General features: G+C 40.8%; 5 protein-coding genes across 30 annotated transcripts; 3 read left to right on the top strand and 2 right to left on the bottom strand.

The window, feature by feature from the left end:
- Positions 1-33,881: 33,881 nt before the first annotated feature.
- klf3 (Kruppel like factor 3 (basic)) lies at positions 33,882-59,349 on the top strand. 2 transcript variants are annotated; one of them, XM_088919674.1, is made up of 7 exons: positions 33,882-34,061; positions 45,432-45,495; positions 48,266-48,343; positions 49,413-49,902; positions 50,229-50,370; positions 54,875-55,038; positions 55,971-59,349. In XM_088919674.1, exons 2-7 carry the CDS (start codon positions 45,451-45,453, stop codon positions 56,150-56,152), a joined length of 1,101 nt encoding a protein of 366 aa, XP_088775800.1. In that variant the 5' UTR covers positions 33,882-34,061; positions 45,432-45,450; the 3' UTR covers positions 56,153-59,349. The 2 variants fall into 2 exon arrangements, with proteins under 2 accessions (XP_088775800.1, XP_088775882.1); XM_088919756.1 differs by lacking the exon at positions 48,266-48,343.
- A 2,711-nt stretch (positions 59,350-62,060) lies between these two features.
- On the top strand, positions 62,061-64,558 carry tlr1 (toll-like receptor 1). The gene has a single exon (XM_088929231.1). The coding sequence runs from the start codon at positions 62,147-62,149 to the stop codon at positions 64,556-64,558; it is 2,412 nt and encodes an 803-aa protein (XP_088785357.1). The 5' UTR covers positions 62,061-62,146.
- A 7,402-nt stretch (positions 64,559-71,960) lies between these two features.
- tmem33 (transmembrane protein 33) lies at positions 71,961-81,739 on the bottom strand. Of its 2 annotated transcripts, none has more exons than XM_088919468.1 (8): positions 81,569-81,739; positions 79,767-79,856; positions 77,510-77,604; positions 75,859-76,046; positions 75,604-75,671; positions 74,767-74,900; positions 74,319-74,402; positions 71,961-73,423 (listed from the first exon to the last, which is right to left on the bottom strand). In XM_088919468.1, the coding sequence occupies exons 2-8, from the start codon at positions 79,812-79,814 to the stop codon at positions 73,294-73,296; spliced, it is 747 nt and encodes a 248-aa protein (XP_088775594.1). In that variant the 5' UTR covers positions 79,815-79,856; positions 81,569-81,739; the 3' UTR covers positions 71,961-73,293. The 2 variants fall into 2 exon arrangements, with proteins under 2 accessions (XP_088775594.1, XP_088775678.1); XM_088919552.1 differs by lacking the exon at positions 81,569-81,739 and adding an exon at positions 81,279-81,412.
- A 47,843-nt stretch (positions 81,740-129,582) lies between these two features.
- On the top strand, positions 129,583-132,428 carry phox2ba (paired like homeobox 2Ba). Its single transcript, XM_088909746.1, has 3 exons — positions 129,583-129,823; positions 130,663-130,850; positions 131,997-132,428. Exons 1-3 carry the CDS (start codon positions 129,583-129,585, stop codon positions 132,426-132,428), a joined length of 861 nt encoding a protein of 286 aa, XP_088765872.1.
- A 3,745-nt stretch (positions 132,429-136,173) lies between these two features.
- limch1a (LIM and calponin homology domains 1a) lies at positions 136,174-284,648 on the bottom strand. Of its 24 annotated transcripts, none has more exons than XM_088909509.1 (35): positions 284,310-284,648; positions 226,063-226,133; positions 221,857-221,926; positions 205,466-205,572; positions 198,946-198,976; positions 195,887-195,997; positions 192,071-192,266; positions 183,157-183,409; positions 180,186-180,407; positions 178,593-178,910; positions 177,744-178,004; positions 176,144-176,377; positions 174,247-174,570; positions 173,090-173,359; positions 170,290-170,616; positions 168,087-168,122; positions 164,858-164,984; positions 163,504-163,661; positions 162,751-163,168; positions 159,739-160,116; positions 158,769-158,871; positions 158,134-158,285; positions 156,285-156,399; positions 155,071-155,145; positions 152,626-152,648; positions 151,414-151,527; positions 148,823-148,915; positions 146,747-146,947; positions 145,962-146,074; positions 144,848-144,963; positions 144,139-144,253; positions 143,482-143,565; positions 141,195-141,303; positions 139,546-139,648; positions 136,174-138,717 (listed from the first exon to the last, which is right to left on the bottom strand). In XM_088909509.1, the coding sequence occupies exons 1-35, from the start codon at positions 284,397-284,399 to the stop codon at positions 138,692-138,694; spliced, it is 5,544 nt and encodes a 1,847-aa protein (XP_088765635.1). In that variant the 5' UTR covers positions 284,400-284,648; the 3' UTR covers positions 136,174-138,691. The 24 variants fall into 24 exon arrangements, with proteins under 24 accessions (XP_088765635.1, XP_088765688.1, XP_088765642.1 ...); XM_088909562.1 differs by having other exon boundaries at positions 136,174-138,714; XM_088909516.1 differs by having other exon boundaries at positions 145,962-146,071.
- Between the last annotated feature and the right edge of the window lie 3,710 nt (positions 284,649-288,358).

Genomic DNA, 288,358 nt, shown 5'->3' with positions numbered 1-288,358 from the left:
AAGTCATGAGAGCCATGTGAAAGTGTTCCTAGAATGACGTTAGCCCTGACAAAGATGTTTTTTGTGAAGGAAAGACCATAAATTCAATGATGTAGCTGTACAAACAAAAATAGCTTAGACAGAAAAGGGAAAATAACTAAAATAAAGGACTAATTGTTTGACATACTAAGATTAATCTCCTCCTAAACAGGCCAACCCAATTTGTGGTTTCAATTCGGCATTGAGTGTCACAATATTAAAATAATCAGTAGAGACATCTTTGAGAAAATTGTATGAAAGGGAGAGCTGTATCTTGAGACTCATTATTTAAAGGAGTCAGCATATTTGTGTGATAGAAGCACTCAAGATTAATAAATCTCCAAGGAACAACGGTATGCTATCAATTATACTTAAGGAAACGAGATGTTATTCAGAGGCCATCGGACACAACTCTTTCAACACTCACTACAGTAAGGACTGGAGAATGACTGATGCATTGCCCACTTATAGACTGATAACTCTAACTTCTATTACATGCCATGTTATTGGATAAAAATAAACTAAACTAGAGCATCGCCTAAATGGAAATAAAATCTTACAGGATAGTCAACATGGATATTGTTTTAGCTTAGCTAACCTTTATGACTTGTCAGAGTTCTTTGAAGAGCAACAACAGTAGTGGATACACACAGAGCATAAAAAGAGCTGTTTCATCAAGTTCTTCAAAAAAGATTAATTCTCAAATTACAGGTGATACACATGCAGGAATACTTGTGTTTGGGTTAAGACCTGGATAATGGAAATCAGAAAGTATAGATAAGAGGTGAAAGCTTGTCAATAATTGTGCCCTTGGCGGGGCTGTTATTGGGGTGACGTAGTTAGTGGAGTACCACAGGAGACTATACTAGGACCATTGCTCTTCCTATTTTCTATCTGTGTTTCTGGTATATTTACTAAATTTGTCATAAATATCTAAATATAAAATATGTATAAAATAAATACTATTACTATAGCAAAAGGGTGGATTTGCAAACATTGTACAAAGATCTAATTAAATAAAAAAAGTTTTAAATAGAATTCAAGACTAAGCAAACACTCGACAGATGACATCTTAAGCAGGCAAGTGAAGGATTTTTATGTGCACACAAACATATTTACTAATATAAGATGGAAAACACTTTGAGTTTGAAGATGCTACTTATGAAAAATACTTAAGTGTTTATGTAGCCACATCATTTACAGCTTTTAGAAAATATGAGTAAACAATACAAAAGATAAATTGTTAGGATATACAGTATAGTTAAAAGCAAAGAATTTACATTAAGGGATGTTAAGACTACATTATATATTGGATATTGGATACAATTTAATAATAAAGGTGACATACAGAAGTTTCTATTAACTTTCTAAAGTTTTGTGAAACCACCAGATAATTAAAATGGAGGAATAAATTACAGCATTTATTTTCAATGTATATACAGGGTATGAACATTGTGTATTTAAAATTAAGTGTAATTATTGGTTACATTATTGATGTATTGAGTATTGCTTTTGCATATTAATTAAGAACTTCTGCATCTCCTGATGTGTATCTACTGTTCTGCTGCTTAATCAACTTTAAATTACAATTCATCAAAGGTATGACAGACAAACATATGTCTGATGAATTCATGCATATTTAAGATGATACAACACATTTAGAGAAAGAAACATGGGTGACTACCAGGAACATCAAGACATTCCCTGAAATAACCTCTGTATGTAGTATAGACTTCTCCCATCCCACACCCTTTTCTGTCATCGCAAGATAAAAGAGCTTCTCAATTAAGGAGAAGAGTTTTAATAAATTACAGTTTTGATTTCTGACACTGGGAGCATACCTGTGGTGAGGTTTAATGAGAACTTGTCAAGCTCATAAGAGAGCTTATACCAAAACAAAAGAGCAGGCTGAGTAAAATGGGAGCAGTGTTTTGCTGGAATAGATAAATCACTTTTTTCATCAGCAGTCTGAAAGTGCCTTGCAGCTAGATCAATCGTGGGTTCATTGCACTGGTGATGTTTTTAGGTTTAAACACTGCTAATACAATTAAGAGGCTCAAGAGGATCTCTGAGCTAGTATTGCTTACAATTTAGTGCCACATCGTGATGCTATTGTTGTGGGGTTATTTTCTTCCCAAATAAAGCAGACCCAAAATCATCAAGCATTGTCTCTGTTGCAACACTCATTTTTCTGGACAGAGAGTCCAATAAAACAGAGGTTATAAAAATTGAATGTGTCAGTCATGCAATGCAAATACTCCCACAGAGCATCCAGGTACAGTATCTCTAAGCTCAAGCCGTTATTGTCCAGAGCCCTTATGTTAAAAAATAACTGTTAAGTTGAGCAGCCAGTATTCACAATTAACTCCACACACACACAGCTGACCTTGTGCATTATACAGAACCTGAAGCAGATGCTCAGACAGAAGGTAAATGTTTTTGCTATGGTTGTGAAAGTCATGTAGGGAACAGTAAAGAAATGCACTGTGTTTGGGGGGGGGCACTCAATACAATAGCAATAGTACCGAGTGTGCACACAGAGCCCAGGTGTGAACTGCTATCACAGGCAAGCCTCAGAGCACCCAGTCTGCAAAACTCCACAACTGGTGCCACCATGCGTAGAAAGAAAAAAACTTATCTTGAGCACTGGGAGGTTGAACATCATCACTGGAGTTTTTCTCAGCACTCTACAGACTGGCATCAAAGATTGATCTGTACATGCACAGCTTTGTCTTTTGTGATGTTTCTTTTGTACAGGACAAAGATGATTATATATACTGAATCATGATTAATATTATTGTACAATATAATGTATGTTACAGTATGACTATGAAAACCATCCCTGAATTTTTGAGAAAATATGCTTTCATAATCTTCTTGTAACAAACATAATGCAATTTATTTTTTATGACCGAGTGTGAAGACGTCTGTGTGTAACACCTCCATTTATTATGATGATGCCTTATAGATTAAACCTTTCACCAATAAACGATGGAAAACATGACATCTTTATGAAGTGCCACCCCTTAATATGGTTTCTTCTGTTCGTTTTCTCTCCAGTCAGCAGTGTATTGTGCCATGCAAAGCAACATACTCCCCAGCACCTAGTAAAAATATATTAAGGAAAAATGTTCAAGGATACTTTTGTTTCCAGGTACAACTGGATAAATGTAGTGTTAGGGAATAATGATGCTGCAAGGATGATCTACTGTTTATGTACTTCCTCCTGTTTTGTCATCACAATTTATCAGAGATGTACCCAGTGATTGGCATTGAAGATATCTATAGTCCATAACATACAGTATAAAGATGTAGAAATATTTGCAAGCAAGATTGTGTTTTTGGGTATATTTACTGTATTGTTCCAAGACTCTCATCCACCTTCTCTTCTAATGAGCCCATAGAATATTCTTCAACAACTTGTCTAGGTACAGTACTTTGTCCCAGAGACCTTTGCATAAAGCAGCACCTCTTATTCTCAGTGCTGAAAATCTAAGCTCTGATTTTCCTCCTACAACCATCAGGTGTTTGTTACTCTACTGATCACAAAGTACTGTAGCTGTACCCTAGATTTTTAGATCAGAAAGATGGTTAGTTAGTTTTCAGTGTGATCATGTGGCATTGTTTTAAACTTTCACGAGCCAAAGTTGTTCCCCAGTTAAATGCTTTACTACAATTCTGTTAATTCTAAAATAAGATGCTGGAAATTCCAGTAAAGACATAACACAGCAAACCCCACACAGACTCATGCAGAAGACAAAGCTTAAAAGGCTAAGGGCATAGCAAACAACATTAGTCTACAAGGAAACAGGTTCACATCCTTATAAAAGAGCTGTTTATTCCAGTACTCGGTGTTAGTGAGCCAGAGCCTATCCTGGCAGACAAGGGGCATAAAGCAGGATACATTCTGGACACCCACACAAATGGTACAATTCAGATATGCCACCTAACCTACCCACATACAGTACCTAACCTACCCTAACCACATAGTTATTTTAAACTGGGGTTTAGTTTAAAATCTGTTGAGTGGTAATTGCTATTGAAAGGGAAATGGGCAGCTGGAATTTTAAAACTGCAAACTAAGACCCCTTCATAAAGAGGACAGTGGTTTGTCCCATTAATAACAATTCAGATCAAATATGATGGACTGGTTCCCACCCAGGGTATACCCTGCCAAGACTCTGGCTCTCCTGTGACCCTGAATTAGATAAAGCAGTTAGGAAATGGAAGGATGGACAATACAGATCTTTTTTTATAAAGCACACACACAAATAGTGGAAAATAAATGAGTAGCAAATGTTCTGAAATATTTGTTTTAATGAGTAAACTTAAATATTTCATCATTGTATTATTTATTAAAATATTTGATCAAAACCTGTAAGGTTCTGCCCATGTTTGCTGTTCCTGCGGTAAACCAGTCCCCAAGTACAATGTATACTTTCTTGAAAGAAAATGTTAATTATGGTGATTTATTGAACGTGCCGAATGACATTTTTAATAGTCTGGAGCATAAATTAACCCCTATTGTAGAACAGTTGTGTTATGACTTGCATATCAAAAGTCATCTTCAAAGTTTTTCAATCTTGAGAGCAGACAGTTCTTGCTCTGTCAGTTGCATTGAGACATCACCATCTTTTGACCTAAAAGACTTTGTCCCCTGCTGCACTGCTTTAAAATCAAATACCAGAACATGTTTTAAATTGTATGTTTGTGCTAGAGAGCAATTGCAAACAAGTATATTTGATGTATTATTGAAATATGTATATTTGTGTCCTCTGGTTTATGTTTAACTGGTGATTCTCAAGAAGTCCACCAGGTTGACTTGCTCAGTGCCTTTCTGGATCTTGAATTCTTGAACCAGGTTCCCATGCAGTCTTCTCTGTTCCAGCCTTGAAAGATTGAGGTCTTCTAGCCTGTCAGAGTAGGAGATTCCTTTGAGCTCCAGTATGTACTGTTGGCTCTTCTCTGGAATAGTTCCAAAGCAGTAATGTATATTTGTATCAGGGTGACCAGAATTGTATAACATATTCTAAATGAGGTCTTAGTTCTTACATGTCTCTCTTAAATTAGATTATTTTTAACACAATATTCCTTAATTTAAATTCTACACTTTCAACTGTCAATACAAATCACCTATTGTGTGCATTTTTGGTAGATGTTTTCCCATCTGATATCTTGAGTTAGTTTCAGCTACAGTACCTGCCACTACCTTAAACACTTTGCACCTGTCTGTATAAAATGGCGTCTGTGTTTGTCCAGTCTCTGGACTGTTCTTTTTTGGTTTCATTTTCACAATCAATTAGTTTACTAACCGTAACCAGAGTCTAGATCATTGACATAAATTATGTTCCTAATTTATGATGGACTGGTGTCCCCTCCAGGGTGTACCCTGCCTTGCTCCTGTTGCTTGCTGGGATAGGCTCTGGCTCCCCTGTAACCCTGAATCGGAAGAAGCAGTTAGAAAATGGATGGATGGTTGTTCCTTACACGCATCCCTGTGGTACTCCACTACGTAACCTTTGCCTGTACGATACCTGAAGGGCCAATGACCCTTGACCCCATGTTGGAATTGTTTATGTTGAAGCCCGATAGCTCGATCATGCACGCTGAGTTAAAAAAGGAATCTGGACTGGGAAAGATCAGCTAACACAAACAATAATACAAGGATTTGGTGGAATCCTTACCAGAATATCAGTAATGCAAATTAACCTGTGGGATTTCTGTAACAGAAGGTGTAAAGCTCTTTTGTAACTCTTGCACTTTGAAATGCCTCTCCGCCTTTTTTTACTACTTTTTGCCACAGCTGGGAATCTCCAGATACCTTTAATTTTTTTTGGATCACATTAGATATAGACCATCCATTTATCCTGAGATGAATGTCATGAGACAGCCATGCAGTTTTGAGCAAGTAGAGAAGCTAGAGGCATCTGGATGGGAGCACTGCTACACAAAGAATTGCCATCTTATTATTCTGTTGTCCGCTTTAAGATCAAGCATGGTAGTAGTGTACAGTAATGAGCCCAAACTGCTCTTGAATTGAATCATAAATCAATTCATTCAATATTTCAGTGGCCCATATAACCGTTTTCTGTGACGGGGTTAAAATCGAACCTTATTGCTGGATGATGAAAAGACATAAAAGGGAGAAAACAGTCTTTCGTGGTTTTTTTAACATTTTAATAACCATTTTGTAAATATTTTGGAATAAGGATGATGTAGCATATCTGTTTTCAGTTCTGCAAATGTGTAAATTTTTCAAATAAAGAACAGACTTAAACAAAAAAAAGCATTTCTGTCAGGTCTTGTCTGATCCTGTTTGTGTGTCCTTCGTCAGATGTCATGGTATGTAGGTTAGAGGGATGGGCGGGATGCAATTTGTCTGTGCATCTGTGCGCCTACAGAGATTAGAGAACAGCAGTCTTTCCATGAGTCCTATGTTACACAACCATAGCCTTAGCATGGTTTAGTGGATAATTGTCCCTCTTAATTTTTCTTCATCTTGTTATTCTAGACTTGCAATCCCTGCAGACCTTTTGATATCCTGCATGTATGCTTTGGGGGGCCAAGTACCACGCACAACCACTCTCGGTGCCTCTAAAATCTGCATGCCGTTCTTCTTTTCTTCCCACACATGCTACCATCTGGCCAGATAAGAAGCATGGCTTTGGTTAAACACAATATTCTTCCTACTGTATGAGCAACTCAGAAACTGAACTATAAAACTGTCTTTAACACTTCCAGCATTCCTGTGGTCCGGGACGTTTTGACAGCTTGATTTTTTTTCACAATCCATGTCATTTCGTGGAACCTGAAGCATAGAGTGCCTTTAGCTGGGAGATATCTTGGATGTCTGTTGCAATAGGTTGCTAACAACACCTCCTTAACATAAATCATAGTGGTGGTTCTCAGAATTTTCTGCCCCCTCCCAGTTAGTCTAGTTGGGAAAAAGGGTAATAAAAGTAAAGTGTGACAGCGTCTACAAAGACTAGATTGGATACTCGTAACATATAGGAAACTACAGAGACTAGCTCTGTTTCTTCTGCTTATAGTATATATTGAGCTTGCTCAGGCATCTAAAGCACATTGTTCTACATGGCCTCAGTACTTAAAGATGCAAGTAAACTCTAGTGGAAGCTTAACAGAAATCAAAGCTTGGAATGTCATGTCGTGTTTGATGATAAAGAACAGTGCACCCAAGGAATTTAACATACATTTGAAAGCATAAAGGTGTTTTTCCCCCAACATCAATAAAGATCTTACAGTACTTTCTAAATAAGTACCATGCTATGCAGAATGTTATGAATTGAGTGTTAGATTATATTCCACTTGGAACCTTGCATGATCTCCATGATCTCTGTGAGCCTTTCTATTTAATATTCTTGTGGATGAACTGACATGGCAAAAGCTTGTATAATTGTACATGCAAATTCTTAAATGGCACAAGTAGAAACTGGCAGGGTGGATAGAATAGGAGAGAAATAATTTCCATACCGATGAGTAATTGATGTCTTAATTACAAGTTGTTCTTCTTTTTATCTTCTTTTTCAATAGCTATAAAACTATAAAGCTAAAGGACTGGCTATTCAATTATATAACCTTGCTTTGCAATGAACAACACCTTCTTATCTGTAGTATGACCGATGTAAAGTTTAATACATGTTTTTAGTATTATTGCTTTGTAAAGATCTTTCTGCTCTACTGAGAGGCATCAAAAAAGCAAGAAATGCTACTGGTTCCAATACTATCTTGTGCAATATTAATACCTCTGAGTATATGTTGAAATGCACTTGAAAAAAACCTGTTATGAAATGTTTTGTGAACAAGACACTCTCTAAATCTCTGCAAACCAGCTGTCGAATGCCAAGTGTATCTTTCATTCTCTCCTACACCTATGATGTAAAAAGAGATAAATTTGTTTTGTGAAGCAGTGGTTAAGGTATTGAAAAGAACCAATAAAAATCAATGTTACTTGACAAAGGGAAAGCATGAGTTCCTTATAGATGTTTTGGTTGTTAATTAATGTAATTGTTTTCATTTCTGTGGCCTGAACCATATATTTAGAACAGACAGGGTGTGGTTTTCATCGCACAACAACGTGTAATTAATGGCTCCATATCTGAGTTTGATCTGCGTCAACAGACGTGCAACTTATTAACATTATCATAGAGTATAACATCTTAATAACAAGTTATGTTGAAGTCAGGCTCTGGTATGTTAGGCGCTTACATCAGGTTGCTTTATTGATATACAGTACCGATAATTCAGACTTTCGGCCTAACCCTAATTCATTCTAAGATGTAATTCAGATCAGTTGTTTAACTGGCGTTACTCACCTGGCTGAGGGAAACACATCCTGAATATAAGGATGAGGCTGACAGTCCCCCCTCCTGATTTCATGAGGAATGAGCCAGGGAGCTGCTGCAAGGGTGAAGGGGAGGGGTACAAGAGAGGTGAGTAAGTGGGGGCTCTGGAGACAAGAGACAAGATATTTAAATGCAAATGGGAGAGGTTAGCTCTTGACCCCCTCCCAAGCTTTCGTTTAAAAATCGGTTTATGGATTTTGTCTTTAAACTGTAGCGCAGTTCTTCGAGGGACTCAACATACATTTAGATGTACTTGCAAAGATGTGTCTATGAATCTTGCCATCCATCTCCTGCTGTACTGTCCATCCCCTCTGCCTCTACCCCATTTTCATTTTCATTTTAATTTAGTTTTCAAATAACTCTTTTCATCTTGTCTGTCTTTCAAATTCCTTGAAAATGATGATATCATTTTGTATACCTATCAGGTATTGATTAAAAAATAGCACAATAGTGTTCTAGCACACATTTTGTATTCCAATGTATTGTGCATCCCAAATTATATCATTTATCATAAACACACCAACATCAAGCAAGCCCAAAGCCTTGAGACTGCAGTTTTAACCTCAATCCTACCACGATCCTTGAGCTTGAGCCTTGACCTACAGAAAAACTATTTTGCAGAAATATTCATCCATGTATTATATAAACATTTTCAGGTATATTTAAATATACTGAAATACATTTATCCATCAAAAACCGTTAAGTGAAAATTCTGAAGCCAAAAACAAATTTCAGATTATTTTACATATAAAACTTTCCAGTTCATTCCCAGAAAATCACAGAGTATTAATAATTGTTAGATGAACAGAACACTAAATTGTCAAAATAAGAGCACTATTGCTTGTTTGTGATATCCTATTTAACTCAATACAGTAGTTGGCATGATGAATAGACAAGATAAATAAGATGTGTAACAATTCTAAGAATGCAGACACACTGAGGAACTATGTTGTAGGAGGATGTAGTGGGAGATCATGCAATGAGGGTGGGTCTTCTCTTTGGCTACAAAGGATACATCTATTTTGTAGCAACAATTTCTCCAGTGAAAGAGTGAAAGCAAACAAAAAATGCATGCCTCGTTATTGGGAAAATTCATGAAGCAGGTGTTCTTAAATGAGGGATTGTTTTTTTATTTATCACTGGGACACTTGGATTACCTCTTTGTCATAGGAGAAAAAATATATGCACTAAAGGCAACAAAGAGTGAAGAAGAAGAGGAAAACATAATAGCTTGGAAATAGTTTTAAAGCATTGAGTTTCAGTTGTCCTGAAAAGATGGATAATGCATCTAACTTGTATTAGTATGAGTAAGGCCACTTTTAAGCAGTCTGCTGTCTGGACTGTGTCTTCCTGAGCAGTTCAGATGCTGGCGAGAAGGAAGTCAAGAGTGAAGCTGAAGTCGTGCTGCAGAAAAACATGTACTATCTAAACTCAATGCAAGCGATAATTTGCACTTTCACATTCAGTTTGGTTTCACCTGAAAAGCGTTAGAGATCTGCTGACACAGGTCCAATTTTTTGTTTGGTGTGGAGTTCAGAGGGCAGAAAAGAATTGTTTAGGAATGTGGGTGATTTCAAGGTGTGATCTACACACCCAACCTGAACTATTTTTCAGACATAATTTAAAAGATTCCCATTTCGTGCCATCTTCCATATCAGCCAAGTGCTCCTGGTTTGTCCTTTTTAAAGGCTCCTGAAGTATTGGCATCTCCTTCAATCATGCTTCTTAAACTTAATTTAAACCATTCTTTATGCGACTTTACTGTGACAGTTCAGTTTGCAGTTCTTTGCTTTACTGTTTCAAATTATGAGCTCCTTTGCCTTGTTTTAATATTGTATTCTCATTGTTTCTGCATACTTTCACTGTTTTACCCACTAAGATGCAACTATGTTGTGTATCTTTTCAAAATTTTTGCTTTGACCCCCAAATCCAATCTTTTTCGGCTACAGTTCCTACCAGACATTGCATTTGAAATATCCACAAAGAATGTCCTACCAGTTCCAAATCATGGATCACACTCTAAATCAATGGGTTACAAAGAAAGCACATATCTGAAACCTGGTAACCTGAAAGTCCCTTAAGCTCAAATCTGCCTTGAGCTGCAGCCTAATAACAACACTATCTGTAGTAGACTACAACAGTGAGATGAACTGATTTACCAGTGCTGGGTGTCCATAGTTGACACAATCCCAAACCGGTACCATACAGTTGAGAGCAATATAACTGTGGATACCCTTCATCATGAATATAACAATACAGAGCACTATTAATGAGGATATCATTTTGAGATCAAAACCTGTTCAACGTAAGCCGCACACCTTTGGAGACCAAAAAAAAATGAGGCTTTGAAATGAATTTCTTTGAGTGTTTGTTAAATCAGAATTTATACAAAGGGAGGGTCGAATCACACAAGTATCAAAATCCGTGGTGAAAAGCTAAGCACGTCGGAGAAGGCGGCTTGTGCTCTCATGACATGACGGCCAAGCTGTTGATTTCTCTGGAATTACAGAAATAGAAAGGACAGTGAGGGTCGTTGGGTAAAGAGACGTGCCATGTTCTTTTCCTGCTGCCTGGAAAAATGCCAAGTGTTGATGTTATCTTTTCTTAGTTTGCACGACAACCATAGATTTAAAAATAAAAACCAACATGAGACTGGATTTCTTGTTTTCGGAATTTCATCCAAATATGATCGGAATATCATCACCCGGGGAACTGCCTGTCACATTCCACGTGCCAGCTGTCTCTGACCACTGAGCTGGCAGGGATAGTGCCCAGGTATCCTTCAACCAACAAAGTTTCGAGCAACGCGATGAGCGATGAGCTTAAAGCAGAAACTCGATGTGGTTAAGTTTGAACTCACCTTATTTCCACCGATGTCAGTTCTGCCACCACAATTTTTTTCATCTCCTGTACTGAAATCTTCCAAACCCTCCTAACACCCCACATTAACCAAACCTATTGCTTGAATCTTTACATCTACATAGAGTAATTATGCCATAATTAAGCAAATAAACCCCCTATAATTCAATATTAATATAATCACCTATAATTCATAGTAATTCAATATGAATAATTGAATATTAATATGTCAGTAGAGAAAGCAGGAGTCCTCATTACTGAGGAAATCCCACATTCTAACTAGTAATTTGTCACATCAATCTTGTTTAAGGTGCCTTTAGTGACTCCGACTATGAGCAGCTGAATCCCCCACAGTGAAGGCCTGGCCTGGCCTCAGTTGATTACTAGTTGTTCAAATTCTAAATTCTCACCTTTGTGATACAAGATGATTAAGGGATTTATCTAGTGAGAGGTTATCTTAGACGAAGAAGAGGGTTAACTGGGGGAGATAAATCTTGGCTAGGGCGATTACGAATACCTTTTTTCCATTTGCTTGCTGACCCATTCTAAAACAAAATGAGTTGTGCTGCTCTCTCTTTGCAGATAGTTTCAAAAGTCGATGTGACTCAGTATCAAAGCAAAAGTGAGCATTTCCAATTGTGTAAAATGGAAAACATTCAACCAGCAGGGACACCCCTCTGATTATATGTACACTTTCAAAACCATAAAAACTCAAATGGTGACAGTATGTACCTTTAAGGCAAAATAAATTCATAAAAAATAACCCTGTTCACTTGTATGCTGAAATATCTAAGACTGGACTTTCAGAGAACAATTCTTAACCCCTGTACAGATAGCAAAACTTCCAAAAAGATATATTTTAAAAGAGCAAGCATCTTACAAGTGTGTAACATATTTTTAATTTTAAATCTGAACAGTTTAATGAATATTACTTTTATTTATTTTGTGTTTTCATCCACTGAGTCTTATAGATAGGGCTAAACTTTTAAGTGCTGCCTTCACTGATATGTTGTTATTTCCTATTTCACTCCTTCAGGATTTGTGACAGAAATTATAGAATTATTAGTATTAGTGAATTAATAAGACTTGTTCGAAGAGTTTATGATCTGTAAATTACAATGGTTTTCAAAAAAGAGGAATAGTGATGGAATCTAGCCTTTTCTAATGCAGTTTTATATGCTGCACTGAGCATTCAACAGGTTGGCATTTCTACAAAGATTAGGACAGAGGGAATGTGAATCCATTTTGCTGCTTTGTGTATTTTACAGTTTTTTTTTTAATTGAGCCTTGTCTGCTTACAAGTGGTAACAGTGAGGTTCCTGAGCAGTTGGCAGAGTGAGAGCCTGACTAAGATTTTCATGTTTGGGCAAGCCAGCATTAGCACCTAAGTTTTATTTTATCGGTCAATTAATTAATCTTCCCTGTCCTTTATTCCTCCTTATTTTTTTAGACATTCATCACTGCTTGTGTTTTCTCTCTGCTTGTGCTGTAGAATCAGTCAATTGATCTTTATTTACTACAGCCACAGAGTATAGAATACAGAGTCTGTATTCTATATATATTCTATAGTATATACTGTAGTATAGTATAGTATATTCTGTATGGCCAGCAGCCATGTCACCCTACAACTTACAATTGGCAACCCACTGAAGCTCAGCAGGTGTGAGCCTGGTCAGTACCTGGATGGGAGACCTCCTGGGACAAACTAAGGTTGCTGCTGGAAGAGCTGTTAGTGAGGCCAGCAGGGGATGCTCACCCTGCGGTCCATGTGGGTCCTAATGCCCCAGTATAGTGATGGGGACACTATACTGTAAACAAGCACCTTCTTTCGGATGAGACGTAAAACCGAGGTCCTTACTCTCTGTGGTCATTAAAAATCCCAGGGTGTTTCTCGAAAAGAGTGGGGGTGTAACCCCAGCGTCCTGGCCAAATTTCCCATGCCTCCTAATAATCTCCCTCTATGAATTGGCTACATTACTTTGTTCTCCTCCCCCCCCTCCGACGGCAGGCGGAGCAACCGAGTATTCTCGGTCGCATTTAATGGCAACGTCAGCTCAAAGATTTGGTTCAAACCACCAAATGGAGACTGGCGTGCCGACAAGTGGACCCTGCTGATGCGGGATTAACGCTAGGATGAGAGAGTATATTCTGTATAGAATACAGCAGCTGATAATATTGTACAGCAACAGTAGGCCATGTGGACACGGAGTATAGGAAAACAAAAATCTCCCAGTGGAAGAAACTAATTCTCTGAGAGTCCCAGACCAAATGAATACTTTCCCTCAAGGCAATAAATCAGTTTTACATGTAATATTATGATCATGGGCAAGCTCTGCAACCTCAGGTTGCTGCTGTTCTGGGTCTAGTTCTATAGCTAGTTATCTAGGAGGAGTTTTACAGGTCACCATGGCATGGTGACATGGCTGCTTATGTTGGAAGCCAAGACTGGGATCCAAGTAATGGTATTAAAACATAACGCGCGTCACTAAACACTGACATTTGTGGACAGTGCATTTCAGAGCAGGTGTAGCGGAGATAGTCTGGGCACACTGACATCATCATCATCATTATCATCATCATCGCCCTCCCTGTGCATAGCAGGGACCTCAGCCGACTGGGCTGGGGGAGGTCTCCTTTATCTCACTGGGCTGGTTCACTGTTGCGTTACGCCACAGACCCGTGTTCGTGCCCAGGTGTTGTAGGACAAACCAGCGGGGTGGAGCGGCGAGGACTCTACAATGAAAGCCAAGGAGCATTCCATACAAGAATTGTCAGGAGGGATAGATCTGGAGAGGGTTGAAAGATGCCAGGAGCACAGTCAGGTCCATCATTTGAAAAAGGAAAGAATATGGAACCACCACGACTCTTCCTAGAGCTGTCCATTCTCCCAGTCTGAGCCTCTGCGCAAGAAGGAGCTTGGTGAGAGTAGTGATCAAGAGCCCAACAGCCACCCTGACAAACCTACAAAGTTCAAGGGCTCAAACTGGAGAACCTGACCAAGGACAACAAGGACTAGATAGAAGCTAATAACATGCTTGGAGTTTATAAGACCCTGAGAACGAGTGGCAAAATATTCTCTGGTCTGATGAGACAAGCATTAAACTGAATTGTCACAAATGCAAGGTGTTATGTTTGGCGTAAACTGAGCAAAGTTCCTCATTGCTGTAACACCATCGTAATGCATTGTAATACAGGCAAAGCCTCGAGGAGAACCTGATTCAGTCTGCGGAAGACCTTGAGTGAAACTTGAGTGAAGATTCACATTCCAACAGGACAACGACCCCAAGCGTACGGCCTAAGGGACACTGGCACCGCTTCAGAACTGTTAGTTGAATGTCCTCGCGTGGCCCAGCCAAATCCCAGTCTTGAATCCCTTTCTAGAGAAGGGCTTGAGACTGCGGTTCGCCAACACACCCCAGCCGCAGCACATCTGCTAGGATGAATGGGGAATAATCCACATGTGCGAAGGTGATACGGGCATTCCTAAGAAAACAGTTATAATTGCTGCAAAGGTGTTTCTACAAGGTTTTGACTCTGAGGGTTGAATACTGCAGTAAACAAGGTATTTCCGTTTTTCATTTTTCATCAACGATTGTGTCAGTTGTTTGAACCAAGGAGAAAAATAGTTCCAATGCATAAAAGCTCTGGTCTTAACAAACAATATTTTTGGATCTTTCAAAAGGGGGAAATCCTTCATGTATAGGCACTGTAATATTATACACAATTCAATCTGGCATATGGTGTATTTGTGTTGTATTTTTGCTCCACCTAGCAACTCTGTTAGTGCAGTCAACATTCCAGAAGTGCAATGCGAGGAGTAATGACCCACATGCTGTATCCGTGCAATTCTGAGAGTGAACAAAGAAGCAAGCTTCAAAATCCTGGAGGGGGCCATTAATACTCTAAATTAACAGACAACACCTTTCTCAATTACAATTTTTAGTTTATATTATTTTGTGGATGAATGCAGTCACTTTGAATAATCTCTGTAAGTTCAGCTTTTGTCTCTTCATAAAAAGGCTTCCTAATCATTTAGTAGTAGCAGTCACACACTTTGGTACATGTGTTTGCCTCATGCAACAACGCACTCTGTGATAACACCGAATTTATCTTACGGCTTAAATACCTTGAACCTGAAAAGACAAACACATTAATTACACCACAGCAAAACTGTACTGGAAATTAATTTTATGTGTTTCTTGCAAAAATTCAGAACCACAGATATGGATCTTGTTTACTAAGCACTTAGCCGTCCCATATTACAGTTACCTCCTCCTGTCTTCGCAAGACAGTGGTAGGATAGCTCCGAAAGAGCTGTTAATTGTGGTTTGTGCGACACATTTATTTGGATGAAGAGCCATAGAAGAAATCTGGAACATTGTATTGGTCTGGCGAAACATCGCGGATATGCAATGCACACACCTGGTCATTGGTCAGAGGTCAGGATTTTTCCGCTGCAGGAACTGATGAGGGGGAAGAAGAGAAGGCCAGAGACATATCAGACAGGAAGTTTGTGGAAGAGTGTGTGTGTTGGGGGGGGGATGGCAGAACTGCAGCCACTAACGGGGTTGCTAAGCATTAGCCAGCATTTTTGTACTGTAAATAAAACAAAAGCCAAGCAAAAAACAAACACCAAAACGTGGCGCCTTTTCTGTTAGCATTTGTCTGACCTTTACAGCTATGCCTTAACAAAAGAATTCCTATGAGGCTCTCACACTCTCCATCTCTCCCTTTGTCTCATCAGGCTCCTGGGCTGGAATATTCAACCCCATGTGGAAATAACAGCAAGTATTCCGGAGAAGGGAATCTCAGGATGTGTCAACCTGCCTGATCTTTGAAGTAAGACAAGCTCCTTTATGATTTCCTCTTGTTGGACAAGAGCAAGGCTCAAACTTCCTCAGTAACCAGAAATGGCAGGACCTGGCACTGACAGGAATTAGTTTGGGTTTGCTCTGGATGCAACTGACAATGTTCCTATTTCATAGTCAACAGCCTTTCACTCAAACACAGATTTACCTGCTGTGCTCCTTCTCTGTTGGACGAAAGTCAGTTCACTACTTGAGGGATGAAGCCGAGCTGGTTGACTAAGACCTGGAATAAATGAAAGCACAGACTCATACAGCAAATGCAGGACTAGGTGATAACGTCTTGTTTATTACATGTTTCTATAACGCTACCCAATAGGGGAGAATAGATCTGAGTGAATCAGAAGATCTGAATAAATTCAAGCCTATGCAAGGTAAGGGTTATTATGTTACCAAACAAATAATGTTGTTATTGACCCTGTACCTAAAAATGTTTGCTGACCATCTTCATTCTTTCTGCCATATGTTTAGCCTGTGTCCAACAGTGACCGTATGAAAAATGAGTGATTCATTTTTCGCTAACTTCAATTCCCTTTACATACATTGTAGTTTCATAAAACAGATCTTAACCTCTGCTATTCTAAACATTTTTTTTTGTACATTGCTGATCCCCATGTCTAACAAACCAAACCCAGACAAGCCCAGACATATAAGATGGATTCCAGCCTCCTCACTCAAAGACCTGAACTTTGCTGATGACGTTGTGTTACTATCTTCAAACAAAAGATCAAGTGCTGAAGACAAAAGCATTTCAGATATAGTCTTATGCCTAACAGGTGGATCTTCAAATGAATACAAAGGAGACCCAGGTCAGGAAAATGAATACACCGCCTACAAGTCAGTTGGAAATGGACATGGTTGGTGTACATCAATTGGGATAAGTGGACAACAGCTTGTATCTATGAACCCTAATCAGAAAAGTCAGTACCTCATGGAGGGAGAAATCCTAGACAGCATGATATAATTCTGCAAGCTTGGAAGTGTCTGTAAATCCAGTTAATGCAACTTGAACACTACACATACATGCACACACATACATCCGTGTGTTGTCTCTGAGGGAGAGGAACACATCCTTTATATGAGGTTGTAGGCGCTACTGTGTTAGCATTGTCCTTCAGAATCCATCATTTCTCAGCACACAGAGGGACATGAAAAGAAAGGGTGGAACAAGGGTCGCATTATTTAGAGAGGTTTGAAAGCTTTAAGTCTCAGGTCTGGGCAACTTATTATTCTGTGCACTTGCATCAGGGGGTCTTTCTGTTTTTGTGCACCGATTACAGAACACCTGGCTAGCACAGGTGGGAAGAGAGGCTGACAATCTGTTCTTTCTCTGCGGTGCAACGGATGACTGGCGAAAGACAGTGATTCTCCTCTGCAGGGCCAGCACGTTATACAAAACAGCATTTTAGTAGCTTTCAATTTGCATGCAGCAGTGATGCAACTTCCCTCGAGAGCCAATTAGCTCCCCCCTTTGGCTGTTTTCACAGAGGGAGGATATAAGCAAACAAACTCAGAATGTAGGCAAGCCCACAGGCATGTTATCCTCTGTGAGGGTGTGGCAGGTGTTGCCTTGAGCCAGTCAAGGGTTCTTTCAATGCCTTACCCTCTCCAGAAGTGACTCTGTGGTTTCACTCCGGGAGGAAAACGATACTGAGTCCCTGCCCACTTTCTACTGTCCATCTTATGCATTTTTCCCCAAACTAAACCTATCCAGATGTTTGTTGGAAGAGATAAAAGGGTAGTTTTCCTTTACATGCTGTATAAATAAATTGTAATCTCTTTTGCCGCCTTATAGATTTGACAGTTATTGGAAAGGCACACATCTGTTTTGGGCTGTGTCCTCAGGATTAGGGTGACCTTGACTGCAGATTGTAAAACATTTAGCATTTTGCTGTGTGTGTGTCTGGGCGTTAACTGGGTTTGATCATCTCAAACCTAAAGCAGGCCATTAAATGTTCTTGACACAGTGGATTTCAATATTCCGCAATGGCAGCGGTAACTGCGTTAAAAGTGGAGACGTACTGAGAGACAGTGGGAAAACATAGCATGTTGAGACAATGCAAGATTCTACTGTAATTACATGCTACAATTTGTGAAAGAAATCTAGCCGGTTACTGGCATCTGTTCTCTGGAACTCAACAAAATCACTTTATTCTTTACAGGAAACACCTAATAAAATATAGACCTGACTTGGTTGATTTTCATGTTGACACAGATGAGGACATGCATCTTCCATTGCGTGAGAATTACCAGGACATTTTAGTCTGCCAAGAAGCTCGAGTTTAACAAAACATAACATTCCAGCAAAACAATGATACAAACCATATATCCAAAGTGATGAAGAAATGGTTAACTCCACGCAAAATAAATGTTATAGCTTCATCTAGTCAAAAACATTTATTAATCTGGAGATCTTCACCTCCAGACCTCTCTCCAATTGAGGATTTGTGGTTCGAATCCTAGAAGGCAGTTCACAAGCTCTTGTTTGCTCCGATTTTATTGAAGGTACAAAGAAAAGTGGAACACACTCGCGGTATATACAATGAGAGCAATGTTTAATAATCTCTTTATTACACTGAATAAATGAGTGGAATATTTATTATATTAGTTTATTTTCTTAAATGATGAATACCTTTCAGGGTTATGGTGTTTTTTACAATAAAGATGAAGTCACTATGAATATGAACATTAATTAGATTTGCAGAAATACCGAAAGAGACGTCTCTAATTACACTTTATACATATTAAGTTAAAGTCAGCAGCCACAGACAGCTGTTCGCCCTCATCTGGCCTTATAAGCATAGCATAGAAAACTGCTTGTCAATGGTTCTGCCTTCTATTGTTGACAAATGGTCTGAGATAATTAATAATTCTATCTATTCTTCCATACATCTACTCATAACTTCATCAATCCATCTTATATATAAGTATGTATAATCTTAACACTGTAATTCATTACAAATGGTCCTGGGCAACATGTGAGAGACTACACCAGACACACAGAGAACATGCTATGTTTAAACAGACAAATGTTTAAAAAGGAACAAAACAACCTTTCTCAGAATTTACTGCATGGATGCTGGGGGACTTCATATTGACATGCATTTTCCAGTCTTGCCACATCACGGCTGCCTCACAGAACCCCACCCCAGTCATTCTCAGCAGAATTAAGTACTGTGATACACATGACATTGCAACACACTCAAGAGATACAGTACATGGGTGAATTCATGGATCTCCTGGCCTTCCGATGCTGCTTTGGAACCTTGTGATACTCTCTAAAGCGTGACACATACAATTCGTCATTCTGTGGTCTCTGTGTGTGGGAAACTATGAAGGCATCCATGATCTTAATTAATTACCAGAATCGTTTCGAGTTGCTGATGAAAGAGTTGCAGTGCTAAAAACACTTTTCAGTAATGCCCTCAAGGCAAGACATACAGTAAGCGGGAGACCCTCTTTATTTCTCTGAAAACATTTCAGATGTTTGGCTTATTACTGAGAAACCTGAATGCACGTCAGTCCAATAACTCCATTTCAACAGCAAAAATAAACTTTTCATTATACATAATCCAAAAATGGGCATCTTTATTTATTATTATTTAATATGCTTTGCAGATTAAAAAAGAAGGCATAAAGTTGAATTTGTGCGACCTGGCATCTGTTGTGCCTTATCTCAATTGATTCTTTGACTAGTTGCTAGAGAGACTTTGTACAGGTACTGTACTTTGCCTGGCTTTTTGGAAAACACTACAAAGGAAGTATTTTCATTTTTAATCATCAACATACACCATTGGCATAACTTTTTTTTTGTTTTCTAAGCCTCTTTAAAGCAGCAGCATTTGAAGAGCTGGATGAAGCCATTGAACTAGTCCAGTTAAGCCAATAACAAGCTGATTCGGGTTATTATGAACCCTGTTGGATGGAAAATCAATAGATGTACTGTCCACCTGGAGAATATCTAGTATTCTTTAGCAATTCCTGATGTCCAGCACTAAAAAGGAGCTAAAAAGGAGGCATCACTACCAAGACATTTCAAGTACAATGCTTTCTGTCACCCCTCTGCTTTGCATTAGTTACCATTACCATTGGTTACTTTCATTTAAAAGTAACCAATGGAACTGCTTTCAGTATTGTAGCTATAAAAGTTTATTGGGTTTTCTTCTGGCAATAAAATAGCAAAATGCCATACAGTATATCAGGTATAGCATTTATTTCTAGCTTATTAGGTATGACACAGGTAAAAACACTGAAAGTTATTATGGTAAAACATGGTACAAACTATGAGAGCAAATGAGCAAAGTGAAACCATGGTAAAATTGTGCATACTTTATGTACCCCAGTTCTAGAGATAAATAATTGTGTAAGCGCAAAGACCTTCTTAGATCAATCTGTCACATGTCATAGTCTGTCAAGAAATCAAAAAGCGAGGAATGTCAGGAAGCTTTTTTTTTAACCTTTTCTTTGTTTTTTTTTCCCGGTATATAAAAAATGAACAAATCGATAAATCAGTAAATCAATCGTCCCCCCTCATAATATCAAACTAATAGATACAGTATTTACAAACTGAATTTGAAGCATTCTGCAAACTCATAATCGACATCTCTCCACACACAACCAAACCAGAAAAACTACAACCACTACAGAAATGAGAACCTAATAAAATAAAATATATACAGCATTCCAATAATCGTATTTGTATTTTCCTCTTCCTTAATTCCTCCTCCCCTTTCCTCTTAGGTTTTTCTGCTAATTTCTTCTTTCTTTTTTTTAGGAAGCTGACATTAGAGCACCGTGTTGATCGGACATCTGCCGACTTTCATTGGGAACTAAACCGTAGTTGTTCCCACGCCGGAAGACATTTCCGAAAAAAAAAACCTATATCCAGGTATAAAAAAATAAATTCCTTGAAATCACAACTCATAGGTAAACAGGTCATTTTTCCCCAAATAGTAGCATGAAGCCGCTCTACTGCATTTATAAAGATGAGAAAAAGAAAGTAAAGATCCTTATAATCGTATTAGGTTTACAGGGAATGGGATAATAAGCGTTTAGCTGTGTGCACTGGGCAGCACTGTTAGGAGGGCAGTTTCATAATTGTGTACAAACTGCATAGACCCCTTCAACAAGGGAGAGAGTGCCTTGTCTTGGGCTTTATCTGTCCACTCAGTTTCACAAGTCACTCAATAGGTCACCCATTTGGAGGGCACAAACCGAAAGGTCAAACAGTTTAGGTTGCAATAAACACACCATTGTACACTGCTTTGTCTTAACTTGACGCAGAACTACTTGAGACGTTTTTATTTTACCCTTAAAGTGTTTATAAAGAGATAATGGACCTTTCTGAGAGTTTTTACTGCTTGCATTAACTCAGTTCAAAAGACATTGGGCAATCAAACATTTTTGTTTCGAGATTGAATGTTATGTTCTCTGCCTGAACAAATATTAACTCAGTCGTTTTTAGTTTTCATGTTTCTGTTTTAAAGGACAGTGTGTGTTTGGGTTGGGAATGACAAAGAACTCTAAACGTTCATTTCAAATATCACCCTAGTATTGTGTTTTTGTTTTGTGAAATGGCATTTGAAATAACAATACGGCCAAGTAAATGATTTGAAATAGATTCCTGGTAATTCAGACATACGACCTAACATTTTACAGAGTAGATAAAAGCTTTTATGGGTATGTCAAGATAGAAACTAAAACAAATGAATTTAGAAAGGGTTTTATTGGCTATTTTACAACTTCTATTTATTTTGACTCACAGAAAATAAGAAAAAAATAAAATACATATGACAATGAAACCTTTACTGTTTTGTGACAAGAGAAACTGCTTTTTCATATTATTATTTTTATAACCCATAAATCCTTTGAGACTATAACATTGTGGCAGAAAAGGACTTGATAACAACATAACCCCTGAGCTACAGCTGCAACATATTAATAAGAGCAACTCTTAATGCTGAATATTATCAACCCTCTATGTGTAATTTTAGCAAGGCCAGAGCTGATTTGAACTCATATTGTTTTCAATGTATTCTTAAAAACATTCAAAATGTAGAAGCAACAAAATGTACAGAAATCAATACACCTGGCTACTTCCTAAAAGTTTTAATGGTCTCTGTTGTCTTTAAAATGAAAAGGATAATTAAACAGGTAAATAGTTTAATTTCTATTTGTTCAATGTCCTGTTTTGGCAGGATGTACTAAACATACTGATATCCTTCAAGAGGTGAATTAAAATAAAATAATAAAAATAATTCTGAGGACTTCCACTAGCTTCACTGAGAATCTCTCAAACTTTGCCAGTCTCCAGAATGCTCCATCATCTGTGCAATCTTCTGCTTATGCGCTACCATTCACGATCTTTTCCCAAGCCTCCCTGTTTCACTAAACTCTCTCGAGCTCACCTATCCTCCTCTTACTTTCCAGACTCAAGAACGATGATTCTCGAAGCCCGTTGTTTGCCTTGACCTTGATGGGTGTCAGCATTTCCTACTGTGTTGCAGTCCTAGGCTTGGGACCTCTATGGACACCTTGTCTAATTCCTGGCATTCCTTGAGCGTCTCCTGACCTGGCGTTGGTTGTGATGGTCCTTAAACTTCAGCGATGATTAAATGGTTGTAATTCTTGTGCAGGGCTAGAATCGAATCTTGGGACTTTTTCCAGTGACGTTATTACCCCTGTGGGCGTTTGGCCAGATCCTGGATCTGATTGCTGTGCTGTCATAGGCATTATTACTGGGCCTCGATTCCTGTGCTCCTTCAGTTATTTTGGACTCTCATGTGATGTTGCATCCATGACAACATCAGGTCCTGACGACGGTTGCATCCTTGAACAGATGGAGGACTGTATGGAATGGACAGTTGGCTCAAGTCACGTCCCCACCATGTACATTACATGTTTTTTCTGGCATCAGCAGTTTCTCAAGGGATGGTACCATTGTGGTCTGCACATTTCTGTTTACCTGCACATTTTCACTTTATTTCTACAAGTTACTTTGGAAACCTTTCTGATTATCTGTCCTCCATTTAACCGTACCATTAGGCTACATTTTGTGATGATCTGGGTGTTATCCCTACTGGTGATGTCTGCATTCCATCCTTTAAAGAAAACCCTGGAGTGTCTTCACAACCCTGATTCCTGGAAAAGTAATACAGTCATGACCCATTCTGAGTATCTCTCAGACAGCTAATTGTAGATTAAAGCCCCTGACCAAAGCTTCTAGACATAGAAGAATGAAGTTTGATCGTTGACCGAAGAGGTTGATTAAAGTTCTTCAACAGGGTGGTTAAGGAGATGGTTTTTTAACTGTTGCTCCACAACATGTTCAAGAAATATGACTGTAACTACTTAAGCTGTCAGGAGCATGGTTACTCTATTTTGGCACCTACAAATGATGTAAGAGAGCAGCAATTTTAGACTCTGTGGACACAGTCCAGGAGCTCATGGATGACGTTTGTGACCACAGGACAGAGGACCAGAAAATAAAACAGTATAGGAAGGTCAGGGTATATTCTAAAAGCTAAATTGTGAGTTTACTTTTATGAACCAGTTCAGTAAGGCTAAAGGGAGTAAACTGGGCAATGTCAGCCAAAGGAATACCAAGTAACCTTATCCATAGGGTGGAGCAACATAGGAGTGCCTGGGCTGAAGGTGAAGTTAAGCTGATTTTATCAAACATGGTGGTAAACGAACTCTGGAGAACAAAAGCTTTGGGGCCATTCTGGCTATTCTCAATAAAACTAAAGAGAGTACGTGGATCTGGCAATGGGAACTGTACACTCCAGCAGTTGCTTCCTAACTTGCAGGCGCACAGTTAGACCGAAGTCTTTCCACTCACAACTCAAACCCGCTGGCAAGCAGCTGATCTGTGTACCCAAGGGAACAGTGAGTGTAGGAGACAGATCGTGACTTTTCAGGGGGTCACAGTCTTAGAGGTGGTAGACGGGGCTGTTATGATAGGGTCTTGTCATGTCACCACTAAAGGGACACATAATAATTAGGGTGCTGTTGCAACAATACACCAAGCATGGCCAATTGCACTCAGATTACGAGAGGTAACTAATTATGTAGGGCTGGATAAAGCGTGAAGGATTTGTAAGTCAAATTGAATGGCCATGGGGTCAGAGACACTTAGGTCACAAATCAAAAAGTTCAGCAGCAGTGTCCCCTAGTGAGACCTAAATGTAGAATGTAGAAGATGAGGCTAAAAATGCTAAGAATTCAGACACTAAGGAGAGTGTTCAGAAACAAAATAAATATTAAAAGCTCTCATAAATAGAATTATGTGGGAATACAAGCAAAATACCCCAGGCTAAGAATGTATTAAAGACTGGTGACTCATAACTAATAAGTATGAATAAAAACCCTGGTAAGATCAGCTATCAGGCCACCACCATAACCAGAGGAGTAAGATTTTCTGGAAACAAGAGTAGCAATCTGGTTTAACAGGAGATAGCTGTTTTGTTTTTGTTTTCAGAAAATTAAAGTTATAGTTGGTAATATTTTACTTATATAACCATATTTGGTTATTTTATTCTGACTTTGTTATTAAAGGGGCACTGCAGCGCTATTTTCATATTTCAGGGTTAGAAAGGATCAACATTGATCAGTGCATGTCATACCGCAATGAAAGTAAAAAACTACAGAGTAACTTGTAAAATCTCCAATTCACGTCACAAAACCGGCTAAATTTCCAGGTATCCGCAGCGCCATGTTCAGCGATTCAGAGCGAGGCAAAACTTCTGGTGATACGTGCGGCCCCATGACATTGAGAAGAATCAGGCTTGTGAATACATCTCTTTAAATCCAATAGAAGTATTAGTTTTGATTTCAAGACGGTTTTGCCGACAAATACTACGTTTTAACTCTACGTGCTGATCATGTTGGAACATTTCTTAGGTGAAATGTCTGCTGCACAACCTGTGGTTATTCGCTCGTACATCACATTACATTAGTTCTTACAGTGACTAGAGAGCAGGAAGGGCTGCATCACGTCGCAATTCGTGGGAACTCGAATGCCCGTTTACGACAACATGGAGACTTACAGTCCTTTCACAAAGTTCACGATTTTGTGCTTAATTCAAAATTAGTATTTATTTCTATAGCGTCGATGAATTCATTTTGTTACTGAGATTTAATAACCGGTCTGAAAAATTGGGAGTGCAGTTCCCCTTTAAGTACAATATGTGAGACCTGTTTAATCAATTAACCATCTGATTAGTGCTATTTAGAGTAATACAGTGTTTGCATTGTTGGAGGTCAAAACCTAGAGATTTACGAAAGAAAAACTGGGAACAGATGTTGTACCCAGCATGTCATAACAAGTTCTTATTTTCACTGAGCATATCCAAAACTGCAGATGTAACGGCCAGTTTCAACAACATTCCCTATGGTCTGGAGTGTAATCAAGCTCTCCTGATGCATCACACTTGTTAACTGTGCCACAACAAGGGAAAAGGCTGGTCAAATACTGTAAGTCATTATGAAAGTTTGGCACAGTTTGTTGGGTTTTTCAGTTTTCCTAAGCTTACACCATGCATTGACTTTTGGTGTACTGTGGTTCTTTTCTACCATTAAGGTGGTGGGTTTTACCATATATCTTCGGGATTCCTGCCTTTGTAACTTTGCTTATGTTTAAGCTATGTGTCTGTTGGGAGTATCCTGTGCAGTGTTCAGCAGTCTTGTGGTGGCAGTTGTGTGGCCTTGACTTTCTTCCGAACAGACTGAACTGAGTTGAAGTGTTGAAATGCTTCCTGTTTGCCAACGGTTATGTACTCTTGAGCAGGCTGGCAGTGCTCATGTATGCTTGTAACCTACAGTACAAGTAAACTACAGTGCACAGGACAGAACTGAAATCGGCATGTTTGTGTCCTAGATCGTTTTCAAAATGAGCTCTATTGCATAATGAAATAGCACTTATTTGGAGGGTATTGAAACAAATTTGCAGGGAAATAAGTATGAATTTTAAGTGATACATACTGTAATTGAGGCATAGCACAGCACTAGAACACGCAGCACATTTGCATGATAAAACTAGGGCTGCCAACTTCAGTTCCTGGCAGAGCCCCAGGGGTCTTCAGACTGATGTTCCACCCTAAACCCTGGCTGAATTGGTTGGATTATCCAATTAACTGGAGGAACTGATCACTGCTGCCTGAATCAAGTGTGTCTTTTAAACCTGGGAGACCCTGTACTACACATACATCATATATCAATCACATATCGTATATCATATACTGTATCATATATCGTATATCATATATCATACGCCCACTGTAAAAAGAAATGTTAAATATGTCTGTGCCACTAATTACAGTATATTCAATGAAGCTGATTCAGAGGTTTGAGCTTAAACACAAATGTGTCACAACTCCATTGAATTATTCTACCCTATCAGTCAATGAGAGTTTCCAAAGGGCATGAGTTAAATACTGTAATAAACAGTCATGAGTAGAATTAAAGCCAAGAATGTACTTTTTGTGTCATTAAAAGGCTACATTGAATATACAATACATAGTTTTAAATACAGTATGGCTCTGGCTGTATTTTTCCGTCTGATTCTTCTACTCCAACAGTAAAAAATGTTCTGTATTGTTAAGAGCAAAAATGATATCAGCCATAAGAACAGGTGCTTCAGGTTGTTGTGACATCATTTATTTTATATGCAAATAAATTCCATGGAAGTATCAAAAAAACATTTTCGGTTAGTACCTGACAGTCAAGTTATCTAATCCAAGAAGGTGTGTGATGCCACGATGTCAGGTATAAACAACAGACAGCTTTCATAAATAGAGTTATGTGATACAAAGCCAGAAGCTGGAATCCAGTCAGGGTTACTGTCTGTCTGTCTGATTAGACAGGTAAACAATCTGAGAGAGGAGGCTTCTTCTCTTTTTTAAGAAGGACTTCGTGTCAATCCTTTAAAAAGCACGTTCCTGAGAAATTTCCAATAAAATATAGAAAACACGAAGGCTGATCATAAAAAAGTAAGACAAAATGTTGGCAAATCAGTTGCAACAAGACAAAAATATTTCAACATACTGTATTATACAGTACACAAACAAGGCATCAATGTTGGGTACAAGCCAAAAATGTTGAAAATGTCTTTAGCCACATAAAAACATACAGACACCGAATACTGGAGATTTTCCATGATTTTGCTGCACAGACAGAAAAGGCTCTGTCTCCCACAGTTCTCAGTGATACACAACAAAGCAGTACGAGCTGAGCAAAAAGCCTAGATCGTGAGGACAAAAAGAGCTTGAACGTTTCTTTGCCAAATTTATTTTGCAGAAGAGAAAGAGATTATTTTTGTTATACTTCATCTCCTAGCCCAGGATCCCACTATATAAAAAATGACTTCTGAAAGCAGAGAAAGAAAATGAATTTAACAGTTTTAGGAAACCGACGTCTAATTCATCTTATTTGACAATGATTAATTTGATCACCGTTTCTTCGCCAGCGCCACAATCCTTAACATGCTTAATATCTCTACTGTTAAATAGTTATTCCTTCTTTATAACTACAAGAACCCTGTGGGGGAGAGACATGAGATTCATTTTGGTCAGAAAAAGAAGAAAAATAATACTCTTGGCGTCTTCATGCTTGGAACCATATTTCTCACTGCGCAAAAATTCACAATAGACTGATTGTGCCAAGAGCTGTATTGTTCAGCAGCTTCAGGGTGGAATTTGAGATTAATATGGGACCTGGTAGCCAACATTTAATTAAAAAACCCATGAAGCCCACACAGGAAAATGTCCAAAATTCCTTAGGCCACATGATGCGGGGAATGTGTGAGCTCCAAAGCGCGCCCCTAAAGACAAACACAGCTCAGCACAGGTGTGGAGTTCAGCAGAGGCTGGCTTGTGTGGCAGAATGGTCCATACCAATACCACTGCAAAAAAAACCAAACATCTGCAAAGCATCAGTCATTCTTCAGCAGGGAAGGCAAATGTTCCACAAACTATTGTAGAGGAAACACAGACTGTGTTTTTTTTGTTTATTATTTTGCCACACAAACGACTCCAAGTTTCCTTGTCTTGTTCTTACCATTCCTTCAGAAAATGGTGAAGCGGGGAGAGAGAGGACTGCAGTCTCTCCTTCACTCTCCGTCTTCATCTGGACAGAGTGAGTGAGGGAGAAACCTGAGCCCTCACTGTTTTTGCAAGACATGTTTGGAAAAGGACTGATTTATGTTACTGTAAACTGTTCAGAATTCTGCCTCAGAATATGAGCAAAGGTCATGAGCAAAACAGGATATGTGAAGAAAGGAGCAACTTGAGATGTAATTATTTTTTTGGGTTAAGGATTAGTATTGGATTAAAGATTAGTCATGTTAACATAGGTGATCATTGAAAGCTGCTTCTTGACATATCTTAACCTATTGACTTTGATAATGTGGATAGAAATTTGATACGGTGTATTTAGATTTTCAGAAGGCTTTCTGATAAAGTTCCTCATAAAAGATTAATTCTCAAATTGCAGGAGGAAGGGGTTTAGGGAAATGCATGTGTTGATTTGAGAAATGGTTATTAAAAAGAAAACTGAAAGAACTGATAAGGGGTTAATACTTAAACTAGGGTGATTTAATTAGCTGCGTACCACAGATATCTGTACTATGACCACAGCTCTTTGTACTTTGTACCAATGATCTAGATTCTGGTATAGTTAATAAACCTGTCAGGTTTGCAAATTATACCAAATTAGGAGGACTAGCAAAGTCTGGGGACATAGCAAATGAAGCCCAAAAAGATTTAGATTTCATTCAAGACAGGGCAAACACCTGAAAGATGATATTCAATGTAGACAAGTTCAGAGTTTTGCATGTAGGCAGTAAAAAAAACGATATGGTGTGAATGCTAAAAAAAGGGTCTGTTTATATTGACACATCCTTTATATCTTCTTGACAAGCAGCGTTTCCTTTTCTTATCTCATGGTGATGAAAATTGCAAAACGATATTTTAAATGAGGACCTACTTTCAATCGACTTCAATATTGATTCCATGTTTTTATCTATCCTGGTTTGCACTTGTAATTTCTTCCCAACATTGTTTAGAAAGATGTAAATGATATGTCAACATACTGTACAGAAAACACATGAGCCTTTTTCATAACTAGCCTTTTCAAGCTCAGTTTTTCCCATTTTGTATTTATAGGTTATGTTTTCACTGCCTGATTTTAATACCCTGCACTTGTCCACATTAAATGTCATCTGTCATGTATTTTCCTAGTCTTGAATTACATTTCTAGATCTTTTTGCATTTTATTTGCAGCTTGTACAGTGTTTGTGTGTGTCCATTACTATTCTTGCTTGTTCAAGGAATAATGATATTCATGTTATTTATTTCTGTCTTAGTAAATATCTGAGTGAAATATTGATTTCATATCCAGCCTTGCATTGCACAGAAGCTTCCCATTACTGCCCAATGATCCATTTTACATTTTCATCCTTTACTGTTGTTCTAATACTGCCGGAATCTTATATTATGTTTTTTTATGTATTTTCTTAGATTTCCAACATACTTTTACCTGTACAATTACACATATTCCTTTATTCCATTCTTTAACTGTATCGTGTCTTTTTTAATAATTCTAGAAAGTAGTTTCTTTCTCCTTATATTTGTATTACTGATTTATTAATCCACTTAACCCACTTCTTTCTATTATTTTATTTTCTTACTCCTATTCAGGATAAGTCTGTTTTGTACTTTGGGCACAATTACCTTCACTTCCTTCCATTCTCGACTGATTCCATATCCACCTCGTCCCATTCTATTACTCAAAAACTCCACTTTGTACCTTTATAGCCTGCTTTCTTCATCATGTAGCACTCTGGTCTGCGGTCGATATGAGTCTGGGTTCAAATCCACAGGCTATTCTGCAGTTGGTGAGGGTCTGGGTTCAAATCCACAGACTCCACAGCCTGTGCTAGCAGCCATTTCACCCTGCAATTCAAAACTGGCAACCCAATAAAAGCTAAGCAGATAAGAGCCTAGTACCTCGATGGGAGACCTCCTGGTAAAGCTAGGTTGCTGCTGGCAGAGGTGTTAGTGGGGCCAGTGGGGGGCGCTCACCCTGTGGTCTATGTGGGTACTATACAGGGACACCATACTGTAAAAAGGTGCCATCTTTCGGATCAGACATAAAACCGAGGTCTTGACTCTCTGCGGTCATTAAAAATCCCATGGCACTTCCCGAAAAGAGTAGGGGTGTTACCCCAGTGTCTTGGCTAGCTTTCCCATTGTCCTTTACCACTCATGGCCTCCTAATAATCCCCATCTATGAATTGGCTTCATTACTCTTCATCCCCACTGATAGCTGATGTGCGGTGAGCGTACTGGCACACTGTGGCTGTTGTCGCATCCAATTATCATCATTATTAAAAAGACATACACATACAAGTACAGAAAAATAAAATAAATACAACATGAAATCCTACAAGATACATCATACAATACTACAGTGATTCAAGACATTTTGGCAATAATAATTTAGCAATTAATGGATTGTAAATGCAACTGAAGTACTCATTTGACAGCGTTGTTGTACAACACTTTGGCTGTAGGAATAAAAGAGCTTCCATGTCTGTCGGTGTTTATATTGTGTTGCAAAAGATGCCTGCTCCACCTTCTGCTATATCTATATCATCTGCTATAAAGGGGGTGACTTACTTCTCCATCATCTGCTTTGTCTTAAATTCACCTCTTTCTTCACCATTCTGCCCTGGTTGTTTTAAAAGATTAGACCGTTACATCCCCTCTTCTAGGTACTCTGACGAACTGAGCAAAAAACAGCCATTACCCATGTCTTACATTTCGGTTTCTGCTGCTGACATTCCTATTCCCTGAAGCTGGAGCTGGCACAACTTGGGGTAGGGCTACATCTAACACATCAGCTATGTTCCAGGGATAGTCTTTATCCCCACAAATCCTTAATTGTCAAAGTGATCCTTAGCACTGTAGAGCAGTGAATACAGAATTGAACGGTATAACATGTACAGCAATGTCTTGAAACTTCATAATTTTTACAGTGCTGTTATTCCGTGTTAATGTTAGGTCTGTGTGAATTAGGACCAAATAAATCAACGTTTCACCTGGAATCAACAGAAAAATGAAAATATCTGACCTCTTCTGTTTAAAATTAAACTCTTTGTCTTTTCTTTTTTCACTCTTACTTGTCAATGTCCTCGTCATAGGTGAACTAAAACAATAAAAATACCTCATCACTTAAGAAAGTTTACTTAGTAGCTAAGATGTTATCTGCAGCTGACTGACAGCACTAAACCTAGGGTTTATATAAAAAAGAGGATAAAATTCTTGGCGTCACTCCACCAGGAATCAACGCCTTACCCGTCAGTTCATTGTAAACTGTCAGAAACGTCTAGCTAAACGGCTTGGCTCACTGCTAACTCAAATAGGATTTGTGCAAATAAGAGAGGGGCATTAGGTGCTGTTTTTCTTTTTTTTGTTGTTGTCAATATGATCACTTTATTCTTACTAATTAAAACAACAGGAACAGTAACGGAAGTCACATTTCCAGGAAGGAACAGAAGCAGACATCGTCAAGAAGGCCTTTCCTGAAATTACATCCCAAATTGAATTCGTGATAAACTCGTGTTTTTTAGGGTTTTATCCATCTCCTTTACTTCAGGGACAAAAAAAAATGGTCTTCAGAGCTATGAAATCTTTCAGTTACATTTACTGCTGATTTTTGGAAAATTGCTGCCAATGAGATGTTTAACATGCTATAGGAAATGGATAAACATGATATTTTTCAGCATGAGCTGGAGTTTACTTGACATTATGAAAAGTGAAAGCAATTTTCTCACTGAAGAGTAAACTTGAATCCATCATCTCCTTGATGAATCTGCTTTGGTCCGTTTCTATTATCTTCAAAGGTAAAGCTTATTTCTGTTACTCTGTTATTTTTTTCACAAAGTAAATTGAAAGAATCTTGCACCAGAAAATGCTGTTCTATGAAACTTACATTGTGTTTCCTTTAGCTGTAGGTTTTCAATAACAATAACACTTGCAACTACACTACTGTATGTCTCCTTGTTGCGATCATTTGCCAATTTCCTTAATTACAATGATAATCTGTAAGAAAGCTGTAAATTGTCTGAGTCATTTTCCTTCTGCTCTTGGCAGTGCAATTCACATCATTGCACCAGGTTACAGTCACATGCTTCTGAAGGCTTGTATCAGCAAAGGTGTGACTATTGAGATCCCATTTATATTATTGTTCCTACTTCTCCGACTAAAGAAAAAAAAGAATAGAGAAATTGAAAACATGCATGGTACATTACATCCCACAAAACAGTATTAACTGAAGGAACCACTACCTTATTTTCAGATTTACCATAAATTGTGGTCAGTTCTATACGTTCTACTTAAGGATGGATAGAAATTTGCAGCTTTTTATTTTGATATCTTACATGGTCAGCTGGGATTACTCGTCAAAAGACCTCATTCCCCGAGCACTATTTTCCTTCTTAGAAAACACATTGAATATCAGTCTAAAATAGTATACAGATAAAAAGACCTTAGATATTTTTGTTTTCCATCATCTTCAGCAAGCTTTTATAAAACGTTTTCACTTGATATATCGGACTATAATATTCAGCATATAGTATGTATGACATGATCAGCTACATTTAGAACCCGTACACTAAGTAATCCGTTCTTCACAGCCCCTTAAGAAAGTCTGAGTATTTGGAAGAGTGATGTTATCATAACTACGAAAACTCAAACTGAAGGAGATGTGGACATGCCTTGATTAGTCTGCAAAGACTAAGATAAACTCAGTATCTAAAACTAAAAGGGATGTGATCTCTTCTTTTTCAAGAGAAGAATACCTCCCCCGTTTTTCGGAGTTGTAACTGAACCAAATGATGTTTGGTGCCTGCACACATCATGTTTTCCTAGGTTAACTATAGTTATGTATAATTTATTATAGGACGCTATGTCAAACATTGTTGTTCGGTTCCGCCAAACTGCATCAAAGATCCAAGGCGTTTGTATTAAAATTAATTATAATTATAACTATAATTTATTATTATAATTTCCTCTAGTTTTTAATCTTTCATAGGTTCTTAGAAGTGAATCGTATCTTACTAAACGTAATGTAAATATATTCACAATCTTCTTCAGCCACAGCCTATGTTACGTTCTTAGCTATGCATGTGAAATATTATTGTTAACCTCCACCTACATCATTCTACAGGATGATGAGACTGAGTAAAAAAACAAGTCTGGAGTTTCTTGGTGTACTGTAGTCAGACGAGCACAGAATCACATTCATTTACAGTACTTTTTCTGTTGTTTTCTTTAAACAAAACGGGCCCCATAACACCTCCAACTGTTCCTCATTTCATTTGCGTAGGGCTGTCCTTACGCGGTGCCCACGACACTGTCATTTCATAGACAATACGTTGATGCATTTTGTCGGTCCAACAATCACGCCTGTGCCGCTCTTGAGAGTTCCACTTGGGCTTTCGTAGGTGTGCATGCTAATCACGTGTTGTTTTCTCTTTATTTATGATTATTTTTTTTGTTATTTCCACGACTGGCAGTACACCCATTATTTTTCGGAGCCTTACGGAAGGGAGGACGGCAGTCCCTTTAAACAGTGTAACGCCCAGCGCCTTAACAAACACACGTCAACTCTGCCGGCCGCCGCTGGTGACAACACTCCCTGCCTCATCACAGTCTCCTGCCTCACCGTCTCCACCCTCAGACACCCCGCCCAAGACAACCCCAAACAGTCATGTGACTGAAAACTCTCGGATCTGGAGTTGTAAGAGACTGAAAGCTTGAACTCTTTTGAAAGTTTTTCCCCCCCCTTTTCCGTATTCTTGTTTTTTCAATGCTGGTGAGAACGGTGGTTTTCCTTGCTGGAATTCATAACCTAAATTGTTGACACTGGATTATATACGTTCTGCTTCGTCTGTGAAGTAAGTCTTGCTGAGCTTGTGATAGTATATTATTCGCAGTGTTCTGTTATTGATACCATTAAATGTGACTTTTTATTTTACTCCTACCAGTGTTACTACTCCAGCTACTGATATTTATAGTGTAATGGTTCTGTTATTTTGGTGGAATTGACAATTTCATGCGAGGTGTGTATGGTTACAGCTCTGGGAGAAATACAGCCCTAATAGATGGCAATTCTGTATTCTCTGAACAGAAAACGAATCCGAGGGGTAGCTGAGAGACAGCTGTGACAGATTTAGTTCATACCAGATGCGGCACTCGCAGGTGTCGTGTTCTGGTGAACCGATGTAAACTGAAGTTGGGATGGATTTAGTATGTCTCGGAGTTCTCTTTATTTCTTGTGATCTGTTATCCATTTTTGACCTGCACCATTAATGTGTGTAGAAGAAAAGCGTTTCAGCTTTGTTGAGGGGGCACCTGTTAATGCGCTCTATTTGTCGCCAAGGCGCTGGTATCGTAGGTACCAGGGAATGATCTCTGTAGGGGAGAAGGGACCCCCGATTAATGTTATGTTCTGAACAGTAATCGCATTTTGCTTTATGGGCAAGTGTTTTTAAAATGAGGTGGATATGGTGTATTATAGAGGGTCTAACCCTGGGCTTTGACAGCCCCAACCCGGTTACTTTTATACCTCACCCCGAATCACCTGTATTAGTTAGGGATCCTGCGTACTTTACCGATCGATTAAACAGTGCTCTGTTCAAGATAAGCAAGATAACTCTGGTCCTCCAGGGTTGAAGTATATTCATCTTTGAGGTTTCAGATGTTCTGAGAATATCTTAATATCACAAAACTCCCGTTTAATTGATTGCTGTGTTTTTTTAGACATTACGATGTAATGTTTCATTCGGAGCCAGGGATAAGAACCCCTGTGTTACCGTGAAGCTCTTGTTTGTTTGCTCTGTACTATCGGAAAAGACAGGAGGCACTGAAACAAAGTTTAAAAGACCCGGTTGAAATAGAAAAATAGAAATTAAAATGGACTAATGACAATGATTAGTGAGAGTGATAATGTACTGCATTTATGTACTAATACAGCACTCGGATTCCAGTCATTCCTCTGCTAGTAAGAGACTTCTGAGAGCGGCTGAAATCAACGAACAAAGGCATTAACACGTGTTAACACTCTTGTTCCGACGTGAAACATTATGATCAGTCTGGGCAATAGGTACAGAAATAAAAGAAAGGTATTAGAACATGACTGCAACTAGTTTGTTGTGTGTACATACTCCATTGTCTCATTTGTCTGATGATAAATTTGAATTATAAGTAAGTAAATGCATGTATACGGCTGCACTGGTGCAATACAAAATACTGGTGCTCGTTACTGATCTTTGTCGCACAGCGCTGAAGTGTGGTATGGTACTGAATAAACCGGCGCAGTGGTTTCTGTAGGGACATTACCGACACTGAGACCTGCAGTTATTTGAAAAACACTGGTTTGTCAAATAAAGTTGGTGGAGGTCACGGAATTGGGATTGTTCTTTGACTATCCATCGGGATTGAAGTCTTGTTTGGGGGGGGGGGGGAGTTAGTGGTGTTAATGGGTTTCTGATTGTGGTTTATACTGAAAAGATTGTTTTTTAATCGTGAATGCCATTTCTATTGTTGATCAGACCAGATGTAAGTTGCTTTAAAGGATCGATGCAGAAAAAAAAATACGTTGTGAAGCTTTAAGTTAATTGTTGTATCAAAAATCTCGGTGGTGATTTTAACTGTGATGTCCCACCCCCTTCTCGTGTTGCTCCGTGGTCTGTGTCTTTGTGTACCTGGGTTCCAGCGAAAAGCTGATTCATGCTACAGTTTTCAATTATCTCTGTGGCGAACAGGGCAGACCTGTGCCTTGCAAGTGCGGTGTTTCTCCTCACACCCACAAAGCTAACACCTCCACCCACTCTTGTTGTGCTGTGCGGCAGCTGGCGCGGTGAACCAGGCCATTCAGCTCGCAGCCTCCGCGTCACCGCCGCTCCAGCGGGCCTCTTTTTTCCTGTGCTTATTCTCAAGGCTGGGCTTTGCGTCAGACCTTCCAAATGGCACAAGCCGGCTCCTTTCCTGTTTGGAGTCCCGCACGGGAAGAAAGACCTGGAGGCTACCCAAAAAACAGCAGACCCTCCACCCCCCCCAACCTCTCCCTTCCGCTATTATCTGCAGGAGGAGGTCACACACACACTCACACATGTGTTTGTGTTTCTGTACGTGTGAGGACCTCCCATTCGCTCTCGTTCTATTTTTATTCGCTATCCCGTACACCGCTGAAGAGAAGCTCGGCTCGGGACACTTTTTGTTTTGTTTTTTTTTTTTAAAAAAAACGCAGTTTCGGTCTTCACGGTACTTGTTTCCCAGGGGTTACTTATCCATGTGAGGACATTTGATCAGGTTTGGTCCGCACGAAAAAAAAAATACAGTAACACCTGTGCGCATGCACCTACGCACGCAGCCTGCGTTTGTTGCTCAAGGTACGTTTCAGGCCACTGCGGGGGTAAATATTAACTTTTACCCTGCGTTTTTCAGCTCACACTGTTGCTGTTAACTACGTTCTTGTATTTGGGAGAGTTCTTTGTGGTGACTTGCTCATGCAGGAAAGCCTCGCTTTGCTCTAGCTGCTGCCCTTTCCAGCTTTTAAAAAAAAAATAATTTCTGTCTCGTTTCCGAAGGGGGAAAAAAAGGCAGATTCATCGTGAGGGGTAGAGAGAAATTTAAAACGATCCTTTTAAAAATTCAGATCGACTATGTGACTAATTTCACTGATGATGCACAGTCCTCCTGTAGTCTGTGAGCTTCAATGCCAGGTGGGTGACATTGAGAAATTGCAGGACTGGGGCCGAGTTTAGAGAAGGGGTAATGGAGGACCTCCCCAGTAATGGAGGACCAGTGTGTGCCCAGGTTTTCAGTCCAGCATAATATCCCGAATCAGCTTCTTATTGGCTTTTACTAACTTCTCTCAGGCCCTGATTTCTAGTATGCAAGCACCACAGTGGGGAATTGAACGTGTCATCTCCAATGCTGTAGTTCAATGGTGCGTACAATTCAGTGCCACACTTTTCCTTTTTGAGCTGGGAATCGGCCGCTCTCTTGTGCGGCGGCGGTCGCTGCAAAATGCGTTTTGCGCTGTGTGCTGTCCACCGGAGTGAAACTTCCCTCCCTCCTTTCCCAGGGAAGGTATTTGAGGCCATGTACTGTAGCTCCTGCCAGCGCCCGTACCTGTAAACAGTTAAAGTCTTGGATCATTTTCTTTTTTCAGTCTCCCCCCCCGCCAAGTCTGTTCTCATCACAGGCGGCAGGCAGGGCTCGGGGCTGAGACAGGAAACGAGGCAGCAGGCCTGCGTTGATAACGCAGGGTATTGTCTGAGGGAGCCCGCCTGCTGTTTACGGGTCCCTAAGGCTTCGGTGAGAGGAAGGGAGGCCAGACAGGATGCCACACACACAAGTACCTCTCTCCACGCAGCATGGAAACACCCGTCAGTTCTGCTGCGTTACGCCGCGCTGGGGGAGACTTTATAAGCAGGACAACAGAAGAACAGAGTAGTTTACCGAGGCCATACTGCTGAATTGAGCGCACGTTAGAGTTGTACCACGGTTATTAATTGGGATATGTTTTGTCTGCAGTTAAGAAAGCAATAAAAACCTAACCTTGAAGGCCTGTCGTGTTTGCACCTTTCCAACCTGGCTATTAATAATTCAGCTCATTAATAATAGTGTTTTATGGCCCCTTCATGTGCTGGTGCTTTCAGAGGGAGAGAGAAGAAAGTAATAATGTGTTTACCTCGAGTTAAAGCAACTCTGTGATTGCTGGGAATTTTTTTGGTAATTCTACTTTTTTTTTTGGCTGGAACTACATAAACTTTCCCTCTAACAAAGTGTCCCTTCTTCTGCACTGATAGTAACGTATGACTGCCAACAGTCTGGTCTAAAGCCTCTAAAATTTAGTCAAGACACAAAGTGTTCTGTTCCAAGTGTAAAGACATCATAGATATGCAGCAATATCAGTTCCTTGTTGTTCAACAGCTTGGATTGTTTAGTGTGTCTTATTCTTAGTTAATACACATGCCCGTTTCTTGATGGCTCATCATTTTGCCTCTGCTACCATATGTTAGCATCCTTCCATGCTTGACTGAGTAAGAGAGTGCGTGCCCGTGTAGGTGGTGTTGAAATAGAAACTCGGGGCTAATGGCTTGCCTCATCTTTAATTAATGCAGACACATTAGTATGTTTGGCACATGCAATGGCTGTTGTCTGTGACTAATCCAAACAGCCAGGGTGTTTTAAAAAAGGTTCTAAACATGTATGTAGGCTATACAATTAAAATCAACGTTATGATGAGGTGTTTTTTTCTGCTAGGTTGTCCTCCTGCCTGGCCTCTTGTCAGCAGTGTGTAGTAGTGGCTAGAGAAAACTGAAATTGTGACTGAAAGGCTATTGTTCAAATCCCGAGTTAGAAACTTCTGATGTACATCAAAACAAAGTATGACATTTAGGTTTCTCCAATAAAACATGCTGTGTAATCTACACTGTCTAAAATGGGTCCTCTCTGGGTTAACACTGCAAATGAGAATTTGTTTTTCGTCCTTTGTTTTGTATTCTTCAAAAAAGCTTGTTTGTAGAATATAAAGATTGGATTCAAAACTTTTCTTCAACCTTTTTATTGTTACATTGATGGTTTTAATATATTTGTTGGACTAGGCTCTAGTGAACATCTGTACCTCTTTTTAGTGTTTGAGAGATTCTTTCGTTATGATGATTTTGTATCAGAATTGGGCGTCTGTTTTCTGTTTAACCAGAGAGATTGGTTAAGTGGACTTTGTGCATTTAAAATAGAACGTTATCTGCTGTAGGCAAAAAAGTCTCCTGCAGCAACAGTGAAGAGTTTTGGGAAGATGAATGGAAATCGTTTATGCCAGTCCTAGCTGAACATATACTTTTTCATGCTTGTTTTTTTATCTTAAAATTTAGGATAGCATAACACCTCTTAAAGCTCATATCGATCTGTTTTTGCTTTTGAATTTAACCCAAGCACCTTCTAACTGATCCAGGGCTTTCTTCATATCTTCCTTGAGTATCAAGTCATTCTGACATATTTTTAATTAAGTCTCTTGACAAATGACCTGAAATGCTCATTGGTGATCCTGATGTGATGTGCTGCTTTACTGTCTATGTTGATGGAGTGGTTTATCTGCTTTTGTTAGCTTTACTCACTAAACAAGACGTTGTGACTCATTGGTTAAAATGAAATGTCACTTGGGGACTATGTTGAAATTAAAACACATGGAGTAATCCTGGTTTGTTGTTTAGACTGTTCGTCGTAAAGGTGTTGTTTCCAGACATGCTCTGTAGCCTATGTCTGCACTGGCAACCTGCTAAATAAACATCATCCAGGTGGGGCTGCACACTGGTGGTGGTGGAGGGGAGTCCCCATTACCTGTAAAGCGCTTTGAGTGGAGTGTCCAGAAACACTTACACCTGTAAGCAATTATTATTATTGTTATAAGTGCAGATTCCTTGGGTCTCCCGAGTAGCTCAACCAGTAAAGGTGCGTACCGCGGGTTCGAGCCTGGGTCATGCCATTAGCCGACTGTGACCAGAATTCCCCAGGCGGCAACGCACAGTAGACTGAGCGACGCCGAGGGCAGGCCTTTCGGGTTTCGAAACCCCCTGCCGCGCGTCAGTTTATCCTCCTGCAGGGGGCGCCGAACCTCGGGTACGGGGGCTGTTGAGCCAGGGAGGAAGGGAGGGGAGATGGCAAGTTTAAAAAAAAAAAACAACAGCCTGGGCCCTACGTGCCATAGCAACAGCCAGGTCTGTCACTGTAGCAAATGCTTTGGTTTTACTGACACTTTGGTTTAACTGACAACCAACGTGTCGACGTTATTGTAGATTTGCCAGCTGTCTGTGGAGCATTTATCCCCTATTTTCTCTTTTAGATTGAAAGATGCAGTAATGTTGAGAGTCCTGGGTGTTTTTATATTTATTGTATTAGCCAAAAGGTTTGGTTGATTACAAATTGAAGGTCTCCTTGGAAGTGGATGGTTTAAGTCTGGTGGGGTTTTTTTTTAACAGTGCCTCAGCCTGATATGCTAGTGATCTGAAGCCCTGGGTACTTTTAATATAACCGCAGTAGACGGAGGCTTTCCAAAACTGCAGGGAACTAAAACTGGATGGGTAACACTGGGGAATTCAGTAACCAGCTGAGCGTTGTGTAAAAGTTCCTAGAAAGAAGTGGGGGACTGTTACAAACCACCAGCTCTCGGCACACAGTCCAGACCCTGGCAGACATTTTCAGTTGAGGGAGGCTGAAAAAAAGTCAGGGTTTTTTTTTTTTCTCCCCCTTCGTCTCCGAGCACAGCAACCTGTTATATGGCTTAAAGACAAAACCCAGGAGGCCAGAGCTCCGAGCCTGCGGAGCGTGACCGCAAACTGAAACTTGCCCTGTTCGGCAAAACGGGAAAGAGGAGCCGGAAAGCTGAGAGGGCATCGTTTGAGGGTGTGCGACGAGGGCTGTATGGGTGACCGTGTTTGCTAAGTGGGTTGAGATATCGTAAGAATTTAAATTTGCTGTGGTCTTCCCAGTTCTGTGCCTGCGGTACGCCCATTGTAACCAAAGATGTAATCTGGTAATTAAAGGTGACGCACTTCAGTTTGTACGGCCTGTTTGGGAAAATAATGAGAGTGTACAGTTAGTACACATAAGCAACAGCGGTGTCATTTAAACCTCCTTAGGAATTTGTTTTAAAAACAACTACAGCTTACACAAGTTTGGGATGCATCCAGAGACCCAAGGTTTGGAAGCAGTTCCCCAATTCTTGGTTTAATTTTAGTACACAAAGTCATCATTCTTTATCTATGTTATAATTTGAGATCCAAGGAAACCAATAACAGTGGTAAGACCTCTTGACTTTTTTCAAAAAACAGTTTTCTAAGTGAAAAAATAACATTTTTCCCCCCACAGCCTGTTATTTAGTTCAGTTTGGAGTATGTTTGCATGTTATTTGTACTCTTTACAACAAGGTTCTGGTTAGTTCAAACATGGAGGCAGACTAATGAATTATGGTTTACGGCATGCTTACATTTTGTTGTAAAAAAAAATATAGGGGCCTACTTTGATCAGCTGTAACTCTGCTCTTCAGACACAAACTCCTTTTAAGGGGAAGCGTACAAAACTCACATTCACTTCCTTGTGATGATGTGGATCAATTCATGGATTTGAATTTTTTTTTGCATTCTTATGTTGAAATACAGAATTTGTGTAATTGTTTTAGCTGGGTAAACCCAGGCATGTCTGACATTTCATATCAAGTGTGATATACAGATTCTTTTTGCTTTATTGTTGAGACCCTGTGGAGAATTTCTTTTAAAATGAAGGTTAGGATTCTCTACCAATATCTGCCTGTTCTCTGAAATAATGGATGACGTGTCAAACTTGATGGGCCTTTGGTAGTTTTTCTTTCTTTGTGAGTAATGAATACTACGGGCACGTGCAGGGCATTCCATCACAAATCAGCAGTAAAGCCTATTCGATGGGTGGGAGTGAATCTCAGATGCCTCAGCTATTATGGAGGGGAATATGGTGTCAGTTAAAGTGAGTGGACCTGATGGGACTTTGGACATGTGCCACTGCACAGAGAACTTGAAAAATATTTGCTGGCAGTGAAGGGGGTAATTCTGTACCTCTACTGTTAAAGCTAGTGTTTTTTTTTTCCTCTTGAGTCCCAATAAATTTCTCAGGTAGTACTATTAGTGTTGAACCGACCAGTGACTTGCTTCTCTTAGCAGAGAATTCCCAATTCAGATGAGCTGTTCTGCACAATTATGCTCCAAATTAGACACCATACACAAGTAGCCGTTTAGCTAGAGGCATCTTTAATGCCGGTGTCGACCAGTGCTTGCCAGTCATGCAAGAAATACGCGGAACCTGATTTCCAAAACAAGCAAAAATGTTCAAAAACAAGCCCAAACTGTCTGGAAGGGATTGAGTAAGAGCGGTGAGGCAGCTGGGATTTCCCCCTGCTGCGGTATGCTGGGGGCGATCCCGCCTTGTCCCCTAACCGTGGCAAAGCCAAGATCAGAAACAGAACGCAGCCTGTGACCTTCAGTTAAAGCGACTCGGAAATCTAGAAAGTCCAAATACGGTTCTAAAACGTGCGGATTTAAAATTTAATAATCTGGATATAACGCCAGGTTTGTTGTTCCGTTGTTGGTGGATTTCAGGAACTGGCTGGGAGTTTCTTACAGCGTTTTCTTTCGGGGTGCAGCCCTTTTCAAGTGATTAATATATAAAAACACACCTCCGCGTTGTGTATCCCAAGGTATTACTGTGTGGCGCTTTCAATAAGGTTAGACTTGGAAATGCTCCGACCTTTCTTTACTGTAGTTGTGTTAATTAGAGGATAATTCGGGGCTGCCATTCTGAACAGAGAGCCAAAATAACCCTGTCAGGCAACGTTTACCGTCACACTTGCTTGACACGGAGATGTTTAGAACCGTGCGATTCCTGTTTCTGAAGGACAATAGGCCCATGCAGTGTGTTCTAATAACTTCACTTCTTTCGGTTGTGGTATTGTATGTAACCTCTGTACCAGGAACATGCCACATTGTTTCGTTATCACACCCACAGGGAGAGGCTGTGACAGCTCTTGTTCCACACGTTTCCCTGAAGCCACACCCTGCCCAGCTTTTCTTAACAAATTCTCTCTTTTTTTTCCTGGCCCTTTTTTTGGGGGGGGGTTTTGTTTTTTGTTACATTTTTTACACCTGGCCTCAAGAGTATTTTTTTTCTTCCCTCTCTCTGGGCTGTACTAGGTGCGCATGATTTTCCCAGACTCGGCTGCCGTTTAGTTGACAAGTGTAATAATAAAACAAAAATGAGGCTAGGCACTTGTTTTCTGTCTCGTTACGGATGTGCCAAAAACGCACAAACTGCGCTGTTGGCACATATATGTAGCTTGGAAAAGAAAAATGCGGGACCTGCCCCTGTTGTGCTTAAAACAGGTGAAGTGCACTGGGAGTGCTGCTATGGTGAATTTTGATGAGTGCTGCCATGCTTGCTTTGTGCTCTTCCATTGGTGTTTCAATTTTAACCCCCCTCCCCCAAGAATTAATGGACAGGCCAGAGTCTTGGCAAGCAGGGCGTTTTGTTGTGGGGCACGTGGAGAGCACCAGGGCTCAGTGTTAATTATTAGTTATAAAGGGACACTCACCCTCTTCCGAGCAGGATGGACTTTGGCCACTCTGCTCACACATCAGTGAGAGGGAAAGTGAAGAGTGAGGTGACAGGACAGTCCAATAAGCAAGCAAATGTCCTTCCTCCAGCAATGTATCCAGGGGCTTGAGCTTTCATGTGTTCTTAAGGGAGGTTTCGTTCATTTCTCGTTAAAAGGTTGAACGCTGCATGTAGCCGTATTGATCTTACATTGTTAATGTTCGGTTCTGTATATACAGTAGAAAAATCTTTTTATCTATTGGTCAGTTAATGTAGTAGGGTGTATCAGGAAAATTCAGACTGGCACAACTGGTGCGGCTTTTTTTCATCTCTTAATGGGAAAGTGCATTTTTCATCTTTGTAAAGGGTCATCTGATGGAGTTGTCGGATTTCCGGTTCCATGCACGAAACGAGGAGGCTGCACGTACCGTAGGCACAGCTGGAGAAAGAGATCGGCCCTTTGGGTCAGCGTTATGAGTACTGAGGTGTGTGAAGGCCCTTGTCTTCATCAAAAGTTTGGTGCTTAATTCCCCTGCATGGGGAAGATAAGCCGATCGATGTCAGCTGACCACAGCAGCGCAGATGTGTGTCTTTTTGTGGTCTGTTGGAAATAGAATCCGTTTCAGTGCACAGCTCTTAAGAAACTCGGGTGCTGTCAATTAGGAGGGTGGATCATAAAGCATCTGTTTAAGTAAAAAAAAGGGCTGGGTGCAAGTCAGAAAATTGCAGGAAACTGTGTGTGTACCTGCAGGCTAAAGCTTATTGAGGATTGTCATTTGTCTCAGTGGAGAGATTCTTTTTCTCCACACCTGTGTTTTAAAGGGCGCTGTACACGGAGACACCTGCTTTTTTATTCCACTTTTTAATAAACTAGTTATTTGCAGTTAAAGGACACCATTCAAAACTTGGTATACACAAAAAGCTTAATAATTACAGTGCATTATCATGGGAATCCTTGCATGGTAACCATCAGTAATTAATAAAGCCTAGAAGCACTGTACTGACACTTTTTGAGACAGTGGCGTTAAACTTTTTCCCCATGGGTTGTCATTTGATTTCCATTTGCATTAGCAAAGACAGTGATCGGCTGTCCTTGAGATAACCTCTGGCCTCTTTCTTTTGTTCTTATGTACACTCTCTTCTGCCTCGTGCTACATGTGCTCAGGCTGAGACCTGAGGAACAAACTGGACTGATTACAAGAAAGTCATTGATTACCGCAGGGCCAAGGTCATGTCTGAAATGCCTGAACACATGTAGCATCTGTGCTAATCATCCTTTGATCTAAAGGCTGCCCCGGGCAGTAGGTGAACAGGCTTTTTTCTCAAGATCTCGAAGTCTGTGTTCCTCTCTGACACCCCGTACTGAACGTAGGATCTCTGCCTTCGGCCTGTACAGTGCACGTTTGACATTTGCCTTACAAAAAAAGTGTACAACCCATTCGTTTCTTGTATATACACAGCATTTTGGGTGTTGCGGACTGTATGCCAAAACAGATAGACAAAAACTAAAAGATTTGTAGTCAGTTGCAAATTTATCCAGTGACATTTATTCTTCGTCATTGTTTTTTTGGGCTTCCTACCACATATGGTATTTTCCCACATTAACAGGCTATGGTCTCACAATCCCTTCTTTATTCCTGTCTAAAGAGGGGATAAATTCTGTAAAATGTCTGTAACTATATATATATAATATTAATGACCTATTTTAGCACATTTTGAAGGCAAATTGCTATAATCCATTTCTGTCATGGCCTAATTAATTACATTTTTTAGCATATGAAGTCATAGGCCTAAATGTAAAAAATATAGTTCCTTAAAGATATTATTTTCTTCTTTTTTGGAAAAAAATCAAAATATGAAGTTAGTCACGCTGATTTTTTCTTTCTTTGAATGTATTTTCCTTGGACAAAGAAAGAGTTTAGAATTCCAGGGCTGACTCTTTGTCCTTCCTTCGTTGGCTCGTGTTGAAGGCTTCTCTGCAACAGTGTGTTTCACACAGTTCAGTCACAGATCTGAAGGAGAACCAGCAGCCTCTCTGCGTCAGTTATGCCCTTTGTGAGATATTCTGTCTGTAATTTTCGAACACTGTTATGTTAGATTTAACTGTTCTGTAACGTTCTCTTTCCTTTTCCCCCCAGAAGGCATCAGCCAGTGAATATGCTCATGTATGATTATCCAGTCAAGCCAGAGCCCATGGAACCGGTGAGCACAGCTACTTTCTTATCAGTCATACCGTACAGTGATTAAGCCTTTTCACAACAGCCAGTCTGGTCGCAGTCTGTGGTTTATTTATTTTAGATTTCCAGCAAGGGGGGTGTGTGCAGTCAAAGCAGGAGTTAATATTTCATTATCTTTTTGCACGACGAGCCCGACGCCAGACTCCCGACCTTTTCCCGCACTGGACAGGCATTTCTGGAAGCTTCTTTTCTGACAGGAAGTCAACCAAGCGGCACGGCCTGGTACGTGTGGGTGGAAATACAGTTGGCATCACCCCCTCGCAGCCCACTGGTGAAAAACAGTGTGCGCCGCAGCTTGTGCAACACCAATAAACTTACCAAATAAACCCTACCGAATATCCTGATCTAAAGAAAAGACCTGCCCCTCCTGGCTGTTATCAGTCTGGAGTTCATATGCAAACAAAGTGTTCAGTACAAGACCCTTATCTATCTTCACCCCCACCACCTTAGGAATGAGTGGTTCAGTGCTCTATCAAGCACAAGAGGCCAGGCCGCCTACTTTCGGTTGTGTTGCTGTCAAACCAATTGCTATTTACCTGTGCATATAAGGGTATTATTAAGTATTCCATCCATGTGCCAAGCCCTTACTTATATAAACATCCCTTAGTATATTGTGGTTTATAATAATAGAGGGATGCTGTGCTGACTACAGCACCGCAATCCCTGGTGTTCTTAATGTCAGTTTTGAATGGATTTTTCTCTTCATCCCCTTCCTTGTGTCAGGCCTGCTCACAGCTGCAAACATCACCTGCAGGGAAACAGTGGGGGGGATGAGGGTGGATGAGGGTGGCTGAGGGTGGCTGAGGGTGGCTGAGGGTTCCCCCCCCCCCCCTTAGTCACTGCTCGTTGTCATCTTCTCCAGACGAAGTCCCACACCCTTGTAGAGCCAGAGGACGAGGCCCCAGGGCGAGGGCTGCCCAGGGGATGGGGTGAGCAGAGCGCTCTCCTCCTCCCCCCGGTGGTCACCCACGAGATTGCAGCTCTCATCACTAACCCAGAAACAGGCCAGGGGCTGCCGGTATCACAGATGCCGGCTCCCTGAGGTCTGCTGGGTCTGCTGCCCAATAAGTGTAACAAGCCTAACTACCGCCTACAGACGTCTAGCCTTCCAGTGGAGAACGATTATATTCATCTCTTTCGTTTTGCAAAATACATAAGGTGTTTCTCAAAGCTGCTTTTTTCCCCAATATGTGCGTTTCTCTTTAAACTCTTGTGTTTTGCTCGAGTAACTTGTTTACAAAAGAGAGGTTCACAGTTTTTTGTTCTGTGTCGGGCATACTACAACACACCTAATGCTCACAAATGAGCTCATTTGGTGTTGACTTTGCAAAATTCAAGTGTTATTTACTAATTCAGTTAGATGTGTAACGTTTATTCACCTGTGTTAAGCAGAAATAAACCATGGACTGGCCATCAGCCATGTCTTCCTGAAAAGTTTCTTCTGTTCATTAAATAGCTGAAGTGACTTTGTTACTCCACAAGGAGTGTTTAAGTATAGGCTCAACATGCATATGCTCCAGTGACCCTGCTGATTTCAAAACCGCAGCTTTCTCTCTTTGTGAAGACAAAGAAGCGCTGTCTGGTCATGCAGACAGCTATCAGTAGATTTGTGCGGTTGGGAGTCATCAAATTTCTGCCAAATCTGATTCCAGGAATTAGGGTCGGTTATTAGAAAACACCATTTAAATGACAAATGAATAAGAAAATACAGTCCAGCGTAATTGATGCATGATATGATATCGGGCGGCTGTAGTCAAGCTCCTGTGAGACAATTTTCCAGTGCAGGGAAGTGAGAGATTATATATAATATTATATGTAATATAAGTACAAGGCCTCTCTTCCTGCAGTAGGTACTATGGCTTTGGGTTTGATGGGTTAAATGGGCCTCCATGTATGATTGTAACTTACAAATAATTTGAATCTTTGTCTTTAGAAGACCTGGAATGATCCGTGTACAAAATAAGAGTGCTACTGTCCCTTATGAGATGTTATAAGTGCCTCTGTGACGGTGGTTTAAAATCGATGGGATTAACAAGATTAACAAGATCCAATGTCTAACCTCAACGCAAATCAGCTTCGCCCTTGCTTCTTTTCTCTGGCCGATGCTGGAAAAATTGTCATCTCCACAGTCACTAGTGGGGTGTGTGCGTGTTGGCCAGTGTGGGTAGTGTGAATCAGGTTTCCATCAATGTTTTACCTAAAACAAAGTCAAAGGAGCACACTTCCACTAACCTCAAACGCCTTCAGGGGTTCGAAACCCTGAAACCGTGTGGTCCAAAGCTGACCTACGTGTCTCCCCATTTAGAAGTGTTGCTGTGAAAGAGGCCCCTACCTCCTCCCGTGTTCTTGTATAAACTGAAGTTACATCTACTCTCTCATGCTTCCTCTTGAATATAACAACACTGATAAACGCATGAGAACATAAAGAAGGACAAAAACGAGAATAGGCAATTGGGCCCCCATTGTTTGGTACTTAGTAGAAAATTGATCTGGGGATCTCACCCAGCTGTTTCTTGAAAGTAGCCAGGGTATCTGCTTCCTGCAGCTGTTTGGGTTTTGGGTGATATTTCTTTCGATCCTTCTGATTCGCAGCGATCACAAGCTTGCATAGGGCCAACTACTTCCAAGTAAAATTGCAGCCTTTATATGAGTGCGATAAACTGAAAGCCCTTTGAATAATAAAACATGCTATTCTGCCTCTGTTGATAACTTTTTGTGTCTTTTACTCGTTGCAGTTTTTGAATGGGCAGAGATGTGCCCTGTGTGGGAAAACAATATGCCACAGTATTTGCATACAAGTGGCAAAATGCACAGTAAGTTATACCCAGAGCAGAAGGCTGGCATATTGGTTGGCACCCACTGTGATAACTATTTGATAAGATTTGATAACTATTTTGAGTTGCTGCATTAAGTATTGATGAAAACAAGTTTGGGGTTAGTGATACCCTGACCAAATAAACACTGCTGCACTGAACTGATTGCTGAAAGCTGTGCTGAATTCAGAAGCAGACCTGCTCTGCTCTTTCCTCAGCTACCCAGCAGGTTCTTGAAGTGTGCGGTTTGTCATCAGCTTAATAAAGGTTTATAAATGTGCCTATACAGTATCATAAATAGCTGTATTGTTTCTGCAAGCTGAATGACAGCAAATAGGATTATTTTTTAAGTAAAGGCATTTCCCAAGATCGTCAAAAGATTACTCTGTTATTTGGAAACATAGAACTGTAGAGCTAAATAACAATTCACTGTGTAGATTCAAAACACTGTGTAGCCCCGAAGCACTGTGGTCACCTCCCTGGTATTATTGTTTTGCTGTTGTACTGGTTTTTAATCCTTATTCCAATTGCCTCACTTAAGAAACACCCGTTTTTGTTGTTTTTTTTGTTTTCCTCTGTTATTTATTTCGAAATGTCAGTAACGAAAGATTTCTTGTTTTGTAATACCTCTGCGCCACTAACATCTGACACGCAGGCTGGAAAACCGTGCTTCGACATCCTGTGTCACACTCAAGATTTCAGATACCTCCAGCGCACATTCACTGGGCGTTGCGGTTAGGCTGGTGTCGGCTCCAATGATTATGATTCGCTTTAGCGCCCGACTTTCGGCTCGTGACTTCTGAGCTTTCGTATTAAACCCCCCCTACGAGGTTTCTCCTCCGATGGCACACTTTTGAACTCAATGTGCCTGCGCAGTAAGCAGTTTGAAAACAAGACAAGTCGAGTTTTCCGATTCAGATATCCCTTTTATATTCAGAAATGTGTCTGTTATAATATCTTGAGCGTACTGGCATCTCAGCATACTGGCAGGTTAACCACAGGCTGTGGGCATCTGGGAAGTTTTGTTTTGGCAAAACCTGAAGTTTCCGTTTCCCGTCCTCGTCCGCAGGCATTGTTTTCGAACTACCCGGCCTTGGTGAAGTCTCCAGCCGAGGGCTACGGTGTGATATTTCCCCCTCCCAGCAGACTGTACCAGCCCCTGGATGGGCAGCCCTGCGGAGCCCAGTCGGAGCCGGTGGACCTGTCCGTCAGCAAGCGCGGCTCTCCGCTGTCCTCCAGGAGCTCCCCTTCCTCGCCGTACAGCCTGACCGTGCTGTCCAGCGGCAGCGGCTCGAGCCACCGAGCGAGCGTCTCCCCCTCCGGCTCGCCCCGCCGGCGGCCCTCGCCCGTCGTCTCGTCCTCCCCCCTGCCCATGCCCTTCCCCACCGTCATCACGCCCATCCTGTCGGGCTCCGGCCTGGCCGGCCAGGGCGTGATCCCAGTGCTCTCGCCCGTCATGGTCCAGCCCCTGTCCGTTCTGTACTCGCCTCACCTCTCGCAGTCCATCATGGTGTCGCCCATGATGGACGAGAAAATGCAGAGCCTCGCTGCTAAACAAGGTGAGGGTTTAGTTTTCTGGTCGTTTGTTTTTTCCAGTGTGGGCGACACAACAGAAGTCTGGAGAGCCCTGGTCTTTCAGGTGTGCATGACCTCGGTCAGTAGTTAAAGGAGCTGTTTCAGTTCATTTCTTACTGTCTATCCAGCAGGAAAAAAAAATTCTGGGTGGTTTATGAAGAGATCACAGGACCGGAAGAGAAATAAAGATTGTCATCATTTCTCCCCCCCACAGGCGTTGAGCAAAATGTATTTTAATTCACATTGTCCAAACACCTGTCTGTTAGGCTCGTGGTACAGTCTGTTGACTGAACCCATTTTGTTTGTTTAGCCTCTTCCCTGAACGTGGGGGAAATGTGTCACGAACTCCATGACCTGATGAAACCCGTCAAAGTGGAACCAAGGACAGAATACATTCAAGAGCCCTACAGTGAAGACGTCTCGTCTTCGGTCATGAGCGTGATGTCAAAAGAGTGAGTATTGTTTTTTAAAGGAAGCGGTAGCATCGATAGGTGTGAAGCGAGTGTCGTGAGGTTAAGCGTTTTTAGAAAGCGAGTGATTACCCTGCCCTTTTCTACTCGCAGATCTGTGCAGCGGTGTCAGAAAAAACAACAAAATAAATGTAGAAATGGTGTGGACTCTACTGGGAATGTGGGAGTGCTTGAATCGAACTAGTCAAGGCAAACCTGCTTTCTCCAGTGTAAGAAGCACTTTGTCCTCACCAGGGCTTCTTTACCAGCTACTTTTCAATTTAGAGGTTTTGACGCAAAATGAAGGGTGTCACATTGTAATACCAGAGAACAAAGGGTGCTCATTTTCCTTTTCCTTTGCCTTTTCGTAGCAAGTGAAACGCGATGCCTTTTTTTGGTGCGTCTGTCCCCAACAGTGCCTTGGTGTCTTAGTCTGCTTAAGATGAGGGAGAGGGTATTACATAGCACACCTCTGAGTTCTGTGGAAAAACATTTCCTTCTTGGAGAGAGATTGTCTTTATTATTCCCAAGATGTAATTTGTTTTAGGTTCCTTTCTAAGGAATAATAAAAATGCCAAGACTCAGGTGACCATGATATCAGGTGACTAAATTTTAAACAGTGCGTTGTTTACTTGGAAGACTTTGAATTTAAACATTAAACTACAGATTGCCAAGAGCATGAGACTGAAAACTCTATTGCTGATTTCTTTACATTTCTGTACTGGGAAGGATCATACAGGGTGCCTTGCCTGTTATACATTGCTTATTGTATTTTAATTGCCAGCATTGAAAAACCACACCTTATCTACACATGAAACAGCTGACTTTTACCTTTTAGCCATTCTTTCTGACAACTGGATCACCAGTTCAGATTTCAGTTTGGTTTTCATGGCCTAAATCAAGTAAGATGCTGGTGGCAGGGGCAGTTCTGTCACAGTATTTACCCTTTGCCTTCATTGGGGACAGTAAACCTGACCAGTTGTTCATTCCGACTGGGGACAGTAAACCTGACCAGTTGTTCATTCTGACTGGGGACACTAAACCTGACCAGTAGTTCATTCTGACTGGGGACACTAAACCTGAGGGTCTACTTCCAGTAGCTCCTTATATTTCAACAGAGAAAATAAATGTCAACATTAACGTCATCACAAAGCAGGAACAAGATGTTGATTGGCTAAGTAGCTGGATGATTAAAAATGTGTTTCTAGGCTCTGTTGAGAAGAACGTCTTCAGGTTTGGAAAGCTTAATATAAGACTGTCTCCCTCTGCGCTAGCTTCACAGAACGGTCTGATTTCATCAGTGTGGTTAAAGATCTCAGGAAATTGGGAAATAGATTTCAGATGTCTGCCCCCAAGAAAGACTAGTCATATATATTCTCATTAATGAATGAGTTGTGGACATGTAAGAAACTTGTACCTGTAAACTGAATGTGGAAAACAGAGGGAAACATAATCAAGCATTGCAAAAAAAAATAAAATAAGTATGAGCTTGGAAGAAGTCAAAAGCTTTAATAATAAATGCATCTTTGGTTTCATAGTTTTACATCAGCGTCATAAAAGTCACTTTTAATAATGCCTTTTAGTTGGCCTGACGGTGAGCCGGAGTCATAGGGAAACTTGATTTAGTCATGAGACCATAGGGAAGGTTACACAAAAGAGGGGGACATCAGGCTCATTCAGCCCATTTGGTAGTTAGTAGATAATTGATCTAAAGATCTCGTCCATTTGATTCTTAAAAAGGAAGTGGAGGGTATCTGCTTTAACAAACATGTGTGGCTTGTTCCATTCTCCCACAACCCTTATTATTGCTCTAGAAATATCAGGCAAAGAGGTACCTGCTCTCAGTATCGGAGGCACGTAGGCATCTGTATCTCTTGCTCGTGTCCTCTGAGTGGTGTTGCCCTGTTGATTCAGAAGAATTCTGCTGGGTGGACTGTGGCGGTCAAGTCACAAGCCCAGGGGTTCGCAGAGGCCTGAGCTCCTTGCCTTGCATTGCAGAATCAAGACAGGGCTGCAAGCCTTGTTTGTAAAGGTGCTGCAGCAGCCTTCCATATCCTGCGGGTGTGGCAGAAATCTACTTTTAGTTTCTGATGTCACAAGAGTGAGGCCGCACCCTGCTGCTGCAGGAAGCCTCTAATTACACTGCTGCCAGGCGTGGCTGGAGCAATACATCTCTGACATGTTGTTTACCGAGATGAGGAGATGACATTGACAGAAAATCCACTTTAAAGAGCAGAACAAATTAGCTGCTTGTGGTGGCAGAATTTGAAAGGGCTATCAGAGTACGCATACCGATGAGCTCTCGCGGGGATCGAGGTACACTTGCGGTTTGTTCCTCTGACTGACTTTTTCAAATGAAGTTCTAGCATTAAACAGCTTAATAGCCAGCTGTAATATGCAGCAGTAATGATGGTATAGTAAAAGACTCTTGTACAGTTCTGCATTTATTGGGGTAGTAAATCATCGCTACAGCTACAGTTTGGACAAAAAAAAACACTAGGATATGGAACTGCAGTCATAAATGTATCATAAGACTGCTCCCCTATAAGAGTATTACAGAAATAAAGACCTGCTCAACACCAACTTGTTCAGTAGTTATAGAAACTGGTTTGTTTGTATTCCATGTAATCATAGAACTCATAGAAACTAATTTAGTTTCAAAGAGAGTGAAGCCAGCACTTTCACATTTCCCTTCAAACAGTAAGGTTACTCGTTTTCCTTTTCAATTATTTTTCTCAAATGTGGGAAAAAAAGGAGGAGGACAGACACCTTGGTTCACGGTCAGCCGGTGTGCTTGTTTGGCTGCTTTTTTCCAGCGAAATCACCTTCAACAACATGGTCGGGCAGCTTGTTCCAGACACCTACCTACCACCCTGTGTGTAAAGAAACCACCTCTAGTTCTCAGCCTTAGTTACATTCTCATTTGCCATTTCTCCCTCATGTTCTGCTATCGGGTGTCAAGTGACTATTGGGTTGGCTTTGTCAATACCTTTCAGAATTTTGAATTATTGTACAAATCTCCTTGTAATCTCTTATGTTGAAGACTTACCAGTGTATGGGATTCCTGTTAAACCTGGAATGAGTCGGGTTGTTCTTCCATAAACTCCTTCTAGGACAACAGTGCCATTTTTGTGTTCTTGCAACCGGATCTAACTAGTGCATTGTATTGCCGTAACATTACTTTATTTAAAATTCTACACTTTTCATTATATTTCCCAATATTTTCATTTTTTTATCGCTTTCTCCTTGTCTAAAAGGGGTCAATGGAGAGTCCACAAACTCTTAAGCCCCTTTCACAAAACGCTTCTCAATTTTGGGGTTCCCAACCTGATATTTATAGAGCAATTTTTAAAAAAAATATACGAGTGTAACTTCCTACTTACCTACATTGAATTTCATTTGCCAACTGTGCAGTCTTGAATAGTGTCTTTGTGGGATCTTTAGTGAATAAATGTTCTGGTTGTAGACCACTCTATACAGTACTTTTTGTCCAAGTTCTTCAAGGAATAGCTCAGTGTATTAAATGGAAGTCTTTCAGTGCCCTCTGCTGGTTAATACGTAGAACCGCATCCAGTGTTTCTCATTCTGGCCGTCGCTGGTTTCTGAAAGGTTTTATGCACACATACAGTATGCCTTCGGCTGACAATGACAGTGCATATTGCAAAGAGGTTATGAAGAGTTGGCCTTTGTTTACTGTTAGTCAGGATTTTGGTAAAGTTGAATGTAACATGATATATAAACCATGAAGTCTCTCATTTCTATTTTTCCGATGGTTACACACTACTGTATATGAAACTTCAAAATTGCCTTTTACAAGGGGTGTTTTTTCATACATCCCCATGTTACAACACAACAATGATGTTCACATTTTGACTGGTGTACGAGGAGTCAATTTGATGCTTTTTTAAATTTCCATCAGAATAAGCCTTACTCTCTTGCTGTAACCGTGTTTGTCTCTGATACAGCTCTTCATTTTAATATATATATTTTTTTTTTACTGTATTTGTATTAGAAAACTCCAAATCATTCCCCAGCTTGCAAACGAGAGCTCCAATTGAACTGCTGGTGTCTCGGAGCCAGCTTTCAAAATCATCTTTATAGATAAAAAAAAAATCTTCTAGATGAATAAAACAAGTTGTTACACTTAACAAACTGGAAATTACGTTTGAGCCAAATTTAAGATGGAGGACAGTAGTGCTTACTATGTAAATTAAGACTTTTAAGAGGTTGCAAAAGCATACATTTGGAATGGGAAATGGTTTGACTGTTTTAACTCAGATATTTTGTTCTTGGTTTTGCTACACTAAAAAGCTAGATAAAGTCAAAAGATGGGAGTCCGCACTCCCTGCGTGGACGTAGTCTGGATACATTTCTGTGACTCAGCTATAGTCGGTGAACTGGATTAAAAAATTCTTTTAAAAAAATGAAATGGCTCTGTGGGGATTGGGGATGCTGGTTTTCGAAAGGCTTGGGAGGCTTCTATCCCTGTGCTGTTCGTGTGTTTCAGGAGCAACAACCCCTCTGTGATCATGCACTCGGGGAAACACCCCCTGCCAGTGGAGTCTCCGGACACTCTGAAGAAGCGGCGCATCCACCGGTGTGACTACGATGGCTGTAACAAGGTGTACACCAAGAGCTCCCACCTGAAGGCCCACCGGCGCACGCACACTGGTGAGAGCCAGCGGCGGAGGGGCGGACTTCGGGAACGCGCACAGAAATGGCCTTCTGGAGGGGAAATAAGGAGAAACGCACAGTTTCTTCTCACAGTAAAACTGTCAGCTTCTAAGGGCTTCTGGGAAAGCTGGAGCTGTCCCGTACAGACTCCCAGGACCTTCGTAACACTGCGACTCACTGGGTCCTGCTACGAGACCCGTACCTCATCTTCTCCGTCTTTTAAATAACGTTCAGCTACCACTAGAACAGTATTCACCCAGCTGCTCCGCTGTGAGGGAATTTCGGCAAAGCCGCAGCCGAGAACTGTGCGTGAAACGTGCCGTGTTCCAGGGCAGCAGGGAGGCGTATGACTGCTGCAGCTGTTGCTAGGCAACAGAAACAACAAGTTCAGGCCTGTAGGAGCTTTTGAGACAGTTCAGTGACCGAATGAAGCGAAATAAGGCCCAGAGTGTCAAATGCCCTCACCACAAACCACTTTCTGTTCAGAAAACGTCTGGGAGAATAAAGCCATGCGCTTTACTTAACATGTATGAAGTCTTAAGTGAGATGAGATCATTGTTGCATAGATCATTCTTTCAATTCTAAAAGGATATATTAAAGGGGGAGATGAAAACCAGTTCCTTAATCCAAACTTATGTAACTGAATATCTTAATTGAGGTCCATTTACTCTTAATATTCGGGAAGGTTGTAGTGGCACATTTACTATAATTCCTCTGAAAATGATACAGAGACTGAAAGCAGACTTTGGGAACAGGTCTGGGCTTATTTTTGCCTCCTGAAAAATTGTGCTGGAAAGGTGTTATCACAAAAGGCTAGGTTTCCAAGGTTTTTCTCAAATTATTCAGCAAATGCTCATCCACGTTGCAATCTATCTAATGCCTTACGGCTCTGCTGATAAACTCACGTACTCTGTGTTTTCTTTCTGCAGGGGAGAAACCATACAAGTGCATGTGGGAGGGCTGCACGTGGAAGTTTGCCCGTTCGGACGAGCTGACCAGGCACTTTCGGAAGCACACTGGCGTCAAACCTTTCCAGTGCCCAGACTGCGAGCGCAGCTTCTCGCGCTCTGACCACCTGGCACTCCACAAGAAGCGCCACTTACTCGTCTGAGACTCGTACAGGCCACACACACACACCCCCCCGCCTCCCTCCAAATGGTTCAGCTGGCTTGAACCATCCTCATTGTGCTTACAAGGCCTTTTCAGAGCTGGTCAGTCCAGCTAACACTCACAGTCTGCAGGCCACACAGAAAATGGCTTAGTATTTATAAAACCTCGGGTCAGACCTACATAATGTGAATTTTCTTTTTATAATAATTTTATATATATATATTGTGGGGCTGAATTATTTTCATTATTGTGCAGCAGTATATTCAGGGTTAATATTTGTAGTCATTTTGCCTGAAACCTCTGAGGACTCGAAAAAGTGCCTTTTGATCTCCAACATGTGGAATAAAGGTGATTTATGACTTTGATAAGTTACAGAAAATACAGCTGGAGTCCAGCATGGCAGAAATGATTTCAAATGTGGGTGAATTTTCCAAGTGCCGAGCGCATTCATACCAGTTGAAGGTTTCTGTGGAAATCGAAAGATAGGAACTATGGTTCAGATGTTTTGAGCCACACTGTTCATGCGAGCTATCGTCCCAGTACTTGTCAGGGCCATGTACATACAAATACATATGTACTTATACATGTCAAAGTAAGCGCCCAGCCTTTTACGTCATGTTCTCTGAGTTCAGATCACCAGTGAAGCTTGTTCCTTACATTTCTCACCTTTATTTTGTTCGTTTTGAAGGCTTTCCTGTCGGACGCTATAGATGTTGAGGGAAGTGAGGGGAAACGCTGGGGTTTGGTGGTAAACTGGGGATGCTGTCCACAAAAAGAGGTCATTCCCCTTTTAATAAAAATACCCAGGAAGGACAATATTTCTCGCACGCCATCTTCCACCCCACGTAACAAAGAGCATGTCCTTTCCCTCACATCTCTGCTCGTTGTTTCACAGTTCGAGTGCTTACTGTAGGCCTGGTTGATATTGCCCTGGATCTTTCCTTATCAGGAAATAAACTAGCGTGCTAGGACACATACCCTGAACGGGCTGCTATATCATTTATACGCCAGCTTCATGCTTGTTTGCTCTGTATCTTTATTCCAACGCCCATACGTTCTCTGGGTTCGATATGGACGGACATAGTTAACAGCACCTCCGTAGAAATGCCCCCCCAAAAAAAAGGAGTTCCTGTACAACAGGTTCCAACTCCCGCGCGCTGCCAATAAAAGACAATGTGAAGATTAAACAAAATAGGGCATGTAGAACAAAATTATTGAAAATAATAGGGGGGGGGGATGTGGAGCCCCATCACTTTTGAGTGCCACAGATGCTGTATTTTATAGTCCACTTGCATCCATCTGCTGTGCTTTCTCTCTCAGGCAGTCTTAAAGATCACTAGCCATGCTTCTGAGTGTCACTTTGTATTGCAAGCACTGCGGAACTGTACACAGGCCTCACGCCCTTCACCAGTGTCGCCTCATTAAGTTTTACAGTGGTGTGCCAAGACCAAAACACAGTCGGTGGGTAGGAGAGAGGTGTAATCATGTACGTGGAGCTATGGTAAACCAGAGCGCTTAGTGTGGGAGGTTTTGGCTTAATCATGAGAAGAGCTCTGGGGAAGCTCCAAACATGCTGTGTGACGACTTTTACCATAACAAAGCCACAGAAGGGAACAGCTCAATTCAGATTGCAAGAATCGCAGCTCAGCTTTCTTCACATGTTGTCTGCGCTAAGTGTCATACCCTTTTTTTAAACAAAAACAACTATGATCCTTAGTAGTTTGTGCCATAGCCATTATGTACCAATTTACCTCTCTGTTGTGTCAGTGTCTTACTAGTTTAAAACAAAAGAGCTTTGTCTTGTGGCAGTAAATATTTTGTGACTCTTCAATTTAAAAACAGCACATCAATATTCCCGATTATAAATTATTTTTCTGTAATGGATTTTTTTTTTATTTAGACACAGCTCAAGCAATTGAGATCCCTCAATTTTCCCCTGTTATTGGCAAATATATAAAAATATAAACTAAATATAAAATTTAGTTTTTATAAATACAAAATAATGTACACAAACCAGAGAATCGCATGCTGCCCTGTACTTTTAAGTATTTTGAACATTTTTTTGGGGGGCTCTGCGGTTTTGAGAGATGTTTCTTTTCTTTAGAGAGTGGGGAAAAGGGATTTCCTAATCAATCATATTTCTAGATGAATACCTAAGTGTTGTAAATAGGGATCATGGACAAGTCATTAACTACACAACCATGTTTTGTGTCTGTCAGAATGTGAACTGTTTTCTGGGCATTATTTTGTTTAAAAGAATTCAATCTGGTTTTGGGAAGCTGTAAAATGTATATTTTAAGTTTGCTTGCTTTATCATGTGGTGAAACTGAGATGCTAAGCCAGTAGACAGCTATGTAAATTTCTTAGATTTCTATAAACCTTTAGTAGATGAAATAAGAATTTATTTAAAGAGAGAAGCATGTCTTAAAATGGAAAGTTATTTTGCTTTGCACTTTATCCGATTCAAAAGCTGAATTGCGAAAAGCACCTCTTGTATTACATTTTGCTTCAATCATATTTGACTTCTCTGGGGGATATAGCACTACAAAATATGTAATAATTCTGTCTTCTGAACATTTTTTTCTCTAGGACTGGTACTAAGATCATGCTAATTCAATTCTATTTTGTAAAGGTAATTGCAAATTAATTTCACAAAATTCCATGGATTTGCGTGAAATCCAGATAGTAGTTTGGGACTATACAAACTACAAACAGATCTGTTTTAGACAGAATTTCAGACTGAACAAGTGCTAGGTGGTTTTCTGGCAACATCTTTCAATATAACTGATTAATTTTAGCAATGTGGCCCAAAGTGTACATCTTACTTAGTATCTCAGCTTTCACCTTTATTAACGTTTTCTAAACATGTATAAAACTGTGCAGATTTTTATACTATAAATTGTAATATATTTTATTAAATAATAAGACTGAATGGGCAATTAAGGTTTAAGCATGATTTTAGTTAAATTCAGCACAAAGAATACTATGCATTTTACTTAACTATTATAGAAAAAATGTGAGTTTATACTGAACTGTATCTTTCTCCAAGACATATAGGTTGGTAGTCCAATGGGATTTTTGTAATGACATTTTGTCATGTCAAACTGTGAACACAAATGTATACTGTACAGTTGTATTCTATAATAGTCTCACATATTGTTTTAATGTATATCATATAATAAACTCCTGTGGATATTATCTTTGCAGCGGTGTAGTGTGTTTCTCATGCACTTTGCAATTATTAAACATAGTTCCATAACCAAACTACAGTAACTTTGGCTACAGTGAAGCCTGATGAAATGTTCTTGAATGTAGTGTGTGGAGGTATACATTGCAGAATACCTACTCTTTACTGAATACAAAAAGCATAGGATTACTTCAGGACAGGCAGAAGACTCTTTGAAGTGCAGGCTGAGGAGTGTACAGCCCAGAACTGTGGCTCAGATCAGAGCGATGTCATTACCGACCTGTTACTGGAATTGCTCAAGGCTGAGTGGGTTCGAGTGGACACTGGTTGGACACCATCAGCCTCACACTCTCCATCTGTGAGCTGCAGTCTGGCCAAGCATTGCTCTTTCAATTCCTGATTGCTCTGCCGAGTTTATTAACAGCTAGGCAATGTGAAGAAGGTGGGTGCCGAAAGTGTTGACTCCAATCTCCCCTGGGACTTCAGTCCAGAGCACTAACTTCTGTGAGGCCTCCAAAGAATTGTTAACCATGTTTCACATAATTTTCAGCTGCTTTTTTTTGGGGAGTTGTAAATTTCTCCAAAACGGTACAGTACATCACAAGAGCCCATCTTCCGCCATTGGTGGTGCTCTCCGAGATTCCAGACAAATAAATCCCTAAACTTTTGAGAGCAGTATTTGACTCCATCAGTTATAGGACTTCGTACAAGTGGTAGAAGTAATAGCATTTTAGAACAGGATCCATTTGAAATTATTTTCAAAAGGCTTTGTACCTAACCGGTACATAATTACTACATAAAAAAGAAATAAGTATACATAGCTGTCTATAGTTTGAATTATAATGTAGGTTCTACAGTGAACACAGGGATGTACTTTTGTTTATGCTATTATGAGCTCCAATTTTGTAAGGGAAAGTCAGAATTTAGTCCACTCCTCGGACATTTCAGATAATTTGCATTTTTCCATAGCATTCTAGCTAAATCGGCCTTGTTATATAGGAAGTTTTTGTATTCTTCCTTTGAAGTACTCTTTACACAGCTTTGAAAAAGCTGAAGACAGTCACATAATGTGATTGCAGACTTCCTTTGCAGAGCTTCCTGTTGCCAGTCAAGAGAGGAAGAACAGTAGATAATACTAGTTAGAAATCGCAGCGATGAGGCAAGCTACAGCCAAGGAGAGGAAACTGATTTCCTTAGTGTTTGATTAAACCATTTCAGTCCTGAGATCACATTAAGGTCAGTATGCTTCAGCTTTCTGAAAATGTTGAGGAAGGATAAGATGTGGTTTAAAATGCTTTGAAGAACTGGATTCTATATTATTATTATTATCATCTGTCTTCATTAAGGATATTATTTAGTGGTTCAGTATAATGATGGCTCTTGAATAAAATACACTTACTGAAAAGGACAAAAACCCTTTGGTCACATATATTCAACCACATATATACTGTATATTGCTCATATATATATATGTTTATGTAATTAAGAACATAGAAATGTTTAGTCGGGTGCAATTTAGAGAAGTCAAGCGCAAGAAATTTCCTGAAGACAGTGTACGTCAGCTTCTGATTTCTACCAAAAACCAAAGAAGAATCATATTGAAACTGGTCTGAACAGGTGCTGAAAAAAGAAGCAATACTTGTTTTCGTACGTCTTCCTCATGGCTCATTTCACAGAATATTCAACATTGACTGACACATTCCAAAACCTGCCGATGAAAAACAACCCTTTCTTCTGGAGGAGAGTAGCTTTTACAGAATGGATGAACAGCACACATCCTGCATCTCCTCATTCAACAGATTTGTACAGTATATGGGCCCTCTAGAGCCTCTGAGGGCACAGACCAAGATTACAGACATTGTTGATCTCCTGTCTGCCCCATCTGGCATGTCTCTATCCCAGGACTGCACAATGTACAGCCTGTAATTCAAATACTAAGCACGTTGTGTTCGGCGGTTTCCAGATCCTGCACTGATTCTTGAGTTCCTACACGAAATTATTTGAACTGGGTGTCATTGTTGAACAGTTTGATTCGATGCAAAATCAGTGTGATTAGGATATGAGTCGGTGTGTGTGTGTGTGCACAGAGGCATGCAAGTTTATGTTCTGTTGAAGTGTACACTGCATTAGTGTGAGGTTAATGTTATGTGGTTTATGAGTGTATTGTAGTGGCTCAGAGACTCTGTTACAGTTCCCTGTGTTCATTTAATCTGGTATGGCCATGACCTAAACTGTACTTGTATTCTTTTTTATTTTGAAAGCAGAGTTTTAACACAGTACCAATAATGGATGTTAGTTTTACACCATTTATGACAAAGAACAAACCTAGAAATACCACACAAAACAGAGGGCAAAAGGGTACATATATTGCACTTATAATCACAATCATTGACTACACCTGCATAATTTAAGATAATTATTTTTAGTATTGCACTAATTGTTTTGCAATGCAACGTATAACTGCATTTAGAAGACTAAAATTTCTGAAGGGGTTTGTTGTAGCTAAGGTCTAAACTTGACTTCAAGTTTCTATTGGGAGGCATATTTTGAAATTTGCTTTCAGCCCTTTAAAGATTGAATGGGAATTTTAATTAGTTTTAACCTTATATCAATTTCTGAGTTTCAGAACTCCCCTTATTCAGGAGGGTTATCTAAGACAACATAAAATAATTAGTGGAGTTACTGTTAAAAGAAGAGCAATGACACAATAATCTATTTTTAATTTTGCTCTTGTGTTTTTTTTCTCTCTCTCCACTCTCCACCTGTGTGGATTACAGGTTTACAGGCGAAGGGAATTTCACTGCCAGGATGAATTCTGTTGTACTGACTGTCTGTATTCTGTTTGGTGCTACTACACGAGAGATTTCTGCAGGAAATGAATGGCTAAAAAACACCTTCAATTGCTCCTCTCAATCCCTGACTTCCATTCCCAGAAGCTTATCCTTAACCACAGAGGCCCTGGATATGTCCCATAATGAAATAAAGACCCTCAACAGTGAGGATTTTTCAGGAGTGCCAAATTTGAAATTCCTCAACCTATCCTCCAACGTGATTGATGACATCAGCAATGACACCTTCAAATCAAACCGGGAACTGAAATACCTTGACCTCTCGTGTAATAAACTTCGCAACCTATCCTGTTACTTCTTAAACTTTACTCCCAATCTGAAATATCTGGAAGTTTCGTTCAATGAGTTTGTTTCAATGGGCCTCGGCCATGCCTTCAGCAACCTGAGGCATTTGGAGTATATGGGCGTGAGTGGCAAGACTCTGCAGAGAACGGACTTCCAGAGCATCTCTCACATTCGACTGAGGAATGTGTTTCTTAATTTGGAAAGTCTCACTTCCTACGAAACGGAGAGTCTAAGACGCTTAAATACTGAAAGAATCAAAATTGTTGTGACAAACAAACTTACAGATGTAGCCCTCATGTCTGACGCACTCTCCATTTCAGAAGAGGTGCTATTGTCTGCAATGAAGAGAAATGAATACTTAAAACAAGCTTTGGTACATGTGAAGAAGGAGAAAAAAATGAAGGCCGCACATCTGTCATTAATCAATATTGAGATGTCTTGGAACAATTTTACAGTTATAATCAACACTATTTGCCAGTCATCAGTTAAACACCTATACATACATGATTTAGTCATCACAGAGACAATTACAAAGAAAGAAGTCACACAAAGCAATTCTTTAGAGTCCTTGACTATTAACAATGCATCAGTGACAAATTTTTTCTTTTTTCAAGGTGATCTGTACAACTTTTTTATTAACAGGATGTTGCAGAACCTCACTATTGTAAATACACCCATTGTACATATGATTTGTCCCCCAAACCAAAGGCCTTTCAAAATGCTAGACTTATCGAACAATACGTTGTCTGACAGTGTGTTTTCTGTAACCATCACCAATGAAACCAGCTGCAAAACTTTAAAAGACCTACATACCCTGGTTTTAAGAGGAAACAAGCTCCAGCAACTCCAGAAACTGTGCAGCACAACACAACACATGCTCTCATTGAAACACTTGGACGTCAGTTTCAACTCACTCACATACAAGTACACATCCGAACACTGTCACTGGTCTGAGAGCATAGTCACTTTAGTATTGTCATCGAACAACCTAGACGATTCAGTTTTCAAATGCTTACCCAAAAACATACAAATTCTGGACCTGCAAAACAACCAGGTGACCGCCGTCTCCGCCGATGCACTTGATCTGATGGCCCTGACAGAGCTCAACCTTGGGTCCAACAGGCTTCTTGACATACCTCACTGTGACAGCTTCAGAAGGCTGCAGACTCTCTTGCTGAAAGAGAACGCCCTTCACACTCCATCAGTGGGATTTTCCAGCAGTTGCCAAGGCCTGGGAGTGTTAGACGTGAGCAACAATCCATTCATATGCACGTGTGCCTTGAAGGAATTCATTAATTTTACAAACCGACACAGTGCCAAACTTCTCCACTGGCCCCTTGGCTACAGCTGTAGATACCCTCAAACCATGAATGGCACATTATTGAAGGACTTTAACATTGCCGAAGTATCATGCAATATATTCCTTTTGCTTGCCGTCATTCTTGGCCCTTCTATATTCCTCATTGTTGCCACTGCGATTCTCTGCAGACTTTTAGATGTTCCCTGGTATGTGAGGATGATCTGGCAGTGGACCCAGGCCAAGCATCGTGTGAAAGCCAAGCGGAAGCTGGAAGCTCCAGGAGAAGTGCTGTTCCATGCTTTTGTGTCCTACAGTCAGCAGGACGCAGCATGGGTGAAGAACTACCTCCTGCCCAACTTAGAAGAAGATCCGGTTTTGCGAATCTGTCAGCACGAGAGGCACTTCATCCCAGGGAAGAGCATAGTGGAGAACATCATCAGGTGCATCGAGCAGAGCTACAGGTCCATTTTCGTCCTGTCCGCCCATTTTATCCAGAGCGAGTGGTGCCACTACGAGCTGTACTTTGCCCAGCACCAGCTCCTGTCCCAGGACTCAGACAACATAATCCTGGTCCTTCTGGAGCCCATCCCCCAGTACCTCATCCCTTCCAAGTTCTACAAGCTCAAGGCTATGATGGCGAAAAGGACCTACATGGAGTGGCCCCGGGACAGGAACAAACACAAACTCTTCTGGGCCAACCTGAGGGCCGCCTTGCAAGTCAACCTGCTTGCAGGAGTCGGGACTCCAGAAAACCCTGACATGGAGCTTCAGCTTCTCGATAGATGAATAAAGCCCCAGGGCAAAAACGTTCATTAAGTCTTTAGATCAGATTGAACAACTACCACATGCTGTAATGGCTGTTATAATGTCTCCATCAGAAAATCAGGCTGTCAACAGAAATCCTGGGTGCTGTGAATCATGGCTGCTGGGGTTCCCTACGTTGCATACTTTTGTCCATATTTCACTTGTCAGCGGTAAACATTGAGGATTGTTTCCAGAGATATAGGTACTGGATTTACACCGCTACTAGTTGGAAGTATTATTTAAATCACCAGATTATCATGAATTATTTAAAACATAAAAATATACAAAAGCAGTTTTGCATTATTTGTATTTCACAGTGTTCTTTGGAAAATGAAATCCACACCTGTGTGTAACAGTCTGCAAGGTTTTTTTAATTTGCTTTACTTCTCATGTTCTGGCCACTTTGTTGTTAAAAAAATGCAAGCAATAATAGTGTTTGAGTGGGGGGAAAAAAACCCCATTAAACTCATCATAGCATTCTTTTTCTTTTCTTTGAAAAAAAAAATAGAAACCTGAGGTGAGCTCCACTGTTCAACTGTCATTTCAGTTTCGTCAGTCACTGTGTCACAGACCCCTTCTGCTTTTGCACAGCTGCTGTTTATTTTTAGAGTCATTGAGAAAAACTGCTTTAAGGCTTCCTCTTGTCAAAATATAACTTTGCGTGAAATACTAAGAGAATATCGATTTTTCTGCCCATAGTGCTCGTATACTTGAGAGCATTTCTATCCTCAAATGAATTAAAGAATGACATTTCAAGTGTGCAACACTCCAAAGTAAAAACTGGAAATAAAGCAACATATAGCGCACTTCCAGTTTAAGCCTAGGAAAATTAAAATCAATGGAAACATACTGGAGGGATGTGAGGTAGACAAGGCAGAAATCTGCTCTCTGCACCAAGAGAAGTCCTGACCAAGGACTCGGACCTCACACACTCAGACTGTCTCTGCATCAGCTGTGACCTGTCTGAAGCTTTTTCGGACTCCTTTGGTAATCTCGGGATAATACTTTTTTGGATGTTTAAGAAACAAAATGTAACAGTGTCCTAATAACAGATGGGATTTTAGAATCATCACGGGCTACCACTTGTTCTCCTCATCTCCCCATCCCCACGGTGGTATACAGTACACCCCACTCTCGTCAACTGGTACAGACAGTGGTATTTAGCATCCCAACAGAAAAACAATCAACCCACAAGCAGCGATCTGGCAGCTTGGAGAAGGAGCCTTAAACCCCTGCAGTTTCAAGGCAGCCTTAAATGGTCAGATAGCAAAGATCTGGACTCCAAATGAAACCACTGATTGAGCCAATCGAGTCACTGAATGCTCGGCTGGACTATAAAGCAGAAGTGTCTTACGTACCCCTGCCTCAGCACTGTCTTGGAGAGAACGCAGCCTGTTTCAGCAGGAGGGGGAGCTATTGCTTACACATTTGACTTTTGTTTTCATCCTGTATACTGTTATGTTCCTTGATATCAAAATGCACGATTATCTCTATATTGAGAAACTGAAAATTATTTTTTCTGTGCTGGAATGAATCGTGCATGGCCCAGATTGCTTTTTCTTTCCAAACAGCTGAAGAAAGACCTTTTATTCAAAATGCCCCCAAAACAAATAATTGCTTAAATATCAAGTATAGAGCACTTTTTGAGTGTTTCATGGTAAACAACTGCCATTCAGCCTTCTCTGAAACACGTACACAGGACCAGAATCACTCTGAGGCACAGACCTAAAGGATAAATGAATCCACAGAGATGACTTGTTAAAATCTTTTTCAGTCACCTCATAAATGAAATGCCAGTCAAGATATTTAGTAACTACAAACATGTTTTGGCCCAGCTGAGGCTTGTCTGTGCAATACAGACAAACTCCTGCCACTCTTTTATTCTTCAAGTTCCAGCCAATTCGAAGGACAAAAACACAATAATAAAAGGCTTGCTCCACCTAAAACACAAAACTGTTCCAATAACTAACTTATCGTGTAACTCTTTTTAACACCAGGAATTATTTATGGGTGCGCTCTGTTGCTTAGGTGGAGCTAACCCTTTATTAAAGTACTTAAGTGTATTTTAGGAAGGGATGGAGCACACAGACCAAAGGAATAGGCTGCGACAAATGGACGAATGTTGTAACACTGAAAATCAAACACCAACCATTTCAAAAAGGTATTTGAAAATTGCTATTCTGACCCTACAAGGATCGCTGTGCCGCTCAGATCCTAGGCTGGCTGTCTAATCCCACTCCATCACCAGGGAATGCAGTTGCCATTAAACAATAATTGTTCCTTATCTAATGTGACAAAATCTACTGAAAGCAAACAGCATTTTGGGAAAAGGTTAGGGCTCTCTCTTTAATTTTGTTGTACTGATTTGTTTGTCTAACATTTGACTTACATTTGCACCCATTTACTCGGCTGGGTATTTCAGTGAAGCCCCTTGTTTAAGGGAACTGCAGCAGTTTTGAACCCACAGCATTCTGGCTGAGAGCCCAGAACCTAACATATCCTATTGAAAAATATGATAAGGCTCATAAATGCAGGAATATTTTCTTTCAAGGATAGTCTCTGGAAACCCAAGGTTTTAAAACTGTGTCTGTCAACCTCAAGGACTACAGCCAAGCTTCACCTGCACTGTAGTTGGCTTTGTGAGTTAAACAGAATGTTTGTCTTTTCGCAATTACTGATCACCACCTAGAATACTTTAAAAAGGGCCAGTGCAAATTATTCTTGACCATTTTCAGTCTTTATTTACAAAATATTGCGTCTCATATATAAATTGATTAACGAATGTTCGAGAGGAATGACAATAGCCAAGTTCGATCAGCCTCAGCTGTCCAAAATCCATAAATCAATCCTGATGTCATTTCCTTACTTAAACATTTTAAAAGGTAGTGCGTATTATTCCCCTCCTCTTCCTCACATACGTCTTTTTCATTTCTCCTTCACCCCAGCAGATACCTCTTGGTCACTCCTCTATGTGGGTCCCAGCTTCCTCGTCCTCTGGCCAGGAGGTCAGCCTCAACCAAGCGGGTTAAACCAAATTATTGTATCTTAAATGTTTAATTAACCTTTCAATATGCCTAGTGCCTGTGCATTGCAATTCTTAGTGAAATATATAATGGTACTTGAGCTACAGTCTGGTGCAATTAATCTGTTGTCGGAAGGTCAGCTCATGCTGTCGTGTTCTGTTCTGTTGGGCTGGTCTGATTTAAGGTTTGGCATCGGAACCAGGAAGACAGAGAAAAAAAAAAGTCACGTAACGGAAAAAGTGGGCAATTGGAAATGGTTTACATATCCAGTTCTAAATGTTAATATATTCTAAATCCATTTTTATCTTACAGATCGACATTATTGAATAATCTGCTTGCTTCCCCCCCCAATCAAATCTACCTAAGGAAAAAAAAACCGCGCTCGACTTGATCACCAATTGCACTTCAGACTCAGGTCTGCCTCCACTGACAGAAACCTACATTGTTAAACGAATATAAAAACACGTACAAGTTTGACAAGTTCGAACTGCCCTTTGCCCTTCCTAAAATATATTTGCAATATGGTGCCGAGACCATTTTAAAACTACGGCTCAATTACAATACCATTCGCGGAGACTTTTGTATTCCGTAACCGCGTCTTCCCACAACAGAGCGCAGCGGAGCCGATCTCTTGAAAAGCTTTCTGAAGAAGAAAAAAAAAATATCTGAAATGTTCTGTGAACCTAGAGGTGAAAACTGCTTCCTTGTTTCAAATGAGAAGGAGTTCAGTAAGCGACGAACAAAGAACAGAAACAATTGCATTAAAATCAAGTGTAATTGTCATACAGAGTACACAAGGGGAGAATGGCACTGAATTACAGCAGGAGAGATTATCCCGGGCAGTCATCTCAGTAAACCCTAGACACTGCCAATTTCGCAACATCAAATTTATCATTCTTGCTGATTTAAGCACAACGCAGAACACATATGGATCTGGGGGCTTTGCTTCTGAGGGTACAGAGCGGCTCAATTACTGAGCTGATCTTATTTCAAATCCTACAGGGAGACAGCGAATCGCTGCATAATGCGGAACAGCAAATGAGGCCCTTTTTCTTTGCTGTCAGCAGGCTGCGATGATTGTGTTTATTGGATTTTTACCGAATGGGTTTTCCATTCTGGCAAACGGGTGAGAGAACAATATTTTTCCGCTGAGGCCTATATTAGCATTTTTGCGGCACGACCAGTAAATAAAAACAGAAAATACATTTTTTTTCAATTTATTGTGATAATTTACAGCACAGGCACCACCAGGTCAGACAGCTTAAGACTCCCAGATGTACTGTATGTATCACAGCAGTCCTTTTCAGGAGACCCACAGCTCAGACGCCAGACTGGATAAAAACGCGAAAGCTAGTATCAAACTCAGTACACGCCACACAAGGTCATTCAAGTTACTAGCACTATCACTGATATCTGCTGAAGACTTTCACTGCAGAATTATACAGAGACAGGGAACTTTTCTCTTCATGCACAGAACGTATTTCTTCAAGACGTACTGTATTCACACCTTCTGACTGAAGGAACGATACATCAATAATGATTACATCCGTGATTCATAATAGTGCTATCTTTATCAATCTTGATTGATACATGGTTTGATTTCCTTCCAAGAATGTTTAAATATTACACGGTTCTCAGCTACAAAAATAATTTCCATAATGTGCAGAGGTAGAAAAAAAAATGACACAGGATCTGAAAACATTTTTTTTTAATCTATTCGAAATATGATCTTTAAAATGTCACAAGCCAAGGCAGCTCACAGTACTAAAGGTTAATCCACCAGCATCTTTAAAACGAGAGGTGAAGATAAGAAGTGCAGTGGACTGGAAGGGTAGCCTGGAGTTAAACTATGGCATGGATCTGACTGCATCTACCGCACTTGATCGCACCATAAAGACCAGCTTCACAAGGTGAATTTGACCAGCTTTTAAAGTGGGTTACAGAGGGTGAGGTGATTCAGTGAAGGAATAGTAATGAATAATTTCATACAGCATTTATAAAAGCAACCATCGCGAGGAGATTCAGAATGCATGAAACAAAACTAAAGAAAATTACAAGTCCAAGAAAAAAAATCAGATGCAAAACAATCAAAAAAGCTTGGGCTAAAAGCACCCAATATGGCCAAGACCCTAACCTTTTTGGAATAGGATCGACTGAGTGCAGGGCAGGGATCTAAAATTGACCTCCTGGAGGGCCTAGTGCTTATTGGTCTTTGTTCTACCCCACTTCTCGGTAAGACTGTTGGTTTAACTATTTTAATTGGCCATGTGAGTGTAAAACGTTAACGAAGTGACGGTATTGTGGAACCAACTGTAAAACACCCCAAGAAAAATCTTGTTCGTTTTAGAAAATAATTAGGTCGTTTCATTCACTTCACAGGTTGGAACCAAAACCCAAACACACAAGGACCTCCAGGGTATGAGTTGAAACCCATTGTCCTATTGTCTACTTGTTATTCTTCCTGCCCGAGTAGTCAATTAAACAAATTCACCTGATTATCTTCTTCAACATATACAGGATGTAACTCCAGGTCATTTTTCAGTTGCTCACTCAAAACACTCACTTCATTAAAGGTACAGTAACCATGTTACAAGTATTCTACTTACATATGCAGGTAATTAATTAGACCCAGTGTGTGACAGAGCTCATGAAGGAACAAAAACAGGAGGGCTCTAACCTGTCCAGGAACTCAGTCTGACACCCCTGGTGTAAGTCAACAGCAGGAACACATAGTAAACCTTTCTGAGGAGAGTAAGCAGATAACATATTGGCTATATATAGGTACAGGGGGCCCAAGCCATTAAAAGCCTTGAACATAAGCAAAAGTATGTTAAAATCATATCAAAAGCTGACAGGAATCCTGATAATGACTCAACTCAAAGACAGGAGTGATATAATCATTTTTGCACAGAGTATAGTGGCTGAACTTGGAACATATTGAAACTCCAGAGATGTTTTAGAGAGTCCTGTTAGTAAAGCTTAGGAGTAATCAATCTTTAAAAAAAATAAATTAATGAACTGCTACACACACACAGAATAGTACACAACAAGGCAATATTTCTCTAACTCCACAATATTCTCCTAATGCTATCCAAAATCAACCCAGGATCAAACAGCGTTCCTGTATTGGATTGAATATCAAGCGCAGCACCATCACATGACATGGTGGTAGCTCTGGTTTTACGTACCGCAAAAGGGGGACCCAATAATATTGTTGGCATTTATGTCTAAATTGTAACCCGAGTACTAGGTTTAGTGTGAACACGGATCTGAATATCATCTGCAGAGAAATTGTAATGCAGTCCACGTTTACCCCCTATTTGACCAAGGGAGAAAACATCATTACTAAATTGCAGAGAGCCCAGTTCTGAGCCCACTGGAACTCCAGATGTAACACATCAGAAGTAATATAATAAAGAGAACTTAACTGGGGATACTCAGCAAGGTGTAATTTAAACTAAAGGCAGTACCAGATATGCCAAACTAACTCTCCAGCCAATGAAGCATAATGCCATGATTTACAACGCCAAAGAGCATACACTTGATGTCATATTGTTTGCAGCATTAACAAGTGCAGCTTCAGTGTTTATTACCTTAAGTCAGACTGAAAGGGTTTCAAACGCTGGAGAGCAAGATTATTAGTCAAGTACTAATGAACTGTTAGACTAGTTTAGAAGAGTGAAACAAACCATAGTGCTCATTAGTGTACTAGCACAGCATCCAGTAAACAGACAGCACTTCTTTTAAAGGCCTAGTTCAGCAGCAAGATAGACACACACTACTAAACTCAAACACACGCCAGCTACAGCACAATGCAACAAGCACAATAGGCTTTCTTTGCAATTCATTCGCTTCTGCCGTGTTGCATCAGTGTATTAGCAAGGCACCATATCTGTGAACTAGACACATTGTTCAGAGCCACAATCACAGATTACAATCAACAGTGGAGTGCTCTGAAACACATCTGCACTGACCTGAGCTCTCAGTGTTGGAATGTTCAGTCTGCAATTCCCCCTCAAACACTCTCACTTGCAAGAATAAGTGTTTTAGCAAATGATTCTTATAGTTTAGTTATTTTAAGATAAGAATACTTTATTAGTCACATACAATTTCTTGTATTAGGAATTTGTCTTTTTCGCATACCCCAACTTGCTCTCCATGAGAAACACAGGCACAATGTTTATGTTAAACATGCATTACAGTGATCAAGAAAGATTATATTGTCAAAAAGCAGGCAGTGTGTTTAGCAGAAACTATAAGAACCAAAATGGCAGATAAACCACAAATTACGTCGATGAAAACATCTTCATAGGACCGTGGTTAACACGTTCCAGATTTTCAGAAGGACCTGACCACACAAGTAATTCCAGCATTCGTTTATTCTGTTTTCAGAAGAATGACATAAAACAAGACAAAGAGACACAATGAAAGACAGAGAAAAGAAGAGATGCCTTGTACAACAGCAGTTCATGCAGCCACGCCCACAACTGCTGGAACAGCTTGCTGAAAAGCTGATAAATAATCAATCTGTCAAGTTATAAAATACATCAATTAAATAGGAATTTTAAATTAGATTGCATTTAATTTCTACATTTTGTATCTGGAGGTTTTCTATTGTAGACAGAACACATGGCTTACCTATGCCCAAATAAAACAACAGCATGCTCTCAACCAAACAAACTGCTATAATTACATTTCTAACAAGGCAGCGTGACTGCACTACCTAAGCATTACATTAGTCCCCTTTGTATGCTGAGTCCAGAGTGTCACTGGCTGAGTTAAACAAGAAAAACTACTGCTGTAAGCTGACTACAAACACCCACTGTGACATTAGAAAAGAAAAGAGTTTTAGCTTTTCCTCGCTGTGAATATTGCATCACTAGTATTTCAAGTGACATACATTATAGTTATTTGTAAGTACTTCTGTGAAGAATAACAGAAGGTATTTGGCTTCTCCCATTAGTTATCCAGACAGATACAGCTCTAGCCTGCAGTAGGAAAAACTGCATTTGGATACAAAACCAGCTGGGAATAGAAAACAACTCAAGTGGACTTCCTTATACAAAACTAACACTTACTGTATTATAAATGCCTGAAAACAGAGTTGATAATTTAAGAAAAAAAAAGATTAAAGGTCAGAACAGATTTGTATATATACCTCAAACACCATACATATATATAGGAAATCTTTCAAATTCTACTTAAATTATCTTTAGAGTATTTCATCAATGTTATGTGACAAAACAGCAAACAAATCAAACAGTATGAAAGCTCAAATAATATGATCATTCTGATAGGAAGTACAGTGACTTAAACAGTGAAGGTTTTTCAGAGGCCTCAGGACACTGGAACCAATTTTAAACTATTCAATTACAATAAATACGTAAAAAAAGATCAAAAGAGAATATCTTTTTTAAAACAACTTGTGTTAATTCTTTGACAAAAAAGACACTCACTGACTCTTTAAGAAAGAAGAAGTCTCAGAAGGGCTGACCAGAACCATAATGACCTTAAGACACTTAAAATGAGATCTGACAAGACATGAGGAGTGGAGAGGAGGCTACCTCATTTGACAGTTCAGTGCATTGTGCATTACCATTATTAGCTATAGACAGCAATTAGCAGAATACACCAGCTGCTGCGAACATTCGAAGTGTTTGTCAATCCCTAAAGAGATCCCCAAAACTGGCAAAATTATGCTCCAGTTGGCGCCAAACGGCTAACAAAGGCAATACTGCTGAGACACATTCTTCTGACCAACGCAGGGCAGGATGGCTTCATTATCAGGTGTTCAAGTAGAATCCTAAGTTCTGTGAACAGAGTCCTGACCAGGAGCAGGAAAAAGAGACATTAATGCAAATGGCTTAATAAAAATACAGAAGACTGAATGAACAGAACAACTACATCAGTGTTGGGAGAAGGCAAGGACAGAACAATCCTAACCAAAATTGTTTAACAATGAGGATGGTCGTGGTTTTAGTCAAGGTACTATTAGTATTACATAGTATGATTATGACAATTGTGAATTATGACGATTTAAAAAAATCATCAGGTACAGGTACACTGCTGAATTTACACTTTTTCTTTTTGTGGATTTAACTAAAAATCATCAACAAATCTTGTTCTAACTAAAAGAGCTTCAATGTTTATTCTCATTAGAATAGCCAGTAGTTCTTTGTGCAATTGCTGTTTTTTTATATTTTGCGTACTCTTTTTTTGAGGTATGAATGCAAATGTCTTTTTTGCTGTCTGATGTAAACATGACTGACGTGCCAACCCATTTGTTGGAGAAGGAGGTAGGCGAGAGTGGTATTACAAGGGGGGGTAAAATAAGTCAAGAATACTGTATTTTTAAACCGGGGTTGGCAAGACAACAGTTGAAAACAACAAACTGCCATCACATAACGAGACGTTTTTACCACAGGGAGCAGAGACAATCGTACTTTAGTGAGCTCGGGGGGGACTGCGGCTCGGTCTCCCACGGGCTCGGGGGGGGGGGTGGGGGGTTCCACCGCGCACGGCTCGGTCTCCGCGGGGTCAGGGTGGGGGGTTCCACCCTACGCGGCTCGGTCTCCCGCGGGCTCGGGGGGGACCGCCCTACGCGGCTCAGTCTCCCACGGGCTCGGGGGGGGGGGGGACCGCCCAGCGTGTTTCATGTAAGCTCAGTGAGGCGGACTGGTGTGTTTTATTTTGCACGGCTGCTCTCGGACGTCTCTTACCGACAGTACGGGTTTCTCCGAGAAGAGTAGCGCAGAGTGAGGAACCTGTAATAAATGAACGGCTGCAGAAGGCTGCCCTGGCCGCTGGAAGAAACGACACATGGTACAGACGTGTCAGTAGACGCACATTTCTTTTGTTCTACAGCCAACAGTTTAGATGTTCTACTACAATCAAACAGAACTTGATTAGAAAGTCTTCCGAAGCTCAAACATGAACTACAGCCACCATTCTCACCATGGTGTTTCCCACTGCTTAGCAGTACAAACTGCTTAAACCTGAGAAGCAAAATCTGAAAGACACTTGCAAAACCTCAAAAACAGCAGGTACGAAACTGAATCACTGTTGAAATGCAACTGGTTCTCAAAACGTTTTCACAACTTTATTCCAAAGGTATTCCAAAATACACTTTAGGTCAGGTCAAAGATTATAAAAGTAGATTGACCTTACCTGAAGAGCATAAAGACTGTCGCAGGCATCAAGAAGATCTCATTACAAGCAATAAACTTGAGAATATTTTGCTGGTTTGCTGTGAGTTTATCCAGAAATCTCCTCACAAAGGCCAAACTTGTGGGGCCCATTGTCTACAGAAAAATGGAAAGGCAAACAAATGACCATCATCATACAGCTGTTCTAGGGCGCACAAGAGAGAATTAGTCTGCAACCTTTTGCAAAGTCAGTCTGTGACAAGAACTGAAAAACTTGAAAAGAATAGTTTTCTACTGTATGGAAGTCTATGAATTCGTCATCATTTAAGCCTGGTGATATTCAGGTCACAGCACGTTTAAGACTATGCCCAAATAACAGAGCACAAGGCAGAAAACACAAGACAATCAAACCTGATCATCATGGATGTGGAAGGAGAATGAAGAACCCAGCAAAACAGGAAGAACATAAAAATTCCACACAAACAATTTTTTATTTGAATGTGTGACTGGGGACCAAAATTAAACCTTTAAGTGGTTGAGCAAATATGTTCTTTCTCAGTGGTTTTTGTATCGCATACTGTATTGAGACCTCATATTAAGTAGAGAACCTTTGTATTGAATACTGAGCAATTTCCACTTTAATGTAACTGACCGCTTTTCTCTGGATGCTTTAAAACCAGGATATAAAGCAAGGCATTTAAAATTTCACCAAGCACTAGAGAGACCTCATTTAGAATACAATACACAATTCTGTTCTCCACGTTAGATAAAATACATTTCAAATATGGAATCATTTTTTTTTTTATTGTTCTGCTCATGAGAAGGGTCAAAACAAAGTTGGAAAAAATGCCATACTTACGTCTAGAACCTTTTTTGTGTAAGTGGTCGCATGAAGCAAAGAAAACAGGAAGACTGGGAATATGCTCACTGCAGACAGCGGTTAAAGAAAAGTCTGGCTGAGGCAGGAAAGAAAATGGTGCTTCCGCGAGCTCATACACTAAGCAGGGGGCTTTAGGAAATGCAGAAAGCCTCCCGATCAATTAACAGAAAATGAACCAGCAAAAAAACTAGCAGACACAGCTTCCCTCAGTCTCACCAACTCTTTAAAGGATACTGGTCACGGGGTAGGAGTTGACGAGTATCAGGGAATAGAGCAGGTAGTGACAGCTGTCCTCCTGCAAGGCCTGGGCCAGGAACGCTCTGCTGAGCTGGAAGTGAGGTAGCCGCTGGTGTAGCCGGAGTGCGCTGGTCAGGGCGTTGGCCAGCAAGGCACGCTGATAGAAACTAGCTGCCTCCTGGATGCTACAGGAATAAAGTGAAGCACGTCAATTTAACAGCCCTAAGAGGGGAGAAAAGTATGCAATGCTTCTTCCACAAACTAAACAAGGAACTCACACAACACACAATCAGAATGACAGTCTTCCAGTGATCTGGGATGTGTTCATGCCCACGGAAAGCCCTTGTACTACAGAGTAGAAAGGCCATGTGAGAAGGGTTAGAGGTAACTACCTAACCTAACGTTAGTATTTTACCACTCTGCCTTCACAGACCAATCTTGAATTCCACTGCTACACTTTGAGCAGTGCAGGACTTCAAAACTGGTACTTGTATCCCCATCACTTAAGAAGACCATCTGAAAAAACTGCAAAATCACTGTTCACCTCAGAAGTACTCTTCCACAAGAACATCTCTGCCAACCTGCTGGCCTGCCATAGCACCAATACCAGTTGTTAAGATCATAGAGAAATAGGTTTCATTTCTCTTTCATCAAAGAATGCCAGTGAAGATCAGCTTCGGGAAACACATCACCAGCGGACCCGAAGCAGGGAGCTGCTCCCAGGTGCTCACAAGCTGCATGACTGAACTGCATCTCCTGCTCCTGCACACCCTGCAGTTAGACTTGACCCTGCCTGTTGGAGCCATCTACGCCAGAACTATCAGACAGTGGAAAACGCTGATTAAAGCACAAAACTCAGGCAAAAGACCAGTCAATCAAGATAATCTTTTGACTGTCGGGTATGAGAGACTTGAAAACTACATTAATACAGAAATAAAACCTAAAACTAGAGACAACAAATCCCTCGGGCTCTCTGAGAACACAAGTTGCAGGACAGTAAACTCACCGATTATCATTCCTATTAAATGAACAACCACATGATGTGATTTAAAGTGACTTTGGATGTATCGCAACATCATTCAAAGGCATGCACAAAAAAGCTTGCATAGTACTCTTCCTGACTGGGGTATCACGTCTTCAGTAATATTATGTTTTGGTGTCTCTTGCAGGTACAGTAACACTCTGCTTGGTATTGCTCACCGTGAAAACATTTTGTAATAAAGTCTTATTTTTTCATGTTTGGAAAACAACATAAGCACCAAACAATTTAAGGTATATTCTTCAGCTTTGAGGACTAATACTCAGTTACACTGGAGGACATCGGTTACACCCCCTTTCAAAAGCTAAAAAGATGCATCTGTCCCACTGTGGCTAATTAAAGTGAATCAAGGCAGCCTGACCTTTTTTTACAGGTCCACACTTGAAGAAAACAGCTTATTAGTCAACAGTTTAAACAGAGAGGCACCCAAATTATGGTCAGGATGAGAAAGCAGTTAGTACGTGTCAATGTTGGAAAAATTAACTCCTTATGGTTAATGTTGTGTTAGGATATTTTGTGCATGGAAAAAAGCTGAATGGCAAAAAGTAGCAAGTCTAAGGAAAAATATAGCTAAAAGGGAAAGAAATGAACTGATCATGATTTACTCACCCCAAGACTGGAAGAATGAACAGAATGGAGCAGTACACAGTAAAAAGCCGTGAGAGCCACATGGCAGTTTCCAGTTTGTTGCTCAACATGAATTGCTGGAACAGAAGCAAAAATAAATACACTTATATAGTGCTTTTCTGGACACTCCACTCAAAGCACTTTACAGGTAATGGGGACTCCCCTCCACCACCACCAATATGAAGCCCCACCTGGATGATACGACAGCAGCAGAACGCTCACCACACACCAGCTATCAGTGGGGAGGAGAGCAGAGTAATGAAGCCAATTCATAGATGGGGATTATTAGGAGGCCATGATTGGTAAGGGCCAATGGGAAATTTGGCCAGGACACCAGGGTTACACCCCTACTCTTTTCGAGAAACACCCTGGGATTTTTAATGACCACAGAGAGTCAGGACCTCGGTTTTACGTCTCATCCGAAGGATGGCGCCTGTTTACAGTATAGTGTCCCCGTCTCTATACTGGGGCTTTAGGACCCACATGGACCGCAGGGTGAGCGCCCCCTGCTGGCCCCACTAACACCTCTTCCAGCAGCAACCTTAGTTTTTCCCAGGAGGTCTCCCATCCAGGTACTGACCAGGCTCACACCTGCTGAGCTTCAGTGGGTTGCCAGTTGTGAGTTGCAGGGTGATATGGCTGCTGGCATACATCATAGCTCAAATATCCCAATAAGCACATTCACATTACAGATGTTCACTCCTCAGTTCTCTGAGTGAATGTACTGAAACACGCCATCAAAACACTTACACGCTGTCAGAAATAACAGTTTGCATACGCTTGGCAAATGAGTGCCAATCCGTTTCTGCTGACAACACTGCATTGAGCAATGAGATTTAGTTTATCAAAAATAAATACTTCTGTATACACTACTTAATTTTGTCTCTCTTGGGCTAACATCTGTAGTGGAGTTTTGAGTGAAACTAGAATAGTTTTGGTTGTATTTGGAATCAGCACCAATGTTTACAATGTATACACCTGATTTGGATTTGCTTTTATGACTAGCATTTGTGGACAGAGCTTTCATATAAGAGGGGTTTAATGAGGGCATGGTCACCAACATGTTCCCGTTAATACATTTCAACTGTTCACATGTGCTCACAAGAGAGTTTCTGGCGGAGGAGTGGTGCATCTCTCACTGATGTCACTGAAAGCTCACAGGTGTCACAAAAGCTACTGCTGCTTTGTCTGGATGGTCAAGGTGATCCTGGCTAAATAACAGCCAGCCCCAGCTGCAGAGATCTCCTGGCAGCTGTGTCCCACCACTAAGGGAATCGCCAAGAGCCCAGACCCAGGCTTGAAGTGTTGACACAAGGTCACAGGGAGACACAACCTACTGTACACAGAGATGAGAGTGCTAACTGAGAGTGAGCAAAATCACAGGAGCTGATACAAGGACTTTCAGACTGCTTTCTGACTTTTGACTGCCTTGATTCACTGCCGGTTGCAGAGAACTTGACAAACACTTTAATTCAGTGTAAAGCAACAATACAGGATCTTAATGACTTGGATCACCTAGATTTCAGACGTAGACACGAGAATGTCTCAGGCTCAAATGTATATAGTCTTTGCAAAAACTAAAAGAAAGCATTCTATGCAGACAGTTTTGTTGAATTCTGATAATGTTTATACATTTTCACATTTTGAAAGCACTGCATATAAACCGTAGAGATGCAGAAATAGAGAAGAAATGTTCTTGTGCTCAGATGTCATATGAAAACCAAGTTATCTTCACAATTTTCTCATCTAACTTGTACACTGTTGAACCTCTCATAAGCGTGGTAATATTAATTCAATTTCAGTACTAGACTGAAAAAGTACTCAATAAATGTAATTAATACACTCATAATTTAAAGTTTTTGATATTAAAAGATAAAAAGTTACACATGAAAATGTCAGTGTCGACTGATATTACAGAACATAACAACAAGAGGCTGCTTTTCAAATTATTTTAAATGAAAGTTATTTTTTTCAGTAATATTAAACCAAGTAAGCCACATTTTAAAGAAACCAAACATAAGAATTTTCTATGCCATCATTGAAAACTGTTTCACAAAAAAACCCCATGAATATGCAGCTTAAAATATTGGAAATAATATTTAATAACATTAGAATGACTGTCTTCATTTTCTGTTCTCAGGTGTGCTCTTCTGCCCTTGTGCCAGATGACTTCCAGGTGAGTTTTCTAGCTACTGCCGATGAAACCCACAGAAATAAGGGGAGCTTGGTCAGGACTTACCACAGGCCCGACCTGGGGGGGAGGGCTCCTGTTCTCTGTGTCTGCCATCACCGAAACTCTGCTGCACCCTCAAAGAAAAAGAGCCCCAAGCTGAAAAGGCAATACAGAGAAGTTAACTGGTGCATCAATGATACAATTGTCATTACTGGCTATAATCCTGTATAACTTTCCTGTATAATAAGCTGTGCCGTATAAGCACCATGCAATTAGTTGCTAAAGGAACAGAGGCCACCTAGTCTCAGGAGCTCAAAAAGTGAGTGAATGATGTAATATTCTCAAACAGGTGACGCCACTGTGCAGCACAGAGCCCTCTTTTAGTCTCTCACTACAGATTCACGTGCTGCAAAACCCAGGGAATCCTGGTCTAAACCTGCAGGTCCCGGTAATTTTTTTTTTATAGTCAATCTCATGTTTTTACTGCCATCAGTTAGTTCTTTCAATAGCAAAATGCACCACCATCAAAATTAGCGTTATAAGAGTCCGGGCCCAGGTGAAGCCAGTTACGATCCACTCAGAATGGGGAGAAATAATGCCAAGAGGACAGAAAAATAAACTCAACAAGCAATGCATTACATTTGACAGTAATAACTGAAAGTACAGGAGAAACAGCAGATAGATTCAGTCACGTCATCCTTCTGTATGGACAGTAGAAGTCCAAAGCATAACTACAGAAGGACTACTTCCTAGATTTCCAAAGTCACCTTTTTCCCCATGGTTTTACAATAAATTCACATCAGTCTTTATTAGATTACTTCTTATATTTTAAAACAACTAATGATTTTGCTATACATTTTTTCCTGCACCATTTGTTTCTATTGTCCAAGTGAAGAAATGGTGATTGAAGCCAGCTTTAGTGATGACCACGAACTGTGAAACGCGTTCTAAAACAGAGTTCTAAATTAAGTAGATTACATAGAGTATCATGGGCTCAATAATCCGATGGATCTGATCCTCGCCATAGCAGATCCTACCTCAGTATTATTTTGCACTCAAACAGTAAAGAGATTCCTTTCTGGGAATGTACGAGATGAATTAAGGGGACCTAAACACACGAATGAAAACTGCTTTTCTGAAGAGTGCGGCTAAAGAGCTGTCCCTCTCTACTTGTTCCCTTGAAACTTCCCTTCAGAAAGATGACTTGCATTTATGTGTATGAATACAAAGCACTTTGCACAAAGAGCAGCATTAAACTCCACTGCACTTAAGCGAAATCGATATTTAGTGACCAATATTCAACTCATCAGGAAAAAGCACTAAAGTTAAAAAAATTAACTAGACACAGAAGCAGCGTTATTCCTACAAATTGTCACGGGCCTAAATGATGATGACTTTGATTATTAAAATAAAAACAAATATTGGCATTGCACTACACGCGTTACTTTTACATTCACCAGATTTCGCGAACCACATCAGTATCAACAATTTCTTTTAATATTAAAAAAGTTAGACGCATGCTATTGAGAGAGCTCCTTTTGCCGAGTTAGTGGAAGATGGAAGATTATTACGAGATACCTTTCTGATCTGTAACAGGCGTTTTGCAAACGCGGGGCCTAAGCTTCACTTTCAAAAGGGCATCATGACTCCAGTCGGCTGAAAGCCTCAAAAATAGAAAGTCATTGTGGACATCAGGCTTCACTCATTTATTTCTTGAGTCCTGGGAGTCAATGTGTAGTCTCACTCGCTCTCTCTCTCACAGGAATCTGAATGAAAACGATCCCGAATTTTCCAGAATCTCACCGGTCCGCCAACACCTGCTGTACCGACAAGAGGTTTACGAAATGGTCGATGAAAGAGTGACCTACCTGCTATGGGTTTTTTTTCCTTAATAATCAAGGTCCTTAGACTTGAATCAGAAGCCCAACAGAAAATGACAGTTTATAATACCTCCTCAGATTAAAGCGGAAATTATGCAGCAGAGTAATGGCTAATAATATGGCGAGGTTGAACTGGTCCGGCTGTGATTATTGTCCCCCGGACACCGTGCTGTTGTGTGAGACAGTTCCCATGGTGGCACTTAAACTAAAAATATATATACTAATTTGATTAGGAATACGCCAATATCTGTCCAATTTACATTTAGACGGGAAAAGTACATTTACTTAAACATTTAAATCCATAATCGTTTAAATGCTACTGTGGGTAAATGCTTTCTCTTCCACACTAGCATGTCCTCGCAGGTACATAGATTTAGCCTGGGGTACATAGATTAAATAATAGTTATTTTTACGAGTAAATAGTTGCAGTTACTGATTTCAGCAGAAAATACAGCACTCCTAGTTTTTTGTTACTGTTAACTACTTAGATGACACCTGTGATCTCTTAGCTAGATCCTTCAATATGCATTACAGCAATTATTATTAATGTGTCTGACAGCTACATTTATATAACTAAACATATTACAGAGGAAAGTACCATTACCAGTACCTGGTAAGTGAGCCCCACATAGGATTTGAAACTACAACTCTCTAGTTATAGGGCTATCCCTGACCACTACTGCACACTGCTGCCTGAAAGCTGATTCGGCAATATAACTTGTTAATGGTACTTCATGTTTTTCCTGTTTCGTTCCGTTTGCGAAGCACTTACTGTCATTTTCCACTCGAGTCTAAAAGCCACTTGTTCTTTGTGAATTTTGCAGCAACCTGGAAACTACCCTGGAAGCATAGGAACAAGACCGTATATTACTGTAATTTTTATTAATTCATTTTTAATATTGTACAGATTGTTGTATGTACTTAATATAATATAAAAATGTTTTGAGCTCTGCTATTTCATTTTTAATGTGCAAAAAAGTAATTACAGATAGCAGTAGCAGAATAAATAGTATATACTCTATAATGTTATAAAGCGGATTCACTTAGTTGACTCAAAATTAGTCCTCTTTCAAAGATGCGTGGCAGTCATGACCCATGGGAACGTACAATGTAACTGACCAGAACTAAGCAAGTAAGCCTGGTCAGACCAATGGAAGGAACCCTTACATGTCGCTATTTATCTGAAAGTTTGGGTGTAGTGGCTAAATCTACACCATTCTGAGCGTCTCTGGTTCACTTGGCTGGAGTTTGGATTCTGTCTTTAAAGTTGTGATTCGGATTTGATTTGCTGGACCATGAGTCTCGGCCGGGCTGGGGCTGTCTTGAACGCTTCTTGGGTCGAGAGAGTTTCAGCCAAGCTACTGTACAGTGATGAACCTCAGCCGGCCTCACCGTTTCTGCATCCTCTGGACTGGGGCACGATCATTCGGAACCTTTATTCCAGTTTCTCTGCAGAACATTGCTCCTTCTGACTCGTCGGAGCGCTACTCTTCAATTCGCCTGCGTTGCGTACAGTACTTCCACCAGCTATGTTGTTACCTCCTCAGCCTACTGGACGTCGTTTCTGACTGATCAGCTCTTACAAGTAGAAGAATTGATGATGAACAGGGTGGGAAAGACATTGTATCAGACGCCCACAAAGAGCTTTTTTTTTCCTTCTGCTGAGGTCCACCTGATTTACATTTCAGCCAGCACATCCGAATATAGGATTCGGTTACAGGGTCGATACCAATTAGAAATCCTTGTATGCGCTGAAAACAAATTTTCCAAATACGCCCCAAACAAGAAAACTTAAATAAAAATCACCGTGATTAAAAAATTCGGGTGGTCCAAAACCAGAAGAGACAGTGTTAAAACAGGACCTGGATTGTGAACCGTTGTTCCAAGTCCCAGCGAGCCGAGGCGCAGACATCTTGTAGTACCCAGAGCTTGCCACCAGAGGGAACTGGTACCTCAGTAAGTCTCGGTGGAACTGATATAAGTCACACTTTTACCCCCATGCACTTTGCTCACAGTAAAGCTCTATTGAACCTTCTCTAATTTGGTTACCGTTGTGAATACCTGGGTGCACTACCTGGAGCCCACCGATCTCTCGTCCAATCAGTGATCTCCGTATTTCCCTATAGGTTAATATTTTCCCTGGTTTGAAGGCCTAAGACGGAAAAAAGTAACACTCTTTCCTTTTTCTGTAAAGATTAATTTGTTCTCAAATAACTTGACGATTGAGATTAGATATATATATATGTAAAACCCAACTCATGAATTGATCTTTCTCTTAAAAGTATGAATATTGGCTACCGCAATATTGCGTTAGAGCAATGCGGTTGCTCAGCTGACCTCAGTAGCGCACTGACTGCTGAAGATCACGGCTCTCCCGGTGATAGGTAACAGAAGGCTGTGCTGCTTGTGAAACAAGAGCTGACAACAGTCAAACGTTTTCTCCTTGGCGCTACTGCAGTTGCTACACACACCGCATTATGGAGAGTGGTCAACTTTCATTTCGTCATCGCACATTTTTGTCAACTTTGTATCGCCTACCTGTCCTGTCATTGCATTTACGAGTGTTTAATGCTTTTAGCTCCAAAACAGGCTACTTCTCTCATACACATTTGGCTTACTGGTATTGCTGTTGTCGACGTACAGAAAATAACCAGCAGTGGTAGTAACAACCAGTTTAGCTTCGTAAATCTCACAGAATAGAAAAGAGAAAACTAAGCTTGATAGGTAAATTGTACTGATACCGATACAAGAAGATAAACGTTACAGGCCGGATTAACCGATTCAGCACATCTAGCTTGTTTGATCGCTAGTATCTAATAACCCTGAGGATCTCATCCAGTCGCTTCTTCATAAAAACCCCAGGGCATCATCCTAGAGAAAACGGGTAGTACCGTCTGTCCAGGCGGCCTGTTAGCACTATGAGATGTCTATCGCAAACATCGAAATTGCAGCCCTAACAAAGCTGTTATGCTCATCTAAACCAGCGAGATAAAAAATGCTTTTTAATTAGACTTAATGTCGATATTAAAGATCACGATTACAGTTTATAGTCGTCTTCTCTAACAAGCGTGTATAAAAGCTGATAAAAATGAGGTAAGTCTATCTCCTTTGAGTTAAAGATTATTAATATTTTATTATTATTATTATTATTATTATTATTATTATTATTATTATTAAACAACGAGAAACACTCGTAATGCGTTCTCCTCTTTGCAAATGTATTACAATAAACATCAATAAGGCCATGTCTCCTTCAGTAAACACGCAAACGACCAGAGTTAACAGCATTTCAAATTTAAAGGCTATGCGGTTAAGTATAGGCTACCAATGTCTTCCAGGTGTCCGTTTTCTGTAAAAGGCTCTCGATGTTATGTTGTCTCGCAAAAATGTAGCTTTATTTTTATGAGTCGTGATTCTTTTACTGAAGTTCGAAGGTTTTGTTAGCAACATCATCGCGGATGAGCAGGTTCTTCTGTTCTGTGCTGTTAGTCTACTGCACGTAGCAGAACTGGAGCAGGTCCCGTGCATGTGCACACTTTGTCCACTAGAGGGAGATTTGGAAACTTCCATATCCCCTTAATCGAGGCAGGCAGCGGCAGAAGGTAATTAGTTTATATGTATATAATATTAGATCATACGGATAAGTATAACGTGTTTTAAAAGAATATACCATAACTTTAATGTTTGTTAAAAAAGGTCTGTTTACGTGATTGGCAGAGACCCGTATAATGCTGTTATTTGAAATTGTTTTAGCATCAACAGAAAATGTAGGCAATGTAAGCAATGTTAAATCTAATTTTTTTCTGTGCAAAACCTAATTAGGCATTTAAAAAAAGGTTAACGCCAGCGCCTGAGACGGTTTTTGTTTAATAATCCTATTACTGACGGCTCATCATGTATAAAATGGTGCCGAAGGATGCAAAGTTTCCACTTGTTTAAGTGAATGTCTGAGAAAGAGACAAAATATCCTACTGTAAGGGAATGGCACCGGGCGGATATAGCGCATCTCGGTTCTCCTTCGATGTAAGTACTGTAAAGATATCGTCTTTTTTAATTGGTTCGTTTTTCCCCTGCTTACTCAGTAATGTAGCTTTTGCTCTTTTCGCCTTCCTCTTTTCTTGTACACTGTATTTTCCCAGTTTCTTACGCAGCGCTGCTGAGATACTGCCGGTGAAATCACCTTGGAGAATAGATGCTTCTGAATGGCTTTATTAGTGCTGCACTGGGGACATGTCATGTACGGGTTTCCTTACTGAAATAAACAACGTGGCAACACGCACTTTTTAAACCGGTCCTCGAAAGAAAATCCGAAATATTATTATAATTATGGTAATCTTAAGACATTTGTCGTATGTTTTAAAATTACACTGCCAGACGAGCATGACTATGTTTAAGGTGAATTAATTAAGGAGGGTCTAGTTTATATTATAAAGAAAAACAATGCAAGTCCCGAATGTTCTTGGCTGAATCTGAAAAGCGTTTTCACCCTTCATTTCTACGTTGATCTTGGCAACTGTCAAATCGCATGTGTATGCTACCGATTAACTAGCAAATTGCAAGAAATGAGCTAAACCGGACGATATAAATTCTAGACTTTCACGAATGAATATAATGGAACATGAAAAGAACAGGAAAAAAAATATTTATGTTCTCTACGGTGAATTATAATATAGCTCAATCCGTGTTCCTCCGCGCCAGGAAACGCGAGGTTTAATATTCACACATAGAGGGAAAATTGCTTAATAACAGCAGAATCTTTAACTTTAATGTAACAGGCGTTCAATTGGAAACTCCAATACAGAAATAACACGAAAAAATGCGTTTCTCGATAAGTTCTGATAATTAGCTCATTCGTTTTCACTATCCGGTACAGATTTCGGATCGCTTTATCGTACGTTGTAGACGTTCACAAATATGATCAATTTGATTACAGACTACCTGACACCCGCAAACGGGAAGAACGATTTAACTGATGAGCGATGTTTTGCTTCTTACTGTTACTGTATAGATTAAAAACGCGACGCAATTTCAAACGGTAGAAACTGAAGAAAGAATTCGTTTAGGTGGATAACTTGTTTATATATTTATGTTTGCTTTTTCCCCCCCCTGTAAAGAATTGACAGTTAGCTTTAAACCCCCCACTGCGACACGGGTCAAAATACTCCCACACCACAGAAGATATCTGCATTTTCACAAAAACAAGGGAATTACTAGGGAAACCACTCACTTCAGTTTTTTTTTTCCCCCTCCTTGTATCCCGTTTGAAAACTGATCCATCAGCGGGTACTAGGCGTTTTCGGAAGAATTCGCAAAAGAAAATGTAGGAGGAAACAAAAGAAAGCGATTGACAAGACAAGTCAAAAGGCGGTAAAGGAGAAATCAAGGGTACAGAAATAGGAATTCGGATCTAATCGAAAAAAAGGACCCAATTCTTCTCCCAGCTGTATCGGAATAAAAAGGACTAAAGCAAATAGGGTGTGGAACGGGGCAGAAGAGTACAAACGAAAAATCAGGGTTAAACGAACAGGGTTGAAAAGTAAAAAAAAAAAATAGAACATCTTAATGAATAGCTTCTGTTAGAACATGAAAGCATTTGTTTAGAAAGGCCGTGTTAATAACGCAAACGAAGAAGGCTGGTCTCTCTTAACGCTTTTGCTCCAGTGAGCGCTTTGCTTTGTAGTAAGCAAAGCAATTACCGGTATGAGGGCTTAACAATTACTTTAAACAAATAGCTAGAGCGTTAAAAGGACGTATACATATCAAAACATAACTATAGCCAAGCTCTTCGGGGAATTATTTTGGATGTTGCACCGACGCCCTTAGGGTTCGTGGGCTCACAAAAAAAAAATGCTATTTTTTTCCGCGACTTCGGCGTATTATTACTATATTGTTTTCAAACAGGTTTTCTCGTGCGTCATTCCAGAAAAAAAAGGCTTTAAAATTTCCTGCAAATTTCAACAAAACAGGTTATTTGTTGTTTCCTCGCCGTTAGAACGCTAACACAGGCAACTATTTAATAGCAACTACATCTGATGCAAAGACAGTATACGAAATATGTACCTGCATGGTCGCTGAACCTAATAACTGATTTTAAATCCGTGGATGTATCAGATGCATTTGCAATAATAATATATTTCAATCATCTTTTAATTTCAACGCATTGTTTTAACTAGGGCGCGGGTGATATACAAGGCTAGATAGGTTTCATGGTTTCAAAAGCCGAGTCATTGATAAAAATGTTCTGTACAAACAAAAACTATCAACAAGCGACACAATGTTCTGTACTCAGATTAGAACGGCTTCCCCCCCCCCTAAAATTAACAATTAAGGACCTGAATTAATTAAATAAATAACCCTAGCTTGGTTAAGAATAAAAATTGGGTTAAGAAAGCACTGCTGAATCACGCTTCTTCGTTGATTTCAACAGATAAAATTTGTTTTAAAAATGCCGTCCTTGTTTGAGACTCAAACCAAAACCCTGTAAGAAATATAGCTCTCTATAATATAAATATGAATTTTAATACGTGAACAGACATTCTTGTTTTTTTTTCCCCAACAAGATATAGGTACATTTTGATACAGAAATCGAACTTTTGAAGTAAAAAGTGAGAATCTGTAGGCCCGTTTCAAATCTTGCCATCTTCAAGGACAGGCATAATCGTATTTCAAATGAATTAGCAATAACGCTATTAAAAAAAAAACTTTAATCCATATAACAGGAACGTTCATTTTACGTTATAAACCAAACGTAGCCCGTGCGCAGCCTGCACATTTTTTTAACATTGAGGGTTTCACACATGCAAGGATACAAAAGAGAGATTGGGCAGGACACACAGTTCATGAGCGCACTCAGCATTAACTGACATTTCATGAACAGCCGCCGCAAAGGAATATATTCAGTCCTTGAGAATGAACGGGGACTAAATGGCTATCGGAAAAGAAAAAATCTTTTTCGACGAGTCCTTTGAACTTCTGTTTTTGAACTCGGAAAAGTGTAAGCCTTTTCCTCTAGATAATCTAAAAAAATATGACCGACTTCAGGAAGCGTTTGTAGGTTTGTAACGAAGCGTTTTCTGTCATTATTTTAATCCACCAAATCAAACTGCCCAAGGTCTGAAATGTTGTGAGAGTAACCAGCCTTGTGAGACAACCGGCCAATGTTCGCGTGTATTTGACATAAACGTTATGGTAACTACTTGAACCGCTCCTTAAATGGAAAGAATCATCTATTAAGCTGTCAGGGGCTTATTTTGTAGATAAACAGCAAGTGTATTTAATGCCGAGCAACACAATGCGTCGCCATATTTTTGTGACAAATAATGCGTAGGCCTGTTTGTGGATTATTACTTCGTGTCTCTGGTGAAGTAAAAGGTCTTGGTGCAAGACAAAGGTCTCAGCTCTGAGGCCTTGCTAAAAAAAAACAACACTTGACTTCCTCTACTTCTTATCACTATATGAAACGGGTTATCGCCCCGTTTTGTTTATTTGTGCTGAATAACGCATCTTTCTCCTTTCCAAAACGAATTGTGGGCTTACTTTGGCCCTGGGTGTTTCCGTGGAATCCCAGTGTGTGTTCTCTGTGTTGGTGACAGATTATTAGTGCGGGGTGGAGCTTCACAGTTTGATGAAGCCTTAACACACTCCAGCTATCCATCGCCTCCGCAAATCCATCATCTCAGGGATGAAAGCTTCCAAAAAGCTTTCTTCTCGAACATGTCCGACGAGTCAAAATTTGTATCTTTCAGCCCGTTGTTTTCTGTGTATTCTGACGTAAGCAGAAGGAAGTTTACTTTCATTACACAGGCAGAAAAACGCCAGGCAGGTCTTTAAAGCATAAGAGTCACAATTTCAAATTGTTCTAAAATCCCTCATAGTAAGAGAAAACTCATTTTAAATCTGTATTCTACCGCTACTAGAATAATAACAGCTACTCTTAATTGTAAAGATTATTCATTCTTTTAAAAGAAGAATTATATAATCTGTATTGTGTAGCACTTAAAATGTATGCACTGAACGCCTATTGAATCTATTTAGAACTAGTCTGTATTATAATTACACAGCTTTGGCATTTATACATAATTACATGTATAAATTCCTTTTGCACTGTGAACGGTTTGGACAGATACATATATGTTTCATACAATCTTGCGTTCCAATTATTTAGTTTGGAGCATTTTTGTGTGTGTGCAACATAATGCTTTATAGATGAGAATGAAATTAATTGCATTCAATTAATAATTAATAAGATTTAAACAACTTCATCATCTCACTTTAATGAGGCAGGTTTATCTGATAACCCCCCGAAGAGCGAATGTCAAGATCGTGCCTATAGTTATTGCTTTATCAAACGCTATCTGAAAATAAATTAATCAAGCGGAGATATATCCAGTGTGTGGATCATTTGCAAGTAATGGATGGATATTAAGATTTGCCGATATTATTTTCTGTCATTCAAGGTAACAAAGTGAACATTTATTGCATATATATTAAAAATTATACCCTAATCGAGTGGTGCTGACGCTGACGTTATTGGAGGGTTGTTGGAGGTGAAGTCCCGGTGGATTTCGTTCTATCCTGGCTATTTCCCGCTGGAGAAATGTTTCAAAAATTGCTTTAAACGGCCGCTAAATTGAGCTGTTTCGCGAAAGAATTCATAACATAGTTTCGAAGAGTTTGTCAGGCTCTCTCTCTCGGGATATGAATTTACAAGCAAATCTGAAGAGCCGGTTCACTTCTTTCAAAGAGCAGAAGGGAACGCGAACAGTTCATCCTTGTTATTTTTATGGTTTACATCATTTTCTAATTCAGCAGAAAATTAACTTCATACACTGGTATGGTTGGTTTCATAAACATAACCATTAGGGTTTAACAACGCTTTTATTGTCTGCGAGCCCTCTCTCAAAATAGAATGGGAATCGGACGGGTCTGGAAAGAAACGCCCTCTTTGTGCCTCCTTTTGTAGAGATGAATGGCCGATGTCACGCAGATGATTAGTTTGCACTATTAAAATGTCAAAAAGGAAGGATTTCCCTAATAATACGTTTTTATGAAGAATTATGGAATTTAAGGCCATTGGAGACATATTGGGAACTAACAAGGGTTAGGGAGGGTGAAGCGATTAGGAAAGGACTGAGAAACTGGGAAAGGTCATGTCTAGTTCCCAATAACTACCATCTCTCTCAGTGGACCGGTGAATATCTGCACCGTTTAAGGATAAAACCACAGAAAAAGTTCCTGAAACCGTACGCCCAGGTGCAACCATATTTGTTTGGTAATCTTGCTCTGTCGCTTGTTCATCACTAAATGAGCAATGTTGACACGATGAAAAAGAAGTCCTTGTTTTATTTTGATGTTTTTCTCGTACAATGGCATGAGGTACACTATCAAAGGCCCTGCATATGTTTTTTTTAACCCGGTAGACCACCCTGAAAGGCTCTGAGCTTCGTGAACGTGATAAGAACTAGACCACTGAAGGTACAGCAAATGGAACAACTGTTATTAGCTTGTTCGTGTGTCACGTTTTATATTTTATAAGAAGAATACAAGCTTGGGAAATGTTTGAGCTACTACAGTCAGTTTTTGGCCTCTCGTTTAGAATATAGTTGTGTGTTCTTGAAAACAAAATGTGAAATTACAGAACATTTGCAAAACCACACTACAGGTCGGTCAGTATCATTTTTAAATGATCTGTGCAACTTCATGATGGTCGTAACAGACCTATTTTATATTTCTAGAACCACAAAATGACATTTTAGCTTTTCTATTTCTAAACTTAACCTAGCGAAGACCACAGGCATTTGCGCCTGGAATCAATAATTAATTAATCAAGACGTCTTATACAGTCTAGATTTCTTTTAATCTCCGTAAAGTAACTTCATGGTGATGTTTTCGTGATGAGACCGTTAAAATCGTGTAGAATCGTGTAGACAGAATCCCCGCCACAAACATAACCATCTGCTTGAAATCCGGTAAAATGTTGAGTCGACGAATGGTACTATAGTAATTTTTGTGCAAAAAGATAATTAGATCGAGATTGATGAAGGCCCGAGAAGTGGAAGACATTCTGTCAGACCTGGGGCAATTACATGTCTCTACTGACTCTGCTGACTACCATTGACCCCAGCAAAGTGAAGCATACCACTGAGATGAGACAATCTGTAATTTGTTGCTCTTAGTGCACAGCACTCAGGGTCTCACGGAAAAGGAAATGTGTTTTAGGGCCAGTGTTCGGACACAAGTCAATCTGCGGAATAAATTCAGAACTCTCCCTCCCCGCGGCAGTTACATGGAAATATTATAGTAGCCTATACTGTTATGCTGTAGTGTATACCCTCATTAGATAAAAAAATACTTTAATGTAAAACGCTTTAATCTAGTTCCAACCTGAATTCACATTGCTGTTGAACATGCCTGTTATATTGCGATTAACTGCACATGTATTATAAGGTGTAGCATTTAAAACAAGTAGGACAATTGTTTTTCTAAAAGCATTGTAAAATCAGATGGTCCACGATTATTGTTCATGTACTGTGCTGATTCAACGCGATTTACATTTGTACTAAATTGGACAGCTAATCATTGTACTGAAGCAATCTGAGTGATACACCTTGCTCAGGAGTACAACAGCCGTGCTGCAGACGAGATCTCAGTTCAGGACTTTAGGTCCCCTTAGAACTACATAGCTCTGAGCACTACTAACGAAGAGACAAAACACAAGTATGATTTTGCATTTTCTTTTATTTCTTACTGAATCTGGTCTTTCAGGGATTAGAAATTATGCCTCAGACGTTTCCTCTACAGGGTTTGTGGTATGTATCACGGAAGGTAACGCCTAGGAGCTATTGAAGTCAGTAATGTTTTCTTTTCAACCTAAGTATTTGATTTAATGCCGTACGTACAGAGAACTAGACTCAAAACTTTGGATGACCACTCGATTGATCACCAACAGCTTTATTGAGCTCCTTGCAGAAATGAAGCGAATCTGATCTGTAAACACATTTTACAGGAAGGAAAATTACTTTATACCATGTTTTACGGTGGGGATAACTAATGGAAGTACATAATAGTGGAACAAGCAATGTTCGTGCGAGTTGAGCACTTTTCAAAGGATTCTGTAAATACGGCATGCAGGGCAATATTTCACCGAGAAACATATAATGACACCGCATAGTCCACATAGCGATGACAGTAATGAAGCCGGCTTTTACATTTCTGTGCAATGTTGTAACATTTAAGAAACGCTAAGGAGTGAACATATTTGACACTTTATTTGTACCGTTTTAAACCAAGCCTATATTTCGAACAACTGCAGCGAGATTGCGCCTGAACACTTCGGATTAATTCTTCTGAATTGACGTTTCAGTTGCATTATGTCCTTTGTCTCCAATGGGCCTATATGATAGCCTCGGCTTGCAAAGAACCCCTTTATTTCGCACAACTTCTATTCTAGTGTTAACTTTTGTGTTAAATGTTAACAACCCGGAGCAATCCATTTTGTCGCCATTAACAAATCAATGTTGACTCGAACACTCGCCCCCTTTGTATCCATTATGTTGCTGCCCTTACTTGGAGATTTATGTATTTTTGATATTAAATTCCTTCTGTCATTAAGCCTGCTCTCTTGTTGACTTTTCTTGACCCGTCGCCCCGTTCCCTAAACTTTCCCATATTTAACGCGGGATCCTATTTTTCTCTGGCGTCGTTTGACATCTTTTGCCTTCCAGTTGACTGCTGTCCCTTTCGGCAGGCGCTGTTTGCTCTGTTCTTGAACTTCACTGGGCCACACAGCCGACGCTGCCGTGCCCTCTTCCTGTACTTTGAACCCGGCAACTCCTGCAAGGTGCCTTGTCTAACAAGCGGGGTTTTTTTTCCACCCCTGACTACCCAGCTTGCTAATTAGTTAAACAAACACCTCCACTAATGATTCCCCCGGCCTGCCCATCTTCTGGAGTTTTTGTTCGGCTCAGCTGCCAGCGGTTTGCTTGTCCTGCTGGAAGCTTGGCCCCGGTGACCTGAGACATCACAGATCTGTTAGAGCGAACCGACAGCCTTGTCCAACCCTAGCCGGGCCAAAGGCCAGGACCGCGGGAGCAGGGGATGCCACCAGCTGCTTGAGGTGACACCGGCCACAAAGGCGCACGGTGAGAAGGGGCTGTGGCCTATCTTTGTGAATGTCCCCAATTCATCGGCTTCTGCTGTTCGGGTGCGTGCCACCGCCCTGGAGCCGGGACTGGAAAAGCGAGGAAGGAGAAGCAGGAAATGGCGCCTAAAAATATACTTTTCCACCATCTCCCTCCGATCGTCATCTGTTCTGTGTCATACGCGGCCCGCATTTCAAAGTCCTCATTTCCCTTCAGAAGTTGTCGTTCCAGTTTACTCTGCGCACAGCCCGTGCTGTGCCTCTGTTCCCCGGAGGTCCCAGCAAAAATTGATACTAATTGTGGGGACTGTACACTGCTGGTTGCAAAATCGCCTCGGGGCGGTGGAGGACCTGCTCGTCAATGGCTAATTGACAAGAGCTTGTCTGTATTTAGGAGCAGCTGGTCCTAAGCATTGGCACACAAACGCAATCTTAACACAGCATCCCTCGCCTGAAGGAGTTTAAGGGCAAATGTAGTTAAAATGAAGGAAGATTTATCGTAACTCCCTTTGGGTGACGTGACAGAAGACAGCAAGCAAGCTCTTTCCCCTGGTGGGGTCTTTATTTGTCATTTTGCTATCCCAGTGGCATGTCTAGCAGCCACGTTCCAGTGATTATTAATAACAGGAGGCGGTAATTTAGGACAATTAGGCAGGTGACATTATTCCGCTATGCATCACGGTAAACAAGACGGGAAGCAAGCAAACTAATGATTCTGTCAATAAAGGTATTACCCGCCTTACTGACGATTTAGCTCGTGTACTGCTCATGGCACACCGACTGCACCCATTCTGCCAAATGAAAAACAAAAACAGCCGCATGTCCAGGTCTTTAACATCTTTGCTAACCTTTTTGTTTGTAGCGGTTAAAATACCTGCTTTGATACTGTATCTGCGTGTTTATACACCCATGCGTAAAATGGATAGATAACGCTCATATCCAGGGATAATAATATAGGGTATTTAAATTTCTAAGAAAATCGAACGATTTCTCGTTTTCACAGGGGGAAAAATATAGGATGTTGTCATTTGGGTTGTGGGAGGAATTCTTGTAAAAACTACCTTTCACTTTTAGCCCAATGTTTGTTTTCTATAAATAAACAAAGGGCGCTGATTTGTGGAAAATAGGCTTTGTCTACCCATCTGAACTGGAAAGGACGCTACTTTCCCACTGTTTGCACGTGTGAACCAAGATAAAGGACCAAGGGCTTCGTTTCATTGCCTCTTTCTTCTTTAACTCAAATCACTAACTTTTTGCCCATTTTCCTGACTTTTTTCCCTTTATTTTTCGGCAACAATGCCAACATTGAAGCGCCCCTTTGGAGTTCCACAGTCGGGGATCCCTGGTGCTGTTTTAGACATCTTTACATTTCATCAATCAAAATGACTGCAGTTTTCCATAAAAATGCTGAATTTGGGTCGGAAACTGGGCAAACTAGATAAAGATCCTGTGCTGTCTTGTGAAATGATAAATGGATATCTTTTCAGGGCAACAATAGGAAGAAAACTAGTTTGTGATCTACTTCGGGGCATATGCATTGTAACTGAAAGGCTCGTTAAAATCGTATTTTCAAACGACACCAGATTGTGAATATTTATTTGAAATGTGTTCAAAACCAAAAGTTATGTTTATAGTGTAATATATACTGTGCATAGTGTCATAGTATCTGTATTGACGCGTTTTCATTTTGACCAATTGCCCTATAGCCTAGCTCTGCCCCACCAGAGGCAGAAATTAAAATCAGGAGTGACTGGAGACTAAATCTTTTAAAACAGTATTGCAAGGTACTGTAACTGAGATCCTGGAAAATACTGTTTCTCAAGCGGCAATTGAAACATAATCGCAAAATCGGCATGTTTATTTTGCTGGTTGAAAAAACGGCCTGTATTAAGAGGATATATTAGCCAGTAGAATAATCAGTCCCTCTATTAAGCTTCAAAACTAATTTTATAATTGTTCCCGTTTAATTCGCAAAGACTACAGGAATCAAGTCAGGTCCACCAGCTGATTCTGAGGGTACGACGGTTACTTCTGTTACGAATCAAAAATGGACTTCAGTTATGTTATTACTCGGGAAGCGGACGAATAGACAACTTTAACAAACTTTAAATGCAGAAAAAAAAGGAAAAGTGGAATCTTGATTGTCTCTTATTTTCACCGGTAGTCATTGTCACTGGCAGGACAAAGACAAGAGTTTCAGGGAGGAAAAAGCTGTATTAAACTAAAATTGAGTGAGTCGAAAACAAAAATTTGGTGTGTAACGGTCTCCTGTACTCCTTTCACGCAGCTCCAAAAAAGTACGCGAGATGACGGTTTCATGAAGGGTAAACCAGTAAATGCCCTGTGCACAGTTACGGCTTCCTCTATTCATCAAGTGTTGCGCACCATATCTCAATCACCTCTCTGATCTGATGGCGTCGTGCATGCTAATGAAAGCGGGGGGGGGGGGGGGGGGACTGCCGGAAGAAGGAGCCTGGAGTTGCGGGAGTAGACGCGCCCTGGCCGGGGCACCGAATGCCACTCACTCCGGCAGGGGGCACGCAGCTCTCACCAGCCCCGGTCCTAGAATCCTCAAAGCCCCTTTCACTGACTCTGCGGGCTCCTCACCGAAGGAGACTCCATCTACATAAAAGAGCATTATGAAAATTATAATATCAACCACAGAGCATGTCCATCTTGGCAGTCTCTCAGCATTCAAGCATTGAGCAGTTCGCTTCAGCAGAGCTGATACGTAAAAACCCATTTCAATTCATGGTCCTGCTGAATGAAGCAACAGTACTTTCTTTATCAACCCAACTTTTCAGTTGCGCGATGCTCTTCATTTTGGTGCCCCCTTTTCTTGGGGTAAATCCAGTCTTTTTAAACCCCCTTCTATACAACTTACTTGACACAGCGTCTTAGTTTAGTTTGTCATTGATGATAAATGATCCTCGTCATTTGCTTAGAACTGTTATTGTGAACACCATCCAGCTAAGAGTGAAAAAAAAATAAATATCCGTAAGTTAAACGGGTGTACCCAAACCAATGTATGCTGCTTATCAAATGTCTTAACAGAAAACGTAATGTAAATGTAAGCGCGGAATGAATGCTAGGCTATTCCTATTGCAACCTTTTTTAAAAGCAGTTCCAGAAATAATATCCCGAAAACGTCTGCGTGATCGCACACGTACAGCTTAAATGCAAGAAAAACATGTCTAAAAACAGGTCTATATATTATTGACTCCCCCCACCCCCGCCTACTGTGGGCTACAGTAGGTTTCTGATTTTATTCCAATATACACTAAACTACGTTAATGATATTTCCACCTACGTCTGCCGACAAAACATGGATATGAAAAGTTGTAACGTAATATCAAATAACTATCATTAAATGGAAGAAATATAAACTGTAGGCGGTTAATGTTTGCGACACTGTTTGGGTAAACAGTAAGCTACAATATAATTAATATTAATAAGTTGCGGATAGTCTGACACACATGATAGATGAGGGCAGACCAGTTGAATAGGTATTCAAAGGTACAGTACGTGGTGCATTGTGCCGTTAATTGCCTTAAAGTGGGGGCGCACGAGCAAAATAATAAAGCTTTTAATATTAATAAACCAAATGAGGCTGATATAATTTTCTGTGGTAAATTAAGTCAGTCCTGTTCTGCAGGTGCCTGGAGATTCTGCTCACACTGGGACGTTGCTTTCTGTTATTATCGGTGGTCATAGAGGCCTACCAGTAGTGGGGAAGATACGGGCAGGTGCTGTATGAGAAGAAGGAACAAAACAAAACGCAACAAAACAAAAGGTTGGTTCGAGTTAAACTTGCAGGCATGAAGATTTTTTTAATTTAAGGAGAAAGTGAAAGGGCTGGCTGGGGCTGGGATGTGACATTTCCTGTGGTGAAGTCTGCATTGGCTGCTAATAGAGATCTAATTGATGGGTGAAGTCCCATTTCCGCGCTCCATTCTTTATTGCTCCATTCCGTCTGCTGTAAAATATAACCTTAATCTGATTGTGCAATTCCACCAGGGATGGGTAAGAGCTTACGGCACAGAAAAATCGTTATTAAAAAAGTTAAAGCGGAGACTTGAATTCGGCATACTGTTTTTTTTTAAAAAAAAGATCCCACCGAGGGCTTTGACATTTAACACTTCTTTCGTAAACAATAGAATTGTGTTTATTATCAGGTATTAGCACCTGGGCGCTTAAAGCTTTATTTTATGATGGAATTTGGGATAGAAGTTCTCAAGACCTACCTGTGTGATCTATCCATTCCGTCCATTTATCTATCAGTGAAGTGTGTGTGTGGTGGGGGGGACCTAACATGCAGTTTGACTGCCTTTTTGAAACGAATCTTTAGCTTGCATGTTGGCGTTGCAGCACCCAAGCAAAAGGCATCTGCTCTAACCAGCGGTCTGGCACAGTAAGAGAGTGTAGACCAGGCCTTCGCTTACTGTATGTGCTTTACGTTCCCTGTCCTGACGTCGTTTGCTGGCTTTTTGCACAGATGAGGGTTACTCTGCAAAGAATAATTGTTGCCTCACGACAACAAGGTTTTGCAAACAGGGTTCCGTCATTACAGTTGTTGTTGTTTTTTTTTTAACTTAAGGCTAGTCGTGAGAAACAGGTTTCCTAACAGCGGCATGGCACTGCGACTTATAACCCACGGACGACGGCGTCCTGCTGCCCCCAGGAGCTTGAGGAAATAAAAAGAAATCGCCGAAACCTCATATGTTAAATGGGGTAAAATGATGTGGTTAAAAGGCAAAGTTGTGAGCTTCGTTAAAACAAAACAAACCCCGAACTGTTAATAACGTTTTGAGTTCCGACTTGTGTTGACAGGAATACGATGCGTGTCCTCGGCACGTTCTTCTGTGAGCAATTGAACAAAGTAGCACAGACGTGCTTGATAAAGCATCGTGCTGTGATTAGCGGGACAGAATCGTGTTAGCCCAGTGTAAACACAAATTGTTTTGTTTCCAAGGCATTTTGATCGTATGATTACTAATACTTTGTCTGCGAGTCCGTTACACTCCGGTAAAAGGTATCGTGCGGACCGAGGCGCAGAGTCCAGTGGCCTAGCTACGCTGTACTAACAAATTATTTCTCTTTTTTTTTCCTTCTTTCTCTCCAGTTGACAAAAATCGGCTGTGGTGCATTTAGTCGGCGCGGGAACAACAGCTTTCAGCTCAATTCTACATCCAACAGAGACAAGACCGGGCAAAACAAGGTCAAGTTTAGGCCGCAATTCAGCTGAACCAGAGATCTCAAGGCCACACCGCAACCAACTGTAACCGCTTGGACCTGCTCGACCGATTCTAATAGACTGTATGCATGCGGTTACTAAAATACACCAGATGAATCAATATCTATTAAACGAAAGATATAAACAAGCTGCGTGGGTTCAGAACAGGACAGTTACTGATAGTTTAAATAAGTAGAATTAGAAAAAAATAGAAAAAGACGACACCGTCTGTGAAAAAGGCATAGCTAATAATTAAGAAGCACGCCTATTATTATATTATTCACAGTAATATAAAATTATAAATATTGGATACTATGCATCCATATATATATATTTATAGAAACGTATTTTGTTATTATTAATGAATAATACCGGCAGTTTAATGTACTGGAATTTGACAATTCCAAAGAAAAAAAAAAGCTGTTTTAAAATCTGTATATATACATTGTACCCCCCCTCCCCAAGAATGATACCAGGACGCAGGAGAGGAAGAGAGCAGAGACATTCCTAGTGAGGTATCTTCTCTTCAGCCTGCCTTGATGGGGGCAGTGAGCCGTGGTCTCCTACAGGGGCTGCGGCTGATGTAAATGATTGATGAAGCGCAGGGCAATGCCGAGCCCTCGCGGTATAAAGCCCCATAGAAGCTTCAATAATGGCCGGATAGTGGATGGGCTGGGCCATCTCAATAGCTGCTGCCCGAGTATATTGAGGGAAAACAGGGAGGGAAGGTGCTCTGTTGTTAGATAATCCGTTTAGCCATTCAGCCACCAGCCGTCTGAGGCGGGATAAGTGCTACAGAGGAAGTGGGGAGGGTGAAGGGGGGGAGAGATGAGAAGCGCGGGGCTCGGTGCAGTGAACACAAGAGTGTTTAGACCGCATTTCACAGCTGCCTGAAAGCCCAGCATGGGCGCTGCCGCTGCTCTCAAGAATGCGACGGGGCTGCGACCCAGCGAGGAGAGAAACTCGGACATTGGAACAGTGAACCGTGGCGCGACAGGCTTGCGTTTGCCCGGATTTGTTTTTTTAAAGTATCGGCTGTACACATTTCGGTAACTGGAAAAAGAAAATTCAATATATCATATATGGCAAGATTTGAATTAAACAGAGCAGGTGGGTGCTGCTTCGTTAGAAACTGTGTTAAGTAGCAGCACTTACTGGTGTCAACAGGATTTCGCTCACAGTGTGCAACAGCGAACCCCGCCTAGCTCAGTACTTGGCTCAACGTCTATTTCACTTCATTGCCCGATTGGAAAACTACAGAGAAGCCTCATAAACCCAAACTAAATGGAAAATAAAATATTTTAAATTCAAAGCTAGGATAGTTTTTGTATGTTTTTTTCCCCCATTAAAAACGTGCTATAATATTACGTCTTCCAGTTTTACTTTGAATTTTTGCTTTCAAACTTCAAGTCTAGTTCAATGTTGACAAGCCCTGGGATGCAAACACGCATTTCAAAGACCAATGTGGGAAATCTCCGTTTTTTAAAAAAAAATTGTCAGTCTTTAACCAACATCAAATGTAAATTACGGAAACTTATTTGATTCGATCAGGAGAAAGTAAAAAATCGTTTAGGAAAAAAAAATGCAAGATGAAAACGCTCGTTAAGAATGACGACGACGGAGAAACTATATTAAAGGAGATCTGGCAGCGGAGTAGTTAAATGTTGCTGGTGCCTCTCTATCCTGTCACTGGTCACTTCCAGTGAAAGAAAACAGAATGCTTCTTGATGTTTGCCACACAAAAAAAAAAAGCTGCCTGCGGTTTCAATTCAATTCTGTTGTTGCCCAGGCAGACAGGCCCTCAGCCAGCACCGCGCAAGCGAAATTCAGCCGCCACGCTTCAGAACTCCGGCAGCAGCAGTCAATGGATCCATAATTCCTGGACCTCCAGATATGGGGTCAATTCTCAATACCACCCCACTGTCATACCCAGCGTTTGTCTTGTCTCACATTCATGCAATTGTGCTGAACTGTGTGGAGACTGTGTAGCACACATCTACAAAAGCACAATGAAAGCAATAATCTCCTACCCAGTCCCTTTTATTTACTTAAGTGCTATTACACAGTACCCTGCAGTAAGGCCAAACTAGGAGGCCACAGCCCCTTCACTAGTCAACCACTTCATTAAACAAGTAAGGTCAGAGCATACTGGGTTCTGACAAATATCAGGGAGGACTCCACTCCCCCGCCCGAGATGACCAAAGCTCGGTCCCTTTCTCACAATGGAGTCTGCGGATATGTGTGTTGCCTCTAGAATCACCACTGCTGTTTGTATGTACAAAAATGAAGAACACAAAAATACGTCACTTTTCACTTGTCAGATGCTTTAATTCACGTTATCTGCAGCAACACGTTGGTTTTTCTCCGTGGAATGGAAAAATTAAGAGATAAAATGCTGTTTATCTGCAGCGCCAGGAGAGACACTTCTTAAAATAAACACAGGGGGCTTGCCATTCATTAATAAGCGTTGACAATCGTGTTTTGGTCTCATTTTAATTCCTAATTACCTGTCAGTGGCAAACTCCAAGGTGAAGGCACCTCCTCTTCAGGAGACCCTGGAAAGAATCTAGGCTGCAGAGGTGAAGCGATCATCAGGCCTACAGCAGCATGAGAGGAAGAAAAAGCTTTTCTCTCCTTTTCCTTTCTCTGCCCATTTCTCCTGGCAGAGCTCTCTCTCTCCAACCGGATAGCAGACATTACAATTCTCATTCCTACGCAACCCCATCTTCCAGCGGCTGGACGACTTTCCTCTCTCGTCTTTCTGTTGTCAAAAACTGAATGTGTAGCTACCTGCAGTCTACCTCCAGCTAGGTCAGAGTCACAAGGACGTGTTGCTAACAAAAGAGGTGTTTTAAACACAAACACCTTTCTACAGATGCGAGGTCATCGGTGTTTCGAGTAACCACTGGGTTACACAGCAGATACAAACATGAGGTTACAAGAGCTGGAGTTGCAATAATTTTGAGATTATCATGGTGTTATATATAAGATATATCAATGCAGTCCTCTGAAGGCCAGCGTATCATTGTGGTTTTCCATTGCTTGGCTTCAAGAGCCTCTGTCTGGCAAGCAGACAGCTACTGTCAGTGACATGTTTGATTGGCAGGGGGTGACAGTATTGATTATTCCTGCTCTTGGTCTGTTACCGCAGCTGTAAAAACTCTGATGTGAATGCACCACCACTGGGTCGCAAACTTTTTACTTTTCAGAGGATGCACTGGGGCCCATTTCACAAGTGAGCAAACTGTGAGCAAATTGCCCATTTAATTCATTGACTTAGGAGTGGGGAAGTTTGCCCACAGGGAAAATGACAATCTGTTTTTTTTATGTATGCTTAGAAAAAGTTGTAATAAAGGAGCTTATTTTTTACCTTTTTCATGGAACTTATGTCTTTTGTATACAAAAAGTGGGAAATATTTTACATATAATCTGTTGTGAAATTATAATATTCTCGAGTGTCTTTGCAGTATGCTGCATATGTTTGTCTTTCTTTTATACACAATTTCCCCACAAAAAAACCCATGAAACTCAGGAAATGTATGCTAAATGTTAAGTAGAAAACAAATTGTTTGGAAATATGAACAAGACAAGAACACAATAAGTTTTCAAGTCTCTATCATCAAAGCCCAATATTGAACTGTAGTGTGTAGTTTATTTTATCCTACTTTTGTGGAACTAGCAAAGTAAATTCCTTTTCTGATCTGTGCTATGTGCAGTAAAGCCTTGTCATTTATGCAGTATTTGAGGTTAGAAACTGCTTTTGAGAGAAAACAGGGCAAGATCGTGCTTCTGAATGAAGCTTATAGGAGTACGGAACATGGTATTCTGTCAGTTTGTTGATGATAATACATTGGATTCTTTCAAGTAAACCTTGAATGAGATCCTTGGATGAACAAACTATTAACTTCCAAACAGTCTAGATGGGCAGAATGGCCTAATCTAATGTGTAACCTTTCTTAAGTTTTTATTACGGGACAAAAGCTAATGTTTAATGAATACATATAGTAAAAGAAAAGAGTAACGTCTCAATTCAGAAAACAATGAACTGCTGCCTTACATACATCTTCATGAGCTCCATCTACTGAGGTACCTTTCCCAAGAAACTGAGACAGTCTCAAACCTCACTTGGACTCCCACATACAGTATCATTCTGGTCTCTTACTCATACAAGAAGTCTATGAAAAGTGACACCACTGGGGACAACAGGGAATCAGTTCTAAAGACCAACTGCAGGAATTTAAACGAAACAAAAGCCTAATCACACTCGTTTGCTTCTGAAATGCAATAATCCGTAAATGTTTTCTCTTCTATATGAAGAGCTCTACCAGTGTTATTTTATTGTTTTTAGCTTGTTTACTACACATTACACTTCAAATGTTACTGAACAATACACTGTATAAAGCAGTTATAAATCATGAGTTTAGAAGACAAAAGTTGTGACAGTGTTGAAATGTGATTGATCAACACACCTGCATTATTACCATGATTGGCAAGAACATATGGACCAAACACAAGCCCCAGGAGAACATCCCTTCTTTATCAGCAGCTTTTATTAAAATCATATTCCTCCTGCTGCATTTTTTTCTTACCACTTGTATATCTGTGACTTTTTGTACTCCAAAACCAAAAAAGCATTTTTTTACACATTTAATTCAGTTAAATAAGGGATGGTCACAGAATGATTGACATAACAAAATTAATCCTATTTTTTCCACTTTTTTCAATTAAACCTTTTATTTGTTGACGGTCACCCTTCCTCAGTTACCAGAGCAATAATGGTTTGACTTGAACAGGAAAGTAAAGCAAAAAGGCAAACAAACTTAATAAGCAGTTCAAGTCAAAAGTGCATTTTCATGAACCCTAACAAGTATATGTACCACCTGGATCTATACTAAGCAGAGTCTGGACAAAGAATACAGACATGAGTATCGCTCTCACTCCTGGAGCCACACGCAGTTTCTTCAAAACCATACACAGCACCTGAAGCCACTATTGAACACTGATCAGATGTTTTCTGCCAGCCTGACCTGAGTCACGTGTCCTGTAATTTTACCACCCCTTGTGAAAATCAATGCACATGTCAAACACTGCCAGAGTCACAGAGAGTTTGCATGGAACCACCCTCTAATCCTTTGCACTCTTAAGTCCAGAGGATGGACAGAAATAGTCAAACTTATGTAAAAATGCACCAAGACTTCACTGCGTTTTCTTTTTAAAAAACAGCAAAGTTACTTTGGATTAAAGAACAACACAACCGAATGTAATACATGTTAAATTTCTGCTTTATTTCTATGTTACAGTAACTTATTGCAATGAATTACTCAGTGTGATCCTAAAGTCAAACATGTGCACTTATTAGCTTCGGTGACTTCTGTGTCTATTTTAACCCCACTCTTCTGCAGTGTAAACACCCTGGGAGTCTCTCTTTCAGCCGATTAACTGGTTGTTTAAGAGAGAGAATTTTGCATAAACAGTGTGGAACAGAAGCATATCGGCTTGCAACATGACTGTCCAGCAACAGGAAGGGAAAGAAAGCAACTCCAAACACCAGCCCAAAAGTTGGCAACTCAAATGTTTTTCTCCTCAAATCGATTATTTCTGGGGTTTGGCCAGCAACACTGCAGTGTTAGGCCTGTTTAGAATTGAGGAATGCCAGTCCGAGAATACAGTCAGAATTAGCCTTTATAGCTTAGCCTTTAAAAGAGCACTGATGAATAAGTGTTTCAAACGCATGCTGTGTCTTTAAGCCTGCGCCTCAATGAGTAAATAGCCCTATAACAGCAGTCAGTGAGAGGCGCTTGCTTGTCTTCTGCCAAAGAAGTAGAATGTCTTTTTTTCAAAAAACGTATAATGTAGAGGAGATAATAACCAGATAATTAAATATATTTAATAAAGACCTTCTGCATGGTCTTTTTTTTTTACAATTTTCACTGGGCTCTAAAGTCCCTGGTATCATAGAAAGATTTCTATGATAGAAATAGAATATAGAAGGAATGATAGTGGGTTTAGTGGGCCAGAACTCCCTTATGCAACCCCAGCAACACTAAATTTATTTCTCTTCCTCTGTAGACCCTTCTACTGGTCACAGGTGGCCAATGACACAACCACAATTTGAACCAGCTATCTCCAAGGTGCAGTGTCAGCATTGCACTCAGAATGAATGTCTCTCTAGTTTCTTATGCCTTTTGTTCTGCTCCAGTTCACCTCTTTAGAACTTAACAGAACTTAACGTTTTCTTTGATTATTTGGGAGTTGGCAAATAAATAAATGACAGCATATTCGCGACATATATCTTTATTATACACACATGGCTAACATTTCCTTATAAAATAAAAGTGATGATCACTTTTATTGTGACCACTGCCAGTTTCCATCTAGCAATGAATGGCTAGAACGTCTCTCAGTTTGGTTTTACTGCGCCTTGATACAACCAAAACAATTATCCTGCCTGGTTCAGTACATTTTCAGATGTAGAGTGGCACAGAAAAATTCAAGATCCTAAAAAAAAAAATCCAGAAAACTCACAAGACCGCAGAACACAACACACAAGTCAAGGTATAGAGAAAATAAAATCCAGTTGTATTTTAACTGAGAAAAGAAGAACTGTGATGCATCTTTATGACATTCAATGCCTTAATGCTTTATATGCCAGAGACGACAATAGCCAGGAATGAATTCTGGAATATTTATCAGTTAAATTACTGTGGGATTATATATTGCTCACCAGACACTACAAACATCTCCTACAGTGGCACCACAAAGGACAATGACAATATTAGAAAGAAACTTTGTGAATCAACATTCATAACCTCATTTTCAAAGAAAGCTTTTGCAAAAGGGCACTGGAGTCATCGGTGGGTGTATGAGGGCATTTAAAACAATAAGACAATAAGGCACAGTGCTTTCAGCTCCTCTCTTCAGAACAGCACAGAACAGTAAAGAGATACAGAAATGCATGCAGGTTGGATATAACATAGGGTCTCTCTTTTATTTTGTTGTTGTTTCCGAAAAAAAAAAAGAAGAAAAAAAGCAGTCATAAGCTATTATACATACAGAAACATCCGCCTGCCCAGAAAATAATTGTGGGCTAATTCGATTTCCAGATTTGATAATGGATGCTCGAATAAATAAGAGAATTCCAAGCAAATTTGTGCAAATGAAAAAAGATTTCCTCAGACATAATGGGATGGTGCAAGCCTGTCTGTAATGAGCTGTAATTTGTCTGCAAGAACATTTTAAAGGGATGGATCCATCTTCAGAAGTACTGGGGGGGGGGGTTCTGCAAGACTGCGCATGATGAGCCAGCCAGCCCCGTCTCTGAGGAAATTACCCCACCAGCAGGCCAGATTCCTGACAACTTCCATAAATTATTTGAGATTTTCATATTTCAAATTTCATCTGCATTCATCTTGCGCGTTTGACTGGGGAAAATGTCTAGGAGGAGCTCTGCTGCCATTCAGTGCAGCAGGCTGGGAAGGCTGCCCTGGGACTGGCTAATTGAATTTGGTTTTGATTAGATTATTCTTGCTGCAGTTTGCTGCCAATCTGAAGTATTGTGCCTTCTCTTCTACTTAACCTTCCTGCCCCACGACTGCCCCAGCTTGCACTGAGCGCTCTGTATCGCAGAATATATTTAAACAATCAAAGTTGGGAGTTATTATTTCGCTTTCCTTTGTCCATCCTTATAAAAGCACACATCGTTCACCGCGCTTGTGCTCCCCCACCGAAATCAGATTATTTCCCTTTTTTAGTTTGTAATGTTGTTTACCATTTTCTCTGGCAAGTGCCGTGTTATTTGGGGGAAGAAGCCTGGAATCATTACACAATCGGGTATGAGGCCGAGTTACACGAGCAAGCATTAAATAGTGATCATTCTTAAATGGGAAAATATGCTCCTCCACTGTTAACATTAGAATTATCACCCAAACGCTCGCGATAATGTGCAAAAGGACCGATGGAAAGAAGGTGCAATTCAGCGCGTAACCTGTCCCACTTTAATTTAGACGTAGCAAATACAGTTTCCCAAGCAGCCTTCTGTGCCCAGACCTGAGGAAAAAAAAAACCATGCAATAATCTTGCAAGGATGAATGATAAATCAGTAGGCAATGCAAGTGCAGTCAAGCAGTCTGGAATTGAGCAAGCTGGGCTCAAGGGCGTACATGTAGAAAGTAAAGCAGCAGATTCCTAGTCTCTGCTGTATCCTGTGAAATTGAGATAATGGCACCCGATTTCTTCTCGCAATAAGCCACTGCGTTTCAAAGTATGCGCTGCTAATAATAAATTGGAGGCAATAATAAATTGCTAATAATAAATGACAGTTGCCATCATTATCACCGCAGGTCAGAGAGATTTTCCCAATGCATTCATCAGAAGACAAAAGGGTTGGACTTGATCAAATGCGATTTCTCTTAATTTTTTTAATTTCATCAAGAAAAAATGAATATACTTTGTAAACTGGGAAACATCGATCTAGCAACTAACTGGAAATCATGGTACTTTGTTTAAGCTCAAGCACCAGTTCAGCAGTTGAAACTTTTTCCCATGATGAAAACCTGTTGATGACAAATGGGTCTTACACAGCCCCAGCAAATATACTGGACCCTAAATTTGTAAAAAACAATAATATAACTTAACTCTACAGAAGCAGGCAGGGTACGTGCATCGTTGACTTCATTAAATCCACCTTTCATTTTTCAAGAAAAAAAAAGAAATCTCTCACATGCATCAGTGCCAGCGTTTGCCAATAAATCATCTTCAGTACTGTCAGAAAAACACTGAGCAAACTACCTACATCATTAACCTCATATGCTACTAGTGTGTAAATCAGGTTTTGGTTGCAAACTGTCTTTAAACAGCTCAATAAGGCTTCCCCGTTAATGACATTACATAAGTTTTTGCATGTTGTCTTCATATCTAAAGTCAATGCACATAATAGATTTAAAAGTACATCGCAGAGAAAACATGTTGGATTTAATTAATATCTATTGCTTCCTGTAATTGTATCAGTTCTGTTTTAACAATACGCTCCAGCTGAAAGTCTTGGGCGAAGTCTTTGGGTTCTTTATTGTTCTCTACTCTGATAAAAGCAATTGAATTGGTGGCAGCAATATTGGATTTTGCTCTGTAGAATATACTGAAATCATATTTTTGTTAGAAACTATCAATAAATCTTGTACAAGAAAAGTAATAAGATACAAATATGAAGACGACCTTGGGTAGAAGAAAATATTACAGCTAAAGCATTTAGTCAAGTAAAAAATAGAGTAAAGATACCACAAAATAATTTGTCTCTTGAAACTACCCAGGGCTTTGATATTGGGGGAATGTGTGAGTGACAGTGTTTGTTAAATTGATACAGGCTACAGCCAACAAAAAGGGTAGCAGCATCTTTGAAAAAATCCAGCAATAACACTGAACGCAATACACTCTCTATTTTTACACCCACACAAGATGCATGGGGAGTCATTTGTATATGAAATATTGGCAATTACCCCTGTTTTTCAGTGGGTTTCCTACAGAGCCCAGAAGTGAAGCTAATGTGCCTTTTCAAACACAAAGTTTTAATTTGTAGAATTCATTCTTCTGGGATAACATCATTTCTGATACATCCGTCTTCTGACAAAAGTCCCACATAATGAAAATACAGGAGTCTCTCCAAACAGTATTGAATGCTCCACTTAGTCATGACATAATCTGCCCACAAACAGTCACGTTTGTCATCACAAACACTGTTTACGTTCACACAAAACATATACATAAAGAGGATAAGGAAGAAGTCATTAAGACATCTCTTAGATTGTAAAAATGTACAAAATTAAATGGCTCCTCTACATTTCAGATCATTTGGGATGATCATTCCTCGACCTGTATTTTTGTTTGGAAAAAAGCCTGGTGTTCTTCAAGCCAACATAACCAAAAAGCAAGCAATACTGATTTGTGCTCAAAGAGTAAAATCCAATAGGTTCATAACTATATTGATTATTCTGAACTCATGAAATGATGCTGTTCCAGTGATTTCATTACAATTCATGATCTTGAATGGAAGAGGCATCTGAATTTGTGTTCATACATGGAAAATAAACATTCCACTCCTCCAGCAGTGTGAGAAAAAGATTACTAAAACTATAACCCTAAAGAGGTTTAAAATAAAACTGCCCTTAGTGCACTAAACTTTCTTTTAACTCCTTTTGTTTAATTTAATAATATTATATGCAGTAGTATGACAGTTAAATAAACTTCTTACATATTAACAAAGGCAAACAGATCCTGACCAATTCCAACAAAATCTATCCAGATACTGGACTTATTTATTTCACCTTATTATTATTTATTTCACCTGTTAGCAAGTTTCAGCTTCAATTAATGAGTCATTCTGTGAATGAAATGAATCTTAAAATGTATTAAACTGCTGACATTTCTCATCATGCAATGTACAATATATGAGGACCTTCAGTCACCAGGAAGACCGGTGAAGATATGTTCAAATAGGGAAATACAGACACAGAGGTTTCGATTTTTTAAAGATAAATGTTGTAAATAAGATGTTATAGAGGTAACACAAAAGTCAATAATAATATGTAAATATATAATATATGCATAATACTACTGTCTGATAAAATGCTAACTATTGTACGTACTCACTTTCTTACCTCAGATCCTTCATATATTGTAGATGCAGCTGAATGATCCGTATCTCTATTTCCTGGAAAGAAAGCAGCTTGAATATATTATCTGCGCACTGAAGCAACTTCAAACTCATTTCCCAATCTCTTATAGGATTTACTGCATGTACAGCAATCAGCAGAGGTGGAAAGTACTGCGTTTTTGTTCAAATCATTTGATAATTGTTATGCTTAAAGTACATAGGAGTTTGAGTTTGCTCAACAGTTTCGGGATCCACCACGCTCTGTCAAAGAGACGGCACATAAAGTTTTACCTGTTTGTCCCGCCGTTGGCAGAAATACAACTGCGTCTCGGCGATCAAAAGCCATTCATTCTTCCGAGGTACTTTTCATAATTATTAAATTACGAATCTCGCAGCACATTAAGCGGTGCATTTACTTTTTAACCACCTGCTCTTCTTCTCTACCAATTTGCGCCATCAATCTTTTCGCTGCACCGACCCTAAAAGCTTTTTGACTTGTTTATAATGGAAACGCGGCGGGGTCAGGGGCATGGTTATGTGCTCAGTATCCCAGCGCCCTGTCCGGTTTTTAAAGATATGATTGTCAGCAACTTGGGGGTCACTGGATTTGTGAACTTCAACGACAGCCGAGATGGGCAGGAAAGTCATTCTCCCGCTGGTACCGGTCAGTGCAGTCTGTGGCTCCGCCACCTTGTTTCACTCCGGGCGCCTCAGCTTGCAATTAACCCCGTCATCTCCAACAAGCCAGACAATAACAAGTATCCCAAATAACGATTAGTGCTAAAAAATATCAATTCTATTTGATGAAAATTCCGGATGGAAACGTATACATTTTCCTTTAACTAGATCGACCAGCCCTGCGCCCTAAATTTCCGGGTTATGTTTGAGTTGTCTTAATCGGATTTCTGACCAGAGATGGTTTACTTCAAAGCGATCACATCTGTTCGCAATTGTTTCAGTACAAAGAAGAGAATACCAGGGAATATGTAAGATAATGGGCAGAATAATAAAACTAAGAAATGAATCAGTGTCCACAGGTCCTGATGATGAATCTAGAAAAATAACGTTTAAACATTCATTTAAATGAAAGAAAAATGAGAAAAGGATGGCTTGAATGATTCAGATCATGAATTTACAAGTATTTGCTGCTTTGTGCAAAGACAGCATAAATACTTATGAAACAGACATGGGACATGTATGTTGACGCATCACTTACATCAGGAAAACAATGTTGGGAAGCAATAAAAAAGGCAAACGAAATGTTAGGCTTATATATTCGAAAGTGTAGAATTCAAATCAAGGGATTCGAATCAATTAACGACTAACTGGGGAATGAGTTAGGTGGGCCAGATGGCTCCCCTCGTTTGTAACCTCGCTTGTGTTCCTATAAAGAGAGCCCCCAAATATTGTTGGTAATTTGCAGTTTACTAACAAGAGTGATGGTGAGCTGTATGTATTGGTAGAGGGCAAACATATCTCAGCTTGCGGATGAGTGTGTTGTGTGCAGGACGTTCACAAAAAAAACTTGAGGCACTGGGGTGCTTTGATATAATTGACCTACAGGTAGAAGAGCCCTACAGTAGGTCGTGTATGTCCAGGGCATACCATATTCCACTGGTCATTGGGAACAGAATTACACTACGTATTTTACATCTATGCAGATGCAAAATTGTATAAAACCCCGTACAGATTCTTTACAAATGAGATGACAATAGCCTGATGACATCTGAGAAAGGGAAAGAGTGTGTTGCATAACCTTCGATTTTAGCTCAGCTGGTTTGTTCTAATTAGTTTCTAGTGAAAATGTGCTGTCATAAAAGGTGGTATTAGGACATACGGAAATTAAAAAGTACTATCGTGATGATGCGATGAGTGATGTAGTATTCCTCTGACAGTTCTTCTTCAATGGTCAAATATAGACAAAAACGTTAAATAATCATGGACTGTTATGAAATAACAATCTGAGTTTTGTAATCTAAGCTAATTGAGCATGTGAGTAATGTTATGTGTTAAATAGTGAGCAAAAGATTTTTTGATTCCTTGTTTGGCTGTGGGCCTTGGGGAGATAAAACACTGAGGTGAACTCATCTGATTTCAGAAAATATCAGTCGTTCAATGTTTGGTAACAACCATTTAAAAGATTAATTTCAATTAATGTACAAACTGCAAAAGCTACAACTATGCCCCATGAATGCCCTAGGTAATTAAGATCATGTATTTTGTTATCAATGTCATTGAAGCCATGGGCCAGAGAAGGCAGGAAATGAGCTCTGTGAAGGACAGACCCAATCATGGAAGATAGGGTCACCATCTTGATTCAGGACCATGACATCCCAGTGATCCATTTGCGTTGTCAGTTTTAGACTGCAGTGGCTTCAGCACAAGAATTTCCAGGAAGGAATAGTTGGAAAGTCAGCAGGATGACTGCCACTTGTTTTCTGCCATAGACATGATTGTCATGCTTGGAGGCCATTGAGAGGGTTATCAGTGGCATTTGAGAGACAAACTCACCATCTTCCATGGGCCAGAGACGATCTGAGGCAATAACGTGCCATTGACCCTTTACAAACCTGCAGAAGACTACATGTGTGGAGAACTCATGGTGAGTGTTATGCACACTGTTGTGTTGTTGAAGTAGGGAGAGTGTGATAATGAGGGGAAGAGTACTTTTAGCGAATTGTGGGCAATCTTAATGCCCAGCAATACAGTGATGATGTTCTTGAGTCAACAGTTTTTCACCTCAGTCCGAATGTGTCAATTACTAAGGAGGACAATGCAAGTCTAACCAATGCTAGTATTACAATGACACAAATTCAAGAACCCAATTGTTGCCCATACTAGTATGCGGGTTGATTGGTTGAGGTTGAGCTGGGTTGATTAAAAATGGGATGATTCTAAATTAGGAAGGTATATAATAAAAAAATTTGGCAATTCAAAATGTTTAGAAACCTTATGCATTTATACAAGGTAGGAAAGTAGAAGTACACAACTGTAGTCCCAGATGGTAAACTCCAGCAGGTTTAATAGGTGTCTTCATAATGCCAGCACCTAAAGCCTGAAAAAGAGGATGACATGGTCAAGGTAAACTAATAATTACATGACCTAGGTATTTTTTAGCTGAAGTAGAATTAAAATCTACACATTTCAAGGACTAGAGTTATACACTCCTGCTTTAAGGGATCTTAAATATATCTCATCAGAAAAAGAAGAAAAGGTCACAAGTCAGTATGGACTGCTTTGCAGTATTTCTCCCTTGTTCAGCATTTTTACCTAGTTGTTTTGGCCACAAAGAGAATGTTTTTAGGGCTAATAAATAGCCCATTTATCTAAAACTGCATAAAATCAATAGGAAGCATTTTCTGTGTTATGTCTGGATGAATCCACATGGTGACACACAGGGCGAAGTGCACAAAACATTTTTGTGTACATCCATTTGTGTCAAATCCATTTCTATAACTATTTCCAGTCCCAGCTTCAAAATGAATGATGTTTCCATTATGAAGTCCGTTACCCAGCAGAACCACTTTAGGTCTCCAGAATTTCAGCAGTTGTACAGTCAAGAAGTCAAATCACATTAAACTGTTGACAAGATACAGTTCATGTCCCAGTACTTTACAGGCATGTTTGAAAGCAGTAATGAAATTTGAAAACATTTTTGTAAAGGCCACGTTTGTGGCTACGTTAGATTTACAATAAAAAAGCATACTGTGGAATACCCACATTTAATCTGTATATATGAATTATACAGTAAAGCAATCGTATGAGAAGTTAATATCTTCATTGCGAGAGGTTTCATCTCAGGGCAACTTATGATTCCCAGGTCTTTTTGCACTATATTTGGTCATTGAAATTCTGTTCAGTCCAAGACCAGAAGGTCAACTAAGCTTTTGGAAAAATGTGTAAGGGAATTACAGGATGGGCTTCTTGGATTCTTTTTGAAGGGTCTGCAAAACAAACAAACATCATCACGTACTCTTCTGATATCCTTTAGGTGGCACGATACGAATAGAAACATTTATGGGTTTCCTGGTTCCTGGTTTGGAGTAGCTCCATGAATTCAGATCCAGGCTGACTCCATATTAATAGAAGCCCTCGTCTCTGGCTCTGGAGCTGTTCCACAGCAGTGCTTCAGCCACACTTACCCAGCTGAATATAGGACCAATGAGTCTTGGCAGTGCCGCTAGTACCCAAGAGAGTTTTGTTCTTGGATGTGTTTCAATCTCAAGTTGTCCACAATGTTTCAGTAAACCCGATGGGGAAAGTGAAATGTGATTTTAACATTTTGCTTATGTATTGTTGCAAATTTAGCTACATTTCCAATTAAATCAACAACTCTGCTCTGGCTGCAGCTCTCCTAGTTCCAGCCCTGCTCTGGCCCCCGAACACATTTTGTAAAGATAAAATACCTCTGCTTGGTTTCAGACTTTGGATTGTGGTCATGGCTGTCCAGTTCATCACAGAATGATGACAGTCAGTTTTAACCCTTTTCAAAGGCATAGAGCATGTTTGCCCACACAACTGCTTGAGTGTGGTTACACTGCCTTGCTGTTAATTTCCTTACATCAGAGTTATACGTTCTTCTGTAGAGAAGTACATATGATCTAATCTGCAGACCTTGTCAAACCTGACATACCTCAAATACATACTTCCTTCAGGTGAGCAAAAGTTTGATTTAGGTCTGAAGAGCTCTACCATCTCATGTGTCTGAATTGTTCCAGTCACTCCACTTCTGCATGTTCAGTTGCAGTTCAGTTTTTATTTAGGTGAGTTAGCCTTTAGTTTTTGCCTGCTGGCAGGTCTTTGCCCATTTTCTTGACTTAATGAAGTGCGGTTTTTATTGGCAAGAGATTTCAGTCAAGTGGCTTGAAGTCTCTTAACAATCCATAGGGGGCAATAACAGCAACCAGAGACAGGTTGTTATTGGAGTCAGTTTTGGACTCTGCATGACCCATCACAAGTAACTGGACTGCTTTCTAACTATGCATTTACAAACGTTGTCTTCCACATGTGCCTTCAAGTGTGAGGCGCATTCAGGATAGACAGGTTTCCAGTAATGTGTGAGATAATATTCATTTGGACTCGGTATGAACAAAACTGAGGTCTGTCGCAGACTATGTGAATTAAAGCTCTTTGCATTTCACAGTATTTGCTGGCTCTCTGTCCAAAGACATCTGGCAACTGAAGACCGTGGTATCTTTAAAAACACATGAGGAAAAGCAGATATACGGTATGGCTTCACACTGTCAAACAATTCAAATCTTGATAAGAGAGACTCACACAGAAGGGTTTGCTTTTTTAACTGTGGACTCCACATGGATTACAAGAGAGAGCCACATCTTGAGGGTAATCCTCTTACACAACAGAACACACAGGTACTGTACTCGATGAAGTCTAGACTAATTCTCCAGTGCTGCAAAATGCCTTAATACAATCTAGGGCTGGGGTTTCCTGACAAGAGGATCAGATGATCAAATTGACCCCTTAGTCTGTGAACAAACATCTTCATCTGCCCTTTAACAAGTGCAGGGGACAGGTGTCAGAAAACAAGTTAACAACACAGAGATCTTGGTTATTTCAATATGGCCAAAAACTGTTTATGAGTAGGAATTCCAATACCATGTCAGTTTTGTGGTGTAATCTGTTTGCACACTGATACAGACCAAAATCAGCAGACAACAAAACAAAATGAAAATCAGCCAGTGCTGATTCCTGTTGCAGGGCTGAGTCAATGGTCATTCAGGTCTTGTTGGCCTAATTAATGTGAATGTAGCAGCTTTTCAAAATGTAGAGTGTTATGTATCTACCGTGGGCTTCCACAGCTGCTTAAACAACATCCTCCCATTAGTTACCATCTGACAACTTTTTACAGTTTTTTTTTCTCCAGCAATTGTATGCTATAATGCTCCAAGAGCTTGCCGTATTCTGTAGCCTGTAGGTTCCTGGTTCCAAGCCAGACTGTGCCACCTGATGATGTACAGTAAGATGGACACTCCGCATCACACTGCAACAGTAATTAAGGATCCAGTAACATCCGGAGAGGATCATTAGGTCACTGCGCTTTAGTAACCCACAATTCTGATCTGGTCTTTAGGAATCTGGCAGTCATTAGAAAGGACAAAATCGTGCTTTTCCCTTAACATGAAAACCTTTTGCAATCTGGGAGCATGTGATTAGATAATCCTCAGTTCTCTCAAGACCAGTGTCTGCTGCCTTCATCTCTTCCAGGCTGGTGCTGGGGTTGTAGTTATGAGTCACTACCTAATTATTGCAAATTGCAATTTAAACTAAAAATGGGTGGGTAGGTTGGTGATCTGGAAACTTCAGAAACAAAAATACAAGGGACTGGCTTATCAGAGTAGTGCTAAGAATCAGTTGCAACCAATCAAAAGATTCATTAGCAGTTGCTGGTTATGCGTGAGTCGCTGTCCTAATACAAAACATCATTTGTTTGCCAATGTGCCACGTGTCCAGATAAAAACGCACTCCAGATTTACTCTAGCCTGCACCAGATTATGATGTAAGAGTAAGACTAGCCTAAGATGCTATCATTTTTAATCAAGGCTTGTTTTTACTTTAATAGAACCACAGCTATCAAATGATTTACTGTAATTATGATTATCATCTGCTTTGTGCCAGCTGACGTCTGAAAAGGTCTTTTTTATGTGGTGATATGTACATCAAGCAACACTAATAAAGAAATTTACTGTAGTAGTGAAAGCATTTCTAAGACTTTCACAATTAAAGGTACATAGTTGTTTTATAATTATTGTTCTTCACATAGTGTACCTCTGCTTGGAAATACTGCTTTTGTTTGTTTCTACATTAAAGAGTACACTGCTTAAAAACACATTATATTGTATATTCATAATTTACTAATGGGGTAAATTTTTTAATTCACCTTTTTTTACAAAGCTCTACTAATGTAAAGCTTTAAACTCCTCTATAAAAGTAAATATGTAAACACACAGAAAGCACAAAAATATGATTCCCTGAGTCCTGAGCTTCGTTTTAACCTTTTTAATTATAAAAGGAAAAAAAAAAACAAGAGTCCAATTCTCCTCTCTATTAATGTTCATCTCTTACTTCCCAGCATGCAGATTACTTGAACTAATTAACCTAATGTTCTTAAACTATGTTATTTTTCATCCAAGACAGCTTCCCTTACATTACAAAACATCATGATTGCAAAACAAAATTGCACCAGCAGAGATGCATATGGCTTCTAAAAAACCAACAACCTTAAATGCATCTTAAAACTTTTTTTTTCTGCATTTAGACTAACATCCTCTTTACATTCAGTAATCTGATTACGCTGAACTAATGGGTTTCATTTTGGTGTTTGGAGACGTACTGCCCAGACCTTGGAAAACATACGAACCTTATGCAGAAAAGGCATCTGTGAGGATCACAGAGCTACCTCTGCAATCTATAGGGAAAAGGCAGAGCCAGGTGCATTTCTTTCCAAATCAAATTAGCTGCAAGATGCCACATCCAATTGTGGTAAATTGATGTGAGAGTTTGTGATGTCAGTAGTGGGTCTTGCTGCAAAGGTCAGTGTGCCGAGACAATGACATCTATCTGGTAACATTCCATTTTTGTGAGCGTTCTGTGCAAAAATAGCACATCAAAAGACCCAGCAGGGAGTAAGCTACAGTATGCTAGCAAATATATTTAAAAAAAAATAAAAATGTATTTTTTACTATTTGTATTTCCATGGCACAGTAACTTATGCTAAAAGGACACATTTTCACTAGAAGACCATTCTAGCTAGTGCATAGTATTATAGATGCTATATACACACTAATGCATGTTGTCTTTTTTCCAACTAACATCCCACAAATTTCACAGACAGCAAGTAAAAAAAAAAGTTGTTCACTGAACACAACAGATACAGGGCCTTTTTATTACATGAAAATGACAGGCTCTTGTTTTCGCTGCCTCCCGAATGCCGGGTGTCTGTGGAAAGCATTTTTAACATGGAGAGAATCAAGAAACACATGGCTTCACATGGTTTTTAAACAGCTGTAACTTTGTGTGATGCCTCAGCTCTTCAGGACAGTCAAATGTGTGTTTGACTGTACTGGAAGATTCTGACACTATTGTACTTATACAGATATCAGAGTTATGTTGATGGGAACGGTAGTAACGATGAGGCCTGATATTATATTGTGGTTCAAAATAAGGGGGTGGTGAGTAAGGAAAAGAAGAATGAAGTTTTCAAGCATCTTGTGAGAAAACAGCAGCACTCTTCAGAGCATGGCCATCTCGCTGGTCTTGAGGAAGGCATGCATGTTCCCAAAAGCCCCTTTGCAAACTTAGAAATTGGACTCAGAAATATTTTGAGTGCAATCCAATTAGCTGGTCCAACCTTCTGCACTTGCTCATTCATGACAAACTCCTCTTCCCCGTGAGCTGCTTCTACATCAAGGACACAAAGGGAAATCAAAGTTAAAATGTATTTCAGTCTGAGAGAAGGGGACCGTCTTAACAGAAGGGAAAAAGATACCCAGCCATGTTGTTGTACTGCTACTCTGCTTCTTTCAGAAAATGCCATGACAACATCTGCAGATCAATCTCTTGCTACTAACCAAACAAGCTATACGGCTCAAGTGGTCTCCTCTTATTCTCAGTTCAATACTGGAAACGGAGCCCTGCAAACATCGGGACTGCATGTCTCTCATCAACCATCCTCAAAATGGACCATAGCTCAGCCATGGATCCCATGCAGATCTTATAGTTGTTGCCAAACCAAAAAACAAACCTTTTTGTCTTCACCAAGAGCTAGCCCCTAGCTTTCCCAGGAGGTCTCCCAGCCAGGTACTGGACAGGCTCATACCTGCGTAGCTTCAGAGAGCTGTCACTTGTGGGTTGCAGGGTAATATTGCTGCTGGCTAGTTTGTTGGAGGACCTACAAAAGGAAATTATAGTATGTCTTTTTCGAACAATAAGGGAAGAGTGATGAAGACAAAGGTGAGAAACAATTTAGGGATCTATGATCATGATATGGTGTTTTAAAGTGTATTGAAACTGTACCGATTGAGGCCAAAGCAAAGGTTTACACTGATATTTAGCTCTGATTTTTCATCTGAATAGCATGAAAATGTTCCCTAGTCAAGTGTTTACATCATCCTTCATTTAAGATTTATAGGAAACAACAATATTCACTCTTGTAGTTTTTTTATTTAAAACTGTTTCATCACAGAAAACTGTACTTTTGATGCCCAGATGAAATACCTAGACTCAGATACAGGATACCAGTAGTTTCCTTCTGCAGCATATTTTGTATTAAAGAGATGTGACAGATGTTTTTTTGGCAATCCCATTGGACTGAGTCAAGTGTGATTATCTTGAATCTTAATTTCAACTCAGGCTTCTTCAATTTAATTTCCCATTTCACTGCTTATTTAGCTATCATAAAATCCATTTCTCCACTGTGTCTTAATGAAAATGCTTGGATTCACAGAAGTCAGTCTGAGTAATTTGTCACTTTTATTTCTGTGATAGCACAGGGCTTCATGTAGTCTTATCCAGTTCCACACAATGATCAGTAGTCTAGATTTTGGTCTTAGATGAACTTTATTTAAACTTTTCATGGCTTTGTACAGTATACATTCACATTAGACTAGACATCAGAAATCTGCAATTCATATTCATGGCCAAGTAATATGGATTTCAAGTGCCGTTTTACAGGAGTCCAGGGGCTGTGCAGGGAAACCTACTGTAGATACAGTTGAATAAGGATCAAAACTTTACACTGCCTGAAGAACTTGGAATACTACTCAAGTAATATGTAAGACATCTGTTCCCAGAAGGAAGGGAAATACTTCCTCTGTGGTTATTTTAGTACATTACAATACTTAACATCACAGTAGAGGCTGTCCTTCTAAGCATCAAGAATCGAATAATAACATTAATTTGTTGCAGTGCAATGTTCTTAGTTTGTCATCTGAGCCAAAGCTATAAATATAGATTCGAAGGAGTCATTTTCATCCCACATATATTAAGAACATGATCTCCTTTTAGCACATTAAATATATTGCTTCACTTCGAAACATTTTCACTGAGGGGAGAATTTGAAATCTGAGGTTTCTTGACACCTGCAGCTGTAATGCTGACCAAAACCTCCCAGACCTAAGCATATTACCTAGATGGGATATAGATCGGATTAAAATATCATTTTTGGATTTCACATGAAAGATCATTTTCATTTTTTGATCATCATTTGCTTATGCTACAGTAACATGTATCTGTGCTGTAGAATTGAAATGCCTGCAGCTGGCTCCAAACCCAAGCCAGCTATGAATGAAAGGAGTGACAGATAGAAAGTGTACCTCACACAGTTTTTCCAAGCCACTTTAAAGGTAAAAAAAAACACCCATCGTAAAATCACTCTGCCTTTTTACTTTGCTAATGGCTCTGTGCTTGGATGGGCATAGTTTTAATTGGCTACTGAAGGAGAGTTAATCAATGTTGAAAGAAGCTGTGTGATTAATTAGTTTGATCTCTGCTAGTTTATCCCTTTCCTCTCCTGCTCTTCATACAGGAAAATATAGAATCTACACTTTGCCTTCCCAACTTGGATGTTTCAGTTCCTTCCAAGCACAAAGACTTTAGAGATAAAAAAAATGATTTGATGGGGTTTTAAAAGTGAATGTTAAAATAGTGCAATTCCAGTTTACTGGTTATCTGCTGATGAACCTGTGCCTGCATGTGATCATTCCAGCATTAATAGTGATTTGCAGTGACACAAATGAAAACACTAGACTGAGGCATTCTTAGTCAGCCAGGAAGATAATGCAGGAGTTCTGATTCTTAAAATGTAGCTTCTCCATGGCAAAGACATGAATCTAATTAAAAAGAAATGCATTTTGAAGATCCACTCTTTTCCCAACTGAAAACATTACTTTCTTTAAGGTCAGTTTCCACTTGTGTTCTTCTGCTTGTGTACTGTACCTTAAAACAATTTGTTCTGCAAGTCATTACAGCAAAATGCACAAGGACAATAGCAAAATAATTAATTGATTCATCGACTCTTCCCATTATGTTACCATTAGTCCTTTGAGCTTTTCAGACGGCAGCATTTCCTTGTATCACTGACCTACAAACCCACAAATATACAGTACATGTTGGCACAATGTTATTCACTAATTAGGTCAAAATGTATACTTACATCTGCAATACCTGCTACATTAATACCCAGCATGAGAGTTACAACAATCTTAGCCGGCTCTCTTTTCTGGCATGAAGTCCTCTTGTGCTTACGGTTGAACTATAGTGATCGCTGTGGTTTACCACACTGATGTGACCCTGAGTTACAGATGCTCCCTGCAAAGTCTTAGTAACTGCTTCAGTTTGATTTCTGCACGTGCTATCCAACACATATGTACAGCGTCTGCAGCCACTCAAGAAAGGGATACGTTTTACATCTTGAAACACAAAGGTCGGTTAAAGACTCTTCAGTATTCCAACTCTTGTTTCAAAAACCATAGGTACCAACGTGTTGTCCCAACTGGATATTTTTATGGAAAATGTTTCATAGATATAACATAACAGGCCCGGAGGCTATAGGCTGTGATCCGGTCGAGAAGGAGTTCAGACTCCGTTTGACCATCTGTATACTTTTGACATATGCAAGTTTGATAATGGACTATTGAAAAACGGATGTGGTACAAGACAAATGAATCTGTCCTGTGTAAATGACACTGGTCAGATTTGATTTATTGTTACTTTGGGCTGAGAAAATGCAGCCCTTTCTTTTATTGGTGTCTTAGCAGAAGACCCAGCACTGGGGGGGGGGGATACTCTTGGCTTTGGCGTACTTTTGACCTCCATCCAGGACAAGGAGGCCACAGTCGACTCGATCGCGAAATATGACTGCAGTTCCGAATGGGTCGGGTGGCGGTGTCAGTAGCGTCGTTTCCATTCATTTTTTAGGGGGGGGGGTTTAAAGGCCAAACATCAGACATCTTGTCTTATTTTGCCCCTCCAGAGAACGAGCTCAGCACAATCATTCAAAGGCCATGTTTTCTCACATTGCCCCCTCACACACGTTTCCTCTAGGGCAGGGCTGAAGTGCACTGGAGGGACAGAGGCTCCATCCCCCTACCTATTAACATGCAGCCTGTCTTGTCAAAATGCCCTCACAGGTACCCATTGTGCTGAATAGTGAGGTGAGGGTGTAACTGGGACTGAAGGCCTCTGGGGTCACTTCGCCTGTGACCCCGGCCCGCACTGAACCCATACTTCTGAGAGCCCAGAAACCCCTTCATCCCCATCTGAATGCCTCTGGATGAGCAGGTTCATTTTTCTCTGAAATACGTTTAGCAAGATTTAGCCAGATCTAAACCACTTCATGTCTATTTTTACAGATGCTTTAAACAAGGGTCCATACTGTACCCCTGACCTAAAAAAATCACAGAGGAAAGCTTAAGATTCTGCACAGACAGATAGGAATGACCCATTCACCATCTTTCTAGTAAGACATTGAATTGAAATCTCATTTCTGTTGAAAGTTCCCAGGGTATTGATTGCTGTTTGCAACTTTTTTTATGTTCTTTTGCAACTATTATAGTGTTCTTATTTGTTACCAATAACCAGACAAAATAGTAGAGTGTAAATTGTTTTGTGTTCTTGAGTGTTATTTTCATATCTCCAAGAACAGGCTATAAATACCCAACCTAACTCTGACACACACCTATTTTAATCAGCGTTAGAACTTGCTCCATGACAGCCCAGCACTTTCACAATGTGGTGTTTGATTCAGCTGTGAACAATTTTAAAATACTTTAAGGTGTCCCTTCTGCAAGTTTACCATAAATCTGAATCGTATTTTTACATTTTCTGCGTTTACTGTCTGCACAAATGATGCTTTATGAACAATTTTTACATTCTGCGCTGTTTTCACTTGAATTCTGCAATGCAGTAGACTAGTTAAAACTACTTTTTAACTAGTCTACTGGTATGATACGGGATAATGGCTTATGATGTCTGCTTTTATTTCGATATTTAATGTATTGGAGCGCTTTAATATAAGTGCCATACAAATTATAGGTCTGTCTTCAATAGAAAGTCACTGTTTACTATTTGATCGATTTCTGTGGTATTACATTTCTGTTCAAGCACTTTTTTGGAAGTTATGTGGTTTTAAAAAAATCCTAAAAGGTAATCTCAACGACACAGAAAGCAGACACAGAACCATCCTTTCAAAGCGGACAATATTACGAAAGACGTTTTAATTTTAATTCGGAGGGAAGCTCTTCTCCCAGTTTTCCGTCTCACACACACAAACCAAACCGTTTTCCTTCGGGGCAGGTGGGAAGGCAGAGCTGCGCAGTCAGGGTGAGCGCGTTCACGATGAAAGCGCCGAGCACGTTTGTGAAAAAAAACAACAACAACAGAATTGCAGCTTTTCAAATCAACCTTTTTAACTAGCTAAAACACTGGGCGCAATGATTATTTTACACGTACAGTAAAAGTAAAAGCAAAATGGGGTGACTCGTTTTTGTGTAAAGAAGACTGTTAAGTGAAAATCTCTTAAAACACCCCGACTATTCGAATATGAACTAAATAATGTCTATGTAGCCTGTTTCCGTGCTAGCCAGTGTATAAAATCAATTCCTGTATCTCAGCCAATATCTAGGACTATTATGTTTGCGGTGTTTTCCCAGATACACTTCATATAATCAGAATAAAGCCTTGTATCTATTTATAATAATTACGTACCGGTGAATTAAAATTTGTCGAGGTTGCAAGGAGACGATAATAATGAACCATCACAACCGTTTCATATTTTATGATTGATCACATGTATAATTATAATTTATTTAAAGCAGAACGCTTCACCCACTGTAGGTTCTGGAAATATTAACATCAAATATCGCTTCATCAGCTGATTGGGCTGAGATGTGGAGCGCCGCGGTCGCGTTGTCAAGCGGGTGCTAATCGGTTAATTCCTGTAAACCTCTTCGTACACAAAAGCTTGTTGTCCATTTGTAATGTATGTGATTAGACCTCCTCACCTCCTGTAGCCATGCAGATATAGAGATATATCTGCCAGCCAGTTCGCCTTCGGGCTCTGTGTGTTAACCGCAGAGACAGGAGCTGGTTAATGACGCTGACCCTGACTTCCCCAACAGCGATTCAATTCAACCATAATAACACAGAGGCAGCTGATACATAGGCCGAGAGCTAATAATGGTCAATTACTGATGCAGGGATAATACTGGAACGCTAAGAGAGAGAAAAAAAAAACGCGCGCCTCCGCCTGTATTCCAAACACTAAAGCCAACTTCTTATTAACCATTAAAATACGCACAGGTAGAGCACATACATGATTGTAAAAGCGCGTTTAAGGAGTCTGAAGTTGAAACGAAACCAATGAAATGCGAAAATTGTTCATAAATGATTTAAGTTGCAGATTTGTTTCTGTAACTGTCGGTACCACCAGGCGCACTCAGTCGGCCTGCACGGTGCTGAGACAAGCTTGAATGAAACAGTCTGTGGCTTGTGTTACGAAGTATCTGAAATGTAGAATGATATGTTTCATAGTGAAAGGGATTTCAGAAAAAAAAATATTTGACTGACGCCCATACGAAAGGCGGTTTTACGGTGTAAAAATAAAGTGAATTGCACGCAAACTATGAACACACACACAAAACAGCACCTCAATTACTTCACCGCGGCTGTAACAGAACTTCAAGACAGATTGCTCTTCGCTGTGGTTCTCATGACATCTGTAAAAGAAACACACGGGCAAATGTTGAACAGCTAGAGATGAAACGATGACAGGGGACTCCGTTAAGAATTTAATTCTATCTTATTTGGACAATTTTATGAATCAGGTTCGCGATTACTGGCGAGAGATTTAATGATCGCATATTTTGATCTTATTTCATTCCGGTCGATGGCAATTCTTTCTGTTAATGTCGACTTAGAGCTCAGAGTAATTTAGTAATTGATTCTAAGCCCGGCATCTCGCCAATGCCAGGCATACATCTGAGGGTAATATGTTTGCTAATTTTATCCCCCAGAATGAGATTATTATGCTAATCCTCCCCATCCCTTGTCTCTTGGTCACTTGGGATGCTCTGATGCAAAATCATATGATTGAGCTGAAACCTCTCAATACAGAGGTGAAAAGCACAAATACGGATTCCTATGCTAGATAACACGGGCTCTTTCTGGACCGCCATTTTCACCAGCCTACCACATATTGGTGAATTATAGTAATGCTAAGAGACTATTTGGAATAATCTTGTTATTTCTAACAAATAGCGAAGCAAGACAGACTATAGTCAACTCCGTAACCTATAATATCATCACCACTTAAATTACCATTTCCTCCGAGTGACAAACCCCGTGTTACAAACAACTACCTCCTTTTTAAGACCTATTATGCCACTGCGTGCCTTTTGTATTATCTACATATTGTTATGAATCAATTTCAAGTGTATACAAAGTGAATTCAAAGTATACTCTGTAGAATGCAACATTGTAGTGAAATACGCAACGATTTCGTACAGATTTAGGCTGTTACATTGCACAGAGAAAGAGCTCAGACTAATTGAATTTACTTTTTGCTTCTTTGTCTGGGGCAGATGTCACTTTACATCTGTGCGTCTGTTCAAACGCCCTGTTTCCGTAACCCAAGCAGATGCTACCACAGTAAGACACGCTACAGGAAAGACGGTGACAACTTTAAAAAAATTAAGTTTCAGCGAGACACGTTGAGCTTCATTATTCTAAGAGTACAGCCTACACCCTAATGATTTAAGCAACACAGCTTCAGTCAAGCGACTGGGTGCTGAAATAAATCTACACCCTATACAGATCGGCTCCATAACAAGGTAAACGTCAAAAACAAAATACCAATTCCCCATAAATTTCTTGTCTTATTAAGTTAATTTCCTTATTCGCATACTGAAGTATCTACACATCTCATGTGAGTGATTACGTACCTGTGGGTTTAAGACTCAGGACAGCACCCTCCATTATCATTATTATTATTATTATTATTATTATTATTATTATTATTTATTATTATTATTGATGTTGTTGTTGAGATTATGATGATGATGATGGCGTTTGTTCTTGTTGTTAATTAACGGTTCTATGTTTTAAAACCTACTGATCAAAAATATGGATTTAAAACTAAATATATTTGAGAGAAAACGGATATCCCAATAATATTTATTTTTCAAGAGAGTATTAATATCTCTGGATTGTATCTCCTCAAAAGTAAAAGAAACGAAACGAAATGTTTGGATAATTGTGTTTTCAGTAGGGCTTATTGCATTGTTGAACTGCAGGAAAAAAAATATCTGTATGTTGCAGGATTTTTAGATAAAAAATAGCTCGGTGCTAAATAGAGCTATCAACTAATAAAGCCAGGCGACAGACCTCCGAGGAATATTTAATATTTTATTTTAATTCCCCCGTGTTCTGTGATTTTTTCCCCTTACAATTATTGTTTTGCCTCGGGTGCACCACATAAATTCCGCTGAAGTGAGACGTTATGTTAAACCTGACAAGGCCTTTTTTTGTATTGATACCCCAATACAATGAGATTTTGTTTGTCGTTTTGTTTCCTTGCCTGCTCGCATTCCTCACGTCTTTCAAAGAAATCAGGGACCCTAACATCCATTTTAAAGACAGGGAGTTCCTTTTTTCGGCTTAAAAATGTCCAGTCCCATTGTCTTCGGCTCACAAACTGAAATTTAGGATCTCTGAAACTCTTATGTCCTGCTTGATGTATTTCGAAAGAAAACGGAATTAATTTACTGAGAAATTGCGGTTAATTGATTTTGTTTTATTGCGCCGCAGTGATTATCTTCACTCTGAGATGATGCCCCTTAACATACACGGCCCTTAAAATCTTATTCTTTCTGCCTTGTCATTAAGGATATGTTATGAACAAAACTGTTATAACTGAAAAGCAAAATCCGCCGGTTTCGTAATAAATGTTTTACGTGTAAATGCCTGACTGAATTACAACGGGACTATTGTTCGCGCATCTTGATATTAACATTTTGATGACCTCTTTTCCTCGATTCTGTCCTTTTCTGTTCTGTGTGAAGCCTACCAGTTGATAATGTAAAGAAAGATGTTGAAAATATAAAAGATCTCATATCAATAGCTGGTGGATTCAGACCTCGTAAATCGCACAAAAGAGTCGTTTGAATGAAAAAACCGATGGCATAGCTATAATTCTATTTGTCTCAGTAGAAAATCAGAAGGGTATTCTCCGCTCTTTGCTTTTTATTAGATTATTTCTTAGAGATGGCTTCTTTTTTCCTTGCCAGACGCGTGGAGGGAAGCTGCTGGAGCAGTTGGTCTTCAGTTTCAATAATTAAATTAACCATTTGGTACAACTTTTAGCCAGGACTCGCGTGTAGAAAGAAAAACATTAACATAAAGGGGCCGGGATATGTCAAGGAAGAATAAACTTTTCTTGTCATTTATCTTTCTTTCGAGACAAAACAACAACAAACAAACAAAAAAAATCGGTAGCAATACAGAACATTAAGTCTTTTGCTTTTGTCGAATAAACTCATGCATTTTAATTATGTAATCCTTTGATCACAGACAGTCCAACCGTGTTTAATTACGCGTTGAAACGAATGATATACTTTTAGGGCAAGGTTTATATTTTGCATCGGAATGCACTTAAAATTCTAGTATTGTCCATTCTCGCCGTTGAACTAAAAGGTTTTAACACGCCATTAAACATTTTTTGTGCTTTGACAGATTTTTAATTCCGATATATCATGTATGTCTTTACAATAAAATGCGTAAAATATAAAATGAGTAAAATGCAATTAGTCTACATACGACAATGTATATCGAATAGTTCATTTTCCCGTTTTATCAGTCCATAACCTCAGGTCACACACACACACAAAACATCGCTAAGAAAACGAAATATCTTTCACCAAAACCATAGCTTATTTTCCCGGGGTGTGAATGGAGGTCATTCTAACCGAGGCCAAGTATTCATTTTCATGGTGTAAAAACAGAGATGAATACCTCGAATAATAACCCTCGGATTCACATCTGTCTTTGCTGTTCTTTACGTTCTGTGAGCGCAGACAGATGTTTTTGCATCGCTTTTTTTCATCTGGCCGGGGACCAGGAGACAAGAAACCGTTTAGAGTTGACAATTTGTTTTTCTCTGTCACATGGAGAACATTTATTTTCATTCACTTGTGAACAAAAAGAGGTTATAAATGACCGAGAGCTCTCCTCCTATCCTATCACTTGAGTAAAACAGGCGTAGCAATAAAACTATCAGGAAATATAAAAATTATCTCGAGCACATCTCAACAAGGTAAACGTATTTATTTTTCAGTGTAGGAACACAAGCGCTAAAATAAATATCCGGATGTATTACTTTTTTTTGGACGAGATGGGCAAATGTCATTTTCTGTAGTATCCTTTAAGCTCCTGTCTTAAGCCCGTTTCCTGAAAGGAACAAGAGCGAATAATATAAAACTGTTTTAAGCAAATGTAGATGTGAATTTAATCACACTAAAGTCTATTGATAGCAAGGACGACACCAACAAAAGATCGCAGCGTTGCCATAACAAAATTAACCACTTAACTTGGCAAATATCGCAGGCCTAACTGCCCCAATGATGACTTTACGAGTTTGTTACTTTAATTACTGACTTGTTACTGAGCACATAACGGGAGTAATGAATGCAATAAAACTAATTACCTTCGCATTTAAATCATATAAAATATTCTCTATTTGTTTATAGCAAGCGCTCTATGCAAATAAGCTCTAATCGCCAGACTAGATAAAAACTTCCTAAAGCAAGCACCCAGTAAATAACGTTTTCGCTTCATTCTATCACTGATTTCTTCTGGATGGTCTCAATTTTTATTATTTTATTTTCTGGCATCACCAGATTTTTCTTTTCTCTCACTGCCCAGATTTGATCGCTCTCACGTTTGTAGCTATGCCAAATAAGACGTGCTAAGGTATAGGAAGTCATTTATCAAGAGTAGATCAACGTTTTATTTAAAAAAAAAACTTACGTGGGTAAACAAATTATGTCAAATTAAAACTTGTTTGCGCTTCGCTTGCTCGAAACGTTTTCACGTGAGCATAAAGATAACGAAGGGGGGACGTAATACGGCCTATATTGCTAAAAATAATAAATGTGCTTTCTCCTGTCCGGGCCAGGTGTTTTACAAAAGGCCAGTCTTCTTAGAGACACAGAGGAAAAAAAAAACTCTTAGCCCTCTCATGCTATTGTAAGGGCTCCCCAGCTCCTCACACTCTCCAGGGCTTTCAAGCCATTTCACGCGCTTCGGGGGGTAGGCTTGTTGTTAAATTGAGCGTGTAACATTCTTACAAGAAAGCCATACTATGACACCAGCTTCCTCTCCTAGCCAAGGGAAAAAAAAGAGAGAAAAAAGCGAAGGGGAAAAATACTATCTAAATTTGTGCCCAAGGTATATGATCAGTTAAAAGGCTTAAAAGCTTGGGGAAAATTGGATCAGGGAGAATCGTCACCCAACTTTCATTATTTCCAAGTGGTGTGATTGAATTAAAGGGCAAGGAGATGGTTAGGAGAGAGGATGGAGGGGGCTCGCTGCGTAATGGCGTGGTATTAAATTCTAATTAGAGATGCAGGAATCAATGATAGGGAGGTTGGACAGCTCAGTCCCCCAGTGCCAGCCCAATAGACTGATGAGTTATTGTCATGTAAAAAGCGCCAGCAATAAGACCAACCGCTTTGCTATTGTCCAAGTGGAAAGAGCCAAGTTTATTATGAGGACTATATGCTCTAGAGACCTCAGGCAAGGCTGCTCATAGGAGGCTTTTCATAAAACAAGGCTCTGCCCGTATAAAGGAGGCCAGTTTTGAATCAGGCGCTGAGCAGTACACATCTACTCACCGTCTCGGCACCTTCGCCCGCCGCCTCCCCATCGCCTTTTTCTTTTCCGCTTTTGGTGCAACTTTTCCTCGAGCCTTTTCAATGTATAAAATGGAGTATTCTTACCTCAATTCCTCTGCCTACGAGTCGTGTATGGCTGGGATGGACACTTCGAGCCTGGCGTCAGCCTATGCGGACTTCAGCTCCTGCAGCCAAGCCAGTGGGTTTCAGTATAATCCTATAAGGACCACTTTCGGGGCTACCTCGGGATGCCCTTCCCTCACCCCCGGGTCGTGTAGTCTTGGGACGCTCAGAGACCACCAGAGCAGCCCGTACGCAGCAGGTAAGTCTCTCCAGCCTTCTTGGGTGCAGTCGAGCGTCTTCGCCGGTATATAGGAAGCCTTGATTACATTTGAAAATGGAAATGTGTTTAGTATTTACCAAACGAAATTTGCTTACACAAATGAAAGAATTTATCACGTTAGAAGCGATTGCAGGCAAGAGGTAATTCAGTTACAGGGTTACACTATCCTAGTCACACCCGAACCGCCAACAAAATTATCTTAAGCTGCCAAAATGATAGGCATAATTTATTTACTTTGCGATGAGACGTAAAGCTTAGAAAATAATTAAATAACCAAAGACTAAGGCTCATTATTGCCACTGCTTTTAAGTTACAGAAGCAACAACCGAAAACGATGACGAATATTATTACCGATCTGCAAACGTTTTTTAGGAACACATTTTGAAGAAACAACTGTATGATACAGTATACTTAATTGATTCATCAAGGTGGTGAGATGTATGCAGAGCATCTAGAGAAGAAGGAATAACATCCGATTTAAAAAGGTTGTGCGAAGAAACGCGATGCTCAGAAAATACCTTTACTGAAAGACTGTGTTCATTTGCAACGGTGTTTTCTTCTAATGTACCATTTTTTTTAAAGGTTAGATTTTCATTCTTTTTTTTTCTAAAACCTGGAATTCATACTGCAGGTGTACCGCATGATCACATTTTACCATCTTCCTGTGGTAGTCTATTCTTGAACTGGGTGTTTGGTTTCATTTCAAAGTGACCTTTTCTTCCAAACATTTCAGACATTTTAGGCGTTATGTTGACCATATCAGCAACTCCTTAATTGTTATTATTCTTAACTTTCAGTTTATTTCAATTCTTCTTCAGTTCCCTACAAGCTCTTCACTGACCACGGAGGCTTAAACGAGAAGAGAAAGCAGAGGCGCATCCGAACTACTTTCACCAGCGCTCAGCTGAAGGAGCTGGAGAGAGTTTTTGCCGAGACCCACTACCCTGACATCTACACCAGAGAGGAGCTGGCGCTGAAAATTGACCTCACGGAAGCTCGAGTCCAGGTTTGTTCTCCTTAGGCTGCATATTGGGATAACGAGAAAGCCGGTGTGCGATTTTTTTTTACATTAGGCGAACGCTCATGGTTTGCTCAGCTTGCAATGAAAACCATTGATGTTAACGATGTCAAAAAATTTAAATGAATTATTTAATGTAAAGCTTTTATATAGTAAGCCACCTTGGATAAGGACGTAACGCATAATAATAATAATAATAATAATAATAATAAAAAGTGTTAAACACAATGTTCGATACCATTATCTTTAAAACATTCCTTTACACGCTCTTGTCACAGTTTGTGCAGCTAACCCTTAATTTCGCCCGATAATGTGTCTTTAACTTATTGATCCATCGTAACTAATACGATGTTAGTATAAGAGATATTTTATCACAGTTCTTCTTTTTGTTGTTATGGTTATAATAGAGTGGTGTTCGGGAGTACTCTTCCAGAATTTCAGATAACGGAGGCATAAACGTGATACCACGTTGTTGGTTGTTGGTTATTGTTGTGGTTCTGATGGTGGTGGTGGTAATGGCAATTTTATGCGATTAATTATATATCATACCGCATGAAAACGAATCGCCCCTTGCCTCTCAACATTTGGACAAAGTTTGCGTGGACTAAAAAAAATACATATTTTTTTTTAGTTCTTTTTGCGTTAGCAACAAATCATCGGGCTACTCTCACTTTGATTTTAGCTTGTTGTTTCTTGTAAATATCCTCACTTATTTGGGCCGTAATTATAAAATTAATGGAAATGCAAGCGTTCAATGGGACATCTTCAAATACCTTTCTTTCAGACGATTGCCAGGAAAATAAAAAATAGAGTCTTGTGTTTGAGATGGGTTTTCATTACTTATTATGACTGTTTAATCCAAAATAATTAAACGCGATTCATAAACACTTATTGTAAGGTATTGTCCTCATATTTAACATAGAATTCTTAACAAGCGTGGTATTTATCAATTAAATCTGATCATTCATCATTCTTCAAGGTGGTGGCATGGTCATCTTGCTTGCACTTTCGCCAAACGGGTCGCTTTTTCAGTCAAAACAAGATATCGATAGTATTGCTTGTTGCTTGTGAATTCATAAATGTGAATCTCACTTCTCGTCTCATTCCTCCTTCTCCCCTCTCTCGCTCCGTCAGGTTTGGTTCCAGAATCGCCGCGCCAAGTTCCGCAAACAGGAGCGGGCAGCAGCTGCGGCCGCCGCCGCCGCCAAAAACGGTTCCTCGGGCAAGAAATCCGACTCCAGGGAGGACGAGAGCAAAGAGCCAAAAGCGACCGACCCCGACAGCACAGGAGGTCCTGGCCCCAACCCCAACCCCACCCCTAGCTGTGGAGGGCCCAGCCCGACTGGGGGACAGGGAAATACTGGGGGCAACGGGGCAGTCGAACAAGTTAAATCTTCCGGAGCAGCTGGCCTGGGCGGGGGAGCTCCCGGTCAGGGCTGGGCGTCTGCCCCGGGCACAATCACCTCCATTCCTGACTCGTTAGGAGGACCGTTCGCCAGCGTACTGTCGTCTCTTCAAAGACCGAACGGAACCAAAGCTACTTTAGTAAAAAGCAGCATGTTCTGAATGAGCTACGCGAACGTTTTACACACCACGTATCATTGTACCTGTCGACTAAGTGACCCACGCAAGAGGGATATGCCAAAATCCGGGAGCTCTTCCTCTTTTGTTTTTTAAAAAGGGAAACTTTAGCATCAGGAAGACCCGTTAACGGGCTGGCACGAATGTCAGCGACAGACACTATGCTTCAGTTCAGAAAAGAAACTGGTTATGAACTACAGTGAACCGACCCAGTGACCTGGCTGACATTAGACTTCGTGTAGAAGAGACTTTTTCCGGGGGGGGGACGGGGTGAGGTTAACGCCAGCACTTGTGTTGATTTTGTTAGGAATATTGGCTGTGACACGGTGATCTACTTACTGTTGCCAGATTGTTTCTTGATAGTTTTTTATACATCTGTAAAATAGAACATTGTTTTTATTCATTTAGGATTTGCGTTTTTCATGGTTGTCGACATCTCCCTGTAGTATGGCATTTGGAGAACTTTCATCAAAAAGACGGGACAACCGCAAAAGCTGACGTCGGAAGTGCAAAAGTCCTTTATTTCAATGGGATTGCTTATTTTGTAACGTAACACGTAGCCACAATCTGTCCGGTAGAACATGTGTAAAATATCCACCGTTTCACGGTTTTTGAAAACTTATTTTATTACTGTTATTTTTATTTTCCCAAAGGCACAAAGAAAAAAAAATGTCACTATTGACAGGAATACGTAAACGTTTTTGTGTGTCTTTCTACAGCTGTGTTGTGTGACTCGATTGTATAGTGTTAATATAAGTATAAAATTGTCTACTATAGTTGATCCTAGAAAATGTTTACCCTCGTAGTTTATGGAGAGTCTTTATGAAATTTTACAGGTCATCACGGGTTCATTTCTTTTGAAGCAAATCGGACTCAAACATGGTATTTATTTTTATTATTCGCATGTTACTCTTAATTTTCTGTCGACTTCTCGCGTTTTGTTCTTTTTTTGGTGAACATAATCTCATGTTTTGTTCAGGATTTGAAAATTATTTATATGTAGGTATAATGAATGCTTATATTTAAAAAGGAAATATTTCTACATGTGCATATAGTTTTCCAGAAGTGTACCATTAACTTGGTTGTTAATAATAAAATGATCAGCAAAGTTACACGAAGTGTATTTTCTGTCGAGCCATGCGGTGAATGGTTGCTGTTAGTTTGTCGTGATATGTTCCTTTCCAATTTGAAATTTAAAGAAATTGATCTAGACAGCAAAATTTTCAATTCTACCAGAAACCACACTAGAATTTTATACCCCACAATTTCACAACTGAAGGACGCTATTAAAAGCCCCTGTATTTACAAAAACGTCGAATACCTTATACAGCCACCATCATCTCTCTATTCATATCTTCTATTCGATATTTAAAATTAAATAAGGCACCTTAAGTAAACAATTCATTACAATAAAATAATTGTCTTTATGCAATTTGGCCATTCGTCAGTTCTGGAATATTTTATGTAAAATAAAACACAGAATTACTATTCATTAATATTTCTTAACTTTCATGGAAAAACAATACCCTACCCATCATAATTTTTCATATTACAATCCATTGTGATTTAGTCGTCAAAAACACGAAGACGTAAAAACAAATTTATGTAAAAAAAACGAAACAATTGAAAAAGTTACCTGACAGCTCATATTTACAACAAACTTATATTTTAGCCGACAATTTTCAACGAAGTACAAAATTTAAAAATAACCCAAAACTTTGTCTAAAATTATTTCCTTGTAGAGACCATTGTTTTTTTTAACGGACAGGAAAACAAATTCTTTATTCCAAATCGAATATTTATCGATTATATAATCGACTATAGTTATGCTTTCGTGAAAGAGAAATACTGCATTATTTCAAAGGAAATAACATGCTCTCTTAATAGTTCATTCTTGTACGTCAATCTTTATGTAACAGCTTTTGTAATCATAGTATTATATATGAACCTTTAAGACATAACTTTTAAAACTATTGTGCTTAATATTGGGTTTAATAACCATACCTGTTAAACCAAGGTGCATTTTCAAGAAGAAAATATTGCCATTAAGACCCAAGGTTTAAGACCCAAAACCCAAGGTTTATAGATTATAGATACGACCCTCAATTAGATATGTTTCATTCAGTTTCCCATATCAACAAAGCAATAAAATCATTAAGTCACTTTCGCTGTTCTCTTAACGCAAAAATTAATAATTCTCCACGGGGTAGAAATCAATGTACTCTGAAAGCACTTCTTTACTCAATAGATAGACCTATACTAAATACAGAATTCTATTGCCTAGGTGTTAGCGAATTCCATACATCTTTTTTTCCCCTGTAAACATATCTAGTTTAGCTTATTTAATAAAATGAAGCATATGAAATAGGCAATTTGCATCAAATGATAAAATGTAAAATCATTCTAAAAATGAGATTTATTTTCTATTATTTACGTTCGACATTTCTAAATATCCTTCTAAGACTGCTTTACACTAGGGTGAGGGGGTGGACGGCGAAAGATACACTAGGGTGCCCTCTTCGGGCTATCGCTCATAACCGCGTCAACGCTGTGCAGTATTAATTTTTACATTTGAGTATTAAAAAAGTAGAACCACAATCAGACTCGAGACATTACTAAATACAGTGTTGAAAACAATTTTACATTTACCGGACATCGGAACAACACCTTAGATGTCTTGTAAATTGAAGAGTGTTTTTTATGCAGATAGATTTCAGAACCTTGGACAGAGCAAATATGCCATTTAAAAACCACCTCCTCCCTCAGGAGCGGCACGATTAACCCGAAACAAATCGTAGTTTAAACATGATATCATGACTACGTGACCGTTACCACAGCGGTTACAAAGCTGATACAGATTCCATTAATATCTGCCTATATCTTTCTAAAATCCTGTCAAACCTGAACTATTCGCTTTATTGGGGAGAAGTTTCTTTTTAAAGAACGCCTCTCTGAACCCAGCAAAAATCTCTGTAGCCTTCATAGTACACGTAAAGAAGTACGTGACAAAAGTTGGCATTTTACTTCAAAGGGAAATAGCTATAGCTATAATCCTCGTAAGAGTGCTTTGAAAGTGCAGATACTGACTCTAGGTCTGTTACTATTCCTATTCAATAGTTTTTGAATTTCATTTAGGCAGACCCAGTGTTGTCCAATTACTGTGTATGGGAGAGCGTTATCGCACGAACAAAACCATCCGCCAGGGACCTCTCCCGTGTTTTTAAGTCTGACCAGCACTATAGAAATAGATTTACTTCTGTTGTTTTGTGTCAATCTGAATTGACATTAAGAGTAGCCTCGCATACACCACCGGTGGGAAACCTGTGTACCTGGCACCTATACTTACTGTAGGTGTTCCTCTACGGTACATCCGGAGCTGGACCGCCCGCTAGGAACATGTAAATGGCTGCGTTTGTCGCATATAAAATACCCCCGTTTTTTAAAGGCGCAGGCGTGTCGCTTCAATGCGCTGATGGACCAGAGGTACAAACGGCCTCGACCTTGATCACATCACCGCTAACCAAAAGTCCTGTAGAGAGTTAACCGACCCCACATTCTAACGCATTTGTTTTCGTTTATGAACTTGCTACGAAAAAGGGCGATATTCCGACGCCCACCTTATTCCGCGCATTTTCAAAGCAGATCTTAAAACCAAAATTTGTATAAACGTCACGCTGAAAACAAAAATGAAAAAAAGAGTGGCATGCTTTCAAATAATTATAAACACAACAATTTTAAACATTTTATTTATAAACATACATTTGCTATAAAAGCCACTGCATTTAAACATTTCTTCAATCTATTAATGTTCTTTTTTTTTCTCAGAGGAATATCACAATAAATATAGAACTTAAACACAAGTATCATTCCGTTTCATTTTTCACTTCCTCGGTCACACCCCTCCCACACACTCAACTCACACCTGTGTTCGACCTAAGCAAATATAACGATACACAGACCGGTACTGTAGTTTAGGAATACTGCATATTTGTCAAAACAAACTGTGTATAGCTAAATAAACTGAACGTGTCGTAACTGCAAGCTGCGTCAAATTAGGGCTAAATTCTAAGACAACTGCCAATATCATATTTCTGGAGAACGGGCGTAGCTTAGAAAAGCAGCCTCACCTGAGCCATGTCAAAAAGAGCTGGCGCAGGGAGGGGGTGGAATAAATTGGCAGCTGTGAGCACCAAAGTGCTAAACTGTGTTCCGTCTGGGGAACAAAACAGTTTATGGACTAGGAGGTTTAATGCTGGTGAAGCTGTGCTTCCGATTTAATAACATATATGCGCACTCACCCACTAAAGGACAACAGCAGGATGCATCTTGCGGTTTAAAAAAAAAAACAATGAACAAGGCTACAGGGCGAACATAGGACGCACTCTTAATTGTACATGGAAGATATCTTTTCCACGTGACAAAGCGGTACAAAAGACCAATTAAACACATAGATACAAACACTTCCGTCTGAAAATACCCACTGCGGGTCGGCTCTGGAGGCTCTGTGCTGGGAAGAAAAACGCTGAAGTTGTAAAAGGAAAGCAAAAACTATCCATACAAAAATACAAGAGTGAACCTTTCCTTCAGCAAAATCCTCCCAATCCATCTGAAGCCTTCCAGAAAGCACAACTCCTTCTAGGCCCTTGTGCTTCAACGGAGAAGCCTTGAGCTCTCGGGTGCTAAGAGGATGACATCTTTGGAATCACCTGAGAGACTCAACCACTTGACAACATGTGCAACCACTTGTTTCTAAGGCACAGGTTCAATGCAATGACATCAAGATCAAGTATGTATGAGTTTCTAACCGAAAAGAAAAATAAACCAGTTTTGGATCAACATACAAAAACCTATACAGGATTATTTCTGCAGAAGCCACCAGCTAACATGCGCAACCTCTAAGGCTTAGATCAATTACGGCTAACTTAGTTATAATCTATTGTCTGAACACAGAAAACAAAAACAAGCCTTTCAGCTAGGTTTGACACAGAAAAACAACTGTGGAGGAATAACTGTTCTAAATATTAACCCAAACCATGTGTGAGCTGCCTTTGCAAAACGCTTTTAAGGCAGATTACTAATAACAAACCAGGTTCACAAGCAAACTTATTCCAGAAAAAGAAATTAACTGGGTTCTGATATTGGGGGGAAAAAAGTGTCACACGATTCCTCACGTTCTCAGGTTCTGTAAATGGTAAATGCCACAGTTGCGCGCTAAATCAAAACTGCTTAATTTCATGAAGTAAAACGCAGGACTGTGGCTGCAGTAAAAGAGGAGAATTAAGGCATTGCAAAGTTATATCTACACAAACCCCCTTCCCTCAAATAGTTTGCTTTTCTTTTTAAATTCTTGATCAGTGGGTAGGGGTTCAAAAGACATTTTCTTCACTCCATCTGTCTGAAAAAGCCTAATTTTATTACTTGCTTACCCTTGCTCTGGTTAGTATGTTCCAGTCATATACTGAAATACTGAAATGTCAATCACTTTAGCCACTATTAGTTTTAAGTCTCAGTCCTTTGGATCCAACAGGATGCTTCAGGTTTGCTGGAGTCAAGCTGTGAGGATCACACCGCCTGGTCTCCAGAATGGAAGAGAACACCCATGCCAAGAGCTTTACGTTAAGGTGCAGTAATTAGGCTGAACAGTCAGTGAACACAAAACATCTTGATTGCTTCTGTAAATCATATCGCTTCACTCCAGGATACGCAAATCGGGATTAAAATGCCAGTGAAAGTGCTCTCCCAGTCACGTTACTTGTTAACCAATTTCTTCTTTTTTTTTTGCTCCATTTTTTAGTCAGTTTATCACGATTAAGAATGATCAGTCTTTTAAAACTGCACATATTTACGTATGTTTGGTGGAGTTACATAGTTATTGCATTGGTGGGTTCCGGCTTATATACAGCAAAAACCATAAAGGTCGACTCTAGAAACGGGCATTTCTTTAAAAAAAAAACTGTTGTGAAAAAGTGTTGTTCAGTGGGGAATCAGCAGAAGAGAAATGTAAAATGAACAGCCAGCTAATTTATCGTTGGATGAGTAGAGGGAAAACCAAACATCTTTTCACTGGAAGCTCTGTTTTGAAGCCTTTTGTCCCCCGTGTGAAACTGAATGTCCAGATGATACGATGAGGTTCTTCACAGAGGACACTCCTCGCAAGGCTTCCTGTTACTGGACACAGTCTGGACAAGCAGGTGTCGACTAATGAAGCATTCTTTATCTGATATCGCAATTTGGGATTGTTAGGTGCATCACAAAGTTGTTGGCTGCCCAGCTGCTGAAAGCAGAACAAGAAAGAAGACATTAAAATTACCAACCAACAGGCAGCTGAATAAACGCCTTCCCAGCATCATTTTAAAGTAACTGGCTGAAATAAAGTACATATGCGGCATCGAGAGGAATTATACCTCATCTTTTATAGGAAGGCTTATGGTTCATATTTTGCAACAACGACTCCCCCCCCCCACAAAATTTACAGCAAAGCAAGGAATGACTCCGCTCACACAAAATTTACAGCAGAGGAAGGAGAGTGTGTATGCGTGGGGCGTGGCTGAAGAGTTTAAATGGTTCAACAAGAAGACTTCTTAATGCTGGTAAGGACTGCAGCAACCCAGAGCCTCTTCTGGAAATATAGCAGGCAAGACAGAACTACCCTGGGCTGGGATATCAGTCTAATGCAGTGGTCACACACCTATTGTAGAGGGGAAAATAAGAGACACCAATCAACCTAGCTAGCATCTTTTTGGATGACAGGTGACCACCAGTGCAGCCACAGGCAACGTGCAAACCCAGGAAACAAGAGAGTGAGGTTATAGTTCTAACAAGCACTCCTCTTGGTAGCAGAATATGACTCTCGAATGACAAAGGAGATTAGTGGAAAACGAGCCAACCTATGCCTTTACTTCCCCTTTCATTGGAGTACTCCAGTCCAGCTGGAGCTATTTTCAATTAATCGACCTTTAACTAATTGACTTTGATGGCAAAGATGAATGGAATAGTTCTGGACAAAGATCTAGGCAGAGCTATAAAAAGCCAAGTTCGGGCTCTGCAGGGCACGGGGGAACCGCACAGAGCAGACCACGCTGAAGGAGAGGTGTGCACTCACTGCGGGATCGGATGTAGCACTCGTTGCAGTTCAGGAGTCCATTACGGATCCGCACGTCCGTTCCTGTGGTTGTGTCTCCCAGCTGCCCCTTGCAGATGCCACACTAAGGGAGAGGAGATCAGAACGGAGTTGCTGAAGAGAGTTAGCTCCTTCCAGGAGGCCTCAGAGAATAGCTCAACTCTTCTGAATTGATGAAAACACAGCGGAACTTTGTACAGCTAATGTAAGATACATGGGTGCCAACAATTTGCCCCACAACTTGAGTTTGACCGGGTGTTTTAATGGGGCAGAGACTGGCAAGTCTCTTAACGCTATAGCCCTGAAAGGAACACTTTGCAGTCTCAGGATAGCTTTTTGAAATTTCTCAGAAGAATTCTGACAACCGTGAGGATGGATTCTGTGGACTACTGAAAAGATTTGCTGCATCCTGGGAGTTTGTAATTTTTATTGAGGTTTTGTTACAGTTTTTTTTAAAAACCGAGATTTTTGTTAAAAAAAAATGAGATTAGCAATTTCTGATTGTCTTAGGTTGACCTGCAATGTGACTGAGGATTCACACAATGTAAAATAAAAAAATCAACAAGACTTTTGACAAAGCGTTAACACCCCAAAAGTGCTCCCACCCCCTTAACACAGTCAAAAATGTTTTTGATGTATAACACTGAATTTTTGCATACATCTAGGAAACAAACCTGAAAAACCAAATCAGTTTGAGCTAAAGGGTTATATTTTCTAGAACAAAATTCAGAGTTTGAAACACCTTACTGTGCTTTGGAAAATAATTCATCCCCACTCTGCAAGGCTTCCACATTTTGTTGATGTCTTAGCATGCAGTTGGAACACCTTCAAATAGGGCTTTATAGTTAGAATTTACACTACTACAAACCAGTAAAGCTACAAAAAACATGAAAGTCAGCTTTAATCAGCAGGGACCTAGAGATGAAAAGCATCTGGAGTTGACTGATTACCAAACAAAGCACAGGGGAATCCTAGGACAACCTGCATGAGTCACCAAGCAATCTGCAACTAAAAACTGAAACTTTACAGCCAGAGACCCAAAGCACAAACTCAAAGCTACTGGAATGGTTTGACAAAAAGAGCGCTCATGTTCTCAAGAGGCCCAGTCTAAGCCCTGAGTGAAAATAAATGAGGAGACTGGAGATTGCAGCCCATCAACAACTCCCGATGAGCCTGTAAGAACTGGACGCATTTTGTCAGGAAGAAATGGGCAGTAATTATATCACCCCTCTGCACAAAGCTGGTAGAGACCTATCCCAAAACCTGACAGCAGTAACTGCTGCCAAAGGCATTTCCATGACATATGGACTTAAGACTCATTTTGACTTGGACTTAAATACTTAATAAATGAGTTTTTTTCATTTCTTAAATCCTCTTGGGAGGTTTTGCTGATATTTACGTGCCTTCACATATCTGTGCTCCAACCTTCTCTTTACAGTTTTAAATAAAAACGGTCTAGACCTGTGCTGATATTGGTAGGGGGGTGAAGACGTTTGCCGACTGCATGTCGAGCTACAGAAAAGCAGTATTAAGGGGTTTGGTGAGGCGATGCCCAGGCTACAGTTATGTGAACAACCTGGCTCAGGTTGGCTGGGAATGGGGTCAGACTAGCCATCAGAGAGATGACTGACCTTGAAACACTGGATGTGGAAGTAGAGGCTGAGGGTTTCAATGATCATGGCAGCACCTTTGCCGAGAGGGTGTCCACAGCTGGAGCACAGCTTCTTCCCGCTGACAGACCTGGCAAGAACGAGCAGATTCAGATTACGCTCCAATTGTACATAGCGAAGATGGTTCCCCCACGATCCTCTAGGGCCCATCAACAGAGCTGGCTTCAGATCCCGGCCTTGTTTACATTACAGCTTCAACATTTCAGTTGAGGTGAAATGAGAATCACAAGGACATTTTTGATCGAGGAAGAGATGCAGAAAACGTTTCACGACAACTCCAGGAAATTCTGTAAAACCCCTGCAGATTTTCAAAAACATATATTCACTTTGTTTTTCACAAAGCAACAAAGAAAACGTGTGCGCGTGCAGAAACGATGCAGATGGGCTCTCGGTTAGAAAATGTCCAAGGATAACTACAAAAAATTAATTCGCTTTCTTGCCATCGGTATGTAATTAAACAGATTAGAGTGGGGGGTGGGGGGTGGGGGGGGTGAGTAACAATTTCAGTAATTCCCTGATCTCCATAAATATGTAAATTACGGAAAGAAATTAAAGCCCATTATAAAACCAACATAGTGAAAACAAAAAAGTACTGATTAAGAAAGGAAAAAAAAACTGTGTACAAAACAAACCTTAAACTAATGAGGTCCAAACTGAGCAGATGGAAATGAGAGGCTGCTATGCACAATAAACAGGAGCATCTCGGATCCATTGGAACACTAGCCTGAAGGCTCTGTCCTCTCAACCAGCAATGCAGAAGATGCACTTACAGTGCTAGAATTATGATTCTCATTTGCTTACTTTCAAAGAAAGAGCAACATATTTCACCAAGGATCTCGATGGGTACAGGCCATATTGCTTTCAGAGCACACAAAATGCTGATCACTTGACCCGATCTTTTCAGACTGATGCTGCAGTGCTATTTTGTATCAGTCTTAATTTCAGAGGCAGGCAGTCAGGTTTTTCTGCATCAGCAGAGGTTGTGCAAACTTGTATGGCACGACAAATTGTTTTTAAGCATATAAGGATGAAGACATGAACATTTGGTTGACATCTAAACCAAAACCGATTTCTAGAAAAAAAACTTCTTTGAAAAAAACTGCTCAACTAGGTCCTAATGCTAATGTTGGAAAACTACAGGAAGAACCCCAGTGAGCTACTGGAACATAATTATGTTTTTAGCAAGCGATTTGAAAAAATGGTACTTATTTGTAAGTGTCTTCAGGGCTTGGACAGGCACCTTGAAATCAAATGTTTTTCAGTGTTTTTGCTTTTAACGTATTGTAATGAGAACACAGGAATTGTTTTTACCATGGAATCTACAGTATACACTTTGTATTTTCTGTGTTCCTTTGTTGTTCTTTTCTTTCAATGGTTGTTAGTACCTGTGCTGCATTTTATTTTCTGTATAAATATTGTATAAGAATTATAACAAAAACACTATTGAAAACAAGATGATGAACCTTAAGAGCTTGAATACTGTCAAATTTTACAGGGTGCAGGTAAAAGAGTGCAGAAAATGTTGGGAAATTACAAAAAAAAAACTATCATTTGATCATAACAAGTACTGTATAAGAAACACTTCCATTCTTTTCATGACACCAGCCCTACACTAGGTTTTTCTGAAAAGTAAGTGATTTCTTAATAAACTATAGTAAGAATACTGCTAAAAATAAATGTGTGCTTTTTCTTTCATATTATATAAAGCTACACAACAATCAAAACTGTGCGATGAAAAAAGCCAATATTCATCAATATTCAATTTGCATGTGTTCAGTAAGCCTAATACTGAACTTGCACACTAGTCCCTGTAGTTGTTTTAATTCTTCATTGGTAATATACTCTTGCCTTTTTGATATACCCAAGGTAAAAATGGTGTCAACATCAGATGAATAACCCATTTTATACTGCATTTCTGGTTTTTAATGGATAAAAACCAACTTAACTGACAAGTCCTACTCATCAGCTTCTAAAAAACGTACAGGCAAGACCAATAAGATGAAAAGTAGTCATCTTTTACATGTTTTTCACCATTTTTTATCAAAACCAAATATAAGGACCTTTCTCAGTCACCTATTTACATAGCAGATGTAGTGTTATGATCCAGTGTCCAGTCGAATGGATACATTCAGAGCCGAAGAAAAAGCAGTTTTATTATCCCAGCAGTCAGAGAGCAAGTCACTGTGCAGGTCCAGGCTTGAAAACAACACGCAGATGAACTGCAGCAACACATGAGACTCTTCCGTACCTGTTAGGTGATTGGGGCTGAGGGCTGGATGAGCATGAGGATGACTTAGATGGATTTAATCCTAAATTTTCAAAGGATCCAGACCTAAGAAACACAAAACTGTGATTAACTAAAGGGCAGTCAATGCAAACACAGCATGGAATCCTGCAGTAAACCACACAGGCGATCAAGATCCAGGAATGCAATGGACCTGGTAGCTGCTTTAATCACCATGCTGATCAATCCATCAGTCGTGTGAAGGTTTAACAGAGTCAGACACGAGTGAAATATACAACTGACAAGCTGAACACTAAAAGCACGTCCTTACAACACCATGTAGCTATGAATATATAGTCACCTCTATCCTGTAGAGCTATACATAAAGAATATAGTAGTGCCAAATGTATATAAAGCAATAGAAGAATTATGACACTTGAACAGACAGATAACTCCCTGCCTTTTCTATAATTGACTCTCTCAAGCGAGAGTTTATGTATACACATACTGTTTTAAATCCTCTTGGATACGTGAGTATCCTGACTCCTAATGAGGCAAAAAAAACCAACCCTCCTTGAATGAGTTGCACACCGTGTATATTTTCTCTGGAAAATGTGTACAGGTAAGTCACTGGAGAACTGTAACCCTGTGCAACACTGTAACCTTTGAAAGAAACTCAACCTTTTCACGCCTCCTGTCATTGTCTGCTGGTTCCAGTTCCGGTCCAAGGATGCAGTCTTCTTCCACGTGTCCTCTGGCTGTTTGGTTAACGTCTGCTTACTGCTCCATGAAGCTTCTGGGGAGGAAAGACGAAATGTTAGTCTTGTAGCTTCAATTCAGAATAAACTGTTCTGTTTACAGAGCAGGGGCTTGGCTCATTTCCATTCCCCCAGAGAGAAAAGAGGGTTGAATGGGTTTAGAAAGCAGACTGTGAAGGACTACAGTGATGATACCTTTTAGTTTTAAGACACCTTTCCGAACCTATGAATGCTGTACATAGTGATTAAGAAAGAGGACAAAAAGCACAAATAAAAAAATAAAACAATAAGCTGTGCCTTTGATAGTGTTAAGGCCAAACTGCACATGCACATGCTGAAAATTGATCTGTGACTATTCGAAAAGATCTGAATGACTTCACGAGATCCTGCTGTCTGTGAGTAAATTTGTTACAGGGAAATCTGTGAGACTCTTTAGGAATCCCCAGGTACCCTCGTCTCTCCGTCTAATCTTTTGTAGCTCACAGATTGTGAAAAGGTTGACGTGGGAGGCATCACAGGTGTTTTGAAGTTTATTTCCTTCTGCGATTAGAAATTTTGAACAGAGATCCCCCCCCCCCCAACAAAAGGACCCCGTTTCCTTATCTTCCCCACACAGTGATGGAGAGGCTCACCCTGAGTGAACTGCAGCTCAGACACCGCAGACTGACTGGAATCTGGATAAAGTCTTTGGCTGTTTTCCTGACTCGGCTTGCCGATTGTTTCTGTGCTGGTGCTTTGGGAGTGTGAGCTACAGACAAAAGAAGGAAAAGAAACATATAAGCACAATCACACTCTTGTGCCGAGTCCAGGGAACAACTTCCCCGAAAGTCAAGGCAAGCAAACGTACAGTATACCTGCAAAGAACGAGAGAAAAATGAAATCCAAAATGACGAGTGAGCAGATGTGTCAGAGCTCAACACGATGAAAACAAATGACAAAAGACCAGATTATAACAAAATAACTCCTTCATAGCCAGATTGTGGACAATTCTCCTTATTGAAATCAAGGGTAGGTAGCACAACCTATTATAAACAAGCCGTAAAAGACCAACACAACTTATATTTAGATGTCCCATTTTCGGCCTTGAGCTCTAGCAAGACATGTTTTACATTTTTCACCCACATTAGTATTAGCAATTAGTCTCGCATTACATGTACAGTAAAAACAAAAATCTGTCAAATTATTAATACATTAAAGAGGTCTTTTAAATTTTGGACACTGAGATAAGCTTGAGAAAGCATCTTTAGTTGCTTTTTACTACTGTTGTCTATCAGAGCCAATGAACATGTCCAGATGGGGATTATCGACCACTTCAGACTTCGTGCTGCGTTTCCCTGTGTATTTCTTGCAGGTTGAGAATGGGGTTTTGGTTGGTTTCATGGGTGGCACACCTCGGTCTCCTTCTGGTCAGATTTTCATGGTTTTTCGCTTTCCTTTGGTCTGGGTTTTCTCACTGTGTACTGCAGGGGCCTCAAATTCCTGGTCCTGGAGGGCAGATGTGTTGGCCTGCATCTTTTCAATCCAACTTGGCTCTTAACAACCTCAATCGGCTCACTACTGGCTTAATGCGACCAATTATACATCTTCTCAGCTTTGAAGTAAACCCACTGACACTAGAGCTACAGGACTGCCCACTCTAGCCCTGCAATGTAAAATCACAATAGTAGGACCGTATAACTGAAGCCAGTAAGCAGAATCAGAGCTCATACTGTGATATGCACACACACACATGGGCGCTTCACAGACCTTTCTGGCTTTGTCGCAGGAGCCTCAGGCTTCTGCTCTTTCCCGACGTTATTCTGGTGCCCACTGTCCCTTTGTTTTTCACCCTTCTCAGTCTCTTCTTCCTTGGCCTTCTGCTAAAAGAGACACAAGCAGACTTTCATGGCGGCAACTGCAAAGTGCAACGACACAGAGAGCATCTGTGGTCAGACATCACTGGAATAGAGCTGGTATTCAAAATGAGGGTTTTTGTGGATAAGAATGATGACGATAATGATGCTAATGAGCTCAATGACTAATGTAAAACCTATACAGCTGCTATTCAAAATCTCCATAAGCTGTTCACAGTGTTTCAGAGTGTAGGCGCTTGATTTCTCAGAGGTAAAAAATGTAATGATGGGCTGATCCTATCTAGATCAAAAAGGAGGAGTGCTGTGTGCCAACCATGTTTTAAACACCCAAGTCTTTCCATAAGTAGCCAGTTTCAGAGTTTCTCATTTCATCTTTGAAGATCATACTACCTACAAGCAAAATCTCACCCTTTTCTACAGTAAACATCAGGCAACTCAATGCATTTCTTTGATTACTGTTCCATTTCTTTTCAAAAGGGTAATGCACTTTTTTCAGTTAGCAAAAGCTGTAAAATGGTCAGAACTGTAGTGCCCATGAGGAGAGGAGAAAGTTCTCCTCTGGGTGACAAGCTCGAGATCTACAGCCCAGCTGTAAAGAACAGCTACTGGCGTACAGAGACCCTAGCAGACTAGCTGCTGTCTTGCAAGCACGACACTGGAGAACAAACAGCCGCCCACCTCCCACATGGTTTCCCTCGACGGGCTGGCTGGCTTCCCGACTTCCAGGAGCTCCTGCTTGCGCTCCCAGTTGGCCAGCGACCTCACGACGGTCCCTTCGGGGTCCAGCGGCTGGAGGGGCTGGTCGCTACAGCCGGGGGGAGACAGGGTGGACGACTGGGGCGTCAAAGGGGCCACCGTCTCCTCCAGAATCTTTAGTTCCTGTAGTGGGACGAGAGGAATCTGCTCAGGAAAGACCGGCATCGGGCTGGGTAATCGATGTCTTTTTCTGCACCAGTGCGTCTGTGACACCTCTTCATTGATTCACCACGGAGCTGGTGGTGAAGTAGTACGTCTCTTAAACAAGCGCTTCCCACATCCAGCTCTCATCAGTCACGGTCTGCTTTTTTCTGTTGAAACCATCTCATAAGCAGCCATTATCACCCTGCAACTCACAACTGGCAGCCCACCGAAGCTCAGCAGGTGTGAGCCTGGCCAGTACCTGGATGGGAAACATCCTGGGAAAAACTAAGGTTGCTGCTGGAAGTGGCGCCAGTAGGGGGCGCTCACCCTGCAGGTCCATGTGGGTCCTAATGCCCCAGTATAGTGATGGGGACACTGTACTGTAAAACTACGCTGTCCTTTGGATGAGATGTAAAACCGAGGTCCTGAGTCTCTGTGGTCATTAAAAATTCCAGGACGTTTCTCGAAAAGGGTAGGGGTGTTACCTCAGCGACCTGGCCTAATTTCCCATTGGCCTTTACCAATCATTGGCCTCCTAATAATCCCCATCTATGATTTGGCTTCATCACTCTGTTATAAAACTTTTCTGGACAAAAGAAGGAAAAGAACTCCACTCAAAGCGCTATACAGGTAATGGGGAATTATTATTATTAATTATTAGAAGGTGTATGAGATCATTTTAGAAAACAGTTAAATATCGCCACCACGCTTAAAAATCTACATTCACCCTCAGTAAAAAACTTTAAAAACCTCAAAAGAAAATCAAATCAAAATTGATATATTAAATGGATAATTAATAATCAAATTACTGAAATGATTTAAAAATATAGTTATGACTCAATTACAGATGCAGGTTTAAGACTCCTCCTTAAAAAAGAAGGCGAGACTAAATTATTATGTCCATAATTTCATTTCATAATCCATAGACAAGTCCAGATTGTATCCATATGACTAGACCTATTTCAGCTCTGGCAGTTATGAGAGACAGTATACTGTATAGTACAGGGCCATTTCTAATGTCTAACTCTGCCCAACATTTCAAAAGCTGAAGACAGCTGAGAATATCAGTCTGAGACATGTAGACAATTCTCGTGGAGCAGGAAAAGAAAACGGGTATTAAATCCTAAACTGCTGTTTCTGTATTTGCAATATAGGCATTGAAGCAGGATTCACAAGGAAACTGCCTTAATGTATTCTTAGGGCAATTTTAAAATTAACATAATTGAGTACTGAAAATATCTTCTGTGCAGATATTAAAATATCTGCCTACCACATTCAATTTTATGACAGGCAAACATAGGTCTTCTATCAGGGTCCTTAAAAGCCTTTAGAAGACGGCAATCTGTTTCACATATTTTCCTAATGCATCTGCTGAGACAGTGAGCCCTCTTACAATGCTACAGTATGTTTCACAATGAGCCCAGACTCTAAAGTAAACAGTGCCCTCTAGTGCCTCATTTAGACTCCTCAAACATAAAACAATTTAAAAGGTTATAAACGAGAGCAGGCCATTTGGCCAGTCTTAGCCCATTGGGTAGTTTCCTGTCAGTACAGAGTCAGGGCACAGTAAAAGTTAAGTATTGTCAATCTTCAGCTCTGCTAATGGCCTTCACTAATTTATTTAGCCCAATAAACTGTCAACCTTAAAGAAATAAGTCAAATTGTGTTGATTGAATTATTTAATTCACGCAATCGTTGCTTAAGAGTTCCAGGAATTTAACAACTTGACTAATTTCTCCTCGCTCTGAAGAGAGCCCCTGTCTCTGCCCAGCATGCTTCAGAGGTCAACGTTCAAAGTTCTCCCGTCTTGCGGCACTGTGTTCCAATATAAAAAACGTGGAAAGGCTGGCACACCTCCTCGTGGTATTTACGCCCCTCCTCCTCCACTTCTCTCTGGGCCTTCTCCCACTCCTGCTTCAGCTTCTCCTGCTCACGCTGGTACTTCTCCTGTACAAGGGGGCACAAAGACAAGGAAAACAAACTATGGTCCAAACTGCACCTGGAACTCCCTGGACTTCAGGCACCACAGGACAGGTCTCTAATAATCCCCCCGCCAAGGATACAGATCTTTCTGGAAACTGAAACTCCTGCCTGCAGCTTCAGCACATATTTGGGCTGATGGTACTCCGAGAGCGAGCTACTATGTTCACGTTTTCCAGCCCTGGTTCTCACAGCTTTTCGCGTCTTAATCCCCAGAATAGCTCTTAGCAAGTTAGCTGAAGCTTTAATTGAACTAAATGTTAGTAAGATCTTTTAACATGAAACCTCCAGATGTTTTTAATCTCTCAGACTATTTAGGAATCGATTACCGATGTCAAGGTTTTAAACAAATCATTTGAGAGCTCAACAGGAACGAAAACTGTAAGGGATGAGTCCTGGAAAGTTTCCTTTGACAATGCAGAATGCACTGAAGTGCAGAAATCATTTCTTAATGCACCAACACACTGTGTTCTGTGGAACACAGTAAATTCATCAAATCTGATCATTTAGTATTAAAAATGGGAGCGATCTGGAAAGCTGTGAGACATTTGATTATAATTATGAAACAATGCATGAATCCAACACTGTTTTTACAGTTTGAAAGCTATTCCAATCCTCTAATTAAAGCATACTGTGAAAAACTATTGCCATAATTACCTCAGAGCTGACATCCCTGACATTGACGCACTCCAGTGGAACTGTGTGCTTTGAGCATTTCCAAATTTAGATTTCTATGGCAGATTATCATGTTCAGGGTTAAATTCAAGACTGCTACTAGCAGAACAGTTCTGTGAACCCACAGATTGTATAAAACTGTGTAAAACATAGGGTGGAACAACTGGTACCCCAATGTGACACAGAGCCCATGCTTCTCCATGCAAATATTACCTCATACTTGTGCACCAACACTCACAGCCTCATGCTTTCAACAGCCGGTATGCAAGCGCACAGCAGACAAGAGCCATGACAGTATGACAATTCACCTGAAACTGCCTGTTCGGCAACAATTCAAACGAGTACAGGAGATACTGCTTCTTGGATGGTGGTAATACTTTCTGGCTCTATAAGCAATACTTACAGACATTCAGTACAATGTGTAAAAGATCATCACATGGTTGAATCATTACTTCCCACGTCTCTCTGTTCTGTCTTTACTGTGATTGAATTGTTCTTTTCTCTGCTTTGCTATATTTTGGTATAATGCAGCAAATGTTTACAAGATCAGAAGAAATGAGCTCTGAGAGAGAATACCTGTAAGCTCTCCAAAACAGGCCTTGAGCAATATTTTAACAGAGGTCTATTTTTTTCTTAGTTCAAGTGGGTAGCTGGGTCAGCATGCGTAGGCTGCAAAGGAACAAGTAATAGGTTTATTCCATGCTGAAAAGAGAAGAAAGGAAACAACGTTTCAGCTGTGGAGCCTTCTTCGGGTGTGAGGCTCCGAAGAAGGCTCCACAGCCGAAACGTTGTGTTTCCTTTCTTCTCTTTTCAGCATGGAATAAACCTTTACTTGTTCCTATTTTTTTTTAGTATTCTAACTGCTTAATGTCTAAAAGGGTCAAATGAGCTGCATTTAATGCTGCCTGCTTTCATTTTCCATGATACAATTTAAGAGTTCGTTTTTGCTTTAACACTCCACTAAAAAATAAGAATCAAGCACAAAGCAAGAAATCCACTCTAATTTGAGGTCAGCTGGTTTTGGCCAGACCAAGCTCTTCCTTGATTAACCCCAGCTAGGACACAAGTGAGAAAACACACACCTCTCCCTGCTACACTGCATCTACCTTTCCTAAGCTGCTGGGTGCCCAGCCCAGGATTCTGAACTGTGTAATTGGTTTATTAAACGGGTTTCATTTTTAACATACCGAATAGTAAAACGTGACGATCATTTATTTGTAACGTACTGCCACACACATCATTGGAATGAAAATTTTCTGAAGTTGGCACTGCACTTCTTACAGCTAAAGAAAACATGTGTCCGGAGGCTGGTTTGTAATAAGATAAGACATTTTTAAAAACTTCAATGGGTAACATGAGGTGAGGGAACAAAAAGGGAGAAACAACTCCCCCATCAGAAATACGCGAGCGCTGTATAAAGGTAGCACACCTAGAAAGAATGCAATGTACATCACACTGGCTGGGTTAAAAACTCATACCTGCACGACATTTAGATTATGCACGTGACTGGAAAGCCAAAACAGATTTAATCCAGTGTGAGGTACCCATCCGACACAACATCTGTCTGAAAAAATAATAAAATGCCTGAACTAAAGAGAAACAAACAGCGGCCTGCTTCCCATCTCCTGCTCCATCAACGCTCGAAAACAGGCAGCAAGCTCCGGGGGCCAAGAGCAGAAGACGACATGGCAGCATCAAGCGCAACGGCACTGGTTAAACGGCACACAGGGCTGGCGAGGCAGTGCAGGGGGATGGGGGGCGGGGGGCGACCGCTGGCCGCGTTAAGATACCTGAAGCACGCGCTCCTGGTCTCGCTGCCATTTTTCCTGGCGCTTACGCTCCTCCTCGGGGTCCCACGACCAGCAGTCGGTGTGCTTGGGCGGATTTAACAGAGGGGCCGGGATCTGACGGGGCCACACCGGGAGAAAGGAACGTGATCGAAAGGTGCTTCCGCTACCCCGCGCTAGCAGGGGTTGGTACAACCGTGGTCGGGGCTGATGTGACCATTTCAAATGACAAAAGATTTTTTTTTTCTAGTGGATTCAGCGATTTAGACATCAACATCATTTTGGAGCGTCTGCTCCCTGTGTGGTTTCTTTTCTGCCTGAAAGCTCTGGGGTTCATTTGGTTTACGTGATGCACGCTGCAGTTATTTTAAACCATGGGTAAAAGACAACAGTAGGACTGGAACAGGGGACAGCGCCAGGCTGATCAGCTCTTCCTTCAGTCTTACTCTAAATAACAGTGGCCTTTATTTCCTAAGTCAGAGTAACAATCACACTGTGAATCCTCAGTGTAATCAAGTCTTACTCTGGGACTCTATTTAAAGGCACTCAACAGAGGGTTTTACATGTTTTTTCTCGTTTCTTTAAAGTACAGTAAAAGTAGAGTGGTGGAAAACTATAACTTCTTTGAATTTGCTTGAGTCCTTTTTGTTTGCACCTCGTAGGCTTTATATGATCTGTCTGCCTATGGTGTCACATTTTAAAGCATTTTCATCGATTCAGACACATACAGTACATCATTTCCGACCATCTCCTCCCTATATTGTTTGTTCACTGCCTGAAAGCTCTTGGCTTCCTTTTCCTTATGTGACATTGTGGGATGCATATTTCCTCAGCCAGATGAATCTTAACAGTACCCAAAACCTAGGTCTGAGCTCTCAGGCCAGAGCTTTTGGTGACAGCGCTGTATGCCATTGACAAAAGCAAACAAGTCAGCAACAGGACAGTTTTTGTTACAACTTGCCTCTTAACAAGCTTAACCAGCTTGTCACAAGCCTACTGTAAGTAGACAAAGTTAACAGCTTCTCCAAGAACAGGGTTTGGGAATCCAATGCCTAATGCAGGGTGTTAAATCTGGTCTTCACTAAAATATTCCATTACAGCCAAATGAAATATCAACATGAAATGTTTTAGCACTCCCAAAAGTTACAGCTTTCCACATACAATTTCTCCAACCACAGATAGATATGAACAGATATAACAAAAAACGGTACTTACATCTGAGCTTTCATCCTCCATGTCTGCTGTGAAAGGATGAGAAAAAAGTTAAAAGTTTAATTCCATTATGGTGAAATACTGCATTACGGACTTAGACTCAGTTTCACATGAACACAGACGTCAGTTGGATCTCAGCAACAGCAGCTGTTCAGTTAAAGACTGAATACCACACAACCAGCTTACCGAGTATGAAAGGGCAGCACCTTGGCCAAACAGCCATGTGACAACTAACAGCTCAAAATGACCAAATGAAATTCAATTTGTTACAGTTATCTATACTTCAGATATTCTAGAAATGGGACATATTTGCAAACGTTCTGGAAGACACCGCACTTTGAAACACAAGCTTTAAAATTTTGTCTCATTTCATACTTGGCACCTAATTGGCATTTCAAAACACACAAATCAAACCTTGTATTGAAGCACTGAACAGACTAAAACCCAGCTCTTTATGGCACCTATTAAGCACCTTCCTCAGAAAAGAAAAGCAAATTTAATTCTGAGTAGTAACCGGGGCTGGAATTTGTACATCAAACAATGCAATGACAAAAAAATCACCCAAACAAGGCAACAGCGATCTTGCAAATACTTTGCTTGCAAAATTGTCAAGGTTAATTATCAGATTTGCAACAGACAAGTCATCTTGCCTGGATGACTTGTCCATTCAGCTACATAACTTTTCTAGACATGATGGAAAGCTGATGCAGAGCGAAGATCTATCTAAATAGCAAAAGAGGCTAGGCCCATGTAGCTGCAGAACTCCAGACACAAAGCAGACAGTCTACTGTGAGCAAAAGACACTGCTACTTTTATGCACAGATTACCAAAGTAGCAAGGCAAAGTAGGAACTTTAAAAACCTAAGGCACCAGTCAGACAGACATTCCCAGACACAAATGCACCTGCAGATTCCCTGTGGCAGGCTATGTTCAAACACTGAATACATTTCCAATCTTTTGAAAAAATTGGTCCCCCAAACTGTAACCTGATTTCTCCGTTGTAGAGTGTGTGGCTGTTGTATGGATTTTTAAAGGAACTGAAACACAATGTGCTGTTGATGTATATGTTTTTCAGGTGCTGGCTTTTATTTGGGTCCATTTATTTGTCATTTGATCCTGTGTTGCAAAGTTTTTGTTCCTTTCAGGACCAGTACAATTGCAATGGCTGGAAAAGCTTCCTTACTGTTTTATATATGCAAACAAGTCATTCGATTCTTCGCCTGATTTGTCCTTGATCTAGTCCTGCAAGGGCTCTTGCTTGGATCTTGGTGACCCCTGTAGCCTCCTGGTGCTTACAGGTGCAGTCGGTCAGGGATGCACCTCTTTCCAATTGATGCAGAACCACCCCTAGGGGGCTCCACTGCTTCTGAGGTGTTAAAAGACAAGTGGCACAAAAGTGGCAAGGGACAGAGGGGTCTGTCTGAGCTTCTTCATTCTCGAGGGCTTTGCAGCTGTTCCAAATCAGGTGAGTATAAAAATAACAGATAAAAAAACACAAATGTGGATAATAACGGTATAATTCAGAGCTGTGTAACTTTCTTTTGTAATACCCTAAACCGTCTCTCCAAAATGACCAAAGATTAATCAAATATTACTGCTCATCAATAGATCATGTAATGGAATCGCACTTAAATCGGCACATCTCGGAGGTATCGCTGTCTGCTGTTTATTGTTCCAGTTGTTGGAAATTATACACATTAAACTAGGGGATTTTTTTAAACCCAGCATTAAGAGCAGAAGAACAGTCTAAACCAAGAAAGCATATCATATCCTTTACTGCCAACACGGGCTGTAGAAATAAGGAAGTCTATTTTGTTGTTGCTGAAGCTAAAACTCTGGTTTCTATCAAGTTACATGTTCATTTAGCACTGGTAATTAAGGGCCCAGATGAAACAAAATCTAGCAGGGATAATCCAGGACCAAGACTGAGAACAATTGCCTGAAATGAAAGAACTAGGTTTAGGCGTGAATAAGAGATGTTAAGATACAACTTATTGCCCTGTGATTTCCCTGTTTAATCTCCTGTTTTCCAGCACATGGTATGATACAGTAGATCATGCTCTATTATTTTAAGAACAAATGTTTTTGGTTGTAAATACACGCACTGTTAAAATACCAAGTGAAAGACGTACATTACAGAGAACTGAGAAGAGATGCAAAACACTAACTAGATCAACCACATTATACAGGTGTATATAATGTGAAGAGACCAGGGGTGCAGGGAGCCATCAGAGTGCAGATGAGGAATGTTGTCGTACACAGCGTCACGCCTGGACAAGTTGCACGTGAAACCCTCCATACAGGACGAAACGAAGGACAGCGAGACGGGGAAGCCCGTGTGAATGGACGTACACCGCTAACAGCAACGCCCTTCCCAGGAAAGAGCCCCATGAGCCTCTCTGGTGCGGCAGCGTACAGACAGAGCGCAGTCACTGAGGTGTAGTTTACCTGGCTGGGTGAAGAACTCCCAACGCAGCCAGGAGTTCACAACCCTGGGCGGGACCCTGGCACTGCCAGCCTCCTCTACACGAGAGGGCCCAGCGCCAGGCGAATTGGGGAAAAAGGGGAAACAGACAATATAAAAGAGTTCTGTCACGAAAGAGATGTCCTAGACAGATCAAACTTAAATACACTACTTGGCTGCGGGGGGGGTTGAATCAAACAGAAAGGCCACAGGATGTTGGGGGCCAGCATCCTCACAGATGCCAGCAAGTATTCAACAGGGTTGGGTTGAAAGGTTTCTTACATTCTACAGAGTAAGAGTCTAAACAATTTTTAGCTCTTGACAGGCGAGTGTGGTTCGTGGTTAATGAAACCGTGGGACTGAAAAAGACCAGAATTAGAGGATATGAATGTTATTTGAAAAGCTTGTTCAGATATAGACAGTTCCTGCCACCTTATCCTGTGCGATCCATTCTCTGGAAGGTTCCCCTGATGCCATACTTTTATCAGACTGGTCCTCCAGACTGATCAAGCTTTGGTGCCGGAAGTCAGCTGTGCCCCACTGCCAGAGATATATACTGTATGCCCCACTGCCAGAGATATAATATTTAGGGTGCTCAATTTACTATTTCTATAAGGGAAGAGTCAACCTGCCTGTCAGTGATATTCAATTTTTTCTACTCTTTGGCTTTTTTCTATACTAATTAACACACAACTGAACAACTGATATAACACCGCTTTGTGTAGTGGGCAGGGTACAACAGCTGCCTTCTCCAATTCCTTCTGAATTGTTTTAGGAAACGTCAGTAAAACATCTACCATTGTTTGGTCACTTTTTGTGGTTTATAGTAGTATCCTTAGTATATGGTAATATATACTTAGTATAAATAATAGTACATAGATCATGGTTTAAGTATAGGTTTAAAGACTGTACGGATAGTTAAGGGGGAAAGCTTCTACACCCTCCATCTACTCCTCAGCAAGTCTTTACTATCCTCACAGCTGAGAAATCTTCTGTAGTATATCAAACTTGAAGTGATTTCATCCATGACTTTCTCAAGTAAACTATGGCACAGCTGAGACTATTTCCAGCTCAGGGAGAACACCGTATCTGAATTATGCCGTGTCTGATAAACTGTTACTTGATATGACAGAAGGCGCAGCTGGAGTAAGGTTAACACTGAAAAAGCCCAACACAGGAGTAATTAAGGGTGTCTTACGGTGCTTTGCAGGCCCACAGGAAGACTGAGTGTTGAGGCAAGCCATCTCTGTCCTCTTAGGTGTGACCAAGTCCTCGCTGCTCTGCTGGTGTTTGTCATTGGGTGATTGATCAAGCTGCATGAATAAAAAGATACTTGGTCAGCTTTCTTGTGACCGGTAAACGGGAAGCAAAACCGAAAGTGCTTTTAACGTGTAAATGGCACCTTCGTAGAATGTTCACGACTATCAAAGTCATAAGTATAGCTCAGAGGAAGAAGTCAGCCACCCAGTGTGATGGATGTCTGGAATAGGCTCCCCAGCAATGTTTGCTGCACAGATTCCCTTAGAGTCTGCAAGAAACGTCTACATGAGATCCCAAGATTGATTAGCTACGAGGAAATGATTATGAATACGCAAGTCTAAAGTTCCAGAGCGCTTCATATATTCTTACAGCAGAACTCCAAAGACAAAATTCTGCAGAATATTGCACACCTCCATCCACTGTAGAATACACAGGGTGTCTTATTGGATATCTTTTACAATTACAACAAGCATACCACATTCCTGAAAATATCTACTGTGCTAAGCTTTTCTTGGAGAGAAAAATACAGACACCGAGACAGAATTAGATACACACACTTATTAACACGGTGCTCTTAATGGTGACAAAAGCAGGTGTAATGTTTGGTGGCAGATTTTAATAAAGTTTATTCAATTTAATTTTTATTTTCCTTGAAAACACTCCAAACGTATTGAAATGGGAATTTATGTAGTCTTTAGAGTATAGCAATTGTTTTACATGATATAGGGTTGAGCTCTGGAAGATGTTTGGAGTGCAAGAGGAGAAAAGTGTGAAGGATGATTACTCTTGAATGCCACTGATTTTGACTGAAAAGTACGTGATTATCTCCAGGTGAAAAGTGTTGATTGCCAGCATAATTATGTGAAGTATTTTTATTGATGTTGTTTTTACCATAACCTTTGCTTGACTTGACTATTTAAAATGTAATTTTATAAGCATTAAAAAGTCTCATGTACCATTTCATTTTATTAATAATTTTATTTTCTATTTTATTATTAATTTATTAATTAATACAATTATTATTAATTTTATTATTAATTCACTGCTCCATAAGATTAGGTTATTGGATTAAAATCAAAACCTACTGGAAAAGTGCATAAGTGCAGGTGTAACCTTCTCATAAGGGCTGAGAACCTAGCGCCCTCTTTTGGTGGATCATGTTCAAAACAAAATTAAGATGTACTACAGACTTATCCCTACAATTATTTTAAAATGTTTACAATTTAAAAAAAACATATTTACCACCTTGAAAATAGCATAGGGAACTATAAACACAAAGATGTACAGATGTTAATAAACACAGTGTGAAAAAATGCTTTGTAAACATGCACATTCAATGGATGTGCAGATTTATACATAATACTGAGAAGTCCACCTAAGCCATCAAAATTTAGTGGAGAATTGGGTGAGGACCTACTCCCTACATCCAAGCAGCAGATTATTGAAGAGCTCTTAGAAGAATGTGCTTCCTGGTTTTGTACAGTCACATGACCAATCACAGTCACCTGACTGTTCAGGTGACAGACATGATGCAGGTCGTCCACCTATTGCAATGTCACACATTCTAAAGCAAAGCTCTGGGTTTTGTCTCATTTACCGTGATGCACAATCCCTTAACTTCAGTAAATTGCATCAGATCATGCTAGCAGTGAGTCAGCACAGGGGCATTATTGCAGTTGTAACGTTATACGAGGGTTGCAATGCTAGGGCCATCATAAGTGTGTTATAGACTTATTTCTGCAACTAGAGGCCTGTAGACAGATTCAAGTGCAAATCCCAATGCCTACCTGCACTGCGTTTAACACTACTGTGGTCTGGTAACTCTGTCTTGCGGTCCGCTCTGCTTTGCCTTCTTCAGTGGGACTAGTCTTACAAATGGAGTTCTGCTCAATCGCTACGGTGTTCACATAGGTGCTTGTCTTCTCAACACACTGATCTTCTGAAAGGAGAGCAAACAGAGGTTGGAACGGCAGAGGATTAAAAGGCTAATCACCCAAATGGGTTTCAAATCCCCTCTTTACTACCCCTTCCGGAACTTCCTTCAAATTACACCGCAGACATCAACCTGCTGGACCTGCCCGGATAGCAAGCAGAAGAAGATCTGAGGCAGAGAATGTTTGTTAAGGCAAAATTTGAGGCACAGATAGGGTTGTAAACGCTGAAAGTCCCGTTAAATATTTCACACCTGGCTCAAGGCAACGAAACGATAGAAGAAATCTTTTATCGTACTATAGGCATTTATGGATAAGGAGCAACTGTTTCTCGATTTTTCAGATTACGCTGGAACAAAAGCCAGCTTCCAATGAGCCTTTAGCAGCCTTCCACTGCTTGTCTCAGGCGTGGCTTGCCAGCACTACCTACAAAGGCCTCTAGATGTCACTGTTCTCTTAGCTACCAGTGAGAGCATGACACACTTCCAGACCTTTCTGTGGCGTCTCCCCAGCAACCCCGGCCTTCAGTTCCTCCTGAGAAGGAGCTGGGATAAAACCTGCCTCTTCAAATGCAGCACTTTCTTTCTGAAGCTCCTGAGACGCAATAAAAAAAAGACTCTTAGCACAATAGAAGCTCTTCTCCCTTAAAGCACTACTTCAAGGGGACAGAACACCTCAGCTCCAGCATAGTCTATTTAAAAGAAATGTTAGAAAGGGATTAAAAATATGCATTTCAATATGAAAGCCCTGCTTCACAACCTTATTTCCTTCCAGCTAAGCAAAAATAATCAACTGTTCTTAATGTATTTCTTGCATAGGGTGCGTTACAGTATCAACAAGATATTCCGTTAAAGCTTTACTTGACTGAGGGTTAACACCCCCATCATAACTCCTTCATAACATAACGCAAGACAATATAACAATATGCCGAAAAATATTTTGCATATAGCATACAACAATTCACAAACATTCTAGGACTACTGTTACTGAGCTGCATCTGCAGAAAGTCCTTATCGAGATAAATCCTTAGTGGCGTCTTCCTTCATGTTCACTTGACTCGTCTCCACCTACAGTTCTGCCTTTAGATTTTGGCTGAAACTAGATCTCCTTATGAACCATGTTGAATTGTCACATGCTTGAAATATTTGCACATGCTGTGGGGTGTTTATAAAGGAGTTACAGTATGATTGCATTTTCTAGCCCCATTTCAGACAAACTGGACTGATGGTCACTGATGGCTCTCACTAAGGTGAACAATTCAAGAGTTAAAGTGGACAGTGGGATCTTGGTTTGACTCTGATCTTAAGAGAACAATCAGGTTCAGTAACTTGTTCAGCAATAACAGAGTTATCTCCCGGTGGCAAGCTCTTTCCCTTTTTTACCAGACCATCTATCTGAACTTGGTCTGCAGAGCATAACAAGAATCAAGTCGTGGGGATGGCAAAGAAACGAAGGGAGTACCTCAGGAAGCGAAGTCGGTCTTGATGGAGTGGAGTCGTCCGGTGTCTCAGTCCGCGTGCTCTGTGCTGCACTGCTCTCCTGTGTCTTGAGTGGAGAGCAGATCCTGGGATCTGCAACCGGAGAGTGGGATTCTGTCAGGGCGAGGGGGGTGGGCTGGATGGGGCCCTCGTTCACGCTGTCCTGAGGCGGGGCTACCGCCGTCTCCGGCTTGGGGCTCTCCCGGGACATCGCAGGGGATGGGTTTAGCCTGGTGGTGCTCTCAAAAACCAGCGGAGAGGTGGGGGACGAGAGACTCTTTGTTGGTGAACTGTCCCTCTCGTCTTCGGCTCTGTTGAACACTTCGCCCGTCTCTCCGTTCACCCGCACCAAGCTGTCCAGCTGGGCAACGAAGAAAAACAGCAGGGCATGACAACTTAGGAAGAGGGAAAAGACTCCAAAACCACAGCAAAGCTTTAGAGGCAGCACATGCCATTTATAAGGGATTTAAAAATGGAAACATTTTAACACTGTACTAACAGAGTGACACTAAAGCGATAATGTAGATTAATTACATGTTAGCAACAAAGCCTTAATTCTGATCATAACCTGAACCATATATCTAATCGTCCAGGACTTTTTGCAGTAGGTGGTTTGTTCTACCTATAACACTTTGTGAATTGCTGTCAAGGTTCAGAGTCTGTGCAACAGTTAGAGTGAGTGTACCCTGGTTGCACCAGAGAAGCACACTGGCACATTTTTGTTAAAAATGTAGAAAAAAGTCACACGAACTCCGATATTTTCTCTGTGATCCTGATGTGAAAAACAGAATAATTAAGATGTACGCATAGCATAACATCAATAAAAAAAAAGATAAATGATAAATTGTCCACTGTATTTAAATGGGCTCCCATTTACTCTGCAGGGCCCAGCTGTGGACCTGCAAGTCTGAATATGAGATAGCTGTGGTGGAATGGCCTGGAACACCCACAAATGCCCAGAGAGAACAGTGTGTCTTGAAGGTATACATTAAAGTTGTCTGCACTGCTGTTTCTACCCAAGCCCCTCTACTATAGAGGAAGAGCTCTGGACATCTTGTGGCAAGAGTCTGGAGCAACAGCAGTGTCTTTACTTCAATTTAATCTAACCCTGATAAACACCTTTTGTAAAGAGTCTAGATTTTGCAGTGCCTAGCCTTAAAACAACAAAAAAAAAACAGACTCCCTACTGTATGTGAAGATGCATTTTTCTATTGATCCTCACTCAGGAAATATGCTTTGGCACATTGTGTGGCAAGAAAATACAGTGGTTTTCTTAGGATTTTGAAAACATTTTGTGGGCATCTATGCATCAAACAAGACAGTGGCTCTGAGTGGTTCCACCACAGAGCAACCCGAGCTGCTTCAATTGGCAAACATCACCCTTATCCTGGCCATAGACTTGTTTTAAAGTGAAGGATGTGCTACAAAACATCCAGATAACTTTAAGGCCTTGTGTAGCAAATCAACTGTATCCCTGGGTCATGTTCGTGAGTCTTCAGAGCATTCACAAACCTTGACCTTACTAATAAAAACCAACAATGTACATAGACAAGAGATATACTGGTGTTCAAGTCTTTGTGATTTCAAAGCTTTCACATACTCCAGCAGACAGAGAGGTGAGGCAGAAAGATTAAGAGCAAAAAGCCACTGACTTAAATTAATTTCCCTTAGCCTGTAGCAAAGGAGCTACACAAGACTGCTGAGGCTTGAGAGGAATGAGACAATTTATGAGTGAAAATGCGTAGGAGGAACAAGAGGAAAACCAAACCTTTTTTTCTCCTATTTTTAATCAATGGTCTTGGATGGCTTTCCAAAAAAATAAAGCACTGACTGAACAATCAATCCCTGAGGACTGCTGTTTGAGCCAAGTCTTTCATAGCGCAAGCATGTGTTTTTTTTAAAAATAAAGATCTTTCAACACTGTCCTGACCGAAGTTCAGTTTGATCTTTTTCCCTCCCAATCTGGACTGCCTCCATTCTTTCTTTGCAAGAATTAGCTCCTCATTTTTCCACCTTGTTTAATTAAATAACTGCTTACACTTATATAGCCTTTTTCTGGACACTCCACTCAAAGCGCTTTACAGGTAATGGGGACTCCCCTCCACTGCCACCAATTTACAGTTTACAGTGGAGGTGAACTGGTCATTGCCATAGCATTCCAGAGGAAGCTCAGTTCTAGTAAGGATGAAGCCAGTCTCTCTTTGACTGTAAAAACCTGTCACCCTTCAGGAAATCCTGATTTCCATTATTCCACAACCAAACATCTTCTGAGTTAACTGACATCCGATTACATTACTTACCAATGACTTTAAAATTCCTACGGCTATATGAGGAAATGAAATAAAAAATGAATCAATAATATAACTGATGAAACATAATAAAGAGAACAACAATGCTAATAATATCAGCTTAGTTTTGGATTAATAAGAATACATTCGGATTATATAATGGGGGAAGAGTTAACCCACATGTACACCTTATAAGAAGATGCTAAATCTATAAAAAAAAGGCTCTATAATTTGCAGTCTAACCCAGGACCCTAGAGCAAAGAAGTAGCAGAGCTACCAAGCCAGTGTGGCGCGCGCACACACACACACACACACACACACACACACACACACACATCATAGTTTTAAATAGAAAAGAAATATCTGATAAATATAATAAATATAAGAGTTTTTCACTTCTGGTATAAAATCTGTGAAATATTAGATCAGATATGAGATATTAAAGACTGGCAACACCTAAGGACCTCTGAGGGTTGAGAAATATTTCGATTTTACATCTAAATGATGATGATAATATTATCATTTTACAATAATATTGTGCTTTTCTGGACATCGCATCATCCAGGTGGGGCTGCACATTAGTAGTGGTGGTGGAGGGGTCCCCATGACCTGTGAAGTGCTTTGAGTGGAGTGTCCAGAAAAGTGCTATAGAAGTGTACGGAATTAATTATATTATTAAAAGATCAGCGGTGGCTCTCAATCCTTACCTTGAGTGACTTCAGGCCAGACTGCGAGTTCCTGGGCTGGGAGTAAGGCTTGGGGGTCAGCAGGGGTACGGTCTTGAAGGCCACCGCGCGGGTGGGGGAGGTCTGCGGGGAGCTGGCCCGGCGCTGGGGCACGCCCGAGACGGAGGCCTCCACAGTGGCAGTGAACTTGGGGGCAGGGAGGGACTGCTGCCGCAAGTACTTCATGGCACCCGAGCTGGAGGAGGAGGAGGAGGAGGAGGAGGAGCTGGCGCTGGGGTCCACAGACACGCTCCTTTCCAGGCACCGCGGCAGCTGCAGCCGCTCCAGGACGGCCTCGCTGATGGTGAAGCGCTGGGTGTAGCGCTGCAGCACGGCCTCCGCCTCCTCGGGGGTCCTGGCGCTCCTGTAGGCCGCGTGGAGCTCCTTCTCCCTGCGCTCCCTGGCAACGACAGGCAGGCATTACGACACAGGCAAGCACGACCCACACCTTCGCTTAACCAGAAAGGCCTTTATAACAAACAGCACTAAAAAAAGAATGTACTGTTTAGACTGAACCGGAGTTAACTAAGACCGTTGTATTTTATTTTTCATTTTCTGAGTGGGCTTAGAAGTAGCTCAGCTATGACTCAGCTGTTGGCCATTGTTATTAAAATACAACACCACCTCTTTACCCACTAGAAAAGGAATATTTGAAATCAAGATTGAGGGCTGCATCTGAACCACAAGGATTAGTTTAGTAATATGAAGCGCACAGCCCCTTGGATGTTCACATACTTCTCCTCCACAATTTCTCTGTAGGTCTTGATGCTCTTCCTCCTCTCCGATAGCCCGCCTTCCCCACTCATCAGCCTCTCCATCATCTTCCTCTCCTCCTCCTTCTTAATCAGGTCCTGAGAGGCACTCCTCCTTCGGCTCTTCCAGCGTGCCAGGTCCTGCAGACGAACCCCAGGTACATCAACCAGCTTTAACTTGAGCCACGGCTTTGCCAGGTTTATATCACGAATTTACTCATATTTCCTACACTCTGCTTCATGGTGCCAGTCTACATGCATGTCAAACTATGATTTTTACACCATGTTCTCCTACACCTCCCTCTGGTTCTACCAAGTGACTCTTCACCTAAAGGGTTACAAAACATCCCCAGAGCATTTAATCGGAAACACTTCTCAAAATCTGCAGTTTTGAGCAAAACAAAATGTTGTCGAAAAAGGATAAAAAGGATCTGAAAACAATGGATGAGCACAAAGAATGTCTAGTGGCAGCAGATTCTTATTAGTACATATTATAGTATTTATAGGCACGATTTACTTCTGTAAAAAAGTAGAAATGTCAGTTTTTGTATTCCCTAGTTGTCTCCAATTTAACGGACTGCCAGATGTCAAATGGCTTATCTGACCCTTTGCAACATTACACCCTTATAAACACGCACACACTCCCTAAAACACGACCACCTTGACACAAATGCCACTTTCAAAGCACCAACAGGCTGCTGCAACTCCCATCGACAAAACTGTGAGCCTCACCTACAGGTCTTACTGGACTGAGGTTCTTCAGGAGCAGGTTACGAGTGCCCTGATCTCATGCAATAAGTTAGAAAATCGAATTAAAAGATACACATGAAAAAATCTCAAACAAGCCCTTCACTGTGAAAATAAAAGAATAGTAAAAAAAAAAAGAAAACTTATTCTGGCCTCAACCAAGCTGAGAAGACCAGGAACTGAGAAGCCAACCAGGCAAGTGTGCTGTGATCACTTTCCAAATGTTTACTGTGGCATATTTTGGTGAAAGCAGTGGTCAGGGTCTTGGGCCCATAATACAAAGGCCGTGGGTTCAAATCCCGGGTGAGACTCTGCTGTTGCACCCTTGAGTAAGGTACGTCACCCGTTCCAGTAAAATACATTTGCCATTCATTTACACAGTTAGGCAAGTCACTTTCGATAACTGGCAGCCAACTGAAAGAAAAGGCACAGGCAAAGTAAAGCGCAGAGGAGGACGGTACAAACTGATGTGAACTGTGGGAAAGAACGTTGCTGTGCTTTTAAAGCCATGGTGTGGCAGTGACCTGGCCTTAAGCCTGGAGAGGTGCCTTAAGCTTATACCAGCCTGCCTTGCCATGGGCTGTACTCACATCCTGCCACTGGTCCTCTTCCTCCTTCAGCTTGTTGTGCAGGTTGTGCAGGTGCTCGTGGCGTGCCTTGCTGTGGGGCTGCAGGATGGCCTCCTCCTCGCACCTCATGTCGATCATGCTCACGCTCCTGGAACAGAGGCAGGAGAGGAATTGGAGCGCGTGCACTTCTCTGGGGGGGGGGGGGGGGGGGGGGAGAATGCTGCTTCTTATTTTCACAAAGTAGAGGAGACCGCTACAAATGATAAGAGGTGATCTAGCCTGAGAAGAACTCTGATTTACATGCTTGAAATCAGAGAACATGCTTGGGAAAACAAAAGTAGCAGTTTTAAAAGGTTTAATGCACATAGCTTTTTTAAAAAACATCCTAATTTGCTTCCGAATGTAGTATTTGACCCGAAGACTTAAGGCTGCAAGGAGACGCAGAGCATTCTTTAGCTTTTCTAAAATTAAAGCTCAGCCACAAAAAGCCAAAACTGGTTTGCATCACTGAGATTTTGTTTTTAATCTAAGTAAAGCTAAACCACTTTTACAACCACACAAATTCAAGGAGCTTTCTTTTCAGATTTATCTCAACCCAGACCTGAGAATACCAAAAAGAACACAAAACTGTGAGAATTCAGCTCCTGTTTCCCCTCGAGCTAGTGCCAAGAGAAATCAAAGCCTGCCTCAACTCTGAACTTTTATCCATCTATATCAGACCTATCCCACTGTTTCAAAATATTTGTTATTTTTGCACTGCAAGACGGCAGTGTTTAGTTTAGTATGAGTGAAATATTAAGTGAACAGAAAAAAGAAACAGGAGGAGGACACTGGAGTTTGGTCGTGTTGGCCTTGGCAGTGCTGTAGTGTAACATGCTCTAGATGACACTGACTTGACATGACTACAAACCCACAACTGCTGGAAAAGAGATTCAATCCTCATTTTCGTAAAAAGCAGCTGCCCTCGCCGCACAGCAAGCAAACCAGAAACGCCACGGCAAAACTTTTAAATCGCAAAACCGTTCTGCACATAACGGGATCGGGAAGGAATTTCAACGTTCGCCACAGGAAAACTCATTACCACAAACATCAGATTCCAAAAAAAGCTGGACAACAGCAAACTCGCCAAACCCCCCACTGAGGCCTTCAGCCAAAAAGCAGAGAAACTATATAAATAACCTTTTGTTCCATCACTCATTTAAGACCGTTAAAGCCTCCATAATGAACAAAAGCTGTTTCTATTCTGCTATCTGCAATGCAAGAAAATGGATCATGAATATTTTAAAAAATTGCAATTTGAGGCACGTGCTCACTTTTAATGGTAAAAGAAACCAAAATCAGTGCATTGCATTCTTCTATGCTAAAGAATCTATGTGATGAGTTGTTTGATATTATAGATTATCAGAACAGCTAATATCCTTAAGAACAAATCCAACATAAATCAATCATTTTTTGCTGAAAAGAGAACCTTGCTGTAGTGTTCTCTGAGCATTACTGTACCCTGCCTGAATGTCATGCTCTATCGAAAAAGAGACCACTTGTCATTTCAGCTCACACTGTCGGAACGCTGGCAGCACCCACCTTCCTGGTAATGAGAGTTTGTTGACAGAACTTGGAATTAAAATGAGCACCTAAAATAAACCGAGACCTCACTGTAATAAAACCTTATTTGTTTTAACTACATCTCATCCGGGAATCCTCCTGTTGACCAAAGGGGCTGTGCAAGCATCTGAAAAAAAACACTCCTCCAAAATAAACGAAACCATAACGTGGGCTCAGTTTGCGACAGCAGGGCCAGAATCAACAATAGCCAGTTAACAGTTGTCATATGTTAACTGTTAATAAGCAAAATGGCGTTAGAATCAGCGAGTAGAACACTTACCCACAGCTCCTTAGAACGTACTCTAGAAAGAATACTGTAAGTAACTAAACGGAAAGTAATGGAACCGTCTCGAGAGAGGCAATACAGCTGCATGCCTGTTAGGAGCTTAATCCACAGAGGTGCTGAGATGAAATGCAGACAATGAAAAACAAGTACAGACCAAAGTTAAAGAAACAGTGCAAGAAGCTTCTTATCCCTCAGTGCCTTGAGGCCTTTCTGGTGAAAAAGCATCACAAACCTGCTATTAGACTATTAAGAGCTGATGGTTGAAATCAAGGTGGCCAGGAAGCCCTTGGGTCATCCAGGTCATCCTAAACGGAACTGGTCTCGAGTTGCAACTTTATTGTATAAGCAATTTGGATCACCGGATTATCAAATAGGGAAAAGGCTGAATTAAAATGACAAACGTGTGGGAACTGCATCGGCCAGCCATTGTGGATAACGATGAGTGACCAAAAAACACACCACTTCAAAATCCAACGGAACAAAGTAAAGCTTACAAGAGGAGGCCAATTCAGCCCATGCTGCTTGTTTTCTTATTGATCCGAGGACCTTGTCCTTTTCTGAACGGATGCCACGTGTTCTGCTTTATCATTGCAGCTGGGTAATATATCCCAGACAACATCTTGGCGACAGCTTGACAGCAATCTTTTACCCCTGTCATTCTGTGCGTGGACTTGCACTCCTTCCCCACAGACACATTAATTCCCGTGAATCTACTCTCAGTTTTCATAAATCTTCGTGGGCATTTTAGAATCAACTTACTGACCCGCAAGGCACTCCACAGTTTTGACCCAAGTCATATTTCCACTATATCAACACCGTGCACTTCTGATGACTGGGAACATCCCTACCGGAAGCCAGGCACTCCACAGCTTCCCTTGTGAATATCAGGAAAAACCCGATATCCTAGTGATACCCTAGTGACACACTAAGGTAAAACACTTTTTTTTTTACTTGCAAGGCACTTTGCAATAATTCAGCAGGACAGAGGATGTGCAAGGTCCTGCGAAATAGCAACGTGACAAAATCATTTTGATTTATTTTCAAATCAACGTCATGGGAAGGAATATTAATACCTCCCCCCCTTATGGATGGATTAACAAAGTCCCAGTGGCACATCAGTTATCACAGCCCACTTGACCCCCATCTGGTTATGAATACCTTGGTTTCCAGGCAGACCCAGAAAGAGGCTTACTGTACCCATCAAGCAATACCCTTTGTTGCAATAAGGAACACAAAGCTAAAGAACCACGGCGAAGGGTCCAAACACATATGCAGGGGCTGGCATGAGGTTAGAGATGTAAGATGGAAGCAACAGGCACACACATGCAGCTCCACTCAGCTGAAAAACAAGGAATGACTTACTCTCCATCATCAGACACACTAGCTCTGTGGCTGTATCTACAAAACCAAACAAAAAAAAAACAGATGAAGGTCACAAAATGGTGAAGAAACCACACAAGCCAGCGAAGACGGTACATCGATCCCTAAGGGAACATTTAGCGCATGTTAAAAAAAACATTTCTTTTAACTGGACATTACCAAAAACGGGAACAAATCGGATAAACATCTTCAGAGCAGGAAAGGGTAACATGCCATTTTGAACTCCATGAAATCAGAAAAGCTTTAAACGGTTGAAGTCTAGTGATGGTACTGTAGCACGTGGATTGCTTACTGGAGGGAATCAATTTTCTTTAATGCGTTCTTCCAAACACGACAGTGCAATAACAGCTGTATGTTTGTCATATTGAATTGGTTATTCCACTAGAACAACTTAACTGTTCGCAAGAACATGAATTCTCAATTTCATGAATGATTAAATCTTGACCAGATGATCAGGCTGCTACAACTTCAGGAAAAGCACATTTAAAACCTCTTTAACATCTGTAATGCAACATCATGGTGGCTGTTTTTCCCCCACTTTCGCGGTCAGGCGTGACAGTGAAAGGGGATTGCACAACCTGAATGCCACACCTCAGGAATGTGGGAAGAAGGAGTTCGTCTTTCCTGAAAATAACAGCCGGTTTTTATCTTCTAATCTGTCTGCAAGGGGTGACAGCATAAATCCTGGATCACACAAAGCCAAAGAGAAATCTCTTTTCTAGCAGTGAGGGCTTGATACTGATGTAATAACCAAACAGTCTAACCTGCAGAGGATTTATAATTTATAGCTCTTAACTGAACATACCATCTGCTGGAAGATGTATAGCAGCATTTAAGAAACCTGACAACAGCAGTTAATGCAAAAAGCAAATGCATAATATATAACTACACAAAAATGCAAAACATTACATAGTGAAATACAGCTGTTCATCAGATGTGTTATGTTCACTATGGTGTGATATAGAATAACAGTCTTAATACAGCACTACTGCTTTTTATTTTCTGGAGGTGCTGAGAAGGTTTAAGTGCCTAGTATGAGGATATTATTTGCACTGCAACAAAAAATCATGGCTTGAAGAGACAAAAAATAAATAGCAAGAGGTACACAAGACAGGAATGCTTTTGCCCATTTTTAAATGGTCGCTAGCTGGGAAAGAATAAAGTCACACTGGAGGACAGGCTTCATGCACAATCTCATTAGGAAAGTCTCGGCAGGTTTGGTTTCTCCTCTTCACCTGCAATACATGCTTCAAAAGAGTCAAGTCAACTCAGTCGAGAACTGAACGCGGGTTCCATGCAGCGAGCATATGAGAGTCGAGTTGGAGGAGTCGGTGTGGTCATGGTTTAGTTCCTTTACAGGGACAGGACTGGTGTGAGACAAGGTTGATATTCCTCAATCATCAGAAACCCATGCAAGAGACAGGACGTCACTAGGAGATGTGCCGCTACGGTATTTGGCAAGAGTTGGTCGGTAGGAAACCGAACTTTGGAGTTGCATGTCTACGTCAATGCTAAAGAAACAGCATGGGGATTTGACACATGCGAGATTAAGAGAAAAACATGCGCGTTCTCCTCCAGGAACGTTGACAAAGAAAACCAAAAACAGAATCCATTCTGATAGTGTTTCAAGGAGAGATCCGGGAAACATCTTCATTTAGCAAGGAAGAGTCATGCAGGTTCTGTCGCACCAGTCCACGTATATATCCAGAAAAGCATCACTGTACCATGTTACCATCACAATACTCAACAGGAGTCCTGTTTTGAATGAGATTTCACTTATTCGATTATTTTAAAATCAAGACATGTACATTAGCAGGAAGTGCAGGAGGTGGTTTGAATGAGTCTCTCTGGAAATCGGACGAATGCTGGTTTTAGCATCTACATCCCAGAATGAGAAACAGAGAGCACCAAAAGGCTAAATTCACCTTCAGAGCCTACTCGTAGTGCGGAGCAGTACTTATCATGTTTATTAAGTGACGACTAGCAGGTATTTACAACTACATGAAATTCAAAGGTCCCAATATGTTGGCTGACCTAGCCGCTTTCTTCAAAAGCTATAATTTCTGGAAAGAAGATGGCCATAGAGCAGGAAAAAAAAACTTCCACTAGGGGACGATACAAAAACTTAAGACAAACGTCTTTATCAAGGCTCAGGGTGCCTCGTTAGAGATCATAGGAAGCTCACATTGGCGGCAGGTCATCGTCTAACCAAGACGGCCTTCTGCTTGGTTTGCCTTCATCTGCGTCGGCCTTCAGAGCCCTTGCCCGGGGAGAGGCAGGGACCGGGGCGAAGTGATCTGGCACGAGGGCTGCCTGTTTGGGGGAGCCAGGAGAAGGCTCGGTTGGGTTTTCTTTCCCTGGGTCCGAACAGCTGTCTTTTCCCAACTCCTCCTCGCTCCCCTGGGGGGCCTTCCAGGGAGCTTCGGGGCTCTCCTTGGGAACGGCGCATGCCCCGCCGGCGGCTGGCGGCTGGCGGCAGAGTTCCGCTGAACACGACGGGCCGGAGCTACTGCTGAGAAAACGGCGCAGTTACACACCGGGGGGTCAGGAGTGGAAAAGGCGCGAGAGGGGACAAGACAAAAACGGAAAGAAAAGACCAAACCTGACCACCTTACTTCCTCTTCCTGCAAAAAAACCCCCCAATATATCGAATGTTTTAAATGTATGAGGGATTAAGGACCAACTTCCCACAATTCCTACATCCTCCCCCACAAAAACAGGGAATGTAGACAACGTAGCCTGAGGAGGAGGAACTGGAAGTCGGAAGCTACGCTGACATCTCTCATCAGGCAGCGGTCCAAGAGAGTCCAAGTTTGTGGATTACTCACAAACAAATTCTACCTCAGAACACAGTATTGTGCAAAACTGACATGGGACATGAAAACAAGGGTGGAAACACATATAATCAATATATTGTGCTGCAACCACTGTTACAAGACCTTTAACAAAAATGGTTTGGACAAACAGTGTAAATAGAAGTGCAAATGACAATTCATTCTTGCATCATGCAGAAGGAGTACTCTGGACATGCAGTAGCTTGCCTATAGTGACATTTTCCACTCCTGACAATCCCCACAACACTCAGAGCAACAGCCTTCATTTCAACATAGTATAATAAAGCCTATGCCTACAACTCAGAAAAGGACAAAGCACAGTTAACCCTGAAGAAACTTTCATTTTTGGGTATAGGAGACCATTTTCCATGCTTTTAAAATGCACAGAGAGTCAAACAGTCACGGTTTACAAACATACAGAATGCAGAACAACCCAAAACCACAAAACACCTTGATTCCCAAACCTAGGAAACCTGAGAAGATTCATCCTGCAGGTCATAGGGAATCAGGGACTCAAAGTGTTTAGATGCAAGTTCACCGCCTCCTTCTGAAACCCCAGTATCTGTCACCCTCCCCATCGCTATCCTTGAAAAGAAACTGGAACCTAGAAAGAGAAGCCTAAGCCTTCCAGCAGCGAGTCCTCAGCGGACTTCACTATGCTTTAAAACCAGGGTTCCCAAAACGGGTACTGGAGGTCCACAAAACTATCGTTTTTGGTTCCAGCCAAGTTCTGATTTACCCACCTGAATCCTTAATTGACATCATAATCTGAACGGTTTTCAACACTCAAACATGTTGGAGGTAGCCTTCTAACTACTTTGTAAGTACAAAAAAATGGCAATTTTCCCAATCAAGCAACTTGGTAGTTCAATTTAGTCTTCAAAATAGGTAATGTAGTTGGGAAGGAATGAAAACCAGCAGGTGCATAAAAGCCGATAGCATGGAAATAACCAAACCAGAATGTTGCAGGCAGTGGAAGGGAAGGGGAAGGTTGAAATGAAGATTTCTATTTTAAACCAAGCAAAAGGGTCTGGTGTTCTTAAATGGATGCCACGGTAGCCCAGATTTTAATGTCTTTATATTTTCAAATTAGCTTTACAGAAACAGAATTTGAGCTGTTTCAGTAAAGCAAAGCATAACACCAAAACTAGTAACCCTACTGTGTGTACTCGCGAAGCGTCAATATTTCACTGGTCAGGAAATGACCAATTTCAGATTTTATTAATCAATTAAGTACAGAACACTGGTCCGTCCACAAATGTTGATATGAGCATGCAATCAGTCATGGGTTAGAAGTATGTAATCACAAATCATTTTGAATGCTCCTCAAACCAGGCAATTTGTATTCAATACAGTGAATAAACACCATTGTTCCATACACAAAACCTGGTCCAATTATAAATTCTCCACCACATTTCAACACAATGCATCCAGCTGTGAAGATAGCCTTTTTTATTATCAAGCTCTTTATCTGCAAACCTGGAGTTTGAAAGCAGGAAGGATCCTTTGAAAGGAGATGAGTTTAACAATAATAATCCACCCAAAACACATTACAGGTAATGGGGACTCCCCTCCACCATCACCAGTGTGCAGCCCCACCTGGATGATCAGTGGGGAGGAGAACAGAGTGATGAAGCCAATTCATAGATGGGGATTATTAGGAAGCCATGATTAGTAAAGGCCAGGGCAAAATTTGGCCAGGACACCGGGGTAACACCCCTACTCTTTTTGAGAAACACCCTGAGATTTTAAATGACCACAGAGTCAGGACCTCAGTTTTACATCTCATCTGAAGGATGGCACCTTTGTACAGTATGGTTTCCCCATCTCTACACTGGGGCATTACTGGAGGGTGAGCGCCCCCAGCTGGTTCCACTAACACCTCTTCCAGCAACAACCTTAATTTTTCCCCAGGAGGTCTCCCATCCAGGTACTGACCAGGCTCGCACCTGCTGAGCTCCAGTGGGCTGCCAGCTGTGAGTTGTAGGGAGAGTTGCTGGCTGCTGGTTTTAGTTTATTGCAAACGGGAATCATGCCTGATCGAAGACATACTTTCAGACTGTTAGGACTCAAGCAGGACTAAATTCTAAAATCCACACGTTAAAATCGAGCACAAGTCCTTAGGAAGAGGAGGTGCAGAGTCTATCCCACCTCTGCTCATTGCTCCCTCTTAGGGGCTCGGACGGGATGTCCCTTTTGTGCAGCAGGGAGCCCGGCAGGGGAAGGAACTTGTTAAAGGACGCCGCGCTGCCGGTCTTCTGAAAGACCCCTGTTCTCCGCGCCATCATGTCGTCTTTCTCAGGGTTGGGCTGCCTGTCCCTCTCTTCTGCTGCTTCTTCTTCTTCACAGGCAGGTTCCACAGGTCCCACCCCTGCAGCGCGCTCGGACCCTGAGTCAGGGGCGCGCGACTTTGCGGCGTTGCTGTAGCCCGTACCCGGCAGCCCGCACAACACCAACCCAAGAGAGAACGAAAACAGGGTGACGATGCAGAACAGAAGCCAGGCGTCTCTACTGTAACTGCATAATCTTCCCTATGCGCAAAGCTCCAGAGTATCCAGAAACGCCACAAGGTGGTCATGCGTTGCTATAGCAAAAACTCGTTCCCAGCTTTCTAGATCGCACGTTTCTAAAATGTCCAACCACTGCAGTAATCTAAAAAACATCGCAAACTCGGGTAGAAAATTATGAAAACCTTGCTAAACAGAATTTCGGCATTTAACGTGTTGTAGAAGACCTCAGTTTCATTTAGGGTTAATTTGACAGAAAAAAAAAATCACGTAATATACATGATACAAAAGAGCAACTACTAGGCGAACTTTCACAAAAATAAATTTAAAACAAAACAAACAAAAGGCTGACACAGATCTATGTTTCTGTGACCAGGGATTCCAAGTATTCCACAAATACTTGCTAAGAGCTCGGAAAAGTGATTTTGCATAACCTTTTAGCCCAAAGAGAAAATAACAAAAGACACTCGAGTTTAACTCTTTTCTGCACAAAAAAAAAATGAAAAGAATCCATATTTTTTATATTCTCAGCACTAAGCCGAGTGGGAAAACTTCTTTGAGAATTTTGGTATTTGGTATAAGAGGCAAAAGCTCCAGAAATCTACAATGCTTCAGGGAACGGATCGTGAGGAAAACTTGGAATTCAATCTCCCCTGAGAGTCAGCATTCACCACAATAGGACAGTGGTGACAATTCTTTGACCACAAGCCTTTTCTAAAACCCTCGGGAACAGGCACTCTCGAGAGTCCAAATGGCGTGTGTCCTGCTCTGCGCCTGTCCCGCGGCTCAGCAAGTGCGTACCTGTCATCTCCCGGAAAGCCAAGTCCAATGGAGGGCGTTGCCACGGCGGCAGATGACAGTAGCCGACGCAGCGTTTCCGACTCGCTCCTCACCCCCGGCTCGTCCTCATCATCGCCCGCCTTGGCGATGCAGAGCCGCTCCCAGCGTTCCTGATCTATCTCTGTCACCGGGCCAAAACGCACAAAGCGCGGCTGGCTGTCGCTAGCCTTTCTGTTTGGCCTGGCCCGGCGCGCAGCCAGGTCATCCAGCGCGGCCCTCTGGGCCTGGACGGTAGGGAGGGCCTTGTCAAGACAAGCCTGGCAAACTGGTTTTAAAGCTTCCTCGCTGGACCAGGGGAAGAGAAGGAGCACAGGGGACAGCATGTCAGACAGCACTGAGAGACGACGGACAAGGGGGGCAGCTTCCTTTGGCAGGATGTCTGACACTACACGCTAAAGCACTCCAGCGTTACGAACGGCTACTGTGCAGACAGACACAGCAAAAGGGTTTGAGAAGTCAGGAGGAGTTTTGTGAAAGACAAACAACTTAAAACTTAAGAGAAACAGCTCTCACAGCTGAAGCAAAGAGTGATGCACCTTTAGCACCTCAGCTGGTGTTAGTGAACCATCCCTGACTAGCGTACAACCTGCTCCTCTCAGGAGTTTATTGCTCCTGTTCTTGCCTACAACGTATATGGTTTCCATTTCTCTTTATAGAACAATGCAGTACATACATATACAGCTTCATGGGATATTTATCTAGAAAAACAATGGTCACAAAAAGGAAGCACCTGTCAACACCACCCCATTTTAAAAAGGCCCGCTGAGGAAAAAGCAGCAGCTGGGCCTTTCCTTTCTTCACAAGTTGCTCGACAAATTTGTCTGCCAGCGTGGGCTGGGACAAAACACTGCAGACGAGACATCCTCAGTCGAGGAACAGCAGCTAATGCTGCAGAAAATGACACCGAGGGAAGTTGACAGAATTCCCAGTCCCTCTCTCTGCAATGGCTTTGCAGCTCACAAACAGAAACATCATGCTTTGATACACCGGTCATTCTGTCTTTAACCCTGAATGCACTCAGAATGTGAAGCAGAAGCACAATCGACTAGGATATATGTCTGCAAATGTTTGCTTTCTACCCCAATACAAGATTATAATTTGTATATCACTAACTACTCCAGTTGCCAATCAGCTTTTGATTGCCAAAGCAGCAGACGGAATGGGCCACTATTTTCAGCACTTAAGGTGACCATGACTGTCAGAGTGATTCATAATAATTTCTCAAAAACAACATTCTAATGGATCTGGACGGTTTGAGTAAAACCTGGACCGGATCACACTTCCAGTGGATCCAGACGGTTTGAGTAAAACCTGGATGGGATCACACTTCCAGTGGATCCGGACGGTTAAAGTTATTTTTTTCAGTAAGTTGATGGGATGCGTAATAAAAAGAATTATAGACTGCATTAAAAAAAGCAAAGAAGTTATCTGAAACTTTCAGGAAATCTTCAATGGAAAAGCAACAAGACCCTCTGTGACATGTTCTAGTTTTCCAAAATCGATGTCCTTTTCAACTTATATTAGGCAAAACAGCAGTTGCTTACGTGCTTCAGTGTAAAGTCCCATCCTAAAATTGCTGAAAATAATTTTCTGTTTGTGAATTTCAGCTTTGGCGATAATTCCATAAATTTTACTGTCGTCCGCAATAACTGATAGTCTCTGGTCTTTTAAATGCACTGACATCTAATGTAAATTATATTTTTTCAAAACCAGCTTAAAGGCCCACCTATTGCATTTCTCAATAGGCTCATCACATTGGCAAGCCTTGTTTCACACTCTGCTCAATTGCTTATTGGCACAAATGTCAGCAGTACTTTCACAGCCACCAGCAGCACAGTCTGCGAGCATGCTATCTGACCTGGTGTCTGTGCACAGTGTGAGCTTCTGCCACTTCTCCAGGTCAGACTGCGTAATGGAGGCCTTGACAATGGAGGCCTGGGGCTCTCTGTGTGGCACTAGGCCCCTCTGGACTCTCCGCTTGGCCAGGTCATCTCTCTGGGCACTGGGGACTGGTGCCGGGCCTCCAGCTGAGTCTATCTGCTGCAGCTGGAGGCAGGGGTTCTCCCTCTCTAGAACCTGGGCTTCGCTCTCACTGAAGGGGCAATACGAATACACATTTACGAAGTGAAAGGTGGGAAATGAAACAAGGCCCAAGAGCTCTAGTCACGTTGAAATTTCTTAATATTGTAAAACAAAGGAGGGAATAAGTGACACAGGTGAAAATATTATTTTACCCTCACCTTCTGAAAATGACACCATCCTGTCCACACATTAAATAAAGAACTTGGTGATGTCAAACCTCACCATTTCACAGAAAATGGTTTATATGATTTTTGTCTCAAAGTCGTCTGACTATAGATACTCATTTTCATTTTCCACTGCAATTACAGACTGAGTTTTTGATTAAACTTTGAAAGATTTGCTACAGGGACCTTCTCTTTTGATTTTAGCTCTGATGACCCACAATGTGAAATATATACATTATGGGACAAGCAGGTTGTCTTTAAGAAGTCTCATTTTAATGAATCTGCTCAGAATTTAAGAGGAATCAAGTGGGATGCTTGTGTCACATTCTTAGTCAACTTGATCAATTTTCACATTTTCTTTTACCTCCTCACAGCTTGTTTATCCTATCCCAAATTTCAAAAGAAAGTAAGAAAATGCCTCAATCTACGAAGTCATCAGCTATGCAAAATGTTGCCATAGTCACGAGAATGAAGGAAAACAGACATGCTCTGAATCATCCCCAGCTCCTCAACATTAGATATTTCAAGGTAGATATCATTTTAATGACATTAAAAATGAGATCTGTTGATAGCTGATTCGAGTTGGTTGTCGCAATGTAACTATGCAGGACACTTACAAACTTCATGGACAAATTCTGTGTATTCCTGCAGTAACACTGAGAAGAGGCTCTAGAACTGTAGCACTTACATGCAAGTTTTTAGAGGCAATTTAAGCTCCCTGGGTATGAACTGCATTATTTCAAAGGCAAATTAATGGGATAGGCATCTAGTACTATTGTATTTAACTGGACAACACAATGTGACTCATTTCTATGCTGGACACCAGGAAAGAACAGCCTTCAATACCAGAGCTCACAGGGAAACTAGGACAAACAGTATAGTATAGCCAGGGGAAAAATGTGAAGATTGTCAAACGAAAAGGGCATTTTTTTCTATAGTGGGTTACTAATATTCACAGACAGGACTTGACTTTTTTTTCCTAGTCTGAAAAAAACAACTGCCGCACAGTTTTATATCCATTAAAACAAAACTGTACAGCAACATTTTGTTGTGTGTAATTACTTATTTTAATTCCCTGCATATGTTGGCAGAAAAAGACTCCCTTTTTAAAGGAACTAAAGATGTTAAAAAAAAGTCTACCACACTCCTATAAGAAGAGTTTTACGCTACCACATGAAAAGCGCTGCAGTTTAAGGGCAAAGATGGGGGCACCTGGTGTCTGTGCACAGTGTGAGCCTCTGCCATTTCTCCAGGTCAGATTGGGTAATGGAGGCCTTGACAAAGGCCTGGGGCTCTTTGTGTGGCACCGGGCCCCTCTGGGCTCTCCGCTTGGCCAGGTCATCTCTCTGGACATGGGGCGATGTGGCTGGACTCCCTGCCTCTTCCTCCGAGTCCCTGTGCTGCGGCGGGAGGAGAGCGTTTTCTCTCCGTGACGGGTCGTCCCCTGCCTCAGGAGCCCGGGCCTCGATCTCACTGAGCCCACGGCCAACAACGCACGCGACAGTTACAAGGAAAGGGAAAAGGAGAGGGGAAAAAACAAAGATGTGGCAGGTGAGCTCAAAACGGAAAGGAACAACAGGAGAACAAAACACAAGGAACAGGAAAGGCGAGGGGAAAGTCAGCTGCCAACTACAAGCTTACCACGACCTGCTCCAAAAACTGCAAACCAAGAACACTGGTTCATGGTGGATTTGAAACTAATTGCGGTTTAGTGTTTCCCATAAAAAGAAAAGAAGGAGCCTTGTTCAGATTACAGATTGCCAGAAACAGCCCGGACACACGACATAACTTCACTACAGAGTTTCAGCTGCAATGTGAAAAGCTTTCCATCTCTCAGCTTTCACAAAACTACATGAAAGGGAATGGCTTTCAGTGTACAAGCCTATAGGACGTGCGCATACATTTTGAATTTACTCGCTGATGCACAATGCAGATACCAACTTGGCAACAACTGTCTCCAAAACAGCTCCATTTTCTCACGATCAATTATCCATTGGCTCTTACGGAGTAACAGAAACTTGCAGGCAGGAGGAAGAGAAGGAAAGGCTTCATGCTCCACACCTGGCTGCCCTTTGCTGCTGTCGGTCCAGCTGGACTTGCTGGCAGGCTCTTTTGATCCTCTCCCATTTCTCCTTGTCCTTCTCGGAGCACAGCTGCGGCAGAAACTGATTGGGCTGGACTTTGGGCTTGAACTGGTTCATGCGGGCTCTCCTGGAGGCCAGGTCGTCCTTCTCCACATCGGGGACCTTCCGCTGCTCCTCTTCCTCCTCCTCCTCCGAGTCCCAGGCCTTCTCCTCCTGGTGCTTCAGAAAGTCATTGTCCCGCCTCAGGATAATGTCAGGGGCGGGGGGCTTGGCTTCTTCACAGACTGGCTTGGGGCTAGCAGTGGTTGAGTTGAAAAGGCAAAATTGAAACCCGCAAACGTTGGGGGTCCAACTCCAACTGCACGTGCATACCGTTGAGTAACAAACGGTTTTACAAAGCAAGGCAAAACAAACCAAATCGTGCTGTCAGTTGTCGATTTCTGACAAATTGTCACTGGCACCACATGCCACGAGAAAGAAAGGTGGGCTAGAAAATAAAATAAGCACTCCTCCAAATACATTAAAGAAAACAGGTTCACCTCAAGCAAAAGTTAAATCGCCAACATATCTCTGGTGCAACCGATACAACCTGTCTGGGCAATATTTTAGTTCAATAAAATGAACGTGTTCAAATTTACAGCCATTCAAATATAATGCCAAGAACGGCACTGTCTAGACAAGAAAACCTCAGAGGAATCACTGAGACCTGAAACTTACACCTCTCAAATGTAGACCACTGGAACTCCACTACACTTGCTCCTCTTCCAGCTGTTCTCGGACTATAACAAGCGCATTTCCACTGCTTGACAAAGGGGAGCTCCGTTCTTCAAGCCATCCTAAACGTTTAAAACTGCAGATGCACCCTTGAGGTCATGCACAGTTATCAAAGCCTTTGCTACAGAACATCAAACTGGAAATGCATGCATTTCTCAAAAAGCTCCTTGCGGACCAAGAAATTGCAATCCTGCTGGTAGTAGAGTTTGACACCGGTTGGAATTGTCTTTCTATCGAGCTCTCCTGCGGCTGGTCACGTGATCGTGGTGGAAAAAACATTTCCAAACAGAAAGCAGTGCAGCAATTCAAACCGTTAGAAGTGAAATAGAGTCTTTTCCCCCTTCTAGCGTAAGTGTTAAGCTGGAAGTGCTTTATATTAAACTGGAACCAAGAGAAGAAACAAGAGTAAAACGATTTCAAGTTCAGTTTAGCCACACAGTCATAAATCCCCTGTCCAGGCTGCTAAGAAGAGCTCGAGGGATGCGACCAGCAGGCACCCTCAGTGGTTTGGGCACAGGTGACTGCAAAGTGAGCTTTTTTTCTTCAACTTGAAAGAGGACGTGATGCACCCTTCCGCAGATTCAAGGAAGAGAACAAAAGATCTTGTACGGCTGTGGATTCTAAATCGTCTTAGCGGCCAACATGTCTCTGTGACAAATCCCAACCCTTTGGTGTTGCCTCCGACAGGCATGAGTACCGGGCATAACAGTTACTTGCTGTTAATCAAACAACTCGGCGGCACACACACACCAGGCGAGGTCAGTGGTTAAGAAGCTGGAGGGCCGATCCTGCTGACCTGCCGTAGCGCGCGCTGGCAGGCAGCACCCTGATCCCTGTCTTTTCCAGCTTCCGCAGCTTCCTCGCTTCCTCCTCCTCATCTCTCCCACTGCCCTCCAAGCCTTCCCCAGCTGGGTCGGCGCCCCTGGCTCTGGGCCCGGCCTCCACCTCCGCCTCCGCCTCCGCCTCCTCCCAGCCCACAGATCTCTCGCAGTATTCCTCACGGATTGTCTCGGGGTGGCTGCCGAGTTATAAAGCACAGGTTTAACTCCTATTCGGGCAACAATTCAATCCCAGAACTGTCTAGAAATTGCTTTTCAGTAGTAATCAAAAGAAGATGGAAAGGGCGGAGCATAAAAAAAAGCTCCTGAATGATGGGGTGAAACACCAACACGGTCCCCCGAGGGTCTTGGTTTCATGCTAGTGGAGAACATGAAATATAGAGAGGAAACATAAAAGCACTAATTCAATCCTTCCAGCTAAGTATGTTAAGGGCTTTCAGTGAAAACAATAGAAAACATCTGCTTTAGTCCCCCACTTCAAAAGAAGAGAAACCCCTTTTGGAAGCTTCCTGTACGATTTCTGATTTTGGCTCATTTAAATTGGTCTTCGAGTGCTTAATAGCAAAAAAGTTTTCAAAGACATTCTTCTGCTCTCTTTGGAACTAGATCAGACCCTAAACTGTTTCTCCATTAAAATCAGATAAGAACCCAGGCCAGGATTAAACAGCATCTTGTATTGTTTGTTTTCTTTCCCAATATCTTACTATGGGTGTGAGAAATCCAAAAGGAAATAACAGAACAAAGCTTCAATTAAATTTGAATCGATGGCTCACTGGGTCTTCAGCTGAATAAAAGGAGACACTGAAAAAGTTTTTAAAATTAGCTGGCTCTTTAAAGAAAATGGACTGCAAAAAGTTGGTCCAGGAAAGTCAGTGCCTCACCACAATCCCTTGCTCCCATCGCATCAAAAAGAGAAAAACAATCTTCAATGTGCGTCGAGAAAGAGCGCAGGTCTATGGAGTACAAGTATACAGCTTCAGGAAAAGGGCAAGTTCTGAACAGCATACTTACATACTTTTTTGCCTAGTTCAGACTGAACCGTTAATCGCAAGGCAGCCCAAATAACCACAGCAGAAGTAAACATGTAAGATACTCTGTCTGCTCTTATGCCTCAGTATAGTAACGGGGACACTATACTGTAAAAAGGCACCGTTCTTTGGATGAGACCTAAAACCGAGGTCCTGACTCTCTGTGGTCATCAAAAATCCCACGACATTTCTTGAAAAGAGTAGGGGTGTTACCCCAGTGTCCTGGCCAAATTTCCCACTGGCCTTTACCAGTCATGGCCTCTTAATAATCCCCATCTATGAACTGGCTTTATCACTCTGCTCTCCTCCCCACTGATAGCTGATGTGTGGTGAGCGTTCTGGCGCACTATGGCTGCCGTCACATCATCCAGGTGGGGCTGCACATTGGTGGTGGTGGAGGGGAGTCCCCATTACCTGTAAAGCGCTTTTAGTGGAGTGTCCTGAAAAGCACTATACAAGGGTAAGGAATTATTATTAGCACAAAATCCATTACTATATTATGCTGCTTTGTTCCGTTATTTCTAAAACTGTTATTACTGTAAATGATGATAAAATATTAAAAGTACTATTATGGTAGCGCACTACTTCCTTGAGATCATTTAAGCTGAGCACAGAAATTGTACTCAGCTGTAAGAGGGACTTTTAGAAGGAGCAATAAAAGTCCAAGAGCAAAGAATCCAAGAAGGGAGAAAGCCAGGGAGAAGTGGTCAAGCGTACTGAAATAAATATTCATGTTTGAATAACCATGGCCACAGTTTGAGAACTACGGAAAAGGGGAAAAATGAAACAATTACTTCACTGGCATGACTTAAAATAACCTCCCAGGACAGTCACATCATCCGACTCCAGAGAGAAGCCGGTGGGGTGCAGCAGGGCTAACGAAGGGTGGACAGAGTGCCGTCACTCAGCCCACAGCCATGGCTGGGTGTGTTGCTTTTCAGTGAAGAGCAAACTGCTGTGGGGCTGTGCGAGGGGAGGACGAAGCCAGGCTGAGCAGCAGCTCTTCAGAGAAAGCTGGCAGCTACCGAGACCTCTAATTAGAAGCAGAGACCAGAGAGGACCTTTCAGCACCAGCCCTGTTTACTTCACATCTTCACCCCCACAACTTTATTCATTCTTTTCCAGAATTCCCCACACAACCCTCTGTGACAGGGCTGCGAGTTTTGAGATGACCGCCGAAGCACGCAAAAACAAATCGTGGTGCCGTCACAGAAGCGCACCATGTCACCTTCACACACAAAGATAACAAAAAAACAAACAAACATCCGCCTGCCTTTTGAGTTTCACACACAACATTTTTGCATTTTACCTAGTGAACCACACCGATGTCCAGACAGAGAACAGCTCCCATCTTGAATTTGCACATCACAGTCTACGACTCCAAACATAATGGATATATAGAACATACGTAACTTACAAACAGAAGAACTTTTCCAGAAAAGTTCTTCCGAGTCAGGTGAAGGCTGGTTGGTTATATCTGCATTATGAACGACAGGATTTTGGAGGCTGCAATTCTTTGTGCTATAAAAGGTAGTACCATTAACCTCAGGTGGCAAATAACCAGTAAAATGAGCACTTGGACTTTTTTCAAAAATTACAACCGAAACAGCATTTCACACACCATTTAGCACCATTTACCCTGGAAACGGAAGATCATTTATATCAACAAGTACTGTATGTTTTCACACCGGAGAGCGAGAAAGCACCTTTAAAAAAAAAACAGGAAACGGGATTATCGATTTAAACCTTGACCAGCACATTTTGCTTCCCCCAGATTTGACACCTGCATTTCGCAGCTTGAGGTTAACGAAACCAGCCTGCGGCAGAGTCGCCGTGCCAGGAGGCAGACCGCTGCCCCGGGGCGCGTGCCTGGTACAGCCCCCAGCCCGGGGGTCGCTACCTGAAGGGGCGCTCCCCGCCAATGGGGGACGTGGCAGTGCTCCAGCTCTTGCGGTACTCCTCGCGCTCGGCCTTCTTCTTGCGCAGCGGCGTGGGGACGTAGGCGCTCTGGTTGCTCTTGTTGGGCAGGTATTGGTTGAAGGGCACCACGGTCCGGGGTTCATGGTAGGAGGTCCTCCGGGCAAGCATGTCATCCTTCCTCACATCGGGGATCTTTCGGAGGGGGGTGTCGGTTTCAGAGTCGCTCCCCCGGCCTGCACGGAGAGGAAGAGGATGGAGAGACATTGGACAATGTCTACATCTGCAATGGTGCAACTACAATTCTGTAGTATGGTAGGCCTGCACTGCCGCAAACCAAAATATTAGAAGTGGCAGAATAGATCCATTCAGCGCACTTTTAGCGCATATGCTCTGTCATTTCCATCTCGCAATATCCATAAAATGAAAACCAGCTCAAACGGCCTCCTGGTTTGTAAGATGTCTTGCGTTCCAACATCACACAGCATCTGATCAAGCTTGTGCCTTTAGTTTCCACTGTTAGAAGTTAAAGTATCCTATTCGTTATTTAAATCGAAAACATTGGATACAGTGATACTGTACATGGAACCTTGGTTCCTTACAGGCTTCCTAGAGAAGCATCTTTCCTACTCAAATGGCTAGACAATTCAACCATCTCTGTGCAAGATAAGGCACAGAACAAGATACTAAATGGACAGAAGTCTATTGCCCAGCAAGGCGTGGAAAATGAAAGTTGAGACACAAAAACTGATTCTGACAGGAATGCAGTGGTCTAATTCTACTGAAGATAGAAGTTACATACTCTAAGCCTCACATGAGATGGTTATGATGACAACACAAGAGTGCTTTGGTTGGAAGGGGCTGGTCTTTTGACCTGGTGGGTTTGGTGCTTGCCCGAGTGGTTCAGGACTGACTGAATTTAACTAACTGCTACATAGAGTATATTTAAAAGTCTTCAAACGTCTTCAGCATTGAGCTTCTTTTGCAGATTTTGAACTGAACATAGTACAGCAAGGTGATGTGGGTCTGTACTTGAACCAGCAATCCCTAGTATTTGCCTCCCATTATGGTTTCACCATGAAACTCAATAAATGTCCTGTGCTTTTGACATTTGCAACTTTATACTGGCCCACAGTACACCCTTTGGTAAGGACTATTTATCCAATTTTCCACCCAAAATTTATTTTCAAACTTAGCATGAGGTGATGATTTTTTTAACAAGCCATGCAAAACAACCCAAACAAGTTACAACAACAAATTAAAATTGCAGTAAAAACGTTTTTCTAGCTGCTTAAGTGTTTACAAGGTGTTCACTGCAATATAAAATTAAGCAGTCTGGTGAGAGCTGCTGTAAAAAAAAAAAAACCTCCGGCATTTCTCACTTAAAATAGGCTGATGGCCAAAGCCTGGATTTCAATTTAATGAAAAAAAGAAATGCATTAATACACGAGGCATCTCCAAAGATTTATTTTTCAGCTTTTTACATAACTTTACATGAAACAGAATTTATTTCCATTCAACTATGCAGCACTATAAAACAAGCCCTTCTGCCATGTCAATTCTTCCCCAAGATGTTTAACAGATGTAAGGGATTCTTCCTGCTAGCAGTAAACACACTCTGAAAGCGTATATTCTGCTAAAAGAAAAAACACTGTGGTTAGTTACAGCCCGAATCCTACAGCTATTAAAATCAGTGCCTCCAAAGTCAAAACACAGCTTGATCTGTGCATCTTGTCATCATCTTGGGGCAACAATGTTCTCTCATAGTGGCCAATCACTAGGTCCACCTGCTGGACTCCAAGATAATGGATTCTTGGGTTACAAAGCAAGGACTTTTATATATTCTCAGACATTGATGCTATAAGAAACCAAGTCACAATCCTTATTTAAGGACAAAGCATAATGCCTTGGGACTCGCAAGCACAGAGAGTCTTAAATACATACTGTAGTGATATCAGGGTCATTCTAACCCGGTTTGAGATGCAATTTTGACAACCAGCCACCAGGTGGCAAATAACCTACAGACTTGACAGGAAGCTCCAACTTTACCATGTTTGAATTTAGCATGCTACAATTACACATATCACTAATATGAAACTCGGGGTACAATTTCCAAAATTACACTAGTTTACTCGTGAGCAACGGGAATCTGATACAGCAAACACCTTCAGCAAAAGACTGACTCGGGATCTGCTTTGAAGGCAACCATTTGAAATCATGCACAGCAGTGCTGGCAAACAATACTGCACGAGCTGCCTGTAAAATGCATCACATTGGTCACCACCCCTACTCTAGTCTGCACTCAGTCAGTCCCAAAGCAGAGATCCAGAACTGTCATGTGCTCAAATGTCAGGCTTGCTGCGATCTCCCTGAAACAAAGGAAAAACATTTGACATGCTTTTGATAAAATGCTTACAGTGACAGTTTAGCGTGGATGAAAGATCCGACACTACCAAATATGTATTGTGTGGGTGTTGACAAGATTTTACTGCAAAAGCTCCATGCATTTAGCCAAACACTGACCCACTTGCACAAGTCTAATTTTTGTAGAGTGTTTTCAGAAGTCACACCTGTTTGGACAGAAATTTACCTAAGCAACAGCAGAACAGAACCACACAGAGCACACAATACAAAACAGGAGAATAAAACAGATCAGACTCAGGTCTTGCCAAGAAGGAAGTTTATATCATAAACAAACACTTGTTATTCACTTTTCTATTATACTATACAGCCCTCTAATGAGCTTTAGTAAAAATGGTAAATTCTTCGACAGGCTAACCAGTTGCTCTGTTATTATAGAGAGATGAAACACAAAATAAGAACTTTCTTAATTGAATTCCCTTGATGGTAACTCTAGCCTTTACAAACAAAATAAAAATAGACCTTCCTATCAAGGATACAAATCGTTAATCGTTACACCTACACATACAGCTTGGCTGAAACAAACAACTATAATTTTCCCCTTTCTTGTCTTTCCACAGAAGACCCTTTCCTTAGCTGACCCTGACAAGACTCAGATTCTGAAGAGTGCCCTTGAAATTAAAAGCTGCTGACACTTTTTTGTGGAGGAGTAACTCTTTCATCACACATTCGACAAGGGCAGGAGAAAAAAAAAATCAAAACAGCCTGCTGTTATTCATCTTACACTAGAACATTTTTGTGATCTAATGAGAAAAAGTACCCTTTCTTCATTATTGCATCTCTTCGTAACTCTTTTCTCCACACTTAAACCTTCACAAACCAATTGCAGAGCTAAGCTGTTACCGTAAACACTCTTACTGCTGCAGGCAAACAAGAAATATATTCCTTTTATCTTTCAACCACATATACTTCACTAAGCATTAAAGCGTCTAGACTAAGACGCAGTCAGTCAATTACAGCTCAAAAACCATGTTGTTGAAACGGTTCAAGGAAAACAATTCTCATCTGAGGGCTAGCTGAACCCAAAAGGCCAAATGCCACCCGCACTGTGGCCTCTGCAGCAGGGAACCTGCAGGGAGCTCGCTCTTCGTTGTGGCACAGCTCTTCCGTGCTGGTCAAGAGAAACCTGAGTGCAGGATGTTCTTCCAGCCAAGCAGTCCTCCTGTCAAACCAGTCCCTGCTCCCCTGTCTGGTCTCTTCCAATTCCCGTTACTAAGAGAGGAAAGCAGCCTTGGAAGCTATCAATGGTGGTGCCCACAACACTAAGTGTCACAAATCCCTCTGTTAAATGTTCTCTAAATTCATTCTCTAAATTTTAGTTAAGGAAAGACAGTTGAGCAAACCAAAGTTTGAGGGAACGCACTATCACTGGGTGCTGCCGGCCTAACTTGTGGTTTCTCTCCTCTACATATACAGTATACAGGTCCCTAATCCTTCTGTCCCAGAATCTTTCATTTTACGCCCCTCCATGACACCCATGGCCAACCTCATAATAACCCTTTGGTTCTCTCCTCACACAGGGTTGTGACTGCCTTGACCTTGTAGCAGGTCATTTTCCCTCAGCTTAGCAAACTCAAGGCAAAGAATACCCTAATCCCTTTACATAACCAAACCACCACATCAAGTTGCAGAGTGCTTGTCAAATGTACACAAACTGTAAGGATCTATAAAGAGACAACTGAGTACTTTCTAGCATGTAAACGAAGCTCTAAGCATCTTTTGCACTTAATACACAAATATAAAAATATAACTGATGGACATTAAGCACACCTAAAAAGGAAGTAAAGAGTCCATTTCTATTTTTCTGCACGATTAGTGTTAAGTTCTGGAGAAAACCAAAACGGAGCACTTTTTTCCTTAAAGCAATGCCACATGAACATTCATCATATACTGTACCAGGCTTGGATGAGGAAAAGAAACATTACTGGAGACCTACAAATAGCTCATACAATCTGTGCAAGAGGGCTACTAATTGAAAACTACAACCCGAGTTGTGCTACAGCCTAGGCAATTTTGACATAATTTAATGCGCTATGAAGCCAATATTACATCAAAAGTACTGCAGTTTTAAAAATGCTATGTGCTCTGAAATTTGGAAAGATAGACATGTTTCCTTTTAAACTGCCATCGGGAGGTCTTACCAGTCCTACTGCAGTACACAAAAAACATAATGGAGAATAATCACACTTGACTGGTGCAGTACGAGTCAAAACCTGGCAATCTATTCGAAACAATGGATTGAAAAGCTATATGCAATACATGAAATTGAAGGGGAAACTGCAAAAAACATGCAGATATGCACAGTGAGGGAAACTTTTCATTGTTTTCCCATCAGTAATTCTGACCTGAATCTGGTTGAATACAAAAGGCCCAAAATACTTAAAAGTTCCCTTTTTCCCCAGATCCTCTGACCAAAATTCAAAATCCACAGAGCTGGTGCCAAATCCACTTCTCAAAGTGTGAATTTGCCACATTTCTGCATTAAATTTTACAATCCGAACATCTGTCGGTTTTCACAAAATCAAGTTCCTACACAGTCAGCCTATCTTGGGACAGATAAAACTCCCGGAACAAAGATCTTATGTATTTGCTTAGCACACACCCTTAGAAAAGGCCAGAAAATCACCACCAGTGGGCAGAAACTGTAGTGTAAATAACTGTAAAGGGACACATCTTTAACTCAAAACTCAAGTGGGTTGTCTCCCTGCCCAGATAGAAATTGTTTGAATTCACATTAGTGCCTTATGAGTTTGAATACAACAGCCGTCCTGCAAGTGTAATTAAGGATTTGAAATGTCAGCACAAAAAACATTTTTCAATTTCATTTTCTCTAATGACTTCTTTATATAAAGAAAAGAGCTTTCAGCATTTTATGGCGGAGCACAAACCATATTTAGCTCTCCCTTCCTGCAGTTGTTAATAGAGTCTGAGGGTGTTTAAACAGCCTTATCAAAGAGTTCAAGCTCTTGTGCATAAGTGTTTCCTCAGTGGCATAACAAGGCTGTGATGCATTGCAACACAACCTACTCGCAGACGCAACACAGTGGCAGAAAAGACAAATGGCTTCCTCCGTCTCGTAAAAAAGCAAACATGTTTTCAAAATATAAAATCGGGTTTATTTATACACAAACCTCTTTGGGGTTGATGCTGTAGACGGCAAAAAAAACTTATATTCAAAGCAGCTGCTCAGAACAGCGACAGCATAATTTATCAAGCCCCCACTTTCCCAGCCATCAACTGTGCTTTCTCAGAAAACCGATTATAATTTTTAGGATTTAAATCTGCCAAACTTGGTGAATAATGAACATACTCTCACCTACACTTGGACAAAACCTGCAGTCATTTAAAAACCGCACCGAGTAAGAATGCATCGCCAGAAGAAGTCCAGATCTGTCACATCTAGTAAAGGGTACTGTTCAGTAAATGTCCAGGAATAACACTCCAGTCTTAAATACAAAATTAAAGCCAGCTCTTCAAGATCATTTTGAGTGTTTACGAGAGCAATTCTCCTGACAGCTGCCTCTTAAACCAACCACAACCTGAAAGGATCTGTCAAAAAAATCAGTACCCTGATCTCCTCATTTAAAAAAAGCTCATTTTTAGCACTTGGGTTTGTGTGTCAGGTTTCATTTTCACTAACACACAGACATCACTCCACCAGACTCAAGAGCATCAGGAGCATGCACGCTGCCCACAGCAGGGGACTGATCTAGCAACGCAGGCTTACGGCGTGTCTGGGCTGTGTGAATTAGGTGTTTGGAGACGTGCCCAAAATGGCACCGCAAATCTGGGGTCTGACTCCACACGCTACACGTGGGGAACAGGCACTTGGGATAAAACCCTGCGTTAACACTCCCCGGCATGTTCTTTGAACCGCTCTTTAAGATCTGGGTGTTTAAGATGCCCCTGCAGATCTGCGCAGCACCACTCAGCATGAGGTGCATCTCGTCAGCTGCATCTGGCTTGGCTCCAAGGGACACAATTGGAAACAGACGGCCCTCCAGTTGCTGAAGCTCCCACGCAAGACAGTAAGGCCGTGTGACATCTGGATTTCAGAGGTAGCTCAATGCATCTTCAGACAGGCTCTGCGATGTCCCCGTAGAGATCTTCTCCCACACCAGGTTACCTCTTTCGGCAATCCCTTCAGCCACAGCAGATGCTGGTCACTGATGGACCACTGCCCTGTCTGGAGGCAGCAATAGGGACAGCATAGTCACGCCGAAGCGAAGCAGTATTGTCTTGCTGAGCTCTCGAGAGCAAAGCCGTACCGTGTTTTCCTGATCTGTCCACTTCATGGCATTTTATTGGGGGGGTGAATGCTCCCCTTCCTCATGTTACCGAGCCAAAAAAATTCAGTTTTAAGTCACCCACTAGCTGGACTTTGTAATTAGCATTCCAGGTTTGTTTTAATTTTTTTAACCCCTCCCAATGTGAGGTTTTCTTCTCAAGGGAAAAAAGCTTTCTGAAAACAGCCTCCAGTCTCACCCCTTACTGTGTTTTTGGCAGCAGTGAACTGAAACATGGTGTTCCCAGTCTCGCCACTGAGAACGGAGGATAATCACCTTGGGTCCGACCAGACTTGCAGGTATGTCTCAGTCACCTGAACGTGCCTTCACTAACCATTGACAAACCAGATCAATGGCTAAAAGGAACAATGTTTGTATTTCTGGAAATACAATTTTGGATTAAGATTTTCTTGTAATCCTACAAAATGGACCTAAATGCACAAGAAAGATGCACAATTAAGAGTTTGTTAATGATCATGACCTCGACATTGAAAACTGTCACTGTTGGTGAATTATTTCAAACAGGCAAAACAGAACACAAGGCAGACATGACAGTGACATGAAACCTTAAATGGTAACCTTGACATTTGGAGTTACGTCTGAACATACTTGAGGGAGCTTTGAAAAATCATTGCTATCCACTTCAACACAAAAAGGTGAAACAGCAGAACTATTTTCAGTAATCTGTTAATACTAGTGCAATAATACTATCAGCTGTGCAAAAGTTCAATATCTTCATTTTCTATTAGAATTTCTTTTATGGCAGTCGAAATAAATTAGAAACATCTGTTAAAACATGGCTGTAAGATGCTTAGTAAAAATAGTAAAATAAAAAAAATCTACAACTCACTATGAGACTTAACTTGATATGTATGATTGGTCTCTCTTTCAAAGCACATGCTGTTGGCATGGCAAATGTTTTTCTTTTTTGGGCTTTACACTTTACAATACAGCTGAAGTTAGAATTATATTAAAAATTTCATTAAAAACCAAGTACTAGTCTAGCTATCATTTTTAACATTAATTTGTAAAGAATAGCAAACATACTGTACACATACACGTAAACATACTATACAGTACACAAATATTTGTATTATGCATCTAATATTCACAGATAGTTTGCTGTAGTACTGAGCATGGCTGTATAATTTCTGAGGAGATCCGTTTCTGTGGCTTACTGAAAGAGCACTGATGTCACGGTGTTCTTATTTCAATGCAAATCTTCAATTTTTTGACAAGACCCCCTTCAAGAAGGGCATCTGGTGGCCATAGTGAGTTTGTATAGTCCCTCTCTCTACAGCACACAGGATCACAACATCTGCTCATCTAAACCTTCATTAGACTCAGACCTGATAGATGGATTAGGCACTAGAAAAGACCACAAAAAAGCAGATGCTTGTATACAGTTGAAACAATGAGAGATCTCAGCTGCCCCTTCATGTGCATATCACGTACTGTAAGTATGTTATGCAAACCAGACTGCAAAGGAAACAAGGCAAGAAATAAACAACTTTTCTGGCCTTTGTAATACACACACGTGCAGTATGAAAGCAATGAATTAAAGGTGTGCATGACTGAGAAAGATATGCTCACTGACCACATAAGGATACTATAAATGCAGGGCAGAAATGATTGGAGAAAAACCACCTTGCACTGTAAATACTGACCAATTTATTGCCATTAGGAGTCAGATTGAACTAAACAACACACAGATTTAAAAGGACTTCATCACTGCAAAACTCATAACCGGCAATAAACAACCGCAGTTCAGATCCTTCCTACTTCTCCTAGTGTTCCAAATCCTTTTCCACAATCACAAGAGCGCAGAACTTATTTCCCATCCAACAGGTGGAGACCAGCCAGGCAGGGCATGAGCCTTCAGCTGCTGTTTCCTGTCTCCGAGTTTCTTTCCTGCTGTTATCAGGAACGACCAATCCCTAGCTTCTTTCAAGCCCTCAGCTGAAATACCTACATTTCAATGTGCCTGTAAAATTACTAGACTGCCAATTTGCCAACTCCGAAGGTTTCAGCTCTGTTTTTTTTCACCGGGATGCTCTAGAGTGAGCGCCCTACCACGAGACATTTCTCCTGTGGGAAGTCGCAGGGCACCGTCCCTCATTCACCCTGAAGTGCCACCTGCTGCCGCAGCTGCTGCTGCCGTGCGCCCGTGACAGTGACCTGGTTTCATACCATCGCTGCTGCCCCTTATCACCACGTCGGGAGAGGGCGTCTGGCGGGAGCGCGAGCCGAAGGAATCCAGGCTGTCGAAGGAGTCGTCCCGGCCGTGCCGCGGCGGCGACAGCGAGTCGCTCCGCTCCGAGTCCCAGCAGTCGATGTAGCCGCTGTCTCGAATGCTGCGCTTCGGGCTCTCCGTGTCCTCAGCCTCCTAACCGTGGTACCCCGCCAGATAAAAAGATGACAGAGAGAGAGGAAAGGTTACAAACGGCTGGGGGTAATTAACATTTCCAAAGTACTGGGTCATTCTCCGTCCGTGAACTGCGTTAAAAGACGACTGTAAAGTACATTAGTTCTCAGTCCCCTTCCCTCACAAAAAGACAATGATTAAAAAAAAAAGGCATCCAGGTGAAACAAATGCAAGTCTCTGAATACCTGTCCACTGTTCATAGTGCAAACTACGAGGACGAAAGTGCTCCCAGCACTCTTAAGACGAAGCAAGCCAGAGAAGAGGCACTTTAAGGTTCATCTCCGCACAAAAGCAGCCTTGCTGCAGACCCAGCCCTGCTCATATAAGCTCCCACTCCAATTCCAAAAGCAAATGCTCTGTCTTATAAAGCAGCAGTGTTTCCTGCAGCCTCTCTCCACCTTCCCCAGAAATTCCTGTTATGAAAGCAGAGCCTCTCTCGCGCAGCAATCAGCAATGAGAACTATGCGAGGCGGCTCTTCCTGCTCCTCGGAGGAAACTGGGACCAGCCCTCTCCCCCTGTGCCAAGCTCCTGGGCTCCAGAGGATACGGAGGCACTTGTGGCTCCGACCCGCATGGTTGGAGCGCGCAGAACAATGGCAGCCTTTCAGGAGCCCGCCATTAGAAATTCTTTCCAGCGCAGAGAAACGCAGGCTGGGCTCTGAAATCCTACCCCCCCAGGAAAGGTCAAAGGAAGCCACCCCCAGCCACAATCTCTCTCTTGTTGGGCACTTACAATGTTGAATTACGATATTACAGGCAGGCAAAAACTAAAATGACAGCACTTGCTCAAAATAAATTCACCCACAAGACAGTGGATATGACTGCCAGTGCCACAGGCGCCAGCAGTGTCCAGGGGTCTTGATTCATCAAGTATACTCTACAGTTCCTTTAAGGCCATTGAGTTCAAACAGTTAATTCTATTACTAAAACCCTAGTCTTTCATCTTTGGCTGTCAAAAGCTTTGTGTATTTATTGGGCCCTGCTGTATGGGTAGAGAGCAGAGCGGGGCCCCAGAATTTAACATGAGATCATACTTTAAGGAGTTTCCTGAGAAAAGAGCTCATTTTCTCACCTTTGTGGAAATCCATCAGTTTGACAATCCACAAGGCTAGCGCTCTAAATTAAAATGCATCATTATTATGTAATGTAAAGCTGACAGACATAATGCATCAAAAAGTTGTTTAAACTTTTTTTGCATATAACAGATCTTACAAAGTTCAAAAAAGAATTTTTAAATTCAGAGCTTTTTTAGATTTTTAAGAGAGTTTCTTCTTACATTATAAAATAGAGAGTGCAGGTTATAACTGTTCATTATGTAAAGCCTTCTTAGAGAGTTGTGCATTTGTAAATCTTTTCTTGATCAGGCCAGCACTTCATGAATGGTAGCCTACTAATTTGATACTTTTCAGCATGATATTTTTCTGTATGTGTTCTGTATGTATTAGGGCACATTTAAATAACGCACTGCAAATTATACATTTACGTTTTTATATGATCGTTTAGTCCACTGCTGCTGCAAACCAACCAGATTCACAGCCAAAAATATGGTCTTGTTAAAGACTAGAAAACCACCAATTATAACATGTAGATAGCTGAGATGTCTGTGGGAGTCATTTTAATGACAAAGCTGAGTCTTAATGCCAGAAAAAGTCAGAACTCTCTAACTTGTAAGTTAATGATTCTCTACTTTAAAAGTCCAGACTGTAGAGCTCTATTGGTGAGGGATCCTGTTGACCACATATAGCCCAGGCTCAGAGCTACTCTATACTTCAGGTTCCAATCTGTGCATGTTTCTCAAGCACTAGCATGCAATTGGCAGACCAACGATAGGATTGGTTGGGTGGCCAAGGTTTCCATTGGCTTGGCAGGAGCCTGCAAGAGCCCCATTTTAACCAGTGAGAACTGCATCAGTGCTCCATCAGATGTATACCTCTGACACTGTTTCCTCTGTAGAGCTCACAACTCAAAAAGAAGCCAGCTGTGCCCCTGCATGTTTCACAGCTTGTGTACACGTATAGTCTACTCTCTGCCATGCAAGTATGAGAGTGGGTGGTGAGTCATTAAGATTAACAACTAACATTTTGAAAATTAAGAGAGATGGAAAAAAAAAGTGATTACAAGTTTAAAAAGTCACATTTAGCTCCTGTACCTCCTTCATCCTACAAGGATAGGCAACTGTCACTTCAAATCCTATGTTCATGTTTTTGAAGTGTTTGATTAAGGCAGTAATTCTCTATTCATCATGCTTAATTTATTTGTCTGCTTACTACTTAAAATAAATGGCTTCTTGTACAGCTAACAAGCAGGAAACGCACATAGGAAGCAAACTGGTACTGCAGCAGCTGACTGGAAAATTTTCAGTTTTGTACTGAGCCTACATAAATAAACTCTTACTCGTTAGACAAGAAAACATTTTGCTCAGAAAGTGTTTTTTGAGGGGAAAAATGAAAAGCACTGCAAATGACATGCCAAACAGACACCTGAGAAGAGAATCCCATCCTCATTTTTGGATGGCGATGTTGCTATGTTCACAACTCTAGCCAAGGACGGAGTCACCTACACTTAGGATCTCCAGTGCCCACCAATGCCCTTGCCCAAGAGGGCCAGTTTAAGCCAATCATCCTACCACCATCCACGAATGTCTTCCAAACCAGCCCATGAGGTTATCAGAATCCGATGAGTCAGAAAGACTCTTTGAAACATACGTTGCTATCGGGGAAAAAGTTCCAACATGCTAACTAGCCAAGCAGTTGAAGAGAATACTCTGGCCTCTTTCAAGAAATGAAGCTGGCTGAGATCCTTGCAATAGTGAGCTACTAGCAACCTAATGAACCAGAGATATGCTACACCACTTCCTCTCAATTGGAACATTTGCACCCTTGCAGCAGAATGTGGAATCCTGATGTTTCTGAGCTTCAACACCACCTTCTAAAGCCTCACTGCTTAAAACATGCCATTAGACTGCACGGCTTGACTTTGTACAATTGCTGTATCACTGCTTTTGCTTCAGTTTCTGTAGACTATGCTTTTAGGGCCTATGATTCATCCTAGACAAGTTCCGTGCTGTGCTTGGTTTGGGTTGTTAATTGACTAAATTGAGAAAATAAGAGCAGTTGTAAACTAGAAGAGGCCATCTGTCCCATCCCGCTCCTCTGGTAGTTAGTGGCTACTGTAATTGATCCAAGGCTCAATTAACATTTCTTTTAGTTTATGCCTTTCTCAGTATGCATTCTGTTATGCATTATAGTTCATTGGCTGTTTTGAATGTACGTGTCCTGGATAAAGGCATTAATGAAATAAATGTACAATAATGAAATAACAGCTCCTCCGATGTTCTCTAAAGGGGCACTTGGCAGCACCACCAGAATGACCTTTAACCTCTTGAGGATATGGACACCTAAACTATACCTTCACGTATGAACAGAGCATAACCAATCAGGAAAGACGAGTATGAAGACAGGCTCATGCAAGCAACATACTGTACACTGCCCTTGGTTTGGAATTGACAATGTGTGCGTTTGAAACCTGCTCCTCTTCAATTCCCTTTGTAAACACAAGGGGCAAAAATATGCTGGCAGTACCTTGCGCATCTGCGACAGCAGGCCCTCAAATTCCTTCAGATCGAGAGTCGGCCCGTTATACGAAGCACAGCTGTTGGCTGCTTTTCCCAACCAGTAAATAGTGATCAAAACCTAGGAAGGAACAAAAAAATCAGGCCAGTTAGCTGTTTTTCTTCTTTTTGGGAGGCGATAAATTTAACCCAGCCTACACTACAACATTTTATATTGTAAAACACGGTTTGAGAACAGCTTCTGGGTGCTGTTGACTTTGAAAATGGATATATACATATTCTTCTTTAATCTGACACCAAGTATTTTCAGGTGCCAGATAGGCTGTATACTGTATTTCTAGCAGCCGATACCTGCTGTGTTCAATTCAATTTTGGTGTTGAGCCTTTGTTAACTACAGAAGAAAAACAAAGGAGGCTTTCCACAGCAGAACACCCCTTTTCTCAATGGAAAGTATTTCTGTTTGAACCCTGACCTTGTGTATCATAACTGTCCATAAATTCAGGCATCTGCAATTAACAGAGATTGGGGGCCCAATATCACAGCTGGCTCCAAACTTACATGATTTATTCAAGAGAACAAAGATGCTGTTTGAGAATGCCTTAAAGTAATTATTTTGGATGTTCATATAGTACATCTCATTCAACTAGTTAAAAAGCAAACATATTTCATTTGAATACAAACATAGCATGAAATTTAACTCTTGATGAAAGCACAAAAGTAACATCTGAAAATTAAAGGAATGTTTTCCTTATTTTTAAGAAAACACTTCCGTAGGGTGTATATTGAGAGTATAAACGTTTGTTCAGTAAATATTTTGGCTTTACCTCCTACATACAACACAATGTCAAGGCTTGTTTACACCAAAGCTCCTCTCATACTCTGTACAATATGTGTGTTTTGGTGAACAGCATGAACATCAAAGCAAACCAAAAATAACTGAGATCACATGAAGACATTATGTTACAAAATAGAATCACCTTTACGAATAACGTTAGCAAAATTCAGATGGAGACTGACAAAATTATGCTAACCACCAGCACATTTAATATTTGTGCTCTGAGGCTGAAAGAGAAAGGATTTTCCAAAAAGCTGTGAATAACACAGGGTCATCCAAAAAATGCTATGAATGTTCTTCATTTTAAAATGGAAGCAAAAAAAGTTAGAAAATGTATCTATTGCAACTACCACCAAACATCAAGTATAAAAGGCACTCCACATCCCCTAGAAAAGTGAAGTAAAGCAAGAAAAACTCCAGATAAGCTCAGCCAAGTGTGAATAACTTCACTCTTGCCAATACAGCTACTGATATTTAATTTTCACTGCTGTTAATACCATTTCACACAAAACAAATCACACCAAGCTCGTTTCAAAATTAATAGTCTGAATAGACTCCATATCACATGCTATTTCTGGAATTAAGCACTGTAACAGAAGACTTTCTACACTTAAAAAACAGTACTACAATTCACAAGTCATGGCTTGCACTTGGCATAACACTGCATATTAAATAAAACCATTCCATTACTCCTTTGTGTGACTCAGGGCAGTGGTCAGCTATAAGACAATGTTCTAAATGCTGTGCAATATCCAAAAAAAACTCACATGCAGTTACAAGAGAGGTACCACAGGAAAAGTAAGGTCCTTTCACTCCTTCACCCCTCTTTCATAGAGGTCTCAGGTGTGGCACACTTTTAACTTACACCTGCTGAAAGCCATGAATAAAAATACACGACACGAGTGATAAATCTAAAAGTGAAATGCTGATGCAACCCCACAAACAGGACAGAGGCTGATTTACCTGTCAGTTTTTCATCATTCACCTTCCTTGATCAGAACATCTCCTAACCCCAGAAGGTAAGGGGGGGTTCTTGCTTCCCAAGACCCAGTAGAAAGCCTTCTTGCTGGTGAGCTGTGCTCTGCACGGAGTGGAACTCAGACCCCACACAGAAGAGCTCTCGTTGCTAAAGGTAATCTCTATATGCAAAGATCTCCCCCAGCCAATGAGCTGGCGGAGTTTGGCACCTGCAGGCTGCAATCAGGGAGAATCTATCCGCTGACACTAGTCTACCTCATACCTCAACGCTCCTGTAAGTGCATAGCTGACCTATGACTTCACTGCCTGGTGCTCTAGCTTAAACAGAGAGCTGCTAGCCACCTCCCAGGAGGGTTGTTCCCAGCCCTGAGATAAGAATCCTGCCAGCTCTCAACAGCTTGGAACAACATCACCTGCAGCTTTTGGTTTAAAACCTTCTAAACCACTTTCCAGAAAGCTTGAGAGCACAGATGTAGCCCCTGCGGGGGTTTTTTTTCAAATCTACGTTCACGCTATGAAAAGTTGCAACTTCCCTGATATTTGTTTTTAACTAATGTCTTCATGACTTTCAACTTTTGTCTTCAAACCTCAGTTTCTCTAGTTCTGCAAGCATGCGCTTGCGTATTACAGTAACCATCTGGGCACTCAACGTTTGATCTAAACTCTAACAAACAGTTTTCTAAAAACTGAGAAAGACCAATTGAACATCACCCAGAGACAACAGAACTCCTAATAATGTACATGCACCCTTTGTGTCTCAACCAGATGCAACTGGATAAAACCATCAGCATAAATCACATGGTACACATAGAGGTTATTGCAGCTACACACAAGAACAGCCGTGGTTTTAATATAGTAAGCAGAATGCACCCCAGGTTTATAAGCACATTTTGCAACTTGTTTTCTCTTGGAAAAACTAGATTTTTAAAAATGTCTATAACAAACAGATTGAATAGTATTCAAAACAATGCATTTGATAACAAGATTTGGCAATTCCAATATACAGTACATCCATCTTCTCAACAGCGACACCACTGGGCAAACAAACTGAAGTGGCTCTATACTGAGGTCACTACAGATTAAGCCTGGAATCAGAAAAGGCAGGTTTAGTAGACACTGAACCAGCTTTTTAACGGGATTTATGAAAAATGGCACTTTCCAGCTCTTCAGAGACCAGTGTGAGAAGGTTCCTGCTTCCAGTGTTGTCTTGCATAAGGTACACAGGGAAAGGCTAGAGCAAAAGAAAGGTACTTACATTCTTTAGCTTTCTGCTGCAATCCGATCCCCTAGGAAGAGGACAAAGCACAGAATTACTGTTAGGCAGGAGACTTACTGGCTTAGTTTGACTTTATTTCAGTCTTAAAACCTCCCTTGAAAAAAAACACTCAAAAAAGTCCAAGATGTTGAAGTCCTCAGCACAGCCTTCAGCCAGTCCATAATGCTGTTTTGGCATTTAAAAATAGAATCTTCAGGCAGTACTGGTCAAAAGGACAGCCAAGAATGCACAGCACTCATTAAACTTGTTTATCTTTCTTTTTTTCTCTTCAAGCTCAAAGGAATCAAAAATTTGGACATGCTTGTAGACTTTGAAGAACTTTATCTTCTTGTTTGTAGAAATTTACAATCCAGAAACAAATCTTTTTATCTTCACCGGGCATACCCCCCAGATTTAATAAACAGTCAACACTGCACAGGCGCCAAACATTATTCTCATTAAGTTAAGTTTACTGGAAATGAGTTTTGAGAGTCAGTCCTTCTTTTCCTTCACTATGTTCCACTACATTATACCTGCAAAATATAAGGGGAAAAAATGCTAAAATTTGTAAAAGGACATGAACACATCCAGTTTTCAATAGAAAACAAATTCCCACATTAGATTGCTCCAGAAATGAAAGCATTCCTTAAACCTTTCAGCGTATTTTTCTTGCTTCCAAACTCAAATTTTCTTGCTTGGTTCAAATTCTGGATTGTTCTTCCTCAACAAAGTCGGTGACATCCAGCATCCTCCAAAATCCTCCACGATTTTTCGCTTCGCAAAGGTGTTTTCAATGACTGCGCCATATTTTGCTGAATCACAAGCGATGTATACAAGTTTTTTTAAAGTGACTATTTCACAACTATACTAGTAATTTTCGCAGTCTAACCAAGGGGGGGGGGAACCTGTGCTGGCAGGACCTTGAGGTACAGCAGATAACCAGGAAAGGGAAAGACAGATCATGAATGTCCAGATTAATTTGGTACTGCTGAATGTCTTTAGTTTTCCCCACCCTCTCTTTGCAGAAGTTATGATACTAACCAATTTCTTCCCCTTTTGTTAAGAAGCTTTTCCTCATTGCTCAGAAGAATCTTTACCAGTGGGTGCCCCAGTGTATCCCTCCCTACCTCCTTTCTTTCCAGTAGGCAGGCTTTTTCCTCTAGCCTTGTCTTCTACCCAATGAAAAACTGTTCCTCTTAGTTATCTCTTTCACTGATGTCTACTCTCTGCATCCTATTTTTAAGTTATCCACAAAGGTCACATGCTTTGCGAGTCCCATTACTGCTGGCGCAAGGGACCTTGTGATTTGTAGTCCTTCCCAGAGAAGCAATCGGCTGTCCATACTTCACCCATCTTCTAATATGTTTCCAAGACCCTCTAACAAATGGTATGGGAATAGTAGCAGATTCCATTTCTATGATGACACCCAAACTTGTGTTGTCAACTATCATGTCATTAATAAGGTACTACAGTATTTCCCTCATCCTCAATAAGATGTTAAAATGGATGCAATCATTTATTTTACATCTGAACACTGACAGACTAATGGGCACTTTAACAACTATGCAAACGTGTCATTTTTAGTTACTACTGATGCTGCTGGAAACTGTCCAGGAACCCAGGTCAGTAATCTTAGTGCTGTCTTTGATACATAAATTTGAAATTTCGCAATGTCCTGGAGGATTCTTTTTCCCCCCATCTTTAGCACACTACACACGTGCATCTACAGTACATCTCTCTCAAAGTGATGTAGAGAAGCTAATGCCTGCATTTGGTTACCACTGCATTACAAAAATCAAGCCAAGAAAAGAATTTGAGAAAGCTGCATTATGTTCAGAATTCAACTGCTCAGAAAAATGCAAAGTAAAACTGTTCAGTGCATGACTACCTCCTGGTTTTTGTTTCCTTGAAATCCATGTGGATTTCGGAACAAAACTCAAAGAACTGCTGCTCACCTTTATGGGCCTGACCTTTTTGGCTCCTAACTACTAACTCCTAACCCCGTATACACCTACAAATCATTTGTGCTCTTTGGATTCTGCCTTCCTTCAGGTCTCAAAACCAGGCTCTGAATTTTGAGAGGCTATGCTTTACTCTCTCCTGCTACAGAAAGTAAAAAACATCAGCCTACTAGGGTACAAGACATGCATACACACTAAAACAAAACATTAAAAATGAATTCATTTACCATATTGGAAAAAATACCAATAGGGCAACACAACAGTGACATTATATTAATTTAAACATGGACATGTTATGCTTTGACAAAAGTCATATACACTTAATACTTCCTGTTCCCTCATTTGATTTGTATTAATCAAAATCTTCTTCTAAGGCTGCAGATGTTCTGGAAAATTGTTCCACATTCCCACAATGCTTTGCATACAGAAGTCCCTTCTGGTCTCAGCTCTCAAGTCTTTTCCACACAGTTCCCACTTGTGTCCTGGGGTTTGTGTTTCACTGTTGACTCTGAAGAAGTCCACCGGGTTGTCCGTGAGGATTCTGAAAACCTGAATCAACGCATGACTCAGACCAGACCAGAGGATCAGTAACACTGCAGGGCTCTCTACACATTTTGGCAGACAAGTTTCTTTGTTAGATGATTTCTCTTGAGAAAGGAACCCTGGCCCACGTCTGCTAATGTCCACTGATGAACAGATGTTGCAGATTTTCTCAATCATTCTGTTGGTCCATGCCCATGAGCTTGGAGCTTTCACTGACCTATTTGAACAATTTGCCATCCTACTCTTTGAAGAGAAAACACTTCCGTATTAAACAATTCCCAGCTTTGCATATTCTCTTAATTTGTACATCTTTATCCTGAATTTCACAATGCACTCTTTGTTCTTGGTTCAGTCCAAAAGAAATTAGCTTACTGGTTCAACTCTCCCAATGTTTTAGAGTGTTAGTGAAGAGCCCTGTCATCCTCTTAAATTCCTACTGTATGTGCAATACAATTTTGTTCCAAAAGGTCACATTTAATGCATGTAACCGTTTCATTTTTATATAGCTTTTTTTGTCTACTCTTAATGCAACTGTGATCTGTGAACTTTTCATTAAGATTCATATTGCCAATTTTCTTTATTTAGTCAGGAGGGTGATTGCATTTTTATTTTTTAAAAAGCATGTCTTTTTCTCATGGTCAGTTATATAAGACATGAAATTCATCACTCTTTGGCTAGCAGCATGACTCGAGAGAATTAAGATGTTATTTAATAAAAGGTACTCCACCAAAAGTATTACTAAATTGTTACAACAGTAAACTTTCTCCTCCACCGCAAATATACAGTACTGCATACATTCCAGATCTAATTGACAAGGCAGTTGGCATTAGTGACCTTAATTCCTTTTATTAAATAACATATTTGAAGATAAACAGTTAATTTTAACCTGCTTTACCGATTCAGATCTTTTAATTTCATAACTGTTTTGGTGTGCTCTCTCAGTTGACTTCATCATATTAAAACTTAAACATGAAGTATTCAGTTCCAGTGCTTCTGTGCCCTGCAGGGCTGAAAGGATTCCACACTAGGAACACTGCATTGTAAGGCGGGCAAATGAAAAGCAGATGTTCACAGTATTAAGAGTGCAGCCTCACACATTTCACCTGTGACATCCAGAAGGAATGTTCAGTAAGGATCTGGTCCTCCTGAAATAAGCACACAGCAAACCATGCTGAATAGAACACTGTAACAGCTGATTAAATTAAATTATTACAGAAATACCTAGCACACAGGACAGGACTAGTCTCCAATTAGACAAAACAATACTCAAAAACACCCCCAACTTAATACATTTAAAGTGAAATGTTTCAAAACTGGATTCACAAAACATTTAAAGACAGACGTGCACAGACGTTTTCATGTGAAGAATGAAATCTCAAGAGAGATTCTTACAACTTTTACACTGTAGAAAATATAAGTAGGAATCTTCCAAACAAAAAAAGAGAAGTTCTTAATGAGACTTTATTCTACCCTTTTATTAATTCAATTAATAATGTGCAAGGTGTTCCTTACCTTTAGTAACAATTTAGGGTAACCCTATGATACTAAATGGATCAACTCGCACTTTCCTGTGCCAGAAAGAAAAAGTACCCATAGTTATAGAAAGGCAATGGTATTCTAACGAGCTATCAACTGTAACATTAATCTGTTACCACTTCAACACTTGTGTCTGAGAACACAGATGGCAATTATGGGGGAAAAATATGAAAGGGTGGGCACACAAGACTTTTAATGTAATGGCCATAACACGAGCAGTCTCCACACTAGCAGCTGTTCTGATGAAAGCTTTGTTACCCCCAGTGGAACGCCAACCACAAACGATTCTCAGACTGCAAAAAGATTTGCTTTAACACAAACCAGTCGGATGGCCGTTTCTGTTGTGTCTCACCAAACAGTAGGCCCTTGTGCCTTTGTTCCCAAGTGTGGTTAACAAAAACAAACACTGGGGCAGATTGTTTTTCTCGTTCGTTATTAAACCCTATCAAGTCCTCCGAACCCCCAAATTCCACGAGGTGTGAGGTCATTATGATGATATCAGCGCTTTCCCCGATGGCCTGTCACTCATATTGGAGATCAGTCAGGTTTCCAACAACACCCAGCTGTATTACATATTTCTGACTCGCACATATTTCTGGTCTTGTCTTCATTCCAGGGTAAACATAATGAATACAGGTGTTCGATACCTGTTCCGAAACTGACAGACCTACAAGGTCAACCCCACCAACCTTTCAACAGCTGACAGATATCACCAAAAGCGAAAGGATTGTTGAAATATTTCAGCAGGAATTGACAAGACTGCACCTCTCAGTAAGAGACTCTCGTCTCTACACTCTTCTTTTATGTCAGGTGTAAACACCAAATACAGAACCCTGCCATATTAAAATTGATAACCCTTACCCTAAAGATAATAAGTGTGGCTCAGTATATAGCAGCACCACAACACTAACCCAGTAGTGTCGACGTGTGTATCACTCTCAGTCTGATGAAGCTATCCATTACAGAAAGTGCTTACACCACAGACATGGATCTGCTAAGCATAAAAGTGGAAGTATTTTAGGGGATACACATTTTAAGGTAGCAGGACACTGCAGAAGCATTATGTAGATGAAGACAATGACAAACAATGCAATTCCAGATTAAACACAGCACTTGACCATAAATAAACCTGATGACAACTCGTCTTTGTGAACTCTGTCATGTGCTCCATCTTGCCCTTGTTTTCTTCCACCTGAAGAACCAGTTTGATTGCCCGAGGAAAATGAAAGCACTCTAGGACAGTTTCTGTGTACCAAGACAGGAATAACTCGGCCATTCAAGTGCTAAATTAGGTAGGCTATAAAGAGGTTTAAGTTTATGTAACACTTCTGCAGAGTAACCTCTGGGCAATTTTGAGGGCTTTTTCATAAAGGAGATTTTTAAACCTTTGGGGAAGTATTGTAGGAGAAGGCGTAATGACAATACAAGTCTCCTGTAATATTTGAAAATGATTGTGTCTGTCTTTTCTTGTCACCCAGAAATCCATTTGCTTTATTAAAAAAAAAAACACATTGCCCTCCTTCGCCCAGATAAAATCGGGGAACACTGTTCACTTCTTCACTCGATCTGACCAGTCAGGAAAAGAAGGATTACTGTTACGGACGTGCTGGATAGAAGGGCAAGTTCAGGAGATGTTACCAACCAGAGTAAATACACCACATGTAAATTACAATTTAAAAGTGTCATAGAAGATGCCTGTATATTGTCATGCTGTCATACTGGTGAAATAACAGCAATGAAAATTTAGGATAAACACAAGTGCAAATAATTATAATTTTTTAAAAATGCTTTCCTTTGTTAAAAGGTCCTGGGGAGTAGGCTCTGAGGGAGCATTCCTAGAGCTGATGCATGTCATTAAATCTGTGCTACGCAGGCTAGCTTGTTGTACACGCCGCAAAGAAGTGAGCTGGCATAAAGCATTCCAGGATCTGGAATCGCCAGCTTAGAGATTAACAGCCTCCTCCCCAAGGAGCACACTGCTCTCTGCCATGAACCGAGTCAGACAGCTCCGTGGGGCACAGATACTCGTCTCAGATTCGTAAAAGCATTTGTCACTGTTTTGGTTCTCTCTTTGCCGTTTGCGTTTGTTCTCTACAGATCGCCGGAGAATGAAGTCAGTTGCACAACATTTTAAAACGGGGGTTTTTTCTTCACTGCTGCTTCCAGGAGCTGGGATTTTTTTTTTTTAATTTGGTTTCACATAACTCTCAGTTTATATCAGGCTCTTACACAGAGAAATCAGTTGTGTTCTAGCACCATTGCTCAGCTGAGATAAGGCACAAGTACTAGTAAGACTTACTTTTTGGAATTTACAACCTGAGTAAACACCCAGCCCACAGCTTGCCTTTAGGTGTATGGCATAGGACCGCTCTTCTGAAGACAAAGTTATCAAAGTGGTGTTTGAGTTTCTACAAATAACAGAACAGGAAGGGAAGTGTACAGGCTGTCAATTCTGCGCAGTCAATTCTGTCAATTCTTACTTGAGGTTGGCTCGGATGGATGTGTCCTGGAGATCTCCAGGGTCAAACAGCTGCGTGCCCTTCAATCCCAGCTCTTCGCAGCCTCGGAGGAACAGAGTGAGGTTGTCCTGGGAAAGAGGAAATGCGCACAAAAAGGGTTTAACAGCCGCACACTGTTGTTCTTCACAACACTGCAGTGGGAAAATACTCAGGTAATCACTGCGATACTGAGGCTATTGTTGTTTCGGAGGAACCCGATATGCCCCAGTTTTACCTCCACAGTGGACCTGCTTTCAGAGCCCTCTGGGCTAGGAAGACAATGGTATCAACATTTTCCACGGTGTTACAAAGACATTTCATGCTTTTGAGGGGTTTTTTTTTTTCCTATTTCCCCATTTACAGTCAGTTAGTAACTCACTTAGACTCACAGACCACAAAAAAATAAGTTCAGGAACTGCTCCTCTTTCGATATGAGGCCCCGTACAAAAGAGATGTCAGATGACAAAAGGAAAGTAAGAATACCCTTTTCACTGCAGTCAGGTTATACAAAGAAATGGAATGCATCAAAGAGACTCTTACAAAGAGTAATATGAATTGGAACACTAAACAAAAAAAAACTATTTTATTCTTAGTCAAATTGACAGTGGGTTAAAAAGGACTGAAGAAAACGCCAAGGAATATTGCCAGCAGAGCAGTAGTTAAGAGTTCAGAACTCATAACAGGAGTGTTGTGGGTTTAGGACTCTTAGGTCTGCTTTTATACTTTTGACTGTGGCACTTCGTTCAATTCCAGTAAAACACATAGCTGTTTAACTGCATAATCCAAGTCATTTTGGTTAAAAGCATGAGCCAAATAATAAATACAATACTGCTTCTGCACCTACTGTACTTGAACATAAACTGAGATTACGCAAACAGCCCATCACAGGACTCTACATTGCCTTGGTCATTATGGAGGTAGTCTTTTTCTTGCTGAAAAAGAAGCATGGAGGACCATTTTTCATTTTGTTTTAAGGATCCATTATGATTTACCCACAAGCAAAAAAAAAAAACATTTAAAAGAAGCAAAGCAGTCTAGAGAACTGTGGCTTGGCTGTTAGACTCCCCAAATTCTGGTTGTTACTTTACCTATTAAGGCAGAAGCAGTGAAAGCATTAACAAGTCCTGCAAAGTTGCACATTTCTGCACTAATCTGGGATCAGAACATGCTTTCGAAGTAATAAGTCTTAAAATGCAAGATGAGCTATAGTGACAATATTCCCAGAACTCTCAAGAACTTGTTTAAACTCCCTGTGAGAGCTAGCCTTCCATCACAAAAGGTACTGTATAGTCCTGGTGCATTGGGAGACGTGCCCAAGACAGGTATTCACATCCAGTCTCCAGAGTTATACTGATAGACGTCAAGGTGGTGTCCTGCCTGGATTAGGGCATTCCATTACTCCCCTCCTGCCTCAGGGCTGGACAACGTTGTTCTTTAATCGCCTTTTATTGAGGTACCACAGACTGGACGTAGGAATGGAAATTGTTGATTGCTTCTCAGGTTCAACCAGAAATACCCTTACCTGGTCTCCATATAATATCCAATGGATAATCCTCACCACAAACCTCGTCGTAAAACTCAGCACTGTCAAAGAATGAAAATGCAACTCAACCCTCCCAGTATGTGATGCACAATAGTCACTTCACCTTTGACTTTCTGTACCTTCGAACTGTACAGATATTTAAAAGCACCTTCTAAGAATTAGACTTACTTATTCAAACTCGTATACCTGTAGCGTGTGAAACAACTTTGCTTAGCACATGTATTCCAAGAAAAAAAAAGAGATTGGGTTTCAAAAGCTTTTAACACCAGTGAAATGTGTTTCTTATCTCTAAATAACCAGTTTGATTTAACAGATAAGTGTTTCTTCAAAACTGAATTTAGTTAAAAGCTCTCCTGCTTATACTTATATATCTTATTGGTTACTTTCAGTGAATCTGTTCTGAATTAGATTAAATTAATTCCCCTAAAAGGAACAAACTGTGTTCCCACGTCCCAGAAATGTGAAATTTACCACACTGACGTTATTATACACATGGGATTGACAAAAACACACTTGAGTACAGGACAAGAAATATCATTTTGGTTTGCAGATGAATTTAGGGTTTAGGTTGGAATTGAATTCCTTTAGGAAATACAAACCAAAAAGCCTTAAAAAAAAAACTAAAGACTGCAACTCTGGGCTCCGAAGAGAGGTGAAATGATGCTAGGGTGGGTTGGACATCCATTCCAAAAACTTATATTCTTATCCTGAAGCACTGCTATTCTGCAGAGCTTGTGCAGCCCATATACTGTATGTGCATTGAATGTCAAATCACAGGCCATCTCAGGGCTCTGGAGGTAATTAGTAGCAGTCCACTGTTTGCATACAGTATATGATGCAACATCATATTACCACAAAGAGTAGACAAGAATAGCTTTCAGATGATCGGGCATGGTATTACAAACTCTGTCTGAAGCATACACAGTATATATACTGTTGGTCTCTTACAGAGAATACCTTTCAAGGATATGACTATAACATGTTCCTTGTAAGACCCTATGCACACCCACTTCACTGACCAAAGCTAGTTATGTTGCACTAGTAAGTCCTAATAAGGATGAAATAATTATCCTTTGCTGCTAACTTTGATTGTACGTGCAACAAACAGAATTAGAAGGCTATTTAGGTTTTTCTGCCTCTCAGCAATGAGAAATAGTAAGCTAAATATTCATCCAATGCCATGCTTTTTTGGAGCAGCAATACTCTGTATGGCTCTACATCCACCTAGAACTCAGAGGCAGATTCATCACAAGCGGGCCTGAATGATTGAAATCTTCTCCCTTACTCATAACATGGATCCATGGATACTTGTTCAGGGCCGAGAACCATGAGCATGTAGCAGACATTTAAAATCAGGAACCTCCCGAGAAAAACACTGATGCACCTTAACCACTGGAGCACGTACAATAGGCTCCAGTGAGTGCCTTGAGCTGTAAACAGTGATGTACAAGACAGTTGGAATCATGTCCTGCAAGTCCTTATACTCAAAATAATATCTTCCTTATGGACTGGAAAGATCTAGTAATGGATCATCCAGTTCACTAAGGCCCACCATCCATTAGGCTGATAACAGGCTTTTAATAACTGAACTATAAGTTAGTGTTAAACTAGTTCTGCATGCTACAGTACATAGAAGTGTGTTTAAAACAGAATAAATAGGAGGCACCTTTTACCCAAGCAGCTGAAGGAGTATGGAACAAGCTACCTAGCTGATGTCATGACTTCATTCAAGAAACAGCTGGATGTGATCAGTTACTAAATGCCTAATGCACTATATAGGTTATGAATAAAATAAGGTCATTCAGCACTTTTTGTGTTCTTGTATGTTCTTCGTGTTCATCTTGTGATCAAACACACATGCTCCAAGTCCTAGAAGGTTGGGAAAAGCTCCTGAAAGTACTGTATAACTAGAGCAATGTAACAAAGTCCATGTGTACTTCTGCTGTCAGGAAATTCTGGCACTGGGGCAGGGTGTATGGGAAATTCTCTGGTCTTAGAGATGATACTGCAGCACAAGTAAGACCAAATCAAACTAGAACAGGAGCTCCTGAACAATTAAAATGCTAATTCTGTTCAAGCTTTGAGCTCACTGTCATTACTCTTTTGACTGGAAGTACTGTAAATAATGGCTGACTACAATGGGATTTTGTTCATATATTTGTATTCCTAAAAAAGTACAGTACCTGCCCAGTCAAACCATGGGAATACACTTTAAGCCAGGGGCTCAAACGCATTTCCTGCAGAGCTGAAGTACATTTAGGATTTAGTTTACCCAACTGGTCTAATCACCTGAAGAAGTGGAGGAATTTAATACAGTACTTTAGGGGAACAGTCAACAGCACCCTTCAAGCTATAAACTGGGAGAAAACCTAACCCTAATAAGACGAAGTACAGTGCACTGTGGGATTCTTCATCTGGAATAAAAACCAGAAAACTCCAGGGATGAAGGAGACCTCTAAAAACTACAAATGCCAATATTCTACTGTGTGGGGTTGTGTGGAACAAGCTACCAGTCTGCAACCAGCAGAACAGACTGAATGATGCATCACCTTTTCCAAAGTCCTTAACTTACATGCTGAGATTTGTAGCCATCTCTCTGTTTGTTACTGTGGTACTATGGTCACGGGTCTATACAGGACTCAGCTGAAGAAAACTCTGTCATAAAGATAAACAGGCAGAGAAAGAGAGAAAAGGAGTAAGAAACAGGAAAGAGGGAGGAGGAGAGAGTGTGAGAGAGAAAGAGAGGCAGGCAAGGAAAAGAAAGAGAGGGAGAAGGGAGAGCAATCAAGCTAAAAAACTACAGTGCCAGGAAAAACAAATCTCTCTCATTCCTGCTCAGCCGCCAGCTTCCCAACCCAAACAATAAATTCCTTTCCTTTTCTGACAGGAATATGAGTTCTCTCCTGCCAAAAACAATACACAATAAATAAACCAAGGGTCAAACATCACAACTGGTAAACACAGCTAAACTGTCCTTCAGAAAAAACTGACAACATTGGAAACCATAGCCTTCCTTTAATATAGGGACAGCCAGTAAAAACTACTGTTACAGGAGTTACGACAATCTTTTAGCATGTAGTAAACAGTTGTTAATCGAGTTAATTTTTGATGAAACATTCCATTTGCTAACCAACACTGTTTTGTTTCAGAGCAAAATGGGAAACTCAAAACTACAGACAGCACATTGTTGACAGAGAATACTACACATTTATGGTAAGAATTTCAAGACCAGAAAGTAATGCCTCATACCAACATTGTAGGAGGTCAGGTTTCATGTTGCAATCTTACTAAAGTAGTATGGTCTTCCTGAGCTATGAATCAATCATTAAGGTTAAATATAATAATTTTCAAAGTTTATTATGGTCTGCCACTGAGATCAGTGGTCAGCCATTTTTACCAATTACCAACTACACAAAGACCCAGAGCATGTAGATGTTTGGATATAAATATCCTGCATTTTACATTTCTGTACACCCCAGAAGTCACAGGCATGCATCTGTGTCCAGCCTTAAAAAGTTCCTTTGCTCTCGGTGGTGGACCACAGACAAATGAAACATGGGTTAAGCAACACTGATGGATGGAATGAAGAAAACAAATTATTGTGATGCTAAGGTATCAGATTCATCCCAAGTTGGGGTCTCTCACATATACCACAAACAGATGGCACAGTAAGGGGGCACAGAAGGTCATGGTCTTAGGGAGATTGAGAAGTCTGAAGCTATCTACTAAAGAGCAGCCAAATTAAGAGGTTTTCTTCAAAATGCAGGAAAGTGTTGTCACTAAACTAGGCAAGAGGTTCAGAGCAGTAGGTCAGCATTTCATTTCTAGAAAAAAAAATTGCAAAGGTCCTAACCAGTGCCTAAAAACACCCTTGCTGCTTCTGCTACCTTCCAAGCAGTGCCACAGTACAAGGTGAATGGAAAAAGCAACTGTTGTAGAACAATATGGAAGATACTGTAATTTGTCACAGTGTGGGCTGTAAGATATATACTCCGCTGCTTGCAGGGCTGTAACTAGTTTAGATTTATCTGTGCCTGAGGAAAATCAATTTCTAATTAGTCTTTCATTGTTCACTCAGGAGGTTACCTACAGTACTTAGGTTTGTTGGTCTCAACACCTTTGATCAAAACACTATTACAGCATTAGGTGTCTGAGAAGTGGCGCTTAGATTTTAGAAAAAGTTTGTGACGCTTGGAAGAATAAACACTTCTCACTTCAAAGCCCAAAGGATGTTTGCTGAGGTGTGTGTGGGGGGGGGGGGTTCCTTGAGCAGAAAAAATGATTACCTTAGTAGGTAAGCTGTGGATTAATGATTGTCAAGGAGCAGTACAAACACACCCAATGTAAGATCACATTAAGAGCACAGAGTGGAGAGAAAAAGAGCAAGAAACAAGGACAGGAAGAGAGAGGAGTCCGGAGGATTTGGGACTTGAAGCTTGCGCCAGACTAGAGCCCCTACTTCATGACCATCATGAAACCAAACCTGACTGGAGTTAAGTATTTGAACCTTGTTAGAGTGAGTGTGCTATTCTGTGTTTTAGGGAGCTTGGGTTTCCTGGGTAAAAGATACCTCAGTTAGAAATGTATGGATCAAGATATAGGCTCCCATTTTTTTGTGGCATCTGGGGTGTAGAGAGAGCAAGTTGCAAGTTGCTTTGTATTTGGTTAGAAGGCAGCTCATCTCTTATGTGGCCTCTGTAGGTATTAAGACTTTAATGCTTAGTAGCAGTCTGGGGTTTTCTGGGTGACCAGAATGTTAGGCCTCTGAAACGCCTTGTTTGTAAATACCATACATAGAGTAACTTGTCTGTTGTAAATTTGTAAATGTGTGTAGTGTAGTTTGTGTGTTGTGTCATTGTAATAAATATTTGTTTAACCATGTGTGCCTGGATTATTACTCCTCTCACCAAAACTATGCCAGAGAACAAAGAATTCGTGTGCCTCTAATTCTACCAGCTGCTCGGGTGTATTGCTAGAAATCACAAGTTTTTTTCACAATTTGGGGCCAAAAGCCCTACACAGTCACCTCTAGTCCTCTATTGCTTTCAGTGCACCTAGGCTAGAATTTCAGCCCGTCTTCTCAGTCAATGCTGTATCACAATATAGACTCGAGGTGCATTTAAGGTATTCTGCTGTGCTCACCCCTTGTGCCTTGCATTGTTCTCACAGTGGGAGAGAATCTGTGTACGAAGAACAGAGCTGATTCTGTTTCAGTTCCGACACAAAATACTTCAGCACCGAAGCCAGACTGTCAACCACACAGCTGACTGGAGCAAAACTGGTGACGAGAGCCACTGTGACACTCGGCCAGCAACAACACACAACTCCCGAAGCCAAAAGTGACTGATGTTATCCTGATTCTTTCTCCAACAGTCCTGCTGGAAGAACAACAAGCTTGTTTCAAACTGAGGACTGGAAGAGGAATTAAGAAGTTGACAAAAGTTCATGAGGTCCATTGGAACAAATTTAGGTCACCAGTCATGCACAAATTATCTACCATGTCAAGATAGTTTTCACACTGAACAGATTTTTTTGCTCACCAGAAGGCTTTGCGTTTTGACTTAATTACCCACCCTCAATGGAAATTAAAGCACGTCAAAGTTTGTCAAAACTGGGCTGCTTTGACAGCGTGCACAACTTACTAAACCCGTTTTCCCCTCCTAGGTGACACGACAAGACACTTGTGTGTTCCTTTTTCATCTCTGGGTTTCAGCACTCTACTTTTCTTCTGTCGGATTGCAATTAAGTCATTAGAACATATAATTAAAGCATTTGTTGCTTTGTGTATATATTTTGTTAGGACTTGTGGTGTCTTGCCTATCAACCTCAGCTACAGTACTTGAAACGCGAGCTTCATCCTACTTGACTTTTTCAATAGGCAGTGGGTTGACTCCTGCAGCAACCTGACTTTGCCCAGAGGTGGTTGTTTTATCTACACGATTGTCACCGACACTCAAATTCACAGCTTCTCCTCGGAAACAGGCAGTTAAGAGCCGCTTTTGCTTGAACAACTTATACAACAGCCACTTCAAAAAAAGAAGATTAGAAAAGTTAAGCTAGGTGACCACACACTGCTTGGGCTTTCACCAATCTGAAACGAATGAAAAGAGACGCGTTAACATTTCGGAACATAGGTAATGGAACAAGCTGCTTATTTAACATGCATTAATGTCTTTGCAAGCCTTTAAAAAGCTCCTATGCCAAAGTCAGTCCTTTGTTCATTGATCCATACACTACCTCAAAGCTACATAACTCACATTAAGGTTCAGGGGGACCCTTAGCTTATCATGGATGTACAGAGCGCAAGGCAGAACTACTGTCTGGATAGGGTGCTCCAGTCCACCGCATGGCATACACACAGAGAACTCATTCACGCCATTCACCCCAAATAGAACGTCTTAGGAAGAGGGCACAAGCTCAGAGAGAACTGACCAACCAGCTGCTTTCTTAAAGGACAGGTTTTTCAGAAAAGGACCCAATGCAAACATCATCATCTTTGCAGATTCAAATTCTGCAGCTATAGTACAAACTGTGATGGACATCTCAGGAAAAAAGCAAACAAATACTTTAAAACGTTTCTCCCCCCCCCATTCTAATTAAAAGGAAAAAGCTTCCAAAAAGTCTCTCGTTGGAATCTTCAGAGTAGCAGGGTAAGGTTCCAATATGTTTTTACAGCCTCCCTGCCAAACCAAACTTCCTTCAAAAACAGTTTAATAGGGGCCTGTCCGTCAGTGAACTTTCCCACTGCGTACCACAGCCTCACCACTGTGAACTCTTCACAGTCGTCGCAGGCCACACCAGCACTTCCATTCCACTCCTGTAATCCCACTGCATTAAGCAAAACTTTTCATTTTCTTCTGCAATGTCCCGTGTTCTCTAAAAAATTCCTTAAATAGGCTAGGGAAGGGCAATTACGGTGAAAATGCAGGCACTTGTCTCTGCTATTTCCTCACATTATACTCAGCGGAACTCTTACTGCTGACACCAAGGGCAATGTTAGAATAGCTCTCTAGGGGGGCCCCAGCACAAGGAGCTGATGTCATGGACTTAGGATGCAGGTCATGCTAACACCCTTAAAGAAAACAAGGTGAATTCATTTGACTGGGGGGGTGATAAAGGCATAATCGCTTCTTGCGGGGCGGTGTATCCTCCTGTAGCTGAAGATTTCAGGGTTTGACATGAACAACCCACACAGACAGCAGATCCTAAAAACCCAATGCAAAGTCAACGCAATACTCAAGATGCATCAGCCTGTATTTAGTAAACACTTGCCACCACAAAAAAGCTCTTACTATCCTTAATAGAAGACAGTGAAGCGGTTCTTTGAGGTAGCCAATACGAGAATCCACAATTAGTAGTGCAAATGTTGTTTTTTTTATTTTAAACATTAGTCGATCTGCAAAAGAGGTCAAATTAGTGCAGTGGTAAAAACGTTATAGATGCATGCTCTCATGTATCTTTACCGAGTTGCAGTATTGTTCCTGCAGCTGAGACTATCCTGTTTTATACATAAGTAATTTTTGTGTGCGCGCGCATCAGTCACACTGGTCTGTAGAACCACATGAAGCATCTGAATTGAACACCTACAACAAGGAAAATCACCTTTTCTTGAGAGGAAAATTCTTTACTGTGCATCCCATGTTTTTACGTTTTCCCCTAATCAAATGCAGAGGAGTTTTAAAGCGACAAATATAATTTCAAGTCAAAACAACCAGAGAACACACAGGGAAAGGACAAACTGTTTTTGCCATTGCCTCTATTGCACAGGTACCTAATCCTGGTCCTTGAGGACCAATGTATCTCTACAGTTCAGCTTGGCTTTTAACCAACTGACCAAACAAATTGCCTTACCTAGACCAATTTATCAACCTCCCACAGCTGTTTGGGAGTTGATGCTTTAAAAGGGACCTGGAAAACTTGCTTGAATTGGGGGCCTCTGCTCTAGCACAATGGGTCAAATCCATTCCACGCCTTTTTTTTTTCCAGCTGATCCTTAAGAAACAGGATCAGGAAAGCAATGGATCAGAGGCCTGCCCCTGCTCTAGCAAACCTTGAAAGCTTTCTTGCAGCTCTGTCGGGCAGGAGCAGTTTCTCTTCAAAGTAGGACAATAAGTTTTTGTCCAGTTTTTACGTGGGTTTCCTTTCTTACTAGGTCCATTTCCTCTTAGAGGCCCCGTGTCGCAGTTCACAGTTGTTTATGTTTCCATTATCTGACACCACATATTTTTCCCCCTGCCGAAATAGCTCCTGAAGCTGCATCCCCCCCCCCCACACTGGATGAGAGATTAAAAGTTAGTGGTTCATGAGCCACAAAATGATCCTTACATCCTGGTGGCCACACCACCTGCCTCCATCCTTCTGCACTGCAAAACTTAGGGGCAACTAATGCTGGGGTGTGTTCCTCAAAATTCAGGGAGAACTTTCTTCAAGTGTCCTTCACCTTCCTCCTGGTCTGCAAGGACACAGAGGGTCATGGTATTGCACTTTAAGAAACAGCCCAAGGCTTTCAGACCTTTGTTCTTCTGGCAAACTTCCCATCTCCTTTAAAATGGCACTCCTATCAAAATCTCTCTCTCCTCTGTGGCAGCGCTAATCACACCTAAGATCAAACTGAAAGGACAAGCAAATCACTCTTTAACAGCTACATGGAACAGACACCTTTAATACACAGTAACTGGATGTGCAGAGAAGACAAAGCTAATCCTCTTACAGTAACTAATGCCTTTTAGTACCTTAGGGTCAATGGGCAAAAAAGAAACAAGATTCAGATTCCATGAGGCTGCCTTGTGCCTCAATGAAAGAGAATATTCATTAAGAGTGCTGAAGTAAAGCAGGCACATGTCCAAAGAACTAAGCACAGTGTGAAAGTGAGCAGCTTCCAAAATCTTAACCACCCCTTACTCAGCAGGAAATGGAACATGTGCATCTCAATCACTGTCTTGATTGTTTTTTCTTCAGACTGTGGCTCAGGTTTCCCAAAGTCAAATATGAAAAAAGTCCAAACTGTTTAAAGAAAGCAACTCCTATCTAGTCAGACAAATCCATTTTATTCTTGGTTTATTTTTCAAATATTCTTTTCAAGGGCAGGCAGGAGTGATCAAAAATTTCAGTCTACCAGCGAATGGTGATCTCTGCTCTTGAGGGTCTTAGGCAATTGTTCATGAAGAAGGCTGCAAACTTAAGGACCTATAAGACCTATGATTAGTAGTAAATCAGAATGTTAACCAGTAATCTCTTGATGAATCTAAATAGAGACAGCTTTTAAATCTTTTAAATGAATCTAAATAGAAACAGAACTTTATCTGAGCTAATCCATGGATAAGAAACCTTGAGTTACATCTCTCCCTTTGGTGATCCTAGAGCTTAAGGAGGCCTGACACGAACGTTGTGCTCCTCTTTCTTGCCCTGTCTCTTTATTCTCATTGGAAAACCTGGCAGCATCTTACACGGTGCATCAGAGGTGGCAGCAGTTTCAATAATGTAACACTGTACAGTACATGAGATGTTAAGGTTATCATTGCATCATTAAAGCAATTTTAATCATACTTACTGCTCAATCAATTTAGGTTTTGCAGATTTGTCTGAAATTCCCTTTGTTGGAGCAAAATAGATCTTGGACAAAAATCCATTGCTCCATTAAGAAAATAAAGCATTTCTACATTTAGACTACTACAGCACTGTACACTTTAAACTGAAGTTTTCAGTTAAGGACCGATGCATGGATATACAGTATTGTGATGGAATGATATTTACAATGCTAGCAGATCTGTTATAAACCATTGCAGCAAAAATAATCAAAAGGTGCAAATGATACACTGGAGGCCAAATGAAAGCACCGGTAGATTTAAATGAGATACCGATTTGGGAATGATCACCTGACTGCCATATTTCAGTTACTAATGGAGGAGAAAAACAGCAATTCAACGAAGACATGTCTTTCAGACATGTCTTTTTCGTTTAATTGTAGTTTAATTGTTAAACCACATCAGATCACTATACACTTAAAGGGGTGCTGAGTGATTTAAAATAAAGACCAAAAACTACTTTACTCTCTTTACCCCCATTGTTTTAACAACTTTTTGTAAAATGTCCTCCTACAGTACATACAGTAGTAATACAATAGCACGAAATGGCTGATATCCATTTGGTAAAAGCAACAAAATCAACTGGATGTGCACTCTGCTCCAAAATACTGTATTAATAAATCATTCATGAATATATTTATTAATACATTATTTTGGAGCAGTGCATGCTCATCAGATGTTGCTGCTTGTACAGATTTTAACTGAATAGAACCTCAATATCTTTTGAGCATCCAGTTGATGCCAAGACAGTGCAAAGCATGCATCTCCTGTTAGTCCTATTAGTCTGTTACTCTAACAGTAGACTCCTGTTAATGAACTATGTAGGGAGAAGGAAAAGAAAACTAGGCTTCAACTGTGAAAATGTATTAGAACACTTAAGACTCACAGAATCAGAATGAAACCTGTTGCATTTTCAATGTTCAAACTCAAAGGACACCAATTGGACCTGCTGAAATAGTTTCAGTTGAAATCTGTAAAGGACAAGCTCTGCGTTTTGTCTACCACCCACAACACACACTGCAGTAGGAGACAGATCGCTGCCCAGCCAGAGGCTTCCCATCGCAAGCTCGTCGCCATACTCATGAGGCCGAATGCTCTTGATAAACAGTATGCTAATATACTGAGAGAGTAAAAAGTTCTGCGGTTTTGGAAGAAAAGGAGCCGCTTGATGGGAACAAAAAAACAAAAAGGAACTCACCCTTGAACTTTTTGCTTTGAAACCAGATCTTTTGCTTGAGATTTTAAAAATAACAATTACACATAACTCGCATAGCTGAAATATGTCTGGTGAACTTAATTCTTGAATCTAAAAGTTGACTTACCAAGACAAAATATCCATTACAACAAGTAACACTGATTTGCCACAGATGTTGCACCGCCTGTCTGTTTCTAAAATCCCGTCTCAGATGTTCCCTTGAAGGCAGTTTCTACTTGGTGTTTTTCTTAGTTTTTGTTTCCAGTTGTTTTGGTTTTTTTTTTTTACACAAAGTGTAGCGCCCTCTCAGCGCCCTCTAAAAACCTGTGGGACTCCACTGTTGCAGACACGTTCTGAAAGGCCAGGAATGGAATGAGTGCTAGTGTGGTCAGGTTGCAATGGAAATAGCTGTATAACCCACTGCTGGTTAAGGACCAGGACTCATGCCTCTAACTTTTTCCAGGATTCAGGTGCGGTTCCACAGGAATCCCAGCTTGGAAGCTGGGAGCACACAGTGTATCACAGTAACGGCAATCTAATGTACTCTCTGACCTTCACTTACACATTTTACCATCCTTTCCCTAATTCCAACATACAAAAAAGGCATGCAATATATACAAAAGGTAACAGCTCTACTGGTCATCTTCAAATACAGGACATGATATCTATAATACATATGGAAATATACTATTATATAATAGTATTCCACCCATTCCAAAGATACCCCTACTATATATTAAAAAAGGCTCATTCATTCGTACAGTTTTGAATAAAGATGCGATGTATCAAATCCTATAAAAAGAACCTTCAAAATGACTTCCAGTTAAACTGCATCGATTTTTTTGAATGACCCGAATTGTGAACGAGACATTAGAAAACATGTCCTGTTCGGTCCCCAAAGACAAAAGGTATACAGCATTTGTACACACAATGAGATATCACTGGCAGAGGATGAATGCTTTTGCAAGTAATTCTACAGTACAAATACAGGAGTAAAGTTTTGCTAAAATTTAGGAACTATTGCACTTTAAAAAAAGATATACCAGGATTCGAGATACTATTAAATTAATTCATCCTATCCTGTACACTTTCATACACACTATCCTTCATGATATTTTCACAATCATTACGTTAAACTACTGGTTCAGGGAGTTATCTGGCCTACGGTATGTTTCCAATTCAATTAACTCACTTTTTACTATAGGGAGTGACAGAAGAAAAAGTTGAAGGACATTAGATAAAAGACCTTCGCATGAAATTGCTGGAGGAGACTGCAATGTCACAGACCAAAAAGGTCGATATCTATAATTGTCTAATAAAACTGAAGGATTTTAACACTAGAAGGCATGAATGTAACTGTTCTCCAAAACACAGTATTGACAATAGTGGATTTTATGGGGAAAAAAGTTCTGCAATGAACTTGAGTATGTGAACTGTGTAATGAAATGGAAAATGTACTGAAACACAGTTACTGTATTTGTGATTTTTTATTGGAGATGGAATTTAAATCCATTTTCATGTTCAATTATAATAAATACATCTCATTATCCAGGAAGGACAGTAACGTATAGATCTTATATGATATTCTTCAGGAGAAGGGAATAATGGTAACGTTAATTAGTCACGATCTTTTAGGATCTCCTTCAGTTGAACATGCTGAATGAAAGTACTAGCTGTCAAGCAGAACTCCTCCTGTAATTGTTCTGTTGTAGCACACCACCACTTTAGATGTATAAATGTGTAAGCTCCCTCTGTCTCCATGACTGAAATACAGTATAAAGGGCTTGGAAGAGATTTTACTGTACGGATGATGTCTAATATAGGAATGTGCACTCAGATTTAGACCCTATTGCAGGCTTTTGTTCACTTTCCACCAGGCTTTTAGGGTAACAGAAATACAGGGACTGTTGAAGCAATTGTTTCTACATACGTAAACCCATGTAGGGTAAATTAATTCTAATGGCCTACAGTACATTCTAGTTTCACTATGTCGACACAAGAAGGTGTTCTCCTCTGATACGAATGGCTACTCTATCTTCTTCTTTCCATTGCAATATCAATATGAACACAGTGAAATGTGGTTCAGATAGCCCATTATTTAATATCCTTTTCTTAAGAGTTGCGAGCCAGACTCTGGGCTTTTAAGGACTCCAATAGAATTTTGCTTATCCAATGCTATAAACCATTTTATTTGGGGAAAAGAGGGAATGACAAAAAATAAGTTCTTGAGCCTAGAGAGTATATGCATTCTTACTGCTGCAATATGACCCTTTAGAGACAGGGGGAGACCATGCTTCACAATCCTCCGTGGTGGCTCTCAGGATAGTCCATGGTTATAATGTAAATCAGTAAATCATTCAAATTAGCAGATATTTGACTCATTTGAGTCCATTTCAAGCCAAAAGCAAACATTAAATAAAAACCTTGGCATGCTCCCCTTGTTGGATCGGTGAGGTTAACTGCAGTTTACTGATGCCCGTTGCACACTCTGTTGAAAATGTGTCTATACTGACTGAAGCACAAGCACAGGTCTTAGACCACAGAAGCTTGTTTCTAATAAGTTTTCACCAGTTTAAAATCCAATTGGAAAAGGATCACTAGGTAATAATCAATGCTGATACTCTGAGCATGATGCTGAAGGAGAGAATTAATTCTGGGTCTGTCACCACTAACTACCACAGTCTTTGCTGTAACGGATGGAGCTTTTTCCATCCTGTACCTCTGTTGTATTTTGATTGGCAGAAAATGTAATAATTCTATAAATGACACAGGTGGCCACAGAACCCTGAGATAGCCCCCACAAACCGCACCAAAGTACAAGTGAATTTTTGCCATTGCACAAGGACACACATGGATGAAGAATTCAAATGTTCCATTTAGTTCCGCACGACATCGCCATTTAGGTAACCTTACATCAATACTGCCTCTGTGTCAAGTAAACCGCATACAGGAGAACTAAAAGCTGATGTATCAAAGAAAAAGCAAGTGCCTATTTTTCACCTGTATTAATTAAAATACATGAAAAGAAGCACTTAATATATTAATACCATAACCAAAAAAACATTTCTAAAATGCATGATTTTCCATTTCTTAGTATTGTGTAGACATGCAATAATCTGGTGTTATATTTTTACATCTGCCACATTCACAAAATCTCAGGAAATTTATAGAAGCTTTTGGATCTTGCATTGACTTCCACTTCACCGATTCGCCACAGGAAGCTGGACATGATTGCAAAATACTCAGTACCATCATCATGCGGAAAGTTAAAGAGCTGTCAGAAGTTGTAAAGTACAATATTTAAATCTTTTAACACTTAATTCTTCAAGTGGTGGCCATTAAGAAGCTTAAGGTTAAGGGGATGGTTGTTACTCTACCAGGAAGAAGGCATAAGAATGCTTATCCCATATGTGTTGTCAGAACAGTGTTTTGAAATGTTAACTCACACCCACAGGCAAGAATAGTGAAAAGTTTTTAAAAAATGACATTAGAATACAATGTCTCCAAGACAACCGTTCAAAGCTGACCTTATGAATCTGGGCGATATTATAAGACAACAGCTAGCCAAATAGTAACTGAACCTAAATTCAAATGGGATTACATTATGTGGCTGAGAATTGAGTTTCTGGAAGTGTCCTCACAAGATTTGATTGGTTGACAGTCTAATAGAATATCTCAAGTACTAGCAGTGTAGTCTAGGTCACCTGGAGGAGCTGGAGAGATTCTGGAATCAGAAGTGACTGAATTCTCTCTCAGAAGACACTTAAGAACTACACAAAGCACCTCATTGAAACTAAAGCCTCATTTATCACTCCTCACATAATCCTAACCCATGTACGAGTCAATTTGCACATCATGCATTCAGACATAAATAACTTTCTGATAGGACTGAATACATACCTGGATTTTCAAGCTGAATTTACTTTTCGTTGCAGTTTATGAAGGGCATGAAAACATGAGGACATGATGCTTAAAGAAGAATGACAAAGCTGCCTAGGTTTCAGGTTTCCCTGCTTTCAAATACAAGAAAATATGCTTAATTGATACTCACCAGTCCAGCTATGGGGGTGGGCAGTCGATTAATCTTCTTCACAAGGCCTGGCTTTATAGAGCTAAGCAACCTGCAGGGAAATAAGACTCTTTAATTTCAGCCTCAAATCCAAAGAACTGGTCTCCAGTCACAGTAAAGGATGTACTGTATTAGCAGGAGGGTCTCAGTTCAGTGCTTGGTTCCTCCACCACCATGATAATCCTGCTGTACTGACAAAGTCACTAAACCTCCTTATTCTCTGGGCTTTGGAGGAGACCTAAAACTGAGCTTCTGCAAGCTGATTTTCATTTTAAAAAAAGTCCTTTTATTGGAAAATACTGATATAGTTTCTTTCAAATATGTCTTTAATTTGACATTTTTCACTCTAAATGTTGTTCTGCTACTGCAACATTTTTATTAAACGCTGTTACTATGACAAAGATACAAAGTACAAAGTCTGGCTTACCCTGGTACAATGGTAGGAAGACAACCCTGGTTTTTGGTTGAGGTGTATAAAACATACCTAGCTCCTCCTCATGATACAACTTGGTCAAGTCAAACATTTACAACATTGAATAAAAACCAGATTTGATTAAAAAGATTCATGGATATGTACATTTATAAATTTTATTAAATACTGTATAAACAAACATCTGTGGGAGGGGAAAAGGAACTAATCATTTCTGAAAAACATACATGCTGTTAAAATATTTTTTCTAAATGTATCCCTTTCATATGCCAGAAAGTTCTCAAATCTCTATTTCTCAACATTTTTCTACTTTTCGCCGAATGGATTTGATAATGGGACACTTTCGGTTTTGTTTTTGTATTTTTTTTTTACAAGACATTTTACGGTCAACATCCCTTTCAGATCTCAACAATGTGATCAGATGGCCTGGACACAAAAGGCTTCCTGAGAGGAAGACTATGTCACTTCCTTGGGCTGTAAACGCTGCTGAAATCGCTTTCTCATGTTTTCAAAGCCTATCCAGTGCGACTTGTTTCATTATCTATTTAAATAACGTCAAATAAAACTAGAGACAGCTGGGGGAAATGGGAGTTTCCAGGTCTGCACAAAGGCAGTTTGTACAAATATAGTATTTATATATTATTTCAACACATCAGTGGCAACACTTGAATGCTGAATGGAAGTCACAACACAAACCTTTACATACTATATTACTTAACCCTCCTAAATTCCTCCTCTTAATTTGCAAAGGAACAGATAAAGGTTTATTCCATGTTGAAAAGAAAAGAGACATTTTGGCTGTGTAGCCTTCTTCAGGGATGTCACTTTCCTTTCCTTTCAGCATGGAAAAAAACCTTTACCTGTTCCTCTGCAGCCAAGAAGAGAATTCCCTTAACCTGTTTTTGGCAGAAGGGCCTGAATATTTCCTGGTTTCAGATTCTCAGAGTAGCACGTAGCGACCTCAAGATACAGACCAGTGTGTATGTCAGTGGCTGAGTGTATAACTAGTGTATATATTCTAGTGTAACTAGAAAATTCCATATTCTGTTTGCTAAGATTTACATTTTCCACGTTTTACTAAATATCCAAACACTTGGCCTTCATTGCTTCATTGTGCTGTGTCAATATGGAAAATGATTAATCAAACAGCTACATGTGTTTCCTGACGCAGCTTCACTACGATTGTTGCCTTTATCTGCTTGTCTGCCCTAAATATGCTCAGCAGCAGGAGGTCGGTTTGGAACAATTAGGTAGTGTCCCATTTTTGTTAGATCCGTCAGAATCAAAATCAACTATTGTTCAACGATTTGAAGCCCAGCTTTATTTTAAAAGCAATGCAAGATACCGGCAGGTACTACTGACACTAGCAGGAGCTTATGGTAACACAGCACCAGGAACTTTGAATCAGGCTAGCACACCTAACAGAACAGACAAAAGAGGCTGTTTGGTACTTCGATGGGAGGAAAAATGCTTGAACACCCAGATTGATGTGAGCTTTCAACTCGGGTACAATGAGCATCCATTTGGTTAGCTGTACACCACGCACATTTTTGTGCACTGTTAAATTAAAACGTATTTCAAATAAAACAATCAAAACCTTTGAGGAGTGGCATAACAGTCAAAGCGCATCTGGTCGGTATGAATGACAAATCACCAGGTCCTCTCTCAACTACTAACTGTAAGAATTGAGAGAGAGTCCATATTGTACATCTTTGAGAATCTGCTTGCTAGATGTCTTTTGATCCGAGGCTTTTCATTAAAGCCTTTCAGTGGGTCTGTCTACCACATGGCTAGGTGTCACATCCTGTTCTGCACAATTTCCAAACACATTGGGTGGAAAAAAAAAGAACATTTCTCTGATCATCAGTTCCAGCCCCGCCTCATTATACCAGATTCTGCTGAGTTCATGCCCAACAATGTCAGATGTAGGATTGGAAATTAGTATTAGACGAGAGGTACACTTGGATGCCTGCATTAAATGTGGATGTTTTTCTTAGACGTTGTAACAATCATTGACAAATTCCACTGTACTCTTAGAACTGCACAGAAAAGTAATTCTTGGAGTTATCTAAGCTAAGCCTGCTCAGAAAAAAGGAGGAGTTTGTAATTGGCACAAGAGCAGTAAGAAAGAGTGAAGTGTATAGTATTCTATCAAAATACACTCATGTGCTCAATGTACTTATTAGGAAAAGGCACTTATAGTAGTGTATTAACACAATAACCCCAGCCTCTCTCTTGGCTTCAATAAGAAATTGTACATTCCATCGTTCTCTTGAATGATCCGGTCATCACCAACTGATCTTGAGAGGGGATGTCCTGTCTGTCTGAGCAAACTTTGTAGTAATGGGACTAGAGGTGTAAGAGGACACAATTTCAGGTGGCATCAGTCACAGATGCCTCAGGCACCTCTTGGTTTTGTACCAGGTCTGAAACAATGAACCTTCCAGGGCATTAATAGAAAAGGCAGTTAAAGAGTCTATTTTTTGCCTGCTAAATTAAAAAATGCTTTTCTACTTAAAGTTTGTATTAATATCATACAGATGGAAGACCTCTGCCTTCACTACATAGCCAAAAATTGTTCCTCACAGTGAGAGACAGCTTTTTGTGAAGTGAATGAATACCACAACTTAGGAAATGACTATAGATCAGCCTTGCAAATAGAATTACCACAAGCATCAGAAACTGATACGCCTGGAGAACATATTTTCTGAAGTAAAATTATCGCAAAACAGGGACATGACCTTTTCTGGGGCATTTCAATGGAGCCCTTGTCCAACAAAGATAATGACTACAACTACAATGGGATCCTAAACTTGCCATCACCTCCTTTATGATAAATACAAAGCCCAATGACACTCCTGGAACTTTATACAAGTTTATACAAAACCCCACAGCTTTGCATGTATGGGACTGGTACAGACAACTCAGTCCACATTTCAGCAGAAAGCAGTACAATCTGCCCAGGACTTGCAGCAGCCTGGCTTGTATGCTGTTGTTCCAACTACTGTATGGTTTCCTATGGTGTTCCATGTCACTACTTTTTCCCTGATTTTAGTTATGTCAGATTTACTTTTGAAAAAGGTGCTTAAAATGAATTTTACTCCTTTTTAAATTCTTCTTTTAACCTGAAAGACACAAAGACAGAAAGACCCAAACACTGTTTGCCTAGGTGAAAAATAAGGAGCTCAACAGGTTTTCCCACTTCATAAGATCTGTTACTTCCTGTTTGCAATATAAACAAGAAGTAATAGTACAGGTGTTAGAAATACTGTTTTGCCCTGAAACAGACCTGAAAGCATATTCTCTGAGGGTCTATTTAGTCAAACATATTTGCAATGCCCTTATAGGCTTAGGGCATAAGTAAATTCACCCTTTTCCTCACTCAAACCTGAATTATTTTAAATTGCAATGTCAGGTAAATCAACTTGAGGAGGAAGTCTTTGCAGTATAGCAAATCTACAATCTATAATATACAGTAATCTATCAATTTATATGAATACCAGAAGATTAATATGTAGTAACGGTAAAAAAATATACCATGGTAAACTTAAGTCATAGTTTGTTGTCATTTAGGAAAATCTATGCAAGTGAAAGTGACACTGTAGATTGTGTTCTATCTGTCATTTTGGACAGGCAATACCTCCACAGGGGTGTAGCCATGTATGAATTACCAATACATGATGATTTTCAGTCTCGTCTTCCCTTTTAAGGTGTTAAAAAGAAAGGGTACTGAGAAAGCGAAGGCTCTGGGTACTCACTCGCACAGCAAGATCCCGTTTTCCAGGCCAGATCGAAAGTCCTTGTCGCCGAAGCGTCTGCCCGTGACGGCCTGCGATTGGAAGACAACGACACATCAGGCACCGTCCTTGCAGAAGCCTCCGAGAGATTCACACGCCAGATATCGACAAACAGTACCGGGACAGCAAAGGCCAAAGTTATTTTTTGCTTCACAGATGAGCAATTTATATTTATGATCACGAGATTAATGTGAATGAATGCATACGGACAATATACGCTTTGTTTTGGGTGAATCCCTTCCAACCAATGAGAACAAAATCATACTGTGTGCTCAATCCAGCAGTTGCCAAGTGACCGAAAGGACTGGGACACATGCTTTGTATATCCCTTTAAGGCACTGTAATAACTTCATGACGTCTGTGACTCACTAAGTTCATCAAAAATCTGAGTTGCATTACTGTTGCCACTGAGTTTTTGTGTATGCCTGAGAGGTTCTGACTTCAATTTTCTTCAGCATGGAAAATGCATGCTCAATTGGATTTAAATCAGGAGATTGACTTGGCCAGTCTTGGATTTTCCACTTTTTTATTCCCTCCCTGATATTTGGCTGCATTCAGAGATTTGTTTTGGTCTTTGTCAAGCCGCACGGTGGAGCACAGCTCAACGGATACGGAAGTATTTTCTTCTCATTAAGCAGACAATTTGCTTCTATCAAACTTTCGGATTTATTCTGCTGCGGCCATGTTTAGTTACAGTACATCGGGAATAAAGCATGACAGTCCCAGAAGTTGCAATCAGCCAATCAAGATCTTTGCTAAAAACATAAAAACCCACTGGAGAATGAAAGTGCTGGGAGATGTGTTGAAAACTGAGTGTGCAAACGCTAACACAAATCTTAACCTATATAATTCTGGAATGTAGGGTGAAAAGGAAACACTCCTGTTATTTCACAAACTACAGTGGTTTTTATTATTAAATTACATTTACAGATGAGGATGTCCTCTACCCGCCCTTTGCTTTTAAAGACTATTCCAACATCTCAAAAGGCTTCAACGTTCGGCCTCCTAATTTTCCAATTTTTCTTTCCTGAAGATTTTCACTGTAACAAAGATCTGGTTTTGATCACTTGCTGCCCTGCACAATCCGTCACGGATTCACAGTCACTGCTACCATAAGGAAACTGTTACATCTCTCTCTTCTGCATGGAGTCCTCCCAACCCCAGAGTGATAATACTCCTCTTTGATCTTCCCGGCTACTCAGAACTAGTAGGAACAATCCCGATCCTTTTTTACACTGAAAAGACGTTTCTACATCACAATCTCTCTTCCACTACACAGAAAAATGATTCAATGGCTGCAAACTAGGATTAAGGCAAGAAAATGATCTTATATATTTCTCATAGTATTTCTCCTATAAAATACACTTCTAAACTGCTGAGCAAGAGGTAAAGTGGTCCTGAAATAGTGGTACTTTCCTATTAAGGCTATTTACTTTAAACATGGATGGAACATGACTACAAATAGACACAGTCACAAGAAAAATCACACAAGCTTGCTCATACCTCCAAAACTCCTCATTGCAGAACAACTGCTGGTGCTCAGACCTGAGGCCTTATAAATTCTGCTGAGTTGAGGCACTATCAACGATTTGGCTTGCCTATGAGGGTTAAGTTCAACCATTTCACTTAGCTAAACGTAACAGGCCTTCCACCAGGTCTTCGCTCCCCGTTTACCAAGCCCCAAGGGCTACTCAACAAACCTGACCATGAAGCCAAGTGCTTAGACGACTTAGTTCTTAAAAGCATTGGTAAACTCGTGCTTCATCAAAAATAAGAATTGACAATGCGGTACGCGGGCACCCTCTAAACACCTCAGAACCACAGTTTCTGGTTGGTCACCGTCTGCTGTTAGACCTGGGTTGCTAGGCGACCATGTGCTGCAGCACATCCACACTGTAAACGCTATAGCCTCCTCAGCAAACCCCTTCAGTACTATCCTCCTTTAGGGCTGCGCTGCACTGCGAAATTCTCACTGCCTCAAACAAAACTCAAAGAAACGAAGTCCACCTCATCACAAAACTCATGCAAGTGGGAAAATAAGCACTTATAACTTTCCTACAACTCGTAGAAAACGTGTGGCCATAAAATTTAGAAAAGCACTAACTCCCTAACATTTTGGAAATATTTGCACTGCCTGAAAGAGTACTGTCAGCGGAACGTGCTTTACTTCCATTAACACAACATACTGTACAGCTAAATATCACTCCGATCTATAAAACACCAGCACGTTATTTCTTACTCTGACACCTTGAGGGAAGTGCCCTTTTTTGCTGCATGTATACAAACACAACAAAAAAAGGCAAGTACTGGCACATTTTAAATCCAACATTACCACTGACAGCACTCTGCTAGATCTGTTCTGAATTTCACCCACTGTGTGAAGCGACAGCACAGCCCGTCTTCTAGACTACAACGCTGTGAAAGTTGCTTCCTGTTCAACTTCCAGCTGTTATTGTCCTATTTGCTTTTCAACACATCAGCCAAATGGAGGTGGTCCTTATTATAACACAGTCCCCACAGAGATATCACTGCCTGTGTTAATTGGGCCTCCATCTACTTGTTCTTAAGAAATAAAGTTTTCAAACATGGAGTGAAGCCTAAAACCACAGAAAAAACACAAAACATAACACTGTTTTCTTAACAAAGAATTAAATAATAACCTAACATGTTGAAATAAACAAAGGGAAAATAAATTGGTACTCACAGTATTTTATCATATAATGGGAAACTCCCAAAAAACCCAGTACATTTCTTTACTGATGCTCTCAATAAGAAATGCTGATTTACTGTACCGGTGTTGGATGCTATTTTCACCTGCGAGTTTCACTGGGTCTTCCTCAATCTTTTCCTGCAGATAGACAGAACCAGGAAGGACATCCCCCTATCCTCACCGTATCAGTTACTCACATGCATAATGTATGTTCCCTCTGAATAATTTGTGTGTAGGTGTTACACACACACACACAAAAGGAAAGCATTGTACAGTATGGAAGAGCTTTGGAAAGAAAATGTCTCTCAAAACTGTAGCCCTCCCAAGTTTCAAAAGCCTGACCATGTGAACTTACTGTATTATCCACAATCTCCTACCTTCCCCCTCCCCCAGCAGCCCACTGGGCCTGAACAAAAACCGCTTACAAGGCCTGGAACGCCTTATTTCACAGGCACACCTGCAAACGTCACGAGGCAGCAAGAGAGACAGGGGTGGTGAGGAGGGAAGGAGCCCCTTGGTCACCCACTGCACAGAACAGCTGTCCGAACCACCGGTCCGCTCGCCCTCCGTGACGAGAACGGCGCCCAGCCCCTGGCACGGCCGAGACCTGCCAGCTCTGCCCACAGCGATGTGATCCTTACCCCCCAGCTGGGACTGAAGATGGCGCCTAGGCCGGCCAGGGAACGTTCTAATGATCTGCTGGCCCCTGAAACACGCCAGCCACTGAATCCAGCTTTATCATTACTGCAATACATGTGGTCTGCAGTCCGGAATGAAAACCTTCTTCTTTGCTACTGCATCACTCCAGATGAACTGAACTGGGTCCAGAACAAAGACCCAACTACGAGAGCCAGCCGAGGCCAATATCGTTATTTCTCTAGCCCTTTCCGTTTACTTTGTAAACCATAACATTTGAGTTAGAGTCCGGCGCTTTTGGTGATACTAATGCACAGCAAGTTACATTACCCCGATCAGCCAGACACTAAAATAATGTTTCTCATAAACATGATCCCTAAAGGGTAACAGAGAAGATTAGAAAATGGGATGGAGAAAGACACTGGGGTGGCTTATACAGTACGTTAAACTGGATACGTTTAAAATGTGCAGTTGGTGATCCCTGCAATGTTCAATGTTTAATATCATATCAGAAAAAAAAAGTCTTTATACAGCACTTTACGTATTTCATCATTAACATACTATAATTAGTTAAGATGACTCATATTGCAATTACTAACATTTCTAAATTAAACAAGTCATTTTTAATGGATCGCCTTAAATCCACACTAAATACATTGCACACAACACTAATGATAGAAATGACAGGTTCATTGGTGCTCTGGATTCCATCCAGATTAGAGCAATAAGTCTGGGACTTTTCCTTGAGCTGACAGGCAGAAGGAACTGAACCTTTCTAGTTTTGAAGAGATAAAGCTACAAAGGGATCTAAGACAAGTGCTCAGAATCGTCAAAGACACTGACAAAGCCAACCCTGTGAATCATGAACCATAGGGCCAAGTGGAAATAGACTTTGGCCAGGTTTCTGCTGTATCACTTGAGGAAGTTACAGTATTTAATTTTTTTAAAAAGACATCCATGAAACAAACACTAAATTGCCCCCTTTTCAAACATCAGAATCCAGCATACAACTATTAAGGAGTGATCCTGCCTGCCCAAAATGGACAGAAGACATTTTTTCTCGGCAAGTGAGCTAAAACCAGGTTTTCTTTCGGACAAAGGATGGCACTGTGTTCCTACACATCAGGGCTCTGAAAAAAATTTTCCCCACAGGAAAAGGAACAAATGTTAGCACTTACATAAAAAAGCCGCAAAGAATGCATTTTATAGGGGGGTTAAACCAATTAAAGTGGTCTGGAACTCCTAGAATCAGAGTGCTCTGCAGGGGGGGGGGCAGAATCTGCCAGCTCAACTGTACCTACAGCGCAGGCAGGTCTCCCTCCAGACTTGGCACTGGTACCCCGATCTCCATGGCAACTCTCCCAGCCCGCGGGCAGACCGTGACGTGCGCCCACAGAAGCAGACACGCAGCGTCATCAGCTCAGGTAATTAAAAGGCATGCTAGAGAGCGGAAGGCTGATGTCTGCACCAGCGGGTATAATTGCTTCTCCCTTTTTTTTTATAACACTGCCTTTCATTAACTATTGATGACTCCATGGAAAATACAGGACCTATTCAAAACAAAGATCGCTACCCGTCGGGAACGTTATTTGTCATCCATGGGCTCAAGGCATCCTCATACCATGCTGAATTTTCAAATTCAGCATTTTTAGCATTTCTAAGAGAAATGTATCCCCCTTTTTAGGCTAGTGAAAAGGTCTCACTATCATACAGGAAGGGTAACATGCAATCCCTTATAAAATAACCTACATAGAGTTGCTTATCCACTACATTGTCTTAATTAATAAGCACTAATGTCTGCACATTTTAAGCACATCCTGATGTACAGCTGATGTCCTTTTTTATTGTGTATTATTCCCAGATGGGCTAACGGCCTTGTTTATTCTTCCCATAACACAACTATTTCAAGGAATTCGTCAGCATTGAAGGCAGGTGAAGACTTGAAGCAGCTTTACAAATGACTTCATGTAGTCAACTGGCACAGAACCAAACACTCCAAGTGTAACTTCCCAGGGGAACAAACGGACGATACAGCATACTGTCAAAGACTGATGAGCTCATTAGGCATCCAGTACCTGACATAACAGCGCTTAGCTTACTATTAGAAATGGGTTTTGAGTAGATTTCATTTGGTGATTTCAAGTAGCCCGTGCTGGACTTTAAACCCCACTCGGTCTCATATTGGAGAAAAGATTTTAAACGTCAGACTGATAAGAGTTGAACTCTGAAGAGTCAACTGGGACTCGGGGACTCCAAGATGGCACCACAAGAAAGAAAACTGGACGCTCCCACCACCAAGGTAGAAGACATGGACCTTCTTACAAGAAGTAGGGAATTGCTTTTGAAAAATTCTTAAAATGGGTTTTGAATTTACCGACCGAAATATAAAAGTCTACATTATACAGTGCCTTGCAAAAGTATTCAGACCCTTGACCAACTCTCTCATTTTAATGAATTCCAAATCCTACCTTGAAATTTAGTTCTCTGTGCTATTTTTATTTCTCAGCACTGAAACTCACAATTATTTTAATGTGACATTGTTTTATGTTTGAAAATATTCTTAAGAAAATTTAAAAAATGCAATATTCTGTTTGCATAAATCTTCAATCCCCACATTTTAATATTTTGTAGAGCCACCTTTTGCAGAAATAACAGCTTTAAGTCTTTTGGGGTAAGTTGTTCAGGTTAGTTGGTTGACGCTTATGCACTGCAATTTTTATATAGTGCCACAGATTCGCAATTGTAGTGGGCCAAAATCACTCGTGAACAGGTGTGCAAAGCTGGTACACACAGTACCACAATCCTAAAAGACTTAAAGCTGTTATTGCTGCAAAAGGTGGCTCTACAAAATATTATAATGTGGGGATTGAAGACTTATGCAAACAGAATATTTCAGTTTTTTTATTTTCTTAAGAATATTTTCCAATATAAAACAACATCACATTAAAATAATTCATTTTGAGTTTCAGTGCTTAGAAATAAAAATATCAATTTCAATGTACTGTAGGATTTGTAATTCAGTAAAATGAGAGAATGGGTCAAGGGTCTGAATACTTTTGCAAGACACTGTATATTGATGTCACCATATAGAATTGTACAAGTAAAGGTTTATTCCATGCTGAAAAGAAAAAAAAGAGATGCCTCTTTTCGCCAGGTGAATACCTGAAGAAAGCTCTACATAGACTTTACTTGTTCCTTTACAGACTACGCATACTGACGCAGCTCCCTACTTAAACTTCATATAGAATTGCATATCTTTATCTTTTTGAAGGATACAGCTTTGAAATGTACTTTATACTTACAGGCAAAAAAGACTCACAACAACTTCAGTTACATGGGCTTTATTTTTGACTACTTGTCTGAAAACCATGAAAAAGAGCTGCTTAAAACAGGCTGAATACAGAAGAGCCACGATGCCATGATTTTGTGGTAGAATAAAAATAGCATGCATAAGTGTAGTTAATCTCAGTAAAGATTGGCACATCCTAACAAAGTGGAAGATGTGGCAGGATTTAGAGGAAACAGCCTAAGGACTGAAAACCCCTTACAAGAACTGGAAGTTTCCATAAAAAATCCTTTTTTAAAAAAAAAAAAAGGGACTTCGGAAAACGGCCTTCTCAGAAATTCTGCACATGGAGTTTCGGCCACCCACTGGTCAAAACATACAACCAAATTGCTTTCAACAAACAAAAGAAGATTGTCAGGTTCTTTGACAGTTTCCAGTCCCAATGACTCAGTAGAGGACATTTTCCAAATTACTGGGATAATTACCAAAGATAGCTGGTCTGGCAAGGCCCGTGGTTCACGCTCTCTGTCGAAAGAAAACTGCAGCTTCGTCAAATTGAAACTCACCCTCTCAGCACAATTCCAGTGATCCATTTCCACCCTGGCATTTCTCAAGAATGCCACAACATTATCCCAATCACTTTTCTCCACTAAAGTAATACATTTAATTTTTTCTCCAAAGCAAGGTTCTCTCCAAAAACCTAAAAAATAAAATTTGAAGGGTTTCAACACCACTTTAATAACATTTAGCAGTAGAGTTTTTTCCAAATGTGACAATTCCAGTATTGGTGACTGAATGCCACCTGTAAACAGATTCCTCTTTTACTGTATGTATCAAATTCACTTGTGTACTACCACAACCATCAGCAAAAGAATCCGCAGAAACTTCTGCAAGGATGCCAGACACTACTGGACTCTTACTTTCCTACTCTGTATAAACTCCTCTATAATGCTATAAAAGACTACACTCCTGCATTAAAAAAACTCTAACCATTGTAGATATGCCTTATTATAATAATAAACTATTTTATATAGCACCTTTAAAGGAGGCTTCTCCAAGTGCTTTACAGAATGAGGTTTGTCTTGTTACCCTCTTTAGTTGGCACATTTCTCCCTCATAAGTTGTTCCACAAATGCGTGGACAAAGAGGTTAAGTACTAATTCTGTACTTCAAGAGAGCATCCCCAAATGTGGTGATAATGCAATGAATCCTAATTAAGTACTATGAGTAAGTGGTAAGTCCCATCCATAGTTCCTGTCCTGCTCTCAGGCTTTCCCCAGTCTCTCCTCCAATCAAAACCATGTGTTACATGGAGTACCTGGACTGTTCCAGTCCCATGGTCAGCCTGACCCACCACTGATCACCGCTTTCCCCCTGTCCAGCAGCAGGCTGAAGTCATACCCTCACAGCTGCCCCCAAGGAGAAGAAAGCACCACTCCTTCAAGACATCTTTGCTTGTACATTCATGCCAAGACGCATCTTTTAGCCTCAGTGTTAGAAGATTGGGATGTTAGAAATTTCATGTGTTTTCAATGGGTCTGTCCTCTGTGACCTCCTGAAGAACAGAGAGAGTCTCCCAAATAATCATAAATAATAATACAGCTCTTATTGCATTGGTAAAACTTTACTTCATTGGCCATGCAAATAAAGCTATGTTATTTTTTAAATTTGACTTCTACTTTGAGCTCCTTTACTAGTGAAAACCTCTATTCTAATCAACAAATGGTGCAGAGAAAGAACATAACTGGCTAATAAAACCACTGATTACTCCCAGACCACATTGACAAACCTGGCATTTAGACAACAGCTCCATTTCTGCCCCTTCTAAAAAAAAAATGGCCGATGTATCATTTTAAATATCATAGCTACCAAGGTAATTAAGGACATTCTGACATTGTTACAAACACGCATTTGTGGAACAACTTGAAAGGGAGAAATGAAGCCAAATAAAGAGCGTAACAAGACAAAACTTCATTACAAAAACATTACCAGATCAAGCCTACATGAGCACAAGAAGGCCGAGCGCCTGCGCTTGGAGCAGAGACAATACCACAGCCCTAACCACCACTACCCTACCCTGAGCACAAGAACGTACCACTGACCACTAATCAGAGATGGAACCAAATCGGCACTCTGCCTCTTGGCTTGAGTGCAGTCTGCCTGGAACGGCTCTGCCATAAACTGACTCCAGGCCTTGGACAGATGCGACGGTAAGGAAAATGCTTTACATGCAAAGAGAGGAAGAGAAAACCACATACTTCGAATCAAATGGACAACGAGGATGTTACATATTAATATGTCAAGAGTGAAGCCGTTTCGTTAATACTGTAGGTTCACCACTGCGAATTTGGTACAAAGAAAATCTTTTCAGAAAAACTTTGCGCAATGTCTTCAGACTTGACTAGAGAATAAGAGCAAAATCAGTGCCAACAACACTTAAGAGCTCCTTCTAGACTGCTGAACAATACATCCTCCCCCCCATCAGTCTGTGTTTCTTAGGTACTGAAGTACTATTCTGCTCTTTAATTTCCCTCAACCACATTCTAAAGACAATTCAGATGGAAAAATAGGAATGCATATTTCTCTCTCAGCACAAGCATACAGAGAAAACAATAAGAACATTCAGTACCGGCCATCTGTATATTCTAAATGTTCCATCACTTACATATACTGTATCCTCTCATATGTGGGATTGCTTCTCAGAAGGTACTGTACAATGTTTTAAAACCAAATGCTTTGAGGCAGATTATCAAAAATGCAGAAATTTTCAGACCCATTGCCTTGTACAGTGTCCGCTTTGCAGGGTCAGTCAGTGACTTTTTCAACATCTAAAAAAAAAAATCTATTTTTCTAAATTATTCTTAAATTGGTGGCTGCAGAACTGCTGATCGGAATCAGCCTGCCACTAACTTTACTCTGGGGAAATACCATTTTAGCAGGAAAGGTGCAGAACTAAAATCGCCAACTATCCAGTGGAAAAGCAGAACCGAACGGTCATCGTCTTGTGGGTCAATGAAGTTACTTACACTTCAACGTCCCATGACATTTTCCCTTTTAGCAAATCTGCATTTTCCTTCCAGAACGGACAAAACTTCCTTTTTAAAACCCACGCGCAGAAAAAAAAATAGAATTCCTTCTCCTCTTCACAACATTTAACCCGTACACCACAGAGGGGTTTCAAACATCACATGGGCCTAAACGCACATTCACTGAACAAAACCAGTCTTACCTAACCACCAACTGCATAATCTGAACAAGTTCTCATGCCCTGCTCATTCAGGAACTCATCTACTTTACACAAGTAATCCCTAATCTAGATAATTCACTTTACTGAAGTATTTACAGACTAATCTTTCACTCTCGCCAGTTTAGCTCCACAGGACACTCTGTGCTAATGTAATGCACACCTGCTGAACTGTAGGCGAAGGTATTTGTTCCCTTCAGCCAATCAGATAGCAGACTAGACTATCAGTATCCTCCCCTTGTTGGTTATAGCTCTATTACCTGGGAAAGCTACACTGCATGGAGTCCCAGCAGGGATCTGCATCATCAGTCACTGAGAAACGCTGAACAAACTTTTCCTCTTCCAAAACAAATTAATAAAACCCAGTGCTGTGATAACTGCCGAGTCCTCACTCAACGCCAAAACACCACTCATTTCAAAATGGAGCAATCCTTTCCATACAGTACATTTAAATTGAAAGGTTTAATAGTTAAGGCTATAAACTTAACACGGTGCATTTCGCTTGGTTGGACATCAAGGACATTATTTGTAGGCTTATTATTAGCAAATCAAAACAACTTCTTTCATAGGAGCAAATTATTTCATACAGGCTGGGGGGAAACAGGCTCTTTGTTAAGAAACTGTTTTGAATAAATAGACATCTGGGGAAAATGACCTAATTTTTAAAATATATTTAATGTTTCATACAATAACAAATAAAAAGCAAATTTAAAGAGCATCTGCTCCATTAAAAAGGGGACATAGAGCTTTAATTAACAGACCCTTTGCAAGCAGATGCTTTCTCATCTTTTGTGTTGCCCACACACATCAGAACACTCCTTCTCCATCTGTACCACTCCCAGTGCTCACACCATAACGATCTACAGCAGGCCTGTATTCCACACGTCTGCCAGAAGACGAAAACTAATTCTTTAAGGAACTGTCAGCACACAGTGCAAGGAAATAGATATTTTGCTGTATAAAACAAAAAATGTGAAGGTGGCCAGAACTATGCAGGAAAGAATTCAAAGTGGTTTGAATGTATACTACTATTTGAGCTTTTAATTAATAACAGTTGGGCGCAGAAAAACAAGAGCACCCGATTGTGCAATCTGAAAGCGCAACCTGCTTTAAATTACAATATAAATTTGGGAACCGTTGTTTTAGGCCGAGCTGAAAACATCTGTCCCTCTGCTCATAAGGGACAGGGGAAATGATCTTGCTCCGCAGCAAATTCCACTGTCCAAAAGCACAAATGATTGCACTTCCTTTTTCACATGGCCATGACAGAACAACACTGCTTGCTTTAGAACCAGCTTAGGTGGAAACCGGTCATGATGTGAAATGCTTCTAGATGCCCATGACTGCATGTTTCTGACATTTTCAACCTGCCAATATCCACAGTATGCGATACATTCACTACTAAAACTAATTACAAATATCTTTACACAAATTAGCCAGCATGTGCCTATACAGTACCATTTCAAATACTCTACCATATAACAAACAGACATGTCTACACAAACATCAGAAATTGCACTTGTTTAAGAATTTACTTTTACCCACCATGACACACAAGGATTACAGTACATACAATTTGTGCAGTTACAGATTACCAGGTATATACCAGTATGAACAAGTAACAGGTTTATCCCATGCTGAAAAGAGAAGAAAGAAAACATTTCGCCCACACCTCACACCTGAAGATGGCTCCACAGCCGAAAAGTTGTATTTTCTTTCTTCTCTTTTCAGCATGGAATAAACCTATCACTTGTTCCTTTGCAGCCTATACATGCGGACGCAGCTACCCACCTGAACATATACTGTACCAATATGTGCCGTTCTCAGTAGTAATTTCCTTCTCCCTATATAGACAATAGCAGGCTATTTATCATTAACAGTATGCTAGTAATCAACACAGAGTTGATTTATATAGAACCAAGTATCCAATGAAAAGTTCATTTGCACAGTTAAATTACCTATTTAATAAACTATCATGCCCTCCATGATCTTCCCAACCTGTAAACAGACGAGTTTAATTCATCTCAAATACAGTACAATGGCAGTTACAGTACCACAAGTTTAATTTGCCTATCACCATCACATCTTTATGAATGCATTTTACATGGAGCTGGATAAAACCACACACACACACACTACAAAATAGAAATGTCCAACCTGAAGAAGTAAATGTTTCAATTTCTATTCATGAAGACACCCTTGTTAAGGCTCAAAGGTTTTTCTTCTCAAGGACCTTTAACATGCATATTATTCAGAAGAGCAACATTATTCATGGAGTGAAATGTTGTATATGTTTGAAATTTACTTCAAAGAGCCAGATTTTGAGGAGGGACTTCGGAAGCAAAGATCACACTTCAAAAGGGAAGTGAAAGAAGTGTTCCCCTACAGGGAATATGACAGGAACATAGCAAAAAATGTGCTTTCGGAAGTCCAGAGTCCAAATATAAAAAGCGTCAACAGTATTTAAGTAGCTAAATGGTGATAGCCTTTGAAGAGCACTAGTTGACTAGACAGGCTGATATGATTTGAAGGGTTTTTTTTCCCTCCCCAGTCTACTTTTCTTCTTTAGGACAGAAAAATCACAGCCCTTCTGCACGGAAAATATACCATTCATCAGCTTCAAAACTGAGTGTTTTGCTTTCCATGCCCAGAAAGACCATTACCAATAAAACTGTATTTTAATTAAGATTAAAGAGGTCTCTGCAGTATCATTGAAACACATTTGCAAAAGAAACAGGTTGCTCAAGTGTCTTCAGGCACCAACTAAGAGGCCGAGATAAATAAGTCGAGGGAGAATGGTGCTCTCTTCACTCCTTGGTTGGGCATTCCCCATCAGGCCAGGAATACACGTGTCATCTGGTGACCTTTCCAGAGAGAGATGTCCGGCCTGTCAAGTGCAATTCACCTAGGGAACGCAAGTCTACAAGGACGCGTCACATTTTTACCCTAAACGCACTCGAATGGTTATTCATCACCGCAACTCACCTGGAAGGGCTACACAACAATCACACGTCGTATAACAGAAGACGAGACCAAGTAGGGCTCTTGTAGAAAAACAGCAGCCTTTTCTTCTCTAAGCAGGGCTCGTGCAGCTGGCTTGCTGAACTCGGCTCAGGTCATCAAGCAGTTGGATTTGTCTTAAATGTTGCAGAAGAGAGATGCTGACTAGACCACAAGGGTTCCATCACTGCCAATGTGTCAGAGAAGGGATGACCTTTCTATGCACCTTTGCATGAGGGTTTGAATCAGTGTAACCAGGGGTCCTTAAAGTCAGATCTGAATGTGCTGGGAATGAGGAAAATAAACCTCATCTCTTCTACTTTATAGACCACACAATTTCAATTATTACCTTTCATTTCTGCTTGAAATGAAAGTCTGGTACTGTACATATTTACAAGGTTCTATCATAAAACTATTTCTGCACTTTTTTTTTTTAAGAGGCTCAAAGCATAGATAATAGCTCACTCTTTGGATCTAAAGATGTGTATAGTATAAGAAATAATGAACATCTACAGTAGCTGAAGTTATTCAATTATTGTGGAAACAGAAATGTTTCAGAAAAAGTTGTTCTCATTGGGGTCAGATCTCCGTTTACAATGACTCCAAGCAAAGCACCGAGTAAAAATTTAGAATTTCATTAAATCATTTCATATTGGTACAGACACTGTACATATTTTATATGTCTTTTGTATAGTATATCCCAGGTCTGGGAGAGAAGTATTATTCTTATTTATTCTAGGAAATTTATTTTTGCAGATCTCCTGGGGTTTTTTTCCCCAATTCCTTATCAGTAGAGCAATGAGTTTTATTAAAATCCTGCTTATTGTTATTTTAAAATAATCTGTTGGAATTTGTTGGGAAATAAAATTTGAAAGACTGAGGATTCCCCTTGAAGACCATTCTTATTTTCAACTTGATTAAAGGTCTTAAAAGTCAATCGCATTCAGAGGACCTTCAGTCAGTTGTGTAAACTGTACTGCTACCCTTTTAAAGAACATTTCATGGAAATTCTACAGAAGCAAAGCTACTGTATAGCTTGTTAAAGCTTGGATCATCCAGATTTGTGAAAAGCATCTTAAAATGGAACAATATACAGTATGGCCTGTCTGTATCATAGCCAGTCTCTGTCTTTTAATTGTGAAGAGTTGGAGTTAATCATAGCCTTTTTTAACAGGAGAGGCCTGAAGAGCAAATGAGACAGGAAGAGGAAACGACAGCTGAGGGAGCAGAACAAACTAAGGCTTAGTTTTAGGACCCAAGATGAACAGCTGAAACTATATCTGGAGCACAAGGTCACTGCGTGTTCAGAATGTGCTCACTGGTCTGGAGTAAAAACCACCTTACCTGACCAAACCAACCAGAGGCATTCAAAAAAGAAACTCATTGACAAATGCCCGAGACGCCGTTTCTCAGCTATGAAGAATTGTCAATGCTTTCAGAAAAACCCTTTACAGACTAACCTTAGAAACAGCATGTCTAACCCAAGCAGTCCTATTTTTAAACCAAACGACTACTGGTTACAGAGAGGCAGAGTTAGTCACCTGATATAAATCCCTGGGAAGAAATTGTGCGATACAAAAGCTTCGAAACTGGAATCTCTGCTCCGTACTGCAGTATCTGCAGCAAAGCCAGACCCCAGAGACCCGGCGCAGGGAAGATGTGAAAATTGATGACTGAGGCTGAAGATTTTCGCCCTACTTTCCCTGAATAGCACAGCTTGGCGACATCTCCTGAAACAGCATTGCTTGGCCAGAAAGAGAGAGGAGCTGGGGAGAGGAGAGTTGTAAAACAGGTTGCCTTCTCTTCCGTGCAGACTATCGCGAAGGGAGACATCTCATCTTTAAGACCTGCTTCTTCCATTCTCTCTCAGGGGCTTGGCCAAGACATAGCTTCTCTGGCAAACAGTTACTGTCTGATGTTAATATGAAGGATTTTAAATCATTACCATGTGCACTTGCAGGTTATTTATCTTCAGTAACTAATAAATATTTGGGTTATATTATATAAATATTGCACAAAATTATAATTTTGTATGTTTTTTTTTTCTTCAGGAGCAATACCATGTTCTCTGGGACCAAAAATAGCTAGTCGACTCTTACCATAGAATATTTTAATTAGATGGATGTTCCATAATAGCAGCAACTGCTATTATAATAAAATTCTTTCTACATCTAAAAGACACAAATAGTTGTAATAAATCTAAAGAAAACCACAGAACCACTCTGGATTTTTGGCAACTTTTTTCTTTTCCTGGCAGATTTTTATTGCAATATTCCTCTCTTATGAGAAGATCCATCATTTTCATGTGACAGTCTGGGATTTGCTGCAAGTAGCTTTAAGCCATCTCTTCCAATTAGACACAGTCAAGAAACATTCTTGTTGAAAAATGGAGAGCAGAAGATCACCATCAGTGGCTATTAAGAAACACCAAGGGTGAACAGATGGTTTACAATTCTATGGTTTGCTGGAACCACGACTCAACTAATGGCAGAAACAGCCCCAGTGTCCAGTCACGTCAAGTTATTTAAAATCAAAAAATGTTCAGGTATTATACTGAGAAAATGTAGCTCAGCTGTGCATCAGTAATTGAAGATTTTTCCAAATTTAGTCAAATGTAATGCAATGTGAGCTAATGGAAAATGCCACACAATGTAACAAACAAAAAAAATGTTTATTGCTTAGGCTGATTTTGCTCTTTGGTGATTTAATACGCATTTATCAATGATAAAAATGCCTCAGCAAACACAAAACTAAATTTGTTTGGATAAAACAAACCGCATTTCACAGCCAAAATGAAACTTCAGAAACAAGGCTTAACTGATTATGTTACAGCTCAGGCTTTAATGTAATCATTTAATAAAGGACAATGAAATGGTCGGACAGCTAAAGCTGGGTTCATGGCTGTCACATCTGGTTGGCAGAATTAATCAAGGATGAGTAAATCAGAGGTATGGTAGTTTTTGTAGTTAAACAAAAACATATAGCATAATTTACGTTACGCGATCAGCTTCATTTTAAAAACGAGCCAAAAGCTTGCTACAGCACAACAAACATTAATTTCTCCCCTGACATTTTGTTGGCGAGACATCTTGACTTATCCTTGCCACATGCAGCCAACAGGAAGCTGTTAACAACTCAGGTCAAATTCTCCAGCTTTCAGAGAAGTTAAGAAGTTCAGTGTAGCTTGACAGTTGCTCCGTTAGTGCCTTCAACAAACCCCTAGCCCCAAAGAATCCAAAATAAGATTAAAAAATACATACGCACTTCACATGACTTAACCATTTACTTATAACAAGCCTTAAAATCGTATGCTTGTTGTTCTTTGAAAGTAAATCACAGGTGCGGCCATCTTGAGAGGGAATGTCCTCACCCTCCGTTACCCACATCACTCAGCACCAGTGACCCCGGTGGCCATCTTGTGTGCGGCACAAGCCAACATCCGGCGCCAGATATTTCAAGACCAAATCGAATTGACTAGACAGTCTCACGCAGATCAACAGAAGAAGTGTTGTTTTTCCTGCTTCGGCAGCCAAAGGGTTGCAGCTGGAAAAACCCTGAATGGCTCAAACCTCTGTGCTTTTACATGGCTTGATCCATTCAAGGTTTTCCCAGCTGTTGTCCCTCTTGGAGCCCTTTTCGTCTGCATTTTGGAGGAGGCCTGAGAAGTTTACAAACAGGACAGCAGGGCTCTTCAGGCCGATGAAGATTTGGAAAAAGTTCAGATGAGATTAACACTCCGTATAGCCAAACTATTTTGTCTAAACTATTTCCGATTTTATTTATAACCCAACTTTTTTACGGTATATTTTAGACAATGTCTAAAATCCGTTAACAGGCTGCACATAGAAAAACCACAAGCTAGAAAAGTGATTCAGGAAAAAGTCATGCTATACAATAAAGTTTATAATAAAACACCTTAAATGATGATGTTTTGCATTGATAAAGCAGGGAATCTGTTTTTCCATTGTATTAACACTTATTACTACCAATAAGCTAATTCATTCTAAGCCTGGCACTGCTTACAATCCTTTTTGGTGCACGCTAATAGAGGGGGTACAAGAGTTGTATTTGGCATCTCTAAGTATAATTATATAATTATACTGTACAGCAGATATTCTCAAATGGGTCATTTAAAATTTTATTCAGGTGATCCACAGAAAAGCTGCTGGACAAAATCGAGAATTTCTGTGCTCAATCATAATTGATTCCTCATCTCTACGACCGAGAAAAAAAAAATGTTCGAGAAACAACGTAGTGCAGTGTACAAGCAAAGTCTGGCTAAAGACAACAAGATGATAAAGTACAGCAATACAGTAAAAGACAAATATGAAGTAATCATACATCAGTTTTAGGTTCACTTATCCTGGTTAGGATTATGGCATCTAGAGGTAATTTTCAAAACAGTCCAATGCTTTTAATAAAGGAATGCCAGAAGCTACAACATGATCTTTTGGAATTCCCTGGTTAGTATGAAAACCATTTTTTTGGAAAAACAAAAGAACAAATATTTCAACAAATCAAGGTCAAGATTTGAGGTCTAGCTTCACACACAACAATTAGATCATTTTTACAAACTACATCAAAAGCAGAGGTGAACTACTGAGGTGTTTCCCCCCCCCCCAACAGTGACTCTCTAAACGTAAATAAGAAAGAAGAGCAATATGCTTTAAAACTGTCCAGGTATAATTAGTTCACTAACTTTAAATCTACAGAGCTACCCAACACTGAAGACTACAAGCAGAATGAATGTGCTCTGCGAGACCAGGCCAAGTGAATGGACCAATTTGGCAATGGACTTCTTAACAAAAACAGATATTTCCATCAGAAAAGTCATAAGTAACAAGAGGACAATACATTTTCATTCACATCAATGATGAAGACTGAACCTTTCCCTTCTTTGCCGTGTTTACAGTCTCAGTAAATGAATCAAATGACACTACAATAAGCAACCTTTTGGTAAAAAAAAAAATATAGATGAATTCCATCTGGTTAAATGTATTAAGCTTTAAAGTCTATTTTTCCTCCAGCTGTTCTTTCAACTAAAAAAAAAAAGAACGTTAAAAAATTGCACAACATCACCGTGGCATGTTTAAAAAAAAAAAACATTGAGCAAAAACAGTCTTGCAAAGTGTGGTCCATTCCTGGTCATCAAATAAGACCATTCATCATTACACAGGTCTGACGTCTCATAAGGCGCACCAGACGAGAGCACTTTCAAGGGCACTGAACCTTCCTCTGCAAAATAAGAAAAATACTCTAACAAAGTCAGCTGCATTGCATTCACAACATTCCAACCTATGAATCTGGCAAAATCAGAACTGGGGGTACTTTGTATTATTTAGAGATCAACATAGGTAATTTTCTTTAAAATTTTGAAGCCTTTTTTATTCTTATAAGCCCTTTAATAAGAGGGAACTCTGAGGCCTTGTAATATTTTAAATATTTTCATGGAGCATATTAACCAGTAAGAACTTGCATACATACTGTACAAAGGAGAGGAGGGGAGGCCATTTGGCCTGTCTAATCCATTTGATCACGAGAAGGCATTTCCGTGAAAGAGGCTAGGATATAAATTTGAACGTTGTCAAGGTCTTTAAGGATTCTGGGATTTTGAATACTTCTGGCAGATCTTCAATTCCAGAATAAAATGGATCAGTTCTATCAGGGTATATAGTTCTTGTATATTTATTTCACTTGAAACTGTATACATTTTCTGGGGAGTTGGAGGTACTGTACCAAGCCTCTTTAGTCTGTTTTCTAGTCTTCGTACAGGATACTGCTTTTGCCAATAGTCCCAAATGTTATCCTTCCTGAAGAGAATTTGGGTTCATGTGATAAGTTTCTTTTTATAACTCCTGCTGACAAACAAACAGGTGTTCATTCTAATCAAATGTTAGTGGGTTTTTTTTTTTTGCTTTTACAATTAACCCCAAATTCAAACAGTTCATGATCCATTTATTAATAGAGTGTTATTTAAATGTGTTTTACCCATTATGATTAAAGCTTTAACTATCTACATGTATGTAGGAGATGAAGATTGAGTTCTATTTTCAGTAAAAAATCCACAAGCTCAACTACCAACAGCACGTCCAATGTACATTCTAACCTTGCTTCAGTAGAGTAAAAGGCCTTTCCCAACACAGTGAAGTTCCACCTTCCATGGGGGCTGGCCAAATAGAAAAGAGGCACTTCCAGTGGCATTTGTCCACAGTCTGACACACAAATCCATAAGGGGGTTTCTACAATTAAACGGTAACCCTGACAGACTGCCAATCCAGGATCTTGAGCACCTCAGAACTGAAATGAACCAGATATTTGACCACAGCCACATACAAACATTTCACTGAATCACAAGCGATCTTCAAAATATAGGAGAAAATCTTCCTGGCACATTCACAAGCCAGGTGTCCAAACATATATTTGATATGCAAGGATTCAGAACTGATGGGTTTTATCCTTTTCCTTCAGCATATTCTCTAACAAAATACTAAAAAAAAAAAAAGCAGCTTTCAAGATATTTTTCTCAGAGCTTTTTTTATAAAGCAGTTTTGGCCAGACACCTGCGTGGGGAGTTACCCAGAGCTGCATGTGGGGATGAATGTTAAACAGCCTGCTGCAGACAGTGGATCTAGGCACAACACTCCTAGCAGTGTTCTTTCTCTTGTTTAGCACATCGGCAACATACACTGCCAGGCGTATTCCAGCAGCACGCCCAGTCCCTCGGTTGGTTAGAATGCAGCCGGCAAACAAGGAGATCCCAAATTACTGAAGCACATGACAGGTTCTTTTTCATACCCTCGCGCCCATCAGATCATCACGGGAAGCTTCTGCAGGATGCCTTCCAACGTTATACAACATCCTCCTGACGTGAGCCCCTTGGGGTCTAGAGAGGAGGACATGGTGACCACAGTATAGAATTGGGAAGGCATCAAGGGTCTTGCATTTGGTTTCAGTGCACTGTGACATGCTGGCAGGCCACACAACTATTCTCAGTGCTTACCGTGACATGCTGGCAGGTGTTAACGCATTGTACTTAACAGGCATGTAGCAGATCAGGCTTGCATACTGTAGCACCGCTCCTCACAACAGGCAGCCCAAAGCTCTTCATTTTAAAACTCTTGACCTGAGTACAATGATACAAGACCTAGGGGACTGTATGTACATTAGACCTCTTAAGCTGCTTTTGGATTGCACATTCGTACTCCTGATCTTGTGAAGTGCGCGACGGGACCTTCGCCGTCTGTGGGGCAGGCGGAACCTCATGGGCAAGTGTCACCTTTCACTAGAGACCCGATTCTCCTCAGAGTCCGTTCAGGTCAGCAGGTCCAGACCTGCCCAGATCAGGCTTCGAGGAAGTGAAGGTAACATCGCTTCAATCCTGTAGGCCTTGTATTGGGTCCTCTGATACAAGGCAGTGGAAACAGAAGTGCTCAAATGTTCCACAAGTATATGAGATGAGTAACAAAGTCTAGAGCAGCACCCAAATCAGCAGGTAAAGTCAGCAAAGGAACAGAGAGGTTTATACATTTGGAATATGGCACATGGCAGCTTTTTACTTTTCTTTCTACATGCACAGTATTAGCACAGATTTGAAAGCGGCCACATTTCCATTTCCTTGCAATCCCTTTCACAGCCTATACAGTATACAACTAGCCGAATCAGCATAGAGAACTCCATTCTCCCTCCATTAGAGGGGCCCCATTCTGGTCTTTACAGAAAAGTTGCAAATAGAAACAGAAAGTTAGTCTTGATTAAAAAAAAAAAACCTTGTCTGAGAGCCTGGGTCATACAGATCGGTATTCCCCAAATGGTGGCACATGCTTGGCCAACAACCGAGAAGAGTAAGGTAGGATTAGCCAGCCAGTGCTCTCTCGGCTCTCGTCTGCACAGCAACCCCTGTAGCTTCTCAAGCAATCTGGGCTGAGGGCAAGGTATGCGATTCTACTCTAACTGGTGTTGAACCTCTGGATAAAAAAGACTAAGGGCCTGAAGGTGGGCAGATCACAGAAGATCTTCCTTATCCCCCATGTGCGCTAGCAGTGTTTGGACCCGTAAACCGAAGTGCCACACAAATGGAGATTCCAAAATGGGGGTCTACAGCTAATTTTTTTAATGGGGTAGATATTTATATAGACAACAGGTTTCATTCATAAATGCTACCTGTGTTTACCTGGAGATAGTACAAAAATGGTATACAAGGATAATGAAAGTTTTAATAATTAGAACACACCTACTGTAATTTCCTGCATACATGCAGATACAGTATATCACCAGTTAGTTGGCTGTATGTAGATACTTGCAGTGGGATATTGACGAATACACAACCAACAGTTGTCTTCTTAACAACCACATCACAACAACCCCAGGACCTTGGCTCTTGATCAACAACTGGGAAAGCAGCACTCTTCAGGCCTGACGCCAGTCAGCACACAGGAAATATTCTCAGTTGGTCTTTAATTATCGCTCAGTCACCGAGTACAAACACAAAAACACTGTCCACACCAGAGTACTGCAAGCAACGCGGAATATTTCAAAATCCACTGATTATAGTTTAGATGTACCTGAAAAAATAGATGAAAAGACATTTTCTGCTATTTTTGTTCCTAATATCAAGTCCTGGCTGTCCAATTATGACACCCAAAGCGATTGCTGAAAGCATATAGGAACCTCTTTTAATCAAAATAAAATATTCTCCACTTTAATGCCAGACTTCCTGGCTGCCCTCAGGGATGTTTCCATGGAAATTCTAAAGGCAGATGAATTGGTTGGAAACAAACATTAATTAATAAGTTCTTGTCTTTTGTTTGCTCTTTTGGTGTTTCCCTGTGAGTAGTCCAAGAAGTTATATAACAGTTTCGAAATTCAAAGACAAGAACCAAATGCTGTTCAACTACTCTTCTAAGTCCTGTGTAAACCGACCAACCTGTCTGCTGAGTCACACACCACCGAGGTATTTTAGGGTCAAACTGTCACAAAAAGCCATGTATACTGTATGTATCCGCACAGTCCATACCTGTGAAACCTGAATTTTGTTCATTTCAACATTTTCTCTGGCACTTTTCAGAAGCAAAGAAAATGGAACTCTTGAAGACAGGCAGCAATTTCCTAGAGCATCTGCTGACCTGCAACAAAATCGATAACCTTTTCACCGTTGAACTGTTGAACAAGGTTAGCATTTGCTCTTTTCTTTGTTCCCATGGGGCAGAATAAAACATACTGTACCGTTCAGTTTTAGCCCACATAAGCAAATTTCATATCCCAGGCAATAAGTGTGAGAAGTAAAAATAAAGTACTCTGCCCAACCCAGATACAAAAGGAAAGAGACGAATGCATTATTTTTTTTTATGATTGCATGGTGCACATTAAAGATGTGTGAGATTGTTGTAATAAAAGCCTCTATCACTAGAGGAAAGACTACATTAAAATATCCTGTTCTACCATGTGCTGCCCAACTACCCCTCCTTAAAAAAAACCCTCACATGGCAGCAGTTCTGCGTGTGTAACATTTTCCTGGTCTTCCAGGCCTGTCCTCGAGCCAGCTACAAACCAGCTGTCTGACCTCATCACACCCCAGACTGGGTTCACTGTAGCTTCTCGGCAAGCCCCCCCACACAAGTCGCAGGGCAACAGAGGGGAGGCCAAGCAGACATGTGGGTCCTTCAAAACGGAAGATCTACTGTATGACATGAGAAATCTGGGCTCCCACAACGCTGTACAGGAGAGGCTAGCTTATTCCTGAGAGCTGGAAAGAAACAAGCAGGCATGATCTCTAAACGGCTTCAAGATGTCGGCTTTGTTCATGCGGTTGTTTTATGCAATTCAAGTTCTGCAATACAGTCAGCGCAGCTGATCAAAACACCGTCTTTGGTAAAGAAATCCCAGAACCCTTGACACTATTTAAAATGGAAAAGGATGTAAAACAAGACTACAACTCAACTAACTAGTTGAGATTTACTAACTCCACGGAGAAGATCCAGCAAAATGGTAGTTATGGGTTTAAGGTTTCCAATCTCTAATAAACTTAGGAACTTTTTAATATCTGGGCATGTAAACATTAAAGTCACCCTTGAGCGCACACAGGAACTGAAGGGGGAACTAAACTTCTGTGAAACACAGTTTAGGATACAGAACCCAAGGAGATCCTTATTCTTTTAAGTGTTTTACATGTCAAGAATTCAATAAAAGTCCATATCTCTAATCTATACTTTGAAACCATTGAGATTTTAAAAGGGTCCGTATTTCACCATTTCCTATCGTTTCCACTTCTACCCTTTGAACACTGTAGAGGCTTGCGCTCCCCATGAAGCCTGTAGGACAACCGCTCTCCTGCAAGGGAGTGAGCAATGAAGGTTAAAGATCAAAATGTTCTTATTTTAACAAGGTACTGTACCCTTATCTGTGCTGGCCTTTTAAGGCAGGGACTGGGCACAAGACCAGAAACAGCAGACTTAATAGTCCCGATCCAATGATTTAAGGCTTTCTACAGTAAAATTGGGGCCGAGATGTCACTGGTACTTTGCTCTGAACACATGCACTTGTCTGATGTGTGTGGTAGACAGCTTATTGATTCATTGACCGGCCCCTCAGGAAATTCACACCTCTCCAGTTTCCAGGGCAGACACTTAATTAGACAGCCACCTAAAAGGCAAACAGATTCCAATGTCCAGTGCTGCACAGGTTGAACTCTTTCCAAGTAACAATGCAGGCCTCCCAAGGATTTCTGTAAAATGTTATTTTTTGCATTGAAAACAATGAACAGTCCTGCTGCTGTCAAACCATCAAAACTTTATTTGATTAACTCCTCCTTAATTACTGTATATCTCTAGAGAACATGTACAGTAGTATCTTGCCAGCTAAAATGCACCCACTCTTATTTTCTCCGAGTTTAAACGCTAATTAAGGTGCTACGTGACTTCAAGTTTCATTATTCATCCGCTTTATGAGGTGCAGAAACATACATCAGCTGTAAACGGCCTTTCCATCATTCCACCGATATTTTATCACATTGATGGAGAAACAGGTGCTTAAAGTGTATAAAAACAGCTTTAGAAAAGAGATCCTGCCATGTGGTATGTGACATTCAACTATTTCCAGGTTTAATCTTTTTAAAACCAATCAGACTAAGAAGGGAAAAGTGCCACCTTTTCCACTGACACCTGTTTCTAATCCTCAGGCAGCGTCAGGCCAGGAAGCCTTTAAAAATGGCAAAGCTCACATGGGGGCTGAGCCACTCAAATTCCTGCTGAGCCTATTCTTACCCTGCAGGAATAGCCTGGTCACAGGTAGCCAGTTAATCACCGAGATCATCACAGAAGAGGAATTTCAGTGAAGGGCAGTACAAGACGTATTGCAGAACGGTTTGAATTGAGCATCATAAGGTTCGCAATCCCCTTTCATTTTAATTCGAATGAAATTAAAGAGATCCACAGGACCAAACGGTTACAATTCACTTTTACTAATTAATTTGGCTGACATTTTTATCCAAAGCTAAATACATTTGCTACTTTTACCGTAGCTATTCGGGTCAAGCGCCTCGCTCAAGGGTACAATAGCAGCGCCTCTCTGGATCTGAGCTCACAACCTTCCAGTTACAGCTCCAGACCCCTAGACCCTGCAGCAAGCAAGCCCTATAACCTCCTATTGGTAAGCTCGCAATTGTACCCATCCTCCTTCGAATGCTTTGGCCCTGCCCTGGCACAGCGGACCTCACGACGTGAATGAGGAGCAGATGCCCTCTTCTGAGGACAGGCATCAGCACAGAAGACATGAACACTGTGCACAAGGACTGTAACAGAGAGCTCAGCTAATGAAAGAGTGGGGGATGCTTCAAAAGAAACAAAATCCCAAACTAAATATCTGACATCTAAAGCCAAACCAAAGGAAATTAAAAATGATTAACTTGTTTAGTTTTTTCTTCCCAAACCTGTTAAGAGCAGTCTTTATACTGTAGGTCCTGGCCTTTTTACAAGATGCAGTAATGGAAAAAAAAAGCTAAGGTAGGCCTTCTAGCACACCTGCCATGCAAATCATTTCACAAAAAGGTATTTGAATGTAGTTCATCATTAACTGGGACAGATACTGTAAATGTGTAAATGTGAAAATGTGGTTGACCCATAACCTCCCATTATATTATACTGTTATAAATCTGAAGTAAATGTAAATGGCCAATAAGTGCAGATGAATATGCTTCACATGATGTCAATGGCAAAAAAGGTCTGAGTTTTATCAGACTGAATGAATACTTTTAATGTGATGCAGAACAAAATACTGGCTTTTTTGGCACCTGTCTGCTCTCATGACTCGTACTGACCTATCAAAATAAACTGTGCCTCTTGCACTTGTTTGTCTCTTAATTTACACTTAATTTATGTGGTAAACCTATGCAAAATGCTAAAGAGCAACAGGTGAGAACCTGTGAAAATGGCACTTGGGTCAACACTATGCAGTATACAGTACTAGAGTTCCACTCCAAAACAAACTGTAAGAGAAAAACAGTCATTCACATTTTCCCCACACAGCTGTACAGAACCGTGATGGCATAGCCACACCGGACACCCTGGAGTGCATCATTTGGACACAAAATAAAGACAAGTATTTCATCACCGGATAAAAATATGCTGAGCAGCTCCAAGACACAGGCCGAAACATCCTGTCACACAGACATTACTTTTCTGAAACTGGCATTATTTTCCATAAGGTAAGCCATAAACGTTAATCTCTTGGGTCACAAGATTAAAAAAAAAGACGTTGTCTCTTCCCTTTGCAGAAATTCAAATTCTAGAAAAATTTCCCTCTTTACTTAAGAACAGCTCATTGAAAAGACTATCATCACCAAGATTATCAAGCTATGTAAACAGTTGTGGTTTCTTCCGTACCTCAACCACGAGGGAATACCTGTAACTGTTTCCATGTGATTATCCACCGAGTTCAGACAACCGGAAGCATCATGTGGAAATTATTGGGAAAGCCCCACATAAGCAGGGAATAAAGCACATTATAAATCCCTGAAATGTGAAATACACTATTTTAATGCAACTATTTTTCGTAGTAAGTTTCTTGAAAATTTCACCCAGTCAGTAGATCAGGCTTAGGGGCATGTTCACACAATCGTGGAGAGGCACAAGACAGCAGTGGCACATTCAGTGTAATATAACTATGCTGTATCAGTCACTGAAAGGGAATGTGGCCTCTTAAGCAGACCTGTAAAGATACTGTATTGTCCTGCAATTAGCCTTTTAACAACCCGTCCGAGAGCCCCTGGCTGGTGTTAGATTTTATTTCAGAATACGGCAACGGCTGTTCCGAGCTGCACTGGTGCTATTTCGGATTTCTGGTGTGGTTTGCTGGAACAGAATCTAAACACCTTACTTTAAACGTAACTTTTATGGAAAAAAAGCTAATGAAAAATAGATCCTGAAAAGGGGAGGTTTGGCAGATTATCAATTTGGCAGAAAAAAGCCCACCAGCTCAGCTTCAGAAAATGCAGAATATTGCTATCAACTGCAAAGAGCATCAGGAAGCCTGGTAATGACTCTGCTTATTGCAGAAAGACACTTAACAGCTTTTGTTAAGAAATATTCAAATTACATCTGTTCAATGTGAGGTAGAGAATATAAACACTACTGGATATATATATACACAGATTTAAAGTTGCTGCCAGATGGGTCATGGTTTGATTTCAGGAAGGAAAAATACATTCATTACACAGTTCACAAGTTATGGATGCCAAATTACTCCATGCAGCATTACAGTCTGAACAAACGCTGCAATAAAAAAAAACTGAGTAAATTAGAAAATTCTTATTTGTTAATCTTTGATGATTCTCAATGAGCTGCCCATCTGGTGTCCTGGCTCACTGCGTACTGGCTGCCCCACATAGACCCCCCAAAAAGTAACTTTTGTTACTCTGGCTACAGAGTAACGAAAACAGCCAGGCCTGTTTTCAGAGGTGCCCCGCACACACAGGAAACATCTCACAACAGAAAGACAGCCATTTTGCAAGACCCCATACTAGAAAACTATCCCCACAGGTGGAGAATGGCTTCCAGACACCCAGCCAGCAATGAGTCACTGGTCAGCACTACCCTGACTATCCCATCTTGTCCCAACAGGACGTGACCTATTCCGACCCACAAATCTTGAGAGTAAAGCAATACCCATTGTTGCTGAAAATTATGATGTACGAAATGAAGTCCCCTCTACTCTAAAAACAGATCTGGGGAAAAAAGCTCCTCACACATACAAACCTCCTCACCTTGAATTTCCACCACAGCTTTATAACAGGCCTGACAGTGATGCAGTTATTCAAGGAGGAGTGTGCAATCACCATGTGGAACCACATTCAACATAGCAAATCCTCCTTTTCCCAAAAGAGACAACTACACAACTGATTCATTAAATGTCCAATATGTTTGTACTGGAAATGTTGTTAAATGTTGCCAATGCATCAGTCATGGCAATACAGTAAAGCTTTTCGAATCTGATTCGGAGAATCAACGCTCCCACCACCCCGTGCAGGGATTTTAAGCATTACCTGTATCACCATCCAGCACTAGAATGAGCTTAAGGAACAGGCCGACCCAATATGATGCTTTGTCTGCCATCCAGATTGAAAAATAGGTCAACTCAAGCCCTTACTGTACACCCCAGCTCCAGTCATTCGCCGCAGCACCACATCAGGGGGGAACCGCTTGTATCTGAGAAACAGCCCTGTGGAGCAGATTGACAAATGCATCCACTGCAACACCAAGTGAGATTTATTTTACTGGGATATTCTGTGTATTCAGCACCACAAAGGTCTACCGCTGTATACAGTTCCTATTTCTGTCCCTTTTCATAAGTCCTTGAGATTCTGAATTGCCCTACATCTCAAAAGCCGTGTTGTGAAGCCACTGTATACCAGGTCAAAAATAAATCAACCATTCTGAGTCTTGTTAAAATGCATCGGGGATATGTTTTTCCAAAGAAAATGTTTGGAGTTTTAGAACTTCACGCTGTGTACCACACATCCCCATTGGTACACAAGCATCAGCCTTATTTCTAAGGCTTCACTTTCACGTAATTGGGCCCTTAACGCCAAAGGGCAAGTGGAGGTCAGGGACCTGAGCATATTATCTAAATACCCAGAAACAGAAGTTGCACAAACTAAAACTGAAAGAGGTGCATGCTTGGCAGAAGACTGCAGCTCCTGAGAATGCAATGAGGACAATGAGTTGCTGGAGAAAGCCATAACAGCTAAAATTTAACTACATAAAGTTGTCTTCTAGTCCCTGCATCTTGGAGACATTTATTCACAAGTCAAAGAGGACTTCAGATCAGAAAGTTAAACTACTGTACAGTAGGTATCATCAATCCCAATGATGGTACAAGACTTCCGACCCCTTGTAGAGATTGTATAAGGAGCCTTGTACAGTGGCCTGCTCATGTGCAGCTGTAAAGTTTTCTGCAGCCTGTCAAAGTAATTGTCTTTAGTATATTAAAATTCAAACAGAATGTTAAGAGCTCTTCACCGGGCTGTACCTATTTGTGTTAAGAGATCCAGTAGTTTTGTAAGTGACTATAGAGCTATAGAGATCAATACCCAGAATGCTCTTGATCACATAATTCATTAAATGTGCTAAATAAAACAAAGAACATTAATTTGTGGTGATGAACAGTTATCTCAAATCAAAGTTTATTTACCAAATGCACAACAATACAGCGTGCAGCAGTAGTTGCTGGCAATGAAACGTCTTTTCTGCGAGCTCACAAAAATCACAAGAATCACAAAAACACCAATATCGCAAAATTAAGGTTACATAATAATACAGCAGATGTAATAGAAATTGAATAAAACTCAATATGAATAGAGCTGCTGTGTGTCCATGGTGTATGTAATATATACAAGTAGTGCGGTTATGCTGAATACAATGAAAACTGTGTGTCCATGTAGCCATTACAGGTGATTTGCTAAAGGAGCTGCAGGTTGGCTATTTAGCAGTCTTATTGCCTGAAGGTATAGTAGATGCTGTTCCGTAATCTGCTGGACTTGGACCGAATGCTTCGGTACCGTTTACCAGACGGTAGGAGGGAAAACAGCTTGTGACTGGGATGACTGGCGTCCTTGAGAATGGACCTGGCCTTCTTAAGGCATCTAGACTCTATCTAGAATACTTGGGAATACATAAGTCTGCATAGGTAAGTAAATGGATATTTTAAAAAGACAAAAAATACTTGTAGTATCTTCTCCAATTAAAGACCTTTTTTAGCAGTGAATGTAAATCCCTCAAACCTAAAACAGAGCAGCAGTCTGAAACTGGAGAGATGAATAACAAACAGAAGTCAACCATCCTTACACACACCCCTTGCACGCTGTAGTCCCAGCCTGAAGCAGGGACCAATTGTTAAGTGATGAACCCAAGTTCTCCCTTCAGATATGATTCTCATCTACCATGTCGAGCTGATATACAGCCGTGTCTCCTGTCCCCATCAGCGCTCATTATGGCAGTTAGTGCAAGCAATCTGCCTGTGAATACCAGACTGATCCAAGGCTGACTGCCGCCTGTCTGCATTTCAGCCGGATGTCCGCCTGGGATTTATTTTTATAATGCTGAAAGCATCACCTGGTGTCAAAACTAAAACTGGGCACTAGTTTAAATGCCGTACCATTTACAGAAACTTGACTACACTGATCTCCCTCTCGGCAACGTCTTGAAGGGCACTTTTTTTTAAAAAAAAGGCCCTGAATGACTTTTCAGCCATGTGCTCCAAAGACGATCGGTTTCGTTGGAAACCTACCACTTGCTTCCTACCTCAGCAAGTCAACACATTCTTAACCTACGACCCCCCACTTCCAACACGGGAAGCCGCCACCCACGAAAATTCAATTCCACAGACATAAAAAATAAGTGGCGGCTTTATTTAGGTCAGGCTAGATCGCTTCCAATCATGTTTCAGTTCCTACAGGTACAAGCAGCTAGGAAACAAGAACACCAAAACCTGAAGATGAATACTCTTATATGTTAATATTTTATTTTTGACATGTTCTAGAAGTCTTTCGCTCGGTCTCACTTGGGCCTCAGGAAAGATTAGTCTGGTCATGTGAAGCTTCGCACTTGGCAGTCAGGTGTAAAGCCTGTCTATTAAGCTTTGGTCTTTAAGATAAAACTCTGTGTCAACCACTCATTTCAAACAAAGAAGCCAATAAGAAAAAAGGCACAAACGGCGACGTACTGTAATAGTAAGGAAAAAAAAATGAAAATCGAGAGAAGAGAGCTAACAGAAGACTATCCACTGAATTAAATCCATTACAGATGTTAACAAGTGCTGAAGCATTTATGGCCTGAATTGCTCACAGAATGTAGATCACTGTTCACATCTGGCCCTTCAGCAGACTAACTCTGGCCGTGTTCACCTCGAATCTGCAGTCTCATGTCACTGTTCACTGAAAACCTTCTGTGACTCCTTTTTGAAGCCCACCTTCTGAGCTACTGTTTCTACTGCTGTCCCAACAGACCACACAGTGCCAAGTGGAATTACCAGCATGTTTTCAATAAATCAGTGACAGCAATAGAAATACACTACATTCATGGAACAAAAGAACCAAGCAAAGGCTCCTGAACTGGTGTTCAAAGAGCAAGATTAATGTTAGCAGACCGAGTGCCGGCTTTGTTTTTTTCAATTATTGCCAATTGAACTCTTCATTTAAATGTGTGCCAAGTAAATAAAGACGTCCATCTTGATCCAAAATGGCCGATTATTGATTGCTGCTTAAACTCAAGGTTGTACAGTAGCGGGGAATTCAGGTTCTGCAGTGCTAGAGATCGCTGATGTAGAGTAACCTGAGAACTAGGATTGTCAGAGTAGGACACTTTAGCAATAGGCTTGAAAGACAAGGCTACTGAGGTTGTAGGAGCTAAACCAAAATGGCTGTATTGTCAAAGGCTGTATTTCCAGAATGTACCAGTAAAACCCAAAAGTTCTGCTAAAAGAATCAAATGCCTTTTATGAAAGATGTTGCGATAAAAATTCCAGGTAGTAAAAATCATATTTGAGAAATATAGCCTCGAAAGAATTTCAAAGGTTACCTTTATGAATAAATAATCCCTTTACTTTCAGTGAGCAGTTGATATTTTGGCCAAAACCGGTCTCCGTTTTGTTTTTCTTCTTCAATCCCAGGGATAATATAACCTTAAACTCTTGGCCAAAAAAGTAGGAATTTCAAAACTAGCATGCATTCTGTACATCATACATCTCACTGAGGGACAACTGGAAATTAGTTATTTATAGAGCTGCGAATCCGTCAAAGAAAGCTGGCAATTAAAACAAAAGAGGTGTGGGATTACAAGTACCACTTCATTGCAAACTGTATTGAGTTTTAGAAGTATAACTTTTCTCCCATAACTTATATGTATGAAATACCTTGACGTCTCCCTCAGTAACCATTAAAGAGGACAGGGCCAGTGCACTGAAGCATTACACAAGTCTACCACAGTAAAACTGATATTCCTTCGTGTTCATCACCTGCCAACAGGCCACTCAGGCACAGCAGAACATTGGATACAAATAGCAGGTTGTGTGGAAGCAAATTCAAGCCAATAATCTCTTTCACACACGTCTGATCTATTCTGGGGTTGGAATTTCAGTCTGGTAGAGTTATCTGCAACCCACACAACAACCAAGACCTGCAGCTCTTGAAAACACAACAAAGAGAAGTCAATATCTGGCAACACGGGTTTTCCACACAATGACAAAGGCCTTAAACCTGTACATCAGCCAGCTGGCTTCATACAGCACAAACACCAGCACACATTGTGCTTGAAGCCACCAGCAGCAGGTGTGCAACAGGCGCACCGGGTGGTAACATTAGATTAGGAGAGTAATGTCAGAAGTGCAAATCTCATTCCAAATAACGCGTTTGATGGTGAGAACTGAAGCCTGCGCCCGGAAACCACCATTAACATGACATTAATAACCCGCAGATGAGCCCTCAACTTTAAACAGTAGGACATCAACCACATCAGACAGCTGACTGAAGCATTTCCCATCATTACGCCGACTTGCCAACCTCGAACCTAAAAGATCTTGCTGTATATCCATCTCTTGGATATACCGAGCCAGTTGCACTGTTTAACCGTTTGTTCTCAGATGTATTATTCTGGCAAACTGTATTCTAATTTAAAATCATTCATGAATAATTTATGCATATTTTGAAGCATTGTCACCAGGAGTTCCTCAAACTGATTATTTGTGGTAAATTATTCAGAATTCTGCTCTAAAAAAAATCACCTTGTTTGAAAGTGGCAGGAGAGAAAAAGGAATGAAACGGGTTTACGTACAGTAAAAGTATTTTAGATTTTTTCTGAAGAAAGCCGTCACGTCGTCAAGACTGGGCTTGAAATCTAATCGAGACAGAAACTCAAAAATGTTCCGACTGCCAAACGGTAATCCTTCAAGCAAATTTTCAGGATTAGTAACAGAATTTAAAAAGTCCTTTTAGCACAATGTTATTTTGGAGCAATCTGCACTTTAAAAAACGAGAGACTCTGGCTTCTAAAACAGGGCTTGGAACTACGAAATAACTGGAGTAACTTCATAAACAAATGGACAAAATACCTGGACAGTAAAATTATCACATAGTTGTAATCATAATTCATTTCATCCCAAAAGGTTCCTTCTCTGAAAGTACTTCATTCACCACTGAAGTGCAGCATCCTGTTAAGATTGGTGCCAAGAGCAACATTTGTGCTGATTTGATCCCTTCAGAGCAGCCCATTTGACTCTGACAAAACGGAGAGGACAGACCCAAAACAAATGTACCTCTAGCAGTAGTATATTTCAAGAGACGTCCTTATACAGCTCTTGCTGTAGCATAGAGAGCTATGGGGAACTGCTAAGCAAAGTAAATCTGTCGTACTAACATGGGCAACCTGCCAAAATGTTCAGCAAGATGACCATCGCAAAATTTCACTAGAGCGCTCTCTCCTTCTCAGCTTGGAAGGCTGAGTCATTAGCTGCTCATAAAGCCCTTCTGAGACACAGAGACATGGGCATTAATGGAGGTCTGCCCAGGCACAGTTATATCGATTATTGAGTCATAGTGACGGCCTCCTGCCTCATCAAACAGTTTCAGTTGGGACAGTTGTAAAATAAACAGCACGGACTACAATACGACAACGACAAAATCCATGAAGTCTACCTACTGCAGCCATCGCACTCACACAGAATGAAACTAAAATATATTAATGAGCAGAAAAACTACAACGCTCAAAGTTGCTTCATTTATAGCACTGTCATCTTCTATAACTCATTTCCACATCACTTACCCCCAGAGATTGTTTTATGGTTTATAAAACAGTGCCGATACTCAGCTAGGGCTTTAATGCAAGAAAGAGAAACACTTCACTGAAGCTGCACATGTGCTTGCTGGTCTGAGGTGAACCTCACACAGATCTGAGCTCATGCAGCAGGTAGCAGGAGCCTAAAAATATTCAAACCACATGCAGGCGGCATATCCCAGCATGATTCACCGCCTCTCCCACCGAGATGCGCTCATATGCCTCCTCCAGCATCTACAATTGCAGACAGGAAAGAATAAAAAGCATTGTAAAATCAACCACACAGGAAATGAAGCTTCACAAGGTGCCACTCGATACATCATTTGAATACCTGTCGTCGCTGGTTTAACTTTACCCAATTTTTACCCAAGGGAACAAGTGGGGGTCTGTGGGGTAAAAAAAAAAAGGCTTCTTTTCAAAAGCTCCACAACTGCCTCTTTCAGGCTGCTTGAATCATTTCTGCCAGCACAGTCTGTCCTAGTTGAACTCTGCAGGAGACCAGAGAATTTCAAAGCTGCTCGCTTCGGAGCGGAATTAGCTGGAAATAACTATGCAAGTGCAAAGATGCCAGCCAAGTTAGACGGCGAAGGTGTGAAAAAAAAAACATTTTTAATTTTAAACTGTTGAAAATGGGCTCTGTAAGGAGAGAGAGAGAAAAAAGGGGGAATAACTTTGCATTAGCTTTGAAAGTTGTCCCAATAGCATGTTTTTTAGCTGACTGTACAGCACCTCTGCGACAGTAGGGATTCTCTTCCTAAAAACACTGACTGAAGAAATGTCATGCTATCAAGCCACAGAACCATCAACAAGCATACAGTATAAGAGATAGAGACTGTGCAGCACACAAATACTTACCAGAGGAAGGAGAAACCACATGTAGCTGCAGGTTAACAGCCAGCGTTATACTGGCTAAATGTCCTAAGGCTGTTAGGGCTCCAAGTTTAATTTCCTGCCTAATTTCACCTTTCGACCAGTGTTTAAGTATCCATGAAACAAAAATGAAAGCTTTAATTTAGAGGACTCCCGCAATGTCAGTTCAGACATAGATGCTACATCCATTATTGCTATATTCGCCAAAGTAAAATAAACCAGACCATCTCAGACATCTTGTACCCGGAAGGAAAACTATCCGACATCCAGTCATGGCCCAAATTCAGACAAGGTCTGACGCACACGCACCAACACACTCGCAAAAAAACGAAAAGGGAACTGCAAAAGACTTAAGGCTTTTCGATGCCATTTAATGAATGCCTTCTAACAGCAATGCACTAAAATTTACCCCCCTCCCCTCCCCCCAAAGTAAAAAAGTCTGTTAAATTACTAAGTTGCAAATCAGGTTATTTACAGTAAATGAACAGTTTGGACCACATTCAAAATGACAACGTGTCTCACTTCAAAATCCAGAATCTGAAGCTCTGTCCAGTTGAAACTAGGCAGAGCAGTTTAAGAACAGTCTTTGGTCTCCACATTTCTGGATTCCATTGTTGCAGAAAGAAGCAATGTATATCAAATACATATACAGCCTGGAACAAATACCAAATATCCTTAATTTTATAGATTCACACACAAAAGTTAATCTGAAAATCTTCAGCTAAAACCTTAAAATAATGTCAAATAATTGTACGGAAATCCACACAAGAACTCTACACCCATGACAGCGGTTTCTGATCAGGCTTCCGAAATGCTGCTGAAGCGCTCAAAGACAGAAGATCAGAAGTCAGCTTGTATGTCTAGCAGTTTTTAAAGTTTCATATTCAAGGATTCCCCAGAATATTCATAACAGAATTTCAAAGATAAGGAATCCGATGCCTGAATGACCTACGGTACCATTCATAATCTTTGCCAGATCTCCCGAGTGTTCAAGACTCTGATTCTGAACACTGGGGATTCATGGGGTTTCAACAGTAGACCAGGGTGCCTACATCTCCACTAGGTAACTCCAACCCATATTGTACCACATGCTAGTAAATGAAATCATTAAAACAAGCCAAGCTGAAGTACAGGAGTGATATTTTGCTCATTTCATACACTCTGGCACAAGACTGGAGTCTGATAACTGGTGTTGTCAGCTTTTATTTAATATACTGTAGGAAGGTTAAATAACCCCTTAAAATGAATAGCACACTGTTGCATTCAACATCTTTCCTTTCCTTTGACATAAACAAAGTATCAGGACATACAGTACATCTGCAACGTGAACATGCACGGAAATGTATCCCAGTGCTGTACTGTACACGTTTGTTTGCATTTTCCATCCCAGCCGTCTTGGGAAACAATTCGATCTCCACAAAGACCACTGAAATTAAAATGGGTGCTAATGTGCTCATGGTGAGTTGTCACTTTCTTCCCCATCATCTCAAATGATGAACCACGAATTGTATTTCCTGAGATTCCAAGAACTAAAACTAATTTACTCACATGCACATTACAGGTGAAGACGTTTACATTAAAAGGTGAAGTACACGAATAGCGAATTTCTAAACTGTATGTTCGTGATAGTTACTTCTCATTACATCTCATAGAGGAAAGACTTCCAACACTTTCATTGTTTCTTCAAGGAAAAAGTCTACTGGCAAATGGTACAGATGTAATCCATACTGGAGGTCAAAAGTAATAAGAAAAAAGCTTCTAAGCAGGTGCAAGACTATTCAAGCCCCAATTTGTCCCTATATTCCTGTGGACTTTGCCAAACCTATTGTATTGACAGAGTAAATGTAAGGAAAATGTATCTAGCTAGCCTTTTTGAGTGCTGACAGCTGTGGAGGGTTCAGTGCATTAGGATGGCTTTGATGTGGTCTGTATGACAAACACGGTCTCTTGGCCCACGAACTGAGGAGATTTTAGAAACATGCTGAATGAAGGTGTTCCGTTTTCTACTTTCAGGCAAAACCCCTGACCAGAACAGGCCTTACCACCGAGAGCAAAGAAACCGTGGGAGGGAAGGGACAGTTTCACACTGACTTCATGTACAAATGTAAAATGTCATCTTCTTTTGCGCCGAGATTCACTGACATCGCATCACCCGAGACTGCTGCTTTTTTTAAATCTCTTGGTATTGGCACTCAAAGAAATAAAAGACCTGCACACTGCCTGAGCACCCCAGACGGAGAGCAAATACTCATCTTAATTTTAAAAAGGTCTTTTGATTTGTCATCACATTAGCTCTAGATGAGTAACAGCAGAAAACACAAGCATTCAATACTAAAATTCAACATACCCTGAAAGAGCTAGCTCAAACTGGGACTGGGTGTCGGGTAACCCACATTAATCGGTGTGGACAGGACCTAGATCATTCCCTACGCAACCACCAAAATACTAGACGGAGAAAAACAGCCGACTGCAAGTCAAAACGTTAAAACTGGGAGACACCTTGGCAGGGGTGTCCAGTCCTGGTCCTGGAGGGCAGGTATTAAACCAGCTGGTTACTGGCTAAGCCGAACGACTTTCAAACCATTTAAAGCTGCACCACCACAAAAACAATCGGGGAAAAAAATACTAGAAAATATCTGTTAATGCATCAGCCCTGCAGGACGAAGATTATGAGACTTAATAAAAATGTATTTTACAATTATATTTAAGACTGTGCAAATTCTGATCACCTTTCACTGGTACAAAAAAGCCCATCTACATTTAACACACTTCTCTTTCAGCCTTGGTTCGAGCACCAACACTATACTTCTACACTAGCCCTACACTATACTTCTACACTAGCCCTCAAGATCGGTCTTGAACTTCTGAGCTCTGCAGCACACTCACTGCTCAAGTGTACTCCAAGGATAACAAAATAAGGTTCTGCTGCCCATCTCTCCGTTTCTTCATCGTGTATTTTATTGTGTTATGGCTTATGCTATATTATGAACTGGTGCTCGACATCTCATTTTGATAGATAGATAGATACTTTATTGATCCCGTGAGGGAAATTGCAGTGCAACAGCAGCTTAACACACACAACACAGCCACAATGTAACGAATTATATAATAATAGTACAATACATACAATACAATACAAGAGTTACTCACAGTCCAGACGCACAAGAACAAACTAGAACAGAACAGTACACAGAAAATCATATCACACTCATATCACACATATGGATATAAATATAGATGTAACTGTAGATATAAATATAAATGTATTGCACAGGTCCCTGGCATATATTGCACAGAAAGTGGTTGTAAACGGGAAAAAGAAAAAGAAAAAGAAGAAGAAGAGAACAGATGTAGCAGTAGATGTGTAGATGCGTTTAATCCAGATACAGGTCACTGTCGATGTTGCCTCTGCCAAGACGCAAGGTGGATGCGTTGTACAGCCTTATGGCAGACGGCAAGAATGACCTCCTGTAGCGCTCCCTGTTGCACCGTGGATGAATCAGTCTATTGCTGTACGTGCTCTTCATTCCTGCAAGCCTGTCATAGAGGGGATGGGAGAAGTTGTCCATGATGGCCTCTAGTTTGGACATCATTCTCCTCTCAGCCACTACCTCCAAGGAGTCCAGGTCAGACCCAATGACAGAGCTTGCTCTCCTGATGAGCTTGTTCAGCCTTTTGGAATCTACTGCTCTAATCCCCGAGCCCCAGCACACCACTGCGTAGAAAATGGCACTCGCTACCACCGACTGATAGAACATGTGTAGCATCTTACTACACACATTGAAGGACCTGAGCCTCCTCAAGAAGTAGAGTCGGCTCTGTCCCTTCTTATAGATGGCCTCGGTGTTCTTAGACCATTCCAGTCTATCGTCGATGTGCACTCCCAGGTACTTGTACGAGTCCACCATCTCCACGCCACTCCCATGGATGTAGACAGGAGTAGGTTTGACCTTTTTCCTCCTTGATGCTGTGGTAGATAATCAGTTTGCGATATTGTAGGCAGTGCGGTGGCTCTGTGGCTAAGGATCTGTGCCTGTGGCTGGAAGTTTGCCGGCAGAGGAATCCTACTCCGCTGGGACCCTGAGCAAGGCCCTTCACCCCAACTGCTCCAGGGGCACGGTATAAATGGCTGACCCTGTGCTCTGACCCCAAGCTTCTCTCCCTATCTGTGTGTCTCATGGAGAGCAAGTTGGGGTATGTGAAAAAAGTTAAACTTCTAAAACAAGCAATTGTATATGGCCAATAAAGTGATCTTAATTATATGTTTTACAGACCCAGCTTAAAAATAGCTACTTAGTGACCCTTCTAAGCCGGAGATTCACAGTCCCGGTCCCAGCTAACCCTGGTCTCGTCTGATTTTGCTCTTAATCACAGGAAAATGTATTTCACGTCGATGCCTTTTTCAAAAATTTGCTTTCAACGTTTCAAAAGCTGAACAGGATTTGGACTCGGCGTGAACCCTGTTAATTAGCAGGAGTTTCAGGACTTCTCTCCTTCAGCTGTATAACCAACTGAACTTAAGCAAGGAGGAAGAACAGCTGACTCACTGTAGGAGCTGTCCGAGAAGGTGTCATTCTCATCTGTGTCTGTTTGTCATTAAATCAATCATTGATAAAAAGAAATTTCCATCCAAATAAGGGAGCACATTCTTCATTAGCAAGCTGATGAAAGTCTGCATGACGTTCTGTGTGCTGGACTTGTTGGAAACAATGCACCTCAACTAGGGTGTTTCTGAAGCTATGTTTTAAGAGCAAAAAATACTCTCAACCAGCAAGCAGATCAGTTATAGGCAGCATTTAGCACTAGTGATAAAGGCCACAGGAAAAATAAATACATACACAATGCCTTCTTGTTCAAGCCCTTTTGAATGTTAATACAGACAGGCACTGCAGACATAGGTACTTTGAGGAAAATCATCAGATCCTTCGTTCTCCAAAATGCTTTCGTTTAATAATTTTAAAATTGTAGTTTCTCACCATGGTTCTGTAGAATGCCAGTTTCATTAAAACTTACGGGTCATAATTTTCCAAAGACTATAAAGTGAACACCTGCAAAATACTGATGTATTAAGTACGAAATTTGTTCAATCAAAAGAACACTGGCCTTTAAAGAGGTAAAAGGATGTTCCATTTGGTCCTATATTAAATAACTGATCAAAATCTTGTTCTGTGTTGTCAAAAACAGGCTATTTAATGATGAACTAAAAAACCTGCTGGTTTTGGGGTTCTTCACAGACAGGGTTGGAGACCCCCTTTCTTCAAGAGGATCTCCATTTTCTCTGCAGTACAATATTTTAAACAACATCACTTGCATTCCTTACAAACGGTAGAAAACTCAGGTATTATATACTCGCTTACATGACTCACTACAAATTTCCACTCAAGTGTCCCTAGACAGCAGAAGACATACTGTAGTTCACATCACAGCCAAGCAGGGAGGAAAAGCAGGGCATCCTCTACTTAAACTCAAACCCTTCTGAAACTCAAGTCTGACACTACAAAAGCAAACTGAAATGCAAAAGTCCGATCTTAGCAGGTGTGCAGCGTCTCAATAACATTCTAATAAAAAAACAAAACAATTTTCATTTCCTGTGGAAATCATTAATATAAAGCACTAAAGGAAGAATGCAGATTGTACATCCTGCACAGAAATGGAGCTCAGTACAGCAAAGTCAAGGGCCAACAATTTTTTAACTTTCCTTTGCTTTCCTTTTTTTATTGGGTTCAAGACTGAATGTTCTTCATGAAAGCAATGAAAACTCCAGGGACTTTGGAAATTGCGGGATATCTTTGAGTGTGAGCAACTGTGTTATATTTATTAAAAATCTCTTAATGCAACTTGCAAGCCTAGACCTAGGCCATTTGCTAGTTCAAATTACAAACAGCTTTTTGAAGGAATAAAGATTTTTGGGCACCCTTCCAAGTGCTGAACACCAAAATTCATCCCAAACAAAATGCAGGCAAATACATCAGCCTATTTCAAGATTACGACTGGGGATATGACTCTCTAATATTCTGATGCTTCTGCAGCCCTGCAGCAAATACATTAAGTTTTCATAACACTAGATGTCTCTGTTTCAGCATCCTACACAGACACTTTGAACAAGGCTGTCAGACACATTCAAATGATCTAGTTATCGGCACACACGGGGTTTAACACGTTCTTTAAACCTGCCCCAGCTCTGAAAAGATTTCCATATAAAACAGAGTAGGTGTTGTGAATGGTGATGAAAATGTCACACCGCACAGTGATAAGCTTTTTTTTTGTCCCCTCATCTGAAAGATACCCAATGGCGTTTTTACATTACAAAAGGGAAAATAGCTCCATGACCCCCCCCCCCCACACACACACACACACACACTTTTCAAACCGGGGAAAAGCACTACCACCCGTCAAATATAGAAGTGGTGAATAGTAGATGTGAAAGATATGAAGCCAGAGGAGTAAACAAAAGCAGGTTGTGCGGTACTGCTGGAAGAAGCAGAATTATTAACCTGGATTAACGTGCCAGGCCAGGTTGCGGCTGACAAGCTGGGACCTTTCAGAACAGGGATGGACGCTGCGAGAGGGTCACTCAGCGCACAGGACAGCGGCCAGCAATATCGGCCATTTTAATTTTTTTAAAAACCATTTCAGCATGAAGCACACAGACTGCGTGGTACAGACTGAGCTCATAAATAAAGCGGATTGCGGGGCTCCTGGACTAGTCAACGTGTGCCTGCAGCTGTTACCACAACCTTTGACATACGCAGGGATAAACCGGGTCTGGTCCATTTCTCGCTCTGCTGTGCAGTACAGTACAAGACAATTTTGGCCTGATGGCTCAACCAGCAGAAGCACCATGTCAGTTGATCCCTACGGTCCAGATAACTTTGTTGCCAGCCCTGCCCATATCTGTACTCGGAACTCAGGGTGCTGGGGTTGGGTCATCAGAGTGGATTCAAGTCCAGTAGAGAGGTTCTTCGTGCAAATTAAAATGCTTTGGGGTTTTATTCTTATTAGTGTAACTGCTGATTGGTATCCTTGTAGGAGCTGGCAAATTAATTGTATTTTGTGCCATGTCCCGACCCTCCCAAACATGAACACATTGATCTCCGAGTACCTGCCTAGGAGGGTTCACCGTTAACAAGTGTTGCTCTTTCAGTTCTGCTGCAGGCTTTTCACTGCCTGGGCTTTTTGTTCTCATTTAAATATACCCCCCCCCCCCCCTTCAAGCACGAATGAGATTACCTGCCCAGATCTACCACCTGTGGCCTGGAGTCTCCAAAAGGAGGCACACGACTGGACGAATGCACCAAAAGTCAAGAAACCACCGGCCAACTAAAACTCTCCAGACCCCCGTGGCAAAGGCAACTCGGGGCTCTGCCATACGCCGGAGAGCTCGCCCCTCCGCTAGACATTATCCCAGCGTTTTGGTCCTGGACATCGTAAACCCAATTCCCAAACCAGGAAAATTTTTAAGCAGAAATCCGGCTATCCGGGATTTGAAATCAGAAGTGGACAGTGCAGCACTGCGGCTATTTCTACACAGCAGGCACACAGAAACGGGACGCAGCTCAGTGAACGCCTCTCGCGCCGCAAAAGCGAGCCGAACCGCCGCTGGCTCGACGGAGAAACCACAGGGCGCTCACAATGGGCCCCACAAGACAGCGTACACTGCGCTGCCAAGACTTGTCCTTTGTCAGGCTGCCAGGGAGAAGGAGATTTATCAGAGACATTTTCCCAGGGATCGGTCCAATCTCACTTTTACCTGCCAGCTCGGCAGCCACTCACGGGCGCTGCGAGGCTGGCTTCCACCATAGAGGCGCCCATTGTGCACCGAGGCCTCCTCGGTCGAGCACGCAGAAATCCTGCTATTGTACCTCCTCCGGGGCTGAAAGGACCAGCGCTGATACTGTACCCTCCTATTAAAATGAGGTAATCTCATTAGAGCTTGAGGGAGGAGGGGGGCCGTATTTAAATCTGTTGAGGTTCTCTCAAATGAGAACAAAAAGCCCAGGCAGTGAAAAGCCTGCAGCAGAACTGAAAGTGCAGCACTTGTTAACGGTGAACCCTCCTAGGCAGGTACTCAAAGATCAATGTGTTCATGTTTGTCGGGGTCGGGACATGGAACAAGATACAATTAATTTGCCAGCTCCTACAAAGATACCAATCAGCAGTTACCCTAATAACGGGAATAAAACTGCAAAGCATTTTAGTTTGCACAAAGAACCTCTCTACAGGACTTGAATCCACTTTGATGTCCCAACCCCAGTCCACAGACCAGCAGTGTTAACACGGAACTCTTCCAGCGTTTCTCTAAACCACAGCTTGACAATTGGCATCATCTTGACTTAAACGGATCCAGTCCGGCAAACTGGTTCAATTAATAATGACCTGAGGTATAATAAAAAACTTTCAGACCACATAACACCCCAAGCCGAACAGAGCTGCACCCTCTTTCCAAAGTAAAAATTTCCAAACTATGGTAAACACTTGATTTAAATGGACTTTGGATTTAATGAGCAACCTGCTGAAGGGGAATTTTTTCCCCCATTTAGATTTAGAAATCATACTTTCCCACTAAAACAGAGAAATGTACAAATAAACATGGCAAAAACAGGGGAAGGTCAGATGCTTGCGTTTCGTATGCTTTAGCAAATTTAATGACATTTATGATAAAAAAAGGCATGTGACCATTTTTTATAGATAACAGATAACAACTGGGACCATATTAAAAAAAATCTGATCCTAGCCTAAAATGAGGTTTTTGAAAACAATTCTGAAGGTGCACTCCAGAGAGCCCTGCCTGAATTATTGCCAAACCAGTCATCCTTTTCCATAAGTTCATAAGATCATGTCAATGAAATGTTTTGTACACAAGATTTAAAACTTTAAAATACTCTTAGATATTAGTTTACAATTGCTGATCATTGGTAAGATATGCAATACTCAGTTTTGAGAGCCTAAGTACTGTATATTTTTCTACTTGACCGCGCTAATTGCTTATTTACCAGGAATAATTGAAGCTCTTTACAGGTAACTTTCATTTGGTTAAGTCAGAACAATAAATTCAATAGAGCACTGGCCCTTAAGCACCAAAGGTATCCAGCCCAGACTTACTGGACACTGAGCTTGCAGAATCACAAAATAAATTTTACTTTCAAAGAACACGTCCAGTGTGTCACACTTTCCTGACGCATGAACCAAAAAGAGAGACAAAATGGACAATGCCAACCATTTCTCACAGCAACACACTGAAGAACAGATTGAAGGGGCCTTTAAAGTGTGATGGTGTTCGACTCTGGAGGCCACTGCCCAACAGCAGAAAAGCCCAGTAACTGCCAAGAGGGATCTGGGCCCTGGTATCTACTGAACGAGGCCTGAGGAGAGAACAGAACAGAACATACGTGACATCTTCCTGCCACTCGAGCAGCGCTCTAAAATGATGCAAAGCTCAACAGGCTGAATAGGCAAAACAGCGTAGGTGAACATGAGGTTAAAATTTCAATATCTCTGGCAGGATGTTTGCCCTCTAATCACTTTCACAATTCCAAACTAGTCCAGCAGGATTAAAGCAAGTTTTTTTTTTCCTTTTCCCAGGCTACAAGTTCCATGATCACAAACAATTGTCAAAAATAACGCACACAAAAGTCTGGAAAGATTTATTTGATTCAATAATTAATTTATGGGTTTGAGAAGACGGATCGCTTTAGCCGGGTTTAATTTCCCATGAGTTAAACACATAACAGCATGGCGACAAAAAAAAAAACAGCTCCAGGAGATTCGGAACTCAGTCGAGTGCCGTCTCACAGACGAACATCTCAAGGGTAATGCCTGCACCAACACGAAAAGAGAAGATTTCGGTAAGAAATCTATGAACCACAGATTTTGCCAACAGCTCTGAAACAATTTCTGACATGCGGACCACCATTCTCACAGCCTTTCCCAGCAGAAGACAAGCCAGGCAACTCCAAGCCTTAATAAGGCAAATCTAGAAACAAAATATTACAGAATGTAACAAAAAGAAAGGGGAAAGGAGTTTTCAATATGACAACAAAAGAAAAAAAAATCAGAAGGCATTATTTTTATGTTAAAAGTAATCGATAAAAAAAAATCAAGCCTCCATTCAGCACCTAGAACCATCTTAAAAATGAAGTGCTGACAAGGCGCCATAATCTTGAGGGAATCTGTGGTGACTTGCCCACACAGATAAAGCTAGTCTTTGAACTAATAAATATTGAGAGCAAAATTAAAGAGAACCCAGCTTCTAGTAAAGACGACCATCTAATCAAATCCTTTTTGTTTGGTTAAACATTTTCTTCCTGGATATACTGGAAGATTAATACCTTATATGTTAAGATTAACACATGAAAGAAACCTTAGACATTTGACTGAATGGGGTTTATTTGGGGGGGGGGGGGGGGGCCAAAGTGGTGCTTCTAGGGGCATCGGGTATTGATCAATATTTCTATTGCATCCAGAAAAATCTAGCAAAACTATTTACTTGTAATGTTGGGGAACTGAGGCCGTTAATCAAAATCATTTTGATCCACGAATGTCAATGACAACAATATCAAAGTGGTCCAAAACCACTTACCACTGGTTCTAATTAAAGCAACAAAAAAAAAAGAGGACATCTAGCATCCCAGCAAGGGTTCTAACTACAAGTAAATTGAGGGGATACTGCAGTCCTTATTGGTCAATTCCCGGTGATCAAAGTCTTTTCTACATCTATTGAGTACATCACAAAAGAATGGAGGCTTAGACGTTCAGTCTACAACATGGGCCATATATGAACGGAAAAGGTATAACCAAGTTCAACATGGGAGATTTATTCAAATGCAAAAGCAGTGGTACAGTAAGTCTTGATGGATGACAGAATGGACTGAAACTTGCTGTATATAAAAAAAAAAAGCTTTCAGAGAGAGGAATTGATGCCTGACACTCTCTACCCATTTGAGATATGAACCATAACCAGTGAAGGAGCAAGTTAGCAAAACACCCTAATGATATAATCACTTGTTCAAATCTTGACTAATTATTAGCCAAATATAATTTCCCAAGGCAATTGCTTTGGGCTCCTAAGTGCTGTCTGGGCCAGTTGGTATCATGTCTCTCAGGGCATCTTAACCCTTCCAAAATAGTCCTTGTGCCAGGCAACCCACCTTGCCAGGTGACTGAGCATGCAGTGTTCAGACAAGAGTTGCATCAGTCCCATAGTTCAATGCCAAACCCGCTGCTGCAGCTGTAGGGCTTGCAGTGGAGAGTGTCCTGACTCAGACACCTCCTCTCTGTGGCGATACAGCACCAAGCAGTGAGCAACTCTAAAAATAAAAAATGCCAATTCCGTTTAACTGACAATGGGGCTCCACACAGTTTGCAAATAAAGAGAAAACTAATGTGCGACATAAGGACACTATGAAAGAGATGCTGCCAGTCGGGCTCTAACAGGGGAGAGCTGAAGACAAGCTGGCAACTTTTGTGACATGAAACAGATGCCCAAGTCCATTAGCGATTACGTCCATCGCCAACATCTCCAGTTACACTGAGCAGTGGTTATCGTTCCTTGAGTACCTCAGTATCGTAAACAGCAATGCGGTGCCGTTTTAACAGTGCTCCACTTCATGCTCTCACGATTAAGAAGGTGGCAGAGAACTGAAATCAATATCCAAGCTCGCTATAGGATTTTAGAACGTCCCTAATTAAACGGAAAACAATGAAAACTTTGCAGCCTGTACTCTGCCAGGTCCTCAGTGGTGGCAGAGACAGTGCGCCAACAATCTTATTGGAACTGAAGGATGGACAGGCTATACCAAACTAATCTTGTCTTTATATAAACCACTGGAGATATCCCTGACACAATAACACACTCTCTGATCAGCTGAACTGCCAATGTCTGTATATAATTAAAGCTGAACTTATTAACCACTTGATTCTTTGTGTGCATCAAATCACATCTGATGAGCTCAAAAGAGAGCCATCTTTGTTTCATCTAATGCCAGACAGCTAAAGCAAAAGGGTCATTTAGCCACTTCTCCATGAAACTTTCAGAATTACAGTATCTCACACATCTTGGATCATGGGAGAACAAACCAAATATCCTAAATCAATTTTTTTTCCCCCCATTGTTGAAGCTCCACTTTGGATTTAGAATCCCATTACTATGCAATAACAATGCAGGCTTGAATTCCTGCATTTTTAACATTACATCACTCACTCCAGGTATACTCCCAGGAGGTGATTCATTGACCTCCTGTGGTGTTTTGGACAAGGTCTCTATGGGCACAACCATTGCTTGCAAATTGTAACCAGATGTACTGTACCTCATCTGACACTCAACTAAAGGACACTGTTGAAAGGCAAAACAGCTTAACTGAACTTTATTTCTTCATTCCTGATGCGCAATCTCTCACTGCAAGGACAAGAAAAATATAATCACAGAGCCCCACCTACTGTATCATTGTACCCATCATATACTTGACAAACATCTAAACATTCATCCTTAGTACTTCTGACCCCAAGAAATTACATTCTCCGTTAAGAGCCACAATTTCCTGATGTACCAACATAATGTACAAACGGTAACTAAAATTTAAATTTGAGCCAATTCAGGTTGATAAGTTGTTGTTGAGACGTACAGTTAACAGGTTCTTCAGCATGACCAGAATACCACTGGCTGTTTTTGAACACACCAGTCAGCATACTGTATGACTACAGTTACAACACAACCTCATCATTCAGCCCTGGAATCACAGGAGCTAAATATGAGACTACATTTGTTTAGATATAATTTATTTACCCTTTATCAAGAACACTTACATAAATTAAGGTTATTGTCAAATGTTTGCTTAAACTGGCATACTGCTTTGTTCAAAAACATCTTTCCTTACAGTAGTCATAAATAACCTAGTACATCACCTATTCAACCAGTAAATTTTCTAGCTTCTTATAGACATTTGAACTTCTCAGGATTAAGTCTGAAAGAAATAACCTGGATTTGTCACGTCATCACTGCTCCAAAAAAAAAAAAAGAGACATGGATTCATAGCCTTTTCAGGAGGTTATTAATGAATAGAGTCCCTTTAGACAAGTAGACAAATGTCACATTCAATTTCTAATCCAATAAAAACAATAGAATAAAAATGCCTAAAACAAGTTAACTCCCAACCACAATTAAAAACACCGCCCACTTAGTAAAGAAAGCAGATTCAGTTTTAAGACTGTTGACAGATGTGTCGAGTCTTTCGCTAACAAAAACACTGCACTGTCTGCAAACAATCCATATTGGACTTGGGTGGAGGTTTTTAAACTTTCATTTATTTTAATGAATGTTTAACTACATCTTGCCGATAGATACATCTAGGGACACCAAATATATTATCAGGACACCTTCCAAAAGCTTTTGCTCTACTGCGAAACCAGCTCCAACAAAACAAGCTAAAGGCCTATGCTCATTCTCTTCTTCCACATTGGCATTGTAGCTTCTGCTTTCACCTTTGAACTGTCACCCTGACCTCTCTGGAGCAAAACACTTTGCAAGAAGTATTGCATCTTGCTTATATGATATGTCTGAAAGTAAATGAACTCTGTCACTAATTATATTTTACACGGTTTCTACCTATAACATGTATGGAGCAAAGACTAACACTGAATGAATTCTCAGAACACTGCTTGATATCCCTGTTTTTTTCTGAAAATAATACATTTAAAGAGATGCTCCTTGTTTTGACTGAGTAAAATTATTCAGTCTACCCAACATAATAAAGGTTTGTTAGACTAGGTAAGAAAAAGCTGTGCTACAGAGTAGACTCAAAAAGGCAAGCCAGTAAAACAAACATTAAAACATGCTCTTCAACAGTAATCCAGGGCCTTTAAAACAGTTTACCAGTGATGCAGTTTTTCCATTGTTTGGTACAGACTTTAAGATCAAATTTAGCAGGAGCAGGTGCGATTTCTGTACTGGCACAAACTGTGGAAACCAGTCATTGGTTTCCAGATATTTTCCTGTTGAGTTAACCTATTCATTAAATGCATTTCCAGCTCTCGTATAAAAAGGTTGTCATATTCAGCAACCTCGATGTCATTCCATTGACTCATTTCCAAGAGGGGGGGAAACACTTGCTATTTTAAGTAAAAGTGATCTTTTCCATCGTGTAGAGTTGTCGGGCAGAAAACGCTCGTTCGCAGCAGGCCGACGGTCCCATCTTTAATCACCATTTAAGTGAGGGTTAAATTGGGCATTCGAACCTGAAACCCCTGTCACACTTACTGGTTGCTTGGATACCAGCTATAAACAGAATATTCCTCTTCTTTGGGATCACAACAGATTTATATTTGCACACTCCCGCGACCAGACCGAGTTAGGAAACATTCCTTAAATGTTTCGGCCGTCAAGGACGATGCGTGCTTGTTATCATCTTCCTGCTGAAGAACCTCAAAAGACCCCGATCAGTTCCCCTTTGAGCAGTCAAACGGGTGCACCTCGGAGCACCGCGAGGGAGCTGCCATGCGCCGAGCCATCGCCAATATCCAGATCACCCGTGTGAGAGGTGGCACTCATGGCCACTCCGGAATGCCAAGAATCCCAAAGGAACAGCCGCTACTTCCACTTTTAGCGACGTGCCACATGACTGGCCGGCGTCTACAGCCTCCTCTGAGCTGGAACATTCTCTAGCCGATTCGCTTTCTAGTCAGAAGACGAGAGGGCAAAGCACTCCGAGAGCTCAGCAGGGTTTTCCTGTTCACATTACCACCCACAGCCTTCAGCGCCAGTCGTGCCCTTTCCTCTAAAGCTCGGTCACGCCTGGCCTGCAGAAGCAGTGCCGCAAGAAGGCTACAGAGCTCTGCCACATTAAAATGAGCACACCTCGCCGGCACAGGCTGCACACTTCCACTTTCTTCCTCACAGTTTTCAATATGGCACACGGAAGTCCACCTGATGCTTTCGCAGCTGATACCCACAGCACGGGGCCCCTAGACACTGCAGTCTTTGTATCTGCTCTGCTTTGTGATTGTTAGCACACACTCGTCTCTGTGAAGGCTACTCATTTTAAAACTTAACATGGCACTGTAAATAGATGCACAGAACATTTTAAGAATGAGCAGCGTGAACCATGTTGCTCCAGTGAAGATTCTAAAGCAGTTACCCGTACCATCCTGGTGTGGGAAAAGTTATGATGAATAAAAGGACCGTGATGGCGATGTAGACTAACAAATGGGATAATGATGAAAAATCAATAAAGAGAGCAGACAGTGTTCACTTCTTTGAAAACATCATGCAGCCCTTTCTAACCCCTGTACTGAAGGGTATGGTATGGGAAGTGCATTAGATCAGACAGCCTGTATAAGCATTTTAAATTTTAAACTCGGTACAGACTTATAGCAGGGCTTGGAAATAGTGGCATACGTTTACTGGCAGCAGCAGCAGCAGCATGCTAAATCAGAAGAGGAGGAATAACCTATTGATGAACTTCATCAAGAAGCCCACAGTGTCCAATTCATACAAAACTGCAGCCAACTGCTTCACAGTTGCCGCATGTTTCTGCGGCACTACACAGCTCTTGGGACAGCGAGCCGAGGAAAACTAAAAGATCCACTGACCGGTTAAAAAAAAAAAAAAACATTTTCCCCAAAAGTGCTTTTGGAGTTTTTGTCCATTAACCAAAAAAAGGTTAAAAAGCATAACAACAAAAGGAAAAATCCTCTGGATGTGGCATAGGACAGAACTCGGCAAGCCAAAGTGCCAGACACAGTCATTCTCCACTTGGGACGCTTTGCCAGTTCAGTTTGCTTGGCCTAACAGCTGGCCGGAGTGTTACCGCAGGAATCTGTGCCTGGAACCTGGCCGGCTCTTCCAGAGCAACAACGAGACGGGGGCGTTTCTTCAGGAAAGGCTCAAGGAGCATCACCTCCAAGCCAACGCAGACCCATCGCAACGTTCTGAGCCTCCGGAGGAAGAGGACGCCACTGCCAACCCCTCTCGCATGTACATTATAGGGAATGAAATCAGAGCATCGTGTCTCGGAAATGTGGCCAATTTCGATTGCTGCGAGCAGCAAACAGTTGTACAAGTAGCACTGCTGAAGTAAAAAAAAAAAAAAAGACATGAATGGTGAGGTTTTAGGTCCATCTCTACACGTTTCCAAAAATAGGTAATCGGACAAACCACATTCATAGCCTCCTGTAGACCAATGCACTAAAGCCTGCAAAAACAAAGCAGTGGCTCAAACTACTATATTGAGAGAGCCTCCCCCCCAGCCCTGCAGATTCAATCACGTATTGTAACCCATCGGTGAAAGACAAGAAAGCAATTACTTCAGTACTGTGTCCATCAGCGTCCCTGGGCCTGGTAATAGGCTGCATTGTGTTGGAAACAGCACGTCCGAGTCATGAGGCTTCTCTGCCAGAGCATATTGGTAAACATGTACACTTCATGCATAATCAGCAACACAAGCAGCCAGCAGTGAAAGAGGCCATTCAGCAAAGATGGCATTGTCCTTTCCACCACTGAGGGTATTCGGACACTCTCTTCCATGTGGTCACTGGAAAGCAATGCCGTTTCTAGCTGAACCTTCTAGGCCTGGCAGCGAATGTATAACCCTGACCAAAAGAAAGCAGCAGAACAAAAAGAAACTCAGTCCAGCTCAGGCATGCGTGAGTAAGATGCTACAACGGTAAACCTCCAAAAAGACTCAAAGAAATGAATGGAGGGCGAAATATTGGAACCAGCCATAAAGACACCACTGCCGAACCTCACCACTAAAAACACTAGGTGAAAGAGAAGACACTTCAGCCTTGGCTTCCCGATTTATAAATTTACTTCATATACGAAATGAAAAAGGTGCATATAAGATTACACTGAAAGAAGAAAGGGCACTACAGTTCTGTCTGCAATACATGTAAAGGCAGACCAGTAATCCACTTCTGGAAATCGTTTATGAGCTGCTCAGGGCATATACTGCACATGTGAAAAATTACTTTAAGATTGCTTATACTTTCAAAAGCTATTTTCTACTTCCAATTTGGCTGGATTAGTTCAAAATTAAAGTTTAACATCCCTTCAAAGTGTTGCACAATGCTGTTGCATAATAGGCTACCCTTCTGGAGCCTGTAATTTAACTCCGGCCTCGTTAGGGACTCAGCTGTGTGAATCCTCCACTTGTCCTGCCTTTATCAAACCAATACTTATTCTATATCCCATTACATAATGTGCAGAATCTATTTGGGTACCATAAAGCTTTTTTCTTTTTCCGATACTAGAATCCCTGGTAGCACTACTGCAATATATTATTTCTGTTAAGCACAGGTGCAGGCAGCGAAGATGTTATTTTGGCAGAGACGGCCAGATTATCCATATTCAAAGCACAACTATAAGCAAGAACACTTATGTGCTCAGTGACAGAAAAATAGCATGAGGGCAGAAATACAGGTAACCGGTATGAATGCATACAGTCTCTCTAAAAAGGAAAACATGTCTGTAAAATTTGTCCCCAGCAGTTAAAAGCATCCAGGGATCACAGGTGCAAGTGGCAAGCCTTATCGGCACTAAGCTCTAGCACATTTGCATCCTGATAGGCTTATTATAAAACGTTAAGCAAGTTAGGCCTTTCCTGCTTGACAAGGCTGCGCGCGCAAGGGGGAGGTGTGAAAAGATAAAGGCGATGCCAAAAACAATTAACACTAATAAGCGTCTCTGCACAAAAAACAAATAAATCTGGGTCCCATCCTCTTTTCTTGAGCAAGTCAAAACTCTTTGCTAAGTGGAGTTGGTGGGCCAGGGATATGGCACTCTTCTCTCTAGACCAGAGTTTTGAATGCCCCAGTACGGTGACTGGGGACTCTGATGTGGATTCCAACTACCTACAGTAGGAGTCAGTAATGATCCTAGGACACTATGTATAAGAACAGGGATATTAACCCCGACGTCCTATATGAATTCTGCTCTGGGCTTGTACAATCTAGCTTGAAAGTTCCCTCTCATGTCAATTTAATTGAGGAAGCAATTTCTCCAGATCTGCTCTGTATTAGGGCTGCTGGCTGGCTCGTAACAGCTGGTGTGCATTACCCAGGTGTGTGTGTGTGTGTGTGTGTGTGTGTGGTGATGTGTCCAGCTCTCTCTGTCCCTGCAAGGATTCAACTCGGTTCCTCGCAGGATCAGAGCATGCACAGCGCCTAGACAGCAGATAACTCCACCAGGCCAAGAGGCCAGATGCTCTGCCAATGCAGAGTTTTACAATGTCTAACTTTCAGAGGGGGCTGAGGATGGCCCAGAGCCTTGCTACAGATGCACTTCAGTGGTGGAAGAAGTGGGTCCCTTTCCTATATAATAATAATAATAATAATAATAATAATAATAATAATTGCTTACACTTCTGGACACTCCAATCAAAGCTCTTTACAGGTAATGGAGACTCCCCTCCACACCACCAATGTGTAGCCCCCACCTGGATGATGCGACGGCAGCCGTAGTGCTCCAGAATCCTCACCACACACCAGCTCTCAGTGGGGAGGAGAACAGCGTGAAGAAGCCAAAATCTCTTGTTCCTGCAGACGCCTCCTGTTCAAGTTATGCTTCAGACTGGATAACATTTTTGTTGCCAACTTGTTGTTTGGCAAGTGGTTTAGATGACTGAAAAAAGTAAAGATGTTTTTATTCACTAGAGTCTCTCTGAAGTAGGCAAAATTCAAGCAATGGAAAAAACTTGTCTTTCGCATACTTGTTTTTAAAAATAATTCATAGGAATCTTGAGTGTTGAGTGCTCCATTTACTTGAATGCAATTTCATCTTATGAAACCACCATACATCACGTTGAGATTAACTATGAAGCACATACTTGAGACAAACCATAAGCGAAGAAAAACCAGCACATACAGTATATTGCCAATGTGACGGTCGAGATACAATTAATATTTCTTCATCAAGTTAACTCTTTTTAGATTTGTAAACAAATGTCGCTACTGTACAAAGACTAAACATAGTGCAATAGTTATACTATGGTTTAACGATAAACCAACACCAAACATATCTTAAATGGATTATTGAACTTTTATACAAACACTAATGAGTAGAAAAGACCTGAGTGTGCCTACAGAATACATCAAATACATTTAAGGCAAACAGAGGGAAATAGAGAATAATTGTGTAAAATATCCATCAAATCATTCATTTATCAGTCTTCTCCTTATCTCCTGCACCCTTGTGGTGTTGTATTAATTTATAATACTGAGAAGCTATTTGTTTTACTTCATGTAATGTTTAGAGAACAAGAACTAATAGTGAACTGAAGGAAATTTCACCCAAAAATGCAGACCAATGCCTTCTTGCTCCTGCTTAAAGCTTCTCCAGGTAAGCAGTGGACAATTCTTTGTGGGGGTACTTGCAGGCTCTCCAGTGACAACAGGGTTCCCAAACCAAAAGTCAACACACATTTTCAAAGACTGGGGGGGTAAGAGATCATTCCTTGTATCCTTGCACGCTGAACCCTTGCCATTTGCTCAATACAAAGACGTCCTGCGCAAAAAGGGGGAACAAAGATAATCAAAAGCACTTAACAACCTCAACTGGCAATTCCAATTCCATTGAGGCAGCATGGCATCAAACTGAATCATGACTCAGCCTTAGTGAGCTAGCACAGAGCTAAAATAGAAAAAGGAGCTCCAGTAACGGCATATTTGTGGTGAAACAACTAATAATCCATTCTGCTGGAAGAGGAGGAGGAACGGTCACATGTAGGTTTAAAATAAGAAATTACTGAGGATTAAAAGAAAAACAAATGCAACACAGAGAGCAAAAGAAATATCTGCAGGCACTTTTCTGAGGGAAGACCCTGCAAGCAGAATAATTTGCCCCATTTGTGAGAAGTTCAACTTAATTTCTACGTCCCACGAAGCCCTACAGAGTAATTTCCACTCTCCACTTCCCAACACCAACAAAGAAGCACGTATACCTCCGTGGAGGTATGCATTAACCACAGCGCTTCCCTCCAGTCCTTCAAATTACTCTCCACCCCATGAGATGCCAGTCCCTCTGAGGCTCGACAGCTTCTCAAAACAAAGGCTGCCGCCTAATAGCCAATCACACCATGTTACTCAAGGAACAGGTACAGTACCTCAGTGGATACAGGAGCTGGAGATTTCACAAAACAGACCAGGGAACAAAAACAACATAAAAGTAGATGCTGGGGTACAAAGGACGGCCCTTGGTACTTTTTGAATAAAGCCGGACACTAACAGTGTCATCTGCGTGTCTTCCTCCTAGCACGGGCTAAGTAAATATCAGCTTTGTGCAGCAGCATTCACCCCAACAACGAAGCAGCAGCGAGCATCACAGCAGACTTCCCAAGTCTGCCTTCGCCCCGTTTTCCTGTTCAACCACACATACCATCTCCAAATCAAGGCTGCTCATTTGTCTATCCCAGAGTGTCGTGCTCAGAAAAGGTTTTTTTACAGCCCTGCATACTAATTTGCCTCTCATGGAATGGAGAGGCAGGAATGCTGCCATTATTTTGGCAACACACAGCCAGCCTTGCAGCGAAGTGTTGAAATCAAGAACAGGGGGGATTAAGAAGATCATAGCCGTAGGATTAGAGCCTTACTTTCTCAGCTTTAAGAGACAGGGAAACCATACGCGCGTTACACGTGTGAGCGGCTGAGCAACATCTTCCCAAATCGAGTTCTGCTTGCACACCCTAGATAGAAATCCGACACGCATTTTAATCTTCTAAAAAAATAACAGGGTTTTAAGTGAACATGCCGCTTGATCATTCTGTTACTACCGACGTTCAAGGAAAGTGGAAAAACATGCAGCACCAGAACTATGTAAAGAGTTGCAAAAGGAACAAGTAAAAGGTTTATTCCATGCTGAAAAGAGAAGAAAAGAACCACATTTCGGCTGTGGAGCCTTCTTTGGGTGCCTGGTTGCGTTTCCTTTCTTCTCCTTTCAGCATGGAATAAACCTTTACTTGTTCCTGTGCAGCCTACACATGCTGATGCAGCTACCTGCTTGAACTATGTACTGTAAAGGGTTGTCTTTTTTTCCAGCAAATTGTATCCCAAATCTAAACATTTGATTGGTCTAGGCCCTCTTTCCTCGAATCATATGGCTAAACACTTCTGAAAAATATTAGACTTCCACACACACACACACACACACACACACACACACACCTTTACGCTACCTCCAGTTTAAGAGTGCTCACTTCTAATTCCAACAGCGAAAGACCACACACTTTGGTCTACCAAAGGTATTAGAACTGTTTAGAGCTTGACACAGCACGAGAGAAACAGACAATTTATACTCCTCCAAAGCAAATGAGCTCAGGCGTTAATTCAGCTTCCACCACACATCAGTTAATTGCACAGTTAGCTGGCAAATGTATTCATCTCTTTAAGGCCATCAATCCTTTACAGGATGGATGACAAGGTTCCACTTATTAAAAAAAAAATCAACAGGCACTAGTTGAAGAAGCCCAAAACACGGGCTGCTAATTTGTTTCGACTGAATCGCTTTCTCTGCAAGCGATCCGATTTGTTTTTGTTACTTCAAAGCAGATCAGGTGAAAACAGGCCTGTGGGACAGGTCTTAACAAGGACGGGCTTCTCCAATGCATTATGGAAACAACCCATGATCAAATCAAACAGACTACAGCAACAGCCAGGAATAGGTGAAGTAGAAAGATTAAATTCAAAGTTTTCTGCAGAAGCAAATCGTATCGCCACATCTGTGACAAGTTACACAACAACATTAGGGGGAATGATACCAATGACATGGTTAAAGATAAGATTTTCATTTGTTAGAACTATGAAAGTAACTCGTTTTTAATTCTGAAGTACTTTTCAACCCTTCCCGAATACTGAAAGACTTAAAACCATGACCTGACTCATTTAAAAACAAGATTTTCACATGGGGGAGATATTGACCTGTGTCCACTGAATCTCAAGGCCAGCCAAAAACCACCCACTCCTTAAAAGTTTGTAACCTGGAAAAAAGAAACTAACCAACATAACCACTTTCTCAAAACAGTAAAATCCCAATTCTGAGGTGGAAATACAGGCCCTTGAGGACCAAGGCTGCCCATGCTTTACAAATCTCCACAGAATCAAGGCATCACACTTGCTTGATCTTAAACTGATTATCTGTAGGCGGCTTTAAACTTGACTCAGATCTGATCATGCACTTGAAATAGACTACCAAGTTCTCAGATACCATTTATCCAAGTCAAAAGAATGTACTGTAAGTGTTCCTAAAATCAAAGACCTAGAGGAACCCGTCTTGTCCTTGAAAACTTTATAAGCCTTTTTATGAGGGACACTGTCCCTGCAGCCCACCCCGAGCAAAGTTTACCCTCTTAGTTTAAATCAAAAGACTTCCTGCTAAGTTGTTACAAGCCTTTATAAGCCAGAAGTCCTATAAACCCAACAGCACTGAGGACTTCCAGCACCAGAGTTGTCCACTCCTAGCATACAGTCCTAGGGTAGTGAACGATAGCAACCATATTCCAGCAGCTATTTTAAAACACATAAAACCTACCCAGAGGACACAAGCAGTGTTATTTCAGTTCTTTCAAACCTTGGAGAAAAACGGCTTGCTCTCTCTCCCCCCCAATAGGCAGTCAGCAAGGGGCAAATTTTTATTGTAACGACCTCAAGAGGTGAGACGAATAGGAAGTCTGTAAAAGGGCACCACACAGAGATGATACGTGCAGTACACTATACTGCATCCATTCTTTCCTAGTTTTGAAGTCAGGTGTACTATGGGACCCCTAAACAACTGAAGCATACCAGTGCATACAATTTAAATACTTTCGTAACCATCGTCTACGCTTACAAGAGTTACATTGTAACAATACACCAGAGTCGAGGCTGTCCTCAAATGAAAATAGTTCTGTCTGAATACAAGAGGAGACAGAACTATATATAGGGCAGGGTTTTAGAATACTGACAACTAACCCATAGCAAGTATATGCTAACGTTATGTTAAATAGGTTAATATATGGGTTGCGTAAAAGGCAAACGTTCCCCGACATCGCAAAAAGGTACGACAGAGAGCCCAAAAATAAACAGCAGCAGCTAAGCGCTTTTGTTTGATCATTACGTTATTATCTCCGCCACCGGAACACTACCACAGCTGAAGAGCGTTATTAAAAATAGGTCATCTCACAATAATCTCTCTATCTGGAAGTTGTGTGCATATCGGTTCAGTGCTTTGTGCTCCCGTGTTCCGCATTATTGATCAGAAAGGGAGCTCTCGGGAGAGAGGGGTAGTTTTTATTACAAGTTGGGTCTCTTCTCAAAACAACAGATGCCGTTATCAATGAAAACATAATCCCCAGTACTATCCGTCAATCGCCTTAGTGGATATAGCCTACGTACTTAACATTTTTTTTTATTCGTCAGCTCTGCCTGCAGTTCATAGTTTAGCAAGGAATCTGTTCAATCGCTGTACACAAAAAGCATTAAATGGACCGGATTAGAAGGTCGACAGCAACACCAGAGTAACTATAGTAACCATATCTTCTTTCACTTCAATGGACATGAAGTTTGTCTCAACACAACAACGCAATCAATGGTCACATACCATGCCCCCCTTTTCTGCGTTTTATAAAGACATTTTACATATTGCAAACGCGAAATGAGGTTACGTTTTCTGGAAAAATCAAGAGAGAATTGCAATGCGACATCAGGGTATGTTTATTTCCCAAAAGTAAACTCCCAACTGTGGAGTAAAAACACCCACCATTTCAAAAATATAAGCAATTCATAAACGCTAGCCACAACCAAAGTTAAAGGTACTACCAATTGATGATTGGCACATGGTTCAAATTCTCTCCAAAACAAAAACGCGTTTGTCTGACGACTGTCCCCCCTCTAAACTCGCAATGCGGTATAAATCCTTTCCACATGATGCCCCTATTGTTTCGCCAAAGCACAAACGTAACCAAATATTCACAGCAAATGGCAACTTAGTGACACTTTTACAACAGGTGAACGTACATTATTCATCACTTGTTCCCTTAGGTATAGAGTTACTGAAATGCACAGAGAGAGAGTTCTTCGTATGTGCAATACGTATCAAACGGGACAAGTGCTTACACAGTGAACTAAACACTTGGTCGCGTCAACTATATAAAATAATGAACTCCCGACTTAAAAAGAGAACAACCTTACCTCGATCCATTTCTGTGCCTCTTGAAATGCTGGTTCAGGAGACGAGTCCTGGTGCTGGTTGCGCCCCAAGTCTAACCCGGTACTGGCCATTGGCAAACCTTCGCAGAGGCCGAACTAATTGAACTGTTATGACAATCCTGCGTGAACAGGGAAGGCAAAGCAAATGTGCGCAGAAAGTTCCGAACCCCCTCCAAGATTTTATTCGCTAGTGCGGTACTTTCACTCCAAGCTGCGGTTACCTGCCGCCGCAAAACTGCACTGCGCTCGACTCCTTCAGCCTCGACCGCTGGAAGTGAGGCGCTATCGACACACACTGCAATGTGAGACGAACCAATGGCTAAAAATAAAGCAGACAAGCGAAGCTTTGCCTTCAACCAATGCAAAACTAGCAGCCACCTCCTCCGCCGCCCGTTATCACATGCTCTGTAGTGTACAATCTGACACAAGCAGGCAAGTGGTAAAGAGGGGTTTTTTTTTGTAGTCTGACAATAACTAACACTGACCGGCGCTCTAATCTTAATTGCAGCAAATTCAAACCACAGAATCCTTTACAATGTTATCGGTCCTGGCCTTTTCATCTAAGAGGGTTCAAAAAGGTTAGCTGGAATTCCACCAAAAAAAAAAGACATGGCACTCTCTCAGACAAAATGCCAATCACCAGTCTTCAGCTGCGGTAATTTTTAACTTGATTTTAGAATTAACTTTTTTTATTGAAAACCAAAGCTAAATGTTATCGTTCTAAAGTAATAGGCCATTCTACTCTTCCAAGTCAGTTCTTGCAAGGTTTACATTTCTCTTTGCAACTAAACAACACTTAAAAACAGCTGTTTTGACTTAATTAATTAGTTCAAATAGGTGGTATGAAAATTGAGAGCTCTAAAACTCTGGAGGACTGATGTTGCCCACTCCTGTGACTGCTACAGAACTCTGATTACCTGTATAAATTCCCTTTAATTAAACTACTTGCTTGATTGGACCTTTTAAACCTATTTCTGTACTGTGTAATCATTGGTTTCAGAATAGTGCTGCCCCAGATGCAGTATAGTATACTGTTTCCATAAACTGAAGAAAACAATTCATTTCTGTCTAAACAATTCTCAATAGGTTACTAGTAATAATGTCCACGCACAGGTGGAAATGATCAACACTCTCTTAGACTCTAAAACACTCTGTAGATTCAGATGCTTACATTCTTGATCAGAGAACTTTAACTCTGTTCCTGGAGAAGCTGAACCAAAGAGCTTTATAATTCAGTATTACAGGTCACAGTTGATTTGTTTTATTAAGTATATTGGAGATAATTTACAGCTAGCAGCCATATCACCCTGCAGCTCACAACTGGCAAACCACTGAAGCTTAGCAGGTGTGAGCCTGGTCAGTACCTGGATGGGAGACCTCCTGGGAAAATCTAAAGTTGTGTTGTGTGTTGTCCCTGTGGTGTGTGTGGATCCTAATGCCCCAATATAGTAACGGGGACACTATACTGTAAAAAGGCACTGTCCCTAAGATGAGATGTAAAACTGAGGTGCTGGCTGTCTGTGGTCATTAAAAATTCCCAGGGTGTTTCTTGAAAATCTATAGAGGTGTTACCCTGACATCCTGGCCAAAGTTCCCATTTGCCTTTACCAATCATGACCCCCTAATAATCCCTCTCTCTGTATTGGCTTCATCACTCTGTACTGCAAAGACAGTCGTCCCCACTATTAGCTGATGTGAAGTGTATGTGTAGGGTACTGGCACATTATGGCTGCCCCCATTACCTGTAAAAAGCTTTGAATAGAGTGTCCAGAAAAGTGCTATAGAAGTGTAAGCAATTATAATTTTGTTATTATTATTTAGCTGTAAAACCAAATGATTTCTCAGCACCCAAGGATCAGAGGTCTCTTTATTTAACAGATTACTTGCTTACTTGTTTAGGTGTTGCCAGTCTTTAATATCTCCTATCTGATCTAATATTTAACAGATTCTTATATCGGAAGTGAAAAATTCAGATTTTTCTTATATTTATCAGATATTTTTATTTAGTTTCTATTTAAAACTATGATGTGTGGCTTGGAAGTTAGCCCTGCTGCTACTTCTTTGCTCTATGGTCCTGGGTTAGACTGCAAATTATAGAGCCTTTTGTATAGATTTAGCATCTTCTTACAAGGTGTACATGTGGTTTAGCTCTTCCTCTATTTTATAATCCGGATGTATTTTTATTAATCCAAAACTAATCTGATATTATTACCATTGTTGTCCTCTTAAAAATCCATAGTATGTTTTATCAATTATATTATTGATTCATTTTTTATTTCATTTTCTCATATAGCCATAGGAATTTTAAAGTCATTGGTAAGTAATGTAATCGGATGTCAGTTAACTCAGAAGATGTGTTTGGTTGTGGAATAATGGAAATCAGGATTTGCTTTAAAGACTTTGGCAGCCCATATTGTTTCTTTATATACAGACAGAAATTCAATTAAATCACCTTGATTTTATTTCTAAAACTAACAAGCTTAACCAATCATTCCCAGTTGATTTGTATTCTTTTCTTTATTTTATACTTTAATAAGTGTTTCATTTTGTGAATTCACTTTGACGTTTCCCAGGGAACGAACTATCTCGCACTGAGAAAAGATGAATACTTAAAACATAAAGTAGATGGGCAGAAGTGCCTCTTCTGATCTGTTCCAATCCTTACGTACTTCTGTTTTCAACAGTAGAGTCAAGAAATCCACAGATTTCCTAATCCATTATATAAAGCCATTGAACTTTCTTTAAAGAAAATCACCCTGCAACTCCCAACTATCAACCCATTGAAGCCAAGCCTGTCCGGTACCTGGATGGTACCTGCTGGGAAAGCTAAGGTTGCTGCACATGGGCGAGACCAGTAGGGGGCGCTCACCTTGCGGACTGTATGGGTCCTAATGCCCCAGTGAAGGGGACACTATATTGTAAAAAAGGCACTGTCCTTTGAATGAGATGTAAAACAGAGATCCTGACTCCCCATGGTCGTGAATTATCCCAGGGTGTTTCAAAAAAAGATTAGGGGTGTTACTCTGGTGTCCTGGCCAAGTTTCCCCCTGGACTTTACCAGTCATGGCCTCCCAATTATCTCCACCTATGAACTGGCTTCATCACTCTGTTCTCCTCCCCACTGATAGCTGGTGTGTGGTGAGTGTACTGGCGCACTGTTGCTGCTGTTGCATCATCCAAGATGGGCCATGGATGGCATGGATGGTGGGGCAGGGGAGCCCCCATTAATTGTAGAGCACTTTAAGTAGAGGGTCCAGAAAAGCATATTATAAGTGTAAGGAGTACTTATTATTTATTACATGAGAGGGATTTGGTAAAGAGATGCCTGATGGTCAAGCATATACAGGAAAATAATGCGACGTACAGTAATTGCATGGAAGATCTGAAGGCCCGTCAGAGGCCTAGAGAAAGTGAAACTGATGGCTCAGAGAAGCTTCTCACTAGTTTGCAAATATTACTGTACATTTTCTTAGCTTTTGTCCTTTTATCTCTTGCCATTGCTCATGTACCTAGAAAAACAGAATGTATTTTACCATCTTTGAGTTCATGCCATTTTAGGCTCGAGGGAATACGTGAATGAGAAGCTAGATTCAATAGCTCACAGATCCTTTTGCCTGCATGTAAATCAAATGCTGTACTGCAAAGACAGTCCATGAACCAACTGTCAGACTCACAGAGCGTTAAATTCTCCCCAAGCTGATTGCCACTGAATGCTCAAAAAAGGATTACGTTCAAGCCTACAGAGCATTTGTACATGGTGCACTTTATGCTGCTGTGAGAAATACAATTGTGCAGATTCAGTCCAGACCAGGAACTGACAGACCACTCCAGTTTTTTTGTTCTAAATTGTGTTCCAGTTTGATTCAATTCAATATGGATATTATTAATCTTACAGTATAGTTCTGAGTTTGTTTCTATATACAAAATACATACTGTATTGTATATGCATTTATGTGCAAAAGTCTTAGATATTTCATATAATTGTTTTTTTCACTCTGGTTTTCTTCTTTCTGAAAAAAAACTGATCCTGA

This window comes from Atractosteus spatula, chromosome 1 (assembly GCF_055471065.1).
Source record: "Atractosteus spatula isolate fAtrSpa1 chromosome 1, fAtrSpa1.hap1, whole genome shotgun sequence".
In the NCBI taxonomy this organism is placed as follows: domain Eukaryota; kingdom Metazoa; phylum Chordata; class Actinopteri; order Semionotiformes; family Lepisosteidae; genus Atractosteus; species Atractosteus spatula.
This window is presented reverse-complemented; position numbering and strand designations above follow the sequence as displayed.

Coding starts and splice junctions, on each gene's coding strand:
- klf3 (XM_088919674.1), top strand. CDS start 45,451: ATGCTCATGTATGATTATCCAGTCAAGCCAGAGCCCATGGAACCG. Junction 50,371..54,874: donor ATGAGCGTGATGTCAAAAGA/GTGAGTATTGTT, acceptor CGTGTGTTTCAG/GAGCAACAACCCCTCTGTGA. Junction 55,039..55,970: donor CCACCGGCGCACGCACACTG/GTGAGAGCCAGC, acceptor TTCTTTCTGCAG/GGGAGAAACCATACAAGTGC.
- tlr1 (XM_088929231.1), top strand. CDS start 62,147: ATGAATTCTGTTGTACTGACTGTCTGTATTCTGTTTGGTGCTACTACA.
- tmem33 (XM_088919468.1), bottom strand. CDS start 79,814: ATGGCAGACACAGAGAACAGGAGCCCTCCCCCCCAGGTCGGGCCTGTG. Junction 75,672..75,858: donor CAACTCCTACCCCGTGACCA/GTATCCTTTAAA, acceptor CGCTGTCTGCAG/TGAGCATATTCCCAGTCTTC. Junction 74,403..74,766: donor ACAGTCTTTATGCTCTTCAG/GTAAGGTCAATC, acceptor CGTTTCTTCCAG/CGGCCAGGGCAGCCTTCTGC.
- phox2ba (XM_088909746.1), top strand. CDS start 129,583: ATGTATAAAATGGAGTATTCTTACCTCAATTCCTCTGCCTACGAGTCG. Junction 129,824..130,662: donor GAGCAGCCCGTACGCAGCAG/GTAAGTCTCTCC, acceptor ATTCTTCTTCAG/TTCCCTACAAGCTCTTCACT. Junction 130,851..131,996: donor TCACGGAAGCTCGAGTCCAG/GTTTGTTCTCCT, acceptor TCGCTCCGTCAG/GTTTGGTTCCAGAATCGCCG.
- limch1a (XM_088909509.1), bottom strand. CDS start 284,399: ATGGCCAGTACCGGGTTAGACTTGGGGCGCAACCAGCACCAGGACTCG. Junction 176,378..177,743: donor ACACTGTGCACAGACACCAG/GTGCCCCCATCT, acceptor TTGCCCCTTCAG/TGAGAGCGAAGCCCAGGTTC. Junction 164,985..168,086: donor AGTGTGTCTGATGATGGAGA/GTAAGTCATTCC, acceptor CCTCTGTTCCAG/GAGCGTGAGCATGATCGACA.